The 288,358-nt window shown below is 40.8% G+C and overlaps 3 protein-coding genes across 3 annotated transcripts; 2 read left to right on the top strand and 1 right to left on the bottom strand.

Moving 5' to 3' along the window:
- Positions 1–26,699: 26,699 nt before the first annotated feature.
- On the top strand, positions 26,700–32,700 carry LOC126251778 (28S ribosomal protein S18c, mitochondrial). The gene is made up of 4 exons (XM_049952400.1): positions 26,700–26,852; positions 26,940–27,052; positions 27,134–27,344; positions 32,452–32,700. Exons 1-4 carry the CDS (start codon positions 26,834–26,836, stop codon positions 32,541–32,543), a joined length of 435 nt encoding a protein of 144 aa, XP_049808357.1. The 5' UTR covers positions 26,700–26,833; the 3' UTR covers positions 32,544–32,700.
- Positions 32,701–74,195: 41,495 nt separating this feature from the next.
- LOC126251776 (uncharacterized) lies at positions 74,196–76,123 on the bottom strand. The gene is made up of 2 exons (XM_049952399.1): positions 75,427–76,123; positions 74,196–74,973 (listed from the first exon to the last, which is right to left on the bottom strand). Exons 1-2 carry the CDS (start codon positions 75,982–75,984, stop codon positions 74,788–74,790), a joined length of 744 nt encoding a protein of 247 aa, XP_049808356.1. The 5' UTR covers positions 75,985–76,123; the 3' UTR covers positions 74,196–74,787.
- A 51-nt stretch (positions 76,124–76,174) lies between these two features.
- On the top strand, positions 76,175–277,833 carry LOC126251775 (condensin complex subunit 2). The gene is made up of 12 exons (XM_049952398.1): positions 76,175–76,557; positions 107,084–107,251; positions 122,425–122,517; positions 151,838–152,035; positions 167,276–167,522; positions 188,550–188,744; positions 193,024–193,230; positions 211,249–211,456; positions 211,551–211,695; positions 239,648–239,770; positions 276,611–276,715; positions 276,807–277,833. Exons 1-12 carry the CDS (start codon positions 76,492–76,494, stop codon positions 277,062–277,064), a joined length of 2,013 nt encoding a protein of 670 aa, XP_049808355.1. The 5' UTR covers positions 76,175–76,491; the 3' UTR covers positions 277,065–277,833.
- The last annotated feature ends 10,525 nt before the right edge of the window (positions 277,834–288,358 follow it).

Below are 288,358 nucleotides of genomic sequence, written 5' to 3'. Positions count from 1 at the left end.
TATAAAGGGACGGTGGATGGTCACAGGTGGCCGGACACCAAAATCAAAGTTGTCTTAACAGAAGAAGAAAGAAACAGAAGAAGCGAGAGAATGAAGAGGTATTGGGAAGAAACAAGACGTGTAAAACAAGCCACACGTGATCCTGAAGGGTCCTAACGAAAGAGGAGGAGAAGAGTAAGTTCTTCTACGAAGTTTCAGCGCCAAGTGATCTGTGTATTCGCTGGTGTAGAAATTATTCCATGAGTCGAGTGTTTCAAGGCGAAGTCTTGAAACACGTTTCCCATGCACGTATCATCAGAAATAGTTCATGTTTATCAGAATTTCTAACATTTATAAATGAATATGAAATATTAAGCTGTATTTTTTCAGAAAACTGGTTTTCTTTTTAAAGTCATATGAAGTACGATTTGGAATTGTTGGTTCTGCTTGTGTATAATTAAATAACGTTGATCAGCTTTCATGTCTTCGTGCCACTGCATTTCGTATCCTCACTACCAGCACAGTGCGCCTACGTTTCCTTGGGTTATTGTCTCCCTAGTACTACTTCGGTAGAAGTCACTGTAATTTGAGTAGTTAATGTGTTGATTCTTCCCGCTGTCAACTTGACACTATAGTCGTCTTTGCTTAACGCTGTGTTGCATTTTGGCGATAAGTAATTTGTAGCAGATAGTTTCATTTGTATATGACCTCTTCGCCTTTGTGCCCCCTTCCCCCGCCCCCCTCCCCCTTTTCGATCTGACACTACAAAGTCAAGTCATCGTTCACTCTGGGAAGACACTCGAAGCTGTGGCTGACGGGAGTAGCTATTTCGATAGAAGTCGGATGACTGTGAATGGTCTCGAACTGATATTCACGTGTTTACAGTAGCTAACGATCTCAGTTTTCAATATTGTGTGCAAAGAATGATATTCACATGTTTACAATAGCTAACATTCTCAGTTTTCAATATTGTGTGCAAAGAATATCTTCAGTGAGCTCATCAATCAGTTTAAACCGTTTCATATTTAATTACATACTCCTATAACATTTTTGTGATCTTTAACTTCACATGTTATGTTTACTTTCGTTTACAGGTAGCCTACATAAAAGCATTGGACGAAGCGTCGTCTCCTAGCTAAAGTTCGCATATATTTTCGTCAGCACGATTTCCAAAACGATCTCTGATTATTTTAATGATCGATTTTACTAATTTTACTCGTTTTCTTTTTTCTGTTTTTTCTTTCTTTCGGGTACCATGCCGCGCGGAGCGGCCATGTGGTTCGATTCCTCCCTCGGGCATGTGTGTGTGTGTGTTGTTCTTAGCATAAGTTAGTTTAAGTAGTGTGTCAGTCTAGGGGCGATGACCCTAGTAGTTTGGTCCCTTAGGAATTCACACACATTTGAACATTTCGAGCACAATGAGCCCTTCATCCTCAGTGTCCGCCGGCTCATGCCCCGGTAGCCCCAGTTCAGTTACGTCCTTCCTTTCGATGACTTCCTCGGTCGTCATAGTCAATCGTGGTGGTCTTTTGTGTCGATTATTCAGTCGACGCAAGTTTTAGTGACGATATGTAGAATTGAGAGAAGTTGTATATGCCACAAGAGGTTATGTCGACGACAATGATGGGATGTAAGTAACGGCACCAACCCCATACAGACATAGCCCTCTATAGCCTCTCAGCATCCTGCGCCCATTTCCATGAATCACTATGGCTATAATCGCTGTTCCATTTGAAGCTGTTGCGGTACGGTAGTACACTGTGATCACAACAGCTTGTTTTATGAGATGATGAAGGTACGCCGACGATTCGGACAAGATTTTCTGTCTTATCAAATATAGTGCTATGACTGTGTGTAATATTGTGCTCGGGAATCACTCTTTTGTGCAAGTCTCGATATTTAATGATAGCATCGGTGTTCTGCACGGCGTTCAGGCCCTGTAGCGTTTACTGTAGCTGCCCTCATAAGGTATTTTATAATCCCATCCATCCTGAGACCAATACAGACTTTTACCGCGCGTTGCGTCTCTTTTTTCTTATTGGGTGGTCGGAAAGTAGCTTGAATTACTTGTCTTCTCAGGGAAAAGGAAGGAAGAGTAGGGCTTAACGTCCCGTAGACGACCAGGACATTATAGTATACGCAGCACTTAGCTCGACTGGGGAAGGATGGGAAAGAAAATCGGCCGTGTCCTTTCGAAGGAGCCATGCCAGCATTCACCTTTAGCAGTTTCGGCAGATCGCGGAAAACCTATATCACGACTGTCGGCGGGGATATGGACGGCCATACTCCCGTTGTCTGCTCATCCTGTTACATTGGATTTTGCTCCGCAGAAAGCAGATAGTGTTGCAAGAGTATTGTCTTGTAATGGTTGAATTCTTTCACATTTTCGCAGTGGTCCTTGGACAGAATTAAAGTCTTGTTCGAGATAATGGTTCTTTTGAGACAATTTCCATGTCTCATCTCAAAACTCACGTCGTTATCGTCATCAACAGTTGTAGTTCTAAGTACGAAGAAAACTAAAAAAGAATTACGCAATTACGATGTTATGGGAAACGGCTTTCCCAAATGATTAGTAAGCGGAACACAGTTGCTCTCTACAATCCACGTGCCCTTATTTTCCTCCAAAAGTACAAATACCCTTGTTGTTTATCACTTATAGTTAATTTGAAATCAGAATCATTTGATTGCAGACTGCGAGAGGGTTGTTACTTTCACAATTGGAAAACTAGCTAGTCCCAAACGCGATCGAGATCGTGACATTCTGTGTCGTATTCTCACTATTACCAACTAAGTGCTAAGTGTCCATTTGTTGAAGAGCGGGGGGTGGGGCAAAAATGTGGAAACACCGAGAGAAATGCATGCTTGAAATTAAATGAAGACGCCAGTCAGGCCTGCAGGTTGCGCATTTGTACACACATCAAAAAAGTTTTGCATCACCTCGGTTCCGAGAGTTCCGGAACCTGACAGAAAATTGGAATAGATATCAACATCATTTCCGCCCTTTTTATTGCTCATGAAAACCACACATTGCATCTTGTACCATCATACAGCGAAACCTTCAGAGGTGGTGATCCAGATTGCTGTACACACCGGTACCTCTAATACCAAGTGGCATGTCCTCTTGCATTGATGCATGCCTGTATTCGTCGTGGCATACTATCCACAAGTTCATCAAGGCACTGTTGGTCCAGATTGTCCCACTCCTCAACGGCGATTCGGTGTAGATCCCTCAGGTTGGCTGATAGGTTACGTCGTCCATAAACAGCCCTTTTCAATCCATCCCAGGCATGTTCGCTAGGGTTCATGTCTGGAGAACATGCTAGCCACTCTAGTCAAGCGATGTCGTTATCCTGAAGGACGTCGTTCACAAGATGAGCACGATGGGGGCGCGAATTGTCATCCATGAAGACGAATGCCTCGCCAATATGTTGCCAATACGGTTGCACTGTCGGTCGGAAGATGGCATTCACGTATCGTACAGCCTTCCATGACCACCAGCGGCATACGTCGGTCCCCAGTAATGCTGCCCCAAAATAGCAGTGAATCTCCACCTCGCTGGACAGTGTGTCTAAGGCGTTCAGCCTGACGGGGTTGCCTCCAAACACGTCTCCGACGATTGTCTGGTTGAAGGTATATGCGACATTCATCGGTGAAGAGAACGTGATGCCAATCCTGATCGGTCCATTCGGCATGTTGTTGGGCCCATCTGTACCGCGCTGCATGACGTTGTGGTTGCAACAGATGGACCCCGCCATGGACATCGGGAGTGAAGTTGTGCATCATGGAGCCTATTGCGCGCATTTTCAATCGTAACACGACGTCCTGTGGCTGCACGAAAAGCATTATTCAACATGTTGGCGTTGCTGTCAGGATTTCTCCGAGCCATAATCCTTAGGTATCGGTCATACACTGCAGTAGTAGCCGTTGGGCGGCCTGAGCGAGGCATGTCATCGACAGTTCGTGTCTCTCTCTATCTCCTCCATGTCCGAACAACATCGCTTTGGTTCACACCGAGACGGCTGGACACTTCCCTTGTTGAGAGCCCTTCCTAGCACAAAGTAACGTGCGGACGCGATCGAACCGCAGTGTTGACCGTCTAGGCATTGTTGAACTACGGACAACATGAGCCGTGTACCTCCTTCCTGGTGGAATGACTGGAACTGATCGGCTGTCGCACCCCCTCCGTCGTAATAGGCCCTGCTCATGCATGGTTGTTTACATGTTTGGGCGGGTTTAGTGACACCTCCGAACAGTAAAAAGGACTGTGGTTGTGATACAGTATCCACAGTCAAGGTCTGTCTTCAGGAGTTCTGGGAACCGGGTTGATGCAAAACTTTTTTTGATGTGTGTATTTGTCCAGTCGTGGTCATAACAGTGTTCATTGTAGTTGTGAGTGCATTATGTCTGACAAGAGCGCCCGTACAATAGTTTGTAAGTGGGTGGGTGTGTGGGGCGGGGGGCCTAGACTTAGGAGGTATAGAGTATTTTTAATATTTCCGAAGCCGAAAGACGACTTTTAAGTAGACATGTAAAGTTACAACTACGACGCAGTTAAAAACGAACGTAATACCGACTTTTAAATTATTTTCTTGAGAGAAAACACCTGAACGCACTATCTTTATCCTTTCCCTGAGAACTAAGGGGGTGTAACTGCACCCCCACTCACCTTTGCCCCTGGCCATGGGCGTCCTTCTTACTACAGCTAAGTGAACTTGAACGTGGGCAAATTGTTGGTGCTCGTTAAGTTGCGTGCTTCCGTAACCAAGGTAGCCAAAGAATTTTAGAGGTACCGTATCGAAGATCCGTATCACATACAGAGAAAGCGAAAACACCATCCGCTATGTCACAACGTGGGCAAATATGTGTATTGAATGATCGACATAGACGGTTACTGAAGAGGACTGTGACGAAAAATAGAAGGGCAAGACCTGTAGAAGTCGAATGTCACACTCTGGAACGGTGTCAGAAAAAAAAAAAAAATAGCTCAATGAGCAGCGAATTGCAGGACGAGCTGAAATTCCAAAATTCCAAAACCACTTATCAGTGACACAAATACCCATAACAGGGAAACGTGGTGCCAAGGCCATAAAACATGGACTACAGAGCAATGTAAGAAAGTGATCTGGTCAGATGTCTCTTGTTTCGCACTGTTTCCAACTTCTGACAGAGTTTGTGTCCCGAGGGTGAATCATGGCTGACGTTCGTGGACGATTTCGTCAGCCATATGGTGGTATTGCATGGATCCTATTGTTACGCTTCGAAGTCGCATTGGCTAATCAGATTCATCCAATGCTACAATGTTTGTTCCGCAATTGTGATACTGTGTTCCAAGACGGCAAGGTCTCTGTTCACACAGCTCGCATCATCCAGGACTAGGTTTATGAAAACGAATATGAATTGTTGCATCTGCACTGGCCACTGCAGTCTCCAGATCTCAACATCATTGAGCCTTTGTCGTTGACTTTGGAGAGAAGGGAGCGTGATCGCTATCCCCCTCCATTACATTACCTGAATTTGCCACTATTTCGCAGGAAGAATGATATAATATTCCTTTGAGAATCTGTGTTTATTCATTCCGAGACGACTGGAAGCTATTCTAAATGCCAACGGGTTTTCTACACCGAATTAGGCAAGATGATGTGTTGTGTTTCTCGGGTCTGCATATTTTGTCCAACCCGTGTAGTTACAGATTGTAAAACGCCTATAAAAATATCACTTTCGCTGCACTGAAAGGTAATTCATCGTAAATAGCAATAAAAGCAGATATTACGCACATAAAGAGAAAAATTTAACGTTTTCGATAATTATATCGATGATATTCTCAGGAAGTAAATTAATCTTTTTACACCGATATCAGTTGTTTAAATTGTGGAACGTTATAACACTGTGTAATAGGCAAGCAAAAAATAGGTCACACTGAAATACTAGACTCAAAGTTAGAAACCTGTTTGACCTCTGAAAAGTCGCCACTTTGTGGTTCAGAAGATCGCTGTAGAGATAGCTGGACATGTTTGGTGAGAAAGTCGTGGAAAATCCGAACTAACTTCTGCATTTATATAACACTTTTTGAGTCTGAGTTGTTAACATATGAGAGTGCTCTACCTACTTCTGCTACTTCGCAACGATGTGGCATTTTCACAGTACTCATTGTAGCATCCGTGTAGCTCAGACTTCCACTCTCTGTTCGACTCCTCGTAGCCTTTTTCGTTCTCTCAAGTGACAGAGCTAAGTTTCAGCATAATGTAAACACTACTCGATTTACTGTTTGCCTCCCATTTTGAGCCTGTATCGGCTTCATTTTGCCTTGCTTAAGATGATCTAGCTTTGTATGATTTTCATGGTTTATGAATTCTGGCCCCTGTTCCATGTGATTTTTGCATTCCGGGTTTGGGACTAATAGTTGATGACTCTTGGAGTACGCAGGCAGCTGACTTCTACTTTTACTATTTTACCTTTATGTATTTTATTTCATTTTAATCTGGTTGTTATTATATAAAGCCATTGTATCCTGTCTTCAAAGAACCGTCCCACAACTGAGGACCGATTTTACAATTCTTGCTTTCGGGGTTATTTTTAAATATTTTAAATAATTTTTTTCTTAAAAAACCTGTTCAGCTTCATCTACAAACCTATGCAACCGGCTTTAACGAAACGTGCTTTATTCCACACTTACGAAACAGAGAATACAGGCCGTTTTTTTTAAAACTTACCTTATTTTATGTAGAGGTACTTTCAAAATTCACTTTAGTCTACTTACCTTGACGAAGCCGTTAGAGCTATTTCTGGATATATACTCTGAAGACAGTGTAAAATTTGTCTCTGACAGACAACAAATCGATCTCTGCCAAAGCTCTCTATCGGGGAAGTGTTTTATGCACGACAGGTATGATCCTATAACCTGACTGTGCTGATACATGAAACAAAGCAGGGTACTGATAACATTTCTCAATATACTTGATGTGAAACAGAAGCTGAATGAGATGCAAATGAAATCACATCTCCACTAAAACATTTTCCCCAACATTATTTGGAAGTGATGGTTAGAGGTATTGGTAAGAGAGGATTGAAACTTGAGTTTTTGTGCAACTAGAACAAAAATTCTATAACACTCTGTATGCTGATACATTTTGTGGAACGCACACTCACTCAATATTTTCCTATTCGCAGACAAAGTTTCTTGCTATATCGGATCATGTATTCGGTACAGTTGAGAAGGAGTATTGGATTAAGGAAGAGATCATATCACACTGTGAGTGCAGAAATATCCTAGAAAAGTTTGGAAAGGTGCTGGTATAAGGAAAAGACTGTTTTTCCTAAGACTTCTAATGGATTTCTGAGGAAATGTGAATGTACACCTTGCCTTTCAAAATGATGGATGTATAAGCAATAATTCACAGAGAATGGTAAAATTCAATGGTGTTAAAACGACATATTTATCTGGATCTTCTGATCAGACATTTGGAATACACGAATTCCTTCCCAGTTGGGGTTAAGGTTGTGGTGACATGAAGAGCATAAGGGCATCCTCTAACGTTAACAGTACCAAATCCGATAATAACCATGTTCACCCCATGTATGTATAGGATAAAGGCAAAACAAAAAGAAGAAGAACACTGTAGAGGCAATAAGAAGCGCTGGACTATTTCCATGTGGTAGTTTTCTGTCATGGACATAAAATCAGCAGAATTCAATTTACTGATGACATAGATTTGGTCGCCAAATGTGAACAGAAACTGCTTCAAGAGCACAATGAAATGGAGTGTGTGCTAGCCGATAGCGACAATATGCATGTAAATAAAAAATGAAATTAAGAATTATTTATTTATTATTATCAGCAGATGGGGACCTTGTATGACTAAAGATAAACTCGGGAAACAGACTCTTGAAAAGGTGAATAGAATATCAACGAAGGTGCAAGAAAGGCACAATGGCAGGGTCTGTTCAGTGTCGTCAATGACTGCACAATGGCGCACATTGTTTCGCGGCCAAGAATCAGACGGCATTCAGCTAACGGACGATAGGCGTCGGCACTGTAACGTACCATCTCTGTTATGTTATTGTTGTTTTGTGTTATTGTAGTTGTAGAGATATGAAATTATTGTAGCGATTTGCTTAGTCAGCCGTACTTCGGAATTTTTGACATTAAATGGAGCCTGAAACTTGCGTAATAAATACTTCGCGTGAAGTGCGATTTGCGGCATAAACAAAAATTAATTGCGGAGATGTAATCCACTGAATATTAACAGAAAAGCTTTAGCACAATGCGCACGACTGACTAGACACATTCAGAGGGTACGTACATTCGCGTGCGAGTGGTTGCGATCTGATGAGAAAGATCTATCTTAATTTTTTTCGAAAAATAATTACGTCGTAACACACTCGGAGATTTCGAACGTACAATCAGGGTAGAGGCACGTGCGTTCTATCATTCCCCGTGGCCTGGGTAAAAGAATTGCAATTATTTAAATTTAAGAATATTTCTTTTTTTATCGGACTCCTATTTTTATACGAAAAGGAAGATCGCAGGTTCTGAATGTCTCGGCAAAAACACATCAGAATTAATCTTAGCGGCCACCAAAGGAAAGTAGTGAGCACAATCACGTACCTCTATTGTCGTGAAAATTGTCGCCTCCATCTAAAATTCGCCTTCTCGAATTAACAGAATAATTTGCACTCCATTGGTATGGGATTTAGGCTTGATCTAGACAGAAATTATAAAACACATTTTTCATCCTTTAACACCTTCATTTAACGTACACATAGACATGAAATTATACAGTACGTCTTTACGCCAGCACATCAGAACAAAAAGTGGTTAATGCTAGAAGTAATAAAAGAATCTCGAAATTAGTCCTTTGTCTGTCAAGGATAAAACAGTTTTTCAGAGTATTGCTCTGGTATGACAGTCGAACAAATTTTCTTCTTGTATATTTGAGATTAAATTACAACATTTTTTAGTTCCTTTTCAGCACCATCGCCACTAACAGCGCAGGCTCAACCACCCCTAAGCTGCTTCTGCCGTGACCCCAGCAACGCCATCTGGCATACATACAGTGTTGTCAATTTACTTGTTTTCAACTAGATCTAGTTTTTGAAAGGCCATCTGGTTGGAAAATTTAAGATCTGGTTGCTAGTGGGAAATTTAGTCTTTTTAAAATATTACCTGGTTGAATTGTAGTCTATGTATTGTATTCTTCGAAAAGTTTATTTTGTTCATTCTAGTTCATTTCAGCATGCTCAACAGGTTATAGAAGGAATTACTTTCTTGCAACTGCTTATACTATAAAATCTGTTAAGAAACATAAAACGTTCGTTCGAAAGGCCGCTTTCTGGCCACTGCGCATGTGCAAAGCGGAAATGGCGTTCGAAACGCGTCTGGACCCAAATCTGGCTACCTGAAGTGGGGCGCCAGCCGTTTGAATAGCGACTAGGAAGTAGCATCAAGTAGCTAGATGCTACCTGTAGAAAATTTTCTGGCGCTGTCAAGCTGCCAATTTTGCGCATGCACACAGTGAAATGGCTTGTAGTGACGGTACGTGTCCGCGTTTTTTCGATTGTCTTTCAATAGCCGATCGCATTAGTTCACTGTTCGTGGATCTTCGAGACTGTAAGGTAAGCACATTATTTGTTCTTATGTTTTATTTATTCTTATAAAATCACCTGTAGAGGTTCACCTGTTCGCCGCTCGGTGACAGTCGATCAGTAAAATGCGTTGGAAGAGCCCGGACACCAAGCACAGGCTCTTGACGTCAACGTTGACGCGCATGCGCAGTAGCGCCTGTGTGCTGGTTCTTCAAGTAGCTTCCTGGCAGCTCTTCGAAAGAACCTAACCTTAATTGCTACTGGAACTCAACAATGTAAATAACGAGTGCAAGAAGGACTTAAGTATGGAACACTCTTACTTTATTGTAAAATTATTTTAAATGTATGAAAAGTTGAAATTAACTAACTTCAATAATGCATGATACGGTATAATATTTCTATTATATATTCCCATTGTCGAGGACCGAGCAGCTGAACTAAAAGCAAACTGCTTGTTATTATTCAGTTATTGTCGAGTTCGTGTCAGAAGTGGCTGTGCTTGTTCTTCTCGTCGTAGTGATTGATTATAGTTCTGTTAATTGGGTAGAATTAAACCTCAATACACTCAAAAGTTTAGGGAAGAATGGTTAAAAAATCCGAAATTTGTCCAATGGTTATCACAATCTGTAGTAGATAACACAAAGGCATTCTGTAAAGTGTGTCACTGTACTGTAAGAGCCAGTTAGCGGATATAGAAAATCAGGCAGAAATTAAAAAACATAAATCTGCAGTTTTTTCCTTTTCCTCCGAAAGACAGGAAAAACTTAATTTTAAAACAGTTCAGGATTCCGTAGGACCACACGCCCTCTTTGTGTCCGCACATTGTGCTATAATGTCGTGTGATCACTTGGAGAAATGCGTAAAAACAGGTTCAAAGGCAGTCTTGTTGCAAGTCAGATTAAGTTACATCGTACAAAGTGTAGTGCTATTATCAAGAATGTTCTTAGGCTCTATTTTGCGAACGATCTGAGAAGTGATGATGATGGTTATGTACAGTATTTTAATTGACGAATCAACTAATATTAGTGTCACTAAAGTTCTAGCAACTGCTGTAATTTATCGTAGTAAAACATCTCACAAGATTGGTTCGACATTTCTTACACAAGTGGAACTTAAATAATGCAATGCAGAGTCTTTTCTAATAGCTATTAAAGAGGCGTTGAAAGAAGTTAATTCAGATTTAAGGAAATTGCGGGGAATAGGAACAGATAATGTTAGTGTGATGGTTGGTATTAATAACGGCATATGTGAAATACTTAAAATGGAGATTCTGCATTTGGTACTCATAAGGTGTGTCTGTCATTTCATTCAGTTAGCAACCTCTGCAGCAACTGCAGAATGTCTTCCAAGAAATTTGGACTTTTTGATTAGGGAAACTTACAACTGATTTTCTTGATCTTCTTCACGACATCTCTTTTACTGCCAGATTTTCTCAGTCCTAAGTGATGGGGAGGAGCCACTGAAAATCTCACATGCTTGCGACACGAGATTGTTATCTATTGAACCTGCTGTATGTAAAATAATTGATCAATGGCTCGAGCTAAAAACTCATTTTTAAATTGTTAGGCAAAGCGAAAAATGATACACAGCTGGACTGCTCTATTCGATGTTCAGTGATGAACTTAATTTAGTATATTTGCTATTTTTGAAACCTATCCTTTCAAGTCTTCAGAGAGTCAATAAGGAACTCGAGTCAAATGGTGTGGACCCTTGCAACTTATTAGATGATCTGGTAATTCTTATTCAATCTCTTCCTAAGCAAGTTGTCATTCTCACCTATCCAGTTCAGAGAAAATATTTTGACAAAGATTTCTAAAATCACCTAGATCCAAAGCTGTATCTTGAATACTTGTTTGAAAAAAAAATTCAGAAATTAGAAACAAAATATCCAAAGGTGAAGAAAAAAATATTAGAGAAATATGTGTAAAATTTTTTCCTTCACTTGTCAAACGATTACAGCAAGAATTACCTGATAATATTGAAGTATTGAGGAAATTATCTCGTCTTGCAGTTTCAAAGGCCATTGTAGAGGTAAAAGAACCTTTAATTCCCATGTTAGAAAGCTCTCACTTGGATAATGATACAATTACAATAACTGAATTACGGTGGCAAAATATGACTGTTGTCCAATGGGATAACGTTACCAATTCTGTCGATTTCTGGTGTGAGGTTTTCAGTTACCATGACACCAGCGGTGAAAATCCTTTTAAAGTACTTGCAGAATTTGCATTATCTGGGCTCTTGCCTCCTTGGTCCAAGGGCGAGGTAGAAAGAATATTCAACCTATTGAATCTTGTCAAAAAGAAGATAAGGAACCGAATGCATACAGATATGCTAAACGCCATATTATGGATTCGTGCAGGTCTTTGCAGAAAGGATCGATGCTGTCATAATTAAATATTTCCTGAGTCAGTTCTCAGAATAATAGGGGACAACTGAAGCATATAAATCGAGACCATCAACTTCTACTGCAGCTTATCTTTCCCATGAGGACGATGGCGATAATGATGAAGACGACATTCTTATCCAGTTTTAGGCAAGTTTAATAAAACAATATGTTATTTATGCAATCTGTATCTCCAGTGCATGGCGTTTCATTGTCATTTCTATGCTTCTGAATAAAATTTTAGAATCTAGTTCTTTTATGGCATTTTTAGTCTTTTTTACTCTCAATCTGGTTGGAAAAAATTATATACTGTTGGCAACACTGCGTACATATGGAAAATAGCAGCCTACTAACTAGCAGCCAGTCATGCCATGCCATGGCACTGCGGGCTCCCCAACGGCCTGTGTACTCATGCGCATTGGACTAGTTCAAAGTGCATTTTGCACTATGGACGGAAGTGCAAAGTCAGGCTGCAGTATCGCGAAATGTTTGGATTCACCACTTGTAACTAAGGACATACACAGACTTGAAGTGACACTGTTATCTGATGCTGATAGGGACTCACTTTACAATTTCTTCTGACAATGTTTGTATTCAGATCTTGTGTGAACTTAAATTGAGAGATTAAACTTGTTTTACCACACACACCTCTAGTCTTTGTTGTTCCACACTTCCCAAATACAAGAGTTGCACAGTTCAAAAGGGCTTTCTATAAATGAAAAAGTTGCTAACATCCAAAAACATAAACCTTGATATAAAAAAGTGTTCATGAAAAACAATGTAATGTTCACAGTCTAATATCACCAACTGTTTCTGTATGAAATTATTGCCAGATACATAGTTAACTAGAATCATAAAATCATTTTTTTAACAAAATAAATCCACTAAATAAATTTGAACAATTACAGAAAAGAAAATTATGGAAAAACTGTTAACAATTATTATGATTTGGTTAGAAAGAGATATCATACTACAAAGAGGTCATTTATTTATTTATTTATTTATTTAGCATCTTTGGATGCACATATGTGGATCAGACTCTGTTTACATAACTGTATTGTCAGTTCTACAAAATAATAATCATATGCATTATTTATCATAGGCATATTGTATTTAAATACAGTTATTTCATACATAATTAAACATTTTGTATCTGCTGTATAATATACTTACACACAAAGTGATTTAATTACATAAACATAAGTACACATCTTGTGTTTACTAACCACCTACTCACACACAATGTAATTCAGTTACACCATACATAAGTACAGATCTCGAATTTACTATATGCACATTTTAACTCTATTACACAATATACACATAGCCATTTTTTACATTTACACATTAACACAAAAAACAAAAAGAAACAAAAAAAAGCAGGAAATTCCCCTGATGCGAGTAGATGCTTCATCCATTCCAGAAATCGAGGACATTGACGATTTATGCCTGTATTGACATTCATACTGGCAAGATATGGGTCTCAGATTTTTGAGAATGTTTTAATTTCAAGTGTGAAGTCAGATAACAAATGATAAAAGAACTATTTTTTGGTGTTATATTATTACAAATGAACAATTTTGGAATTTTACATTTAACTGCACCATGAAGCATTTCTTTTTGCCAAATTTCTTGATTGTAAGTCAGAGGAAAGTACCCTATAAACCTTGATGAGTGAGTTTTCTAGTATCAAAATATGTGTCATATTTGGCGGCGTCTTTTGATTGCACTGACTTAAAAGCTTAAAATTTTTACACTGCAAAGGGACTATAGACTTACAATGTGTCATAAATTTGAACTTGATATGCCAACCTGTTCTGTGAAGAGCTTCTATGAAGTTTGGAAGGTAGGAGACGTATTGCTGGCAGAATTGAAGTTATGAAACTGTGAGGGCGGGTCATAAGTCGTGCTTGAGTAGCTCAGCTGGCATTGCGAAAGGCAAAGGTCCCGAGTTCGAGTGTTGGTCTGAGACACAGCTTTAATCAGCCAGGAAGTTTTGTATCAGCGTACATTCCACTGCAGAGTGAAAATTTCATGCTGGAAAAATGTTCTTCAAACACAGACAGATAAAAAATAACAAAAAATATTTTTTGTGCTGCATAAGTACAAATACACAATTTATGGATTTTTTTTTTTTTGCTTTACTTGTACTGTGACACCTTGTTTCCTGTGAAGTTTCAAGACTGTAATTCTACATGTACCGTATATTTTTCGATGAGTGAGTTTTAGAGTGCCAAATTATGTGGCATAAACGGCTATATCTTTTGAATACACTTATTGAGAATCTTAAAAGTTCTACACATGATAAATTTGTTACATTTACTCATTCCTGAGAAAGGTGGTTCTTAACAGTCAGACAGACTGATAGATAGATAGACAACAAAGCGATTCTGTAACGGTTCCATTTTTACAGATTGAGGCATGAAACCCTAAAAACGATGCACCATGAAGGAGTTACGCAAACTGCTCACAAATTAATATTCATACTGGTATCGATAGAAAATTTATAATTGTAAACTTCGATGGCCGCTGAATGAGTGTGTGACACTGCAGAGCAGTTTCATTGTGCAGCTGGTGAGGATACTAAACAGGGAGCATGTCAGTACCAGACAATAAATTCTTCGTGAATTTCATCCAGTGTACTCAGCTGAGCAGTAACTATGTCTTGCTGACAGACGAGTGAGCAGTATACACAGTCAGCATTTGAGAGGGGATGTGTAGTTGGGCTCATAGAAGCTGGTTGGAGTAATCAGCAAATTGCTTGACATTTGAATAGGAGTGATGCCACTATTCAATGACGTTGGCAGGAATGGGTGTCCCATGGTAGACCACAGCACCAAGAAGGAACCAGTCAACGAAGAGAGATGACAATGAGAGGACTGAGTAGTCATCAGAGATGGATTTGGAGCCCAAGAGTCATCATCAATCCACTATACAATTGGTGCTTCAGTGACCTCAAGGGTCATGAATAGGTATCTCACAGAAAGGCAGCTGAGTTCATCTGTAGTGGGGCAAGGAGGGTTTTAGCACAGTTTGTTTTTGCGGGATGCATACACTCAGGGACTAGAATTCATTCAGTGGTAAATTATCCCCTCACCCTCCACTTAACCTATTATTATGTTAATTGATTTATAGCATCCTACTGGTTGATTTATGACCACCTCGGATAATTCATTCTTCTGAGAAACCCCCCATACCTACCCTTCCCCCCTCCTTTGCCCCATCCCTCAGGGAAAAGGGTTGCTAATTCTGGGACACTTTTTTGTCCCCTCCTCCCCAGTTCAGTTCTGAGCCACTTCCCCCCTGCCCCAGGAATCCTCCAGTCTTCACCCCTCTGCACCCCTACTCCCCCTCACCTCCCTCTCCCCCTCCCTTCCCCATCTCGAAACTGGCAGGAGATGCTCAGTCACTGTTGACCTGTAAGTATGGAAAAATCTCAGTCCATGATATTCAAATAATTATCAGTTACATTATATATACTGTGGAAACTCACAGAGCGAGCATAATTTGTTCCAGAATCTTACTCGCAGCGTAAAATACTCGTTAAGCACAACAATTTACCCCATATAAAGTAATATAAAATATGTTAATGCTCTCCATGCAGAAAAAGCTCTAAATGTTTTATCTTATTCATACCATTTATTTAAAGAAAATTATACATACAGTATTATGTACTTTATTATTCAAGATACATAACTAATTCTTTTTTACTAGGATGTTATCTATGGTCATTTGTTTCTGCCAACACTTCAACACTATGCAACAATGCGACACAGCATTATCATCAAATAAATTTACGGTGCACATAGCCACTGCTTTGTCATGGTGATGATTTTCAGTGTATGATGCAACCAATTCCCATGCTTTCAGCATTTCTCTTAATGTGCCAGAAGATTGCTGCTTTGCTGTTACCACCTTCTTCTCCTCATCCTCCTCCTCCTCCTCCTCTGAAAAACTCCTCTTGACAACTTCCTGCTGTGAAACACACTGCAACTCCATAAGCTCTTCGGCGGTCATTTCTAGGCTGTGATCTTCCACAAACTCATCAATATCATTGTTATCCACTTCTAGTCCCATGCTCTTGGCCAAAGACACAATCTCATTGGATACAGGCTCCACATGTGCTGACTCATGTGCCTCAGAGCCACATTTGACAACACACTCTGGCCAAAGCTTCTTCCAAGCAGAAGTGAGAGTTCTCTTGGTAAACCGTTTACTCGCCTTCTCGATCATCTTCGTGCAGACAACGATGTTGAGATATTGCCAAATCTCTCTAAGAGTGAGGCTGGTAGTTTCAATCAACTCAAGGCAATTCTCGAAGAGTGCTATAGTGTAGAGTTTCTTGAAGTTAGAAATAATCCGCTGGTCTGTACGCAGGAGCAATGTAGTGGTATTGGGAGGCAATATTTGGATCTTGATGAATTGGAATTCTTCAAGGAGACGGTCTTGTCGGCCTGGAGAATGGGCAAGAGAGTTGTCCATAGCAGGCAAGACATGGAGTGGCAGATTCATCTCAAGCAAATATTTTTTCACCAAAGGACCAAAAACTGATTTGATCATCATGTGTCACCCAAGCCTTGTTGTTGAACCTCGACATAATATTTAACCTCCTCTTCTGGGGTTTACACTTCCTGAAGGCCCGTGGATTTTCTGAACGGTAAACAAGCAGTGGTTAAATTTTCAAATCGGCACTTGCATTGTCACAGGATAGCAGTTTGATACGGTTTTTTATTGGCTTGTGACCAGGCATTGCAGTTTTCTCTGCTGTTACAAAGATACGCTTTGGCAGCTTTTTCCAGAACAGACCCATTTTGTCACAATTAAAAACATGTTGCGGCAGATAACCCTCAAAGTCTACGAGCATCTTGAAGTTGCTGATGAATTTCTCTGCTGCCTTTGTGTTGGAGCTGGCTACTTTGCCGTGCCCCACAACTCTGTGGCTGCCGGTTCTTGTCTTAAGCTTCTCGAACTACTCACAGCTTCCCTTAAACACTTCTTAGGCCGCTGATGATGCTGGCGTCTTTTTAACGAGGTCGGCGAAAATCATTCCCGCCGTCTCACAAATGATGTTCTCGTTAATAGCGTCGCCCTGAAATTACTTTTCATTTATCCATATAGGAAGCAACCTTTGGACATCGTCCAGAATACGAAACCATTGTTTTGATATTCATGTCACTCCCTTTGAGGCATCTCCTTAATCTTGTCCTTGTTTTTGAGGATAGTGCAAATAGTTGATGTAGATCTATTGTATCGCGGTTTTCAATGATTTTACGTTTCATTTCTAAGGTCATTTTCTTCCTCATATGGCCGTCTTCTTACGGCTTCATCTTCGGGGACATTTCTACGAAGATTATTAAAATTTACACACTAAAAACGCTGTGAACACAAGATTAGAAAAATGTGTGATCATAAGCTGCGCTAAGATGGTAGCAGGAAGAGCACTAAACCAAGACTGCAGTACGTACTAAAGACATTGTTCATATGCCGCTGCCGACAGTGAAAGGTGTTCAAACTGTTGAACGTCTTCCCCGCCGCGCGCAAGCGGCTGGTGACGTCACACAAAATCGTCGTCACTCCTTATGCAAAACATCGCTCGTTAAGCGAGTTATTTATTTACAATTTTTCTCGTTATGTGAATTGGTCGTATAGGAGGTGCTCGTTAAGTGAGGTTCCACTGTACTGTTTATTTGTAAAATTATGTTTGCATAATCTTTATTTAATTAGTTTGCGGGAGACAGGGCTTTTTCTTATCATGCCCTCCATTGCGAATTGGCGGGGAAAAGACTCATTCTGTGCTGAGCTGCTGGAGAGGAAGGACGTATGGTACTGTTTTGGGAACTGTGTTCATTTATTTATGTGTGTATTATCCTGCTGGAGGAATTTCCTAAATTTTGGTGGGAAAACTGAACTGACGATTACCCTACAGCCTCACTGCTCGAAATTCAAATAAACACAACTGCTTAAAATCGTCGAAACGGTTGAAAAATGCTCTCGTGAAAAAACTGATCTCATGTAACGAAGTGAGCGGTAAATTCGAGCAATATGTTGTTAATTTATTTGAGTATTATTTAAATTGATTAATTAAATTGCTTGGAAATGTGTTCAGTTGACGAGATGTTGGTGGCGTACAGAGATGAGTTTAAAAAGTACGCAGAGAATTGAGGACTGCGTCCCTAGCCTCTACATGAGGAATGGAAGGAGGCGATAATGGATGAGCGTAGGGGGGAATACTTGTCACCAAATAATTTGTGATGCTGCAGGACGGACTGGTGATACATTCGAAACTCATATAGACTATTGCCTGTGCTGGAGGTGTTCATGTTTTTGAAATGGCCAGCCAATCCATAGTGCAGGAGACAACTTCGTCCTATTCCATTACCCGAGGGTGAATGAAACGAGGTGCTCGTCTTGGTGTAAGGGGCTCTCCTGAGAAAGCTTGATACAGGTTTTGTTCCCCTTTCCTATACCGTATCTGTATCTTTCACCTTGCTGTATGCCCTACTCCTCTATTTAAGTCGAAATTGGCGGGGAACTGTCCTACAGCCGCTGTCGTAAGAAACACATCCTACCGATCTAGAAGTGAAATAGCTGCTGATAACTTGCACACAGAGACACGGTAAGAAGGAATATGACAGCAAACTATCACCAAAGTGTAGGAAGAATTCGCTCCTACCGATCTGCAAGTCTATAGCTGCTGAGGAATTTGTACCGAGATACATGGTTAACAAAGGATGAGGCAGCAAACTATCACTGTAGTGTAGGAAGGCCAATACATACTACGTACCACAATTGACGGAAGATGCTTCACTGCTCTAATTATACATCAAAATTGTTGCGAAAAAACCACCACTCGTAAACAATGGATCATAATGCAACACATGCACTGGGAATTGAGAAAAATCATTGTAATAACACAACTACCACAAAAACTGACCCCAAAAAGATCACGCTAGGAGACAGTTGCGGCAGCTGCATACGTATTCACCTCAGTGTGCGGATGCAGACTAAGCAGCTTAGAACCAGTCTTACCTCTCCTCTTATTTCCCCTCCTCCCTCCCTCTTATTCCCCTATAGGTAGGTATACCAGTTTTCCAGGCCTGTTCTAACCTGTCGCTGATGGTATACAAAGAGAAGCATCTGCCGACAGTGATATACTGTTTCCTGTCTGCAGAAATGAGTCGCAGATAAAAGACTCAACAGAATGCTTCCTGCAAGCTGTTAAACGTATTTCTCGGAAAGACTAACCCCTGGAACAATAGCGAGATATTTGACTATTCATCACGGATGAAGAACTGAACTGTCAACAGCAGTGTGCTTTCGAACATTGTGTATGTGCAGACACTGTCTAAAAGTAATCCTTGGCTAAGTAAAATCAGTCTCATGTAGGAAAAACACTGAAATAATACAACTCACGTAAATGAGATCCACACAGATCTTTGTTTACTAGTCGCTTCGTTGTGCGCCAGTCTGCCCGCTCTGCCCTGACAGTGCCTGCACTCAACTAGCCTCTGCCACTGCATGTGGTTATAACCCGTCACTGCTTGCATTTATTCTGCTTCTTCAGATAAACTATCTGAAGGCTGTGTGATAGAGGTTTCAGATGCTTCACTGTACCGCATAACAGCTTGTGTGTGTGTGTGTGTGTGTGTGTGTGTGTGTGTGTGTGTGTGTGTGTGTGTGTTTATGTTCTCATACACTGTGGAAGGATGAGATTCCTGTTGTACAGACAGCAGAGGAATAGATGATGGAGGAGTTTTATACAGATCACTTGCTCCTTGTGGAGTCATAGAGTAACACACTGTATACCTCTTAAATTATAGATTGCGGCAATCAGTCGTCCATGCTTAAATTTTATTAAGCAGATCTAGATTTCAGCTAGAATCTAGCCATTCTCAATCCACTATTATTTTCGCTCAAAGCATGCAAATCCCTGTTGATCGGGTTTCACCCACAGTTCATTGAATACTCGCGTACTTACATGCTTTGAGCGAAAATAATAGTGGATTGAGAATGGCTAGCTTCTAGCTGAAATCTAGATCTGCATAATAAAATTTAAGCAAGGATGAGTGAGTGCTGCAATCTATAATTTACAAGTCAATATAACAGTCACTGAGTGCAACCGCTTTCCAAATGGAAGGTAACCTGACACTGTATATCTGCCTGAAGTATTGCCATTCTTTACAGCTCAGCTGCTGTAATGTCAGCTCATTTATTTAAAAAAGTGACTGAATAAACACAAACTTCCATTTGCTGTGTGAAGTAATACAATTGCGTATTCTGCAAGGGTGATCCTTATGCTCGCTGCGACGAATGTTGTACAGACAGAAATGTTGTACAGACACACTCATAGTGTGTAAAGAGTGTTGTCTTACACTTTCAAAAACGAATACAGTGACAGTACAAATAGTGAATATAGAACTAAAATCAATGAAATCTCCAGCTAAATAAGTGTAAACTCACTCTTGTGGTATCAACTTATGCTTGTTACAATCAATACTGAACAGAGAAGATTGAATCTTGCATTGACTATACTACAAAATAAGCACTTAACACCATCCAACAGTCCTTAAACACCCATTCAGCTAACAAGTTCCATACACTATTGCGAGTAGAAGACTTCGCCAATAATGCAAAGCTAGTAGGACCAAACAGCAAAATAGTAACCAATATTGAACGAACATTTCAGGATGGATAGACGTGATTTTCTTGTAAATGGTACCAGTGTGTCTTAGAAGAGCAGAAATGTAATCCTCTTATAAGAGGGCAATTAAAGAAAAAACAGCGACGACTATGTTATGCTATGAGTACATCCTGGCATTGGTTCTGATCCATCTATGGCGATGCCCTGCATTGGTCGGTGTTGGATTGACAATGATGTACTATTTCAGGTCTGCAGAAATCAAACGTATTTCTAGGAAGTGCTGACCCTTGGAACAAAAGTGAAAAGTGAAATACTCAACTACTCGTCACGGACGAGGCAAAGATAGGTCTCTGGGAGAAGAACAGCCAACAGCATGCTACTGTCCTCAGCTACATCTCACGGTGGGAAGAGGCAGTTCAGGGGGCTGAGATCACCATAGGGGTGGGTGTGGTGACCAGTGGGTGTTCACTATTCAATACACTGTTGCTGACCACCCCAGAAGCCTCCTGTAGCCTGCTTGCTCTCTTAGTCACCGAGCATTCAAAGTTAGTGTCTGTGGAAGTCTAGTAAGTAAATTGTCATGCATATGGGTATTACATACATTCCAGACTTACACATATCGATACAGAACTGCGGCTTTCATACTATGTATTCACTTGTTGGAAAAAAACACAGTACCTTTTACACCTGGCAGCAAGCTACAATTCGCAACCCTACCCTCCTCGTTATTTCGTAACATCCAATTGAGTAAAAGTATGAACTTGGTCTACAATACTGTTGTCGAAGATGGATGAGCAAACTGCCAAGATCGGAGATCAGTAACAACTTTTTTTCGAGTTTTCCTCAATTTTACATATTTTTAATCATTTTCTGCAACTTTTACAGGTTTTCCATAATTACAACGCATTTTACCAAATTACTTGAGTTCCAAATTACTGTTCCCGACAACTTGTCATACGAACAAAAACATCTCATCAGGTCGATCTTGTGATGCTATCAGCCAATGACAATGCATCATGGTTTGCAATTTCTGTATCATTGCTAAACCACTCCCTCCATTACTTTGAGACTGCTACATATGTATGTGGACATATTGTGAATGATGACACAAAAACTGTTTTGCAGTGTGGGAAATAGTCAGCAGCAGAGAGAAGATGCAAAAACTATGTTCCTTAGTTGAAACACTTTACAAATTCGGTAAGATTTTATTAAGATTGGCCATCTCTCCCTGTGTGCATGGGAGTCACAAAGTATTCTCTTATTCATAGGAGAAAGTCAGAAACTGAAAGATCTCACCAACACCTTTGATGATTACAACCCTAACAAACAAATCACATCCATAGCAGCACGTTGCCCTCTACAAGTATTTCGAAACGAGCTGCCCCTTCACTGATCCTGTTGCCTAAGGATCCTGAGCAAAACTCTAGATGGTCTCTCTATGCATCTTGTAACTGTTCCTCTGCCTTTAACCAGTCTTCCCTGCAACACAGTCTCTGATTTAATGTGGAACTGACCAGAAAAGTGCACTATACGCACTACATTCAATGTTCCGTGAAGGTACAGAATGAGATAAGTTCCATGTAATTGATACACTTCGCTATTTTACTTTTGGAAAGAGTGCAACACATGTTCAAAACTTACACAACCAACCGACGTTAGTGATATAGACTGGTATTCTGTGAGGACTCTTTTGTATCAACCTTACTCACATCACCCATTTAAGTACACACACTGTCTCTACACGCATGCATGCTGCAGGGGTTAGAACTCCTTATTTGCGTATAGTAGATATGAGCCTGATAAATTTGAGAGTATTGTGGTGATATAACAGACACTTAAGGAGAAGAAGAAATGTATGATTTACGCATAATGGCGCTTCAGATGGAAGGAATTTGCAATAGTTTACGTAAATCACTTGTGCTATCAATTCTATAGTATTGTTTTAATGTTTGGTGTGCATACCAAGAATACATTGGAAAGAGGGAAATGATCGTAGAACATAAAAACACACTCCTAAATCTGCACAGTTCTGCACTGAAACATGCTCTAATGTTAAAACAGTGTGATTTCTGATATATTAGCTGTAGAATGCAATGCTGTTAATAGTCCAAAGCAGGAAATGTACTTCCATCATCTGATACACATACACCTCCCAAGTTTTCTATCCCAATCACTATGCTGACTAATTTTAAGAAGACAAAACCTCTACCTTATACACCAAAGAAAGAAAAAAAATAGCTTCTTTGTGATACATACTCATTATAGGTTTCCGCCAGGTGTTTAGCACCCACTTTTCATGACCAATTAGGGTTCAGACAATGTAGGGTGAAAAATAAGCTGAAGATATTAATTGAAGTTTGTGTTGGGTGCTTGGGTACAATATTCAGCAATGCTGATCATAGTGCTGCGGTGATAATGGTCAGCATTTCTGCCTAGTAAACAGCTGGCATGATAGTTCAGCATGTCCGGTCAGAGGGTTAGCTGCTCTCTGTAACAAAAAACTGAATCGATGGATCAAATGGGTGTCATGAGAAATCTGCCGTGAACAAATGCAATGCACACTTACGAGCAAAATGAGTTAAAAAAGTAAGCAAGAAGACCTGGGTTCGAGTCCTGACCAGGGCATAGATTTTAGTTCATTTCTTCAGCTTCCATCATTATCGTTTTACACAATTTTTCATAAATTTCGACAACATCAAAAGAAATTTTTCAATATTTTCGAACGATTGTTGAAAGTTTTGGTGAACTACTTCGAATTGTTTACATGCATCAACATGCAAAAATACAAACATGAGATTGTCTGTCCCAGTTGAACATAAGCTGTCCCAAGCAACTGAAAATATTATTGAACTGCTTTTTACACATCCTTTGATTCTCAAATTTATGTCTGAATAAACCTTCAAATTTTTGTTGAACAATGTTGGTTTATTTCACTTCTTCCATAATAATAAGAACATCCAAATTGGAAGACCCAAAGACAACATAAGTTTAAATTATCTAGAATTTGCTGATGACCTTGCTCTTTTGTCCAACAGTATTCAGGAAACCAAACAACAAGTTATCTCGCTACAGGAAAGAGCACAGAAAATTGGTCTTGGAATATCCTTTGAAAAAACAGTTACCATGTTAACTGACCCATAACTCATAAACAAAAATGCCATATGAAACCAAGAATTGAAAATTGTAGATACATTTAAATATCTGGGAGAAATCATAACATATAACCTCAATGACAAGCCAACATGGCATAACTTAATAAACAAATTGACTAGAACACAATATATCACCAAGAACACCTGTCAATCACAACAAAATTAAAACATAACAAAACAGCCACTCAACCAGAAATAACATATGCAGACGAAATCATCTTCAAAACAACTAACACTGCAGAAATAGACAAAATACTCCAAACAGAGAGAAGAATCATCAGAACGTGCATCAACAAATCATACTAGAAAGATGGACACTGAAGAGTAGCTACAAATGAAACAGTCTACAAGGAAATAGAACCAGTAATGATTACAATCAGCAGGAAACACATTTCATTTTTTGGACATCTAATCAGAACACCAGAGAACAGGATCATCAGGAGAATAATAGAAAAATTGTGGAATAGTAAGTGCAACATTAAGTGGATTACAGAAATCAAGGAAGATATGGATGAGCTACAGATTACATTGGAAGACCTAAGGAACAAAATTGATAAAATCAGGAAACTCACAAACAAACAAACCAGACTGCAAACGAGAATCAACAAACAGACATTAGGAAGGATGATTACCGATGAAGAAAGAAGGATGAGATCCGAGAGAATAAAGAAGTACTGGGCTGACAGGAATCCAAAAAATTCTTTGTATAAAGTTGGCTAGAGTGGTCCAATGAAGGCCATAAAATGTAAATAAATAAATAGCATTATCAATATTGGCTTTGTGCACAGCCATGTTGTGCAAAGATGGTGACACCATGATTGTGTGTCATTTTATTGCTCTCAGAAAACAGATAGGGAGCAGAGAATACACGCAGAGTGATGAGTCTGATACCTGTGTGTGTGTGTGTGCAGCAATAAAAACCTAGCAACGTGGTAATCATTTAGTCACGGGCTTGTTCATACATTGGCGGACAAAAGTGTCATCCTACTGTCATGTCATAAGTTGCATGCATCTACATTGATATCTGTAGACATGGGCAAGAGTAATTAAACAGTCACAGTAAGAAAAGTATAAGCGCTCACAGATGACTTTTGTCAGCATGACTACTTTGTCACCCTTATCCAGTCAGTAGACATATATGTAGATGCGTGCATGTTTGACATGACAGTCAGGTGACACTTTTACCTGCCGACCCACAAACAATGCCATGACAATTCTGTCAGTGCACCACTAGGTTTTGATAGCCATGCACGCACGAGTGAAAAATTGTCACTCTCTGTGGATTCTCTGCTTCCCATTTGATTTTCGATTACCGAGAGAGTGACAACCAAACGTGGTATCAAAGTCTCCACACAACTTGACTGTGTATGATGATGTGGGTAATATTATTCCTATAGAGGTGGAAGAAAGACCAATATTCTTCAACATAAATTTGAAAGATTATTCGCTCATAAATTTGAAAATTAAGTGATGGGAAGAGATCAGTTGAATAATATTTTCACGTGCATGGGACAACTTGTGTTCAACTGGGACAGACAATTCCATATTCGTAATTTTGTATGTTAATGCAGGTATATTGCAAAATAACTCATCAAAAGTTTCAACATACATTCGAAAATAGAAAAAAATCATTTGATGTTGTCGAAGTTTATGAAACATTGCATAAAATTGAACTCTCATAAGCCTGTCGCTCCAAAGGGGGTGTACCCCCTACTCATTTTTACGGTTTTCTTTTACATCTCATAAATTCGCCAGTAATGACCATCTCTTCAAAATCCATATGGATTTCAAAAACAGTTTAGTGGCCACCTGAAGACGGGCTCAAACTCGAAACTGGTCGTCTGTTACATAAAATAACCTTCTATTGTGACTGACAGCGGTTATTATTCTACACCCTCGTTTACTAAGCGAGCTCCACTTTTATGATGTGACTTGACAGTGTCATGGTGACGAAAATCACTCATGTACACTGGTCCTAAACATCATAACAACCAACAACAATATATCACTTTTTCAAACCAACAGCTCAATTCATGGAATCAATACTAGAAATAAGAATAATCTTCACAAGGATTTAAAGTCACTTAGTCTTGTACAAAAAGGTGTTCGTTATTCAGGAAGACACATTTTCAATAACTTGCCAGCAGCCATAAAAAGCTTAACAACCAATGAAATTCACTTTAAGAGAAGCCTAAAGGATTTATTGGTGGCCAACTCCTTCTACTCCATTGATGAATTTGGTTGTTAAGCTTTTTATGGCTGGTGGCAAGAAGTACAATATAGCTCTGCACAATTTCAGTCCAGTAATGTGTTCATGTAAATGTGTGTGTGTGCAACTACAATCTAACTTCTGCACCATTTCAGTGCAGTAATATGTTTATTGTAAATAAGTATTATAGTCTCCAGAATGAGATTTTCACTCTGCAGCGGAGTGTGCGCTGATATGAAACTTCCTGGCAGATTAAAACTGTGTGCCCGACCGAGACTCGAACTGTGAGGGCCGGGCGTGAGTCGTGCTTCGGTAGCTCAGATGGTAGAGCACTTTCCCGCGAAAGGCAAAGGTCCCGAGTTCGAGTCTCGGTCGGGCACACAGTTTTAATCTGCCAGGAAGTTTCAAGTATTATAGTAGTTGTATTACGTGTTTACTACCTTATAAATAAATCAAAAACTTTTTTATTTTAAATTCAGTGCATTAGTATTTGTAAAATGATTCTTTCATATAGTGTCCATTAAAAAATGACGATCATTCCACTTGGGACCTTTGGAACGGTACATTAGTTTATTTGTTTTAGTTGTAAATATTTGTCATGTATTGTTGTTTTTCTGACATGTTCCACATCCTGGAGGACCTCCTCACTACGGATAAATTGGAATGAAAGTAGATCTAATCTAATCTAATGCTTACTATCACGAGACACTCCTATGGCTTGGTAGTTGCGTAGAGTAGCTATGGCAGGAGCCGTTCTAGTATCGATGTTTTCAGTCGTAGCATGAAATCGATATAAACGAGAGAGCGGAAACCAAAACAAAACAGTACTACACTACAGTACAGTAACAGCTTGGCGGTGGTCGGGTGAACGTGAACTGTGCGAGATGTGTTCACCGTGGCGTGGTAATACTCCCGAGAAGTACTGGTGACATGGTCCTGAGTAATTTTTATTAATGTCTTAATATTTAAGAAAATGTTGCCCTGTTGCAGGGTGGAAACGGTTGGTAGATATGTATAAAATACAAACAGTACCATCAAGATGCTACTTCGAAAGTACCTACGATGCACCTGATGACCTGGTAGCTGCAAGACAAAAGGACATGGTATGTTTAAGGGAAGTAGTGACGTTAACAAACAGCAGTATGTATGGAATTTCAAATTGTAGTAGTAGTTTTTATTTTCAGCCGGATTCGAATATGGAGAACCCTTATAAACGTGACAAAACGCTGTGCGTTTTGTGCAAATATAACATTACACCTAATTACAAGAACGTGAAATTGTTGTCCCAGTTTATATCACCATACACAGGACGCGTTTATGGCAGACACATCACGCGACTCTGCTCAAACCAACAAGCGAAGGTAGAAGCAGAAATAAAGAAAGCGCGAGATGCAGGTAAGCATCCAATTGAAGTGTGATATTTGTGTATTTTTCTATGTAATTAATGATTGACAACGAATTTATCATCGCATAAGGACCAGTATTAGTAATCTAGATCAGTAAATAATTACTTTGTCCTGCTAATTAAATAAAGAAAAATTCGTACCCATGCAGTCTATCTGAGACCATAGCAGCACAGGAGTTCACATGTTCAATAGAAAGGATTGCAATCGCTCAGGTTTTCGTGGTGTGATTAATGGCGTGCTTCCAGATGTTCAGACGAGTTATTGTTTCAGATTTATACACATCATTGTGCATAAAATGTAAACAAAAACTCCGCTGAACAATCGGAAGCACAGCATTAATTAAAGCATTGTAGATGTGAAACCTCTTTTTTTCACAAATAGTATGGTATAACACGGTCGTCATGCCCTGCCACGCTCCCATCCCCTGAAATCTTGATTGTGTTGACAGAATGATCTGTAACAGAGCTGGAGATCTAGATTAGGTGAAAGTTGTAAATTTGGTTGAAAGTTTGGGAAGACAACGAATGTACAAACCAGGTAAACGTTGTCGTAACAAATTGACTGTTGGAGCAGCCTAATGTTTGTCTGTGCCATATCGAAAAATTCAAAGCTGGTCCAGTATGTAACATTTACCCAACAGTATACTGTGCACTCTTCCACAGTCGCATAAGTTATGGATTTTGGTTGGAATTGTGACCCCCTAATCATGAAGAAATTGCACATATCTTCATTTATAGTTAACACTAATGACAGTCGTCAGCTGAGCTGCTTATTTTAAACAAAACTGGGGAACCTTTAGTAAGAGACAAGAAATACACAGTTACAGTACTAATCAAAAGAGAAAAATAAGACTCTAAGTTGTTAGTTACCCAACACATAGGACAATTTTCCAGCATTGGCACTGAAAATGTTTGTCATCTCCTGACGTACAATGCTTGTGCCCAGAAAAGTCAAGACAAAATTTCAAGATACTGGGTATGGCTATGTCTGTATCAGTGATTTTTTTATTTTCACTGATGTCACATAATGGAAATGATTGAAATATATATGTTAACCCATATGGTGATGTTAAGACTAATGCAGTTGGTTTAAGTAAATATCACTTTTAATGAGAACCATAAAACACCTTTTGCCCATGTACTAAACAATGCAATAATCTTGTATATTTTATCAGTATATTCGTATTGTTTTCTTATTGATGGGTTCACAAAGTGCAAGGTTGACACCTTCAGTCGAGTTGTGACTGATGAATGATTAACATTTGGTAACAATATGTGAAAACTAAGGGTAAGCTCAAACTCTATAATAGTTAGATTTCTTAAGAGTATCTGTATGTGAACTAGTACTCCCTAACAATGATCATAATTGTTTTTAGACGTTTCTAGATAGTGCTGTCAATTGTACATTAGATGTCAGATAATAATACGTAATTTGATTTTTCAGGGAGACTTCCTCAAAAACAACAGAACAGATCTGTGGCACAGAGATGTTATTTGCACTTGTATAACCTGGTAATGATTGTAAACCTCTCCACAGCTGAGCAGAATATTACATTCTTCACAGATAACCTTTTTAGAAGTGAGGAAGCATTAAAAGAAATTAGCACTGACCCAGTCTTCAATAAGATCAGCTGTTGTATCCAGTGCATAAGTAACCATATTGTAACAGACACTGATTTTCGTAATGCTGCATTGTGTCAGCCAAACGTCAGGAAGAGGAGTTAAAGGGGGAGGAACTGTCAGGCAAAACTTGGCTGAGGGCTCAGAGAAAGAGGCAGCAAAGGAAAGGGGTCAGAATGTGGTGGCTTCACCCAGGTGCAGGCACAGGAAAGTGCTTGTGGCATACAGTGAAGCAGAAGAATTGGTTCAGAAAGATAGAACAAAGGAAGAGGGAGACTGCAGAGAGGGTGTTCGAGTTTAGTTTGAGTGGGAGGATTGCAGGATTTATAGGTGTATTCTAAGAGCAGTTTTAATCTAAGTAATTCAGCGAAGCTATATTTGAAGAAAGGTTGGGTATGCAGATGAAACACATGAAGCAGAAATTAATGTTGTGCTCAGTAGCGCATCCTGCCAATGTGTGAACAATTTGATAGCCATTCATTAGGGTGGACAGTTGGTTAGTAGTTATACCCAGATTTTTATAAAACGCTGTGTCTAAGTTTCAGGAAAGCCAGTATATGTCATGACTGATGCCCAAAACTAAGAAACATTCTATCCATAACCCATCTCACAAAGTGGTATTGCTTTCCCTCTCTATCTACAGCCTGGTTCATTGTTATAACACATGCTTAGAACTCCTCACCACATGGGTCACATGCCAATGGAAGATCCAGTGCAAGACCTTTTAGAGGTTGTCTTAGTTGTTTTCCACTCAGGATTTCCATTATCGAATCAAGTCTCTCTCTCTCTCTCTCTCTCTCTCTCTCTCTCTCTCTCTCTCTCTCTCTCACACACACACACACACACAAGCCTGTAAGATGAGGCTCCAAAGCAAAACAACAAAAAAAAAAAAATTATACCGTAATGGTCTGGAAAGAGTAAACTTTGAGTCATTAAGACAACAGAGATATGCAATTCTTCTTACAAGTAGTACACTATACTTTTATCCGAGAACAACCATAAATATAAAAATGCTTGGATGTTATATCAGAAATATAAAAAAATTAGTGAGAAAGTTAAAAACTATGTAGATGCTAGATCAATGGAGATGTGGGAAATGTCAGAGCCAGTTTTGTTTTATTTTTTATAAACTGCCAAATTCCACAAAATGGCACTGGAGCAGTCAGACATTTCCACTGAACATGTCATTCATCAACTAATCAACCACATACTATTAGCTTTAATTATCTGTTAGTTGTAGTATTTGGTTATTTAAATAACAGAATTCGTTTGCACTTCCAAACTTCCTGAAGATACTTTTATTAGCTGAATTACCTCATAATAGACCAACAGGAAGTTGATATTACGCAGCTTTGTATGACTGTACAATGATTAATTTTGAGACTGTGATAAATTACTACTGCTGTGACACATGCAGTGTTAATAACGCCAATTCTGTTCTTTTTATGTATACATGATGTCATATCTTATATGGAAAAAAACAGGAAATTCTTCTTTTTGGTTGATGGTGCATACAGCATAAGTCTGTGAGCAACACCAACACAATTAACAAAAATTTCCCTTGGGTTATTGTTTTGTGCAAGTATACCCTCAGTCAGCTTATGTTGATAAAACATGCCACTCATAAGAGAAAAACTAGAAAAACTGTTTCATTTTCAACTGTTTTAGAGATATTTACTTGACACTGACAATATCATGGTGACCTCTGATGCCTGCCCAGACATCGGAAATACGGAAGCGTCCGATCCGGCCCGTCTGCTTTGACCCATGACATCACAAATATGGCGGAAATGACCATAAACCACGATTCCAATATGACGCATATAAAGTCGCTACGTACAAATTATGAGGACGAAAATACATCGAAAAGCACACACACATATTCCACAAAAAGGCTAATGACACTAATGGGACAAGTGCAGGAAATAGGGGGTTTTTGGGTGGTGACAAACTAAATATAAACAAATTTAGACATCCACCCCCATACAAAACCACGCAAGCGACGAAAAAAACCGACATCACAAAACTCCCCAAATACCACTAAACACAATATCATCTGGAATCGGACACTTCCCTTGACCTATATAGCTCAAAAACATCTCCCTATACCAAAACCAACATTCACAGCCACACATTGGGATCGAACACTTCCCTTGACCTGTTATCCTTACATCTCCACATACAGCTGTCCCTGGTCCGAGGTGCCAGAACTTTAAGTAAGCCTCATTTCTTCACAGTATACTGAACACTTCAAGACTTCATCCAAAAATCCGAATAGTTGAAGAAATTTTATTAGAGACAACGCACTGTCCCCCATCATAACAGACAACTGAAAACTGTTGACCCTGTCAGTCATATCCATACCATACATAAAAACAGCAATTTACCAAAATTCACACACGACGCCACATTCGCAAAGTAAACCAAAAACATCACCCAACACACCACCGATCGCATCAAAACGACACTTACAAACACGCCACTCTCACAAACTAAATTCCTCACTATCGTGACGTCACACACAACAGCCTTACATCACGGGTCAAAGCAGACGGGTGGAATCGGACGCTTCCATTCACCCCAGACATCTGCAAATTTCTTTCACAAAGTCATGGGATGGTCTGCCTTACAACTTTAGTTTGTGGGATGTAGAAGAATTAGAGTAGTTTAGTAATGCAGTTTGTATTCTGCATTGTGATGTCGCGAGTATTTATATGTGAAAATCATGATGGCATGCTCACAATCATAGCCAGGGACATGAAAGTCCTCATATTCAAGAATATCAACAAGCTACGCCTATGGAGTTACGGTGTAGAGCAGGCTGTTCCAGCTCACAGCCTGCCCGAGAGCAGTTGGGCAGTGGGAAGGGGTGGGCAAATGGCTGTAGTAGACAAGATTGTAGTCAACTGCATGCGCAAGTAGCCAGGAGTGGCTGATATGTCACTCATGCAGGTTGCCTGAATAGTGGGTAGCCCACACTACCAGCCCTTGCCTGTGAACATCCTTAGCGGGTGATGTTGGAACAGCCTATTTTAAAGGTTCTTTGAACCCACTTAATTAGAGCACATGACAGCGAGTACCACTCATGTGGTAGTTCTATACTATTTGCTACATTAATGAAGTAGAATTCATCTTTGTTTTTAAAAATGAAGAATCAATGGCATATAAACAACGGTGCTATACAACATACATTAGGCAATTATGTGCAGAAAAAAGTTGTAAACGACAACAAAAAAAACTGGAATAAAGAATGAAGCTATCTTTATGAAACGGCAATTGGGAGTGACAACAGAATAGTGTCTGAATGAAATCAGAGATGTAGACTATGAGAATCAAAGAACAAGGTGATTTACATAAAGTTAATAAGTTCAGTTCAGCAGATTAGAATAAAAAATGTTGGACCTGTAAGAGCGCATTAACAACATAGCTTGTGTTTTTAATTATGTGTAATAATTTTTAATGGTATATATTTTACAGGTATGATGGCGTATTACTTGAAAGAAGTGGAATTCCTTAAGGACCCAAAATTGTTCAATCCAGAACAGCCTGTGCGTCCCCACAGATTCTAGACAGTTATTTGACTATTTTCTTTATCAGTCTAATTGTATATGGGTTGTATACTCAAGAAACTTTGGGGAACAATGAATAATTCAAAGACTGACCATTATATTTGATCTTGTTGTTGTATTATAGAATATATTGATAATAAAAGTTTACAAGCTGTAACATTCCTTTTTCTTACAGTGGCTTTTTCCAGTATTTTTCAGATGGTTGTGATGCAGATAATTTTTGAAGTGAAAATTACTACGTGTAGCTAATGGTAGTTTTTAATGCTCATTTGTATAAAGTATGTATAAAATTATAGCATTAGTTACCCGTGGAGAAAATTTTTTAAAGGTATTAGAAACCAGTAATTGTCCTGTACACTGTTTGTTTCAGTAGGGATGCCTGGGGATAGTCTATTCATGTGTTTAATTTTGTCGCTGTATGAACAAACAACTCTCAAAATGTTGTGTGTTGAAGAACTGTCTGACGATTCCAACCAAATCTTCATTTTTGGATTTGTGTAGGAGAAGTCTGTTATCTTTCTTTTTATTTTCATGTAGGCCAGAGTAGCCACTTTACGGTTCCGTACATCAGTTGGTAAAACGGAACCCTTGTAGGATCACATTTTTGTCTGTCAGCCTTTTTGTCCATCCAACTGTTAAAAACCCCTTTTCACAAGAACAGGTGGATGTATCAAGTTGAAATTTGTTATATAGTAAAGACAATAGTCCCTTGATGGTACAGTAAATATACACTTCTAAGTCAATGCAGTCATAAGATAGGGCCATTTATATCACATATTTGGGTCAATCCATATGAAGTCGTCCAGTGATGGTTGCTTGACCATTTTTAAATATTTTATTTTTTTATATGTGATTGCCCTATATTTGAGAAGTTCAAAACAGTTTTTTAAAATAATTTATCTTGTACCTTTACTGGATGGCGGCCATTTTTATTTGTAGGCACGCAATGATTTTTCAGTCTGGAGACATTAGCGAAAATTTGAATATCTCTGCAATGGGTTAAGTTACAACATTGTAGTTGACATGATTGTTTTCAGAAAAGTGACCTCTACAACATTGTCTATTAAACAAAATACCCAAAATTCAAAAATAACCAGTAAAAATGACCTCCAAAGTTTGGTATCCAAATTTTCAAAAATCCACTTTTTTAGGCCCAAAAATAACAAACAAGGAGTGATTTATGAGTGTCTATTTTTTCCTATAGTTAGATATCATACAGTACTAGCCTCATGTAGACCAAGAACACTTACAAACATTTCCTTAATTTTTTATGAATTTTTGAAATTTTTTGGGTTAGTTATCTCAGGTGGGACTGAATATAAAAATGATTTTTGCACAGTTTGTACACCTATATGATAGCAACATACTGTAAAAATTTCAACATTGATATCTGACTGTGAACAAAGCTGGCTCATTCGGCATGAAATGAGCCAAGTGGTCATTTGTTTGAAAGTCAGCACAGTAAAGATTTAGGCATGGTAATACACTAACAAAATATCAAATTTAATGATTTGAAAGTCATTTTTATTGTATTCAGGATATTCATTATGAATTGTCATCCCAAAGATTGTAGTTGACTATACTCCATAAACACCAAAAAGATTCATTATATTGGCTGAACTGATTTGCTGTCTGTGAAACGATGATGCAACAATAAGCACCTTCCTGTTTAACAATAGGTTTCCTTTATATCCTGCACTGAATATTTTTTTTCTGGTAAGCTTTCTTTTGAATTTTTGTCTCTTTTTGAAAGTGACAGGGATTACTGTCACACCTGTGACAAAAAATAAGAGAAAGTTTGCTTTTTGTTTGAACAAATATTAACTCCTAAACCTATTAAGATTTGGAAATAACTGTATTTTATCCAGGAATGTTGTCACAGGTGTAACAGTAATATTTGTCATGGGTGTGACAATACGCACACATTTTTAAAGATATGCCAGTATAATGAAATACCAATATATAAAATTTAAAACAAGCTGTTTCTGTGAAATCTTATACTGTTGAGATTTCAAATAAACACAGGTCTACTGACATTAAAAATAAATATAAATAATGTATCTTGCATTCCTAGATAATGACTTACCCAACAGAAACAATGAGAAAGCTGCAGGACAAAATGAAGGAAGATCCACTGTAACATGGAACACTTGAAAACAGGAGAGAGAAAAAGACAAAAAGAGAAGAATGAAGAACAGAGAGCAACTACTGATGAACCAACCCAGTCTACTAAAAAAATAAAGAGAATAATAAAACTATATAAAGGTTGTATAGAGAAAGGAAACGTAAAAATATGGCAGAAACAAACCATACCAGTGAATAGGAGTTTACAAATGTTCCCAGACATTAGGCACAGCTGTATGTAAGGCAAAAAAATCACTTCCAATACAGTCCAAGGAAACAGACTGCTGTTGCCAGGAAGCTGGTTAAGGAACTGGATCTTGCTGACATTAAAAGAAATATTAAGATATCCCCAAAAGGTTCAAGAAGTTTGCCAACTGAAACAAGAAATAAAGTAGTTTAATATTTTTGTCAAGATGTTAGCTGAGCTACTCCTGGTATTCATGATGTAAAATCTGTTAAAGACTGCTGAAGTGCAAAACGAAAACGTGTTCAAAAGTGGTATATGATTATGACTGTTGGTGAGGCCTATGAAGAATTTGAGTTCAAACCCTGATACTCCATTAGGAAAGTCAACATTTTATGAACTGAGGCCAAGCCATGCACTACCAGTTTCAGAAACACCCCATAATGTGTGTGTATGCAAATACCATGCAAATTTGAAATTTCTAACTGAAAACATTTCACATGTGGTTCCAGATTTTCCTATTTCTACTAAAGAGTTGCTTCAGAAAGTTTCTTGTGATGCAGAAAATGAGGACTGTATGACACGAAAATGCAGAAAGTGCAAACATGACCTGTCATGTGGTTGACTGATGAAAATCAAGATAAAATTCTGTCCTGGAAGCAGTGGAAGGACAATGATGGAGTGCCAAAGTTGGTGGAAAATACATCAACACTGAAAGCAGCCACTGAAGAGTTAAGAGGACCAGATGTCAACATTTAAAAGGCATTTCTGGATAAGAGAAAAATAAGCCAAATATTTTTAATCTTGTAAGAAAGAGCTTAAAAAGAATGATATTGTCATGCAAGTTGACTTCGCTGAGAACTTTTCTTTAATGCCACAAGATGAAATTCAGGCTATACATTGGAGCCATAAACATTATTTATGTGCTGTGTATGGGATAGTGTAAAGACTGTTTCTTCTTATGCAATTGCAAGTGATTACCTTTCACATGACAAATTTGTGATTTGGTGCTTTCTTGAAAAAATTAAATAACATCTAAAACAGCAGAATTGAAATTTACAATAAGTTCATGTGTTTTTGGACAACTGCACTGCACAGTTTAAAAATGAATTTACATTGTCCTACCTCTGCTGCACAAGTCTTGTTTGGGAGTCAAAATTGAGTGGAACTTTGTTGCCGCTTCACACAGCAAAGGGGCTGTTGATGGGATAGGGGGAACAGTGAAGAGAAGTGTTTGGAGAAGAATCAGAAGCCGGACAGTGATGGTGAATAATGCAAAGGAATTTTCAGATTATGTAAGTGGTAAATTGAATGAAATTCATGTTCTCTTTGTTTCAAGCAGTGATGTAGACAAGACAAAGGAATGGCAGTAAAGGCTTTGAGAAGATGTCATTTCTATTCCTAAAGTGCATTCTAGCCATTATTTTAGAAACTATGACAGTCGCCATATTTTAGCTGTGGAAACATCTGGCAGTGAAAAGACAAGATATGAAATCTTTCGGGAGATCCCTCAATCCAAGAAACAGCTGAAATTTTCTGATGTTTATTTAGATTCCGAATAGTCTCATGTTCAAGATAACCAAGCAACATCAAAGCTGGAACCTTTTTGATCACTACACTACAGAGTGAGAGGGGAAATGGACAGAATTTTGTTGCTGTTTGCCACTCAGTGTGTGTTACCGATGAAATCAAGGTTATGTTTTTAAAAACATTTGAGAAAGAAAACAAACACTTTTTTGCTAATGAAAATGACATTTCAGTTGTTTCTTTACAAAAGAATGTTGTTAAAATTTGAATTCTCTGACGATTCAAATGAAAGGAAATAGTTTTTTTATTACTTTCGTGACTATTTAAGTATGTATTTCTTTATGGTTATAATGGAAACATTCCACATAGGAAAAATATATCTAAAAACAAAGATGATGTGACTTACCAAATGAAAGTGCTGGCAGGTCGACAGACACACAAGCAAACACAAACATACACACAAAATTCAAGCTTTCGCAACAAACTGTTGCCTCATCAGGAAAGAGGGAAGGAGAGGAAAAGACGAAAGGATGTGGGTTTTAAGGGAGAGAGTAAGGAGTCATTCCAATCCCGGGAGCGGAAAGACTTACCTTAGGGGGAAAAAACACACACACACACACACACGTGGATATATGTGTGTGTGTGTGTGTGTGTGTGTGTGTGTGTTTTCCCCCTAAGGTAAGTCTTTCCGCTCCCGGGATTGGAATGACTCCTTACTCTCTCCCTTAAAACCCACATCCTTTCGTCTTTTCCTCTCCTTCCCTCTTTCCTGATGAGGCAACAGTTTGTTGCGAAAGCTTGAATTTTGTGTGTATGTTTGTGTTTGCTTGTGTGTCTGTCGACCTGCCAGCACTTTCATTTGGTAAGTCACATCATCTTTGTTTTTAGATATAAGTATATATTTCTATGTATATTTCTTTAGTTAGCTAGTTGAGTATTCATTCCTTTATTTATTTGAACATGACAAGTCTTGTTTCTCCATATTGTGTATTATGTCGAGCTAAGAGAGTGTTTCAGTTGAAGATGAGCTGTCTGTTGGTCTCTATTAAAGAACTGTGTGTTTTTTTTAATTAATTTAACACTAACACCACTTTCATTAAGCAATGTGATTTTTTTGTACTGCGAAGAATGTAATGAATCCATTATCACCTTTTAATTCTCTGAAATATTGAGAGAAATTTGTACATGTCACACCCGTGACAACAGAAATTATGTTATTACTTTGAAAATAATGTAAGTTTCTTTCTGATATATTCATGGCTAATGCAATAAGTTTTTGGTATTATACAGTTATTAATTTGTTTACATATAATCATTCAATTCAGATTTTTCCCTGTAATGGTCAATGTGTTACATTGCACTTCTGACTTTTGTCACACCTGTGACACATGATTTTTGGTTAATAATACTGGTTTCCATCAATTATCAGAAGAAAAAGGCTTAGTAATGTAATCAGTTTCCTTTTAAATGATATATATTGAAAGAAGAATCTTTAATATGGGACATTTTAAAATTATTATAGAGTTCAAGTGTCACACCCGTGACTATGGAATCAGTCAGATATGAATTTTTGAAAAATGAGGAAATAATTCACATTATTCTAAAACTGATCTTATGACTGTTGCATTTTGAAATAGTTTCTTGTTTCATTGTAATAAAATTTAATTGTGACATATACTTAGTTAACACTATCACCCAATATTCATTTAGTTTATTTATTTTTAATAATGCAATATTAAACAATAGGAGCTTTCACTTTTGTTCTGTGGTAATAAAAATGCCCATTTACATTTAGGTTTATTGCCAATAAAGTAGTACATTATTGCTTGATGGGGCATTGTTGTAGTCAGTCTGTTCTGGAACCTCTGTTAGAGTGGATGTACATGCTTCAAGAGTGTAGAATCTGTTATGTGCTTTGTTGTGTGTGTAATTTGTAATTAATTTTGAGAGATTAACTGGAATGCAATAACATGGATGAACAGTGCTCTGTTGGACAGATAGCCAGTGAAGTGTGTCACAAAACAGTTTACGGTTCGTTAAAAACCCTTGAAAAATTCCAGTGACTTTGATGAAGTTACAAACTTTGTTTAAATTTCGAGTAAGTTCTTCTGTAACATCAATGTGTGAGTATCACAAGAAGAAATATATTCTGAAGTACAACCACATTTTTGGAAGAAAGTGCTGTGATCCACTTAAAGTTCATAAAAAGCCTATTACTAAAGGTTTGAGGGAAATGAAACTTGAACATTTGTCCTTGTTATGTGAGAGTGAAACAGCTTCCCAAGTGAAATGTAATATGATTCCTGGAAATTCCCTGTGCCCAAATTGTTACTCAAAAATATTTGTTGTGACCCCAGAACCAGAATCATGTATCCTTGTTAATGACATTTATATTCCTAATGAGGAAGCTGTTAGCATATTGGATTTTGCTTGTTCTACGTATCTCCTGCTTCAAAAATAATAAAATTAAGTATCAGAAAAAGAAAAGCAGCTATTGAAAAAAAAAAAAGGTATGACAAATTTAAGACAAAATTAGAAAAGACTTGGAATCATGCTTTAATAATACAGATACCAACACTATTTCTAAAGAAGGAAACCTACCACCAGCATCATCTGACACTGAATATTTGAGCTTAATAGAGAAATTAAATGTTCAGTGACATCTAAAGAGGAAAAAGTTAAAATTTTAAGTTTGCTCCCTGACTCATGGTCAAGAGAAAGAATAGTTCATGAATTCAACGTTTCTCGTTATTTGGTTAAACTAACCCAAAAATTAGTTAAAGAGCAAGGCATCCTTCCAGTTTTAAGAAAGGAGTAGGTATACGTGAAGAAACAAAAAGATCCAGCACTTTTCTGAACATGATGAAAACAGTACAGTGTGCCCAGGTTGCAAAGATAGCAGAAGAGTTGTTATAAATGGAGTTAAAGTAACAAAGCAGAAACGACTACTGTCAAATTTAAATAAACTTTATGTAGCTTTCAAAAAGTCTCATCCTGAATGCAAAATTGTAAGGTCAAAGTTTTGTGACCTCCGCCCTAAGGTGTATTTTGGCTGGATCCTCAGTGATACACCAAGTATGTGTTTGTTTATATAATCAGAATGTCAAACTGATGATTACGGGTGTAAAACTTGGTGATCTTAACTACAAAGAGTTCTAGATTTAATGGTCTGTGACACTAACAGTTATTACTGCAAGCTGAGTTTGTGTAATAAATGCCATGGTAAGGAAACCGTTATTGAATTGTTTTACAAATATGTTGAGGAAATGCCAGACAGCATTACCTTCAAAGAGTGGGTCACAACTGACAGGGCAGAAATGATAGTAGTGGATTAAATTTCAGGAAGAGTACTTGGAATCTTTAACTGATAACTTACAAACACTCACAAGTCACCACTATGCTTCTAAAATCCAAGGTAAGTTTTTGAAGGACAAAAAAGCACAACTTCATGAATCTGAGTGCATAGTGCTAGCTGATTTTGCAGAAAATTTTACATTCGTGATTCAGAATGCAATACAAGGGTGCCACTGGGTCAATGACCAGGCAACAGTGCATCCATTTATTCTCTACTTTAAAAATCAGAAAGAAGTTTGCAGTTCTTCAATCTGCATTCTAAGCGACTACTTGGAGCACAACACTTTGTAATAAATTACATACAAGAAAATTTTCCCAGCATTGAGAGGCTGATATACTTTTCAGATGGAAGTGTTAGTCAGCATAAGAACAAAAAGAATTTTTCAAACCTATGCAACCACATAGTAGACTTTGGGTTGAAAGCTGAATGGCACTTTCTTGCATCTTGCCATGGTAAAAATGCATGTGATGGAGTACGAGGTACAACGTGAAATAAGTAAAGCCAGCCTACACAGACCAAATTCTCACAGTACAGGACATGTATGTCTTTTGCAAGGATAATATTAAAGGCATTACCTATTTTCTGATCAAGAAAGACGGAGTAGTTCTGCATATGAAAACAACACTTCAAACCAGATTTGAAAACTGTATAGCAATAAAAGGAACAAGGCATTTCCACAAATTCCTTGGCATTGCAGAAATCTTAATTTGATGCTATGTAACATCAGAAATCGAAATTTATGACGATCATTGTGTCAGTAAAATTACATCTTTGTCTTTAACGCTGAATGATATAATGGGATGTGTGTACAATGGACAGTGGTGGCTTGCAGAGGTTGAAAGAATAAGTTTGAAAAACGATGTTTTTGTGGATTTTTACCACCCTGGACCAAGATGATAATTCAAGAAATCTACTAGTGACAAAAGTTTGGATACCAATGAAAAATGTTTTAAGGAAACTTTCTGTGCTTGAACTTAACACAGCAACAAGGTTTTATTATATATCACAGAAGCTGTCTGAAGAAATAAGTGTTCCTAAGATTCACCTCCAGGTTTAGGAACAGTCGCATCTTGGAAGGATGTTTACTGAAAATATTTATTTTAAAGCATCTTGGAAGGATGTTTACTGAAAATATTTATTTTAAGTATGTCAAAATAATATAAATGTTAATTTCAGTGATGTCTCCAGTTTTTGTATATAATTCAGTACCTTACTTCAATGATAATTGATTTTATCCCGCCAATATCACACATGAATAGGCAACAGCCGTAAGATCAGTTTTAGAATAATGTGAATTAGCTCCTCATTTTCAAAAATTCATATCTTTGTTCAGGTATCAATGTTGAAGTTTTTACAGTATGTTGCTATCATATACGTGTACAAACTTTGCCAAAATCAAATTTTTATGTTAAGTCCCACCTGAAATAACTAACCCCAAATATCACAAAAAATGAAAATTTTCAATTCAAAAATTCATAAAAAATTAAGGAAACATTTGTAAGTGTTCTTGCTCTATATGAAGCTAGTAGTGTATGATACGTAACTATAGGAAAAAAACAGACTCTCGGAAATCACTCCTTGTTTGTTATTTTTGGGCCTAAAAAGTGGATTGTGAAAAGTTCGATACCAAATTTGGAGGCCATTTTGACTGGTTAGTTTTGAATTTAGGGTATTTTGTGTAATAGACAATGTTGTAGAGGACACTTTTCTAGAAACAATCATGTCAATTGCAATGTTGTAACTTAACCCAGTGCAGAGATTTTCATATTTTTGCTAATGTCTGTAAACTGAAACACCGTCGCACGCTTACAAACGAAAATGGCCATTCAGTAAAGGTGAAAGGTAAAATTTTTTAAAAAACTGTTCTGAACTTCTCAATTATAGCGTAATAACATATGAAGAGTCCAGGGGAAAAACCTGATAAGTCACAATTATTCTTTTTTTCAGGAGGTGAAATTTAAAGTTTCAAGACTCATAAAATTTTAATTTTTCAATTTATATTCTTCATTTTTGTTTTAGACCTGAATATTTCTTTCAGAGAAAGAGTACTGCTGAAATTATACACATCTGAATAAGATTTACAATAATATGATGCATTTTTATTACGAAGGCAGGTCAAACAGAGGTTCAAATGGCTCTGAGCACCATGGGACTTAACATCTATGGTCATCAGTCCCCTAGAACTTAGAACTACTTAAACCTAACTAACCTAAGGACATCACACAACACCCAGTCATCACGAGGCAGAGAAAATCCCTGACCCCGCCGGGAATCGAACCCGGGCGCGGGAAGCGAGAACGCTACCACACGACCTCGAACAGAGAAAAAATATAACAAGTCCATAACATATTGCAGGCAACTACAAGATTTCAGATTCATGTTACAACAAATTATCTCATATAATCATTTAATAATCTTCTATAAAAGATCCTGTGCTTTTTCGATGGTGGATTAATGCAAAAGACGACCAAAATACACTTGCACGTCACTATGGCAAAATCTTTTCAAGTCTTGTAAATCTCTGTATTTCTCAGCAGATATTTTAAGATCACCTCCAAAAAAATCATAATCCCTTAATTTAAATAGTTATGTGCCTAATATTAAAAATACTTATTACAATAAATAAAAAAACTTTCAAATTATATTGCTGTAAAAGAATTACTATATCTTCATATTTAGCAGAGGGTAGGCTGAACTCACCTTCTTTCAGGCTGGAACCTTGCCCTTTCTTTCCACGAAGAAGTAACGAAGCTTGCTTGTATGCTCCATTGTAGATTCCTCTATACCGAACCAGTGCTACATGGTGCCACGTGACTCCCAATTCTCTTATTGGCCTGGACTGGAAAGGGAGTTTCTTCTTGTGTATTGTATAATCCAGATGCTCTGTCCAGCATTTGATTATCCCTGGTTGCTCCTCAACATCAATGATGACAAAACGCGAAGGGTGAGTGCGTGAATTTTGAAAAACCTGACACCAGTCCTTTGGAATTTGACACTCCTGAGTTTGGTCTATCATACCAATATTTTTATCACATTCAAGGTATAAATGACCTATTATGGGGAATGTCATCTTTACATAGTCCAACCGTTTTTCTGCATGGACCAGATGGTGAAGGAATCTGAACACAGTGCCATTCTTGTTCTGCCCTCTGCAGGAGTCACAGAAGATCTCCAGATGTCTGACTTCTGGATTTAGAAAATTGTGCACAAAATGATGAAGGAACGATGAAACTTCGTCTTCTGCTTTTCGGCCCGTGCTCTCTGGATACATGTAAAAATAGCTGTCCCCTGTTGCCAAAACAGGAACATTGAATATAAATACAGATAGCTGTCGTTTATTATAAACTTCATTTGTCTTTATATTTGGACAAGGAAAGTTTTTGCTATAGTCCATTGTAATTGCAACCTTTGATGGATTTTTTTTTTTTTTGACATTCCATCTTTGCCTTTTTTTCCTGTCATAGAATACCTTTTTGTTTTCTGAGATCCAATTAATGGGCTATTTCATGGATCGAAGTTCGGAATGAAGCCTTACTTTATTTTCAACAGATGATGTTAAAGTCAGTTCCTTCTCCAAATTTTTCTTCTTGGCTAGATACCCATTGCAGGAGCCACAAGTATCAGATTGTGAATATCCAAAACTTATATTGATATCTGAACTGAATATAGTTCGGTATGTTTCATATGATACATTCTGATCCTGAAACTTCTCCTTGTACATATGGAACATTTTTTAATATTCAAAGCCTCTGGTAGGTAAATTTTTTCTGACTTCATCAAACTGTAGTGGCTGTTGTGACCTTTAAATGATTTAATGTGCCTTCTTAATATTGCACGTGTTTCATCATCTTTCGAAGCCTGTGGGCGGGATCTGTTTTTCCCTCGGCCGTCTCGTAGAGGTTGGTCTCCAGATTTAAGTTTCTTCTTTATTCCATGTAACGACATGAATGCTTGCTTGCACACGTACTTCTTGGACACTTCCATTAATGGTAATACAAACACTGAATTTATATGATGCATCACGAAATTGTGCTTCCTGCTCTTCTCTTCCCGGACACCCGCGCTGTACAGGGACCACTTTGATTAAACCACTTAAACAGAGGTTTATTTCATCATGATTTTGAAAGTGGTTCATGTTAATAATATTCCTTTTATTTTCATCACTGACAATATCTAAACAATTGTTTTTGCACTTACATGGTTCTCCTGTTTCATGTGACTGCAATCTTAAATGTTTGGAGGCATCTCTAATGCGACCATACTTCGTCCTCTTCCTTGTCAGCTTCTTTGATGACATTCTGTAGTTTTCTTCGCAAGTAGATGAGTCACTGTCTTCTTTACTCGTTTTACACTGACAGAATACAATGCTAGATCTAACTTCCTTCACAAACTCCATGAAGCTAACAACTTATACACAACAATGACTGTGGCAACAATGATAAAACAATGATAACATTAGTGAAAACAGACCTGCACAGGCTGGGAATCATTCAGTCATAAAATTTTATCGTTGCATTCTTTTTCTTGCCAGGATATTCCACTGTTTTGCATGGACTTACAATGTTTTTCGCCTGCACATGCTTACAAGATATCAGAATATCTCTTGACTCATCAGTTTTTGACCAGCTCTGTAAAACCAGCTAAAACTACACTGGCTGGTCTGTTAAATTATGAAAAAAAAAAAAACAGAAATTTTGGACGTATCAGGTTTTTCCCGTGGACTCTTCGTATAAAGAAAGTAAAATATTTTATTGGACCACTTCATTTGGATTGACCCATTTGGTACTCCCAAACTCACTCATCAAATCCTATATGGTACTTCCTGTAGACCTACAATCATGGAATTCAGCAAAAAGCAAGGTTTCACAGTACAAGTAAAGGAAAATATCTGAAAACTGATGATATGTAATTATATCACATAAAAAGATTAAGAGACTGATATCTTTCCAATATCGATAACAGGCAAAAAATGAACTATCTATGTACATAATTGAGTTTGTACGGAACTGTCAGTATGTAAGTACTACTCGCACTTAACCAGTTTTTTTTCTCTCCTTGTCTCAAATACTATTTTATCTACAGTAAAGGCAAAACAAATTGATCTGGCTCTTTTCCTACCATCTTTCATCAAATAAGGCAGGGCTTTGTGGCAAGGTTTCTCAACTTCTGGCAAAATTAGCTTCACTTTTTGGGGAAGGACTTGAGGTGACACTTGGACTGAGGGCACCCGTGCCAGTTTCAGAAATATCTATGTGAAAAATCATCTATAAGTTGCAAAGGAACATGAGACATTTAGTGCTCTATTAGTTACAAATTAACTTGGATATAAATCAGTGGTGAAAACATTTTTGCTTGGGGAACAATACCAATCACTAGGAGTCTTTTGCAATATTCATGCTTTTGAAAACTAATGGATAGGCTTTGCGTCTTATTTTGCCACTTAATAGATTGAAATAGGCCAGTCTGTATGTGTTAATAACTTTTAATTCACAGCAATGTGGTAACTATTTCTGATGAGCTGAGAACATCCCAGCCCAGTGGCTGCAATTTATAGTTGGAAGTAGTGATGGGACAACTGACTGTTTTGAACAGTCGACCAGTTAGTAGATTGTTTTTTCAGTCAAATGAAACAAGTCTCTGCAGACATGTTAGCGACATGGATGTTTTTGCTCATTCATTAGCTTTGAGTGGTTTCACTCAACATGAGACAACCAACTGACAGAAGTTTCCGTCACTTGTGTCTGTCACATGAATGTTTTCACTCACTGATCAGGTTTGAGTGGTTTCATTCAATGTGAGAGAACCGAATGACTCAAGTCTCTGTCAGTTGCAGCCGCTATATGAATGTTTTCACTCAGTCTCTGGTGTTGAGTGATTTTTACTAACATACTTTTCCACCTGTTTCCACGAGGTCATTACGGCGTGTGTGTGGCACTGCCACCGTAGCCTTCTCCTGCAGCTGCCAGGGCCAGGTTCGCAGCCGGCATGAGGAGGTGGCACAAGCGCACCACTGCCGGCACCTGTGCTGGCCACCACACTGGCTGCGACCCTGGCCCCGGCAGCTGCAGGACACTGCTGTGGACAGAGTGCAACACACGTGCTATCTCAAATTTTAATTTTATTTATGGATATTATCTATTTGCACATAAAACATGGTGTAAACAGTTGCAAAAATGTGTCAATGTTCCTTTCTTCTTTTATATCGAAGAGAACTAGTCTTGCTCAGCATTGTGAAGCTTTATTAGTTACATGTTAATTGCATATAGAACAGTTTAATTCACAGCAATTTATTTATCAGTTTTAAATTGTGAAAAGAAGAATTAGTCTTTCAGTACATAATGAAACAAATGTGTTTATTGCTTCTTTTCGGCCAGCCCTGAGGGTATGTGCACCCCCCAGTTTACTGCTTTACTTCACCTAATGAAAGTACTGCAGACTGGTTTGACTCTGAAGAATAACTGGATAATTCGGTCAGCTAAACCACCAAAGAGTGCTTTCAGTTGTATTAATGAATGAACACAAGCTTCAACTGACGTGAAAACTAAATACTGCTCTCATTTCGAAAGGAAAGAATGAATAACTCAGTCAGTAGTATTCCAAACGCCACTGGACTGTGTAAACTGTTTTCCTTCGGTTGCTCCCCGGGATTGGTTTCATGTGAAAGAAATGAATGAATAAAAATCCCACCGATACATAAAACTATGACAGACTGATTCGATTGTTTCCATTCAGTAGCTCTCATAGACTATTTTCACTTAAAACAATGAATGAATAATTCAACCGGTATGTAAAGCTACAACTGAATGAGTCGATTGTTTTCATTTGGTTGTTTTCATCTCTAGCTGGAAGGGAGGAAGAGAATGCTGCATTCTTTGGCCGGGTTCAGTGAAACAGCTAAAATATAGCTGCCATGATTATATATAAGCCACATTATGTTTAGAACATTTAACACATTTTATCGAAGTTCATAGCAATTGTGGATTTATGTTGATTCGTGGGAATGTGAGTACAGACAGGATGGCATCGCCTACTGTGTTAGTGACAGCATGTGAGTAAAATATCTTGCTCACCAGAGATAAATTTGCCTAACGTGTGTGTGTGGGGGGGGGGGTTGGTTTTTTTAAAAAAAACTTGTGGCTCTTAAAATACAGGTTGGCTATAATTAAACTTGCGCATTACTTGAGCCAGTGGAAACAGAAAACTGTTTACCATATGGGTACTTGACTTTACGATGTTCACACTGTGCACTGCAATATTTGTGTTGTTAGTAGTGTTATTGTCAAGACCTGACATTAGGCGCCAGTACTGGTATGGCGATGTATGGTGAAACATAAACATCAGTGTGCATTACAGTTGTGGACAGTCAGTGTGTGTGTGGACTAGGTGAGCAGGGCTTTACCCTTAACGCTGTTTTATCAAAACAACACCAACAGCACTGCTGCTCTTCACGAGGAATAGGGGGAAGTCCTCTTTCCACACTGGGGTTGACTAACACGTGATTGGAAGTTTGAATTAACTGACAATTGGGGAATTGCTCCTGTGAAAGGCCGAAGAACTTCCTGTTGCCATGGCTGAGAACACTGGAAGCAGTGTGCAGTCTTCAAGCAGTGCACGAGCTGTGTTACAACTGAACATTCCATGGTTCTGTGCTGAAAAAGTGCTGTGAACAATTATGAATGTTGTCTCTAGTGCAGTTCCCGGCTGTTGTGGATGTAAATGGTCATCATATTGCTCAGTGTATGTAACCTGGAATGGAACATGGTACACAGTTAACAAATGTTACCAACTTACCCTCCCATGGGGAAATTAAAATGTGTTTCCTTCAATGGTTTATTCATTATCCCTCTTCCACGCATCCTTACAAGTTTACACAAAGTGTCGTTGTCCTATGATCACTTGTTTTTCATGGGGATCCTATCAAGTAGTGAAAGATTATTATCCCCTCCCCCAGACTTGATGTCTGGAGCTCACTCAGAGGTAGGTTGGGTGTGTGTCTATAAAACCACAAAACCAATCAATACTGGTGTGGCAATCCATCCCAGCTGTGGGGTACATTTTTGTTGTATGATCCTTGAAATTGTAGAAGTGGTAGTCTCTAAAACAAAAAGCATTCCTGTTGTAGCTCATTACATTCATAATTTTAAGAAACAAAACCACAAGTTCAAAGTTTTTTGCAATAAATGATGTATTCGAACAGGTGTTTAAGTATGCCAAAGGCACACTGACAGATTTGAAAGTAAATTGTAATCGTCTGTAGCCTTTATCAAATGTGATTTATAACAGTTATTTTTACTAACTGTTTACATGAAAAATTGCTGTAGTAGAATTGGCAAAAGAAGATCCCTGACAGTTGCAGTGGACTTGGCGGAGCTGTTTCATTTGTCTTCCTCAGTATGTCACATAATGCGATTTTGTGTATGTCTCTATAACAATTCCTGATTGTCAGAGCTCTATAGATGACTAAGGTTTTCACCTGCAGCCGTTTCTGATCTGTAGTTGAAAACTGTAATAGTAATGGGGGTTCTTCTTTAGCTGACTTAATTATACTACACAAAATGTACTTGTGTGTTTAATTTTAAATGATACCCGAGTATCACTGTCTTGATCAATTTTCTTCGAGGATCTGTTTGTAGGTTATATATGCAGTTATTCAAGCTGTTACAGACAACAATAAGCTAATGACACAACCTCAACAACTTTACTGGTCTCATACAGATATGATTTATGTATATAGAATGAAGTGGCGAGTGAAAATTTGTACCAAGGCTGAGAATCTAACCTGTTTCTGCTACTCATTAGGCAGGTGTGTTAGCCATTAAAGCACCTTGACACAGCAGTTCACGCAACTACACAGATTACTCTGGCATATCTCCCTCCTTGATCCAAATTCTCACTACCATACCAGTCTACTGTAAATTCGCCCTTACATATGCACAGAATTTCCAAGGCTCTCCATGTTCTGGAATAGCCCCTCAGTATCGAAAGTAAATGGGGCTGGTTCCCCAAGGTGGCTTAGTGGCTAACGCACCTGCCTAGTAAGCAGGAAACCCGGGTTTTATCCCTGGCCTTGGTACAAATTTCCTCTTTCCGCTTCAGTCTATGTATATAAAAACAAAAATGTACTCATTTAGTTTATTTTGGTTAAAAATTAAAAAAAAAAACAGAAAAAAATGAAGACCGTTTATGTAATTAGTTATTAAAGAGAGAGGAACACAACTTCTAGCTTGCTCCAAGTCAGTTGATGTTTCTCACTTGTGAAATACAGATGGACGTTATACAGTGACACCTCCTGTATGTGGAGGGAGGGGGGGGGGGCGACACCTACAGGCAAGAAAACAAGTGACGGATCTCATTTGCTCGTGTATTCTCACACAGATTTTGAAATTTGAGCAACTTGACAACAATTGATTGATCACATTTGTTTTTAGTATCCATGATATCAAGTAATTCATTTATGATTTAAATGGAACTACTAAACTTAACAATCTGTAGGCACTGTTTTACACAAATGAATAAGGAGGTTGAAATTATTAATATGCACATATCCTGTGTCCAATGCTGGTATTACCTATGGCATTATTTCTTGGTGTCTGATGGGAATGGGTCTGATCCCATCACTGTGTAGCGTAACAACCATATACGGACGCATTAGTGTAAACCCGAATGGCGTATTACAGCCAGCAGCACTGAGAGCAGGCAAGTGCTGGATGTTCTCACTGTAGTAATTCAACAATGCCAGCACAATGTTGTGAGGCAGGTCAGCTTGCTGATACAGCAAACTCAGTGGTATTGCACAAAATTAGTGTGGCAAGAAGCTAGGTAGATTTTCACACTAACAATGGCAGTAGTGTTTCAGGATACATGACTAGTAGTAGTACATATGTACAACAAGTGTGCCACTGCTGACTATAAGTTCTGGTCATTTTTGTAATAGAATTATGCTCAGTCTCACAACCCCCAGGGTGATGGGGCTGTGCCAGATGGCAATGCCGTATGGACCTGCCAATAGAAGTCAATGGTTTGAGACCAGGGCAGGGCAACTGCTGTACACATTAAGTCCCTCTCTGGACTTAGTGCCACAGCGCAGCGGGCCACAGCAGATCATCTCCAGCATCATGGCTGACTCCTCTTGTACACTAGCAACTGTCCGCCATTGCAGGATGGGCATCTCCGCGTGGGCGGCATCCCCACTGTGATGCAGCTGGGCACTGCAAGGGACCATAGCAGATATGCCATTGTCGAAGACAGCGTGCTAGCATGGAAAACCACACAGCTTAGTAACAAGGCTACTGCTGCTGCAGTGGAGTACCTCAGTGTTGTGAGACATTCAGGCAGTCAGCCCAGCAGAATTCAGTGGCCGGCTGGCCACTGACCCACTGTATCAAGCAGCTCAGATGCATTGATAAAAGAACATGTTACATTGGAAGATCAGTTGTTAAATTTGATATCTCTCTGAATGTAGCGTTGTACACAAGTGAAATGTATGTTATAAACAAAAAAGACAAGAAGAGAATAGAAGCTTTTGTAGTACGGTTCTGCTGAAGAGTGCAGAAGATCAAATGTGTAGCTCAGATACCTAATGAAACACTGGTTGGTTGGTTGGTTTGGGGGAACAAAGGGACCAGACTGCTACGGTCATCGGTCCCTTTTTCCAAATACAAAGAACACCCACAGAGAATAAAAACGAGGAACAGAATAGAACACAGACGATACAAAACAACAGAAACTGAGAAAGACAAGACAAAACGAACTAAAACCACACAGAGTGTGACGGTGGTTGGCCGACCATAGAAATAAAAAAAAGGAAAAGCCAACCACCTAGAAACACGTTAAAAAAACCAGTTTAAAAGCATAGGCCAAAGGCCAGAATCAACAAAACAATAACATAAAACAGAAACACTCAGATTAAATGATAAAAGCCCCCTGCCCGAATAAAACGTAAAACTAAGTCAGCCATAGCCGAGTCATCTGTTAAAAGGGCAGGGAGCGTGTCAGGCAGTGCGAACGACTGCCTGAGCAGAGCTAAAAGTGGACAGTCCAATAAAATGTGAACCGCCGTCAAAATGGAGCCGCAGCGGCACAGAGGTGGGTCCTCACGGCGCAACAAGTAGCCGTGCGTCAGCCTAGTGTGCCCAATGCGCAGCCGGCAGAGGACAACAGACTCCTGGCGGGAGACCCGAATTGACGACCGCCACACAGTCGTCGACGCCTTGATACGACGGAGCTTGTTTGGCACAGGCAGGTTGCGCCATTCAGCGTCCCATAAATCGGAAATTTTGCGGCGGAATAGTGCCCGCAAATCAGTCGCCGGGAGGCCAATCTCCAGAGGTGGTTGACCAGTGGCCTCTTTCGCCAGGCGGTCAACATTCTCATTCCCGGGGATCCCAACATGGCCTGGGTTCCAAACAAAGACCACAGAGCGGCCGCAACGGTCAAGAGTAGACAGGGACTCATGGATAGCCATCACCAGACGGGAACGAGGAAAACACTGGTCGAGAGCTCGTAAACTGCTCAGGGAATCGCTACAGATAACGAAGGACTCACCTGAGCAGGAGCGGATATACTCTAGGGCACGAAAGATGGCGACCAGCTCAGCAGTGTAAACGCTGCAGCCATCCGGCAAGGAACGTTGTTCGGAAAGGTCCCCTAGAGTGAGCGCATACCCGACACGACCAGCAACCATCGAACCGTCGGTGTAAACAATTCCAGAGCCCTGATACGTGGCCAGGATGGAAAAAAAGCGGCGGCGGAAGGCCTCTGGAGGGACTGAGTCCTTCGGGCACTGTGCCAAGTCGAGCCGAAGGCAAGGGCGACGAACACACCATGGGGGTGTATGCAAAGTAGCCCGGAAAGGAGGTGGAACAGTGAAAACCTGAAGCCCAGAGAGAAGCTCTTTGACGCGGACCGCTATTGTACAACCAGACCGGGGCCGACGTTCTGGCAGACGGACGACCGATCGCGGGAACAGGAGACGATAGTTAGGATGCCCGGGCGAGCTGAGAACATGGGCAGTATAAGCGGCCAGCAAACGTTGGCGTCGGAACCGCAGTGGAGGTACACCTGCCTCCACTAGTACGCTGTCCACAGGGCTGGTGCGGAAAGCACCAGTGGCAAGGCGTATCCCGCTGTGGAGAATTGGGTCCAGCACCCGTAACGCAGATGGGGATGCTGAGCCATAAGCCAGGCTCCCATAATCCAGGCGGGACTGGATGAGCGCCTGGTAGAGCCGTAACAGGGTAGAGCGGTCGGCGCCCCAGCGGGTGTGGCTCAAACATCGCAGAGCACTGAGATGCCGCCAACATGCCTGTTTGAGCTGCCGGATATGAGGCAGCCAAGTCAACCGGGCATCGAAAACCACCCCCAAAAACCTGTGGGTCTCCACCACAGCAAGCAGTTCGTCGGCAAGATAAAGCTGCGGCTCAGGATGGACTGTTCGGAGTCGGCAGAAATGCATAACGCGGGTCTTGGCTGCCGAAAACTGAAACCCATGCGCTACAGCCCAAGACTGCGCCTTGCGGATAGCGCCCTGTAGCTGACGTTCAACCGCTGCAATGCCAGTAGAGCTGTAATAAAGGCAGAAGTCGTCAGCATACAGGGAAGCGGAGACAGAATTTCCCACGGCCGCAGCAAGCCCGTTAATGGCTATTAAAAACAGACAGACACTTAGAACAGAACCCTGTGGCACACCATTCTCCTGGACGTGGGAGGAACTATACGAGGCCGCGACTTGCACGCGGAAGGTACGACACGACAGAAAATTGCGGATAAAAATCGGCAGAGGACCCCGAAGACCCCATCCATGAAGCGTAGAAAGGATGTGATGACGCCATGTCGTATCGTACGCCTTCCGCATGTCGAAAAAGACAGCGACCAGGTGGTGACTGCGGGCAAAGGCAGTACGGATGGCCGACTCCAGGCTCACCAGATTGTCGGTGGCGGAGCGGCCTTTACGGAACCCACCCTGAGACGGAGCAAGAAGGCCCCGAGACTCCAGTACCCAATTCAAGCGCCGGCTCACCATCCGTTCAAGCAACTTGCAAAGAACGTTGGTGAGGCTAATGGGACGGTAGCTGTCTACCTCCAGAGGGTTCTTTCCAGGCTTCAAAACGGGGATGACAACGCCTTCCCGCCATTGCGACGGAAACTCCCCCTCGACCCAAAGACGGTTGTAAAGATCGAGAAGGCGCCGCTGGCAGTCCACTGAAAGGTGTTTCAGCATCTGACAGTGGATGCCATCTGGCCCAGGAGCGGTATCAGGGCAAGCAGCTAGGGCACTGCGAAATTCCCACTCACGAAATGGAGCATTGTAAGATTCTAGGTGGTTGGTGCGAAACGAAAGGCTCCGACGTTCCATCCGCTCTTTAATGGAGCGGAAGGCCTGGGGGTAATTCGCAGAGGCGGAACTCATAGCAAAATGCTCTGCTAAGCGATTTGCAATGACGTCGGAGTCAGTACAAACTGCTCCATTCAGTGAGAGCGCAGGGACGCTGGCAGGGGTCCGATGGCCGTAGACGCGTCGAATCTTGGCCCAGACCTGCGATGGAGTGACATGGAGGCCAATGGTGGATACATACCGCTCCCAGCACTCCTTCTTGCCTTGGCGGATAAGGAGGCGGGCCCGCGCACGCAGCCGTTTGAAGGCGATAAGGTGGTCGATGGAGGGATGTCGCTTGTGACGCTGGAGCGCCCGCCGGCGATCTTTAATCGCTTCAGCGATCTCAGGCGACCACCAAGGCACAGTCCGCCGCCGAGGGGACCCAGAGGAACGGGGAATGGCTGATTCGGCGGCAGTAACGATGCCGGTAGTGACCGATTGAACCACCGCATCAATGCCATCAGTAGAGAGAGGCTCAAAAGCGGCAGTGGAGGAGAACAAGTCCCAGTCAGCCTTATTCATAGCCCATCTGCTAGGGCGCCCAGAAGAGTGACGCTGTGGTAGTGACAGAAAGATCGGAAAGTGGTCACTACCACACAGGTCGTCATGCACACTCCATTGGACAGACGGTAAGAGGCTAGGGCTACAGATTGAAAGGTCAATGGCGGAGTAGGTGCCATGCGCCACACTGAAGTGTGTGAAGGCACCATCATTTAACAGCGAGAGATCGAGCTGCGACAAGAAACCCTCAACGATGGCGCCTCGACCTGTTGCCACTGACCCACCCCACAGAGGGTTATGGGCGTTGAAGTCGCCCAAGAGCAAGAAAGGTGGCGGCAATTGGGCGACCAGTGCAGCCAGGACATGCTGCGAGACATCACCATCCGGTGGAATGTAAAGACTGCAGACGGTAACAGCCTGTGGCGTCCACACGCGTACAGCGACAGCCTCTAAGGGCGTCTGGAGAGGGACAGACTCGCTGTGCAGAGCGTGAAGGACATATATGCAGACGCCACCAGACACCCTTTCATAAGCTGCTCGGTTCTTATAATAACCCCGATAGCCACGGAGGGCGGGGGTTCGCATTGCAGGAAACCAAGTTTCCTGGAGAGCAATGCAGAAGAAAGGGTGAAGGCTGATAAGTTGGCGGAGCTCAGCGAGATGGTGGAAGAAACCGTTGCAGTTCCACTGGAGGATGGTATTAGCCATTGCGGAGAAAGGCGTGACGGGACTGGGAAGGCAGATTACGCCGCTGGGTCACCTGCTGCCTCCGACGGAGTACCCGTGCAAATGCTATCCATTGCGTCTGAGGGATCGGCGAGATCGAGGTCCTCAGCGGACGCAAGGATCTCCACCTCATCCTCAGATGCAGAGCTTTTATGTAGCGGTGGAGTAGGTGCCACCGCAGGTGTCTTTGACTTACGGGTCTTCAGAGTCGTTTTCTCTCGCTGTTCCATTGGTTGCCGTTGGTGAGAGGGCTTATTGGAGTCAGTCTCTGGGACCGAAGTGGAACGCGAAGCCCGTCGACCAGCGACCTGTGGCTGCTTCAGCCACTGGCTGGTGTCTGCTGTGCCGCTGGTAGGAACCTGGGAAGGGAGGGACCCAAGGGATCCCTTCCGAGCGAGAGAAGCCGAAGAAGACTTACGCTTCTCCGGCTGAGAAGGGGGGACTGGGGTCCCCGATGGTGTAGTGGGTGCTGCTCCCGAGGTAGATGGTGTGGGAGCAACAGCAAGAGAAGGAGCCCCCATTGTCAAGGGGGCAGGTGAGGTCCTCTGGTTCCGAGAGCTGACTGTATATCTTGCAGCTGAAGGAGCTGGAGCAGGAGTGACAGTGGAGGCATAAGATGACATCATGCGCACGGGATGTAGCCGTTCAAATTTCCGCTTGGCCTCAGTGTAAGTCAGTCGGTCCAGGGTCTTATATTCCATGATTTTGCGTTCTTTCTGTAAGACACTACAGTCCGGCGAGCAAGGGGAATGAGGCTCTCCACAGTTGACACAGACGGGAGGCGGAGCACATGGAGTATCGGGATGAGATGGGCGTCCACAATCTCGACATGTGAGGCTAGAAGTACAGCGAGAGGACATGTGACCGAACTTCCAGCACTTAAAGCACCGCATCGGGGGAGGGATATAGGGTTTGACGTCACACCGGTAGACCATCACCTTGACCTTCTCTGGTAAGATATCACCTTCGAAGGCCAAGATGAAGGCACCGGTAGCTACCTGATTGTCCCTCGGACCCCGATGAACACGCCGGACGAAATGTACACCTCGTCGCTCTAAGTTAGCGCGCAGCTCGTCATCGGACTGTAAAAGGAGATCGCGGTGAAAAATAATTCCCTGAACCATATTTAAGCTTTTATGGGGGGTAATAGTAACAGAAACATCCCCCAACTTCGTACAAGCGAGCAAGGCTCGTGACTGGGCAGAGGATGCCGTTTTTATTAAGACTGACCCTGACCGCATCTTGGACAAGCCCTCCACCTCCCCGAACTTGTCCTCTAAATGTTCGACAAAGAACTGAGGCTTCACGGACACAAACGATTCCCCGTCAGCTCTGGTACAGACGAGATACCGGGGCGAATACCTGTCGCTCTCATTCACAGCCTTTCGTTCCTCCCATGGTGTGGCCAGGGAGGGGAACGATTTGGGGTCATACACATTAGCCTTAAAGTGAGCTTTGGAACGCTTAGAGACTGCTGACGGCTGGCCGCCAGCGAGAGATGATGGACCACGCTTCATTGCGGGTCATCCGCCCTGATGCCACCTACTCCGACCAAGGGCCCTCCCCACGGGCGCCACCCAGCCGCAGCAATAGCCACCTGGCAGGACGGCCATTGCCGGGAGTCCTGATGCCCCAAGGAGATGGGCATCTACTCCTTGGCATACGTGGGGAGTTAACGGCGCAGGCATCAGTAGAGCGATCCCTGTGTTGTCAGGGGGCTACAACCAAGAGGGTACATGGCGGCCCCACCACAACGGACTGGCTACCGTGCTGGATCTTAGGTGCAAAACTGACCAAGGTCATCGTCGCAGATAAAAGAAACACTGCAGAGTGCAGCGTGGTAATCGCCCAAGAGATCGAAAACGAGCGGGACACCATTGCAACGACGAGAAAGCCGGCTAAAGGTCTAAGTGCACGACGGATACAGTGCACCACGTAAGGCGCCCTTCCCCAATTGGCTCGCTCTTCGGAATAATTTAGAAAGATGGAGGTCAAACCCGAGAGGGGACCATCACATAAGGCCGAAACATTTGAGACTCCTTTTAGTCGCCTCTTACGACAGGCAGGAATACCGCGGGCCTATTCTTACCCCCGAACCCGCAGGGGGGAATGAAACACTGAAGCAGATAAGAAGAAAATATGTTAATGGCACAAATTGACTAATGTGAGGGATAGGCTGACAGGCCACATTCTGAGGCACCCAAAGAACTGTCAGTCAGGTAATGGAGGGAAATGTGCAGTGAAAATTGTAGGAGGATACCAAAGTTTGACTGAATTAAAGTGGATGTACACAGAAGTGACAAAAGTCATGGGATAGCATATGCACATATATAGAAGGCAGTAGTATTGCTTACACAAGGTATAAAAGGGCAACGCATTAGCAGAGCTATGACTTGGACTCAGTTGGTTCATATTTAAAAGGTTTGCAACATGATTATGACCACACGACAAGAATTAACAGACTTTGAACACGAAATGGTAGTTGGAGCTAGATGCTTGGGACATATCATTTCAAAAATCGTTAAGGAATTCAATATTCTGAGATTCACAGTGTCAAGTGTGTGCTGAGAATACCAGATTTCAGGCATTACTTTTCATCATGGGCAACACTGGCTGATGGCCTTCACTTAATAACCAAGAGCAGTGATGTTTGTGTAAAGTTGTTAGTGCTAACAGACAAGCAAATCTATCTGAAATAACCACAGAAATCAATATGGGACATATGACGAACATATTCATTAGGACAGTGCAGCAAAATCTGGTGTTAATGGGCTATGGCAGCAGACAACTGGCACAAGTGCCTTTACTAACTGATTGACATCACCTACAGTGCTTCTCCTGGGCTCATGACCATATCTGCTGGACACTAGATGGCTGGAAAAGCATGACTTGGTCCGATGAGTCGTGATTTCAGTTGGTAACAGCTGATAGTAGGGTTTGAGTGCGGTGCAAACCCCATAAAGTCATGACTCAAGTTGTCAACAAGGCACTGTGCAAGCTGGTGGTGGCTCTATAATGGTGTGGGCTGTGTTTACATGGATTGGACTGGATTGTCTGGTCAAACTGAACCAATCATTGACTTGAAATGGTTATGTTGAGCTACTTGGAGACCATTTGCAGCCATTCATGGACTTCATGTTCCTAAACAACGATGGAATTTTGATGGATGACAATGTCACCAGGTCACAATTTTTCGCGATTGGTCTGAAGAACATTCTGGACAATTCAAGTGAATGATTTGGCCAACCATCAAACATTTACAGTACATAATCAAGAGGTCAGTTCATGCACAAAATCCTGCACTGGCAACACTTTTTGCAGCTTTGGACAGCTATACATCTATGCCTACATAGGTACTCCATAAGCCACTGTACAGTGCGTGGCGGAGGGCACCTTGTACCACTACTAGTAATTTCCTTTGCTGTTCCACATGTCAATAGAGTAAGGGAAAAACAACTATATGCTTCAGTATGAGCACTGATTTCTCGTACCTTATCCTTAGGGTACTTACACACAATGTATGATGGCGGCAGTAGAATAATTTGGCAGTCAGCTTCAAATGCCAGTTCTCTAAATTTTCTGAAAAGCATTTCTTGAAAAGGATGTCGCCTTACCTCCATGGGTTCCTATTTGAGGTTCCGAAGCATCTCTGTAACACTTACATGTTATTCGAATCTACCGGTAACAAATCTAGCAGCCTGCTTCTGAATTGCTTCGATGCCTTCCTTCAATCCAACCTGGTAGGGATCCCAAACACTTGAGCACTACTCAAGAATAGATCAAACCAGTGCCCTACATGTGGTCTCCTTTACAGCTGAACTAATCTTTCCTAAAACTCTCCTAATAAAACTAAGGCAATTGTTCGCCTTCCCTACCACAATACTCACATGCTCGTTCCATTTCATATTGCTTTTTACGCCCGGATATGTAAATGACTTGACTGTGTCAAGCAGGACACTAGTAATACTTATCCAAAAATTACAGGTTTGTTCTTCCTACTCATCCTCATTGACTTACATTTTTCCACATTTAGAGCTAGCTGTCATTCATCACACTATCTGGAAATCTTGTCTAAGTTGTCTTGTATCTTCCTACAGTCACTCAACTTCGACACCTTACCATACACATCACAGCATCATCAGCACACAATCACAGATTGCTGCCCAAGCTGTCTGCCAAATCATTTATGTACAGAGAACAGCAGCAATCCTATCACATTTCCCTGGGACACTCCTGCAATACCCTTGTGTCTGATGACAACCCACCATTGAGCACAACATACTTGGTACTATTACTTAAGGAGTCACTCAAATATCTGCAAACTTATTCCGTATGCTTGTATCTTCGTTAACAGCCCATAATGAGGCACTGTCTCAAATGCTTTCTGTGAATCTAGAAATATGGAATCCGTCTGCTGCCCTTCATCCATTGTTTGCAGTATATCATGTGAGAAAAGGGCAAGCTGAGTTTCACATGAGCGATGCTTTCTAAAACCATGCTGATTCTTGGACATACGCTTCTCAGTTTCAAGAAATTTTATTAAATTCAAACTCAGAATATGTTAAAGGATTCTGCATAAAACCAAAGTTAGGGATATTGGTCTGTAATTTTGTGGGTTCATTCTTTTACCATTCTTATATACTGGAGTCACCTTTGCTTTTTTCCAGGTGCTTAGGGCTTTGTGCTGGGCAAGAGATACAAGGTGAATGCAGGCTAGCTAAGTAAGGGGCTAATGCCATAGGGTACTCTTTGTAAAACCAAATTGGGATTCCATTCGGACCTGGTGATTTATTTGCTTTCAAATCTTTCAGTTGTTTCTCTATGCCAGGGATTTTTATTACTATATCACACAAACGGGAGTCTGTCCGATTGTCAAATGATGGTAAGTTTGTACAGTTCTCCTGTGTGAACGATTTCTTGAACATGAGATGTAAAACTTCAGCTTTCATTTTGCTATCTTCAATTGCCACATCAGACTGGTCTACAAGGAACTGAATGGATGCCTTAGACCAACTTAGTGATTTTTAACAATATGAGAATTTTCTCAGGTTCTCTTCCAGATCTTTTGCTAAGGTATGACAGTGGTAGTTGCTGCATGCTCTGCACACAGATCTTTTCACAGATGCACAAGTGTTACTAACCTTTGCTTGTTGTCATTTGTGTGTTCCCTTCTGAAACAAGAGTGCAAAAGCCTCTGTCCTCAACATCCTCCGAATTTCGTTATTAAACCATGGTGGGTCTTTTCCATCCTTCATCCACTTAAAAGGTATATAACTCTCCAGACCACCATTTACAGTCTGCTTAAGCTTTGCCCATATTTCCTCTGCATCCATCTTACTAGAAGTAATGTCTAAGTGAGATGCTAACAACTGCTTATCTGTTCTATCTAGCAGAAACACCGTCCTAACCTTCTTGCCTGATTTAACTTTCATAATCATAGTTGCTATGTATAATGACGTCATGATCGCTAATCCCCGTTTCTATACTGGCACAGTCGATAAGGTCTGGCCTATTCGTAGCTATGAGGTCTAATATCTTCCCATTTTGTATGGGCTGCTGAGCTAGCTGCTCACGACGGTTTTCTGAAAACATGTTCAAAAGTATTATGCATGACTGTTTGTCTGTACCCCCTATAATGAATCCATAGACATCCCAGTCTATACTTGACAGGTTAAAGTCGCCTCCAACTGGTACTGCACGATCTGTATGTTTTTATATGCTACTGACCATAACCTTTCTTTGAATGACTCTAAAACTGTTACAGTGGAATTGGATGCCTGGTAAAAAAGTCCAACAATTAACTTGGTTTTGCCTATACCTTTTACAAGTGACCAGATAACTTTGCTGTCACACTCAAAATTGACTTCAAGAGAGAGAATATTTTTGTCAACTGCAGTGATTACCCCCTCTCCTATGGCCTCTAGTCTGTCTTTCTGATGTATGTTCCATGAGTTGCTAAATATCTGAGCTTTCTACTTCAGATTTCAGTCGGCTCTCAGTCCCAAGAATAATCTGTGCGCGAGAACTTTCCTCAAGACCAATAAATTTGAGAACTTTGTTACGAGTACTTCAACAGTTTACTGATCAAATTTTGACAGTCAGTGTCTGTATTCTGAATGCTGTTTGACTTCCCTTGCTGCATATCAACTGACGAGTTTTCATCAGAGCACCTCAAACCACCACCAAGCCTAAAAAACCCTCATGTGCACTCCACAAATACTCTGCTACCCGAGTAGCTGCCTCCTTTGTGTAGTGGACCCCTGACCCCTCAAGGAGAGTTCTGCAAATCTCCACATGAAAGGCAGGTCTGCAGCCAAGACTGTCACAGAGTCGAAGTCCACTCAGCTCCAAACTACACGACCACTATCAACTATGGGCACAATGCTGCAAGCTGTGCTTGCACCCTGCTCACGAGACCAGCAATCTCCATCACCTCCGCCAGCTGCCTGTAAGAAATGAGAATGGACTCAGAACATATGCGACAGGCATCACTGGTGCTAACGTGAGCCACAACTTGCAGATGATTGCACATTTCATAGCTGCAGGTGAAGCTGCCTCCATGTCTCGGATGAGCGCCCCCCCCTCCTCCCCTGCTGACATACTGGGTGCACAATGGCTTTCTTTTCAGCTCTGAAAAGCTGTCTGCTTAAGGGGCTTCATAACGTGCCTAACACTGGAAGTCCCGATAACTAGTAAACCCCTCCCTCCATGTGCCTGCTCGGTTCCTGCTTAGGGAGCAGCCACCTGTCCATTCACAGGGTGAATGGGCAAGGCCAGGCAGCCAGCCAGCCTACATGTTGGCTCTCCACTTTGAGCGATATGAGTGTAATACCGGCAGCCAATCACCTCCTGCTGTGAGGATAGATTCACCGAGTCGGGTGCACTAGGTGGTCCCTCCGAAGTAGAGCCCATGGGTGAAACAAGGGACACCTGAAGTGTCCCATGTGATGCGCTTGATTCTTCTCCACCGCTAGCTGGCCAGTTCCTCCTACACACACACACACACACACACACACACACACACACACACACACACAGCATGCACACATTTTAACCATCCCAGCAAGACTTAACAGAAGAAATAAACTACAAAAGCAGACAGAACCCTAGGTATGAAACTTACTACCCTCCTGATGTGTCATCAGTGGATGCTGATATGTTAATGAGCTATGTAGCTGGCTGTCCAATGAGTGACTACTGCACTACAGACGTAAGGAATTTACAATTACAAAAATGTGAGATTACACCTCTCAAACAGAAAAACACGCATGAAATTTTATGCATATACCATGAGGAAAACACAGAAAAAGATAAACACTTAATTTGCCACTCTGCAGATGTATACTATGTGATCAAAAGTAGCCGGACACCTGGCTGAAAATTACTTACAAGTCGTAGGGCACTCCATCGGTAATTCTGGAATTCAGTATGGTGTTGGCCCACCCTTAGCCTTGATAACAGCTTCCACTCTTGCAGACATATGTTCAATCAGGTGCTGGAAGGTTTCTTGGGGAATGGCAGCCCATTATCCACGGAGTGCTGCACTGAGGAGAGGTATCGATGTCGGTCGGTAAGGCCTGGCACAAAGTTGACGTTCCAAAACATCCCAAAGGTGTTCTATAGAAATTAGCAGAAGACTCAGTGCAGGCCAGTCCATTACAGGATTGTTATTCTCATATAAGCACGCTGCAACAGGCCGTGCATTATGAACAGGTGCCTGATCCTGTTGAAAGATGCAGTCACCATCCTCTAATTGCTTTTCAACAGTGGGAAGCAAGAAGGTGCTTAAAACATCAATGTAGGCCTGTGCTGTGATAGTGCCATGCAAAACAAAAAGGGGTGCAAGCCCCCTCCACGAAAAACATAACACCACCACCTCCGAATTTTACTGTTGGCACTACACAAGTTGGCAGATGATGTTAACTGAACATTCGACATACCCACACCCTGCCATCGGATCGCCACACTGTGTACCGTGATTCATCACTCCATACAACATTTTTCCACTGTTCAATTGTCGAATGTTTACACTCCTTACACCAAGTGAGGTGTTGTTTGGCATCTACTGGCATGATGAGTGGCTTACGAGCAGCCGCTCGACCATGAAATCCAAGTTTTCCCACCTCCCGCCTAACTGTCATAGTACTTGCAGTGGATCCTGTTGCAGTTTGGAATTCCTGTCTGATGGTCTGGATACATGTCTGCCTATTACACATTACAACCCTCCCACTACCAGAGGGCTCTGTCAGTCGACAGACGAGGCTGGCCTGTACGCTTTTGTGCTGTATGTGTCCCTTCATGTTTCCACTTCACTATCACAGTGGACCTAGGGTTCTTTAGGAGTGTGGAAATCTCGCGTACAGACGTATGACACAAGTGACACCCAATCACCTGACCAAGTTTGAAGTCCGTGAGTTTTGTGGAGCGCCCCACTCTGCTCTCTCATGATGTCTAATGACCACTGAGGTCGCTGATATCGAGTACCTGGCAGTAGGTGGCAGCACAATGTACCTAATGAGGAAAAAGTATGTTTTTGAGGGTGTTTAGATGCTTTTGATCGCATAGTGTATACTAGCTGAGAGCTGGAGCCTGACTGACTGGCTTACTAAATGAACAGATGGTTGCTTTCAAATCAAATCAAATGAGCATCTACTGCACTCAGACCATAGAGCAACATGGCTCAATATTTCTGCAGGGGACTTCTAACACCTTGTTGAGTCCATGCCACATTGAGTTGCTGCACTATAGCAGGCAGAAGGAGATCTGACATGATATTAGGAGTATCCCATGACTTCCGTCACCTCATTGTAAGTTGCAACAGCTACACAGAAATGAAAAGGTTTGCACAGGACACTATTATAGACAGCAGCATCAAACCAGACTGAAGAAGAAGAAGATAATCACACCACCACCATTTTGTAATTACAAGAAAGAAAAATTCCTCCAGAAACAATGAAGTAATTATGATGGCTTAAAAAATAATATTTAACAAGAGCATGCTTTGCCCAAAAGGAAAACAGCAACTATTGATATTGTTGGCCATATAACAGTATTTGTAATGTTTATTTTGAAAATACAAGAATTTGAGTGTCATTTGATTCATATTCTTCAACTATGTGGGTGATCCAGATTAATATGAAATTAGAAATATAAACTTTCAGTAGTAAAACCATTATTTTGATTACCAGTTTCAGTAAGCTGTGTAGGCACCTGTAAACTGTGAAGCATTAGATTGAAACTGTAAATGAGGAGGACGAGATCAGTGTTTAATGTTCCATTGACAACGAGGTCATTAGAGATGGAGCACGTTCAGATTAGGGAAGGATGGGAAAGGAAATCTGCTATCCCCTTTCAAAGGAACCATCCCGACATTTGCCTGAAGCAATTTAGTAAAATCATGGAAAACCTAAGTCAGGATGGCTGAACATGAGTTTGAACCATTGTCCTCCCGAATGTGAGTTGTGTCCTAACCACTGCGCCACATTGCTCGTTGAAACTGTAAGCAGAATGGGGTCAGGTATAATGGGGTGTGATACATTTTTACATAATATGGATATATATTTCAATGGATCTCGACCACGTGAACACTGCACCATGTCACATCATAAAAAGACATTTCAAAAATGTAAAAACCATGGTGTGTGAAGCCTAAAACAATCATTACATAAACTACCATGCTTATTGCACCGACTATAATGCTATTTTTGTACAGTAGCTGAATAAAGACCAAGATCCTGAAGTAAACAACACAGATTTATGATCAATTACCATGTGGTACTGTAGTAATGATGGACAGAAATACATTGAATCATATAAGGAACAAGGGCAAAATAACATCCAAAAAATATACAATGCAATTATAAAATGCAGAGTACATTACACCATGATTTTATTTAAAATTTTAAAAATGATTTAAATTTATTTTCAAAATAAAATCTAATAAAAACATAACAGAATGTGTTGTATGTCCATTATATCGCTTAATACTTGAGTAATCAACCCAGTTATATGGCATGTTCATGTAGAAAATGTATCGACAATATAACACACAGAAATTCACTTAAGGTGTAGATAACAAGGATACATAGACAATATATAAAGTGTGTGTCATATTATTGCAGGCACCACTAGGACAATTACCTGAAGCGTTCTTCATCCACCATATGCAAAATCCTTTACTACACTGCACCGACAGTACAGCATGAAAACTAGGTACTACATAAATGTTGCTTGATGTATAGGGGTAGTTTAATCAGCATTGTGGTAGGTTAGTTATAGAGAATGTAGTTGTAGCTAACATAGACTTCGAGCACTATACAATGTATGATTTACACTCATTGCGTACTATACTTTTGTTACATTATTACATGTTATTTTCAATTGTACTTCATTTGAACATGATATTGCTGCTAATTGGTTGGTATACTTCACAGCACAGATAAGCTGCCTAGTGCTAATGACTTTATACACATTATACACTACTGGCCATTAAAATTGTTACAGCAAGAAGAAATACAGTTGATGAACGGGTATTCACTGGACAAATATATTATACTAGAACTGACGGGTGATTACATTTTCACGCAATTTGGGTGCATAGATCCTGAGAAATCAGTACCCAGAACAACCACCTTTGGCCATAATAACAGCCTTGATATGCCTGGGCATTGAGTCAAACAGAGCTTGGATAGTGTGTACAGGTACAGCTGCCCATGCAGCTTCAACACGATACCACAGTTCATTAAGAGTAGTGACTGGTGTATTGTGACGAGCCAGTTCCTCAGCTACCATTGACTAGACGTTTTCAGTTGGTGAGCGATCTGGAGAATGTGCTGGGCAGGGCAGCAGTCGAACATTTTCTGTATCTAGAAAGGCCCGTACAGGACCAGCAACATGCGGTCGTGCGTTATCCTGCTGAAATGTAGGGTTTTGCAGGGATCGAATGAAGGGTAGAGCTACGTGTTGTAACACATCTGAAATGTGACGTCCACTGTTCAAAGTGCCGTTAATGCGAACAAGAGGTGACCGAGATGTGTAACCAATGGCACCCCATACAATCACGCCGGGTGATATGCCAGTATGGCGATGGTGAATACATGCTTCCAATGTACGTTCACCGCGATGTCGCCAAACACGGATGCGACCATCATGATGCTGTAAACAGAACCTGGATTCATCCGAAAAAATGACGTTTTGCCATTCGTGCACCCAGGTTCGTTGTTGAGTACACCATCGCAGGCGCTCCTGTCTGTGATGCAGCGTCAAGGGTAACCACAGCCATGGTCTCCGTGCTGATAATCCATGCTGCTGCAAACGAACGTCGTCAAAGTGTTTGAGCAGATGGTTGTTGTGTTGCAAACGTCCCCTTCTGTTGACTCAGGGATTGAGATGTGGCTGCACGATCCATTACAGCCATGTGGATAAGATGCCTGTCATCTCGACTGCTAGTGATACAAGGCCGTTGGGATCCAGCATGGCGTTCCGTATTACCCTCCTGAACCCACCGATTCCATATTCTGCTAACAGTCATTGGATCTCAACCAATGTGAGCAGCAATGTCGCGATACGATAAACAGCAATTGCGATAGGCTACAATCCGACCTTTATCAAAGTCGGAAATGTGATGGTACACATTTCTCCTCCTTACACGAGACATCACAACAATGTTTCACCAGGCAACGCTGGTCAACTGCTGTTTGTATAGGAGAAATCGGTTGGAAACTTTCCTCATGCCAGCACGTTGTAGGTATTGCCACCGTGCCAACCTTTTGTGAATGCTCTGAAAAGCTAATCATTTGCATATCACAGCATCTTCTTCTGTCAGTTACATTTCGCATCTGTAGCACATCATCTTCGTGGTGTAGCAATTTTATCAGTAGTGTACTTATACCTCGAGCTACCATGGTTCTGCAATGTTATAATATCCAGATGTATGTTTACTTCAATTACCTTGATATTGTATTCATATCACTACATTGCAATTTTCAGATCTTTGCTATTCATCCCCTTTATTCCTTATGTCTTTGTTATACTACAGTTAGACATTAAGCACCATGCTAGCATCTAGGCTTTGTTGATGGCTTGTGGATGATATGAATTATGTATAGTGAGCTAACTGATCCTATTTGTTACCACATATGTTTCCTCCATGTTTCTAGTATTTTTATCACATAATCTCAAATGACTTTTATTAAACATACCTAATAGCAATATATGTTCTTCAATGATTTGTAATAGTAATAAGGAGTGGAACAGTTGAATGTTCCATTTCAGTATCTACTTGTTGATTAAACTACACCTAGACATTGAGCAACAATTTACGTAGTTCCTAATTTTCATGCTGTACTGTTGGTGGTATTTAATAAAGGGATTTGGAGGTATCTAATAAAGAGATTTGCTTATTGTGATTTAATAATACACCAGTTAATTGCCCTTGTGTTGCCTGTGATAATATGACATGCACTTATTTTATTTTTTCTGTATCCTTGTTATCTACACCTTAAGTGAACTTTTGTAAGTTATTTTGTCAATATATTTTTCTACATGATAATGTCATATAACTGACGTAATTGCATATGTATCAACTGCTATGATGAACATATAACACATCCTGTTACTTTTTTAGATCTTATAAAAAAATTAAAAAATATTTTTAAAACTTCAAAAATTTTAAACAAAACCATTTTGTAATGTACTCTGATTGGGATTGCTTCTTGTTATAGCAACACAGCAGCTCGCTGAAACCAGTAATCAAAATAAATGCTGTATTATAGCTAGCATCAGATGAGTCTCTGTCATGTCAAACAAATATTGTTCAAATCATTCTTAAAAGTGACAGAAAATAACTGAACTCTCAGAAAGTGTGACAGATACATCTGAAGGTTTTCTTTTCTTTTCTTTTTTTTTAAAAAAAAAAGTCTCCGCTTAAACGATACTCAGCAAATAAGTAAAATATTTTGTTGTATTCAATACAGGATTTCTTTTCCAGGGAACTAGGAATTTATTTTCATACGTAAGCTGATTACATGCAAAAAAAAAAAAAAAAAAAAAAGTGTATATAATTAGATGTAATGTTTATCCACATACTGTGCTGCCAGTTTACATACATCCCAAAATCAAAGGTCTTGATATTAGTTTTAGCTCCATACATTTCTCAATGCGTAAGTATACTACTTCAAATGATTGCTAACTTATTGTCGACAGACATCACAAAATTTATTACAATCTGTGTTAATAACTGTTGTTAGCTTTCCACCCTCTCTTGCTGATTATTATACATAAAGCCAACATTTCTTTATTTTCTGCCTTAACTGTTATGAGTTAAATGAAAACTTCATATGTCTTCTGACTGAAACCAACCACAACTACCCAACATGCGTGATCTAGTCATGAATGTATGACACAACTGGATCCCTGGAATGACAATGCAAAAAAAAACATGTACATAAAGATAATTTATAAAATGGTAATCAAACACACACTTATTTGCAGCAGCAACACATGAGCAATGAAAAGCAAGGACAGCCGCAGGACCTACTAAATAAAAATCAAAGAGATAAAAGCTATAAACAACTTGAATGCATTAGAAATGACATGCCTGATGAAGAACAGAAGATATTGTTCCTGTGTAAAAACTATCAAATACTGCATAACACTCTATGTGCTCATACCAGTTACATGTAATCTAGTAAATTAGATAGCACCTACTACTACTACAGAAACTCTGCTTCCTCAGTTACATTAACATGTTAACTGCCACATGCATAGTGAAACCATGGTGTCAAACACTGTTGTGGCTACCGGCAGGCACGTGGAGTAAGATTCTGCTGTGGCAGCCTTGTGGTAAGTAATATGTTAAATAGCTGTTGTTGGTATTTTCTTAATATTATTTTCCAAAGAGAATATGTGTAAATACAGAGGTCTATTTGTGTTAAACTATTTTTAATGCAGCTCTAAAATAAGTTTCAACTTGCCACAGAGTTAACATGAATTTTCAGTCCTTGCACATACCAACCAGAGGAAAGAACTGAAGCATGACAAATAAAAAGCAGTCATTAGGTATGCACAGATAGCTCAGTTGGAAGGGCACTCCTTGTGAAAGGCTGGTGGCCAAATTTGAGTCCCCACTACCAAGTTTTATCTTGTCATAAAAGCATTTAAATCTATTTCAGAAAAAGAAAAGAAGTTTCTGTATCTGAGATGCTTTCCCCTACTCTTTTGTTACATAATACATGTATTTCATTGGAGAAATCAAATAACAGAAAATCAAGGATGGACTAACAATATTATGAGAAGGAAAGTTGCTACTAAAAAGACTCTCACAATAATAGGTTTCGGCTATTAAGGCCTTCATCAACAACAGACCAGACACGTGTGCACATGCACGCACATGTCCCCCCCCCCATCCCCCCCCCCCACTTGCAGGTACACAAACGCAACTCACACACGACTGCAGCCTCAGGCAACTTAAACCACACCAGAGACTGCAGTCGTATGTGAGAGTTTTGTGTGTGTGTGTGTGTGTGTGTGTGTGTGTGTGAGAGAGAGAGAGAGAGAGAGAGAGAGAGAGAGAGAGAGAGAGAGAGTTTTGTGTGTGTGTGTGTGTATTGTTGACAAAGGCCTTAACAGCCGAAAGCTATAAATTATTGTGTCTTCGCTATAGCAACTTTCCTTTTCGTAACATTGCATTGGAGGACTGTACTTGGCATTTTTAAACGATGCCGTGTCGAAAGTGGTTCATTGTGATAAGGGCAGGAATCCACTCTTTCAGTACATGAGTCTAGTTGCTTTGGATCATATCAACTTTTAAGTAGCAATACCATCAGGAGTTTGGACAGCTGCTGTTTCATCAGATCACTTCTTTGAAAGCCAGAATGAATTGTGTGTAACCAAATTTCAATAACAGCAGATAGAAGGAAATCATCATATGACCAGAAAGTCACTTGCTGTAACAATCATTTGTTTTTGCTGCAAGTGTTCATACCGAGTTACAATCTTTTTCTTCTGTAACAACATAGTACTAGTTTCTAATAAAAAAAATTCCTCATTTCCAAGCCAGGCTGTCAGTAGTATCTACATTGAAACAGTGAAGGAGAATCTTGCAGTGGGATATTGGACTATACTTTATTTCTCTTTATTGTTTTCGCGGTTAACTTAGGTGTCCACTTTCTTTTCCACATATATATTTTCACCGCGTTTCATTGCTCATTTTACCTACTTCTGTTTCCTGTTTTTGTATGCTACTTCCTTGCAGAACTTGTTGATATCTCACTAGGACTCAACATCTCTCATCTGACACAAAATTCCTTTCAGACTGGGTAAATTTGAAACTATCATCATTTCATGGCAAAGTAACAAAGCTTTGGTTACAAGACCTACAAGCAGAACAATTAAAAAATATAAAAGGAGCTGTAGAGATTTTACCCAGGCAGGTCGTGTTCTGGTTAGATCTACATCTACATCTACATTTATACTCTGCAAGCCACCCAACGGTGTGTGGCGGAGGGCACTTTACGTGCCACTGTCATTACCTCCCTTTCCTGTTCCAGTCGCATGTGGTTCGCAGGAAGAACGACTGCCGGAAAGCCTCTGTGAACGCTCGAATCTCTAATTTTACATTTGTGATATCCTCGGGACGTATAAGTAGGGGGAAACAATATATTTGATACCTCATCCAGAAACGCACCCTCTCGAAACCTGGACAGCAAGCTACACCGCGACGCAGAGCACATCTCTTGCAGAGGCTGCCACTTGAGTTTGCTAAACATCTCTGTAATGCTATCACGCTTACCAAATAACCCTGTGACGAAACGCGCCGCTCTTCTTTGGATCTTCTCTATCTCCTCTGTCAACCCGACCTGGTACGGATCCCACACTGATGAGCAATACTCAAGTATAGGTCGAACGAGTGTTTTGTAAGCCACCTCCTTTGTTGGTGGACTACATTTTTTAAGGACTCTCCCAATGAATCTCTACCTGGCACCCGCCTTACCAGCAATTAATTTTATATGATCATTTCACTTCAAATCGTTCCGCACACATACTCCCAGATATTTTACAGAAGTAACTGCTACCAGTGTTTGTTCCGCTGTCATATAATCATACAATAAAGGATCCCTCTTTCTACGTATTCGCAATACATTACATTTGTCTATGTTAAGAGTCAGTTGCCACTCCCTGCACCAAGTGCCTATCTGCTGCAGATCTTCCTGCATTTCGCTGCAATTTTCTAATGCTGCATCTTCTCTGTATACTACAGCATCACCTGCGAAAAGCCACATGGAACTTCTGCACTATCTACTAGGTCATTTATATATATTGTGAAAAGCAATGCTCCCATAACACTCCCCTGTGGCACGCCAGACGTTACGTCTCTCCACTGAGAACAACATGCTGTGTTCTGTTTGCTAAAAACTCTTCAATCCAGCCACACAGCTGGTTTGATATTCCGTAGGCTCTTACTTTGTCTATCAGGCGACAGTGCGGAACTGTATTGAATGCCTTCCGGAAGTCAAGGAAAATGGCATCTACCTGTGAGCCTGTATCTAATATTTTCTAGGTCTCATGAACAAACATAGCAAGCTGGGTTTCATGAAATGACATGATACGCGAGCAAAAAACATGTACTAAAATTCTACAACAATCGATGTCAGAGATATAGGTCTATAGTTTTGCGCATCTGCTCAATGACCCTTCTTGAAGACTGGGACTACCTGTGCTCTTTTCCAATCTTTTGGAACCTTCTGTTTCTCTAGAGACTTGGGGTACACGGCTGTTAGAAGGGAGCAAGTTCTTTCGTATACTCTGTGTAGAATCGAATTGGTATCCCGTCAGGTCCAGTGGACTTTTGTCTGTTGAGTGATTTCAGTTGCTTTTCTATTCCTTGGACACTTATTTTGATGTCAGCCATTTTTTCGTTTGTGCAAGGATTTAGATAAGGAACTGCAGTGCGGTCTTCCTCTGTGAAACAGCTTTGGAAAAAGGTGTTTAGTATTTCAGCTTTACGCGTGTCATCCTCTTTTTCAATGCCATCATCATACCAGAATGTCTGGATATGCTGTTTCCAGCCACTTACTGATTTAACGTAAGACCAGAACTTCTTAGGATTTTCTGTCAAGTCGGTACATAGAATTTTACTTTCAAATTCACTGAACGCTTCACGCATAGCCCTCCTTACGCAAACTTTGACATCGCTTAGCTTCTGTTTGTCTGAGAGTTTTTGGCTGCATTTAAACTTGCAGTGAAGCTCTCTTTGCTTTCACAGTAGTTTCCTAACTTTGTTGTTGAACCACGGTGGGTTTTTCCCGTCCCTCACAGTTTTACTTGGCACGTACCTGTCTAAAACGCATTTTACGATTGCCTTGAACTTTTTCCATAAACACTCAACATTGTCAGTGTCGCAACACAAATTTCCGTTTTGATCTGTTAGGTAGTCTGAAATCTGCCTTCTATTACTCTTGCTAAACAGATAAACCTTCCTCCCTTTTGTTTTTATATTCCTATTTACTTCCATATTCAGGAATGCTGCAACAGCCTTATGATCACTGATTCCCTGTTCTACACTTACAGAGTCAAAAAGTTCGGGTCTGTTTGTTATCAGTAGGTCCAAGATGTTATCTCCACGGGTCGGTTCTCTGTTTAATTGCTCGAGGTAATTTTCGGATAGTGCACTCAGTATAATGTCACTCGATGCTCTGTCCCTACCAACTGTCCTAAACATCTGAGTATCCCAGTCTATATCTGGTAAATTGAAATCTCCACCTAAGACTATAACACGCTGAGAAAATTTATGTGAAATGTATTCCAGATTTTCTCTCAGTTGTTCTGTGACTAATGCTGCTGAGTCGGGAGGTTGGTAAAAGGAGCCAATTATTAACCTAGCTTGGTTGTTGAGTGTAACCTCCACCCATAATAATTCACAGGAACTATCCACTTCTACTTCACTACAGGAGAAACTACTACTAACAGCGACAAACACGCCACCACCAGTTGCATGCAATCTATCCTTTCAAAACACCGTCTGTGCCTTTGTAAAAATTTTGGCAGAATTTATCTCTAGCTTCAGCCAGCTTTCCGTACCTATAACGATTTCAGCTTCAGTGCTTTCTATCAGCGCTTGAAGTTCCGGTACTTTACCAATGCAGCTTGACAGTTTACAATTACAATACCGATTTCTGCTTGGTTCCTGTACCCTTTGAGGCTGTTGCCCTTTCTGTACTTGCCTGAGGCCATCTAACCTAAAAAAAAACCGCCCAGTCCACGCCACACAACCCATGCTACCCGTGTAGCCACCTGCTGTGTGTAGTGGACTCCTGACCTATCCAGTGGAACCCGAAACCCCACCACCCTATGGCGCAAGTTGAGGAATCTGCAGCCCACACGGTCGCAGAACTGTCTCAGCCTCTGATTCAGACCCTCCACTCGGCTCTGTACCAAAGGTCCGCAGTCAGTCCTGTCGACAATGCTGCAGATGGTGAGCTCTGCTTTCATCCCGCTAGCGACACTGGCAGTCTTCACCAAATCAGATAGCCGCCGGAAGCCAGAGAGGATTTCCTCTGATCCATAGCGACACACATCATTGGTGCTGACATGAGCGACCACCTGCAGATGGGTGCACCCTGTACCCTTCATGGCATCTGGAAGGACCCTATCCACATCTAGAATGACTCCCCCCGTGGTATGCACACGGAGCGCACATTGGTTTTCTTCCCCTCTCTTGCTGCCATATCCCTAACGTGCCCCATTACGCGCCTGACGTTGGAGCTCCCAACTACCAGTAAACCCATCCTCTGCGACTGTCCGGATCTTGCAGACTGAGGGGCAACCTCTGGAACAGGACAAGCAGCCATGTCCGGCCGAAGATCAGTATCAGCCAGAGACAGAGCCTGAAACCGGTTCATCAGACAAACTGGAGAGGCCTTCCGTTCAGCCCTCCGGAATGTCTTTCGCCCTCTGCCACATCTCAAGATGACCTCCCACCTTACCATGGGTGAGGGGTCAGCCTCAATGTGGGCAGTATCCCGGTCAGCCACAGCCGTAGTCTGATCGGGGGATGCGTGGGACAAGCTGGTCGTCCCCGACAAACCGCCATCGGGACCCCCACAGTGATGTCCATTGGCAACAGCTTCAATCTGTGTGACCGAAGCCAACACTGCCTGAAGCTGGGAGCGAAGGGATGCCAACTCAACCCGCATATTTTATCTGACGACATGTAATAAGGAAGGATTTGAGACAGGTTAGTCACAGGTGTGGCATACATTGGATTAATAGGAGCCTATGACACTGCTAGCCATAGTAAGTTGGTTAGGAAGCTATATGCTACAACAATAGGTTAGTGCTCAATACAGATCATCCAATGTTTGCTACAAAATAATCCATTATGTCACCTTGAACAACAGGAGTCTTATTAGAGAGCTGAAACATAGGATCCATTATGGAAATGTGCTTGAATACAAGTTTTGAACCACTGTTCTACTGAACGCAAGTCCAGTGGATTACTAATGTGACACTTGCCCAGGTGGTTGAGAAGCATCAGGAATCCCTTCTACACTCACAAAATGGAACCACTTAAGACTCAGGTCAAGAAAAGACTTCTGGCACAAAACATAGCCTATTCCATCATTTCCTAGTGCCCAAAAAATGGCACTGTGGTGAACTACAGCACATGGAAGATCAATGTGGTATCACGGAGAAACTTATTGATCTCCTCAACAATAAGTTATTGCAATGAAGACTGGAAATGTATTCAGATAGGAGAAATTTGGGCTCCAACAATGAGATCTCTCTGAGTATAATTTGTATAGTCGATACTTTTTAGTTATGTTTGTATATTTGTTCTCCTTTATTTGTAGTTTACATGCTTGATAAGCTTTGCTTGTATAACTGCATATTCTTCTCAATATCATAACAAAATTTCATATTCTGAAGTCCGGAAATTAACCAATGTTAATTTTCCCTCACTGAAAAGTCACTTTTTCTCTCCAACATTGTTAGTGCAAAGTATCACTGTGCATATCAAGCTGTAACAAATGTTGTGTGTGCCAATTTTTGACCCTGATGATATCAGGAAATGGTTATTTGATATGAAGCCTAGGCTGACAGTCTAAGTAACCTCTGTACAACAAAATTCAACATTTCAATAAAAATGTTTTTTGTTACTCTGAAATGTTGAGAGGTTCTATGCTGGTGTTCTGAATGCTGCGAAGAACTAAACAGACAGAAATAGACATTTTACATGACAAATTTTTTCATTCCTACTGGAAGTATTACGCAATTCATAAGAATAATTTCAATTGTATTTTTCTTTTTTCCTTCATATTCATACATAAAATAAGGTAGTTATCCTTCAAAATACATATTTATAATTGGCAACATAATTACTTATGCTAAACAATTAAACTATCATATTTACAAAGACTGAGTGTATAGGCTCCCCTGTGTAATACTGTTGCTTTCATGTAAATTCATCCTGTTCGGGTTCATATTCTATCAAAGTAGGTGGTATTCCAAGATGTGACAACAGCTGCATCATAGTTACTTTATGTCCTTGTTCATGTGTCATTTCTAATAAATCCTGAAGAGCACTCTGACATCCAGCTTTCCATTTACAGATGGATTCCCTTAGCTTTGTCAAATCATGCTGCAAACAAGAACAATGGCAGATTGTAAAAATTAAGCAATAGGGCTGTAGTACATAAGATACCACACAAAGTAATTACTTTTAGCTATAGATTAACAAAATTTCCCAGTACACAAAGCCCAAGTAGAATATAGCCTTGCCATTACCTGAAATATTTATTATACTTAACTAGTATGTGATTATAGTTCAACAACTGTGCAAAACCAGAGCGGGCTGGGGGTGATGATTTGATGAATATTATGATTATCTTGCATATGTAAGAGTGTCTTTTAAGCAATTTCAAAGTGAACAGCTATTGCAATTACAATGAAATGAAACATTTTGACGGTAACTTGTTACCATTTAGCATGCAACAATATTGTATAGTCTTATAAAATTGTTATTGAAATCTGTGGAACCAGGCAATCCACATTAAATTTTAAACAACAGATATAACAAACGTGTTTCGCTTGCCTTTTTCCGATAGAGCTGAGCAACTCTCAGCGACTGCACTTTATCCTCTTTCGCCGCTACATTTCTTTCTAAATCGGCCAGTGTTTTCTGATCGTAAACTATTTCGAAATCAGTATCAACACTCGTACTGTTTGCAATCTCTGTAACATCAGTTTGCGAACTACGGTTATCTACGTCTGGGCTTACAGTTTCATTTTCAACTGCGTCTCGCAGTTGCGCCTGCGTGCCTCTCCGCCTCACACGATGCTCTTTTTTGCTTGTAACAGTTTTCTGTGGGCCTTCACCTCTTTTCGGCGTAAAGTCTCTCTTAGGGGTTTCTGCAGATTTGAAACTGTGTGGTGTCACACATTTCGCCTTTGACAGTAATTCATCACTTCCCTCATTTTTATCAGGTGTACTTAAATTTTGACCACTTACAAAAGAACAACTGGGAGAAACAGTGGGAGATTTTCTTTTGAGGCCTACACGTCTGCAAGGAGTAAGGAGCGATTTATTTATGCCATGAGTTTGAGACTGTGGTGTTGTAGGATTACCCGTATGCTCATTAACCAAAGCCATATCAACAGAAGGCTACGAAAACACACAGTAAATACAACAGCATCTGAATGCCGAACAACTACTACAGTAACTACACCAACTTTCAAAATTTGACGCCATCAAACTTCTCACAGATTTTATTTCATCAAAGCCGTCCACAGCGGTGTCAAATACTAGCAAAGATCTTATGAATGTCGTACACACCTCCTTGGGAACACAATTCAAAGCGGCGTGTCGAGAAGAAATTTTATATTTATTTGCTGTAGGAGGAAATCTAACAAACGACGCGAGTGTAAAATGCTGGGCAAAAGATCAGAACGAGGGAACCATGATTACAGCAACCTGTCTGTTAAGTTTTTCGCACCCGCTTTTGTTTATGACACTCTGGATTTGCGGCGCACAAATTTAAATTGCTTGTTTTGGTTGTTCGTCGTTCGACAGTTTGTGGTGACTAGAGTTATGGGTTCCGTACGGCTTATAAAGATTATGGTAAACATATGCTGTTAAACAAACAACAGGGGAATAACAATGAACTCTTCATCTTATGGTAGAAGATCCCTTTTTGCTTCTTCGACGGATAGCAGTCTTCCTGTGGTATGTAAAACGTTTCTGACAAGTTATAGCCCTTCGATGTTGCGTTCAGTATTATAAGTATTGGGATCAAGCTACGCAAATGAATGAACGATTTTGCTGGTGAATTTCCGTGGGGAACAGGAGTAATGTAATAGTATTGTTTGTGAATGCTGGTAAATTCAGAACGACAAATGTTTCAATATGGATTTCTTACTGTGTTCATTTCGTGGCCCGTCTTGTGCACCATCTGCCGAAACTGGATGGAAATGAAGACAAATTTTTATTTGTTGGTAGAAATATCGTTTCTCGTCCCAGTATGAAACTAGTGTCATTTCGTATTTACATAACAGAAAATATTAGAATTCTATTTCATAAGATGATACTGTTACCTAGGGCTTAACCATCTCTGCTACAATTATTACCTAGTGCTTAACCATCTCTGTTACAATTACTTTATTGGACGTAAGGCCTACGTGGAAAAATTTGTCACACTGTTTACAATCAATCACTGGCCATTTTGCCTTGTTTCTGGTGTAAACATACTGTTCATAATGAGATTTTCATAGATATTTGTGCTTATTTTTAAAATAATACTTGTATATTTTTTGTACTTTGACTGGAATGTTGGCAAGTCATATAACACATTACTGGTGTACCTAAACTACATTTTGAATGTTAATGCAATTGTGTAATTTATACAGAGTACAGCTAGTGTTACTTGCAACCCACAAAATATAACATGGACATTTGATACATCGTTCATCACTAGTCCATTGGTAACATGTAGTTTTGTCCACAGAAGTATCAGTTTTCATTACTGAGTAGCAGCATGAACCGGTGATTTTCAAAGAATATTGCTTTTTTCCATTGTCATTAAATGCCAATGATATGCAGTACCTACTTGAGGACTGAAGTTTGCAGGAGATACTTATTTGTTTTGGCCAGTGAAGGTGTGTGCTGTGGTCTTAGTAGAACTGCCCTGCAGAGTAGCCCTTCAGTTATTTTGCCACCATGATGCACATTTTGCAAATTGATGTAATTAATGACCCCATCAAGTGTTACTCTTATGTGCTATGATTGTTCATTGCATAGCTGTAGACTATGTGGTCCAAAACATGTGAAATGTGAGATAATATGCCAGGTCTCATGAATGTGAGCAATTGGTATATTCTTTAAGTCTGATATCATATGTTACGTACAGATAGTGAAGCAGATGTATTTGTTTGTATGTTTCAGCTATAGTTATTGGTTGTGTATTTTGTTTGTTGTATGTAGTGTCGTTCTTGTGGGTGGTGGCTTGGATCATCTTGTTCAAAAGATCTGTTAGGTATGTAGAGATTGTGATCCAGTAGGGGAAGTATGGTATTTATTTTTTATTGATTTATTTCTTTTACACACATTGCATATCACAAAAAAACGTGTACATCCTTAATGGAAACCCTTGTTTTCCCTCGTGTTCTCTGATATTTTAAAGTTTTTTATATGTTTTGTATATATAAAGGTGTTAACAAGAACAATTTACCTGCCCAAAACCTTGTGTAGCTAAGATCCTGTTAGCTTTTATGTTTTTATTTTTGATAATGTTTGCATGTTAGCGATGTCATCTATATCCATCAAGGTAATGACATCGTTGTCTGTAGGTGTACCATCACATTGTTAACTAATCCAAATATGTCCAGTTTACACGAAATACTGGCTGTTAATAATTATTTATATACATGTAATGGATCATGTTTGTGTATTTCATCACCTTGAGCCAGTCAACTACCTTGTTGAAGACAGTATCAGTTTTCTAGTGTGGGTATTCTGTATATTTTCAGAGAGACAGCATGTTGCATCTGTTATAATGAGTTACAAAACTAATGAGGTTGGTACGCTGAACTCGTGTATTATCTTCCAGAGCTTAGCCCAATTAATGCTGTCATATGCCTGCCAGAAGACAATGAATGTAATTTGTGGTCTTTATCAAATTCATAAAACTTCTGCATCATTTGTCTCAGTGTGAAGATGTGGTCAGTGGTTGGATGTCCAGGGGTAAATCCACACTGGTATATGCCTACAATTCTTCCTAATAATGGTTTTAGTCGACTTAGTATTAGAGTAATGTACACATTATATCCTATCTCCAGCAGTGAGATCCCTCAATAATTGTGCACTTTTATGACATTGCCTTTTGCAAAAATTGGGCATAAGATCGCCTTTTTCCAATCTGTGGGTATCTCCTCTGCTGATCACATCTCAGCCATAAGCTGTCTGAGACCCTCTATTACCGCTTCCCCCAGTACCAAAACAACTCCACAATGATGCCACTACCGCCTGGAGCCTTACTGTTTTTAAGTGCCTCCAGGATGGTTTTTTCTCATCTGATGTTGCCTCGGGAACTACTTCTTCTTTCCTTTCTATTTTCTCTAGTTCTTTTGTTTTTACCTGATCTTCAAGATTTAGTACTTTGTCAAAATATCTTCCAAACTCATCTGCTTGCTCCACTGAAAGAACCACTCTTTCCTCACTGAAAGAACCACTCTTTCCTTACCATCCGTTAGGATTAAAATCTGTGGTCTATAAATGCCTCTCACAAACCTTATCTGCCAAAAGGAGAAGTGGATTGCTTTCCTCAACTCCTCAGTTTGCATCAGTAGTTGTTTATCATATTGTCATTTCTTCTGCTTACGATTCAATCTGTCAGTCCTCTTTCCCCTGTGTATGCAATCTTTGTGTTGTCAGTGGGATTCTTGAGTGATTCTTATCTTCATGCTTTCCTAGTCTTCACCACTGCTTTTTCATGGGCTTTGTTTGATGTCCCAGCTCTTCACTTGCACCTGTAGTGATCAGCATCTCTCTTCAACTCCACATGCAGTCCTGGATGACAGTAGAGTCATGACTTTTTCTTGATAGTGCCATCTACTTGCTCATTTGCAAGCATGTCTTTGTCACAACAAGCCACTGCTTCATTTCTCTTTCACCATTTGGTGGATGGTTTCAATTGCAGTTTCAGAGTCACTAGAAGATGGTCAGTATTATTACTTGTTCAGCACACCCATCGTGTAAGTATTTAAAATTGATTAAAATAGAGTTGTAAAAATGTAATCTGGAGTACAAGTTTTCTTGTACAGTGTCAAGCTTAAAATCACTCTGGACGTCTGAAGACACTAAGGCAACAAATTGTTCCATCCCTGGCAGTCTGATATATCCAGATACTTGAGACAGTCAGCTGCACGTATCCTGAATGGCTTGGTGGCAGGGGGTCAATTAACGGAACAGCCACTCAAAGTTGGGGTGGACTGCCACACTCAGTGCAAATCATTGAGGCAATGCTGAGATTTTCAGGACCTCTCAAGCCAGGAGGAGGTGCCACCAAATTCAGAGTGGTGGTTCACCAGTCTCTGCACACTGACTCCAAATTGAGCTGGTCTGGAAGGCTCCAGTTGGTATCAAAATGTTCTCATGATAGACAGCTTCGAACATCTTGAGGTGGGAAATACAGACAGCCATAAACCACACAGCCATAATCTAACCATGATTTGATAAATCCCCTATCAAACTGTGGGAGGCAGAACCTGTTAACTCCCCATGTCGTTCTACTGAAGCATTTCTAAATGTCAAATGATTTGAAGTCATTCACTTGTTGGTCTTTCAGGTATAGGAGCCAGGCTAATTTAATGTCAAATTTTAGGTCCAAAAGGGCACATTGCTCTTAAAATGTAAGACTTTGTTCCCCATTGTGAGCTCTGGTTGGTTAATAACTTCAAACGGCAAGGTTAAAATTGACAAACATAGCCTTCTCTGGAGAGACAGAAAATCAGTTTTATTAGTCCAAGCTTCCATCTTCCTGATGGTCAGTTGTAGTTGCATGTTGTCGTTGCAAGATCAGAGGAAGAGCAGAAGATTGCAAAGTCATCCACAAACTAAAACCATTTAGCAGCAGGAGACTGTGTAGGAGATGCCACTGAGAGCAATTGCAAACAGTGTGCTACTGGGTACACTGCCTTGGGGGACCCCATTCCCTGACTACTGCAGTCGGACAACTTATAACCAATGCAATATCGAAAACACAGATCCTCAAGGAAGGATTGGATAAAAAATGGCAGAATCCATGTAGTCCCTATACAAAAAGTTGCCAAAGGATACTGTGCCTCCAAGTGGCGGTTTTTTGGAGGTAAAAAACCACACCAATCAAATAGTTTCATCATGATAAGGAGCCTTGTCCCAAGTACAATTAAGCTGCCAAGAGCAGAATGGTACAGCCTGAAACCACACTGGGAGTAGGACACGAGCCAGACAAGGCGAGGGTTGACTGTGTGCTTGAAAGTCTTGCCCATATAACTGTTAGTGTTAGTATGATCCTGGAATTAATACTGCCTCCTTCCCAGTCATGGGGTACTGTCCATAAAAGTAGATCCAATATAAACAAGACAGGGCCTTGCCCATGCCCCCAATGCATAGATGACAGAGCATGGCATAATGAATCTGATCCAGTCCTGGAGCCTGTCTCTGGCAACAGTCAGGGCTGATTCCAATTCCCATAGACAGAATGGAATATTGTAGACCACCTCATTTACACAAGAAGAGCCTCCTCACCTCCACAGTCCTAAGGAACACTTGGAATGCAGGGGTTTGGACGATGCAGTGATGAAAAGAAATTGTTCAGCTAGAACCTGAGCCTATCTTTAGGCATGCACACCAAGCCACCATTTCAAAACAAGGCTGTAAGGGGAGATGTGCTGATCTTACCTGAAATCCTACTTATTGAGTTGAAAACTTGCACAATGGTAGTGGGCCGATTAATGGAAATCATGGTTTCCTTTCAGAAGTTCCTCATTGTTTTTTATACCACTTGTCTTGCTTGTGCTCTTGTAGACATGAAAGCACAAAGATTTTCTGTAGTTGGATGGTGTTTGAATTTCTGCAAACTTGTTGTTTTTGTTGTTGTTGTTGTTGGTGGTGGTGGTGCCTTAGTGTGTAAAACAGCTGAGGTCACAAGTGCTTGTGTCATAACTTTAAATGGTCAATTACCAGATGAAGTTGAAGTTGGTAATAGAGCCTAATCGAATGGAGTAGAGGGATAGCTAAAAACAAGCACTACCCCTTTGAGGAGGATGCTCAGATGGTTAAAAATTACGAATAAAAAATAAAATGTGATCTACAGTTCGTGCTGCATCTGCTAAAATATCTGACAATTCAGATGGCAAAATACATCACAATAAGCACAGAGTGGTGCGAAATCTGTACTTAACAAATGACAATGACAAATGACAGTGCCCAATACGCAGCCGAGCTAAAAGTATCTCCTCATGATGAGAAGGGTGAGAGGAAGACAGCCAAGCCATTGTGAGTTGTTTAATTTCCCAGAGTTTGGTACTATACGGAGAAGACCAGTATTCATGCCAGGACGACACATTGTACCTTTGTGAAGCAAAGCAGAGATCTTCTGAGGGCACAGAATAGCTAAAAGGCCTACATAGTCAAACTGCAACTGCAGCCTTGGCAGCAATATCGGCAGCTTCAGTCCCTGACATTCCTACATGACTAGAGACCCACTTGTATGTCACTTTGGCTCCATCATCAATGAATACCTGCATTCGTGGGGTTGTTGTACTAAGGGGTGGTATGTGTATAGTACACAGAGGCTCTGGAGGGCTCTAAGTGAACTGGAACATAATACATAACTGAGAAACCTGTACTGTCAGATGTACTGGGTGGCCTGATAGAGGGCAGAAAGCTCTGTAGTAAAAATCGGGCACTGGTCTAGAAGCCAGTATCTACAATATATTTGTTGCAAATGACAAAGGCAAGGCCAACACCATGGTTGATCTTAGAGCCATCAGTGTAGACAAAGGTGCTGTCTCCATGTTGCATGTGAAATACGAGAAACCTACAGCAATAGGTCAAATCTAGAGTAGCCTTGGGAAGTGAACTGAGTCCAAGATGAACACCGGTATCTGCATGAAGCCAAGGCAGTGAAGGGCTCTTAGCCATTGCGAATGTGGCAGGTAACATAAGGTTAAGCTTCAGAAGCAGTGTCTGAAAGCGAACTCTGGAAGGCAACAAAGAAGCTGCACTTACCCCATATTGGTGGTCAAGGGAGTCATCAAAAAAGAACACACAGGCTAGAGGATATACGACATGCTTATCTGCTGAGGAGAACATCACACCAGTGTGACGGCAGTAGTTCGGCAGCATCTGCAGAGAGAGACTCAAAACCAGGCTAATGTAGAAAGCTCCAGTAGCCAAACATAACTCAGTAGTGGATCGTGTTGAGACGTCATAAAGTAGACAGTCGTGCAGACAAGTAAACGAGATACCCCTAGTCCATTTTTGATCAGACAAGGGACTGGTATAAGTCTAGAAGGATTTTCCGATCCACGCCCCATGAAGTACCGTTTGAAACATGTAGCATATTCAGAGATTGGGTACAGTGAGCTGCCGGATAGGATATGTAGGAGGAACAACAGAGCTTCATATCAAGCATAAGCCCCAAGAATTTCATGGTTTTGACAAACAGAAGAGCAACAGGATTGGTATGTAAGGACAGTGGGAGAAACTCCTTTTGTTGCCAGAAGTTCAGGCAGACAGTTCTTTCAGTGGAAAAGTGGACACTGTCGTCGATGCTCCTTGAGCAAAGATTGTCAAGACATTGCTGAAGTTATTGCTCAAGTAAACAGGTCCGTTGAGAGCTGCAATACATCATAAAGTCATTGATGAAAAGTGTTATAACGTCAAGTTGAACACATATATTCAGAACGACACAACACATATAAGTCACAGAGTAAGTTGACAAGCAAGACATGTGCACACGTTAACATTCGAATGAGCACTGAGTCCCAGTCTAGCGGCCGCTGCTCGGTTGGCCGCTTAGGTGGCGCAGCTGCTGCATGGCTGGCAGACAGCGCCGCACGTAGAGGACGCGTGTAATTGCGCGGCGGCGCTTTGAATGATCGGCGAGTCACAACAAAAAGAGCCTAAGATGCCTGGTGGGAGACAGTCCACGATAGGGTTAACTGCTATGGCAAAGAGGACTATGCTCAGCACTGGGCCCTTAGGCATCCCGTTCTCCTGAAGAAAACTATTTGACAAAGCTGAACCCACACATACTTTGAAAACCTGGTCTTTTAAAAACTCTCAAATAAAATGGGGCCAGGTGGCTTCGTTAGCCCCACATGTGCATTGTATGGAGGATGCACGTCCTCCAACAGTTATCTTAAGCCTTCTCCACATCATAAAACACAGCTACAGTCTGGCATTTATGTAGAAATTTCTTCATAATGTAGGTTGACAAGGTGATGAGATGATCAACTGCAGAGTGGTGCTTACACAATCCACATTGTGCATTTGTTAGCAAAATCTGAGACTCAAGCCACCACACCAGCCGAACACTGATTATGTGTTCCATCACACTGCAGACACTGCTGGTGAGGGAAACTGGGCAGTAACTGGGTGGAAGATGCTTATCCTTACCAGGCTTGGGTTTGGGGATTACAATGGCTTCATGCCAATGGCTGGGAAATATGCTGTCCGTCCAGATGCGATTATATGTATGAAGGAGAAAGTGGTTGCTGTCAAATGATAGGTACTGCCACATCTGTATGTAAATACTGTCCAGTCCTGGATCGGAGGACCATGACAAGGTGAAGGCACGTTCAAGATCCCTCGTAGTAAAAATGGTATGGAGCATTCGCGATTCTGGGAGGGGAAAGATATCTCTTAAGCAGCATCCACTTGTTGCAAAGGTAGCAAGGCAGGATGGTAATGGACGGAGCTCAAGATCTCTTCAAAGTATCGGCCCAATGTTGAAAATATCGACAGAACCCACTGTGACATCGTTCGCTACAGTCAGCTCCACAATGACATCATTTGCTACAGTCAGGCCAGGAATTGGGAGATGTAACTTGTTTCCAGAAAGCCGGTGTTGGTTATCCCCAAACAACAGAAATGGGAATAAACCTGTTAAAAAAGTTAGTAAAACAGATCCAGCTAGCTTTTTTGTAATTTCTGATAATGTAACGACACTTCGTGCACAACTGCTTATAACAAATACAGTTCTCCTTTGTGGGATGGCATTCAAAGACACGGGGAGCACGTGTCTGCATGAACCCCATCGCCGCATTCCTCACTCCACCAGATGATTGGGACACGTCGCATTGGGGAAGAGGTTCAGAAGATGGAACATTCTGTGTTGGTAAGGACAACATTTGTAAGGTACTCTACCTGATCATCGCTGCTATTTAAATGTTGTTCATTGAGAGTTATCAGTGAAGAGTAGAGCTTCAGTTAGCTTTAGAAAGCTGCCACTTGCTGTTGCGTATGGATGGGACATGAGTTAGCACATGGCTTACATATGGGAAATTGTCACTTGAATATGTGTCTGAGAGGATGGACCACTCTAAACAATGGGCAAGTTGTACAGCACAGAACGAGAGGCCCAGGTGCAAGAAAGCGCATTTGGAATCTGAATGACATGTAGGTTCACCATTGTTAGAAATGTGAGTAAGCTGGTTGAGATTATCTGCCATGAGAGAGCCTCTCGGGCAAATTCTCAGGGAGCCCCAAATGGGATATTGGATACTGAAGTCACCGAGTAGCAGAAAGTGTCGAGGGACCCCATGGGTAAGTTGCAGTATGCCTGCCCTGGTGAGATCAGAAGACAAGTGTATGTAGGTATGGTGATTTGCACTGGTGAAATGGACATCAACTGGACAGAGGTGCTGCATGTTGTCACTATTGTAGAGGAACTCTGAGTTGGAGAAGGGGAAGAACGTTTGTCTTTGTTCCCGTTCCTAGTACCTTTACATTTGTCAGACATGGACACACACGTTCGCTGACTTGAGGGGCGCGAAACATCATCTCAGGACTATTTCTTTTTAAATTTCCATTCTTCTGGTTGTATCACAAGTGACTTCACCAGTAGGTGAAGGTTTTTTGGTGTGCTGAGCAAATGCAATGGGTGGAGGTGAGGATGTCGCCTTAGCACTGAGTGATTTCACAACCATAGCACTGAACTTTGGGTCGCAGGTCTGTGTGGTCATATCTTTCATGTGGCCGCAAAACAGCAACAACAGTACTGTAACTGCTGGATAATGGTACACAAGGCTTTCAGGTAACTAACATTTTGCAAGGAACATAGAGGGGTACCTTTTCTTTCACCCAGATCTCCTGAAAGGCTCACTCATTGTGGTACACATGGCATTTGCTGGATGAAGTGGCATGGTTGCCAATGCATTTGATGCAACAGGGAAAAGGAGACGGGCAATCTCCCTTGTGATCATCCTTACCACAAGTTACACATTTGGTTGTGAATTTACAGGACATGCGAGTATGATAATAACGCTGTCATTGCTAGCAACGCATTGGGTTCGGAACATAGGGTCTGACATTGATGACTTCATAGCCTGTCTTGATCATGAATAGGAGCTCCACTTGATCAAATGTCAAGAAAAGGGTGCGGGTAGGCACGAATGATGGTCAACCCTCTTCATAACCCAATGGGCTGCAATTATGCCCTTATCAGAGAGATAATGTTATATATCTCCCACAGTCACACCATGAAACAGCCGATTGTATGCAACACCATGTGAAGAAATCAGTGTTCGTTGAGCCTCTAAATGAATAGGGTTTCTATGGAGGAGCACAGCTGTAAGCAGTTTTTGGGATTGAAAGGCACTGTCTGTCTCTAAAAGCAAAGTTCCATTGCGTAAGCAAGTGCAGGACTTCAGCGGGGCTGCAGTTGTGTTCACACCTTTCTGAATGATGAGTAGGATCACTGTTCTGACCACCTGTGCATGACACCATGAGGTAGTGGGGTGCAACTGCAAGATTTGTCATTTCTTTGGTCTCATTCCATTTCCATTTATTAGACAGAAGTTGCATCGATGGAGTTGATGTACCCATTGTGGGTGAATCCCCCATGATTCAAAATTGTTAAGGCTTTCGTGGCCACTTGTTGACAAACTGCCTATTGGCTTCTGTCTCGGGTTCTTCGGCCGACGTTCATCTAACCCGAGACAGAAGCCAATAGGCAGTTTGTCCCCCATGATTGTCAGCATCTCCAATGGCGCACTCCTTTGAGATTGGTTGTGGTCAGTTGTTGTTAGTCATGCATTTAAGGCTACAAAGATGCCATTATCAACACCTTGCTAAGTTTGAACATGGTGATGTATTTGAGCTATGAGAAGTTGTATGTTCCTTTTGCGATACTGCAGAAAGACGTGAAAGGAATATAGCCACTGTACGTGATTGCTGGCAGTAGTGGTCACTAGAATGTATGGTCCCTAGAAGACTGGATGTCGGATGGCTATATGGCGCTAGCAAGAGGAAAGATGATTGTGTTTGTTGTACGGCTCTGGTGCATCATTTTGCATCTGCAGCTGCAATTTGAGGGGCAGTTGGCACCACAGTGACACAAAAAACTGTTGCAAATTGGTTACTTCAAGAACAGCTCCTAGCCAAAAGCCCTCTAGTGTGTATTCCACTGGCCCCAAACCCACCACTCTTTGCGATTTCAAAGGTGTCACACTATAGCTCATTGAAGGGCAATGTGGAAGTCTGTCCTGTTTTCTGATGAAAGTAGGTTGTGCCTTGGTGCTAGTGATTGCCATGTGTTGGTTAGGAGGAGGTCAGTTGAGGGCCTGCAACCAACCTGTCTGTATGCTAGACACACTGGACCTACACCTGGAGTTATTGTCTGTGGTGTGATCTTGTATGACATTAGGAGCACTCTTATGGTTATCCCACACACTCTGACTGCAAAATTGTATATCAATCTGCTGATTCAACCTGTTGTGTGCCATTCATGAACAGCATTCCAGAGGGTGTTTTCCAGCAGGATAACACTCACTCACATAGTGCTGTTGTAACCCAGCGTGCTCTATAGAGTGTTGACGTGGCCTGCTTGATTACCATATCTGTCACCAGTCAAGCAGATATGGGACGTCATCGCATGAGAAGTCCAGCGTCATCCACAACCCACAAACTGACATTGGGCACCTGTACATCATGATGCATGCACATTTGAATGATTGCATTCATCATTCTGGCTGTTACACAGGCTGTTAGTGTACCAGCATTTCTCATTTGCAATGGCTTACCTTGCACTTACATTGACCTGTGATCTTGCAGTGTTAATCACTTAAATATGTTACCTAGACAAATGTATTCCCAAAATTTCATTAATTTACCTTAATTATTATTTGGTGTTGCATTTTTTTTTTCCATCAATGTATGTCTTCCCAGTGTACAAACAATCCAATTTGTGGAGAGCATGGTTGGCCACTTCATGAAAACTCACCATATAAGCTACCATTTTCAGTGTCAATTTCAGAAATGACTGCTTCCCAGTCCTTGACATGTGCTATCCTTATGAAGGAGTGCAAAATCCAGCAACCATACCCCAATGGTCCCTCATATTTTGGAGCTTGAAAAAATATACTATCACTTAAATCCCATCCAAATAGTACTGACTGAAACCCCTTTTGTTGACAGGTAGTTGACAGTAACTCTAATATTTACTGCAGCCATGCAAATAAATGAGCACAGGGTGTGATTGGCCTTACTTGTGATTCTTGTACCAGCACTTCAGTAACCTGGACTCTACACACCAAGCCAGAGAAGCAACATCCTTGTTCAGTTTTTACCAGTGACAGGGCTCCAGTTAGGGAACTTTCTTCCCATAAATCCAAAGACTGAAGAAGCCACATGGTGGAGGACCAAGGGCTTTCTGCACCTCCTCCGTTCCTATTCCCACAGTGGATAATCTTCCACAAGGGATACCTCTAAAGTAGTTAAGGGGCTCCGGAACGCCCTATACTTGCAATGTTAAAATAACGCTTATAAATTACATCTCTCCTCACAAAGTATTTGAGGTAGGAAGTTGAACTTTTTACAGATTATTTATTGGAATATGGGCTACAACTTAACACAGGGATTTTACAAAATTTTAGTTCAGTTATTAAAGATGATTTTTTTTCAATTGTAATGAAAATTCACATTTTTTTTGCAATTTTTTATTTATATATTCAAAAATATACAGTTTTTTGGAAAAAGGCTGTGTTAAATTATGCAGAAGGTACTGTGTAACATTTACTGAAAGTTTGAAACAAATATGTTTGGAAGATCCTTAGAAAACATGTAATTAGTATGAGAAAATAAAAGTTTTGGGAATCTAGCGACAAAGATTGGATTAACTTTTTAGTGCATTCCAGGTCCATAGGATGGATTATCTTCATCCTCTGCAAACTCCTCCTCCAGCTTCCTCTTTTTCCTCCTCCTGTTTACTCTTGCTTGTATTTCTAGACTCTTTACAGCCCTGTCTGCAGCCCGAAGGCGTTCCTTGTCTAAAGCAAGCATCGCTCGTACCATGTTAGGACCTATCTTCATTCCCATATTTCTAAATACCTTGCACCTTACAATGTTGCCATCATTGAAAGTCGCAACAGCATCATACACACCAAAGTGAAGTGTTTCTATTCCAACAAATACAGTCTTGGGGATTCTCGACCATATAACACTATTTACACTTTCATTGGGGTTTTGAGTTTTTCCGTGAATACACTTTTTCAACAGTTCAGGTGCTGCTAAGTCTCTGACAATAGGTTTTATCACCTCCATTATTGCATGAGGCAGACTATGCTTATGAGTGTACGCTTCACCAGTTAGCAATCCTTTGTTATATTTACACCAACTGTCTTCTTCTTTAGGACACAAGCTATGTTGGGAATTTTCATCGGTTGAAGAAGTATGAAAAAAAAGAGCCCAAACAGCCTTCTTCATTTCGTCGACACTTTGTGTATTTTGCCTAATAGCCATTCCATAATAGTTCTGTATTTTGTCAATTACACTGTCAGTTAACCTTCCCTTCCCATCCAACCCTTTACCATCACTGAGTTTTTGTTTTTTGTACGAAGCTTTCAGTCGCCGAAGTCTTGTTCCCATTCGCTTCTGTACATGTCCAATACACTCAAATTTCTGCACTACAACATTATCACCATAGGGCTTCAGTCCTTGAACATGTTTGAAACTTTTAGAATCACCGTCACCAAGGTAATTAACATATCGCACTTTATCACACGCCTCAGAACGCTGGAATATACTGGCAACACCAGCCACTTCCATTCCTCCACTACTGCCACTATAGTTAGCTTTGCAATTATTTTCATGTGTACCTTTATATTTTTGTGGACATCTACAATACTTTGATATTACTGCTACATCTAAAACTTTCCCTGTATACGTACTGGTGGCAGATACTACACCATGAAGAGATGTGTGTCCCCGTTTATGCCAGGTACCATCGAACGCTGCAGTCAAATCTCTGTTACCATTATTTTCCATTACTGCCTCTTCCACAGCGTTCTTCATAGATTCTATACAGACATCTTCTACTTTAGACCCTATTAATTTATTATAGGTCGTAAACTTGGTTGGGGGATTTGGAAGATTCATGATGCCACAGAAAATTGCACCTGCAGTAGCACCCTTACCAACTGAACGCAAGGAATAAACAAATCTAATGTTGTGTTAGTAGATTTTGCTACCATTTTCTTCAGTTGCAGTTACTGCAACACTGTTCCAAAAGGTGGTCATGTATGAACACTTATCACATTTCAGTTGTATTTCACTAGCAAGTCCTACGTGCTTTATTATTGGGAGTTCCAGACCAACTTCACTACAATGAATACATCTTACACAGTTTGAAAAAATTCCTTTGAGAACCGACATATCAAATATTTCATTCACATCCGATTCGCCCATAAAACATTCATAGTTTTCACTCATTGAACCAAGCCTCTTCTGTGAAGTAGTTTCTTTCCCACTTTGACTGCTATGGGCAGGTGTACTTGAGAGGTTAGGTTCACTCACTTGGTTATCGTCTTTATTGTTTACAGTAATAACACATACCTTTGGCTTTCCAACATTTCTCCTTTTCTTACAAGCCTTCAGAGGATTTCTAATAACTTTACTTTTACTCATTATTATACTTCAACAAAACAGAGACTCAAGAAACAGAATTAATTACGAATATTTTCGAGATAACGACAGAGTAAATAAACATGAAAGAATCGACAATCACACCAGCGATATATATTGAACCATCACAGGTTAGCCACAACACATACTTTATCTCACATCACTAAAATGTACCTGATGAACACGGACGTTAATAATAACACCATTTGACAGCAGTTTAACAGCGCCACAGTGGGTCACGCCCATGTAGAACACATTTCAAAAAAAAATTTAAAAATAGTTGTAGTCTTCGGAATTGAATAAATTATATATCTATTAAAAGGTAATAGTCTGCAGATTCAGAAAACGCAAAAAAGTAAAAATTGAACTTTTCATGATTTTGAGCCTTTCCGGAGCCCCTTAAAGAGAAAAAGAAGAAATGTTGGGAGAGGGCTACCAGTGACAGCAGAGATGCGAGAATCCCCCCCCCCCCCCGCCCCCCTCTTTCCATCGAACTACAAACAGTGTTTGTTAATGTTGTTTAACCCCCACAGGTGAAAGGCGGTGCTCCTGGGGCATGACCTGTTCTTGTGGGCCCTTCACACTTAAGGCTGTCTTATGTCTACATATACATCTGTACTTCACAAGGAGCATGACAGTGTGTTTTGGAGTATACTTATGGTACTTCTTTCTAATTCTGCCCCTCCCTTTTCTGTTTGTGACTGGTACACGGGAAGAATGATTGTTGGTAGATCTCTGTATTTACTTTAATTTCCCAAATTGTTTTGTTGTGGTCGTTACATTTGACATATGCGGAAGGGAGTAAAATGTTGTCTGACTCTACCCAGTATGTACTCTTGTAACATTTCAGTAGTAACATCAGCCAATGGAGTTTGTTGAGCATCTCCATAATGCTGTTATACTGACTAAAGAATCCCATAATGAAATGTGCTGCTCTTAGTAGGATCTTGTTTATCTCTTCTATTAATCCAATACTGCAAGGGGGTCAGACTGATGAGCAATACTCAAAATCTGTAGAAAAAGTGTTTTGTAAGCCACATCTTTCATGGATGAATTTCATTTCCTTAATATTCTTCCTATGAATCTCAGTCTGACATCTGCTTTTCCCCTGTTTGCTCCTCCCCTCTCCTTGCCCCGCCCCCTCCTTCCCCTCTTCACACACTAGATGATAGTGCTGGACTGTATCAAATGCGTCCTCAAGTTAAAGAAAAGGCATCAGCCTGAGCGCTAATGTCTAAAGTGCTGTAAACAATGTGGATCTCATCGAGGGACAGAGTGAGCCGAGTTTCGCAAGATCTCTGTTTGTGGAATTCAAGAAGATTTTGTAGAGGAAATTTTTGTTTTCCACATCTCAGAAGAGACCTTCCGCACACACACTGGTATCCTTTCCCAACCAGCCACAACCAGCCACTGTTTCCCTGAGAGGCTCCATTACTCACCTAATGTTAGAGCTCCCAGTGACTAGCATACCTGTCAAAAGCCAGAATAATCACCTTTTCCAGGGTGGACTGCTACAAGATGTGCAGGAAAGAGAGAGAGTAAGTGAACTTCCAGAACGTACTGACATCCAGGGAGCTCATGGCTCTTTTGTGAGATCGTGTGTGTTGCTTACGGGGTGCTGAGCTATTGCAGCCCTTTGTTCCTTTGTGGGCTGTATTGTTTTACCCAAACCCCTCCCTCCCTGTCCTTATTCCTTCCCCTCTTCTGTTCTCTTGGTGTCCTTGCTTATGATGGCCCAGCCACCTTCCTGGTTTCTGCTGTCCATTACAGTTTTGTTCCTCTTGTTTTCTTTCTTCATCTTTCCTTTTTCAGCATTTATGGTCCGCCATTGGGGTTTGACCTTCCCTTCTAATTTTGTCTCTGTAGTGTGGATCAACTTGAGAAGAAAACCTTTCTTAGTGTCTTCGGCATGTGGCCTTTCAGCCTCTTCGATTTTTTTCTTTATGTCATTGTACTTTAATGTGTAAACCAGCATGGTAGCCAGTCTGTGTGGTGGAGTCATTATGTACCCGTTTGATTGATCCACTTGATAACACAGGGATCACACTTTTGATACCAGAGCTGTTACCTCCCCATGTATGCCTAGGAGTGGTTGTTTGTCATTCTGGGGCATTGGAACTCCTGGCAATGACTGCTGTGCCTGATAGACCTTGCTGTGGCTGGGTGATTCCCAAGGGGAGAGCCCCTGATTGAAGTGGGTGGTTCCAGGGCAGACAATTTGTGTATGAAACCTGTTGAGCTCCAAAAAACTGGCCATTCTTCTACAGCAGTCTCTTTAGTTGGAAATAGACCTTTAATGCTGCTGCTTATGACCCCGCAGCCTTTCTTTCACTGGCTACCCTCTGGGAGGATGGCCAGGCTCACCAGCTTGAGACCCTTTACCCACTACCTCGCCTGCACCAAGACTGATGGGAAACCCTTCAGTGCCACCAAGCTGTTATTTTTTATGCAAACTGTTGAAGACAAGTTTGATGAGTAAGATGCCGGTGGGTTTGCTGTTACCAAAACTTGTTCTGCTGCCCAACCTGCTGCCCTTTGTGCCTGTGACAATCTTGGTGACATCTTAGCATCTATTACTCCTCACCATTCTTTGAATATGATTTAAGGAGTCTTTCTTTTTTTTTTTTTTAAAGAAACCTCCACTTTCCAACTGATGAAGAACTACGGGCTGATATGGAATGGTGGGACATTCATTTTGTTCAGCATGTTCGGAAAGGCCATAAGGACAATCACATTGATAGAGGTCCCTTTATTCGGGCATTTAAGGAGATTACCCTCCCAGAGGTCAAGGTAATGGTTTATCAGTGTGACATGAAGCCGTACGTCCCGCCACCCATGAGGGGTTTTTGGTGTTTGTGGTGGTGGTGGTGGTGGTTAGTGTTTAACGTCCCGTCGACAACGAGGTCATTAGAGACGGAGCGCAAGCTCGGGTTAGGGAAGGATTGGGAAGGAAATCGGGCGTGCCCTTTCAAAGGAACCATCCCGGCATTTGCCTGAAACGATTTAGGGAAATCACGGAAAACCTAAATCAGGATGGCCGGAGACGGGATTGAACCGTCGTCCTCCCGAATGCGAGTCCAGTGTGCTAACCACTGCGCCACCTCGCTCGGTTGGTGTTTGTGCTTCAGGCAGATGGCTTCCCACTGTACAGGGAACCCTCCACACGGTGAATGTGGATACCCACCAGTTTCTTGTGGACTGCAATATGTGCTTTCTTAATGATGGTTCCCCTTCGCATTTTAAGGCTGCTTATTGCACTTCCACTGCCATTCTTTTGCTCACTTCCCCTTCCTTCTCCCTTGAGCACACTGCTTACCTCACTATAACTTCTGTAATAGTGACCACTACCCTTTGATTCTCTCACTCCTTTCTCACCTCGTGATGGCCAAGTTATCCCAATGGTCTTTCCGTCTTGCTGATCGGCATCTATATACCTCCCAGGTCGTGTTTACCTCCTCTCTTTGTCAGATTGTATTAATGAAGTCATCTGTGATGTGTCTGGTACTATTACTCACGCTACTGACACTATTGACCCCTTCTCAAGAAGCCCCTTTCACTGCCAGACGGTCCTGTGGTGGAACACAGCCTTTACCATCACCCCTGCTCTCTTTGTGGATGATTTCTGTATCTGGGCTGGTGTCCACTTCATGGCCTCTGCAACAGCTCCAGGGTGCCGTTTGGCATTCTTCTGCATGGACTCCCTCACATGGCTTTCAGTTCTCCCTCCTTAAATTGCAAATGTGCATTTCTGCTGCGGTACTGCAGTCTATCCCGACCCACAACTCTACCTCGATTTCCAGTCCCTGGTTGTGGTCCTCCCAGTTCCTTTTCTTGGGACTTCTTTCTGACAGCAAGATTACTTCGTTGCCCATATCTGCCTTCTAAAGACTGGCTGTTTCTGTAAACTCAGTGCCTTTCCCTTCTCTGCCCATACCTCTTGGGGTATGGATTGTTTAGTCTTCACTACCTTTATCAGGCCTTACTTCTGTCCTTTCTGGACTACAATTGTCGGTTTATAGCTCAGCTGCCCCTTCCACACTGCTCCTCTTGGACTCAGCCTACCATTGTGGTATCCGTTTGGCTGCTGGTGCCTTTCGCACTAGCCCTGTCTATAGTTTTCTGGTTGACATTGGAAAGCCCCTCCTTTCATCTCAGCAGTCCCACCTCTTGGTTTCCTATGACACTGCTATCCACTCTTTCATTGTTCACCCCTCCTAATCTTTTCTTTTTGCAGCTTCTGGACATCGCCTGCCTACCTGCCTGCCCTAGGGTTGGTTTATAGGATGGGCTCTACCTTGCTTCTCTCCACTGCAGTTTCAGTCTTTCCTCTGTGCTGTTCCTTACATTCCCACCCGAATGCCACCCGCCTCCCCCTCTCCACCTGCTCCCTTTGGTTAGTTTCTCAACCCTGGGTTCAGATGGGTCTCTTCTGGCTTCTGAAGGGCTCTATCGCTCCACGGTGCACTGTTGTTTGTTCCACCTGCTCTTACAAGAGTTTTTGGTTGTTATTATTTTTTACACCAATGGCTCTAAATCTGCTTTTGTCATGGGATATGCCTGCACGTCTTCTGTTGCCCGGAACACCATCTGTTGCCTGCCATGTGAGGGGTGTTTACTGTGGAACTGATGGCCATTTACCAGACTATCTGCTTTAATAAACGGTCCTCCCTCACCTGAGTTTTGTTATGTACGGACTCAATGAGTGGCGGGGTGTTTACTGTGGAACTGGTACCCATTTACCAGACTGTCTGCTTTATTAAACAGTCCTCCCTCACATAGGTTTTTTTTATGAACGGACTGAATGAGTTGCTTTCAGGCTATAACCCAGTGTTTTCCTGCTACTCATTGGTCTCTGCCAACTTTTTGCTCGGTTGTGGACTGACTCTTGAGGAAGGGGGGGGGGGGGAGACACTCCTGTGTTTAATAGACATTTTGATATTAGGGGACTCCCTCCACATGGCCTTCTTCCCTCCCTCTGCCTCTCCCAGTTGGTGTCTACCATTCTCTGCCATCTTTTTATCAGCCACACTAGATTTACTCTGTAAATTAGCAGTCCCCCCACCCCATGCATTTGCAGAGTCCTCCTCTTGATTATTCATATTTTGAAACTTCGTGGCAGATTAAAACTGTGTGCCGGACCGAGACTCGAACTCGGGACCTTCACCTTTCGCGGGCAAGTGCTCTACCAACTGAGCTACCCAAGCACGACTCACGCCCCGTCCTCACAGCTTTACTTCTGCCAGTATCTCGTCTGCCCGTGAAAGGTAAAGGTCCCGAGTTTGAGTCTCGGTCTGGCACACAGTTTTAATCTGCCAGGAAGTTTCATATCAGCACACACTCTGCTGCAGAGTAAAAATCTCATTCTGGTATTCATATTTTGCTGGACTGCCCTCGCCTTTTGGCCCTCTGCAGTAAACACACCCTCCCACTCTCCTTGTCCCAAATGTTAGCAGACCACTCTTGCATAGTTGTGTTTGCCCTCAATTTTCTTCATGAAAGTGGTATTTCCTTCTAGGTTTAAGTACCTGTATTTCCTTCCTGAATTGGAGTCCCTTGGTTAGCATTGGTGTTTGTTTGGGTGCCCTTCAGCCTTACATCCACACTAGCCAGGTGTCCTTCCCATTTTCCCTATGGTCTGCCTTTTTTTGTGTCATTTTGTTTACCCTTTTCTTGTGTCTTTTGCCTGGTGTTGTCACTGTTGTGTCATGATCATAGTATGATGGGGGGAATGGGATGGGTCGGCAGTGGAGTTGAAGCCCTGTCACGTCTAGTGTGTCTGGAGCACCCCCTGCTCTCGTCCCCCACCTCCTCCCAAACATCCCGTTCTTTACTCTTCTTGCCTCTCTGACATTCCTTCTGGCTCTTTGTTTGCTCATTTTCCTACCGCATTTATTGGGCTGTGCTGCTGATGTTGTTTCGCCCTTAGTTGCTGCCACCTATTATTGTGGAACTGACAACCTTGCTGTTTGGACATCCCCCCCCCCTCCCCCCCTCCGCCCTCTACCAACCAACCAGTCAACCTACCTACCAACCTACCATCCTATCTATCTACCTACCTACCTACCTACCTACCTACCTACTTGGAAGGTACCACCAGAGATGTGGAGCCGTGACAACTCCAGTGCTGTGGCCAGCTGCACTAAGTTTCTCAGTTGATGATTTATGGCATAAATAGCCTAGTCAAGGTGGGCCCATAGGTTCTTAATTGAGTTTGAATCAGCGGAGTCTGGTGGCCAGGGGAGTATGGTAAACTCATCCTGGTGGTCTTCGAACCACACACATACACTTCGAGCTGTGACACACTGCATTGTCCTGCTGGTGTATGCCATCGTGCCAAGGAAAAATAAACTGCATGTAAGGGTGGACAAGCTCCCAAAGGATAGATGCATACTTGTGTTGATACATTGTGCCTTGGAGAATGACGAGATCACCAAGGGAATGCCGTCCAGCCTGGACCCTGCTAATGATTAATGCAGGGTGTTTGATTTCAGATGTATCATGCTGTTCTCATTGATGGCCATCTGTCTGATAGAGCATAAAACGTGACTCATCTGAAACAGGCACCTATCACCACTCTGTGGATTTGCAGTTATGGTTTTGGCGTGCAGATTCCAACATTCGTTGTTGACACATAGCTGCCGACATGAGTGCATTAACCAGGCGCGTGCTGCAGAGGCTCAGACACAGCAACATATGTTTAACGAACTTTGAGGAGACACTGTTGGTAACTCGTAGTTCATTAGCGTGGTCAGTTGTGCATCTGTTTCTTGTACACATCCCTGCAACCATTGCTCACCCTGTGATCTATGGTCCGTGGTGCACCACAGTTGCATTGGCACCAGTTTTGGACAGCGCTATTTTGCCGTGCACAATATACTTTAACCACAGCAGCATGTGAATCATTTGAAAACTTAGCTGTTTCAGAAATGCTTCGACACTTAACCTGAAAGCTAATGATCGAGGACCTTCTTATTGTTAGATAAATCTCTCTGTTTCCACATTATGGCAATGATTGCACTGTTTTCCATGTCTCCCAACACTCTCGATATGCCTCCACTGCCAGTGCTGTCTATATGTTGTTATTGCACATTGAAAACAAACGTAGGTTTTGGTCACATTAAAGTGACTGGACTGTGTTGATGACACTTCAAAGTCTCATATGTTTGTGCTTCAGAAGACAATGTTTTTTGATTTTTGTGGAGTTGTCTATGTGCCGATTGCCCTTAGGAGTTTCGGGTGTTATTTACGTATTCCAGTGAAAGTCAGTTTCCTTAAAGCTGTTTTTTATTTGATTTTGATAGTTACCTCATGTACACACACTTGATTTCAAGACAATATTGACTCAATTATGAGTAAGTATGAGTACCTAACAGCTATCTAAAGACAGTTCTGTCTTGAAATAGAGTGTATGTACATGAGATAAACATCAAAATAAAATAAATAACGCAGCAGTAAGAAAAGTGTCTTTTTTTAGGATAAATATGTTTTAGATCTGGAGTTGATGTATCGATCAATTTGCTGTCAGGAATTGTACAGTGCCATATATCTTTTCATGACAACCAAAATCCACATAATTGGAAATATGGGATAACAGCAATAGCATACATTATTGTTGTTGGCCATTGAACCAGGTTATTCTTAGTTGCATTAACTGCATTTGCAAATTTTATGGACTTCTCGTGCAAAAATGTTTTGGGCACACTGTTTACTTTCCTGTTGTTAATTGCACAGTTAATTTTTAGTTCTATAACTAGAAATACCTGGAAAGCAGCTGTTGACAAATGTATAATTGAACCATCACCTTAATAAGTCATTATTGTCAAATATTAACTTGAATTAACTACAGAAGAATGCAGCATCTGGTAGAAGCTGATCTAGGGAAGACTGATATGGATTCCATAGGAATATAGGAATGCAAAGCAAAGGTTGACGTAAAGCACCCCCACATTTTGAAGTTATCAGGGATAAAGGATAGGGAATGGATAGTTATCTACAACTTATACAGAAACCAGACTGCAGTCACACAAGTCGAAGGACATGAAACAGAAACAGCAGTTAAGAAGAGAGTGATACAATGTTGTAGCCTATCCTCCATTTTATTCAGTCAGCACAATGAGCAACCAATAAAGATATCGAAGGAGAAATTGGAAAGGAAATTAATTGTAAGAGAAACAAACATAAATTGTGTGGTTTGCCGCTGACATAATTCTGTCAGAGACAGCAGAGGAATTGGAAGATTAGGTGAATAAATAGATAATGTCATGAAAGATGTCATAAGATGTATGCCAACAAAAGTAAAACAAGGGTAATGGAGTCTGGTAAAATTATGTCAGGTGATGTTAAGGGAATTAGGTAAGGAAATCAAATTTATACTATTTATTTTATTTATTTAGCATTTGGCAATACAAACTGAACTGCAACTAACATTCATGAATTGCATGATTAAAAAAAAGAAATAATTAAACAACTAAATCTACAAATTAATATCCAGATATTCAATTAAGTCAAGGGCTGTCTCTGTCATTGCAAAGAAATCTCCTAGATTACCATTATAAGCTTGTCTCCTACAGGTTGTTACAAAGTGTTTGATGTTCATTGCCACAGTCACATTTAGAAGTTGAAGCTTTCCCCATCATTGTAGGCTTGTTGCACAGAAGCCTAGGCTGTATGAATCCTATTAATTATTTTCCAAGCGCATTGTGGTAATTCCATGTCAGTTGGTCTTTTGCAAGATCTTATGAGAATCCGATATTCCTCATGGGTAATATTACTCCACGTTTCTGACCACTTTCTGCTCAAGTTGAAATTCGCAGTACTTGAAGTGCCCCCCAAGGGTCTCACAATTCTTTTATGAGTATGCACTTTGCTACCTCTGGCCATGAGCTGTTGCAGCACTATATGCATTCTATGCTGCAAGTCTATACTTCCATATCACATTTCTCCCTCTGTCTTCCCATCAGATGCTCTTCTTTGCACAGACGCTGCTTGGACCTGATACATGATTGAGCCGCCTGGTTTTCCAGTTTGTTCCAGCACTCTCTTCACCTTTTTATTAATAAACCCATGGTCCCCATTATTAGATTTGACCTGCCATCACTTTCCAAATTTTTCAGAAGTGTGGATCATGCAGGGAAGGACACCCAATATGCTGTATGTTCCACCTTTGCATTCTCCCTTTCCACCACAGTAGTACATCCAAAACCCAGCATGTAGCCATCCTGTTGTTGGGGAGGGTGGGCTGTGTCATTACATACCTGCACGGTGGTATCCCCTGACCATGCAGGGAGTGCATTGTTGATGCCTAAGTGGAAACCTCTCCAAGTAAACCAAGGAGTATGTGCCCATCGTGACTGGGGCAGATGGTCACTAAGCATTGGGTTACTGACCAGGTAGCGATTGCTAAGGGTGGTGAGGCTGGCTGACGCCCATGGGGAAAGCTCCTGTTCGGAGTGGGTGGCACCATGGTGGATGACTGACTTGCATATGAAGCAATGAAGCTTTCTGCTGCTGGTGGTCATACAACCCCAGTGGTCTATTCAAAAGGAAAGAACTCGGTTCAATGCGGTAAGATATGACCCCAAAATATTTCTTTCCCTTGCTGTGCTGTGGGAGGAATGTAGGGCTAAGCGACGAGCAGAGAAGTGCTACCCCTCCCCACCTCCAACTACCTGGCTTGTACAAGGGCAGATAGGGATTCTTTTTTGGCCACAGGGTTTTTATTCTTTGTAGGGGAAGTTCTTTGTACAGAATATAGTGGACAAATTTGGGGAAGTTGCAGCCATCTCTGAAATGAAGAGTGGGCCAGTTTTGATTAAAACAGCATCCCCTGCCCTGTCACGAGTGTTACTTGCTTGAGACTAGCTGGGTAACATTCTGGTGACTATCACTCTCCATAATACACTGTGTGATCGAAAGTATCCGGACACCTGGCTGAAAATGATTTAAAAGTTCGTGTCGCCCTCCATCGGTAATGCTGGAATTCAGTATGGTGTTGGCCTACCACTAGCCTTGATGAAGGCTTCCACTCTCGCAGGCATATGTTCAATCAGGTGATGGAAGGTTTCTTGGGGAACAACAGCCCACTCTTCATGGAGTGCTGCACTGAGGAGAGGTATCGATGTTGGTGGGTGAGGCCTAGCACGAAGTCGGTGTTCCAAAACATCCCAAAGGTGTTTCCAGAATGAGATTTTCACTCTGCAGTGGAGTGTGCGCTGATATGAAACTTCCTGGCGGATTAAAACTGTGTGCCAGACAAAGACTCAAACTCAGGACCTTTGCCTTTCGCGAGCAAGTGCTCTACCAACTGAGCTACCCAAACACGACTCACGCCCCATCCTCACAGCTTTACTTCTGCCAGTACCTTGTCTCCTACCTTCCAAACTTTACAGAAGCTCTCCTGCAAACCTTGCAGAACTAGCACTTCTGAAAGAAAGGATATTGCAGGAGAGCTTCTGTAAAGTTTGGAAGGTAGGAGACGAGGTACTGGCAGAAGTAAAGCTGTGAGTCGTGCTTGGGTAGCTCAGTTGGTAGAGCACATGCCCGCGAAATGCAAAGGTCTCGAATTCGAGTCTCGGTCTGGAACACTGTTTTAATCTGTCAGGAAGTTTCATCCTGAAGGTGTTCTATAGGATTCAGGTCAGGATTTCGTGCTGGCCAGTCCATTACAGGGATGTTATTGCCATGTAACCACTCTGTCACAGGCCGTGCATTATGAAAAGGTGCTATCGCCATCCCCGAATTTATCTTCAACAGTGGGAAGCAAGAACGTGCTTAAAACATCAATGTAGACATGTGCTGTGATAGTACCACACAAAACAACAAGGAGTACAAGCCTCCTCCATGAAAAACACGACCACACCATAACACCACCGCCTCCTAATTTTACTTCTGGCACTACACACGCCAGCAGATGACGTTCACCGGGCTTTCGCCATACCCACACCCTGCCATCGGATCGCCACATTGTGTACCATGATTCGTCACTCCACACAACATTTTTCCATTGTTCAGTCGTCCAATGTTTACGCTTCTTACACCAATCGAGGCGTTATTTGGCATTTACCAGCATGATGTGTAGCTTACGAGCAGTCTCTCGACCATGAAACCCAAGTTTTCTCACCTCCCGCTTAACTGTCATAGTACTAGTAGTGGATCCTGATGCAGCTTGGAATTCCTGTGTGATGGTCTAGATAGTTGTCTGATTATTACACACTATGAGCCTCTTCAACTGTTGGCAGTCTCTGTCAGTCAAGAGACGAGGTCTGTAGGTGTCCCGTCACATTTCCACTTCACTATCACATTGGAAAGAGTGGACGTAGGGATGTTCAGGACTGTGGAAATCTCACGTACAGACGTATGACACAAGTGGCACACAATCACCTGACCACCTTTGAAGTCCGTGAGTTCCGCAGAGTGCCCCATTCTGCCCTCTCACGATGTCTAATGACTGAGGTCGCTTATATGGAGTACCTGGCAGTAGGTGGCAGCACAATGCACCTAATATGAAAAATGTTTGGTTTGGGGGGTGTCCGGATACTTTTGATCACATAGTGTAGTCTACACATGGTTCAAGGCATCATTTTTCATCTTGACCCCATTTTGCTGTCTGATGATGAGCTACATGCCATCGTGGAGTGTTGGGGTGAACACTTTCTCCATCATGTCCACAGGGGGCCAACGGACAATAGGGTTGCTTACGGGGCCTTCATCTTGGCCTTTGAGGGTTATTTGCTGCCTGAAAAGGTCACAGAGATGGTATACTAATGTGATGTCAATCCGTATGGTCCCCACCCCATGCAATGCTGCAATATGAAATTTGGGCGCATCTCTTTGTGTTGCAATGCCAGCGCAATCTTTAGAGACTGTTGCATGGGAATGTTCCTTGTGCCTCCCTCCCACCCCCTCCCTCCCCCACTTGTCTGTATCAGCTGTGGAGAGCCCTATTCTCTATGCTCACCAGACTGCACCGTCTTTCACAGAGAGGAAAAAAATGCAGGAATATAAGACTCTGGACAGGTTAACTTACCAAGAGGCCTAGAAAATGTAAGGGCATCTACAACCCGCACACATGTCAATGTTGTATGCTTCAGCTATAATGATGTTGCTCTCTCTTCAGATGGCCCTCGTGACTGTTATGTTTCCGACAGCGAGCCCTCAGGGCCTTTTGACTATGCCTGCCCCCCTGACAGTTGGGAGCTCTCCTCTTGCTGCTTCGCTCACATCCACTTTGGGATCAGTGGCTTCCCAACTGCCAGAGATATTGATCCCCATGCCCACCCAAAGACGCATCAGCCTCGTCCGGCTTCTCACACCAGGAAGGGGTTCCTTGGGACACTCCCCTCCAAGGCTTCTGCTGGTCTGTTACCGGATTCCAGCCAGTGGCTAAAGGAGCCACAGGCTGCTGGTCATAGGGCTTATCTGTCTTCCTCAGTCGCTGAAACTAATTCAAGGAAACCCTCCCAGTCATCCAACCCCCTAAGGAGAAGAAAGGCAAAAGGAAATCTTCCAAGACAAAGTACTCAACACAAATGGCATACTGGGAACAAGTGTACCGTATGGAACTTTTGCTAAGAGTCCTGTTGTCTCTGCTATACTCCATGTCTTCCATGTAAGAATATTTGCATCTGGAAATGCTTCAAGGCCACCATAATCACAATGATTGCCCCATACTACAGCAAGTGTGAGCCATGTACTACCTCCAAACACGGCTTGTACATCACATGTAAAGTTCAAACAGAGTCCACGAAATACGTTTGGACCTCCAATTAATTGTTGTTTATTGAACTGTCCAGAAAGATCAATGTCTATCGCCTTCAAAGCACGATATACAGGAATGCTGCGCCACCAGTGACGATGGTAACCACGTCGCAGAGGCATTGCTGTGGCCTTCGTTAACGTTGAGTGGCCAAAGCCAAATCATCCCCATAAATGAACTTCCTCAATTGTGTTTCAGGAAGACCAGATGTATATAAGTTGAATAAAACTGTTGCCAAAACTGAACCCTGGGGAAGACCATTCTTAAGTTTCTTTTGTTTATGCAATCAATTGCTGAGGACCACTTGGAAGCATCTCTGAGATAACATGTTGTTCGTGAGCCTCATTATAGTTTGATATTATATACGAGGGCAGTTCAATAAGTAATGCAACACATTTTTTTTCTCGGCCAATTTTGGTTGAAAAAATCGGAAATTTCTTGTGGAATATTTTCAAACATTCCCACTTCGTCTCATATAGTTTCATTGACTTCCGACAGGTGGCAGCGCTGTACGGAGCTGTTAAAATGGCGTCTGTAACGGATGTGCGTTGCAAACAACGGGCAGTGATCGAGTTTCTTTTGGCGGAAAACCAGGGCATCTCAGATATTCATAGGTGCTTGCAGAATGTCTACGGTGATCTGGCAGTGGACAAAAGCACGGTGAGTCGTTGGGCAAAGCGTGTGTCATCATCGCCACAAGGTCAAGCAAGACTGTCTGATCTCCCGCGTGCGGGCCGGCCGTGCACAGCTGTGACTCCTGCAATGGCGGAGCGTGCGAACACACTCGTTCGAGATGATCGACGGATCATCATCAAACAACTCAGTGCTCAACTTGACATCTCTGTTGGTAGTGCTGTCACAATTGTTCACCAGTTGGGATATTCAAAGGTTTGTTCCTGCTGGGTCCCTCGTTGTCTAACCGAACACCATAAAGAGCAAAGGAGAACCATCTGTGCGGAATTGCTTGTTCATCATGTGGCTGAGGGTGACAATTTCTTGTCAAAGATTGTTACAGGCGATGAAACATGGGTTCATCACTTCGAACCTGAAACAAAACGGCAATCAATGGAGTGGCGCCACACCCACTCCCCTACCAAGAAAAAGTTTAAAGCCATACCCTCAGCCGGTAAAGTCATGGTTACAGTCTTCAGGGACGCTGAAGGGGTTATTCTGTTCGATGTCCTTCCCCATGGTCAGACGATCAACTCTGAAGTGTATTGTGCTACTCTTCAGAAATTGAAGAAATGACTTCAGCGTGTTCGTAGGCACAAAAATCAGAACGAACTTCTCCTTCTTCATGACAACGCAAGCCCTCACACAAGTCTTCGCACCCGAGAGGAGCTCACAAAACTTCAGTGGACTGTTCTTCCTCATGCACCCTACAGCCCCGATCTCGCACCGTCGGATTTCCATATGTTTGGCCCAATGAAGGACGCAATCCGTGGGACGCACTACGCGGATGATGAAGAAGTTATTGATGCAGTACGACGTTGGCTCCGACATCGACCAGTGGAATGGTACCGTGCAGGCATACAGGCCCTCATTTCCTAGGTGGCGTAAGGCCGTAGCATTGAATGGAGATTACGTTGAAAAATAGTGTTGTGTAGCTAAAAGATTGGGGAATAACCTGGTGTATTTCAATGCTGAATAAAACAACCCCTGTTTCAGAAAAAAAACGTGTTGCATTACTTATTGAACTGCCCTCGTAACATTTGCGAGTTTCTGTAGGAGTCCTTGTTTCTGTACTGTGTCATAGGCAGCTGCAAAATCAGCAAAAACCACTGATGTTTTCAGTCATTGTTGGAACCCAGCTTTTATGTGAGTAGTGAAGGTAAGTTCGTGGTTTGTACAGCTTCTGTTAGGCCTGAATCGTGTGCATTCAATGGGAGTAACTTATATTTGATGGGAGCAACTTAATGGATCTTTGGACCGATTTTTTAAGGATGACTTTCTAAAAGTTTGCAGCAGCAAACTCAGGAAGGCGATTGGTTGATAGCCAACAGCTTTATTTGTATATTATGGTTTTTGTTTGTTTGAAGGCTTTTAGAATGTTACCCAATAGCTTTATATTGGTGAAAAACTTTGCGAGCAATTTAAGAGTCTTGTTTCTGCAGTTGATGAGGAACTCTGGATGTATCCCATCAAATCCTGAAGTTTTGCCCTTTTTTTAAATTTGTGTGTGTGCCGCATTGGTATTGTCTAAGATGAAATCTCCATAAAGCTTACTAAACCCTTTCTTAACCATTCTTGTATGTGGCTTATACGAGGGTGCTGCGAAGGGGGAAGTTATTCTGTTTGCAGTCGGGCCTGGTGTGACTTCAGGACCTTTGTAGGTGGGGGTCGACTTCCTCCTAGTTTTCTTAAGAGACTTGATGTGACTCTACTTGACTTCTTAAAATCCAGTCTCTCTGTTTTTTTATTCCCAGCACTCTTTATGAGCTTTATTTAGATGTTGAAGCACTATAAGCAGATGATAAACTATTGTAGACTCTGTAAGTAGATGATGTACAATAGTACATGATGAATCACTATAAGTAGTAGATGAGTTTTACTATTTGGTAACCTGTAAATGGCTGAAGTAAAGAGGATATAAAAAGGAGAAGTGCGATAACAAGAAAAATGTTTCTGGAAACATGTAATATAAATTTTTTGTTAGGAAGTCTGTCCTGTATGTGTTAATCTGGAGTGTAGCCTTGTTCAGAAGAACGCCAAAGTTTAGATGGTTAGATCAAGTAACTGATAAAGAGGTACTCCATGTAATTGAAGAGAAAAGTGTTGTGCAGCACAACTTCAGTAACAGAAGGGACAGGTTGACAGGACACTTCATGAGATATCAGAGAATAATTAATTTGGTAACAGAGGGAAGTGTGTTGGAGAGAGAGGGGGATGAGATGAAAAATTGTAGAGGGAGACCAGGGCATGAAGGCATGACTATAGCAAAAAATGGTCAAGTGACTTTAGGTTGAAGTAGTTGCGCAGTGATGAAGAGACTTGAATGAGATAGAATTTTGTGGAGAACTGCCTCAAACCAATCTGAAGACCTCAACAACAACTAGAAATTTCATGGATTGCTGTCATTTAATGTTGATATTCTTAATTACTGTATGTGCCTCAGAATATGATATGGATATGTTCCTGTGGCCGCTGGCTTCTTTCTCCACTTAAAACTAAGTGAAACATTGGATTTAACTTAGAATTTGCCATTTGTAGTTTGAAACTAAGTGAACTATTGCATTTAACTTAGAAGTTGCCATTTGTAACTGCCTTGGTGCTGTTCAGTATGTCTTACTCAGTGGCTTACTTGAAATGTGTGAATTGAGTTTTAAAATGAGATATATTCTTAGAAAACCACACTGAGAGGACATTTCAGAAAACATATTTGTCTGAAAAGTGTGCTCTCATTCAATTTTAGGTGTAGCTATGAATGTTCTTGCATTTATAAAATGATGTTACAATAGTGGTTTGACACTTCCACAATTGAAGACTGAATGGCAGATGAATGTTATGTGAACATAGCTTCAAAAAACTGCACTGTCTTTAAAAAAAAAAAAAAAAAAAATTTACATTTACGGCTCAGTTAACGAGTGACAGTCCTGCCCTGAACTTCAGGAGTTGACTCTGAGTGGAGAATTACGTACAGTTAATCATTTACAGAGTTTTCACCACCATACTTTATGATAACGCAGAAACACAACTCGAGCACATTAAAATTTCCGTCACCATACTTCAAAATGAGTTTGTTTATCTTTTAAATGTCGCTGGGGTGTATTTGGCTATTAAATTTCTTTAATTTTATTTAACAACTCTAATCTTGCCATTTGGTTTTGTTTTCAGAATGATGATGCTGCTGAAATCCAAGAACGCAAGAGACAAAGTGAACTACGCAGAAGGGAATCTCTTATTTTGTCACCAAACAGAAGAAACAGTACAAAGGACATTTCTCTGTCTGTTCCTGAAATATTTGCACATTACACAAACTGTTTGAAGTTGTCTGCAGAAAATGTATGTTATGAGAGGATTGCTGGGAACTTTTATAGCACAAAATATCTAAGTAGCTACTGCACGTGTTATTGACAAATAACATGTGCAGTAGCCACTTAAATATTTTGTGTTATTTGTGACAGGCCATAATTATTTTAACAACTCTTTTCTTAGTGCTAGTTGTGATGTCTGTTGCACTCCCTACTTTCTTCCTTTTTGTTGCTTTCAAATACAGATTGAAATAATTTTCTGTTGAATAAGTATACTCTGTTAATAAAGTAAAACTTAAAGTGAATTAGTTCCTATTGGATTTGTTTTAGGTGATATTTTCCTTTGTAGTAGCTGTGTAGTATTTGATTTGAACTATGAGCTGCATGAATGAGTTGTCACCTGTGACTCAATATATCCTTTTCTTTTAGAACAAATATGTTATAAAACAAGATTAAATTTAATGTGTTGCCAGGAAACCTCCTGCCAGTTGCAGTTTTGCATAGTGATGTTGTGAAATAATGCAAACAAAATCGAACATCTTGCAAAATTGAGATCCTATACAGTGGAACCTTGCTTAACGAGCACTTCCTACAATGTGCAATTCACATAATGTGCAAAACAAATTGTAAAAAAAGTACTTGCTTAATGAGCGATGTTTTGCATAATGAGTGATTACAATTTAGTGCATCGTCACTAGCCATTCGCATGCAGCAGGGGAAACTTTCACCACTATGAACACCTTTCATTGTCAGTAGCGGCATATGGACAATGTCTTTAGTATGTACTGCAGTCTGGGTTTAGTGTTCTTTCTGCTACTATCTTAGTACAGCTTGTGATCACACATTTTTCTAGACTTATGTTCACACAGTGCTTTTTTGTGTGCAAATTTTAATAACCTTCGTAGAATGTCCTTGAAAATAAAGCTGCAAGAAGATGACAGTAACAGAAAGAATATGACCTTAGAAATGAAACACGCGAATGTGGGGTGAGAATTGCTGGTGTAGCACTCATATACCCTCGGCCTGCATCAACTATTTGCACTGTCCTCAAGAACAAGGACAAGATTAAGGAGATAGATGCTTCAAAGCGAGTGACAAAAGTATATCTAAACAATGGGTTTGTATTATGGATGATGTCAGAAAGTTACTCCTTGTATGGATAAAAGAAAAGAAATTGCAAGGTGACACTATTGACAAGAACATCATTTGTGAGAAGGCAAGAATGATTTTCACCAACATTGTTAAGAAGACTCCAGGATCATCAACGGCTGAGGAAGTGTTTAAGGGAAGCTGTGGGTAGTACAAGAAGTTTAAGAGAAGAACCGGCATCCACAATGTTGTGAGGCATGGTGAAGCAGTCAAAGGCAGCTGAAAACTTTAAGATTCTCGTAGATTCTGAGGGTTATCTGCCACAACAGGTTTTTAATTGTGACGAGACAGGTCTATTCTGGAAAAAGATGCTGAAGCATACATTTTTAACACCAGAGGAGAATGCATTGCTCAATCACAAGCCAATGAGAGAGCCTCTCACACTGCTATTGTGTGCCAATGCAAGTGATGATTTGAAAATTTAACCACTGCTTGTTTACTATTCAGAAACTCCAAAAGCCTTCAAGAAGTGTAAAGTTTAGAAGAGCAGGCTAAATGTGATATGGAGATCCAGTGGTAAGGCTTGGGTGACGTGATCCTTTTTATGATTGGATCAATGAACTGTTTTGTCCTTCAGTGAAAAAAAATATTTGCTTGAGATGAATTTGCCACTCCATGTCTTGCTTGTTATGGGCAGTGCCCCTGCCCATTCTCCAGGCCTACAAGACCACCTCTTCAAAGAATTTAAGTTCATCAAGATCCAATTTCTGCATTCCAGCACCTCTGTTATTATGGCCTATGGACCAGCAGATTATTTCTGACATTAAGAAGCTCTACAATAAAGCACTCTTCGACCATTGCTTTGAGTTGACTGAAGCTATCAATTTCACTCTGAGAGTTTTGGAAATACATCAACATCATTGCCTGCATCAAGATGATCGAAAAGGCATAGGAAGAGGATACCAAGACAACTCTCACTTCTTTGTGGAAGCAGCTTTGGCCGGAGTGTGTTGTCGAATGTGACTCTGAGGAATTTGTGTCAGTACTTGTGGAGCCTGTAATCAACGAGATTGTCTTTGGCTAAGTGCATGCGACTAGAAGTGGATAATAATGATATTGATGAGATTGTGGTAGATCACAGCCAAGAAATGACCAACTTATGCAGTTGCAGTGTGTTTCACAGCAGGAAGTTGTGGAGAGAAGTTCTCCAGAGGAGGAGGAGGCAGAAGAGGTGGTAACAGCAAAGTAGCAATCTTCTGGCCCAATAAGAGAAATGCTGAAAGCTTGGGAATAGCTTGGGAATTAGTTGCATCATACAGTGAAAATCATCATCTCAATAAAGAAGTGCCTACATGTGCTACAAATTTATTTGATGATAATGCTGTGTCACATTTTCACCAAGTGTTGAACCATCAGCAGAAAAAAATGACTATAGATAACTTCCTAGTAAAAAAACAATTAGTTATGTATCGTGAATAATAAAATATATAATCCTGTATGTATAATTTTCTTTGAATAAATGCATGAATAAGATAAAACTGTAAGTACTTTTTCTACATGGAACACATCATTGTATTTTACATTAATTTATGTGGGATAAATTGTTTATCTTAACAAGTGTTTTGCGCTGTGAGTAAGGTTCTGGAACAAATTATGCTTGCTATGCGAGGTTCCTCTGTATTTTATTCATAGGAGGAGACATGGTGCAAAACCCCGTGTGTGTTGAATGTCAAAATCTGAATAATAAAATTAATTATGGACAGGCACACTCCCTTAAGACCAAGCAACATTACTGTAGGCGAATGGGTTAATAAACGCAATGAAATTTTAAGGCCCTAGCTGGGGTTTCTAAAGGGGGAACTGCCTAATATTAAAATGTAAATATTTAAGGCGTTAACACCCTTTGGGGGATACACAGTTCTTTCACAAGCTTGTGCGTGGTGCTCATGGGGCCCTGATGTATTGCAGTCCATTCTTCCTTTGCAGGCTGCATTTCTTCCCCGTGCCCCTCCCTCCCCGTCCTTGCTCCTTCCCTGGTGTCAATGTTCGTACTTATGCCAACCTGGCTATCCATCAGGTTTCCTGTATTCCTTGCAGTTTGGTTCGCCTTGCCTATCTTTTTCATCTTTTTGGCATTTTTCGCCCCCCTTAGGGGTTTGACCTTCACTTCTAAATTTTCTCTCTGTAGTGTGAACCATTTGGGGAAGAACTCCCTCCCTAGGAGCTGTAAGGTGGATTCCTCTCTCCCTTTCCTTCCTCTCTTCCTTCCCAGCTATAGCCCCCCCCTCCAACCCACTAGATCACCAGCACTTGTAGCCAATCTGTGTGATGAGGCTGTTATGTACCCATCTTATTGAGCTCTATGACAATACAGGCATCACACTTCTGATACCTTAGCTTTTGCCTGCCCATGTATGCCTAGAAGCGGTTGCTTGTCATTCCTGAGCATTGGAACTCCTGGCATCAGCCACTAAGCCAGACAGCCCTTGCTGTGGCTGGGTGGTGCTGTTGTGCAGAGCCTCTGATCGGAGTGGGTGGTATCAGGGTGAATGCTTTGTGTATGAACTGTATCAAGCTCCAAAAATCTGGCAGTTCTTCTACAGCCATTTCTTCGGCTGGCAACAGATCATTGAATGCTGCTTCTTATGACCCTGCATCCTTTCCCTGTCTACTCCCTGGGAGGAGGGCCAGACTCACCAGATTGGGGTGAAACATTTCTTTACTGGGGTGGACAGGGAAACATTCATTGTCACAAAGCTGTTATTTTTTGTGGAAAATATCGAAGACTTGTTTGGCAAAGTAAAGTGTCTCGGCAGGATCTGGTTAGGTTCACTTTTGATTAAAACTTCCTCTGCTGCCCATCTGCAGCCCTTCATGCTTGTGATCATCTTGGGGATGTCATGGTGTCCATTACACCTCACGAGTCTTTGAATATCATTCAGGGGATCATTTCTCGTAGGAACCTCATCCTTCAAACTGATGAAGAACGATGGGGCGTTCATTTTATTTGGCTTGTGCAGAGAAGTCATAAGGGCAATTGCACTGATACTGCTGCCTTTATTCCGGCTTTCGATGAAGATACTCTCAAGCTTATATGTTATCAGTGTGATGTGAAGCCGTACGTCCTGCCACCCAAGAGGTGCTTTTGGTGCTCGCATTTCGGGCACATGTCATTCCAGTGTACAGTGGACCCACTCCATAAGGGGAGCCCTTGCATTCTGCCACCCGTGTGTTAATTGTCATGACTGTCACTCTCCACATTCACCATATTGGCCGGCTAATAAGAAAGAAAAGAAGATACAAGATTATAAGTCCCTTGATCATTTAGCTTACACTGAGGCTCATAAGAAATATGTCTGAATTCATCCTGTGTTGATGACTTCTGCTTTTGCCTCTCTTATGTTCTTTCCCCCTCCGCTTTCTTCCTTATCCCAGTCCTGTACCCCTCTCCTCTCCCCCTTCACAGCGGTTCCTACACTCTCCCTTCCGGGTGCCGCTCCCCCTCCCGGCCGAAGGGGTGTGCCTCATCTTCGGTGCCTGCCAGTGATAGGACTCCCTCCTGGGGCCCCTCCCATTGGCATCTGCCAGGCCAGAGTCTTGTTCCCACAACTTAGCCATGGGACACAGTCTGTGCGCCCCGAGGTTGTCTGCTCTCTTTCAGTTCTGGATCTTACCGAAGGCCGTTCTCCCTCCGTGCCCTGACCACCTCATCCTGTGAAGAAGAAGAAGAAGAAGAAGTCCCTGGACAAGGCCCGCCTCCACCCCCCACCACTGATAGCACCGGAGGTGTCATCTCCTCCCTTACAACCTGAGTCTTGTTCTTGTTTATTGAAGTCAGCCGATTCTTGTTGGTGCTGGATGATGACCCAGTGGCATGATTGGCTCCAGGCTATTCACTAACTGTTTGGATACCCACTCTGTGCTTATTCAATGGAACTGTCATGGATACTACCATCACCTCCCAGAGTTACAATCCCTTATTGCCTTTTACTCGGCATCTTGTGTTGTTCTCCAGGAATCTCATTTTACTGATGTTCCCTCATTGACCCTTCATGTGTTCCTTGCTCTCTGTTGGAACTGGGTTGGTCCTTTGTGGCTTCCATTGGTTCATACATGTATTGTTACTACATGGATCCCACTTCGTACCACATTGGAAGCAGTTGGTGTCCGGATCCACTTGAACTCTGTGGTCATGGTTTGCAATCTCTATCTCCCTCCTGACCGGCCACCTACATCTGCTGCCCTAACTGCCCACCTTCAGCAACACCTCCCTCCCTCCCCCTGTAAGGCAGAATCCTACAATGAACTTTTCACTGAATGGGAGCTGCTTCTGGCCCTCTCCCGTTCCCACGATTCAGCTCCTGGCCCTGATTCCATCCATAACAAATCGCTTCAGCACTTCAATTCTCCACAATGATAGTATCTCGTCCATGTTTTTAACCGTATTTGGCTGCAAAGTATTTTTCCCTCTCAATGAAGAGACAATATTGTGGTTCCTGCCCTTAACTCTGGCAAGGATCTCTCATCCCTTGATAGTTACCAGCCATTCAGCCTGACCAATGTCTCGTGTGAGTTACTAGACTGGGTGGTGGCTTGTTGGCTCATTTGGTTCCTCGAATCTTGGACCTTCCGTCTCCTTACCAGAGCAGCTTTCAGGATGGATGATCTCTGATCAGTTATTGTGTCCCCTCCAGGGCCAGATTTACGGCTTAACATCAAATTCCTTTTAGCTCAATCTTGGGCTGACTTTCTGACTTTTGGGAGGCTGCCCCCCTGCCTAATAAACTTTGTGCAATCCAGGAAACTCCCACCACATGTTATTCTTCCATCTGCCTCTCCTGACAGGAATCTACCATCCTCTGCCATCTTCATATTTGCCATACTAGGTTGATGCATGGTTTTTAATCCTGCAATGAGCTGTCTTCCTTTGCAGTTGTGGGACTCCCCTCATGGTGATTCATATTTTACTGGACTGTCCCCACCTTTTGGTCCTTCGCAGTAAATATGCCTTCCCATCTTCCTTATCACAGCTTTTAGTGAATGACCCGTGCATGGTTATGTTTGTCCTTGGTTTTCTTTGCGAACGTGAATTGTCCTCTCAGGCTTAAGTTCCTCTGGAATTTGAGTCCCTCAGTCAGCGTAGACATTGGTTATGGAGACCTTGACCTTGCCTTCACACCAGCCAGGTTCTCCCCACCTTTTCCCACTGTTTTGTGTGGTGTGTTGTGCAGTTTTGTTTCCCTATTTCTGATGTCTTCTTCCCCTGGTGTTGTCCCCATTGTATCGTGATAATTGTGTGGTGTGGGTGTCGGGGTGGGTCAGTGGTGGTGTTGGTGCCCCACCATGCGTAGCGTTTCTGAGGTGCCCCTGCTATCCTCATTTTCACCCACCCCACTCCTGTTCTTTCATCTTTCTGCTGCCCTGACATCCCTTTACCCTCTTTGTGTGCCCATTGTCCCTTCCCCTTAACTGGACTGTGCCCTTTGTGTCATTCCTCCCTTGATTTCTACCATCCTAGGTCATGGGACCAATGACCTCACTGTTTGTTTGCCCCCTCCCCCCTCCCCGCCCAGCCAACCAACCAACATAAGTTGTTAACAAAAACACAATATGAATGAGTATATAAATTTATTCGAAACCCAAATATGAAGATGCATATGGCTGTCTGGCACTAAATGAAGTTAAAGTATAATATGTACCAAGAGCTCCAAATAATTGCAATGCTCAAAATGAATTCTGATCAGGGCTTTTCCAAACATATTGGTGATGCTATTACTGTGCACTGTAAATTACAAGTGAAAGATCAACAGATGTTGGGCCCACCTCTGGCTCTTTGAAGTGCGATGCTACGATTGGGCTTCTGGAGACAGGAACATTGGATGCCAAAACGGCCACTACAGTGGCAACTGCTGCCTGCATAGGTGTGTCAGCAACAAGATTCCCATTGAAGTCTTCTCTTATCTATCAGAAATGAGCAGCCTGCTCTTTTCTTCTCGCCAAGACAATCTGACCACCAATGATTTTACAAACCCTCTCTCTGCAAATGGAGCAATGCTTTTTCTGCAGAGATCCTGCCAAGAGTGTGTCTCACATAAAAACTCCAGTGACTTCCATAACCTCATCTCTTCTCAAAAAAACTTACCCTATGTGATCTGGTCTCCTTATGTTACAAGTATCTTTACTAATTAGTATTGTTTGGCATCCAGCAGTTAGCATCACTTTCCAGAACCTGAGAAAGTTAAGAACTGTGTCTGTGGCTAGCTCTAATTCTGCGGCCTCTTCAGGTTTTTTGGAAAGCTGGAGATTCTTATCTGCTGAAGGCACTATTCAAATATGGTAGACTGCCTGCCTTCTACTGATATAAGTGTTTCTCTCACCCCACATCTCTGCTTGCCCAGCCAGAGTGGGAATGTGCTGTAAAACTAAATAAAAGCTGCTGTCTTCTGGGGGACTGCCTGACAAAGCAACATTCACCTGGCCAACACACTTCTGCCTACCTGCAGCCTGACTAGACTCCATTCTCATGAATGTCAGTGTCCCTGCCACATTCCAAGCCCAATTTTTCTGCCAAACCCCACATCGCCTGTCCTGAGTCGGTTGTGTGTGTGTGTGTGTGTGTGTGTGTGTGTGTGTGTGTGTGTGTGTTACCCAAATTCTCTCAGAAAAGTGAAGAACAGTCCCACACCAAGTTAAATGTAAAAATTCCAATTAACACAAGAAGGGTCACTGCCATCATATTTACTCTTCAAATCTATTATTTTTAGATCCTGCCTCCTCATTATCCTCTATTGAAATTGATTATCATATTGAATGAAAGGAGAAAAGATCGAACAGCTTGCTGCCTTTTAGTAGCAAAACTTGTGTGATGCAAGCCAAAGATAATGTTGGCAGTTTGTTCATGTGATGTTACCTAGTTTTTGCTGCATCCCCCTGCTATCATGGAGATACTGCCAATATTTGAGCTGTTCATAAAGAGTAGTCAATTAAGATATGCAGCTTTTCATTATTATTCTCTTATGCATATCCTTCAACACCAATATACGTATGTATTTCAATTCTCTGGGAGAGAGTGTGGTCTGGACATTATAAATTAAAATCATGACCAGGCTAACAAAATTATTAGTTGTGTTTTACCAGGTAGAGCAAATGAGTCCTCCTCCACCTCTGAAAGGTAAAACAGAAATGGAATCTGAAAAGTAAGGTACTTTGTACTGCAAATGCTGAAAGGCTTTGGAATGTTGTTGATAAACTTAAGGTACTTGTAAATTTTTAGTAAAAGCAGATCTTGATGTTAAGACAAACTATATGTTGCAACAGGCATTAAAACTAGAAAATATTTTTGAGTTATGAAACTGTCAGATGTCGCAGTCAGAGCTGAACAGTGCAAAATTAGATGGATTGAGTCGAAGTAAGGCATAGAAGTAGATGAGGGCCACTCAGGCATAGGAATGGCTCTGAGGTAAAACCAGCTGATTCATTTGATGAAGTAATTGGCGTAGTCATGAAGCAATGGACCACTGATCATAGTGACAGAAATTCATTATGAAATTATATTTCGTGAACCAATTTAATGTATTCTAGTTTTCTGGTGAACACATTTAATAATAATTCATTATGTATTGTAAGCAGCTGACTTTCCCAGCAAGCTGCCGCGATCCACTTTGCCACATCCTGCTTAAACGAAATTACACAATAGTTATGGACCAGTTTTAAATGTGTAATTGATGTGGCAGTGGTTTGCTTATCAACTCTAATATAGTTTTGTGTGATTTCCCTAAATTACTTGAGGTGAATGCTTTGCTGGTTCCTTCAACAAGACCACAGTGTGGATTAATTGCACTACTGCCTAATTTGGAATTATGTTAGTGAAATGTGAAACTATAACCTTTGTAATTTCTTTCTTGCAACACATTTATTTGGCCAGCAATCACCTGTTGGTTTTTGGCTTTATCATGTTGGAGGTTGTTCGCTACCATACTTCATTTTTAACAGAAAATATTAGCTGAATATAAATTAGAATGATTCTCACACTGTGCCTTATTCTTCACCACAAGCTTCATAAATAAATGTTTAATGAAGCTGTTAGCATGCCTAATTTTTTAAAATAGTTGTCTATTAAGTTGAGGATGGACATCGGATATTAGACTCACAGCCTGTTATGTGTATTGAATACTTTGTATCTATTTTCAATTTTTGTAGTTCTGTCATCCTCAGTTGCACATTAGATTACGGAATGCTGATAATTTTTATTTTGGGACCACTTAATTCTGAGGCTTTTTTTTAGTAAGGTCCATTTGAACATAAGTACACAACAAAAGGTTATTTTAAAAAAGTGAATTTATTTTCAGAAAGTACATACTTCACTCTATTTTTTGACATAGTTGCCAAGCTTGTTCAAACACGTGTCATACCGCTCAACCAATTTTAAAATACCCTCTTCATAAAAATTTGCCGCCTGCTCCGATAACCAAGAGTTCACTGCTGTTTTCATGTCACCGTCATCATTGTAACGATTGCCACTGAGGTGTTGTTTGAGGTGGAGTAACAGATGGTAATCGCTCGACGCTAGATCAGGACTATAGGGTGGGTACTCTAAAACTTCCCAGCCAAAACTGTCCAATAAATGACGGGTCTGACCTGCAGCGTGAGGTCTTGCATTGTCATAGAGAAGGACAATTCCCTTTGTCAGCATGCTGTGTCTTTTGTTTTGAATCACTCTGTGTAGCTTTCTCAGGGTTTGGCAGTATGCTTTGGCGTTGATAGTGGTTCCTCGTTTCATGAAGTCGATCAGCAAAACACTATGCCTATCCCAAAACACTGACACCATGATTTTGCACTGGGGTAGAGTCTGTTTGGCCTTCACCTTTACAGGAGTGTGTGTGTGTCTCCATTCCATGCTCTGTTGCTTCGATTCGGGCATGATATGGGAAACCCATGTCTCGTCTCCAGTTATGATCTGACTCAAGAAACCGTCACCTTCTTCATGATAACGAGTCAAGAACTTCATCACACACTCAAATCTTTGGTTTTTGTGGTCCTCTGTTAGGAGTTTTGGGACCCAATGGGAGCACAGTTTCCCAAACGTTATGTGTTCAGAAACAATGTTGTAAAGCACTGATCTCGGCACTTCAGGAAATTCTTTTGAGAGACCTGTTATTTTCAAGCGCCTGTTCTCATGAATACTCGCTTCAATTGAAGCCATCAAATCGTCTGTAATCAAAGCAGGGCGACCGGAGTGGTCCTCATCATGGACGTTGTCATAAACATCTTTGAATTCTCGTACCCACTTACCCACTTTGCTTTCACTCATAACAGTATCACTGTACACTTTGCAAATTGGTCGATGAATTTCTGCTGCAGACAGGTTCCTTGCTGACAAAAACCATATCACTGAGCGAACCTCACATGCAGCGGGCGAGTTGATAGACTTAAACAGTTTGAAAGCACAGAACAGGACCGTACAGGTTAGCTACAGAGCTGAAACTGAGCACAGTTGTTCCCAAGGCATGCTGGTACACGACACACACGCTCATTGTGGTATGCGCGCAAACTACTAGTGTCTGCAACAAAACAGGCCTTAAAAAACACGCCTCGTACAACTGAATGAAACACTATTTTTGTACCATATGTGTTTTACCTTTATTCTTTGCAAGGCATCTTCAGTGGCCTGGACTATGTAAATATTTCTGTTTGCACTAGTTAGTTTGCGTTTAGGATGTTGTAGGTAGAGGTTATAAACAGTTCTGGCTCATTTTGCTTTTCTATCATGCAGTAATAATTTAAAGTTCTAGTTAGAGATTTCATGGATGTTAATCTACATGTTGTGTCTTTGTTCCTTTGTTGTTGCTGTCCTGCTTCTTATAACTGCCATTACAAATATTGTTTTCAGATTTCACAGCACTAGGAACTGAACACTTCATTTTATTGATTTGTTTTGGTAGTTGTTGCCAATTGTTGAATGGCATCGCTAATTATGGAATGTTATTGCCAACTATTGAGTGTATTTTTGTAATATCTTCCATTGTTTCTTTTACTAAGTAGAGAGTCTGTATTGATGTGTATTTGTTCGTTTATCACATGTCTGTCCTCAACAATGGCTTTATGGATGTGGTAGTTTTCTTCTTGCATTTGTATAAGTTTCTTGTGGCTGTTTATTATGATTTTCATGTGGTGTTCCATGTTTGTAAGATGGTGGTTGTAGTGTTTTAAGTGCTCTGCATACAACACACAGTGACAAATATAGTAAAGGAACAGGGCTTTCAAATAGCATATAAAACTGTATAAACCCTCCAATCAAACTTAAGCCACCCAACAATCAAGAGCAACAAAGTCCAGGGATCAGGGATATGCAAATGTGGATGTCAAAGTTGTGATGCAGTATACATAGGTATGACGTGGAGGAATTTTAAAACCCAGTTCAAAATACACATTAGGTGTTGGATGCTTGGAAGAAACCATTCCATATTTGAAGTGCACTTAAAAAAAATCACAACCACTATCCTACAAACATATAATGAGACGTAAAAATAATCAGAATAAACAACCATGACAAATACCTGACACAGATACAGGGAAACTGCAGTGTCCATAAAGCCATTGTTGAGAACAAACATCATAATCCAGCAAACATACATCAATACACACTCTCTAGTGAACCTAGTAAAGAAAAATAATATAAAAATTATTTCACTTGTACTTGCAGCCATATTAACACAAATACATATATTTTCTCTCTCTCTCTCTCTCTCTCTCTCTCTCTCTCTCTCTGACACACACACAGAGACACAGATCACAAAATACATTAGACAGTTGCCGGTAACATTCAGTATTTGGCAACATTAACCAAACTATGCATCAAAACTCAAAACTGAATATTTTGTTCTTAGTGCTGTTGAGTCTAAAACAAAATTTCAAATGGCAGTTATAAGAACAACAGCGATAACAAAGGAACAAAGACACAGCATGTAGACAAACCTCCATGAAATCTGTAAGTATAGCTTAAAAATTTTAACTGCATCATGAAAAGCAAAAAGTGGCAGAATTGTTTATAACCTATACATACAATGTTCTGAATGTAAGCTAAATGGTATAAACGCAAGTATCTACATCTTACAGGCAACTGAACATGCCTTGCGAAGAATAAAAGTACAATACAGATGGCACTAAAATTGTAATTAGACAGTTCCAAAATAAAAATTATCTGTTTGGAATTGCTCCAGAATGTGATTCCACATTACTTAAATGACTGAAAGAAAGCTATTTTTTTCTAATGCTTTAGACACCAAAATTAGCAATTATGTGTAGGACAGATATTGCTGAATTCGAGCATTTGAGAAGCCCTGTGATGTGTGATTTTCAATTAAAGTTCTGATCAGTATCCACAGGAGCTTAGAACAGTCATTTTTTGTGTTTCCTTTACCCCATGCTGTATTGCTACTGATGATGATAAAGCTCTTCTTGTACAGAATTGAAATGAACTGTGTTTTTTCTAAGTTAAGTGATAGACCTTTTGCTGAGAATCAGTCAGTAATACTTAACGAAGATTTCATTTTTTGTTGTTGCAGCTGTGTTAGTCTTGATTATGAAGTGTGCGTCATCATCAAAGACAACTATTTCTCCTGTCAGTGTGAGATAGAGGTAATTTATACATAGCAAGAACTGGAGTGGTCCCAGAATTGAACCCTATGGAATGCCAGTAGAAATTTGTTTCCAATCAGAATAAGATCCACATGAGAGCAACATGAGCTAACATGAATCTTTGTTTCCTATTAGTTGAATATGAAGTGAACCACTTAGTATATCCCAAAAGTGATGTTTCTCCAAAAGAATTTGTTTGCACAGTCAAATACCAATACAAAAATCCCAGTTAGTGAAATCTTGTCATTCAGGTATTTTAATACACACTCAATGAAATTTTAGAAGCATGTTCAGTGAAGACAACTCTTCTGAAATCCAAATTATGACTGTTTAAGCATCTTATATTTGCAAATATGCTTAGTCTTTCTTTAACACATTACTTTTTCCAAAGTTATGCTAACTACTTAGGCTCCATCTTATTCTATTATTTGCTCCTGTGAACGTGTACGTGTTATGCAGGTCTTGGAGTCACTCATGTCCATCTGGAAAGTATTTACTGAGGTTAACGAAGGCGATATTGGCTTGATGTACTCAACGATGCCCTTTAGCTAAACTGCCTAAAGGATCGTCCTAAGAAATACCAAACTAAGATCAGCTTGAAGATGCCTAAATAAGGTGAAACGTGTAGTTGACAAATAAATAATAAAACTAAAATTGCAACCAAGGCTGTTTTCAACGAATACAATTAAACACTGGTTTGCTGATTCATGCCACAGTTGGATTAGAAGAATTTCTTTTCCAAAGTTTTGGAGAAGAAAGTCAGTAGTGAAATAGTTTCATTGTTATTGATGGCTGTCTTACAAAATATCTCAAAGAGGCATCTAACAATGGTGCACTTTAGTCTGTCTGCAAAGATACTTTGTACCTGAAATATTATGAACTATGTGAAATATTTAGCATTTAAGAGAGGTAATTACAATCCTGATTCCCCTAGAGTAAGTTGGCGTGATCGTGGTTATTGATTAAATGCTTGTGGTAATGATTGTCACATACAATTCAGTGCTTTATATTTTGCACCAGTTCCTCAGTTACCATTAGAAAGTGATTGTTAAAGAAGCTTGCAGTAGTAGATCTTGTGTTGTGGACCATTTAGTCATTATATTTAATTACTATACCATCTTGTTCCTTGATAGTCTATCCCACTTACCACCTTAATACAAGCCATAGTGTTTTGATTTTATTTTCAGAATTAATTTTCTCTTACATAAAATGCAAGCTTTTCAATTCTTCTCAATAAGAATAACAGAGTCTATAATATGAAAGTAGATGCATACCTGTGCTTATCCTGACCATTTAGTATAGTTCTGTCACTCTGTTATGTGATACTTGAATATATTTGGTTAGCCAAGATTTCTTTGATACACCACTGGTGCCATATTTCACATTTCTCTCTCAGGAGTTCAAGTCTGAGAGAAATTTATTTATAAACGCATTAAATTTATTATTTACATTCTTTGCCTTACAGGCCTTATTCTAGATTATGTTTCACAGGTTACTTCTGAAAGTGTCTGTTATGAGTTCATTCACTGTTCTACTTGGTTTCCTAATTAACAAGTAATTCAGAAAAACTGTTAAGGTTCTAAAATCTGCACAGTTGTGGTGGGACCAAGTGAGATGGCATAGTGGACTCATGTTTGGTAGGATAGCGGTTCAAATCTGAATATGACCATCCAGATTTAGGTTTTCTGTGGTTTGCCTAAATCACTCCAGACAGATGTGAGGATGGTTGGATGGTCATGGCAGATTTCCTTCCCCATCCTTGGTATATTCAGAGCTTTTGCTCCCTCTTTAATGGCCTCAATGTCGACTGGATGTTAAGCTCTAACCTTCCTTCCTTCTCCTTTAATTCTGGTGGCAAAAATTACAACCAAAGTTAGACTGTAAGTGATACATAAAATTTTAATATCATGTTTTGTTCAGATGCCTTCAACAAATTAATATTGAGATCACAAAAATTTTTTTTGCTTCCTGTGCTAGGCAAGTGACATAAGAGTATTTCAAATTTTTCTAAGAACTCAAAATTTTCAGTAGGGATTGGCAAGGCATAATAATTATAACATTTAATGTATTGTTATTAATGTCTATTTCTGATACTAGGAGATCATTTTTGCTTGTGCAGAATTGTTTAATAAGAGTTCCTGTGAGATTAAGACTTTCTGTGAACAAATTGTAGGCTTGTTCAGCCATTGTCTCAGCTGTGTGTGCTGTGGTTGAGTTTCAACCCTTGAGTAGTACGCTGGCATCGTTAGTGAACACTAGTTTTTGCTAAATGAAATACTTTTACTTGTGTACTATATCTTCAGTTTTCAGTCTCGAGATAACAATAATCAGTGTGTGTTCATTTGCTTTGCCCATAGCTGGTTAGTTTCATAAAACAAGTGTATCCACAACTGCATTTTATGTTCATTAGTGTCGTGCTTTCCTTTTGTGTGGAACATAGTAAAATGAAAAGTAAATTAATGATTTTTATTTCAACAGAAAATAAACCAGAAGAATGCATTTCATCTGCAGCTTATTGACTTCATGTCATCTATGCTCAAGAAGAAAGATGCAAGGATGGAAAACTTCCAGGTATATTTAAGTGTGCCATGCCTTAAACAAAATAATTTGATGTTTTAATAAACGTTAATTTTGGGGATTGATTTGTATTAGAAAGATGTTCAGTAGTTAATATTCCAATATTTAAAAGTCTCTATTTTCTTTTTTAAGTTTATATCTCAGTGCAGTTAATTGCTCTTTCAAGATAGCTGTGTTTAAAAGAATTTGCAGCATGGTAATGCTATGAAGTGAAACTATATTTTTGTTGTTGTTGTTGGTGGTGGTGGTGGTGGTGGTGGTGGTGGTGGTGGTGGTGGTGGTGGTAGTGGTAGTGGTGGTGGCCTTCAATCTGAAGACTGATTTGATGCATGTCTCCTCACTAGTCTGTCCTGTGCAAGCCTTTTCATCTCAATAACCACTGCAACCGACAGCCCTGTAACACTGCTTACTGTATTCATACCTGGGCATCCCATTGCAATTTGACACTCCAGACCTCTCTCAGTTACGAAATTGAGTATTCTCTGTTGCCTCAGGATGTGCAACGTCTACTGATCCCTTCTTTTAGTCACGTGGTGCCATAAATTTCTCTTTTCCACAGTTTTATTCGACGCGTCCGCATTCGATATTTGATCCACCTGTCTAATCTTCAGCATTCTTATGTAGCACCATGTTTCAAAAGATTTTATTTCCTCTTTTCTGAACTGTTTATCATCCATGTTTCACTCCTATACCAGGCTCAGCTCCAGACAAATACCTTCAAAAAAGGCTTCCTAACACTTAAGTTTATATTTGGCGTCAACAGATTCTTCTTTTCAGAGATTCTTTTCTTACTTTTGCCTGTCTTCATTTTATATTCTCTCTATTTCAACTACTACTTTTACAGATTCATTTCCTAACATTGTTTCTCAGAATCACTTGATTTAATTCAACTATACTCATTTAACCTTGCTTTAGTTTTGTTCATGTTCATCTTATAATCTCTTTTCAAGACACTAGCCATGCCGTTACACTGCTCTTCTAAGTCCTTCCTGTCTCTGACAGAATTACTATGTCATCAAGGAACCTCAATTTTGTTATTTGTTCTCCCTGAACTCTCAATTTCCTTTCCAAATATTGCCCTATTTTCCTTTACTGCTTGCTCAATGTGCAAATTGAATAATATGGGAATATGCTACAGTCCTGTCTCAATCTCTTCTCAGCCATTGTTTCCCTTTCATATCATTTGGCTCCTATAACTGCAGTCTAGTTTCTGTACAGGTCATAAACAATCTTTTCATCTCTGTATTTTATCTCCGCTACCTTCAAAATTTCAAGAGTGTAGTCCAGTCGACATAGTCAAAAGCTTTTTCTAAACCAACAAATGCTAGAAACATAGATTATATTTTCGTCAACTTACCTTCTAAGATTAGACATAGTGTCATTATTGCCTCATGTGTTCCTACATTTCTTTGGAACCCAAACTGATCTTCTCTGAGGCTGGCTTCTGCCAGTTTTTCCATTCTTCTGTAAATAATTTTTGTCAGTGTTTTGCAACCACTAAACTGATAGTTCACCTGCGTTCACACCTGTTAGTATTACATTCTTCACCTTAAAGTTTTCTGGGGATAGTACTGTGTTATATTGTAAATAAATATCACTGATAAGGCCAACATTTTGACCATGGCCACATTCTGATGAGTCTGCTGGTCTATTTTGTTGTCGAAGGCCTGTTATATTTGGTCATGAATGCTCTACTGAGCATGAAATTATGGCATTATTGGAGTCTTGTAGTGAAAGGAGGAATAAACTTTATTTTAACTGGTTTCCTGTGGTTGAGGGAGTGAGGATCTGCTGCTGACTATTGTCTCTTACAGGGTGTGCCATGACTGGTAGTCATGGGCAAATGGGTCTCTGAATTTTGTTTAGGTGATGCTGGACATAGACTGTGTGGCAGTAGCTACTTGCTGGTAATGCTCCCATCTCGTGTTATTAGTGTAGCCAGTTGGGCTGAGCCAAGAAGGTGCAAGCCTAAGGCCATCCTCTCCATTCATGTTCTTAGGAAGTTTTAATTTTTCAATGGTCTCTCTGATCTTGTGTTTTGCCATCCCTTGCTGTTTGACAAGCCTGTTGATTTAGTTGAATTTTATTTTCTTGCCACAGTCGTCCTGGCATTTGGCCACTGCAGGTTTGTTGTGCTGCCCAAGTCAAATGTAGTGCTTGTGCTTTCATATGTGCATTGCCCCTGCCTGCTGGTTTTGGCTATGTAACTTCTCCACACTTACAGTCCACCTTTACACATCTACAGTGTGGAGAGTATCTATCTAGTCCTTGGCATATCCCAGCACATCCTGGATCGCGTGGGTGCTACCCCACAGTCAGTGACACACTTTGCATAATCATGGTGCTGGCTGCAGTCGGTCAATTTCCTGTATGTCTTGCATTCTTTTATCCATTATCAAGGATGTGCAGATCTATCTTGGGTTTTAATCATTGACCAAGAAGGTTTTTGCAGCCTTTAGAGCATGGCTTAAGCATTGCTTGAAAATTGTCAGAAAATGTGTAAATACCTGTGCATATGTGTGGTGTGCATACTGTAAGACCTTCGGTACACACACCATCAGATTATTTGACTTGTTGCTCTAACGAAGTAGATGAGTGTCAGCAATATGTCTCATGGTCTTATCGTGGCATGTTTATCTTCTGCCGTTAGGTCAGACGATAGAAATGCCACTTGCACGCTTAGAGTAGCAGATTGACGGTGACCAACTTTAAACATAACTTGATTAATTTTCACACACATTTATTAAAATAATAACAAGCATATAAATAACTTAACTTGGTTCTGGATGCTATTTACAATTTACAATCTGAAGTTCCTTTGGTCTTGGTACATTAATCTTATTCTCACATATCTCTGATACTTGACAAAAGTGTCTATACATTTATCTTCATGGCTGTGTATAGGAATATGGTGATCTTATTAGGCGCAGACTGAAACTTGACTATAGACTAATGCAGACTGACTAATCGGCGGTCTGTACACTCATTATAATACCTCGAGCGTACACGTATCACTGTGCGAGTGTGATCCGCGAGGAGAAAAGGTTCTACGTTAGCAGCAATCTCATTGGCTGCGTTACATATTAATACGCGGATCAGTGGAAGCAGAATTTGGTCCATCTTTGTGGCAGTGCCATCTTGTAGAGCAGAGACGGACGAGCGCGGCGCCTGCGCTGTTGTTCTTAGCGGGGCGCGCTCTAGTGGGAAAGTTGTGTACGCGCTGACTACGCGGAACTATGTACACAACAGTAGGTGTTTGCTTCCGACATACTATGTGCCTTAGTGTACCATCCTATATACTTCCACACTTACGAATTGAATCACACCATTCTTCTGTAATTTGGGCGTGAAGTGGATTTTCTCATGCATTTTGTTCAAATACTCATGAAACCTGTGTAGCTCCATTTATGTAATGAACATGTCCATGTATCTGACCAAGCAGCATGGGTGTAAAGTAGGTGATCAATGTGCTGTTGCTTCAAAAGCCAGCAGGGATATGTCTGCTGCTAACAGGGATAGGGGAGAAATGGCAGTTAAGCCATCCATATGCTCGTAGTATTTTGCTTGCTATTTTTAGTATGTTTAAGACAAACATAAATCAGCTAGCTCACATATATCTTGTGGGACATGGTCTTGATGTGAACAGTTTCATCTACTGACAAGTTTGTAAATAGTGACTTTATGTCAAAACTGACTATATGTCTGTGGGTAAAACTGTTCCTCCTTTTACACTTTCCATAAATCAGGTGGAGTTCTTCACAGAAGAGTCGGTTTTGGCAACTAGAGTTCTTAATTTGCAGGCTATATATTTACCGGGTTGTATATAGGAGAATATCTTGTACACCAGGTGGAATAGTTTTGTCAAAGAATTACTACTGCCATTTTTACTATTAGAAACGGTATCAGAAGTGAGTGATTGTTTGACACCAAAATTAGGCTACTTTGCTTATTTTCATTCGCTATTGTTGTATGGTATTATATTTTAGGGAACTCTTCTCATTCTAAAAGGATATTTTTGGCTCAGAAACGAGGAGTTCAGGCAATAAGTGGTGTTAGTTCATGAACCTCTTGTCGACCTCTGTTCACGAGTCTGGGTATTTTGACATTGGCCTCTGAATACGTATATTCCTTATTGTCATTTCTTGTTACCAATATTAGTTTATTCCCAAGAATAAGCAGCTTTCACTCGGTTAATACTTGGCAGAAATCAAACCTGCATTTGGATCGGATTTCCTTAACTCTTGTGCAAAAAGGTGTGCAGTATACTGCTACATCCATTTTCAGTAAGCTGCCACTCGAATCTTAGCAGTAATCCATGTGCTTTCAAATCGAAACTGAAGTGTTTCCTCATGGGTCACTCCTTCTGTTCTGTCGAGGAGTTCCTTGAAAAATTAAGCTGATTTTTATTGTATTGCTGATAGAATTTACTTAAACTTATGGACTGACTTTTTTAATGTTCATGAACATTGATTTTTATCTGTTATTACGTTATGTTGTAATTTCATGTACTGACACATTCCATGATCTTGGAGATTTGCTCCTCAATTTAGTCCTATGGAACTTGTAGAGTAAATAAAAATAAATAAACGTTTGGCTCTTGCAAGGATCTCAGTAATTCTGAGGGAATGTCATTTATTCCAGGGACGTTTTTTCCACTCAGGTCTTTCAGTGCTCTATCAGATTCTTCTTGCAGTACCTTATCTCCTATCTCCTTTTCACATACTATTTCTTCTTTTCTTTCTGCAATATTGTCCTAAAGTTTGTTTCCTCTTTAAAGACCATCTATATATTCCTTCCCTTTTAACTTTCCCCTCTTTGCTTAGTATTGGTTTGCCACATGAGCTCTTGATATTCATACAGTTGCTTCTCTTATCTTCCAGGATCTATTTAATTTTCCTGTAGATGCTGTCTGTCTATCTATCTTTTTATTATATATCAATCTTATCTATGTATCTGGTTGTTGTTGTTGTTGTTATAGCAACCAGTCATCAGAAGGCCTAAAAAGGACAAATCTTTTCATTAGTAACCTCTCACTCCTCCTCCATCACACTTATACTGAAATAGTGTTCGATGAGGCATGTCATGTTTCCAGGGAACCTCCCAGCTGTGCGACTTTTCTTTAGAGAATCTATTCTTTTTTTGAATTTGTGTTGATTTCATAACGACTTCAGTTTAATATTTGTGTACTTCTGCTTTAGCCAAAGGGAGTGGTTCTACATTTTCTACACCTACACTCTGCAAACCACTGTGAAGTGCCTGGCAGAGGGTACATCCTATTGTACCACTTGTGCATAAAGCGTGGGAAGAATGATTGTTTAAATGCCTCCATGGGTGCTGTACTGAATCTAATCTTGTGCTCATGATATCTATGGGAGTGATATGTAGGTGGATTAGTATATTCATAGAGCCATCATTTAAAGCCAGTCCTATAAAATTTCTAAGTAGGCTTTCTTGGGGTAATATACATCTATCTTCAAGAGTCTGTGAGTTCAGTTTCTGCAGCCTCTCTGTGACACTTTCCCACAGAAGAATAAACCTGTGACCATTCATGCTGCCCTTCTCTGTATATGTTCAGTATCCCCCATTAGTCCTATTTGGCATGGGTCCCACACGCATGTGAGCAATATTCTGGGATGGACCACATGAGTGATATGTAAGTAATCTCCTTTGTAGACTGATTGTATTTCCCCAGTATTCTGCCAATAAACTGAAACTTGTCACCTGTTTTAGCCACAGCTTAACTTATGTTATCATTCCATTCATGTACCTACAGAATTTTACACCCAGGAATTTTATGAGTTGACAGATTCCACCTGTGACTCACTAATATTATAGTCATAGGATACTAATTTTTTTTCATTTTGTGAAGTGCATAGTTTTACTTTTCTGAACATTTAAAGGAAGTTGCCAATATTTGCACCATTTTGAAATCTTATCAAGATCTGACTGAATATCTAAGCAGCTTTCAACAAAGACATCATCATAAATAATCTCATAAATTGCAAAAAGTCTGAGCTTACTATCAGTATTGTCCAAATGATCATTACTGTACAACATGAACAGCAGAGGTCTCAACAGACTTCCCTGGGGCACACTACAAGGTTACTCCTTTATGTGTTGATGACTCCATTCAGTATAACTTGCTGCGACCTCTCTGCAAAAAATCCACAATCCAGTCACAAGTTTTGCTCGATACCCCATAAGATCATACTTTTGATAATAAGTGTAGATGAGGTACTGAGTCAAGTGCTTTTCAGAAATCAAGAAATACTGCTTCTACCTGACTGCCTTGATCCATACCTTTCAGTGTATTATGTGAGAAAAATGAGAGTCAGGTTTCTCATGATTGATGTTTTCAGAATCCATGCTGGCTAACACAGAGGAGATAATTTTGTTTGAGGCATCTCATTACGATTGAGCTTAGAGTATGTTCTAAGATTCAACAACAAATTGGTGTCAAGGACATTGGGCAATAGTTTTGTGGTTCCTGAAAACTGAATAGTTTTTCTATCAGTTTCGCCAGATTCATAAAAATGGACAGTCCTCTTTAATATTGTGCAGAGAATTTATTTATTTATTTGTGAAGGGATAAGGTATGTCCATATGTGATGTTTCGTAAGCTGTTTAACCCTTGCATATACTAATTGATGAATAGTCTAGGAAGTTAAGCCAACAATGTCTCCTTCACCGCCATTTCTTTATTTTTGTAACCTCTGGGAATGCTTCAGTAATCAGTGGAGGCAAAACATTTGAATACTGTGAATCTCAGAATAAAGGAATATTATTTTTCCTGAATGTTGATCGTGATACAGATCTCTCTCATAACATTAAATTAAACCCACCATCTCAGGCTGACCTACATGCTGAAGAGTTGAATGTGTGTTGGTGTTAATAACTTTTCAGTATGCAGTTGTCTGTTACAACTGTCACACCACCTCTTTTTATGTTTCCTTAGGTATGCAGAATTCTGCCTGAGTCTGCTTTAGTTTTTCAAGGGTTTTGGGGAACTCTGCTGAGACTTAGAAGCTGCAACTAAGACTCCTGGCAGTTTGAGAGGATTGTCATGGTCTCTTAACATCCAGCCTTCTAATCTTTTAAGACTAGTCTTCCCAATGAATTATTAAGCAAAACAAAATAGGTGATTAGAACACAACACTGATGGTTGTAACAATTTGTTAAAAATGATATGAAAGTGAATCAAATATATATGGGATTTTATTTAAAAAAAATCATTTATTGAAAAACAAAAAGCAGTTGCAATTTATTTTTTCACAAATTTCCCACTTTAATTTCAAAACTCCTTAGGCTTACAGTTAAACGTTATCATGTTATAAAACTTTGACTACAACATTATGTTTTGCAGAAGGGCAAAAGTATTTGACATAACCATAATTTTGAAAAAGTTAGTTAGTCTTTTATTTTAATTTTAGTAAATATATTTCTTTAATCATTTAATTCCACACAGCCTTAAATTTCATGCTAAGTACTAGGGACTGGAAAATGTAGCATCTATTTTTGACAAAATTCACATCTATTTTTTGTCAAAATATATGATCAGACGCACAAATTTAAAAGGTTGTAACATTACATGAGTGAAGATGAACGAAGTCTTAGCTCTTTGAAATTGACTTTAAAAAAGTGCTGACTGGGAACTCTGTGACTGGAATGTTTGCTTTTCAAAAATGATTTTTCTGTTGTAAAGCAGCAGCATTTTCCGGCCATTGAACTGAATGTATCTCTGGTTTAAGGTATCTCTGGACGTTATTTGTCTTTATCCACTCAGTTCTGCAGGCTATTAATTTCAACCTTTCATGGGCATTCATAGCCATGTTACCATGCTTGACAAGGCTACAGATAGAACTGACAAGGCATTTAGTACAGTAACTCTGTTTTAACATTAGGGGAAGACTTTCAGTGCAGTCAAAAAACATGACAAATTTCTGATGTTGTGATGGTCATGATTGAAATTCGTAACTGAGCAAGATTACTTGCTTTACTTATTTCAAAATAAGAAAACAACAAGCAATGCATAACACAAAGTATTTGGTTCCATCTACCATGTAGTTGCTTGTTGAGGTTAGCAGAGTATTATATTTTGATTAAAATTCAGTCTTGATCACGTTATGTCTGTTTTAATGAGTAACCGGTTTCGGTTTTTTCTATAAAACCATCATCAGACCCATTGGCTCCCTTGGGTTGGTAGGTGGAGCTCTCCTTGCTGCTGTGCAGTCAACTGTTGACTGCACAGCAGCAAGGAGAGCTCCACCTACCAACCCAAGGGAGCCAATGGGTCTGATGATGGTTTTATAGAAAAAACCGAAACCGGTTACTCATTAAAACAGACATAACGTGATCAAGACTGAATTTTAATCAAAATATAACAATTAATTGATCACTGTATTCCAAAAATGTTTACCAAAATTTAGCAGAGTATTGTTAACGACGTAGTTCAGGCCCGTCCTCTGGTGGTATAAGATGCAACCACAGTTCAAAACATCTGCCACCTAACTTGCCACATTGAATGATCCACATTTAGGGGTACCACACCGACCCCTGACCTCATTGGCACCCTCTGAGAGGGGGGTGTAGAAATGAAATAAAAAAATTATTTAATATAATTACTTTTCATTTAGAAGACAATTACACGGAACATGTTGCAGCAGAAGTAATTGGCACACCATATTTTTTGGAATATTTCACCTTTTTCAGCAAGTCATTTTTCTCTTTTATGTATTTATAAAACTCCAAGTCAGCTTATAGTTAAACTGGCACTATGAGATTGATTCCACAGTCCCTGGCAGCAGCTAATTTCTTTCATCAGTCAACTAGGCCAACATCAGTGAAAATACTCTTTCCACAGTGGTGTTGTGTGTGGTAATAGAAAACAAATACAAAGTTTGAGCATTTGCCATTTATGTTCAGGATTTTCAGTTTCCTTAAGAAAGTAAATCTACATTTCTTCCACAGTGTGTTCAAACTTCCATTCTTCCGAGTCATACTTAGTTTCTAAAGAGCTCTTCAGATACATATATTACTAAAAACATTTGAAGCCAGAAATCTTCACACCTGTTTAGTCAAGTGTATAGTTATGTTTTCAATCATCACACAAGTCTGGGATTTCATATAGCGTCATCCAATCAAATACTTGATATTTATTGAAAGAAATAGCCCTTTTCTGTAAATAATCAAATGGTTTGGTATAGAAAGCCATTGTTTCTTCTTCAAATTTCGAAATAGAGTAATTATTTCTTGGTTAGGGTTCTCATTTTTTAATTTGTTCAGATTCATCTTGGTTTGCATGCCAATAAAACTGGCAGTCTTCCTTCGATTCAGATACCTCTGAGTGTCTATTAATATAGTTCGTATTTCAATTATCAAGACTTTATTATTCTCCACTCTTTTTAAATTTTTTTTCAAAAAGAGCCAAGTTGGACTGCAGAAACATTGAAGTAAATTTCAATGATTGGACAGCTGAAAAAAAATCTGAAATTATTTTAAGTGGCCTGTCTTCAGCGTCAAAAAATTGTTTTAATGGAATCCGAAGCTTAACAATTCTCTCAACTGTGGGCATTAATGACGGCCATCTTGTTTTTGAGTGAGACAAAAGAGCAGATCTCTTTCAGCTGCTCTGTCCTTACAGTGTATATTGAAAAATAATTAAATATTTTCATGATTATTTCAATTTTGACATTTAATACTCCAGCAGCACTTGCACTTGATGTGGTAGTGGGGAATATGGGCAGGGCATCCAATTCCTTCTACATTTTTCCTCGTTCTTCTTTAATTTGGTAACATTCTTCTGGCCAGGTCGATAAAGCCCTCTGAAGTTGGTATTGGTATTGTCTCCACAAAAAGCGATTGATTTATCTAATGAAATTTGCAGTTGTCTTAAAGTGTCTAGACAAAACTTTGGAATTGTGTCTGATGTTCCGCTACTCAGCAAATCAAACTTAAACAGTTTCTATTGGATTCCGTCAACATCAGTGACGTATTGAACAACTAGAGGAAACATCTTTCCAGCCTTGGCATTTGACACAGCAGTGTCTGTGCCAAAAATGAGATTTCTTGCAATTGTTTTGTACATTCGGACATGGTAAATATTTTTAACAATTGCTGTAGCTTTGATCCTGGTTGTAGATTGCATTGTTGCAACTTGGGAGTCAGAATACATTTCAGCATTCAGTTTTATGTTACAGTCAAGAGAACTGAAGGGTTGATGATACTTGACAACTTTATAAGCTGTTGTTAGTTCTGCAGCAGCAATAAGCAGTTCTTCCTGGGTATCTTATTTAATCATGACTGTAGAAATAGGTATTGACGTCAATGCTACTACGAATCTCTTTGTCTGATTATTCCATAGAAGTGTGATACCTCACATCTGTCTTACCTCCATTCCATGAGTTACTGAGATGAAACAGCTACAGGTCTCACACAATGTGTCCTGATCTATACTCTTTTTCTTGACAAAAGACTATTTTTTGGTGTAGTGATCCAAAAAGTGACACTTCCGTTTTCCATTCTTAGTCACTTTCCTAACTGGTGATTAGAAAAGCTTATTAGACACTAAACAGTTGACAATAACACTTAAGTCATTGAAGTACATGTCCCTATACACTTCACGCCCCATGTACCCATAGTAAACACTTCAGACATTACTAACTTGCACTCATTGGCTGTATTACATTTAGAAAGAATAATCTTATCAGATTGCTGTTCAAATTGGAACTGCCTGATTCTTCTCCATGGTGCTGCTTAAACAGTTCTAGCCCCGTTCTACTGGAGAAGACTGGTATTTTCTGGAATGATGCCGCTAGATCCAGAAGGTGCTTGCATCGTCGATACAGGATACACAATGTGCAATGTCATCTGTTAGACGACCTTGTCAATGTAAACTTGTTCACATAAATAAAACTAACTGAGGCTGCATTTACATGTTGTGCTAACAGATGGCGTTACTTCAGTACCTGAACCGAGCTCATAACAGTATTTTGCAAAATTGGGAAAAAATTGTGTCCTGTCAGGGTGTGGGGACAAGAAGGTCCAGAACAGTGATAGTACCAATATACATATCAGGACAGATGACAATCCCATTCCCATTATACAATCTTTCGAGCTTTTGCTGACTAACTGTCTGTATCTGGCGTGGTACCATATCATCAAGCGCATTGGTAAGTCATTGTATTTGTATACTTTTTATTTTGCAAACAGTTTCTTACGCTCATTATCTTTCCAAATTGGGCTTCACCAGATAATGTACGAAATGAGTAACTGAAAATTGGTTCCATTTTCGATTTATATGCAGAAAGTAAAGCTATTTCAAACTATCTGTGGTGAAATAGTTCATCTGGGTAAAATTCGCTACGAAGTAACGTCTATTAAATAACTTTGTGTTTTCACATTTTTAGATAGAATTCGCACCTATTTTGTATTCATCGCGAAATGCGAATTTTTCCAGTCCCTGCTAACTACAAAATTATATTGGCTGCTTTCATTTACAGAAAATTCTGAGTAAGAGATACACATTTTAGTCTGAATGTTTCTTATTGCATTATGAAGCATGCTGTTTATATGCATACAACATTGAATAACAAATTTTACAAGAAATGAACTGTAAAACATTGCAATAAGTGTAACCTGGTAGTCAAGTACTTCACTATTGAAAGTGTATAAAATGGTGATTGACAGGAATCTCAATCTGGCACATTACATGTGTCAAAATAAATTTATAATTCTAAAATAGGCTTCTTTTGAAAGGATCCTCATACACTTACTAGTGACCGGATTTAATTGTAGTGGCCCTAACATTTGTCAGACTCCGTAACAGCCACATCCCTGTAGAGAGAACTACAATATAATGTCCCATTAGTTAATTCTGTGACAAAAATCATGTTATGCACAACAAGAAAGCCTACAAAAAAATATGTTTGAAAAGTTTTCTGCCATTTCATCAAAATGTTTGCACTTGTGTGAACTGTGCAACTCAATAAATATTGCAAAATGATATGTTGGTCATCAGTATATTAAAAATTAAATCTAATATCCAAAATGTAAAAATTTAGCAAGTCAGATAGCAATTCACACATGACCATAGGCATGAAATGCAAACTCTTTCTTCATTTTCTTGAAACGTTTCTGCTCATGCAGGTCATTGACAACCTCTTTCAAACTCCTCTTTTCTTCCACAATCTATCATTTAACATCTCCTCCCATTGCAATCCTCTTTGGGCTACATTATCCTTCACCAGGTTTCTTCATCTTATTTGTGGTCTTCCAATTGGTATTCATCTGGTTCCTGTTCATTCTAGCGCTCCTCTTGGAAGCCTTTCTGTTCCCATTCCTCAAATGTGGCCGAATCGTTTAAGCCTATTGCTCTCCATGGTTTATTTGGAGATCTGTCAAGTTGTGTTTTGCATTATTTCATTCCTTGACCTTTCCCTTTTCATCTCACCCAGGATCTCTTGTAGAAAGTGCATATCTGTTACTTGTATTGTGCTCAGATCTTTCTTTGTCCAAGTCCAGGGTAGATAAAAACAAACAACTTATAAAAGTTCATATAAAAGCAAAAGGCTATAAACTACAACTATAAAAATTTATTTTGATTAATTTGTGTTTGAGTACATCTTTGATCACTGGGTTGTTTTGAAAATCAGCCTTATGCAAACACAGTTAGTTTATTTTTATATTTACCCATACATTTTTAGACACCTGTGTGTCCTCTATTGTGAGTCAAATTTTTATTTCTGTAAAGTAAAATATGAAATTTATAATAATTTAACTGTTGTATTTATAAATTTCATATTGTACTTTACAGAAATAAAAATTTGACCCACTGAAGATGACACATAGATGTCTAAACATGTATGGGTAAATACAAAAATAAACTAATTGTGTTTGCTTAAGGCTGATTTTCAAAACAACCCAACTTTAAATTGCAAACACAGAAGAACATCAAGAGGAGCTTCAAAACTGTTGGCAAATACTTTTCTGGCTTTTGAGTGCATAAGGGTTTGGATTGCAGTACCTTGATTTCAGCGTCTTCAGACAGTTGATGAGTTGAGAGTGAAGGATTACTTTGGATGTTTGTGTATTCTCTAACAAGAGGATGGTCTTGATTTAATTGGGTTGTGCAAATGTGGCTGAGCATAACAATCCATTTGGTAGGTGAATTGGTGATCTCTTGATGCCTGAGAACATGTCCTACTAACCGGTCCCTTCTTCTAGTCAAGTTGTGTCACAAATTTCTCTTCTCCCCAATTCTGTTCAATACCTCCTCATTAGTTTTTTTGATCTACCCATGTAATCTTCAGCATTCTTCTGTAGCACCACATTTTGAAAGCTTCTATTCTCTTCTTGTCTAAACTATTTATTGTTCATGTTTCACTTCCATATGTGGCTACACTCCATACAAATACTTTCAGAAATGACTTGCTGACACTTAAATCTATACTCGATGTTAACAAATTTCTCTTCTTCAAAAAAGTTTTCCTTGCCATTGCCAGTCTACATTTTATATCCTCTCTACTTTGGCCATTATCAGTTATTTTGCTCCCCAAATAGCAAAACTCAGTTACTATGTTAAGTGTCTGATTTTGTCTCATTTCCTAATCTAACTCCCTCAGCATCACCTGATTTAATTAGACTACATTCCATTATCCTCGTTTTGCTTTTGTTGATGTTCATCTTACATCCTCCTTTGAAGACACTGTCCATTATGTTCAACTGTTCTTCCAGGTCCTTTGCTGTCTCTAACAGAATCACAATGTCATCGACGAACCTCAAAGTTTCTATTTTTTCTCCCTGGATTTTAATTTCTGTTCTGAATTTTTCTTTTGTTTCCTTTACTGCTTGCTCAATATACAGATTGAATAACATTGGGGAGAGGCTACAACCCTGTCTCACTCCCTTCCCAACTGCTGCTTCCCTTTCATGTTCCTCTACTCTTATAACTGCCATCTGGTTTCTGTACAAATTGTAAATAGCCTTTTGCTCCCTGTATTTTAACCCTGCCACCTTCAGAATTTGAAAGAGTGTATTCCAGTCAACATTGTCAAAAGCTTTCTCTAAGTCTACAAATGCTAGAAATGTAGGTTTGCTTTTCCTTAATCTATCTTCTAAGATAAGTCATAGGGTCAGTATTGCCTCATTTGTTCCAACATTTCTTCAGAATCCAAACTGATCTTCTCCGAGGTCGGCTTCTACCAGTTTTTCCATTTGTCTGTAGAGAATTCGTGTTAGTATATTGCAGCTGTGACTTATTAAACTGATAGTTCGGTAATTTTCACACCTGTCAACACCTGCTTTCTTTGGGATTGGAATTATTATATTCTTCTTAAAGTCTGAGGGTATTTCGCCTGTCTCATATGTTGCGTCTAGACAAGACAGCCTAGACACAATGAGAGGAAGCCGAAAGGCACGCGCTTAAACTCACGCAGGCTGGCGTGAGGTCTGAAACAGGATACGTAATGAATGCTATAAAGAAAAGTACGTAGCTTCTGGAATACTTAACTTTAATCCACATTTGTAGAACATCGCTCTTGATGATACATTAATAGAATCTCAATATCAATTTAATACGGCGCCTTTTAGGTCGTAGCAAATGTAGCTGAAGGCTATGCTAACTATCGTCTCGGCAAATGAGAGCGTATTTGTCAGTAATCCATCTCGGGCAAAGTCGGCTGTACAACTGGGCGAGTGCCAGTATGTCTCTCTAGACCTGCCGTGTGGTGGCGCTCGGTCTGCAGTTACTGACAGTGGCAACACGCGGGTCCCACGTATACTAATCGACCGCGGCCGATTTAAAAGGCTACCACCTAGCAAGTGTGGTGTCTGGCGGTGACACCACATCATACATCTTGCTCACCAGATGGTAGAGTTTTGTCAGGACTGGCTCTCCCAAGGCTGTCAGCAGTTCTAATGGAATGTTGTCTAATCCCGGGGCCTTGTCTCGACTTAGGTCTTTCAGTGCTCTGTCAATCTCTTCACGCAGTATCATATCTCCCATTTCATTTTCATCCTCTTCCATTTCAATAATATTGCCGTCCAGTACATCGCGCTTGTGTAGGCCCTCTATATACTCCTTCCACCTTTCTGCTTTCCCTTCTTTGCTTAGAACTGGGTTTCCATATGAGCTCTTGATATTCATACAAGTGGTTTTCTTTTCTCCAAAGGTCTCTTTAATTTTCCAGTAGGCGGTATCTATCTTACCCCTAGTGATATATGCCACTACATCCTTACATTTGTCCTCTAGCCATCCCTGCTTAGCCATTCTGCACTTCCTGCTGATCTCGTTTTTGAGACATTTGTATTCCTTTTTGCCTGCTTCATTTACTGCATTTTTATATTTTCTTCTTTCATCAATTAAATTCAATATTTCTTCTGTTACCCAAGGATTTGTACTAGCCCTCGTCTTTTTACCTACTTGATCCTCTGCTGCCTTCACTACTTCATCCCTCAAAGCTACCGAGCGAGGTGGCGCAGTGGTTAGACACTGGCCTCGCATTCGGGAGGACGACGGTTCAATCCCGCGTCCGGCCATCCTGATTTAGGTTTTCCGTGATTTCCCTAAATCGCTCCAGGCAAATGCCGGGATGGTTCCTTTCAAAGGGCACGGCCGACTTCCTTCCCCGTCCTTCCCTAATCCGATGAGACCGGTGACCTCGCTGTCTGGTCTCCTTCCCCAAAAACAACCAACCAACCAACCCTCAAAGCTACTCATTCTTCTTGTACTGTATTTCTTTCCCCCCTCTTGTCAATTGTTCCCTTATGCTCTCCCTGAAACTCTCTACAACCTCTGGTTCTTTCAGTTTATCCAGGTCCCATCTTCTTAAATTCCACCTTTTTGCAGCTTCTTCAGTTTTAATCTACAGTTCATAACCAGTAGATTGTGGTCAGAGTCCACATCTGCCCCTGGAAATGTCTTACAATTTAAAACCTGGTTCCTAAATCTCTGTCTTACCATTATATAATCCATCTGAAACCTGTCAGTATCTCCAGGCTTCTTCCATGTATACAACCTCCATTTATGATTCTTGAACCAAGTGTTAGCTATGATTAAGTTGTGCTCTGTGCAAAATTCCACCAGGCGGCTTCCTCTTTCATTTCTTACCCCCAATCCATATTCTCCTACTACGTTTCCTTCTCTTCCTTTTCCTACTATCGAATTCCAGTCACCCATGACTATTAAATTTTCGTTTTCCTTCACTACCTGAATAATTTCTTTTATATCATCATACATTTCATCAATCTGTTTGTCATCTGTGGAGCTAGTTGGCGTATAAACTTGTACTACTGTGGTAGGTGTGGGCTTCTTATCTATCTTGGCCACAATAATGCGTTCACTATGCTGTTTGTAGTAGCTTACCCACACTCCTATTTTTTTTATTCACTATTAAAGCTACCTCTATTTGATTTTGTATGTATAACCCTGTATTCATCTGACCAGAAGTCTTGTTCCTCCTGCCACAGTACTTCACTAGTTCCCACTATATCTAACATTAACCTATCGATTTCCCTTTTTAAATTTTCCAACCTACCTGCCCGATTAAGGGATCTGACATTCCACACTCTGATCCCTAGAATGCCAGTTTTCTTTCTCCTGACAATGACGTCCTCCCGAGTAGTCCCTGCCTGAAGATCCCAATGGGGGACTATTTTACCTCCGGAATATTTTACCCAAGAGGACGCCATCATCATTTAACCATACAGTAAAGCTGCATGCCCTCGGGAAAAATTACGGCTGTAGTTTCCCCTTGCTTTCAGCCGTTCGCAGTACCAGCACAGCAAGGCTGTTTTGGTTAGTGTTACAAGGCCAGATCAGTCAATCATCCAGACTGTTGCCCCTGCAACTGCTGAAAAGGCTGCTGCCCCTCTTCAGGAACCACACGTTTGTCTGGCCTCTCAGCAGATAACCCTCTGTTGTGGTTGTACATACAGTAAGGCTACCTGTATCGCTGAGGCAAGCAAGCCTCCCCACCAACGGCAAGGTCCATGGTTCATAGGGGGGAGGGTGTTCCAGATATTATCTGCATAATGTGGTTTGGTTTTGTGTCTACCTATTTTACTTGGGCACTTTGATTTACACTTGCATATCATATTCTGCAGTGGAATATACCAAACTAAGTCGCGTTCAAGGATCCTTGTGCTGAACAACAATGATTTAGTGGGAAGTTGCTCCTGATTTGATGTTTCACATTATTTTTATTATCCGATTTTGGCCGTCTAGGGACCGCGTTAAACAACTATTTTTCAATGTACATTTCTCCTATTGCACTCCTCCTCTTTTCTCTTCTGCCAATATGTCTTCATCCTCTCTCTGTGCTGCTCCCTTCGGTCTTCTGTCCACACTGTTCCTCCAGTTCTTCTCTTCTTCACTTCAAATCCTTCAAAATGTTGAATTTTGTCTCTCATTAAGTCTCTGTTGGTTATATCATCTTCTCCTATACCCATCTCCTCTAAGTCTGCTTTGACTTCTTTGAACCAGGTAATTTGGGTTCTGGGGTTCTTGTCAAAAAACATGAATATTTTCTTTGTCAGCCTTTCATCATTCATTCTTTTCAAATGGGCGTAAAAGCTTACCGTATTTACTCGAATCTAAGCCGCACCTGAAATTTGAGACTCAAAATTCAAGGGGAGAGAAAAGGTTTAGGCCGCACCTCCAAATCGAAACAAAGTTGATCCATTGTAATATGAGACACAATTTAGGTCGAATGAATGACTATACAGCTACAGTAGTTTGGTTCGACTCTTAAGCTTAGCAGTTACGCTTTACCAGGTAGCCATTGCTATGCGTCAGGCGCTCCATCCGTATCTGTAAGGGTACCCTTCCTTTTTCACGTGCTTCGTCTAGTTTGAATCGATTGCTTATTTTGCTTTGATCTGATAAGTGCCATTTTCTTTGTTATAGGTGTTTACGTCACTCTAAGCTGAAAATGCATTACTGTACTGTGTCATGCATTGTTTGTCGCATTCTGATAGTGCGTGTTTACGGCCTGTCGCCGATCGCGGCAAACCTTGCCTTTGTGCGCGCTACTGCCGCTTAACATTTTTTTTAAAAAAAGAGAGAGAGAGAGAGAGGAATCGTCTCATTAGCGAAACAATGGCAAAGAGACTGCTATTTGTTGTTACTTACACTGCTGCTTTCTTTGATAATGATCAACAAGAACCATATAATAGACTGCGTATGATAGAACATGTTCTGAATGAAAGTTAAGGCGAAAATTTTTCTCCGTTTGAAAATCCTTGCGGCCGCTTCTTTAGTACATCAAACTCTACACAGAAATTAATCATGTTAGATTTAAAAATCTAGTCAGTTGCCGTGCTTCATTTCTGACTATATCACTATTAGGCATAAGAATAATACGGACATAAACATGACACGATACGTATATTTTTCTGCGTTTGCTGTTGTCTCACTCTGGTTTCGTAGTTTATTAAGCAGACAGGATTTAAATGAGATAGCAGCAAACACGAAAGAATACATGACATAATGTTTACATTCGTATTATTCTTATGGTGAAGAGAATACTGCATGTGATTCACATTTCATCAGGTTCCTATTAGCAACCATCTCTTCCCACAGGTAGGAAAAAATTCAGAACGTAGAGTTGGCCATATTGACAAACATCCCAGTCTTGCCAGTCGGATTTTCGTAGTACATTGAAATTCTGCTACATTCGAAGATGGACAATACGGAATTTGTATTTAATTCGTTGGATAATGTATGAAAATGCAGTGGTCGAAATTTATTTACTGACGCAGAGGTTTTGGCGCCATTATTTATCTTTGTGCCCACAAAGCATGCCTGATTGCCTGTGTAGCGCTACATATATTCGACGGCAGAAGTTAGTTATGGCGGCACCTACCAACATTTTTCAGAACTTCCGCTTGCCTTGCACTCGATTCTAAGCCGCAGGCGGTTTTTTGGATTACAAAAACCGGAAAAAAAGTGCGGCTTAGATTCGAGTAAATATGGTACTCTTCTCTTCCTCATAGTATCTCCCACTTTCTCAATTTTGTTATACACTTCTCTATTACTTCTAAGCTTCCAAGTCCCATTCTCAAACCTCGGCCCAAGTACTCTTCTAATGATCTTTCGCTCCTTTTTTGCTATAGCTTCCATTTCCTTGTTAGTGTTCATTGCTAAACATTCAGATGCATACAGACACTCTGGCTTAATCACAGTGTTGTAGTGCCTTATTTTTGCGTTAATTGATACTGACTTCTTGTTGTACACATTCTTTGTTAGCTGGAATGCCATTTCCATTTTTCTTGTTCTTGTTTTATTTCCTTCTTTATCTGAAGCATTGGGCTGGATGATTTCCCCTAAATATTTGAAATTAGAAACCTTCTTTATCTGGCCATACTTTGTAATCATATTGTTCGGTGCCTCTTTTACATTGGTTAGGTACTCTGTCTTTTCAAAGGAGATTTTCAGTCCTGCTTTTTCTGCTGTTTCATTCAGAATATTGATCTGTTTGACTGCTTCTTCCAAACTTCCTGCCAGAATCGTTAAGTCATCAGCAAAAGCGAGGCAATCTACTTCTAATCCATCCTTTATTCTTCCTAATCAGATTTTTTGTATTCCTTCTTCAGTCGTTTTCTTCCTCCACTCTCTAATAACTTTTTCTAACACACAGTTGAATAGGGTAGGTGACAACCCATCTCCTTGTCTTAATCCTGTTCTGATTTTGAATGGTCTGGATACCTCACCACGGAACTTTATTTTTGCATAGGTATCCGTAAGTGTTTCTTTGACGATTGCGACTGTTTTCTTGTCTGCTCCAAACTCACTAAGGATGTTAACCAAGGTTGTTCTGTCAATGGAGTCGTACGCCTTCTTGAAGTCAACAAACATGATAAAGATGTCTTTTCCTCTTAATCGTCTATATTTAATAATTAACTTCAAGTTTAAAATTTGCTCCACACAAGATCTTCCCTTCCTAAAGCCTGCTTGGTATTCACCAATTTCTTGATCAAGTTGTTTCTCCAATCTGTTTTGTAGGTCCTTAGATAGAATTTTATACGTTACCGGAAGTAAAGATATCCCTCTGTAGTTATTTTCATCGGTTTTATCCCCTTTCTTGAAGATGGGGTGGATTAATGCAGTTTTCCATTCTTCCGGTATACGTTCCGTTCTCCAAATCTCATTGATTATTCCCAGTAGTTTTTCTTGAGTTGTATTATCCACACTTTTCCACATTTCTGCAATTACATGTCTTCCCCTGGTGCTTTATTGTTCTTAAGGTTTTTAATGATTTCTCTGATTTCTATGAGGCATGGGGGTTCAGAATTATTGTTTACTGTGTTTGGGATGTTGGCTGGTAATTTTTCAATAGGTTCCTGACAGTTGAGGAGTTGTTCAAAATATTTTGCTAATATTTCACAATTTTCTTCATTATTCATTGCCAGTTTTCCACTGGTATCTTTAAAACACAGATTTGGTGCTACATATTTTTGTAGTTTCTCTCTGAATGTGCTGTAAAAGGATCTGTTATTGTTTCTCTTAAAATCTTTATCCATTTGTGTAAGTTGGTTCTTTTCAAATAGTCTTTTTACTGATCTAATGAGTTTTGCTGTAGAAGATCTTTGCTGTTTGAACTCCAGGTAGTCCTTATCACTTTTGGTTGAGTGCCATTTCTTCCATGCCTTCATCCTTTGTTCTATTGCTTCCTCACATATCTCATCCCACCATTCGTGTTTCTTTCTCTTTTTCATTTTTGCGACTTCTTGAGCAGATCTTATCATTCCTTCTTTTATATCTTCCCATTTATCCGAACATATAACTATGTTTTGACAGAATTCTTCTCTTTTCTCTTTCAAGATGTTTGCGTCTATCTTTTGAGTTTTCCTGTTTTGAACTTGTTTGTTTCTTTGTGGTATGAAATTTAATTTGATTGTCAATAAGTAGTGGTCAGTTACAATGTTTGCCCCTTTCCGGACTCTCACATTCATTATTTCTTTTTGATTATAGTGTGTGATGGCTATGTGATCTATTTGGAACTCTCCAATACTTGTGTTTGGTGATTTCCATGTTTTCCGTTTCTTAGGAGGTTTTTTGAAATTTGTAGACATTAATTTTAAGTTATGACCCTTGCATAGTTCTATTAATCTTTCTCCATTTCTGTTTGTCCTTTTGTGAGCCAGGTAGTTTCCTACTGTTTTTTGTATTTTTTTTCTTGGCCTATTTGTGCATTGAAGTCCCCAAACAGTATTTTCACATTTGATGTTGCGATTTTAGAAAGTTCGTGGTCTAGAGATTCCCAATATGTATCTACTTTCTGAGGATTTTTCTTATTGTCATTGTTGATGGGTGTGTGGCAATTAATAAGTGTATAGGTTTTATTTAGGGCGCGGAATGTGAGAAAAGACAAGCGTTCATTAGGTGACTGGAATTCGGTTATTGAGTTTACCCAGTTAGATTTCACGATGAAGCCTGTTCCAAGGTGGGGAAGGCCTCTTCCACATGGGTTCCAGCCTTTCTTTCCTTTAAATATCCTGTATCCTTCATAAGCCATTAAATCTTCGTCTGTAAATCTGGTTTCCTGCAGCGCACATATTTGGATTTTATATACCTTCAAGACTTTGGTGAGCTGCTTCAGTTTTCCCAGCTTCAAGAGCGAGTTAATATTTAGGGTTCCAAAGAAATGTACGTTGTTTTTCTTCAGTTTACAGGATTTTGAATTTCTTGAACGACATGGTGCTTCAGGCTCTCCAGAATCCTTAGGCCTGATTGCGCTGCTGTTAGCGGCGGAGGATTGGTTACCTCCTGGAGTAGTTCTATCTAGAGAAATTGACATCATGCATAGTTGTTTGAAATTCAGGGGGGAGATGGCTTTTTGGGCCATTCCAAGGTTAAAACTGGGATTGTAAGTTCCAGAGTGTGTGATCAGCCGCTCCTAACATGGAGAACAGACGCTGTTTGTAGCCGCTCCTGTAGGAGTTCAGACGCTACATTTCGTTAGTTTTTGGTCCGCCCTGGGTATTTGATTTCCCCAGTACCACCTATATCTAGGAGGCATTCCCCTATCCGCCACCTGGGGAGGCGCCCGATGGGGGTACTAACAACCCCACACGGGGATGTTTCACATTATTATTATCATTATTATTATTATTATTATTATTATTATTATTATTATTATTATTATATGTTGTATGTAACTTAAAGTTCTCTCCATGGTCACACCAAAATATGTTGGAGTTTCGTAGTAGGAAAAAATGACGTTTCCATAAAATATTAACATTTTATGGTTGTCCAGCCTGTTGGTTAAATTTAAATGTAACACCTTTTTTGGTGGGACTAGGGTTATGCATCCATTCGCATGAGAAAGTGCTTAAATTCTTAGACAGTATTTCCTGTACTGTTTCTGTGTCCTTAGGCTGGACAGCTGTTGCCCAGGTATAGGTGTACCCTAATTTTATAGCCTCTGTTTGAGGCATGTCTGTGATATAAAATCTGAAAAGAGGTGGTGCTAGGACAGATCCCTGTGGGAGCCCATTGATTAGTTTCATTTTTATGCTACTTCTATTTCTTATGTTAACTATTAAGGGATGTATTCCTGAGCTCCTGATTCAGTGAGTGAGTTAGTTTTTGGCAGGTTATGACTTGCAGAAACTTGTAAATAAAGCTCTGTATCCAGACAGTGCCATTGTTGCTGTCAGTTTGATAAACACGACAGATGTTTTTTTTTTCCTTTCTTCCTCCATGCATCTATCTTTAAATGGATAATGGGACAGCAGCTGATAATATGCAGGAAGCAATGAACAACGCCATCAGCAGTGTGTGTCTATATTTTATTTATGCGACCAGTTTCAGTGGCCACTCTGCCATCCTCAGGCCTCTGGATACAGCTAGTATAACAGCAGCGTTAACTATTCAAAATGCAACATCATACTGACACTAGTAACCATAATGAAACAAACTTATATTAGCTAATATTGTACTGTACCAAATGAAATTACATCTGTTGCCAGCAAAATTCTAAGACTATTAAAGAACCATAATTACAAATATTGTTTCATTGTAAAAATCATAATTATTTACTGTTGAAAACCAAATGGCTAAAATGATAGTTGTATTGCTTGCTAACAGCAGTCTATATGAATGAATGGTATCCATTCTTTCTGACGTGTCTGAAAGAACAGGTGTCATGCATTCATATAATTGAGTTGCCTGAGTGGGCTATGAATCCACCACCTTCACTGTGAATGCACAATCATGTTCAACCTCATGTGGGAATCTCGAAGTAACGAGCACGGAGGATGTGGACGGGGACTGCAGATAGGTGGCACTAGGTGGGAGTGTGGGTTAGCCGGGGGCATACTGAGATTGTTGGTGGCACTGTGGTTAACACAGCTGCCTAGTACGCTGGAAATCCAGGGTTTGAATTCTGATTTGGCACACATTTTGATGTTGCTGACTCTGCATAATGTCCTGATGCATCTGACATCATGAGTCCCTTCACTTTCTTTCCTTTCTTCCCCCTCCCACCTTCGATTTGCATAATAAGAGCAGGCAGTCAGATATATTGAGTGAGATACAAACATATAGTAAAACGTGTAGTTCAGTTAGACAAATTGAGTTACATAGAAACATACAAATAAGGTAGAAATAACATGTTAATGCAATGTTACATCAGACTAACTAAAACGTTCCACCAACTTTGTCCAGTATACTAGTTGGTTGTTTCTGGGGTAGTTTGATAAGTCTGGTAAATTTCCATGAAAAGGATGGAAATTTTTGTTGTACCTTCATAGATGGTAAGCTTGATTATTCCAATGATAGTATAAAGAATTTCAACAATCTACAGTGTAAGTGCATTGTTGACAGCAATCTGATTTGGTCATTGTGGTGACTGCGAATAAAATGGAGAAAACAGCTTCATGCTGTTATTAAACTTTTTATTTGCCTTTCTTCCTGTGTTTCACTTTCTCCTTTTTTGTGCCTTATCTGGCCTTCGTTGACCTTTGGTAGACCTTATGGTTTTCTTCCGCTGGATTTTGCGGAGTAGGCCATCTCTGATGTATAGTCATGTTGACCTGTCTGTTCTATGAAAAAGGGATTGATGACCTAGTAGTCTGCTCCCTTTAATCATCCAACCAACCAATCAACCAAAAAAGATTGCCGTGGGAATCAGAACACTTCGACTTATCTGAAGCTGCCAACCTTGATGGGGACAAAGACAGGCAGCACTGTGACGCCAGTGCACTTGTATCATCAACAGTGGTGATACACAATGACTCATCAGAAGGCAAGGCTGGCGGCCAGCCCATGACCCACCTGGGGGTGTTTGCTACATATATCTAACTATACCACCTGCCAGTTGTTGAAATGTGCAGTCTCATCCGCGAAAGAAGTGGCTTATAAGGTGCTTGTTCGCCTGCTCCTTGAGTATTGTTCACCTATCTGGGATCCCCATCAGGTAGGACTAATAGAGGAGATAGAGAAGATTCAACGAAGAGTGGCATGTTTTGTCACGGGATCATTTATCTGGCAAGACAGCATTATGGAGATGCTAAACAAACTCCACTGGCAGATGTTACAAGAGTGGCGTTGTGCATCACGGAGAGATTTAATGTAGAAGTTTCAGGACAGCACTTTTCAGGAGGAGTCCGACAACATATTACTTCCCCCCCCCCCCCCCCCCACATACATCTCGCGTATTGACCATGAGGAGAAAATTTGAGAAATTAGTGCCAATACAGAGGCTTACCCACAATCACACTATTCGCGAGTGTAACAGGGTTGGAGGGATCAGATAGTGGTACTGAAAGTACCCTCCGCCACACACCATTAGGTGGCTTGACTATGTTGTATATGTAGATGTCATAAGTTCATATGATTCGGTAGTCGGAGCTCCTTCTGCTAAAGAAGTTCAGACAAGGCCAATGTCCTAGTTTGGACGTGGACCTCAGAGTTGGATATCAGTTGGGCAGGCACATCTCTAGGCAGAGAGTATGTACACAAGGCAACATATTGGGGGCACTTTAAGAGACAGTAGCACAAGAGGCCTTGCATGTCAGTTATCCAACCTGCATACAACTCCCCAGGGCACCGTGGAGTGGGTTAAAATTCAACCGTGCTGCCACCACATTGGTTTGGCATCCAGAACACTGTGTGAGCAACTGAGAGAGTTCCTAAAAAGGGAGTTTTTTTGGGTGTGGTATAGCATTTCAAATTTGGTACATTTTTGTACAACCCTGTACTGCTGAATAATAACAAGGCTGCCTTATCAGCTCGATCGACAATATGCTTTAACTTGGAAGTGCAGCAAGAACTGGTCCAGCATTCTGTAAACTCTTGGAAGCTGGCAAACTGCGTGAGTGGTGGTGGGACAGAAGGCTTCTCTGCAGACACCTGGCTCGCCACCAGCATGGTGGCAGCTCCTGTATCTGCTCCTACTGCAGCTTTGTTGCTGCTGCTGAAGGTGCAACTGTTGCCGCCAGCATTCCAAAAGTGCTGGGTCCATGGTGGCCACAATTTAACGCTACGAAAAAAGAAAAAAAAAATCACACATGTGTGAATGTCCTCAGTCACAACTTTTATACCCACACAGGTGTGACAGTTCCTCGAAACCATCCTGTCAGCACAAATGTAACTTTCCTAGTCAGTGGTGGCTCAACTACAGAAGCCGGGGAATTGGACTTTGGAAGAGGAAAGAAAGTTCACATATGGATCAGCCTGTGGGAGAGCAGTGTCCAAACACCTCATAGGGATGAGCACAAGTTAAGTCACAACGCACAACCAGCGTGAGCACCTATATAGCTAGCTAACATGTGGAACCAAGAGCATGGTGTGATGCAGAGGCTAGGCCCATGCTGGTCAATGTTAGTGTAAGAACTGGTGGGCTGGCCTATTGCCACGGCAAGTAAATATCTGGGTCAGCAGTTCTGCCCATACAATGCTCTGTGTTACTGTCCGTGACAGCTTGCTGCACTACCCTGCCATGAGACCCAGGCCAACTCGTGTGCATCCTTGTCAATGACTGCTGGTGGGGATATTGAAATTAGAAACCAGCTTACTTTTTAGAGGTTTTATTTTATGTGAGATGGTCTATACAATTATAAATTATCCTCTCAAGCAGTTTATATAGCTTGTTGAGCAGGGTAATCAGGTGGTAAATATTTGGCAGTAAAATGGCATGATATTGATTGTGTAAGGTAAAAAAAAATTTCTTAAGCCGTCTATTGCAAGTGACACTTTGTGTAAAACAGACTATGTATACTTTCTGTTTTTGTACATAAATCAATTTTGTTAGCTGCACATTGAATGGCATCCACTCGGAAGCGGCACCACACAAAAAACAACATTTAGTGACACTGAAAAGACTACAAGTGCTACGCAAACTGCCAGATGCGTCCCCCCCCCCCCCCCCCCCCACAATAGTAGACGCTTTTTGGACACCACAAAATAAAAACGAACATTTTATCTCTGTCTGGTTATTACTTGACATTAACCATTGTACTTTCCATGAATTGGGAAAGTCTCTTAGACATACATATGCAAAGTGACTAAGTCACGTGTAATACAGCTCAGAACTTGGAATTCCTTGAAAACTTCATGAACAGACTGTTCTCATTCAAAATTATTTAAATCTTACATTTAGGTGTATGCCATTTACAATTATGGCATTCAGAGAAGACGAATAGAACACTACGTGAAACTGAAGACAGGTTGTCAAATTGCCCATGGATTTTCAAACATTTCACTAACATATTGCGGGTATTGGGGTTTGTTGAATTGGCTCCTATCTTGTCACAAATGAGACTACAAAATGAATAATCCTCTCTCCTCTCCTAAATTGAAAGAAAAAAAATGAAATCATTAATTGCTCATTTCCACTAACTTTACAAATTTCATAATATTTTAGCTGCCACAGAATCAAACTTTTATTTAATCTCATTAAGAATACTTCTCTGCCAAGTTATGTGAATAATTTACAATAATCAAAATGTATTACTTTTTTAAAACCAAACATTGAAAAATCCAGGATGAAATAATAACAAGGTTATGAAAGGAAAGCGTGCTACTCACCATATAGCAAAAATGTTGAGTCACAGACAGGCACAACAAAATACTACTAAACACATAAATTTTCAACCAGAAGGCCTTCCTCTGAAGTAGATATCATAGACACATACACATTCATGCAAATTCAGCTCGCTCACACGAGTCTGTGGTCATGTGTGTGTGTTTCGTCTAGTTTGGAAGAAAGCCTTCTGGCTTTGTATCTTTCCCTTTCATGATATTATCATTACTTTGTTAAACAAACTCTTACTGCAGCTCTCAGCTTGTTCAACAATTAATACCTCAAATAACATCAACATTACTAATTGTGCAGGAAAGGTCAGTACATATTTAAATTATTTAAGCATTACTAGATTTTTGCAATTGAACACTTTAATGAATTCTTAATGAGATACACATCAATACACACTACCTACACCCATAATAACAAGAGAAATACAGACACATCTGTGTATAGGTGAAACACAGAAACTGGTCCACAAGCATTAGTACACTTGTCAGCTCTCTTTCAGCATCCCAAATATATCAATTTGCTTGAGTTCACATCAGGTGCTGCATCTGACATTGAATGAGAATTGAAATATCAGGCAGATATCAGTACCTCGTTCTCAAAATTTAACTTAGAACTAAAAATAAAAAATTCATAATCTGCATTACTATTCTTCATATGTGTTGAGAACAGCTGCACAGAAAACTGTAATAAAAATTTAAAAAAGGGGTTATTTGATTATGGTGTCCATTAACTGACACAGTGCAAGAAAGGAAAAACAATACTTCATATCAAACATCTAACCTTCAACAGTAAAGCATATTAGTACTATACAGTATCATATGGAGGACACAGTCTTGCTAATTTTAGTGAGGTTTTTAAAGTTGTGTAAGTAAATCATGGATGTGGATGTTAGAGATCTATAGAGATGATAAGAGGAGGAAGGGATAACTGCAGTGAAGAATATTACTATAACAGTCAGTGGTGAGCTGGAAACAATGTCTTCCTTAATCTTGACATTTAACTTCTCAATATTCCACAAGTCTGAGATGGGTGTTGTTCTCTGCCAAAAGGTGGTCCTTAACTTCTGTAATGCTACATTCAAATTCAGATGCTGGTGATACTGTACCCTCCAGTCCATGCAAGCTTTATGCAATGTTAGCTAAAAACATTTTTGAACCTGGACCAGAATGTTCCTCTCTGATTTCTTGGTCAGCTGCTGATTCCTCAAAACATGAGCAAGTGATTTCTAGTGTGAATACCGTGTCAGGTGGCACAGTGCTCATGACATTGACGTCTCATTCAGATGGAATTGAGTTTGAATTCACATTTGGCTAACCTAATTTAGATTGTATAAATTTCTAGAGTGAAGTATTTACCAGAAAGATTTGGTGGCAGAAAGTCATGGTGCTTAGAAAAGTTTGATTTCCTTAAAGGCAAGAATAGTCCTTTAAACAAACTGCAGCAGGTTCCTAGTTTTGATTTATTTATGTTTTACCAGAATGTTCCATTAATATGCTGCTCCTGGATGTGGACTTAAATACATAGTGTGTTCAGTGGGGCTTAAATACCATCTGCTACAATGGTAAAGTGAAAGATTTTTTTGTGTGTAGAGTCATGTGCTTTTGAAGGAAGTGGCACATCCTTCCTCAGTAGTGGTGTAGTCAGCAATAGGTGTCTTCTGGTTTCCTACTTTTGGAGATAGTGATCAGTAGAAAACGGTCACACATATACACTTTTACTGAACTTCTTATGTGAAATCAGACAATGTCATCACTGTTTTTTTTTCTGCAGAAACCATTATGTCATAATTTCTGTAGAATTTCTTTAATTGTCTTCAATTGGTGAATGACCAGTCTTCTGGTTTCCTACTTTTGGAGATAGTCATCAGTAGAAAACGGTCACACATATACACTTTTACTGAACTTCTTATGTGAAATCAGACAATGTCATCACTGTTTTTTTCTGCAGAAACCATTATGTCATAATTTCTGTAGAATTTCTTTAATTATCTTCAATTGGTGAATGACCAGTGATGAGTTGATGGGTGACTGGATTTGTATTCATTTGAATAATATGGATTGTGATAAGGTGTTAACTATTGACTTGAATACAAAAAAAACTGTACCCAGGATGAACAGGGATTTGCTCTTACACCTGCCTTGACCTTCTTGACAAATGTTTCTGTTGCTTCATACCATGTTTTCAAGAATTGACATAACAAATTTAGCTTATGCTCAGATGAAATGTTGATTTTTAAAAATTAGAGAATTAACATGAAGTTTGTGTTGTTCCTTTGTCAGGTTGCCAGCTGTGCTCTGGATGCAAGTACAAAGATATATGCTGCTCGGGTTGATCGTGTGCATTCAGATGGAATGAAAATGGCAGGCAGTCTCTGTATGCTTGGTAAATGTAAGAATAATCGCAAGAAGGCCGAAAATGAAAAGGAATGCATAGAAAATGCAGTGGAAGGTACAAAAAAGGTTACAAGAAGACGAAAGGTATAGTTAAGTGTACAATTTTGCTTGCTTGTATTCTCCATGTATTGCATAAATGTTGCTACTGTGCTGCTATTGTCTCTTTTGGTGTAATTGTTCACTTACTAGAAGCTTACAGTGAAATTAAACAAAAACAAGAAAATGACCTGTACATGTGTTAAAAGATAGATTGCTACTTACCGTAAAGAAGACACTTACGTTGTAGACAGGCACAATTAAAAGAGTTACATAAAGCTTTCAGCCACAACCTTCATCAGCAAAGAGAAACACATCCCATTCATACACATGAGCAAGCACACCCCACACACACATAACTGCCAACTCCGGCAGCTCTGACCAAATCACACATTTTCAGTCGAACAGTGCCCAGTGGTGTCGCTCTTTATTCCACCTCAAGCATTGCTTGGCAGTGACGACAGGAATGTGTGGCTTATGAGGAGCTGCTCGGTATTGTACCCCCATTCTTTCGAACTCCCTAGGCACAGTCATTGTGCTAGCTGGACTTCTGGTAGCACTTTGTAACTCACGATTGATCCATTCCTCTGATTTTGTGCAATTTTTACAGCCAACCTCTGTAATGCTCAATGGTTTCTGTCTGTCTGTTTTGTCTTGGTACTGGTTTAGCAGCAGTGTTTCCAATTCACAGTTACATCATCAACAGTGGACTTGGGCACCATTAGAATGTATGAAATGTTCCTGATGCATTTGTTACACTGGTGATATCTAATGAGTAGTCAGCATTTGAAGTCACTGAGCCTCCCTGATTGACCCATTCTGCTGTTACTGTTTCTCTGCTAACAACACAATACTCCCTGCCTCCTTTTGCATTGACTAGTCTACCTCTTGTGACATCTAGTATATCTTCTCTCTCTCTCTCTCTCTCTCTCTCTCTCTCTCTCTCTCTGACGGCATGAGAAGAAAAGACTGTTGGTACCATTACCATTGCTGGACAAGATTTGTAAACCAGAGAACTTGAAGGTGTGAGATAGGGTAATAAGCAAGACATAAACAGAAAAAAAGATAAGTGAACAACAAAAAGTAATTGGTGTTCCGCCTCCACCTATCTACCATATATAATGCACTTCATTTTACATTCTCGTGACTCTTCCACAATGTTTTTTCTGTAATCTCTGTCTCGCTTATTAACCTATTGTACACCTTTAAGTTCTCTGGTTTTCAAATCTTGGCATGCACTGATACCAACAGTCAGTCTTCCCTTCTCATCCTGACCCATGGTTCTGGGCAGCCTTTCCATATCTCAATTCCCATTTTCTAAACCTTACCTGTCGTTTTCCTTCATCTCTCTCCCTTTCCCTTCAAACCTTCTGCCAGAAGAAGAAGCTACTGGCTATGAACTCTTGTGTTTTTCCACATCTTTTATGTCTTTGTTCCTGTCACTGCTATATGTAAAATAAAAGTTAACACTAACTCACAGTTTGTTAAAATTTATGCTAGTGTTATCCAGAATGCAAAAATATAAGTCTAATACAATTAGTATAAAAGTTAGAAAATGGAATATCTATGATGGGCTTTATACAATAGCTGAATAGTATACAGTAGTCATTTTCATTGTGGCTGTCTGCCACTCAGTGCCTCCACTATGCAGTGAGCAGCAATCCATTCTTTTGAAATTTTTTGAAATTGTATTATGAAAGTTACTTTTTCTCTGCTTTGACTACACCATCATTTCTTCTATTACCTACACAAAGTGCCACACATGTCAGCTAAAAGAACATGCCAGTTTCACATCCCTCAAAGTGGTGTGTTCATGTTATGATTGAAAGGGAAAATGGCTTCTAAAATTCATCACAAACTTAATTCTGTCTACAATGGAATGTTTTGAATTGACAAATGAGGAAAACTGGTGTAATGCATCAAAGATGGAAGCAATATGTTTGTGCAGAAAGGATGATCAGGAGGGCACTCACGATAGTATATAAATGATTGAGGAAGAGATCAAAGCCAACAGATATTTAACCCATACATAACATGAGGTCAAAATGTTTCATGAGTTGGTTTCAGGCAGTTTTGGGTTCCTGGAAACTGTGTACATGTAGGATGTTGAAGATATGCAGATCAGTAACAAAGTTTTGATGTACACGTTATACAACAAATCCAAGATAAAAGTGGCACTATATCAATAATACTCACATTCAGTCATATAACAACTTAGAGAATGATTTAAAACCATACATGGCACTTTCAAGCAACAATCAGCAACTGAAGCTGTGACATTTAACTGTGCCCGTAATGGGATTGAAGATGGGGGAAGAGGAAATAGTAAAACTGTGACATGTTATGTATGCTGTAGGACTGCTTTTATCTTGTCTGTACTGTGCAATGCAGTTATGGCACAAAAAGACTAAACTTGTTTTGTAGTTGTTCCAGTGTCACATGCTGATATTTTGTACGGATCAGAGGTGTCATGTTTCAGGAGTGTAGCCAAGAATATAATAGTCTTACCTGCCTGAGCTATCATAAAAAATGTGTAGTAGACGAAAATTGTATTAATAGAGTAAATTTCACATTTTCTCCAATGACTGGTTTGATGCAGCTCTCCATGCTACTATATCCTGTGCAAGCCTCTCTATCTCTGCATAACTCCCAATACCTACATCCATATGAACATACTCACTGGATTTAAGTGTTGGTCTCCTTCTACAATTTTTATACCCTACATTTCATTCTACTACCAGATTGCCAAGTTCTTTATGCCTCAAGACGTTTCCTAACAGCCAGTCCCTTCCTTTAGTCATAACTATCGTAGATTCATTATAAGTAGCAGCAGTAGAAACTCCTGGATGGAACAGTATGTAAAACCAGCGAAAGTCAGTCACTCGTCTTGAGTATAATATAAATGTATCTAGAAACAAAGATGATGTGACTTACCGAACGAAAGCGCTGGCAGGTCGATAGACACACAAACAAACACAAACACACACACAAAATTCAAGCTTTCGCTACAAACTGTTGCCTCATCAGGAAAGAGGGAAGGAGAGGGAAAGACGAAAGGATGTGGGTTTTAAGGGAGAGGGTAAGGAGTCATTCCAATCCCGGGAGCGGAAAGACTTACCTTAGGGGGAAAAAAGGACGGGTATACACTCGCGCACACACACACATATCCATCCACACATATACAGACACAAGCAGACATATATGTCTGACATATGACATATTTAAATATGTCTGCTTGTGTCTGTATATGTGTAGATGGATATGTGTGTGTGTGTGTGCGAGTGTATACCCGTCCTTTTTCCCCCCTAAGGTAAGTCTTTCCGCTCCCGGGATTGGAATGACTCCTTACCCTCTCCCTTAAAACCCACATCCTTTCGTCTTTCCCTCTCCTTCCCTCTTTCCTGATGAGGCAACAGTTTGTTGCGAAAGCTTGAATTTTGTGTGTGTATTTGTGTTTGTTTGTGTGTCTATCGACCTGCCAGTGCTTTCGTTCGGTAAGTCACATCATCTTTGTTTTTAGATATATTTTTCCCATGTGGAATGTTTCCCTCTATCATATTGTATAATATAAATGGATAGATAAAAAATGTACTCACCAAAGAGCAGCAGGAGAACATGCACACAAAAAGGTTTAACTTTTACAAGCTTTCAAAGCCTGTGGTTCTTTCTTCTTGCAGAAGAGTCGAAAGGGGAGGAATAGGGGTGAAGAGGGATGAAGGGGAAGGAAGAGTGGTGAAGGGAGAGGACTGGAGAGGTTTAGGAAAAGCGGTACAGATCAGAAAAGTTGCCCAGAACACCAGATCAGGTGAGACTTGCTGGATGGGATGAGAAGGAAAGATTGATTGTTGGTGACAAGATTTGAAAACCTGAGAGCTTAAAGGTAGATGACAGGGTAATATGAAAGATGAGATTGCTGCTAAAACAACATGCATGAGTAAATAAGGGTGAAAAGCTAGGTGCATTGTGTGTAATGGAGGTGGAAAGGGGAGTGGTGGGGGGAAAAAACACAGGTCAGGAAATGACAGGTGTAAAAAATTGAAATGGAGTGAAGAAAGGAGTGGTTAATGTGAAGAAATGCTGAGATGGAAGGAATTAACGTAAACTGAATCCAGGTGGGGGGCGAGAACCAAGGACATGGTGTAGTGTTAGTTCCCACCTGTGGAGTTCTGAGACACTGGTGTCAAGGGGGAAGAATCTAGATGGCACATGTTGTGAAACAGGCACCGAGGTCAAGACTGTCGTGTTACAGAGCACGTTCTGCACTGGGACATTGTGTGTTGCTGGTATACACCTTCTGCCTATACCCATTAATCCTGGTGATAAATGGGTGGCAGTCATGTTTACGTAAAAGGCCGAACAGTGTTTACATAACAGCTGGTCTATAATGCATTCTTTCACAGTGGCTCTACCTTTGGTAGTATATGTTTTGCCAGTTGTAGGGCTGGAATGGGTAGTGGTCGGAGCGTGCATAGGGCAAGGCTTGCAGTGGGGCTGTCACAGGCGTAGGAGCCATAGGATAGGGAGATGGTCATAGAAGGAGCAAAGGGTCCAACAAGGATGATGCGAAGACTGGGAGCGCAGTGTGGCATAGGAAGGAGGCATCCAGGTTACCATGTAGTAGCTGATTAATACATTCAAGATCGGGACAATACTGAGTGACAAGTGGTGTGCTCCAATGTTGTTTTTTGGAGGGATCAGCAATACTAGCATTGGATTTGATGGCCCAAGAAATCTGCTTCCGAACTAGGCTGTTGGTGTATTAATCAGCTACTTCAGCAAGGCCATGACTTCCTTAAATCATGCTCCGAAATAAGATCCATTCTGTCTGAGCTTGCCCACTGCACCAAGTATGTCTGCTTCTCAAAGGTGAAGTAATTATTGTTAAGTGTAAAGTTGATTAAGATGAGCCAGAAGGATGTCATAGGTTTGGAATCAAATGGGTATTGACTGAGGAAATGTTCAGCAGCAGAAAGACCATGTATGTGGGGGACGTTGGTATAGAGGAAGACGGCATCAGTGGTGCCAAGCAAGATGTGTAGTGAGTGTGGGACAGGCATGGATATCAGACAATCTAGAAAGTCGTTGTTCTCTTTAATATAGGAGTGAAGTCTGTACTATGGATTGCATGTGTGACCAGCTAAGGCAGATATACGTTCAGTGGGTGCTTTGAAGCCAGCAACTATAGGATGGCCAGGAAGATTGAGTTTGTGGAATTTAAAAAGAAGGTAAAAGGTGAGGACTGCATGCTTTAAGTGGGGTAAGAAGTTCCATGCATTGGGGTGTAAGTCCTCGTGAGGGGCCTGAGGTTTTTAGGAGGGACTGCAGGACAGTGTGAATCACAGGGATGGGATCTTGATAGCAGACTGCTGGCCTAGATCTTCGCTAACAAACTCCAGTTGGTCACGTACCACATTGGTAGATCCTTTGTCTGCTGGGAGGATAATAATGGAGTCATTAGCTTTTAGGGAATGCCGAGCCTGGAGTTCTACAGAGGACAGGTTAGGATCATGTTGTAGGGGCCTGAGGAAGGGTTGTGAAACAATGCTGTATGTGAGGAATTCTTGGAATGCTTTTAAGGGATGATTTTGATGTAGTGGTGGTGAATCAAAATGGTATCGTGGTCAGAACTGTTAAAGACAGGATTGAATCCCATGTTTGCTGTTGGAAAAGCTTTGGGATTTGGTTGCAAAGTGATTTTTTCAGTTGACATTATGTGTAAAGGAAAGTAGCTCCTTCACCAAAGCAGCATGATTAAATGCAGATTTAGAGCTGAAAGTGAGACCTGTGGATAATGTAGATAATTCAGCAGGGAAGTAAGCTTTAGACGAGAAGTTGAGAAAACACTATTGTGAGTGATTCTTATGATTTTGAGTTATTACTGGTCTGGGAGGCAGTAGTGAAGGCTGTGGGATGTTAAGGAGGTTGGCTGAGCTCGGTTTGTAGGAGAGAGGGGTGGTTGACGGTGTGGCTGTTTGGGAAGCTGCAGAGGGGCAGGAAGGGGAACACCGTTATTGAGGTAGTTTAGAAGAAGGTGGGATAGCTTTATGAGGTGATATCTAGCATATTGTTGCAGTCTGGAGTTGGCTTGGCAGATGATACCATCCAAGGAAACATGAAGGGCAGGTAGCAGCAGGATTTTGTAGAAGAAGAGTAGTCTGGTGGAGTGGAAACTGGCAGATGAGGCATATAGTCCCAGATTAGTCGGGTAAGTGCAAGAGATTGCTGTATTTTAAACTGTAAAAGAGCCTGGTGTAGAGTAGGATTACATCCAGAAACGGGGACTTTCAGTGTTAGGCCTTTGGGAGTAACTCCAAGGGACATGCAGAATTCAAGAAACAGAATAATGGGACCGTAATTTTGACAGTGCAAAAGCACATTTTCAAAAAGAATGGATCTAATATGTAATGGGATTCATCATGGCAAGAAAGGACACTTTGGAGTGTCAGAAATAGTGGACGTGGCAAAAACGACAGGCAGAGGGTGGAAAAAGATAGAAAAAGAGGGCGAAAATTCGAAAAAATCAGAGAACTTCACACAAAAATTGTGAGTACAAACAGTGGTTAACAAGAGGCAGTGTGTGGGTGAGAATTTCTCACCACAAGAGTGGTCTATATGGCCTGAAAAAATGACTGGAAAAGAAATAAAAGGAATAGGGAAAGTCATGAAAGGAGATAAAATTAAAAAAAAAAAAAAAACTAGGCAGACAGGAAGAGAAAGTCACGGCAGAAAATATAAACTACTCTGCTTGGCAAATAAAGTGATGTAGGAGACAGCAGGAAAAGCTGATAAGAGCAGTTTGGCGAAAAACACATGCACAAAAGCAGGAAAGAACTGCATATTACCACGGTAAGTGGAGGGTAGGAAAGAAAATAGCTGTCAAATTTGCAAATAAATTAGTGAAAGACGATCGGGAGAAGGCACTGCGGTGTAGTGTACTGTAAACAAATTATTATAGGCAAATTCATAAATAACAGTGTAATTGCTATTTACAAATTTGCAAATAACAATGGCCCGTCTATGTGCTACTATATCGTCTTCGAGGGGCAGACATACAAACAAATCAGGGATACAGCCATGGGAACCTGGATGCCTCCTTCGTATGCCAGCCTTTTCGTGGGTCACTTGGAAGGGGCTTTCCTGGGGTCCAGAAGCCTTCAGCCCCTGGTTTGGTTTAGACAAATTGGTCACATCTTTGCCATATGGACTCATGGTGAGGCTGATCTATTAAAATTCCTGGAATATCTAAATACTTTCTCCCAATTAAATTTCACATGGTCCTATCCCTCCGAATCCCATGCCACATTCCTCAGTGTTGATCTCATCCTCACGAAAGGCCAGCTACACACTTCCACCCACATTGAACCTACTAACAAGCAACAGTACTTACATTTTGACAGTTGCCATCCTTTCCATGTTCCCTCCCACACAGGCTTGGCATTTCAGGCGGATATATTTGTTTGGATGGAGACTCTTTACAGCAATACACCATCATTCTCAGCAGCAGCCTTCACTGGACGTAATTACCCCAGCAGCTTACTTCGGAAGCAGATTTCTTGGGCCATCACATCCAATCCTGGTATTGCTGATCCCTCCAAAAAACAACATTGGAGCACACCACTTGTCACTCAGTATTGTCCCCATCTTGAATGTATTAATCAGTTACTTCAGCAAGGCCATGACTTCCTTAAATCATGCTCCGAAATAAGATCCATTCTGTCTGAGCTTGCCCACTGCACCTAGAATAGCTTTACATTGCGCTCCCAGTCTTCGCATCATCCTTGTCGGACCCTATGCTCCTTCTATGACCACCTCCCTATCCTATGGCTCCTACGCCTGTGACAGTCCCACTGCAAGCCTTGCCCTATGCACGCTCCGACCACTACCCATTCCAGCCCTACAACTGGCAAAACATATACTACCAAAGGTAGAGCCACTGTGAAAGAATGCATTATAGACCAGCTGTTATGTAAACATTGTTCGGCCTTTTACATAAACATGACTGCCACCCATTTATCACCAGGATTAATGGGTATAGGCAGAAGGTGTATACCAGCAACACACAATGTCCCAGTGCAGAACGTGCTCTGTAACACGACAGTCTTGACCTCGGTGCCTGTTTCACAACATGTGCCATCTAGATTCTTCCCCCTTGACACCAGTGTCTCAGAACTCCACAGGTGGGAACTAACACTACACCATGTCCTTGGTTCTCGCCCCCCACCTGGATTCAGTTTACGTTAATTCCTTCCATCTCAGCATTTCTACACAGTAACCACTCCCTTCTTCACTCCATTTTAATTTTCTATGTTTGTCATTGTGACCTGTCTATTTTTGCTGTCCCCCCTCCCAACTCTGTTACATACAATGCACTTACCTTTTCACCCTTATTAACTCACGCATGATGTTTTAGTGCTAATAACATCTTGCATATTATCCTGTCTTCCAATTTTAAGCTATCAGATTTTCAAATCTCGTCCAGAGCAGTCCCCAACAATCAATCTTTCTCATCCTGTACGGTAATTCTCCCCTGATCTGGGGCTCTAGGTGACCTTTCTGAACTGTATCCCTTTTTCTAAACCTCTCCAGACCTCTTCTTTCACCTTCTACTCTTCTGCCAGAAGAAGGAGCCACTGGCTCTGAAAACTTGTGAAAGTTAAACCTTTTTGCGTGTGCGTTCTCCTGCCGCTGCTTGGTGAGTAGATCTTTTTATCTATCCATTTATACTACGTTGTCAATAATTACTCATCTAGAGTAGAGTGATGTGTGACCCGTAGACATGTGTAAAAGAACACTGTTTTCTGTTACATATGTATGCACTACACATCAGTCTGCTATAGGTGAGTGACTGCCTTTCCATTATTTTACGCACTGAAACTTGATCTGGTTCTTCCTGTCCTCAGATACTGTCAGCTCAGAAGTATTGGTGGAGTTCATGTTGCAGCAAAGATTGACTTAACAACAATATCTCTGACTCCCATCAGTTTACCCTATAGAACATGATTCCTGGCACTTTCATAACTATTATTTGCACGTGATGTAAGGAGGCTTTCTGTTACAATCATCTGCAGTAGCTATCTCCTCTATGTAATGATGCAAACAGGTGATGACAAATTTTATAGAACAGCAAAAACCAAAAAATACTATCATTCCTACAATTCCACATCTTCGTGATTTAATTCCCAATGTGTTTGTTAACAGAAGAAGAAGAAAAATACAAATTAAAATATTGGTCTCAGGTTCTGAGAAATGTTCTATGGTAGATATATGCGAATTAGATGTGTCTGCACATCAGACACAAGTTGCATTTGAATGAATGGGGTAAGCGTCTTCTGTGGAAAAATAAAAATAATTAAAAGACAATCAAACTTAGGAAAACAGTTTTCCACTAAGTTTTTTGGAGTATAGCATTTTCAGCATAGACACATAAAGGCATAATACCTTCTGGCAACACTGCCAAAGACAGAGATTCAAAACATTCCCAAATGCCCAGTAAATTATTAGTAAAAAAGAACAAACAGGTGGATTTCTAGAAGAGAGTATTTCTCACATGCATTATGAATAAACTTGAGTTCTGTGTTGAAGAGACTTGTACTTTTAATTTAAATAATAATAAAATTTTAAGTGTTTATTGTAAAAAGATACACAGTGGTGGTGGTGTGGCCTTTTATGTTAGAAATAATAGTCGGTGTGAAAAGATTGAGTGTATAATGTTGCTTTTGAGATGAACTTTGCAGCAGTAAAAATAAAGCTATTCATGTGCAACACGATAATACTTCCCTATATAGATCTGGCGAAACTCTCAACAAACAAAAAATCTGCCTCTTCAGGCTTTCCTGGCACATATGTTCAATATATGGCTTTCGTGTCTTTTGCTGGATTAAATTTTGTGCATCCCACTCAAATATTTCCTCAAAGCGATGGGAAGACATTGTTAGATGATGGCTGCCCATTATTGCTAGTAATTAGCAACTGCCTAAGTCAGCACTACTATTGCGTGTTATGAAGGTATTGTTTGAAAGTCGTGCCTATGGAATTGAGTTGCTTATGGACAGATGACATAAGCATGTTCATAACTCCATATCAGAAGCTGAGATGTAGCTTTTTGCATTCTGACAACAGTTACACCACGACATAATGGAGGGTCCATCTAGCAGCAATTTTGATATGGCTCCCAGCCACAGCGGCACTCAGCACATGTGCAAAAGACCACATTTCAGCACTCAGCTGGGTGCTTTCAAAATGCTACCACCATCTGTCTGCAACCAACTCTAACATGTATTTGTGACTTCAAAATAAGGCTTCCATGATGGACTTTAGCATGCGGATACAGACAGTTCCTATTTGTCATCAGTAACAAGCAGCCACTATTTAACAATGTCAGGCAGTTGCCTCAAGGAAATATTGTGTGATAAACAGATTGTAAACAAGCTGCATACCTTAGAGCCATATAGTGAACAAAAAAGTGGTTATACAGGTAATAATAAGACATGTGAATACGAGGGTTGGAACTTAAATAGTGGCAACTATTTATTCACAACCGATACAAAAGAGTTACATGTTTGCACCTGTTACTGTCCTTCAAAGTTGTCACCAGCATTGTGTAGAACCTGTTGCCAGTGATGTAGAAGGCATAGTATACCGTTAGCAGAGCCTTTTCTGTTGATGGTGCGAATGGAGCGGTCTACTGCCTGTCAAATCTCTGGAACAGTTCTGAAGCGAATGCCACGAAGTGGTTCCTCCATTTTCGGAATCAAATCAAAGTCAAAAGGACTTAAGTCCAGGGAGTATAGTGGATGGTACAGTACTTCCCAGTCCCATTGACCGGACAGAGCAGCCACAGCTTGCACTGTATGCACCCGTACATTTTCATGCAAAATGATGGGTGGGTTGCGCAGAAAGTGTCGCCACTTCTTTTGCAAAGCTGGTCGCAGGTGATGCTCCAAAAACAAACAGTAATACTGTGCATTGATGGTCTACCGCGTAGGAACGAAATGCGTTAGGATAGCACCATCACAGTCATACATGAGAATCACCATAACTTTAGACCGCTCCATTTGCGCCATCAACAGAACAGGCTCTGCTAACAGTGTACTAAGCCTTCCACATCGCTGGCAACAGGCACCACACAATGCTGATGACTACTTTGAAGGACAGTAACAGGTGCAAACATGTAACTCTTTTGTATCGCTTGTGAATAAATAGTTGCCACTACTTAAGCTCCAACCCTCGTATATGCTCTTCCAGCTGCAAACTTAATTGTGTTAGGTATTCTTGTATGTTACAGTACTAAAAACATAACCATATAAATTCAAACCCACAGCATAACACCTTCCTCACAGATGTTCATTGTACATGTTGCCAGTAATTTAAATAGGGAAGAATTAGCAATTAGAACTATTGGAAACTCTCTCTAATCATAAGGCTCTATCCATGGAAAATAATACAGATGATAAAATAGTGCCACAGAAGTACTTATTTATGAAAGAAACTGATTAAGGAAGTCCTTACTCATAAACTAGCAGCATATATGAGGACATTTTCATGAAATATTTAACCATAGTGTAAATCATATGTGCCTAGTAGCGAAACTGTTAAAGAAATTGGTCAATGGGAATAATCTTAAAATTCCTCTAACAGTCATCAAATTGATGGAACATGTGAAAGACTTGTATATCCTGTATAGGACCACCTATTCTCAATACTCCCTGACAAAGTACAAAACCAGCAGAAAAGCACATGAAGAGCTCTTTAAAATATAAAAGCACAATTTTACAATGTTCAGACAAGTGAATCCACTTATGATAGTGAAACAGCCTGGAGTATAGTAAATTAGAAAATATTAGAAAAGAGAGTATTTAGGCTTTGGTAATATAGTACTAAGAGAAAATGATATTGGTGAGTGCATCAAAAAGAGGACATAAGCTTTCGTAGAACAATATAGTAAGGCATGCGAGGGAAAACATGGATTGTCCAATACCAGGGATACATTCAAGTAGATTGAGTGATTAATTTTTCCTGGTGAGAGTTCTGGAATGAGAGATCTTAAAAATTATTTCAAAGCTCAAAATAAAAACTTGCAATACTTGCAATAATATTTTGCACGAAAATGTACGGGTGCATACAGTGCAAGCTGTGGCTGCTCTGTCCGGTCAATGGGACTGGGAAGTACTGTACCATCCACTATACTCCCCGGACTTAAGTCCTTGTGACTTTGATTTGATTCCGAAAATGGAGGAACCACTTTGTGGCATTCGCTTCAGAACTGTTCCAGAGATTTGACAGGCAGTAGACCGCTCCATTCGCACCATCAACAGAAAAGGCTCTGCTAACGGTATACTACATCTTCTACATCACTGACAACAGGTTCTACACAATGCTGGTGACAACTTTGAAGGACAGTAACAGGTGCAAACATGTAACTCTTTTGTATCGTTTGTGAATAAATAGTTGCCACTATTTAAGTTCCAACCCTCGTATTCACATGTCTTATTATTACCTGTATAACCACTTTTTTGTTCACTATAGCTGAGATGACATAAACAATTAAATTATTTAAAATGCAGAAATGAAATACTAAAACTATTATAGTATTTAATAAAGAATTCAGTTAACCAAAGAACTTTCCATTACCTCTTTAAGGCCACTGAAATATAATCAGTGTATAAAGGGAGAGACAATGCTTGATTTGCCTAATTACAGATCATTTTCAACTACCTCAACACTTGGCAGGCTATTTGAAAGAGTAATTCTTGATCAAGTGTAATCTTTCTGCTGCTAACAAGGTAACCTCCCCATCGCACCCCCCTCAGATTTAGTTATAACTTGGCACAGTGGATAGGCCTTGATAAACTGAACACAGATCAATTGAGAAAACAGGAAGAAGTTGTGTGGAACTGTGAAAAAATAAGCAAAATATACATACTGAGTAGTCCATGGGACACATAGGCAACATCAAGGAGCACGTGAGCTCAGCAGTGCCGTGGTCCCGTGGTAGCGTGAGCAGCTGCAGAAAGAGAGGTCCTTGGTTCAAGTCTTCCCACGAGTGAAAATTTTACTTTCTTTATTTTTGCATAGTTATTATCTGTCCGTTAGTTCATTGACGTCTCTGTTCACTGTAATAAGTTTAGTGTCTGTGTTTTGCGACCGCATCGCAAAACCATGCGATTAGTAGACGAAAGGACGTGCCTCTCCAATCGGAACCGAAAACATTTGATCGCAAGGTCATAGGTCAACCGATTCCTCCACAGGAAAACACATCTGATATATTCTATACGACACTGGTGACGGCATGTGCGTCACATGACAGGAATATGTTGTCGACCCACCTAACTTGTACACTTGGCGAATGGGTAAAAAGATTCTTCTACCTTGCCCGATTTAGGTTTTCTTGTGGATGTGATAATCACTCCCAAAAAAGTGATGAAAACATAAGAGTTTGTCACATAAACTGAAAATAAAAAATTAAAGTTTTCACTCGATGTAAGATTTGAACCAAGAACCTTTCGCTCCGCAACTGCTCACGTTACCACGAGACCACGGCGCTCCTGTGGTCTCTGTGTCCTTGATATTGCCTATCTTCCCATGAACTACTCAGTTTGTATATTTTGCTTATTTTTTCACAGTTCCACACAACTTCTTCTTGTTTTCTCAATTGATCTGTTCGGTTTTTCAAGGCCTGTCCACTGTGCCAACTTATAACTAAATCTGAGGGGGGTGCGAGGAGGTTCCCTTGTAAGTAGACTTGGTGAACAACTTGCAGCATGGATTCCATAATAACAGCAGTAACAACTTCCTTCCATGATGTTTTGAACAGACTGAACAATGGAAACAGTCATTCGGACTTGCCTAAATTAGTCTAAGACCTTCAATTCTGTGAATCATTGAATAATCTAATGCAAATTAGACTCTTGTACGGTACACAGAGAGTAGTACTAGATCTCTAAAATTATTATCTTCACAATATAAGACAAGGTGCCAAACTATATTATAAAAATGAAGGGAAGATCCTTACAATAAAATCATCAGACAAGAACTGCAATTGTCGAGCCAAAAAGGAAAGCATTCTTGTGCTATTTTTATTTCTTGTATGTATTAGTGATGTATAACACCACTACAGAACTTGAAGTTCGTGAAACACATTGTTGAATGTTATCAAGCAACTCCATGGAAATCCTATTTGGGACAAATTAAAACACTTAATAAAGAAGATATTTATGCTCACTGAAAGACATATGAACTCCCTTAATCATAATACTCATAATACTGTGTTAGAATATATATTCAGTGTCAGTATATTAGTGGTAGTAAATATTCATTTAATAATATGTGATGTGCTGTTTTTTGTGGTGTGATTATATTGGTTTAAATAAAAAAAGTTATGTTGACAACTGTGAAACTACTAAAAGCAAATTTTTAAAAGCTATTTGCAATATTTTGCTGCTTTATTTTGGCCAAAATGGAATAAAACTCACCAAATATCATTTGCACACCTTCCACTGTCAAACATATACATTACATTTAGTTGATATTGCCTTGTGACTTTAACTGAGATGTAAGTTAACATATTGAACATACTGAAGCACTGAAATCTCTTGACATAGTAAAGCTGCAGACCAGACTTGGATCAGTCCTGGACTTAGGCCATTAAAATCACAAAGATTCATTGCAGAGAGCTTCCACTCAAAAACCTGCAAGCCCACATTCCAATACTAGTCCAGAAGCATACCCTCTCTTTCCTAATGTTACTTGTAGAATGAACATGACAGTGAATTTAGACAAATTTGGACTTGTACAAAGGGACACCAAGAGTCATTTTTTGTGTGGACCATCCACAAACAGTATAGAATGAAGAGAAAATTCTGGAACACTGTATACCCTGACCTCAACCATACATTACTTGTGGGGTATAATTATAGATGTAGGTCACAGAATACTTTCACCTATAAAGTAAAAGTTTTCCATCTAGAAGTAGCCTCTTGCCTTTGATTAATCCTTTCACTACTGCATTCTTTATCTCAGAAGTGCTAGTCCAGTGAGCTTATTGAGAATTTTTATGGACTTTCAAAGAATAGAAGGAAGGTGTTAACATATTAAGGTTGTCTTGAGTGCGTCTCCTGAAAAGAACGTTGTCTGGAAGAAACAAAAGACCTGATTTGTGTCCTCACCTGGTGAGCAGTTTCATCCTGTCAGGAAGTTTCATAACCATGTACACTCCATTAAGGAATTGAAATTTCATTCTGTTAAAAAATTGTTTCTGTTCTTTGATTGCTTAACCCTTTTTTCCCCCAGGAAAGAAAAGTTATCACAGATAATTCCCAGTCACTGGATGCTCCGTTGGTTCAAAATTATCAGCTACATCCATCATGTTTATATATGAGAAAAAAGTTTGCCGATTGTCGGCCAGGAAGTTCAAATTTACTGACAAGGGTTGAGGTGTATGATGATAGATGCAAATTAAAATTTCTTCATTCAGAAAATTATTTTCCCAAAGGATGGAAGAACACAGACACCTACAAAGCATTCCCATCTATACAAGGTAATTGTGTCATTTTTGTATTTATTTATAAATGATGGTTTTGTTTATTACCATCTTCCTTAAATCTATCAAGTAATCTTTAGCAAATATATCATGTGAAAACGTTCTCATTCTGACATAGAAACTATAATGAGGAAGGCTCTGTCACAGTGCCTCAGTATTTTGAGACAAATACACATCTGGCCAGAAATATTTCAATACTTGGTGCTGTGACAGTTTTGTTAATTTATTTTTGTATTTATTTATTTTTGCTATTAGCTGGCTGGAAGTAAGTATGATTGTGATATTTTTATCATATTACTTTGTGGGCAGTTTTTGAAGTCACAAGGAAGCAACAAAGTGCTGTGACTAGAAAAGTAAATCATTCCGGTATCTCTTAAACATCCTGCGGGAGATTCTGCGATCAACTATAGATATTGTGGTTATGGAGTAGAAATGCAATGTAATTTCACTAACATAGTGTTATAAGGGCCTCTCAAAAGTGTCTGAGGCAGGGATGGTGTCAGTATCACTGAAATGTTGTTTTTGTTGAATGGCACCTTATTTTTCGAGAAATATTGTTATCTGATCATTATTTCAGCTTAGTCACTCATCAAGGGATAAAACATAATATTTATATCTGATTTGTGTAAGCCATAGCGTAAATGGTAAAACATATACCATCTACTCATCCATGGGAAATTGTGCACTCCTCTGCTTGACAGTGTATTTCAGTACACAGATTACATTACGTGACCTGTGTCATATGGTACATTCTCATGTATGAGCAAAGACAAACTTATGAATTTATGGATATATTATTTGAATGTAGACGATCTGTGTTCTACATGGTGTCTTCAGGCGTTAATGAATTTTGCTCGGTCTCGGAGATCTAAGAAAGTAATCCATAATATTTTATTCCCTGGTGATAGGCTTAGCTCAGATGCTGTTTAGATATTAGAATAATTTAAATGCAGCTGAGGTATCTTCTTCAAAAGTTAGATGATGATCATGAAATTTATGTAAACTACAGAATATTGCACATCAAATGTGTTGTTTTTGTTATTTTGGTACATTTAACGGAATAACCTACACCAAGTGTCATGACCTGCAGATGAGTCTTTTTATACAGCTTTTCAACATTTTGATCTGTGAGCAACAGTGCATGATGAGACAAACAGTTTGGTTGGTGAGGGTAGGGACGAAGCTGGGGTGGGAAGGGGGAGGGATAGCAGGGTAGGGGTGGAGGATCAGTAAACTCCAGTCTGGTCACAAGCATCACCTATTCCGTCAGAGGCAGAGCTACATGTGAAATCAGTTATGTGATCTACAAGCTAAACTGCAACCACTGTGATGCGTTCTATGTGGGCATGACATCCGAGAAGCTGTCTGTCTGCATGAATGCCCATTGACAAATGATGGTCAAGAAACAGCTGAAACACCCAGTCACTGAACCCACTGCCCAACACAACATTCTTCATTTCAGTATCTGCTTCACAGCCTGAGCCATCTGGATCCTTCTTAGCACCACCACTTTTCTGAACCGTGCAGGTGAGAACACTCCCTGCAATATATCCTATGTTTCCATAACCTTCCAGCCCTCAACCTTCATTTGTCACTGCCCTCTTTCCACCTGTCCCCTTCCCGGTACTACACAGACTTCTGTTTCACTAGTGCACACAATCTTTCTACTTCACTCCTACTTAATTTTCAACTGCAAAGTAATGAGTGGCAGAATACAAACATGACCATTCTTCTTTGGAAGATGATCCATATGCTGGATGCCCTTGAACTGCATTCATTAATGAAAACAACGGTTAAAGTGCACGGTATAGTATTGCCAGATTGATGATTAATGGCATATGGAATACCTTACCCCTACTGGCATTTTTGAAGATTTGATACTTTTTATATGAAGATTTAACTATGAAATAACTTTGTAGAAGACAGATACTAAAAGAAATGCATCAAAATTGACATAAAAGATCCAACCAAGTTGGTCATAGATTTGCTACTGTGGTTGGAACAGGAGACTAAAACTACATGACAGAACCAGAGGTCAATCAAAGCAGTGAGTGGAAGGTGGTGTTCCAGTAACAAAGAAGACAAAGCAGGTTTCATTACCCATATACTTTGTGATCAGGATGCAAAAGGCATTCTTCTGATTACCTCGTGAAGGGCAAACCAGTAATGGCGAATGTTACAGAAGTCTTCTGTATCAACTGGATGGACAAAAGGCCTGCATTGCTGAAGAATTTCAACAAGACACGTGCCTGTTATGTTATGGAGGAACTGGGAAATTTGGAGTATAAATTGTTGCAGTTTCTTCACTAGTTACCAATTTTGGTACACTCTGACCTTCACATATCCTCAGATTTGAAGAAATACATCTCTGGAAAATCATTTAGTATCACTGCCTCCAAGGATTGCACATGAGAGATGGAATCTACCTATGGGAAAACAGTGAACAAACTGGGTTGCTCTGAAAGAGAGCTACGATGAAATATAAGTGTGCTTATGATCTAAAAAAGAAAATGTTGTTTCATTGCCTGTTGAAAAGTGTACTCTTTGCCCTTATACAGAACATGAATATTAAGTCTGCAGAGGTTAATGTAAAAAGCTACGTGGTATCGAGAAAAAATTCTCCTCAGTGCTTTGATGTGCCCTATCTGTGAGATAGTACTAAAGCTGTCCACAGAAAGGAAAATGATTGGAGATTGTTGCTGGTGTTATTTCACTTTCACATTTATTTAATTAATCTATTGATTATTAACTTTGGTGTCATATGTATTCTTTTCTATTAAGTATCATAAAAATGGTTTTCACCTATAGTAAGCCAGTTTATTAAAAGTGGACACATGATTTTCCTTTCTTCTTGTACAGTAGACCAGGTAGTCAGGCACGCCTCAGAAATTTTCCTATATTTTTAGCTCTGTGCCATGGGCAGTAGAGTCAGGTGTCTTCAAGAAAGATCAGAACTGTTCGGCACACTGCCTGGTCAGTATCAATTGTCGGTCTCAGTGAGAGATTATGTTCTCGCAAAGATAAGCCAATTGCATTATTAACTTTGTGATGTATCACTAGACCTAAACTTACAGTACTTACATTTGCATCAGTATTTTGCAGTCTTATTTAATAGTTATTAATAAAGTCATTGAGTGTATCAATACTCAGCTACTTGTACAATTGTTAAGTAGACCGCAGCACAGTATAAAGTGTTTAAATGGTATAAAATTAACATTTTTTGTTAATTGAAGTGGGTCAGGAACAAATACTAAGTGTGTGTACTGCATGTAAGTGTAGTAGAGTCATTTTAAGGGATACATTTTGTTCTCTGGGCTTAACGGGATGGTGGGATAGCAGTGGGTAGCTGGAGGGTAGAAGTGTGAGGGAAGGTAGCTCACTGGATTGTGGTTATGGACTTCACTCCTTTATAAGTCTACATACTATAGAGCGAGCAATCAGTTCCCTCATCTCTGTACCCACCAGATCACAAGAAAGTTCTATTGACTGTTGCCTACGAATCACTGGCGACGTAGAGTGCAGTTTGATGTTTATTTTCCACAGAGTGCATTACCACTATGTGGAATACATACATAACTTACTAATAATACTAATGCAAAAAACATTTATGGAGAGAATTTACGTAAATTGCACACTGTTCTACATTGCTAGAGAGTAAATTGATTTTTAGTCATCCAATATGACAGCTGCACTGTTCTTCCAGGAAAGGTGAGATCGCAGACCACAAACACTGCTCACTTTTTGGTTTACAGACAGAGCTATACCTCCTCAGCATTTCCATTACAAGATTACATTTTCAGTTTATTAAGTCAGTACTTATTTGCAGTTGTTAAGCAAGCTACTATGTAAGAAAGCTTAACACTTGCATCGAGGCTGCCAACTGTCTACCACATTGAAGACTCTGCCCCAAATTTGATATGCTGTCAATGTATTACAATGTTGATTTCATTGCCTCTACTATTAATGCCCCCCCCCCCCCCCCCCATGAACCATGGACCTTGCCGTTGGTAGGGAGGCTTGCGTGCCTCAGCGATACAGATAGCCGTACCGTAGGTACAACCACAACGGAGGGGTATCTGTTGAGAGGCCAGACAAACGTGTGGTTCCTGAAGAGGGGCAGCAGCCTTTTCAGTAGTTACAAGGGCAACAGTCTGGATGATTGACTGATCTGGCCTTGTAACAATAACCAAAATGGCCTTGCTGTGCTGGTACTGCGAACGGCTGAAAGCAAGGGGAAACTACGGCCGTAATTTTTCCCGAGGGCATGCAGCTTTACTGTATGATTAAATGATGATGGCGTCCTCTTGGGTAAAATATTCCGGAGGTAAAATAGTCCCCCATTCGGATCTCCGGGCGGGGACTACTCAAGAGGATGTCATTATCAGGAGAAAGAAAATTGGCATTCTACGGATCGGAGCGTGGAATGTCAGATCTCTTAATCGGGCAGGTAGGTTAGAAAATTTGAAAAGGGAAATGGATAGGTTAAAGTTAGATATAGTGGGAATTAGTGAAGTTCGGTGGCAGCAGGAACAAGACTTCTGGTCAGGTGACTACAGGATTATAAACACAAAGTCAAATAGGGGTAATGCAGGAGTAGGTTTAATAATGAATAGGAAAATAGGAACGCGGGTAAGCTACTACAAACAGCTTAGTGAACGCATTATTGTGGCCAAGATAGATACGAAGTCCACACCTACTACAGTAGTACAAGTTTATATGCCAACTAGCTCTGCAGATGACGAAGAAATTGAAGAAATGTATGATGAAATAAAAGAAATTATTCAGATAGTGAAGGGAGACGAAAATTTAATAGTCATGGGTGACTGGAATTCGAGTGTAGGAAAAGGGAGAGAAGGAAACATAGTAGGTGAATATGGATTGGGGCTAAGAAATGAAAGAGGAAGCCGCCTGGTAGAATTTTGCACAGAGCACAACTTAATCATAGCTAACACTTGGTTTAAGAATCATGATAGAAGGTTGTATACATGGAAGAACCCTGGAGATACTAAGAGGTATCAGATAGATTATATAATGGTAAGACAGAGATTTAGGAACCAGGTTTTAAATTGTAAGACATTTCCAGGGGCAGATGTGGACTCTGACCACAATCTATTGGTTATGACCTGTAGATTAAAACTGAAGAAACTGCAAAAAGGTGGGAATTTAAGGAGATGGGACCTGGATAAACTGAAAGAGCCAGAGGTTGTAGAGAGGTTCAGGGAGAGCATAAGGGAACAATTGACAGGAATGGGGGAAAGAAATACAGTAGAAGAAGAATGGGTAACTTTGAGGGATGAAGTAGTGAAGGCAGCAGAGGATCAAGTAGGTAAAAAGACGAGGGCTAGTAGAAATCCTTGGGTAACAGAAGAAATATTGAATTTAATTGATGAAAGGAGAAAATATAAAAATGCAGTAAATGAAGCAGGCAAAAAGGAATACAAACGTCTCAAAAATGAGATCGACAGGAAGTGCAAAATGGCTAAGCAGGGATGGCTAGAGGACAAATGTAAGGATGTAGAGGCTTATCTCACTAGGGGTAAGATAGATACTGCCTACAGGAAAATTAAAGAGACCTTTGGAGATAAGAGAACCACTTGTATGAACATCAAGAGCTCAGATGGAAACCCAGTTCTAAGCAAAGAAGGGAAAGCAGAAAGGTGGAAGGAGTATATAGAGGGTCTATACAAGGGCGATGTACTTGAGGACAATATTATGGAAATGGAAGAGGATGTAGATGAAGATGAAATGGGAGGTATGATACTGCGTGAAGAGTTTGACAGAGCACTGAAAGACCTGAGTCGAAACAAGGCCCCCGGAGTAGACAACATTCCATTGGAACTACTGACGGCCTTGGGAGAGCCAGTCCTGACAAAACTCTACCATCTGGTGAGCAAGATGTATGAAACAGGCGAAATACCCTCAGACTTCAAGAAGAATATAATAATTCCAATCCCAAAGAAAGCAGGTGTTGACAGATGTGAGAATTACCGAACAATCAGTTTAATAAGCCACAGCTGCAAAATACTAACACGAATTCTTTACAGATGAATGTAAAAACTAGTAGAAGCCGACCTCGGGGAAGATCAGTTTGGATTCCATAGAAATACTGGAACACGTGAGGCAATACTGACCTTACGACTTATCTTAGAAAAAAGATTAAGGAAAGGCACACCTACGTTTCTAGCATTTGTAGACTTAGAGAAAGCTTTTGACAATGTTGACTGGAATACTCTCTTTCAAATTCTAAAGGTGGCAGGGGTAAAATACAGGGAGCAAAAGGCTATTTACAATTTGTACAGAAACCAGATGGCAGTTATAAGAGTCGAGAGACATGAAAGGGAAGCAGCAGTTGGGAAGGGAGTAAGACAGGGTTGTAGCCTCTCCCCGATGTTATTCAATCTGTATATTGAGCAAGCAGTAAAGGAAACAAAAGAAAAATTCTGAGTAGGTATTAAAATCCATGGAGAAGAAATAAAAACTTTGAGGTTCGCCGATGACATTGTAATTCTGTCAGAGACAGCAAAGGACTTGGAAGAGCAGTTGAACGGAATGGATGGTGTCTTGAAGGGAGGATATAAGATGAACATCAACAAAAGCAAAATGAGGATAATGGAATGTAGTCGAATTAAGTCGGGTGATGTTGAGGGTATTAGATTAGGAAATGAGACACTTAAAGTAGTAAAGGAGTTTTGCTATTTGGGGAGCCAAATAACTGATGATGGTCGAAGTAGAGAGGATATAAAATGTAGACTGGCAATGGCAAGGAAAGCGTTTCTGAAGAAGAGAAATTTGTTAACATCGAGTATAGATTTAAGTGTCAGGAAGTCATTTCTGAAAGTATTTGTATGGAGTGTAGCCATGTATGGAAGTGAAACATGGACGATAAATAGTTTAGACAAGAAGAGAATAGAAGCTTTCGAAATGTGGTGCTACAGAAGAATGCTGAAGATTAGATGGGTAGATCACATAACTAATGAGGAGGTACTGAATAGGATTGGGGAGAAGAGGAGTTTGTGGCACAACTTGACCAGAAGAAGGGATCGGTTGGTAGGACATGTTCTGAGGCATCAAGGGATCACCAATTTAGTATTGGAGGGCTGCGTGGAGGGTAAAAATCGTAGGGGGAGACCTAGAGATGAATACACTAAGCAGATTCAGAAGGATGTAGGTTGCAGTAGGTACTGGGAGATGAAGAAGCTTGCACAGGATAGAGTAGCATGGAGAGCTGCATCAAACCAGTCTCAGGACTGAAGACCACAACAACAACAACAACAACAACTATTAATGACTGGAACACTTTTTACAGCATGAGGGGTATCAAATGTGTCACATCAGCTTCAGCTCTCCTAACATTCGAAGAGGCCCAGAGGCTCAGATTGGCTCCCTCTACAATAGAAGTAGGTCTCATAGGTGCTACAGAACTTCATATATTTCAACATAAGTCAAGCAATGCAGATTAATGTTCTAGATTTGAGCCCAGTCAGTCACATTCCGTCAGACATATTATACCCACCTCGCAAGATACAATGTGGGTATGTGGGAAGTGCTATACTCAGTGCAGCCCACTCTACAAATGCCAGCAATTACTAAATGAAAGTTATTTATGCAGTATACTAGTAACACGATTATTAGTGAGAGAAGTGCAGTAACTTTTTGACCATCCATTAATTCACCACCAGTGACTATAACACAGTTACTTGGCTGTACAACACACTGTCTGTGACAGACAGCAGCAAAGTGCCACACTTTCAAATCCAGTCCCTTTCCAACCAACACTACGTAGATCACAGACATCACACACAAAAATTAAACACTTCTCAGCCATTGTTTACGAGAATGTATTTTACATAAAAGCTCTCTTAACAATTACAATTAAGCACTCAGTAAACTGAAAATAACTCCATTACATAAGCATGAGCTCAGTGAAGTTATTTTGTTCCCTCACTTAATAGAAGGTGAGAGGAAATGCTAGGGAGATATATCACCCTAGCTTAACAGTTCTGAATCCACTGCCCATCATGCCGAGCTACAAATGCAGAAAAATTTCTGAGGCATGTTGGACTATACAGTCTGCTGGATTATTGTGACCTCGCTGTATGAAAGTACAGAAAAGTGGGCAACTCTCATGGGTGAGGGAAGTTGTCTTTCCCAGAAGAACATTGCAGATGCCATACAGAATGGCTAAGAAGCAATTTCTCCTCTAGAAGTATAGGACCGTGTGCAGACATATATGTAGATTCTCTTTATATGTATTTCTTGTATTAGTATTATTAGTAACTCATATCTGTATTTCATGTTGCGTTAATGCACATTGTGGAAATACCTCCATGTACATTGTGTTGTCAGTGACCTGCAGGCGAGATGTGGAAGAGTCAGTATCACTTTCTGAAATGCCCTGTGGCTGCTTCCTGTGACTTAGTGGGACAGCAAGAGGGGGGAATCACCTGCTCACTATCAGTCTGCAGACCTGTGAAGGAGAGAAGTGCATGACCACAATCCATCTGTTTTAACTAGGAACACAAGGAAACACACAGCCGTAAAAGAAATACACATTTATTGGATCAAAGAATGCCAACACCAAGAGTAAAATATAGTTAAGAGTCACAAAGTGACAACAACAGGAATACAGAGCAGATACTGACATGTCTCAGAAACACTTACCAACAAGGGCTAGAGTCAAGTATATAGCCTTACTAACACTCTGTCCCCATTTGGTGTTGCTGGCTTTGTGCTGCGTGTGCACAGCAGTCCTTTTGATTGTGGTTGGTGATGTTGCTGCCCCTGGCGGTTGCCTCGGGGTATCTGTGCGGGCGCCATTTGAATGTTGATAAACACTATGCTTGCCTTAGTGACCTTACTCGTGTCCACTGTAGGTGCAGTAGCCATTGGGTTACTAAACTTCTCCTTCCTTCAAGAGGACAGACAGACAGCAAATGACATAAGGAAAATGAGAAAAAGCATCAGTTGCCAGTAACCTGAAAACATCTAAAAAGGGACCAGCAAAATCAATGTGGAGTCTTTCCCAAGGCTGTGTAGGGGCTGTCATGGTGAAAGTACAAGGTGTGGCACTTCCTACTGAACTGAACACTTGTGGCAGGCCATGACAATGTATTCCACCTCCCAGTCAATGCCCAACCAAAACACATGGAGGTGCATGTAGAGTTTGGTGTGGAAAATCGCTCGATGTTCCTTATGTAATAAACGAAGGACCTCCTGCTGCAGTGTCATTGGAACCACCAAGTGAGGAATGACTCCTTTCATTGCCAAAAGGATAATGCCGTCCGAGGAGGAGAGGAATGGTACAATGCATAATAAATCTAAAGCAGATCTGATGCCTGGCCCAGCGAATGGTCGGGCCACCCATACTGTATCATACTTATGACTTGTCAGAGCACCGGGTCCGGTGCCACAGCAGAGTCGACACGGGAACTGATGATGGGGAAGCCATTCACTGTCTCTCTTGCCTCTATATCCGGTTGAAAACAAAGCAATTCCTCCTGATCGAATGAGGACTCTGGGCCCACGGGGAGCCAGGACAGAGCATCTGTGTTCGGATGTTGTGACATGGGACAAAAATGGGTCTTATGATTGTATCAGTACAAGAACAGAGCTCATCACTGAAGATGATGAGTGAATTTGTGTGGTAAGGATGCTGACTGGCTAAACAGGGACTCTAAGGCCTTAACATGGTAAATAAATGAAATTTTGCACCATTTAAGAACACATGAATTTCTTTAACCCACATGAGAATAATTTTGCTGAGTCGAGGTGAGTGTTTTCGAAGCAAAGGCAATAGGCTGTTGGGAGCCATCTGAATGGCGATGGATCAGGACAGCTCACATCACATAACATATGCTTGCCATGTTGAAATGTTGCAAGACACAATGCGCTGCGGTGACTATGCTCAAGTTGCAGATGGATGCTCACAAGCTGCAGACCAAACAAAATAAGCATGTTTATGTGGTGACATATGCGAAGGATGGGTGATAGCAGCCACTCTGGGAATAAACTTTTGACAGTATGCCACTTTGCTAAGGAAAGCCTGAAGTCCTTGGATATAGTCATATGGGGAAAAGCCATAATGACAGTGGCATGTTCCATGCCGCTGCTGTGGGACTTTTTTTACACTCACAGCAAGAGGCCCGCTTGTGCTTTACGACAAGAGAGGTCCACCAAGGAAGTGACGTTCACTGTTCCTGCTGCCAATGAAGTGTTTGTCTGCATCAACAGGTTGACTTGTTTGTGCTGATGCTACCTCATCTTCCCCCAGTGTGTTTGACTTCATGTGCTGGGGCTGCATGCTTTCAACAACGGCGACATCACAGCAAACCTCTAATTGACAGCCCGCAGCATAGGAGACCTCAAACATCTATGCAATATCCAAAACCTCCTCAAGCTGAGGGGCATGTTGACACGCCTCTTTATTTGGGGTTGAATGAACGATCGCACCTCTGACTCTGGCATCCATGTGCTCCTCCTGAGACATTGTGACAAACCGACACTTATGAGGTGATGAAACTCATCTGCACACATTCATTGTGATTACTGTGGCTGTCAGCAACATTAGTAGGTTTCAACACATTCAGCATCACATGTGTAAGCTTGTGGTGATTGGTGGACAGTAAACTACACACATCGTCAAAAGAAAGCAACACTGGTTGTTCCAGAGGAGCTAACTGTGTTAGTAAGTATATGTACGATGGGGTATCCACGGTAAGAAAAGAGCTTTTACAGACTTCCTTGTTGACGACTTGAAAAGCCATGAAATATTGGTGAAGCCACTTCTGGTAAGTGTCCCAGTCTTCAGTGGATTCCTCAAACGGGAAAAACAGTGACAGGTGAACGGCCGGTGGTGGAGCCTGTGTCAGTGTACCCAACATCATTCAAACATGAACGTATATGTATGCTGTTGTTGCAGACGTGACTTGAGTGAGGCCTCCATAGAAGAGCTGAATGGCAGAAAAGTCACAGAATTTGAAATGCATAAAAATTCCACCCTCACTCATCGCCACTTCTGTTCTAAGAACACAAGGAAACATATGGCTTTAAAAGAAACCCAGATTTATTGGGTCATGGAGTGACAACAACAAAAACACAGAGCAAATAGTTACACACCTTGGAAACTTTAACAGCTGAGGGCATGGAGGCTTATCTACAGCCTTACAAAAACACTGTGTCTATCTAGTGACGATGCTTCTCCTGGCAGCCACCTCAGGTATAATTGAGGGCACCATTTGAATGTCGGTGCACACTATGCGTGACTTAATGGCCTGACTTGCTTCTGCAGTAGGTTTAGTAACCGGTGTGTTATTCCACTGGTGACCTACCTTCCCTCCCACTTCTTCTCTCCACCTTCCCACCACCTTGTTACACCTGCAGAACAAAATTTATCCCTTAACATGGCTCTACTGCACTTAGATGGGGTACACATATTTAATATTAGTTCTTAACTGCTTTAAATAACAATAAACAGTAATTTGATAACGTTAAAACACTTTTTTAATAATCTATGATTTTTTCATCCCTGCAACACAAACTGTTAGCCCTTCAGAAAAAATGAATTATACCTTATTTGGTGGGAAATTTGATGTAGTTTAATTTTGTCCTTGGTAACATTTTGGCTAGAAGCCATAGTTTCAGAGTTATTCAGGAAAAACATAAAAGTGACCATTACTCTCATTGTGTGACTACATAAGTTTTCTCTCATATTTGACTTTTCTTGATTGTTCTTGGCTGAGCTATCTGGAAGATTTAAAGTAGCAAAGATTAAGGACAGATTGTCACAGATATTTAAGACAGAAATTGTGCTGTGGTTTCTGGCTTACACTGTTTACTTAAATTATTGGTGCACAACCTCAGAAGAACCATCACTTGTGGGGGAAAAAGTAGTAAAGTACTTGAAGTAGTGAGCTGGAGAATGCCATGGAAAACAAGAAGGCCCCAAGAGAGGAAAAAAATAACAGTTGAAATGTTTAAAGTAGGAGGAAAAGATCTGTTAGAAGCTACAACAATATTCATAAACAAATATATTGATTCCATGCTAAAAATCTGGAAAATGCTGAAATGTTAGTTTTATTCAAGGAAAGGGACAGAGAAAAATGTTGAATTATTGTTCTGCAAATTTTGTAATGCAAATTCATATATCTTTGAGTAAGGTCATAACTGAGCAACACTATGAACAACTAGACTTCTACTAACCAGTTGAATAAGCTGAATATTGCCAAGACCTCTTTACTGTTGGTGATATCCAGAGCGTTTGACTATGCTTCGAAAAGACCTTGGGGTATAACATCAACATACATCTAACATTCATTGACTTAGAACTATAGTACCAAAAGGCTAGATTGCTACTCACCATATAGTGGAGATGTTGATTTGCAGACAGGCACAACAAAAAGACTACAGTCATTATACCATTCTGGATTTTCCGTTGTTTTACTCATTGACTTCCCTGTTATAAAACATTTGAGTCAGTAAAGATGTGGGCAATTCTGCAAGCTCTTAAAATTATCAGTGGTAATCAGAAGTGTGTAAGGTTTTTTAGAAACAGGTGACAGTGACCATAAGAGTAATTGAAGACCCCATCACAGATATCATCCCAATAGCCAAAGCAATTTGCCAGGAGGACATAATAGCTCCAAAGTTGCTTGCTCCAGCTGTGGAAGATATATTCAAAAGTGTGGAATGGGATAATAGAGGGATCAAAATCAGTGGCTAGTGCCTGAACCACCACTGATTTATTGATAGCATTGTGCATGTAAGTGAAAATCTAACAGAACTAATAATTAGGAGTCAAGAACTGAAAGTTGTTTGTATGGCAATTGGATAGGATATAAATAGAGGTACTTCTGAGTCCAGATATCCAACCAGTTAAAATTAATTGTTAAGCTATTGAAGTTCACCAACGACCTTGCTGCATTGGTAACATCGGTTCCCGTCAGATCGCTGAAGTTAAGCGCTGTCGGGCTGGGCTAGCACTTGGATGGGTGACTGTCTGGTCTGCCGAGTGCTGTTGGCAAGTGGGGTCCACTCAGCCCTTGTGAGGCAAACGAGGAGCTACTTGACTGAGAACTAGTGTCTCAGGTCACAAGAACTGGCAACAGCCGAAAGAGCAGTATGCTGACAACATGCCCCACCTTATCGCATCCCGTGATGCCCCTGGGCTGAGAGGATGACACAGCAGCCAGTCGGTACCATTGGGCCTTCCAAGGCTGGGTCAGACGGAGCATTGAAGTTCCTTGAAAACATTTACTTTAACCAATAAATTAAATTTGGAAAAACTGACCAAAAAGCAGAAATTCTACAAAGAATAAGTTGGAGTTGGACAGAATCTTTACCACTAAGAATGTTCCAATGAATCAAAAAATGAAAGGTTGCAATACCTGTGCCCTACCTAAAATTTATGGTCTAGAAAAACTGGTTCTGATGAAGGCCAGTGCTCATAAATTATAATGCAATAAAGAGCACAGGAGAGGCAGATGCTGGGCACCAAGCTCAAGGATAATGTCATCAGAACAATATCATGGGTAACAGACCTCATGGAGAGAGGTACCAGGCTGAAGTGGCAATGGAATGGCCACATACTGAGGAAATACCCCAACAGATTTAGCAATAACGTGGTGCACTGGATACATCAGGAGCACAAAAAATGCATTGGAAAACTCCAGAAAAGATGGTTCAGTGAAATCAAGAGAATTAATGGAATATGATGATATCTGACAGCACAGAACTGAGTGAAATGAAAAATATTAAAGAATCTTTCAGTCAGTAGTGGATGAATAATAGCTATAAAGAGGAAGAAGACCCATTAATCTTTAAAACTTGCAGTTACATGTGTTAGGTCATAATTACAACGCGAGGGAAGTAAAGACCAATAAATTAAATCATCTTCTTTGTCTTCACGCGGTTAGAAACAATATTTTAGTTTTTCTAATTAACTGTGGCACGTTTCATAGCAGCAATGTTCCCAAAGTGCATTAACATTGTATTAATTGATGATAACTATTATGCAGTGGCAGCTGCCATGTAGGAGCACATGAACACACTAACTTTTGATACTTTGCTGATTTATTGGTTATTTTTCTTTGAAAGCTGTTAAACATCATGTAGATGCGGCAGTCTGAAATGCATGGCACTAAATGTACAGTGCTGCGCAACATATTGCACCTCTATACTCGGTGAAACTTGGCATCAGAATCACAAGTACATCTTCACTTGTGCACGTTTTAAGGAGTGTCTGCGCATGTGTCACTAGCGTGACATAATTGCTTCACAGGCCAAATACATATTGATTTGATAAACAATGTGCATGGTTCATGGCATGCACTGCTAGCTCTTACCACTCAACTACAAGTTTAGTCAGTGCCACCATGTGGTAGCACACTGCAACAGACTTTTATCTTCGTTCACTTGGCAGACATCCTGCAAGGCAGTACAAACACTCCACAAATATGCGAATTCACTCACTATATAGTAAAATTAGATCAGACATCAGTGTATGTTATAATTATACTGATAGAAAAACCTATTTTGTGGGATTCTGAATGAGATATAGTACATTAAGTTTTGGATTTTATCATAGAGTTATCCATTTGAGGTGCTGAGAACCATTAAGCACAATATCATCGATTGTGAGGCTGTAGCATTTATCCATGCTTCTTACATGTGTTGATCTTATGGTAGGTCAGGTTTATCTGTACTGTAGGCCCACATTGTACATACACTCCTGGAAATGGAAAAAAGAACACATTGACACCGGTGTGTCAGACCCACCATACTTGCTCCGGACACTGCGAGAGGGCTGTACAAGCAATGATCACACGCACGGCACAGCGGACACAGCAGGAACCGCGGTGTTGGCCGTCGAATGGCGCTAGCTGCGTAGCATTTGTGCACCGCCGCCGTCAGTGTCAGCCAGTTTGCCGTGGCATACGGAGCTCCATCGTAGTCTTTAACACTGGTAGCATGCCGCGACAGCGTGGACGTGAACCGTATGTGCAGTTGACGGACTTTGAGCGAGGGCGTATAGTGGGCATGTGGGAGGCCGGGTGGACGTACCGCCGAATTGCTCAACACGTGGGGCGTGAGGTCTCCACAGTACATCGATGTTGTCGCCAGTGGTCGGCGGAAGGTGCACGTGCCCGTCGACCTGGGACCGGACCGCACCGACGCACGGATGCACGCCAAGACCGTAGGATCCTACGCAGTGCCGTAGGGGACCGCACCACCACTTCCCAGCAAATTAGGGACACTGTTGCTCCTGGGGTATCGGCGAGGACCATTCGCAACCGTCTCCATGAAGCTGGGCTACGGTCCCGCACACCGTTAGGCCGTCTTCCGCTCACGCCCCAACATCGTGCAGCCCGCCTCCAGTGGTGTCGCGACAGGCGTGAATGGAGGGACGAATGGAGACGTGTCGTCTTCAGCGATGAGAGTCGCTTCTGCCTTGGTGCCAATGATGGTCGTATGCGTGTTTGGTGCCGTGCAGGTGAGCGCCACAATCAGGGCTGCATACAACCGAGGCACACAGGGCCAACACCCGGCATCATGGTGTGGGGAGCGATCTCCTACACTGGCCGTACACCACTGGTGATCGTCGAGGGGACACTGAATAGTGCACGGTACATCCAAACCGTCATCGAACCCATCGTTCTACCATTCCTAGACTGGCAAGGGAACTTGCTGTTCCAACAGGACAATGCACGTCCGCATGTATCCCGTGCCACCCAACGTGCTCTAGAAGGTGTAAGTCAACTACCCTGGCCAGCAAGATCTCCGGATCTGTCCCCCATTGAGCATGTTTGGGACTGGATGAAGCGTCGTCTCACGCGGTCTGCACGTCCGGCACGAACGCTGGTCCAACTTAGGCGCCAGGTGGAAATGGCATGGCAAGCCGTTCCACAGGACTACATCCAGCATCTCTACGATCGCCTCCATGGGAGAATAGCAGCCTGCATTGCTGCGAAAGGTGGATATACACTGTACTAGTGCCGACATTGTGCATGCTCTGTTGCCTGTGTCTATGTGCCTGTGGTTCTGTCAGTGTGATCATGTGATGTATCTGACCCCAGGAATGTGTCAATAAAGTTTCCCCTTCCTGGGACAATGAATTCACGGTGTTCTTATTTCAATTTCCAGGAGTGTATATCTGAACATTCACAAAAAGCTGTCTCACTGGGTTCTCTAATATTCATCTAAATATGGAGGGTTGAAGATGGTGTACTTTTGACTCTTGTGGTTCTCAGTGCCTCATTTGTATTCTAGTCAAGTGAGCTTGTTGGTAGGTAGTATGACATGAATTTAATCATTTCTGCAAACGGCAGTTTGTGTTTGGAGTTGGTTGTCTACTGTGCAGGAATCGGCTTTCCTGTGGAGTGTCAACATGAACTCTCTTGAACTGTATTAAACTCTATCAGAAAAGTAAATTACCAGGAAAAGTTAGCTGCAAAGAAACTAGAGCATTCCAGACCAGATCTGTTGTCTGAGAAAGTGACAAAATGAAATAAGCATGCCTGCAATGAAACATTTAACAAAGAATAGTATAATAAGCATAAGTTGTTGTGTGGAGCAATGTAAGAATGCTTGATTTTCAGCCCAGAATTAATTCGTTAACTGATACATGAATTAGGGATCTTGTACACTTGTCTGGAAAAATAAAAATGCACGAAAACTCCCGCTTACACAAAGGGAAATGGAAAGTAGCGAAAGGTTAAACATTATTTGGTTGTTGCCATAAACTGTACTTAATTATGTACAAAACAACAAAGTTCCACAAGAACAATTCATTCTTTTTCAGACAAGTCATGCATATTATTATTATTTCTTTCCTTTCTCAGACGTTATGTCTGATTATTATTATTATTATTATTATTATTATTATTATTATTATTATTATTGACAGCAGGTGAAGTTGTATAAATACACTACTGGCCATTACTACACTGAGAAGAAATGCAGATGATAAACGGGTATTCATTGGACAAATATATTACACTAGAACTGACATGTGATTACATTTTCACGCAGTTTGGGTGCATAGGTCCTGAGAAATCAGTACCCGGAACAACCACCTCTGGCCGTAATAACGGCCTTGATACGCCTGGGCATTGAGTCAATCAGAGCTTGGATGGCGTGTACAGGTACAGCTGCCCATGCAGCTTCAACATGATACCGCAGTTCATCAAGAGTAGAGACTGGCGTATTGTGACGAGCCAGTTGCTCGGCCATCATTGACAAGACGTTTTCAATTGGTGAGAGATCTGGAGAATGTGCTGGCCAGGACCTGCAACATGCGCTCGTGCATTATCCTGCTGAAATGTGGGGTTTCACGGGGATCGAATGAAGTGTAGTGCCACGGGTCGTAACACATCTGAAATGTAACGTCAACAGTTCAAAGTGTCGTCAATGCGAACAAGAGGTGACTGAGACGTGTAACCAATGGCACCCCATACCATCACGTCGGGTGATACGCCAGTGTGGCGATGATGAATACACACTTCCAATGTGCGTTCACCGCGATACAGAACCTGGATTCATCCGAAAAAATGACGTTTTGCCATTCGTACACCCAGTTTTGTCGTTGAGTACACCATCGCAGGTGCTCCTGCCTGTGATGCAGCATCAAGGGTAACCGCAGCCATGGTCTCCGAGCTAATAGACCATGCTGCTGCAAACATCGTCGAACTGTTCGTGCAGATGGTTGTTGTCTTGCAAACGTCCCCATCTGTTGACTCGGGGATCGAGACGTGGCTGCACGATCTGTTGCAGCCATGCGGATAAGATGCCTGTCATCTTGACTGCTAGCAATACGTGGCTGTTGTAATCCAGCGTGACGTTCCGTATTATCCTCCTGAACCCACCGATTCCATATTGTGCTAACAGTCATTGGATCTCGACCAACGCAAGCAGCAATGTCGCAATACGATAAACCACAATCGTGATAGGCTACAATCCGACCGTTATCAAAGTTGTAAACGTGATGGTACTCATTTCTTCTCCTTACACGAGGCATCACAACAATGTTTCACTAGGCAACGCCGGTCAGCTGCTGTTTGTGTATGAGAAATCGGTTGGAAACTTTCCCCATGTCAGCATGTTGTAGGTGTCGCCAGCAGCACTAACCTTGTGTGAATGCTCTGGAAAGCTAATCATTTGCATATCACAGCATCTTCTTCCTGTCGGTTAAATTTTGCGTCTGTAGCACGTCACCTTCATGGCGTAGCAATTTTAATGGCCAGTGAATTTAAAAATACCTACAAGCTGCCACTGCTATTATGTGTCAAAATATACATTGAAATGTCATTGTCAGACAACAATTGAGTCTGCAACTGATGGTATATATAGGGTGGTGCATTGATTGTGACCGGGCCAAATATCTCACGAAATAAGCGTCAAACGAAAAAACTACAAAGAACAAAACCTGTCTAGCTTGAAGGGGGAACCAGATGGCGCTATGGTTGACGCGCTAGATGGCGCTGCCATAGGTCAAACCAATATCAACTGCATTTTTTAAAATAGGAACCTCCATTTTTTGTTACATATTCGTGTAGTACGTAAAGAAATATGAATGTTTTAGTTGGACCACTTTTTTCGCTTCGTGATAGATGGTGCTGTAATAGTCACAAACATATGGCTCATAATTTTAGATGAACAGTTGATAACAGGTAGGTTTTTTTCGGTTGTTCCAATGTGATACATGTACCTTTGTGAATTTGTCATTTCTGAGAACGCATGCTGTTACAGCGTGATTACCTGTAAATGCCACATTAATGTAATAAATGCTCAAAATGATGTCCATCAACCTCAATGCATTTGGCAATACGTGTAACGACATCCCTCTCAACAGCAAGTAGTTCGCCTTCCGTAATGTTTGCACATGCATTGACAATGCGCTGACGCATGTTGTCAGGCATTGTCGGTGGACCACGATAGCAAATATCCTTCAACTTTCCCCAGAGAAAGAAATCCGGGGACGTCAGATGCGGTGAATGTGCAGGCCATGGTATGGTGCTTCGACAACCAATCTACCTGTTATGAAATATTCTATTCAATACCGCTTCAACCCCACGTGAACTATCTACCGGACATCCATCACGTTGGAAGTACATCACCATTCTGTCATGCAGTGAAACATCTTGTAGTAACATTGGTAGAACATTACGTAGGAAATCAGTGTACATTACACCATTTAGATTGCCCTAGATAAAATGGGGGCCAATTATCCTTCCTCCCATAATGCCGCACCATACATTCACTCGCCAAGGTCGCTGATGTTCCACTTGTCGCAGCCATTGTGGATTTTCCGTTGCCCAATAGTGTATATTATGCCAGTTTACGTTACCGCTGTTGGTGAATGACGCTTTGTTGCTAAATAGAACGCGTGCAAAAAATCTGTCATCGTTCCGTAATTTCGCTTGTGTCCAGTGGCAGAACTGTACACGACGTTCAGTCATTGCCATGAAATTCCTGGTGCATAGAAATATGGTACGGGTGCAGTCGATGTTGATGTAGCATTCTCAACACCGACGTATTTGAGATTTCCGAATCTTGCGCAATTTGTCTGCTACTGATGTGCGGATTAGCCATGACAGCAGCTAATACACCTACTTGGGCATCATCATTTGTTGCAGGTCGTGGTTGACATTTCACATGTGGCTGAACACTTCCTGTTTCCTTAAATAACGTAACTATCTGGCGAACGGTCTGGACACTTGGATGATGATATCCAGGATACCGAGCAGCATACATAGCACATGCCGGTTGGGCATTTTGATCACAATAGCCATACATCAACACGATATCGACCTTTTCCGGAATTGGTAAACAGTCCATTTTAACACTGGTAATGTATCACAAAGCAAATACCGTCCACACTGTCAGAATGTTATGTGATACCACATACTTATACGTTTGTGACTATTACAGCGCCATCTATCACAAAGCAAAAAAAGTGCTCCAGCTAAAACATTCATATTTCTTTACATACTACACGAATATGTAATAAAAAATGGAGGTTCTTATTTTAAAAAAAACGCAGTTGATATCCGTTTGACCTATGGCAGCGCCATCTAGTGGGCCAACCATAGCGTCATCTGGTTTCCCCCTTCAAGCTAGATGAGTTCCGTTCTTTGTAATTTTTTCATTTGATGCTTATTTCGTGATATATTTGGCCCGGTCACTATCGATGGACCACCCTGTATGTTGTTTGTAACTTAAACAAAATGCATGCTTAGTTTTTTTACATTCTTAAATCCTATTACCTATGGATGTTTATTGGTAGTAAAATTAAAATCAGTAGCATTGCTTTCCTTTCTTCCTCCACAAAAAGTGATTCTTTCAGCTGCAGAATTAAGTTAGAAACAGGTAGTAAAATTAAAATCAGTAGCATTGCTTTCCTTTCTTCCTCCACAAAAAGTGATTCTTTCAGCTGCAGAATTAAGTTAGAAACAGTCACCAAAATTCATTTAAGCCCATATACATATATCTGAATTATGGATGTGGCATTATTTGTTATTGCTAAGAGCCGATGTTGTCTAATTTAATAGAACTATGCCTAATGTTACTTTATTTGAGCCTCTGAAATTATACACTTAATGTGAATATTCATACTTCCACACACCATACATTTTGACTTCAACTTTTAGTCTTCTTAGAAGAGAGAGAAGTTACAGCTCCCTGTTGCAAATAAAGACAGATTGGAATAAAATTCACACACACACACACACACACACACACACACACACACACACACACACACACACACACACACTAAGCAATCAGTTTATGTTTCTCCCTGACTTGTACATCGTAAATAATGTTATTGCCATTATGAAATTAAATTATATGTAATGACACACAAACGGAACACATTTCTTTTAAGTTTTGTGAAATTTATAGAAATTAAAAAACATTTTTAAAAAGGTGAGTTTCTGAGTATTTATCTTAATGTGAAACTAGGAAGTAACTTTCGTGAATCTAATATAGAAAGATGACAGCTCCATAATTGACATGATATTACCTTTGCAGGTCTTAAAGAAATGCACATCGGCTCCTACAGCTGTGAACCTGCTGATTTTGCAGAAGGACATGATATTGCAGACAAAGGAAAAATTAGCTACATGGGACTGATTCCATGTTCTGCAGCTTCTCGGTTTAGTGAAAAGGTGCAGACTGAAATAACACATAACAAAATAAATGGAGAAGCAGAAGCTGAGTGTAATGGTATGATGAGTATACAGAAAATTGCTAGAAGATTATAGATTATTAGCAGAATAATATTAAGATTATCTGTTACTGTTCCTGTTTTCCAAAAGTATATTCCAAAATGTGGAACAACAAAATATGCATGCTAAAGACTGTGTGGCACATGAGTATGAACTACAGTGTGTAAACTTTTAGGTGGCAGACCTATCCCAAGTCCTGAATCGGTAGAAGTCGGTAAACGTCAGGAGGCTTCGGTAGGCACGCAGTTTCAACTGCTGCCAACATTACGTAGCTGACTGTGCTGTACAAGGTAGCCATTGTCGTCTGCTTTGTTATTGTTTTGCGCTGTACTCTTCTGCGTGTTTTTATTGTGCAGTTGTGCTAAACATTATCAAAATGAGTGAAGAGGCAGTTGCTGGCCCATCTTCGGAGTCGCCAACAACCCCCGTGGTTTTATATACTTTTTTAACACTCTTGCAAAACGTGTTGCGAATAGTGTTAGTAGTGAAGAAATAATAGAACAAAACGTCATGCCTGACGCGGCACTTTTTCACGCATCTCGATGTTTACCACGTCATATCTCCAGAATTACATGTCGTAAAGAGACATAAATTTGCCGGCGCATTTACTGATATATGTGGATACTGTATGCGAAATATGTTGCGATTAGCTAGGAACTTTCGTGGGCGTACGGAGAACAAATCACCAAAATTTCATCGCAATCGGATGGTTTGGGAACGCACAGAGGGCAGACATACATACATTCATTTTTATATATAGAGATTGACAGTTACATTATACTATATGAGCTGTTTAAGTATATTTAAATTTTGTAATTAATAGTTTAACATTGCGGGGAATGAAATAAAAATTACAGGCGGTGGGAATTGAACTCGGGTCCGCTGCATGATATGCCTTTATGTAATTTTTTTTAATCTCATTTTGTTCGCTTCTGTTCGTTCCATATGCTCGGGGCGGACGTCGTAAGACATCCGTTTAAGTTCATTATAGATCGATTAACGCAGGTTTTTTTTATTGCAGAGGGCAGCTAACCCTCTGACCGAACACGCTGAGCTACCATGCCGGCAATCCAATCAATTGCGCTACACGTGTTACAGTAACTTAACTGTTCAGTCATTGTTCATTACTCTTTTGGGCGTTCGGAGAACAACTCACCAAAGTTGCATTGCAATCGGATGAATGGTTTGTGAGAGCATAGTAGACAAACATACATACATTCATTTTTTATATATATAGATTTTAATGTACATGACGATTTCAGTTTCGTTTTCGAACAACATTTAAAGCGAGTTTTACTTCCAAGCCTTTCGTCTGCTTTCGTTAAGCATGACGCGCAATTTGTAGTGCCAGCACTGCAACTGGAAGGCGTGCCTTGTCCCCCCAACGGCTTGTCTCCCCTCGCCAGCCAATGCTTGCTTCCTCCTCTCCCCGCACTCCCCTCACAACTCTGCTGTCTTACTTTAAACAAGATCCTACAGCGTTTATTTATGTCTTCACCATTTTCCATAGATCCTATAATGGAAGTGAATCTTCAGGCATGTGAACAAAGTCAACAATGATTAACAAAGATGATCTGCTTCCAGAAATAGCATTGGCAATTACATGTAGTTAAACTGGCATGAACTATGTGTACTAAAACATTTTGACATAACAAAATTAGCAGCAGGGTTCTACTCTGAAAAAAGGCCCTGTGTCATATGTTAAATGAGATAGCTGTTGTTTATGCCCTACTGTTAGCAAAACATGTACAGGACCACATTGATATTTATTTTACAACATCAGTTATCTACATGTCACATGAATGAGGTTCTGCTTACAGTGAACATTTCTGCTAATCATGCAGCTAAAAGTAACTTTCACTCGTTGAATGTAGATAAGTAGTTACTCAAACATATTATTTTTGTGGCTTGTCTTGTGATTCTAAGTAACAGTCAAGCTGAAGTTGCTGTGTACTATTAGCATCAAATATCAGCATCCTCAGAAAAGAGTGAAAGAATCCTTTGAAGAGTTACTGACAAGAAGTTCAGTGACATACTTTTTACAATATTTTTACTACACTTCACAAGTAGTGTGGAATACAAAGTCCCAGAATCAGCTGGACTGCCATGAAGTTTCACTTTTTTTTTTTTTTTCAGTAGGTGAAAGTCAAGTCAATACTCACTCACCAAGTCCATCAACAGCAGTGTCACAATGAGCCAAATGTATATGTAGCAAACTGAGTATTTCCTCAAGAATGGGATTGTCTATCTGAAATGCTTGTAAACAAAGATGTTTAACAAAGCTCAGAAACAGCAGAAAAACAAAGTATGTTAAGCTTTCCAAAGCAGCATAAGATTGTTTTTTATGTGTGCAACAATGAAAAATTGTTAACGAACAGCAACAGCATGGCATTTTTGCTCCTAAAATGATGACACAGTGGTAACAATTTCAGAACTTCCAAGACTTTAAAGTTCTGGATAGTAGCTGCAATTTTCAAAGCAGTGATGACATTTTAGGTTAGTAGATAGAATGCAAAAGCACTGTAAAGCAATAATGACCACCTTACATTCTCTGATCTTTGATATGAAGCAGCAACTGAGGAAAGCTGTTGTTATCCTTTCACCTCCTACTAAATATGTGGTATTTGAAGTGGCAGTTTGTCCTTGTGCTGCATTAACTATTTTAAGAACTGTTGTTCATGCTGTAGTTGCACTTGGTATTGCTGTTGGCACACTATTTACTGCTGCCACATTTCCAAAAAATTTGGATCCATCATTACGCTTCTGCACCCACTGTTGCACCAAATTTTAGTGATGTGTTCTAGAATGAGGTGATATTGTTGCCTTATTGCCACTGATAAAATTTAGGTTTATTGGCTATATACAACAGTGTGCAGCATTTGTTGTACTGGGGGAAAGAAATATGCACTACATAAGTCATGCGGAATATAAAGTCCAAGTTGGCTGTCTTGATCCAGCACTTGGTTCTGTCCAAAATATTTTCCTGAAGTCCATGATTACTCACCAAGTTCATAAACAACACCAACAAATCCAATCCATAATCCTGTTATCATTAACAGTAGACAGCAATTTGAGGCCCAAAGCAGTGTTCTGTTGACATGGTCATTAGTTCCATGCCAGCTGCAGTCCTCCCTCCGTCTCTTAGCACTTCTTATAGCTCACATTTGCTTATCATGTGGCCTACCGACATGATGTGTTGGGATCCGAAGTTGTCGCTTCTGCATGTGGTGGAGCTTCGGCCATCTTCCAGGAGATGGGCCAAACCCATCTCTTCAAACAAACATAATGTGCAAAATGCACAAAACTGAGTTTCTTAATTGTATTATCTTGTGACTTTCCTTCACTCTAGCCTGTTACCTAGCTAGATACCAAGGAATTTTACTCGTGTTGTGTCATTAATTCTTGAGCATCAGTGTCTATTTCTGTTACTAGCCAAACATTTTTGCTTGCTTTAAACCTCACAATATTAGTCTTTTTGAAATCAAAATTTAGTGTTTGCTGTGAAGCAGTTGTAGGACTGTTGAGTTGTCATCTGGATTGTGTATTAGGACGGACTTTCATTCTGTAATTACTTTGTTTGTGTTATCACAGTAATTTGTGATGTAGAAACTGTTTTTAAGCCATTGAAGATAATTTAAATAGGTAGGAAGAACAGGAGCTGACACGGCGCAGAACCTTGTTGTATTCCATACTTTATGTTCTCCCATTCTGAGTAAGAAATATTATGATGGAACAACAGTTGTCTCACAGAACATATGTTATGTTGTGAATTTTATTATTAACTATTCTTGCTAGTTTGAGAGTAAGTGACATTTAGAAATTAATATTTGCAGTGAGTTTAAAAGGAATAAACAAACAACACAGTAATGAGACTACTGGTGTTACAGTCAGGGAAATGAAATATTATTATGAACATGTTTAAAATGGGATGAAGTTTGCTTGAGCTTGATTTGACAACTCCTTCATACTACTGATCTTTCTTACAGAAGGAAGTAGCTAGGGGAATAGCTGTATACAACCAGGTTTTAGATTGCACAAGTGACATGTTTCTCTTATTTCTTAATGTGATACTACCAGTCATAGTTATTATGTAAGTAACAACAACAACAAGTGTTTTATGTGTCAGAAGCATTGATTTACAACTGCAGACCTTTAATGGGCATATGATAATGGAAAAAGTTAATAAACACATTCCACACCATAATATTAATTTTAGACCTTGTTTTTGGAATAAGTAACAAACTAACTAACGTAATTGAACATTTGTTTTATCATAGGATTCTGTTCTGATGATGATGGTGAGGCAGAGGATGACTGCCAGTCAGCTGTTGGTGTAGCAGCTTGTATATCGGAGAGACCACGTGATAGGATTATTGATATAACAAAGCATTTGTCAGCAAAGCCTTTGGAATATTCTTATTTTAATATGGAGCAGTTACAGCTGTGGGCTGGACCATCACACTGGAAGCTGCCAAGGAAGCAAGGTACTGTTTTTTGTCATTATGTGACTAGTTTAAAATGAATAAAATATTTATTTTGCATTGATTTTTTTTAACTTCCATTTTGTTGATGGTGAACACTACATTTTATATTGCATTGGAATATTTAATATCCTGAGTTTATTCACATTAAGTTCCTGTTTAAGATGAAGATAGATTGCGTATTTTTTGGTATTCCTTTCTCTCCTCTAATAACACATTTTGTGCATGTTTGCAAGTTGTCTGTGCATTGTTTTCAGTATGTGACACTGTATTTCTAATTTTACCTTGCTTGTTTAGGCATTCTAAATTTTGTAATAAGTGAATAATGCATCATGAAGGTTTCATTTGCCTTATATTAGAAAGATTATGAAAATAAATTTTGGTGAATGTTTAAGAGCAGTACTTTGGTATAGTACAAGTCAGTCTTCATTAAAGTTCACCCTTTTCTTTATCAGGAACTGCTCCCCCTAACTCCTTGTCACAGAGGCAGTAGAATCTAAACTTTTGACCCAAGGTTATACGGAAAAGTAAATCTCAAATGTAGTCCTCACTACTAAATTTGCCTCCAATTACGAAGTGCTGCCATGGTAGACTGTGGTGTTACTACCATTACATACATAATGCAGGCACTAAATTATCTTGACACCCCTACATAACAATTGAGCAACTTCAAGTTATCAGTATGCATTATGCAAAGGAACACCAAAAGTTGGAAACAGGATGTACATTTCATATAGATGAAAAAAACATTTGTTAGCGGTGTGCAAGTGAAGAGAAACTCTTATATACAGCAGTCTGAACAGTGGAGGGCAAATGAGCACATATCCAGACAGGTAAAAAAGACATGTTTGAATTTCTAGTTCATAAGAGGGAATGTGGATATTTGACCACAACTAAAATGATTGAAACTGAAGTGCAAAATAGCATGTGAAAGAACATGGAATTTAAAGTTTTGTATGGGTGGGTTTGATGATTTATGCAACAAGACAATCTAATTGCAGAACTAGAATTGTGCAAAAACCATCTCAAGCTTACAAAAACAATTTTATATCTTTCCAGTGTATCGTTATCCAGCTTCAGCACAAAATTGTTATTTACCTTATCAAATAGGTAATGTAGGCCAAATGACAGTCTATTTTGATATGCCAAACAGCACTACAGTAAATAATGTTGGGGAACATAGTGTACAAATACTTACATAAGGTGCTGGGAAAACAGCAGTGCAGTAGGTTCTTTTTTCAAAAACAGCTACTGTATTTGTGAACAAAGTGTAAGTTTGTGCGCTGTTTTCTTCTTAAGTCTTTGATGGTTTACAAAAGTAACTGCAGAAACTTGTAATGGTATTAATTTCAGCCCACAAGATATGTTTAAATGCCATTTTGAAATTGACAGTTTATCACTTGAGGGTGGGGGGGAATCTCAGTTAGAGGCTGTGCTGTAATTTTTCCATTCAAAATTTAGGAAAAAGTGTGCACCATATATTCGTGCAAATGCACTACATTGAAAAGAAAAGCCACTTAAGAAACCTATAATATTACTGGCCAGTATTTACATTCAGGAAGTGAAATACCAGTACTCCTAAGAAGCGCATATAAAATACATAACACTATTCCTAACTTTCAGAAATAATAGTTTCTTTTTGGGGGGTGGGAGAGGGATAGATTTGGGCAGGTTAAAAAAAAGCACAAGTCACTCAGGCTCCAGGATGAGATGCACCCATTAGAGATCAGCGACAGAATGAATACAGTTCTAATGTTGAGGGTAGCATACACTAGAAATCAAGGCACCACTGTCTTTCCAGTGCAGTTCTGGCTTCCTTCTTTTCTACTGTAGTTCTGCTAGTACAAGAAGTCTGAAACGGTAGCACTGCGATCGCTTCCAACTCGCCGACTCATTCTCTCTTGCTGAATGTTCTGGAGTGAGCCTAGTCATGACTTAGTACAGAAGTTGAGTGCACGATCATGCTGTTGTAAAGTAGCATTCATTGTGCAAAATGATCGTTGTTGAGGTCAAATGACTTCTAACGAAGTCGTGTTTTGTGAGACTGTGGAGGCAATAAAATGAAAATTAATCGATACAGTGTAACCAATTGCAAATGTGCTCCATTAGAGGAAGAGGTCTGCTAAATGTTAATACTACAGTCTGTACTTCAGATGAAAAACATACAAAGTTTGTACAATGCAAAGAACATAGTTGTATTCTTGCTTATTTCACCTCCATCATGAAAAAACATGTGCTCCATCAAACAAAAATTGGACACAGAACAACATCACTGTTATATCTCTACAAGCAAAAAGTGCACTACTTGTATATTCTTTTGGCAATGGCAACTTGCATTTATGGGGTACTGGAGAGTCATGTGGCTTATCATTCATTCCCAAAAAATTTTCAAAGATTGCTGTAAATTTGTTTTAATTATTGGGCTGCAATTACCAATAGGGACCCAAGTTCCAAAATCAGAAACTGAGATATTGATCCATTTATAAACTTCTCACTGTAAGATCTGTGTAACAGCTATCATTTCCAAAACTGGTGGAAATTTACACAATTATGTGTACTGTTAGTGTTCAAAAATATTATATGCATATATACTTGGTACATATGTCACTTGGACCATTATCACTTAATTAGGAAACTAGTATTGTGGGTTCAGCAACAATAAACCACCCACTAAACTATGGATATTTTCATGATGTTGCTAATTGGTTATAACAAGCACATTTATAAAGTAATACATTTTTGGCAGTATTTATTTATTTATTTCATACTAAAGCAAATAGAATATGAAGAAAGGTAGTATGAAACAATTATTCAACCCTATGTTCGGTTTTGAACATTATGCAGCCTTTTTACCATAATTATGCATCTTCTTCAATGTCATCGAAGACATAACCATCTGTGATAAGAGACTGATAAGTGCTTGGCATTACTGTATATCAAGTGCAACATAGATTTCAGATCTTGAAGTTTAGGTCTAGATATGGCTCTCCCTTGAGGACACAGTGGTTCAAAGAGTGCATAAGGGTTAGAAGGTCATCATCGCTGTTTCTTCTATAGATCCACAGTAATGTAGGCATGATCATTATGGTATTCTTTTGTATACAGGTTTAGTGGGTCTTCAAGCAATGGAAAATCCAGAATGGAATAGTGACAGTATTATGAAAAGGTCAGATTACTACTCAACGTATAGCAGAGATGCTGCGTCGCAGATGGACATGACAGAAAGATTGTCAAACACATTAGCTTTCAGCCGAAAAGGCCTTCATTGGAATTAGACAACAACTGCTCGCAGTCTGGCCTCAGCAGCCAGAGATCGTGATCATCTGTGTGTGTTGTGTTTGAATGAGTATGTGTGTGTTAATAGGCCTTTTTTATTCAACACTATTTTGCATATTTACATCCAGTTAATCATGTTTCCTTTAGTGTCAAACTTACGGTTCACAATGCAGTTCTCCATCTAGGAATTCCACCATAATTGCTGGCCTCAATTAAAGTTAAAACAAGAGGATTTATTTTCCTACAAGTTTTCAAAACATTTAGATAATCACTCAGTGGGTACATGCCTTGCTGAATTGTCAAAGTTTGTTCATCATCACTGAAATCGGCATCATTTGGCAGAAATGTGTACCCAGGAGTCAGGAACCTTAGAGAAACTGAAATAAGGGATGGATGATTTTCCATAATAGCTTCAACATTAAAGTTATTTTGATGTTTTGGTTTTGGTCACCATATGAATCTGCCCGTAAAATTAACTCAGCAGTGTCTTTACATCTATATCAGTGTCTACGTATATACTCCACAAGCTAGCATATGGTGCATGGCGTATTTGTCTGCTCGTTTAAAAACTTGTATGATATGCTGGCAATGTTCTTCTAGCAAGACTGAAAGTACTAATATGTTGTCAAGGTAGGCAAAACAGAATGGCAGACCTTGCAACACTTTGTTGATAAATCTCTGCCACGTCTGAGCAGCGTTTCTGAGGCTGAAAGTCATGAATTTACTTGCAAACAGGCCGAATGGCATAATTATGGCAGTCTTTGGGGTATCTTCTTTGGCGACAGGTATCTGCATGTACACCTTGGCGCAGTCCAACACACTGTACAGGCAGGCATTGCTCAATGCTTCGTTATAATCGTAGAGCAATGGAACTGAGTAACAATCAGTCACTGTACGGACATTAAGTGCTCTATAGTCCCTGCACGGATGCCACGCACCGCACTTCTTAGGCACGAAATGTAGCGGCAATGACCAAGGGCTACTGGGCGGTCGCATGATACCCTCTCAAATCTTACTATCAGACTTGACCTTGGCAATAGCTAACTGACCTGGGACTAACCATCAAGGTTTACAGGATAATGGTGGCCCCTCGTTGGTCTTTATATAGTGCACTGTGCTATGCTTCACTTCCTTGTCAGCACCGGAAAATCCCAAAGTGAAGCAGTGTTCTCGCTGTCTACTGCTTCAATCAGCTTGACAGTTGTGTGGCACTGGAATCCTGCAGCCATTAGTCCAGTGGTTTGGTCAACCAGGCGTGTGTTGGCAATGTCAGGCAGAAGGTTGCAATGTGCCAGGAAGTCCACTCCTATTATCGGCTTGGCGACATCTGTGATTGTGAAATCCCATGCAAATGCTCGGTGTAGGCCTAAATCTAGTTCAAAACAACGTGTACCACACATCGCAATAGAAGAATTGTTTGCAGCAGCTAGACAGAAAGATGTATGCAGCCTACACCAGTGTAAGATTGTTCGCAAGAAAATACACAGATCAGAGCCAGTGCGCCGGTCACTCACAAACAGACACTGTGACGTAGACTGGCAATTGGATCAAGTGTCTACACCTGATCGCTGCTAGCATTTGAGTAAGTGCAGGGTTTGGTACAGCAACGAGCTTGGATCACCAAATTTTCTGTGATACCAGCATATCCTCTGCTGTGTTTCAGTCACAGGCGCAGATGAGTCAGTTGATGATCTGCTGCATGAGTGCTTCCAGTATCTCGGTTGGCCACAATCACTGTTGGTGTTACACTGAGACATCAGTTGGCTAATCTGTTGCGTCAACATATCAACCTTTGCCGTCGGAGCATCATAGTCAGCGCGCAAAACTGTGGCTGATGTGTTCACGCATTGCACAGTTGCTACAGTAATAGGTGCAAGTGAGATAGCATCCTGTACCTTGTCTGCTAGCTCTGCCACCGTGTCTAAAAGCATTTCCAACTGCAACGCTATTATTGCTTTGATGACAGGCGGCAACTGACTGCTCCAGATGGTTCTCAGCAGGCTTCACTTCGTAGAAGACGCAAGTACTGCGAATGTTTATGATCTCCGATGTCCTCCTGTGTCAGAATTTCGCAGAGGTGTTCTTCTTGTGAAGCTGATACTATGCGGATAAGTTCTGCCTTGAGCCACTCATGGGCATTACTGTCTTGTGGTGCGATAATCACATATTGCGCTTTGGCCGCGTACTGGTGATCGAGCTGGCTCACGACCAGTGCAAACTTGGTAGCATCAGCGGTTATTCCAGAGTAAAAAAACTAGCTTCAACTTGCACAAACCATAGTGCTGGATTGTGAGGCAAAAAGGGTGGTAGTCTAATGGCATGTCTGGACACAGCAAGGTTGGTCATGGTCGGATTTTCCGTCACCTTACAGTATCACTTTATTTTGTGCGTCAGGCAGGAGATAAATCATGTCGGGGTCATCAGTTTGGCCATAGGGCTTAGGTTTTGGCCCATCCCATCCGACCAGTTAGCCTTCTAGTTTGCGATAAATAATGTAGAATGATATCTCCAATGCTGAGATGACAAAATCTTTAATCGTTCATTTGGCAATTCATACAGGATGTCTTTTAGACACAGTGTACATCAAGGCAAGACTCGCACGAAAATGAATAAGTGACTTCTTGACTGGTGTCTCAGTAACTAAGTATAAAAATGGTACTTAAGAATTAACAAGGAGAAAACAAGAACATGGAAAAACTATATACTAAGAATAAATGTCACGGAATAACGGACACAACACAGCACTCCTGGCAACCAGCGCGGAATTAATTTATCCACCCAAAATAAAATACTTGTGGTGTGACACACGGGTGAACCAAACTGCACTGCATTGCATATTGTGGTCGCTACAGTACTCTTTGCAAAATTGAACTAGAATTTCAGCTAGACGTGGCAACTTATTTGATTTCAGCTTTCTCAGTTGTTTCTCTGTTCCAGGGATGCTTATCACTATGTCATCCATACAGGACTCTGTGCAGTGGTCAAATGATGGTATGTTTATGCGAGTCTCCCGTGTGAATAATTTCTTAAACGCAAAATTCAGTACTTTGGCTTTCATTTTGATGCCGTAAAGTGCCATACCGGATGGTCAATGAGTTACTGTATGGAATCCTTAGACCCCCGTAACAATTTTACATAGGGCCAAAATTTTCTCAGGTTGCTGGTCAAGGTATGTAGGTGGTAGTTTCCGTATGTTTCGTGCATAGATCTTTTCACAGAAGCACATATCTCCACTAACCGTTGGCTGTCTTCATTTGCACGTTCTCTTTTGAACCGAGAGTTCAACAGCCCTTGCTTCCTCAACATTTTCGAAATTTCATTGTTAAACCATGTGGGTCTTTTCTGCCCTTAATCCACTTACTAGGCACATAATTCTTCAGAGCGAGATTTACAGTCTGTTTAAACTTTGCCCATAATTTCTCTATGCCCATCATACCAGAACTAAAAGATGTCAGTTCATTGTTAACAACTGCTTATCTACTCTTTCCAGCAGATATACTCTTCTAGCCTTGTTGACTGATATATTAACTGTCTTAACCATAACTGCTATGATATCATGATCACAAATACCCATCTCTGTACTGACGCAGGCGATAAGGGTTGGCCTGTTTGAGGCTACAAGGTTGAAGTTATTTCCATTGAACATTGGCTGCCGAACTAGATGCTCAAGACCGTTTTGGGAGAATGTGTTCAGAAGTACTTCACAAGACGGTCTCCTGCTCTGCTGCCTTCATGCCCATACTGATTCATTCAACGTGAGCAGACCACATGTCCAAAGCACTTGGGAATGTAGAATAGGTTCCATAATAAAGTACACACTGCTTCTGTATGTAACTCCTTTCCAATACTGAGTGAGGTTGCAATGAACATGGATGTGAACAGTGTGTCAGCAGTGGTTGGTTGGTTGGTTTTGGGGAAGGAGACCAGACAGCGTGGTCATCGGTCTCATCGGATTAGGGAAGGAAGTCGGCCGTGCCCTTTCAGAGGAACCATCCCGGCATTTGCCTGGAGTGATTTAGGGAAATCACGGAAAACCTAAATCAGGATGGCCGGATGCGGGATTGAACCGTCGTCCTCCCGAATGCGAGTCCAGTGTCTTACCACTGCGCCACCTCGCTCGGTGTGTGTCAGCAGTGACGGTGTCTCACAGCAAGTTATACACTGAGGTGAACTTGTTTAACAAACCATTGAGAATGCAAGTGAATAGTGGTGCAGCAGCAACATTGACAAATTCTCAGGCTTATTTGGATTTGGGTTCTTCCTTCTGACTCCAGTGTCATAGAGGGTGGTGAGTTACAGCGAACAACAGATTCCCATTCTTGGACATTCTTGCACCTGTGACTTAAAAAGCTGTGGTTCATTCATTAACATCCTAGTTGTGGACAATGCTTACTCTGAAAATCTGTTTGGTTTTGACACTTTTAATCTATTTGGATTCTCCATCGATGATGAAGTTCACTTGGTTTCTGATCTAGTTCTGTATCAACAGTTAGATGCTCTCTGTGCCAAATTTTCCTGTATATTTTCTCCAGGACTGGGCTGTGCAACAGAATTTCAGGCTCATGTTACAATGAAACAGTCTGCTCGGCCCCATTTTTCCTGGGTCCACCTAGTACCAATACCTTTACAGGATAAAGTAAAAACAGAATTAGATTGTGTTCAGTCCCATGATGTTATTCAACCTATTTCTTCCAGTGAATGGTCGACACAATTGGCAATAGTAAAAAAACCTACATGTGAGTTACGCCTTTATGGGATCCTTTGCCGCACCCTGACAAGCTATTAGCAAAATTATCAGTGGGCTATTATTTGAATTTGCAGAGGCATGTTTACAGCTGCCGCTCTACGAGGAATCTAAACGCCTTTTAGTTATCAATACCCCATTTGGGCTGTGTCAATACCAGTGTTTGCCTTTTGGTGTGGTAAGTGCACCATTCATTTTTCAATGCCTCTTAGAGAAACTTATTACTTCAGTTCCAGGCTGCATCAACATCTTAGATCACATTTTAGTGTCTGGTGCCTCTACAGAGGATCATTTGCAGAAGCTTCTTGCTCTGTCTTCTGTTTTACAGTCTGCAGGATTAAAGTGCATCTTTGGCAAGACAGTTTTTTCATCCACCCATTATTTATTTCAGTTTTGAAGTGTTGCATGGTGGCATTAAACCATTGCGCCAGCACATTGCTGTCATTGTCGCGTTGCCAGAACCCACATCCGTCTAAGAATTACAGGCATTTTTAGGCAAAATTCCTTTTAATTTATTTTTTTAAACTTCAGCTGAACAGGTGTCGGAAGACCCTAAATGGTATTGATCAAGTTCCATGTTGTCTTTAGCCTATAGGCGTCACTGGATGCAGATACAGAGGGATTTGTGATCAGCATACTACTCTCCCAACTATTGTCAGTTTTCATGATGGGGGCTGCACCTTTTCAGTCAAGTAGTCCCTCAATTTTCCTCACAAGGGCTGAGTACAAAATTGCGTACTACCACAAATTCATACCAGACACTGCTACTGAGGCACAACCACTCCATGCATTATTACATAAAGATGTTCCTTGCTTGCTGGCTTGCGACTAGCATTCAAGTTGTTGAAATCTAAGCTGCAGTCGACTCCTTGTTTGTCATTCTTCACCTGAGTCAGTACCTTGTGTTGCTGAAAGATACATCCCAGTTTGTCCTTGGGCCCGTCCTGGCTCATAAGTATGTGGACGGATCTGAACGCCCTGTTGCACATGCCTCTAAATCATTAAATTCAGTGCAACAGCTATTCTCAGATAGAGAAAGAGACTTTGGCGATTGTGTATGCTCTAAATTTTTTTTTTTTTTTTTTTTTTTTTTTTTTTTTTTTTTTTTTAAAATACCAGGCCAAGTTTTATCTCATCACAGACCAAACCACTGGTGTCTCTTTTTAACCCTTTGGCATCCTTGCTGAACAAAAGAACATGTAACTTTCAGTGGTGAATTCGTTTCGTGTGGCGATACAGTTACGAGATACATTTTCGACCTGTGGTTTAACATGCCTATGCTTATGCCTTATTGCATTTGCCAATTGGTTCAGATTCAGAGTTTGATAAAGAGGAATGACTTTGGATGTGAAAGCTCAAAATGTTGATGGCTTCCCTATAACTACCCCTAAAATTGCAGCCATGGTAGCTGCAGAACCTGTTTTAAGTGAAGTTGTTTCTTTTGTGCAACATGGTTGGCTGGACAAACTCCTGGGTTGTGCTTCTGATGTTTTGAGAAATTATTTTTCATTACAAAATCATTTTTCCGTTTGGGACGGAGTGCTACTTTTAGCTATAGAGAACACTGCTCCCAGAGTTGTAGTCCCGTCCACCATTAGGTGTGAGATTATGTATTTATTACATGTGGTCCATAGAGATGTGTCACCTACAAAAGTGTTAGCACAGATACATGTTCTTTGGCCAGGCATCAATGGGGAAATAGTGTGAATTGTTGCAAGCAGCTTACAGTGTGGTGTGTTGTCTGTCTACTTCTGTGGCAGCAACAATTTCCACTTTGTCAAAAATTTTTGCAGTGGGAGGTCTTCTGTATATACTAGTTACAGACAATCTCCCCCAGTTCATATCACAGGAATTTGAAGATATTCATAAAAAAGTGCTGTTTCCCCTGTAACGGTTCCTTCTTTCCACCCTCAACCAAACGAGGAAGCTGAATGACTAGTACAAACACTTAAGACTCAAATGAAAAAATACATTTCAGGTGTGTCACCAGAAGTAACTCTTGACCTGTTCCTTAGGATTCATCGGTTCACCTATTGGCAAAAAGAGTCCAGCAGAGCTGTTGATTGGTCATCAGGCCCGGACTCTGCTACATCTGCTTTGACTGATGCCAGGCCATCCACCAATACTGGTGTCGCAGTGCTTCCAGCCTTGCAAAGCTGCTTGGGCTTACAGTTTTTGCCACCAACCAGAATGGGTGCCAGCAGTAATCGAGAGTACCCATCCATCTCCTACATCATGGCCAGTGACCTCCCCTTCCCCATCACCACTGCAGACGCCTTTTTTTCACAACTTTCTCCTCTGTTGTGGGTGCCTCCTTCAACTGCCGGGTGGCTATGGCAGGACCCTAGCTTCCATTCTATCGTGACCGATGCCTCCACTGCTGCTGCCTCCACCACCATTGCAGCCAATGCTGCCAGCACCGGAACCTCCTTCTTTGTGGTTGGACTTGGATGCAGAAATGGACGCTGTCCAGCATTGCCTGTCCTACCGTATGGCCTCTCACAGGGGGTTGGACATCACACCTGTCAATGCTCGCACCATTTCTGACCCTACACACCAGTGGCAGTGCGTAACAAGACTCAACAACCTACATCAACCACAGAAGAAATGGATGTGAACACAGTTATCACTTCTTCACAAAGGAAGAAGAGTGCTGTAACTACCAGTTACGTGTGTACCGCTTCATAGTTCATAGCACCTAAAGTTTGTGCTTGATTTTCCCACTAGAGGCTACCCAGGCTGCTAATATGACAGCAGTTATTTATGCAGCCTGCCAGCTGCTCCCCCTGTTGGAACTAGGCTCCACCAGCCACTTCTGTATTGCTGAATGTATTGTATCTTGTCTTTGATGTGCTTGTACTGTTTGAGCAATAAATCTCAGTGTTCTTGGGTTAGAACAGTCTTCCCCATATGTTTCATCTTAAGGCAAGCTGCAACAATCAGCAGCCAGCATTATTATGACAAGATGATGAACCAGAAAACAACAAAAATCCACAAGTAAATCTGTGGTCCTTCAAAGCTAACAGTTCTCAAATAATGCTTAAGAAAGCATGCTTTCGTGTTAACATTTCCCTGTGTATTACCCCTTTTTTGAGCTAAAATAGGATATTTACATGTAAAACGAAAGAAGACACTTTCTCAATTTAGGAAAAGTGTGATGCATTGATGTTCGTTATGTGATGATGAATTCCCCAGAGGAACTCACAGGCAGGAGTAAATCTTTGTGAAATGGATAATAGTCACATCTCAAGGTGTTTCTTTACACAAATGCAACTATATCTGTCAATACTGCGTTTCACTCACTACCTCTGCACTCTGCATGTGTTAGATTACTCAGTGATGTTTCTTTCTACCACTGCTGACTGTAAAATCCCTTTTCCCAAAGATATTCCTTATGCTGCCTACTGCCTAGCAGTGTCTATGATACTTACTAGGCTATCTCTGTAACATTGCCCACTTTAATAAAAATACCCGTTTACAATGTTTAACCCTCTGGCAGGCGCGTGTTTTTCTATTGCATGAGCAGTCGTGTGGCACATTTTGTATGTCACATTTGCTGCTCAGTTCTATAGTTATTTTCATAAGCTTTCACGCCAGTGTTGATATTAATTAGTTTATTTCTTTTAAAGGTAGATATAGTGTCACTCAAAATGACATTAATAATATCGAAATAATAAATTTTATTGTGCAATTAATACAAATAATTTATTATGGTCACAGTGGAAAATACTAAGAAATGATGTTGCATATCTAGCCAAGAAATGTCTATACACTGTTGCTCACTTATAGTGGGAAAGAATGTTTTGTTATTTAACATGGCTGTTAATTATTCTTTATTTAGAAAAGTTTATATACATCTAAACACATGGTCCTCAAAAACCTACATTTCGTTGTCATCGTTGAAAGGTAATATATGCGTAGTGAATGGCTACGGAAACCCTATTATAACAGCTTATAGACAAGCCATGTTCACTACTTAGTAATTTCAGAAATGTCAAGATTCAAATCACTAGTCATCTGAGTCTGCAGGTGTAACTTGACACTTTTCACAGGTGTAACTAACACTTGTATACTTCCTTCAAACAAACCTATTGCAAGAATTACACTTGATTGTTGCGTTAATATTCTTTGCCCTTCCACAAATAACACAGCGTCCTCATTTCTTAGCTGAATGCTTCTCAACGTGCTCAGATGTTGTCCGCTACCTATGTCCTTGGGAAGGCTCTGAATTTGGCTCTGTTAGTAGTAGTTTCATGAGGTCACAAGCCATGTTCTTCAGAAATACTCTTTTCTCAACCTTTCGATTTTTTCCATTTGAGTAAAAAAAGATCTGGGCATTGATACCAGCAATGTCCATTAGAGCAAAAAAGATTACCAAAGGACACCTTTTCTTGTTATACGAGCCACAGAATATGTGCCACACATCTGGTCAACTGTGTCAACGCCACCCTTAGTGGCACTATAATCTAACACATAATCTCTGGCTTTTGAGAATCTTCATCGATAGTACCTGAATCATGCATAGTTGACAATTATGAAACCGTCTTGTTCTTCTTTGGTACTTACAAAACCAATGTCAAATTGTTTTTATGTCCGAAAAGGGATGAACCAGGTATGCGATTTTTCATAGGCAAGAATTCCAAGGGAATTTCTCGTTTATTCTTTCTTAGTATCCCAATGCACATAAGCCTTTTACCTAATAGCAGCATAGCCAACGGGGCAACTTGTATACCAGTTGTCCATAGTTATATTCCTGTTGGAGCCCTCTATATGACTCACAAGACTGTAAACTATTTCTGACGATGAATTGGAGACTGTATAAAGTCCTTTGGGCTGCTTTCCACAATATACCTCAAGGCTGCTCGTAAAAAATGTTTTTGCATCACAATGCGCAATTTGGCAGGTTTGTTTGGGATATATTCCACAAATCCACAACGACCACAAATAGCTTGAAGTTTCTCATCAGTGGTTACAAACTCACTGATGCTGTACGTACTTTTGCAATTGGTTACAAATTCATACAGAATCAAACATACTGCGGCCATCTTATCAGATCTTCTCCTCTCTTCTCTCGCACTTTTATCGTTGAAATGAATACAATGCAGCAAGAATAGAAATCGCTTGTGCCTCTTCACAGCTCGTCCAATTCTACACTCATGTGGTTAGCTTTCTTCATTCCGGAGAGATAAAGTAACCCAATGAGTGCCAGTATTTCACTTCTCATTGTTTCTTTTTTGTCTCTTTGTCTCTGATAATCAGAAAATTCTGGTTGGAGCTGAATATATTTATTTGTATATTGCACACTAGTATTGATCATTTCCATGTTAATTATCTTGAGGAATCCAGAAATCTCAGTTGTTACATCCCTGACAATAGCCTTGGGACCAGGAAAAATGTTTACAATATATTTCCTTCTCGCTTTGCTTCTGGCAGAGCTAGTACTTTTCCTCCATTTAGAAGTTTTGTCTCTTCCCACAAACCAATCACTAATTGAGCCTGGTTGACAATTATTGTCTTCATTTTCGTCTGACTCACTTTCAGTGTCATGGTCAGTACGAGTAATTACCTCCACTTCCTCATCAGTATCATCATTTGATATAGTGTCTACATCTTTCGTAAAATCTAGATCTTCATTCAAGAACCATTAGAGTTCCTCGTTAGTTAAATGATAATTTATATTGAACATGGACCATAGGAACGTTGTAAGTATAATAACCACTATGTTCAAAGCTGTGAAAAGATACTTACATGACCAGTCGTGCGTTGCACTGAGTGCACTAGAAGTGACAGTGTTACACTAAATTCTCGTTTTAACATATTCCTTATCACCGACAATTACTGCAGTGCACATAAGTCATCAGAACGATAATTAAGGAATGCACTGAGTTTCAAAGGTCTCCGTTGTTGCCAACACGTTGGATACACCTATTATGTAACTTTAACAAGGAAACCAATCACTTATTGATGAGGCACAGGTGTCAGTTGTTCACCCGTCATCGTTTCCTGTCATGATGAAACTGTGGAAGACTGGGATGCTTACAAGAAGCAGTTTTGTCAACATTTTGTCGTGTTCCAGATGGTCATCACAGAGGTCTGTAAGGCTCTTTTTATTGTGTACCCCCTCGAATGTATCACGTACTGTGCCAGTTAGCTCCTCTGCAAGAATCAGTGTCGCTTTCGTGTGATGGTGTGTGTAGTTTTCTGTGCTCCTATCACCACAAGCATACGCATGTGGTCACTGTGCATGTTGATTTCTACCAGTGTTGCAAACAGCCACAACAATAGTATCGAGCTCGGGTGGCCGAACTTCATGGCCTCAGTCATAAGTGTCAGTTTGTCACAGCTAAGACTCCAGGGTTTTCTGCAGAGACCAGGGTTAGAAGCACAATCAGTCGTTCGGCCCCAGATAAGGAGGTCCATCAATGTGCACTTCAGTTTGAGGAACTATGTCAGAACACGTTTTTAATATTGCACAGTTATTAGAGGTCTCTTGCACAGCAGGCCACCAATCTGAGGATTGGAGTGACAAAATACAGTCCAAGCACATGGAGCCTAGTGCACTGAGGGAAAAGAGGTAGCTGCAATACAAACAAGCCAAATGGGTCAATGTAGACAAAAATGTAGTCAGCAGGGGGAACAGCAAACACCACTTCCTTGGTGCCCCTCTTGTCTCCTACAGCACGAGTGAGCAGCCTGCCTCAGTTGGTGGACTCCTTGCCACAAATGTAAAGAAAAGAAAGGTCACTTAGCAGTGATATGTCAATCTGTACCACCCTCCCCGAAGTCAGTGCAGGAATCAGTGAACATAAATACTCATATTATTTTGTCATTGTGTTCACTGTTAGCTGGAGAACAGAATAAACCTTTCATTGAAGTGTGGGTTATGGATACACCAACAATCCTACAAATTGACACAGGGGCCACCGTGTCCCTACTCAACTCACAGACATACACCACGCAAGAGACCCCACCATTGGCATGCGTCGAGTGTCAGCTGATAAGCTGTTCTCAGCCAGTTTGCAAGTCAGTTGTCCAGTCCATTGCCTACCTGGTGGCTAACGATGTGAGTACTAGAAATTTGTTTGGCTCAGAAGCCTTTGCTACTTTTGGTTTCTCGATTGGAGATGCAATGCATCTAGTGCCAGACCAAGAACCTTATGATGAATTGGATTCCTTGTATTCTGAGTTTTCAGATCTGTTTGTCCCCATGGTTAGGTTGTGCAAACAATTTCATGGCACACATCACCGTCAAACCCATTGTTTGCCCTCACTTTTTTCAGGTGGGGTTGTGTCAGTTGCTTTCTGCAAGTGTGTTTAAGTGGAGCTGGATTGCTTAATGTCATTGAGAGTGATTAGACCAATTTCCTAAAGTGAATGGACTAGGCCCTTAGTGATCATAAAGAAGCTATCTGATCAGGTCCTGCCTTGTGGCGATTTAAAGGTCACTATTACTTCACAGGCAGTCTTAGACACTCATCTCCTGCCTAGCCCGGAGGAGACGAAGCCGATCTTCAGATTCTGTTGGATAAGGAATCAAAACAGCTGATTGTGGTTAATATTCCTTTTGGCCTCTACCACTATTGACAACTAGTGTTTGGGTTTGCTAGTGTGTCTGCTATATTTTGACGATTTTTTAGCACTGGTTATGATGGTTGCCCCATCACTGCATTAACTATGTTGATGGCTTTGTTGTGATAGGTGTTACCATGGAGGATCACCTATGTAAACTCCATTCTGTGTTTACTGCTCTACAGGCTGCAAGCCTCAAATGTAATCTCACCAAGTCTCACATAATCTCACCAAGTCTCACTTTTTCCAGCCTTCTATTGTTTATTTGGGTCATGATACTTCCTGACCGGGCGTGCACCCCATATAATAGCATGTCCCATCATTACAGCTTTCCCTGTCCATCTAATCTATAAGAACTTCTGGCCTTTCTCAGCAAAGTGGCATACTATCACAAGTATATTCCCAGTGCGGCTACTATCGTGCACCCCTTCTATCTGTTGCTTTGAAAAAGTGCTCCTTTTGTTTGGTCTGCAGCCTGTGAGAATGCTTTAGTGCAGCTTAAGGATAGTTTTCACTCTGCATCAAGTCAAGCAGCATTTCAACCCGGCAAGCATCTGGTCCTGGCCATGGATGTGTCCCAGTAAAGGGTTGAGGCAGTCTTGGCCCATCACCATTCAGAAGGTTCCAAACAGCCTATTGCCTTTGTGTTGAAAACACTCAACTCAGTTCAGTAACATTATTCACAGGGTAAAAAGAAGCTCTTGCTATTGTCTATGCCTTTAAAAAATTCACATTCTTTTATGGTGCAAAATTTCATTTAATTAACAACCATAAGCCTTCTTTTCCTTCTTTAGTCCATCGGCGTCCTTACCAGACAAAACCACTCATCATCTTTAACACTGAGCTCTGTTATTGAACTGGTACAGTTATAAGCTTCATTTTCATCCTATGTCACAACATGCAAATACAGAGACTCTGTACTGGCTCCCCCCTGGGCCCTGATCCCTCAGCAACCAGGAGAAACTTTTTTTTTTCTTTTTTTTTTTTTTCAGCTGGGTATGGATGCAAGACACACAGTGGATGGCTTCCCGATCACCAGTTACCATATTGCCTCTGCTGCAACAGAGGATCTGGTGCTCTGGCACATGTACTTATGATACAACATTGGCGGACTGACCATCTGCCAGGCCGTGCATTGGATCCTCTTCAGAATTCTTATGCACGGCACCACCGTATTTTGAGTGGTGTTATTTTCCTGTCAAAGGAAGGGTTTACCCCCCACATTGTGGTTCCAGCAGCTCTGTGACAAGAGGTCTTCCGCCTATTACGGAGTCACTGGGGGATTTTTTGCACAAAATGTTTGGCATGCCACCATGTATTTTGGCCGGCCATCAAATAGGAGGTGGTACACCTTGTTATGTAAGTGTTCAGGTCAGCATGTGACTTAAGTACTTTGTAAAGAAAGGTATGAAAGCAAAGGAGATTCATGCCTATTTCCAGAATACACTGAGGGTTTTTGCTCCTTCATATTCAAATGTTGCCAAATGGACAAATGAATTTAAATTTGCTCAGGAGAGCTTAGATGCCGATCCATACAGTGATCGGCCAAGATGTGTCACTATTCCAGAAATCATTGCAAAAGTGCACAAAATAGTCATGGAGGATCGCCGATTGAAACTACGTGAAATTGCTCACACTTACCAGATGTCGTCTGAAAGGGTATATCACATTTAAATTGAAGAATTAGAAATGAAAAAAATATCTGCAAGATGGGTGCCGTGACTCTTGACGCTGGATCAAAAACGTACTGTCGCCATGGCAAAATTACATGAACAAAGGTATGAATTGTTGCCACACCCACCTTATTCACCTGATACGGCTCCGTAAGACTTCCATCTCTCTCCAAAACTGAAAATTTTCTTTGGTGGATGAAGATTCATTTCAAACGAAGAATTGATAGCTGGAGTTGACAACTATTTTGCACGCCTGGAGGAAACTCATTTTCGAGGTGGGATCAAGGCACTGGAACATTATTGGACCAAGTGCATTAATCTACAAGGGGACTACATTGAAACATAAAAAAAGTTTCAGTGATGTAAGTACTTTTTTTCTATTCCGTTCTGAGAACTTTTCAAACCACCCTCGTAGTTGCAGGCACACCATTTGGATGCTGGTGCGCACTGCACTTGCCTTAGTGGTGCAGCATATGTCTGCTGTGAGTAGAGGGTGTAGTAGCCAATGGGTTACTGCACAATTAGCATTACTACTGAAAATCGTGACAGATATGAGGAACAAGTAGCGAAGCATACTGAGATAGAAATCTCCACTGAATATGTCATTGCATGAGAAACTCAGTTAGGATATGTAATTACACCTTAGGTAATAAGTTAATTTTGTGTGTCTCTTTAAGTGTGAAGATTATTCCTTATGTACCATTACATCCAATTAATCTGGAATACAAGTTTAAAGAAATACTTTCTTTTTTTTCCTAGGTGCTTTTGTTTCAAAGATGAAAGGCAGAAAAGGGAAGAAGAAAGTAATTGTGGAAAACATTTTTGACATGGTGCCAAACGATATATATAAAATACTTGCACTAGGTGGCACTATAATGCTAAAAAAGAAGACAGTTCGTGATACATGGGAGTCACGTAAAGTAACAAAGGAACTAGATGTTCACTATGACACTAAAAACTTTCAAACGTAAATTTTCACACCATGCAGACAATGTGATATGTATGTTCACATTCTCTATTGGAAAAAAAATAATTCTGTGCTATACTATTCTATATTGCAGATTGTACTTCAAGAAGAACACAAACATTCTTAAATTTGGACGAAGCAATCATGACAGGGATGCAGATGATGATTTTGAAGACAATCTACCTGTGAGTGAATACATTAACTTAAATGGCAAGGAGGATATGGATCCTAATGTGCACGTAAGGAAATATTATTCTATACAAAATGCAGTAGAAGAGTTTTATTCGGGCAGCAAAATAACTATTCCTGGTAGAAGTGACCCTCTCTGCTTGGGGTCTGAGTGACTTGTCCTTCCTGTCTCTTCCTCAAGGAAGACACTAATAGTTCCAAAAACTAAGATAAGTACTCTCGTGTGGTTTTTATGTGTGCTTATTGGCAGTACTAATATTTTGTCTTCTGAAGATAAATTAATGCCCTCATTTCTGTCCCATAATTTTACGGTTTTCTCAAACCGCACAAGAACCCTGGGTTTGGTGTGGGACAGTGGTGAGGTGAGTGGACTGCGGACAGCAGTGAGGTGAGTGGACTGCTGTAGCCTGTTGTTGGGTTGTGACAACTGAGAGCTACAGCGGGTACGAAGCCTCTCTGTCGTTTCTAGGTCACCAGTTCCATACAATACAATGCAACATGACTCTTGTAACTATCACAGATGCTGCATGTACCATGGCCTCTGTCACTTCTGCCTCTCACTGTCATTATTTAGAGAAATAATCTTCTCCTCCACTGAATTTTCCAAAACATCTTCGTTCTAACTTGCTCTTCTCAATTTACTGTGCGTATTGCTGACACCTTTTTCAAAATCTTCAGAGTTGATGCTCCTTATCAACTTTATTTGTGAGCACTTTCACTGCAGACAGGGTAAATTTATTATTATTCCTGGCAGTGTAAACTGTAGTTTTGGCCAATATAATGTATATTTGTGGGAGATGGAAGTGGTAAGAGGTAAACTAATGACTACACTCATATTCTTTTTGCTGGTTCATTGATTTTGTATATGGGAACCTTTGTTTATGGAGAGATATTAGTTCTATAAACCTCACCTTTCTGATTGCTTACATTGCTGCTGAAGCCATTCAGTCATCTTCTTCTTTCGCTTTGCCATGGCACATACATTGGTATCAACAACTGAATGGTAAGGAGCTTTGTAAATAACATCTAGTGACTACCTTAGATTTGGAAATAGTGGTTTTGGAATCACTTCCTAATTGTAACATGATTCATTTCTTCATGATATTCTCTCATCTGCTTTGATTTAAAAACAGAAGACTGTTCATGAGAAAACCTCACAGTACCTACATGCAGAATAATGAGATAATAAGTAAGCCCCACTAGCTGGAAGTGATTGTCATTCCATTGTTCCTGTACTTGTGTTATCCATTCAGCCCTGCTTGACAACATAACCAGAATTGACTCTTAATTTACCAAGCCACATCACTTTATGAATATTTTACACCATGGATTTGCCTTAAAAATTGCAGCTATGTCCTCCGTTTTCTTCAACAGCTTACACCTGTAGAAATATCATTGGTGAAAAAATTCCAGATTAAACAAAACTAAGTGCAACAGCTTTGAAAAACACAAGATTCCTTGAAGGCGACCAATAATATGCTGAATGTTGGGTGTTCCATTATGCAGCGATAATCATAGACATGACAGTGTATCACATCCTCGGTAACTGAATCTGTATTAGTAATAATAAATGGTTTTTTCTCCAGAGTTTCATGCTTTGATGCTTTTCAAGTTTCATTGTCTTTCTTGAATATTTCCTTGCCAGTCTTCACAACAGCATTTTTGTATAATTATATTAAAAACAAGAGCAGTTATATTAATTATCTTGTTATTGAAGAACAGCACCCCACCAATAAGTTTTTCTGTCTTGAAGTAGGCACTTAACACTAACCATTTTTCTCAAGCGACGTTTACAACAATACCTTGGCCAAGAAAATTAAATCAAATTTTTATCCTCATAACTTTTAACAAATGTGCTTCTGACAGTTGTAAAAACAACAATTAACAAAATCACAGAATCCACTGAATGCTCACAGAAGATAGCAAGCTTCCTGAAATTGAATTCTAGTGCAATCAGAAATTGTGGTGGTGGTGGTGGTGGTGGTGGTGGTGAAGGGGGGGGGGGGGACAATTGTGAGTGCTTTCTGTGGATACAGGTCTTGTGGGAATGGCAAAGTGTGTGCCATACCTCCCGTGAGAGACTCATTCCACTACTGCTGTTGTAGCTGTCAATCCCAAAGTGCTTCTGTACAAACTACAAATCATTGCAGAGAAGTGTGTACAGAAACTGCAACTTAAGAGCCCACTTCCAAGGTAGTAGTTTTCAAAAATGTGTATGAAACATTAACACTTCTGTGAAGTAGGAAGTAAGGAAAATATGTAAAATATTACACTTTAAATGCAAGTACATGGTTATGAAATTAAAGTTAACTGCAGTACAAACTTGGTGCAAATAGGTATTCTTCAGTTTAAGGTTGTGTCGGCTGCTAGGACTATTACATTTCCACAGGCTGCCCCATAGTCATCACTTTGTCATAACATTAGTAGTAAGTAGGTTTTTTTCTGCACTAATTGATACAGCAGTTTTAAAAAATGAAACAAATTTGGCCTGAATCCTGTTGGATCACTATGATGTGAAAAATTTCTACAAATTGTAACGTCAGTGGTTTATGCCATGTTCACTAGAATACACGGTAGGTACCATATGTAAATGCGCTGTGAGCCACTGACCCTCCGCTTCCCCACATGGCAAAGCAACTTATAGGCTTACCACAAACATGTTAAACTCATACACAACTGTGATACAATCATGATTTTTCATGTTATAGTGTATTACTACTACTACTACTACTACTGCTACTTGCAAATAAGCCCATTAGGACTACGGAAAGTACACTCCTGGAAATTGAAATAAGAACACCGTGAATTCATTGTCCCAGGAAGGGGAAACTTTATTGACACATTCCTGGGTCAGATACATCACATGATCACACTGACAGAACCACAGGCACATAGACACAGGCAACAGAGCATGCACAATGTCGGCACTAGTACAGTGTATATCCACCTTTCGCAGCAATGCAGGCTGCTATTCTCCCATGGAGACGATCGTAGAGATGCTGGATGTAGTCCTGTGGAACGGTTTGCCATGCCATTTCCACCTGGCACCTCAGTTGGACCAGCGTTCGTGCTGGACGTGCAGACCGCGTGAGACGACGCTTCATCCAGTCCCAAACATGCTCAATGGGGGACAGATCCGGAGATCTTGCTGGCCAGAGTAGTTGACCTACACCTTCTAGAGCACGTTGGGTGGCACGGGATACATGCGGACGTGCATTGTCCTGTTGGAACAGCAAGTTCCCTTGCCGGTCTAGGAATGGTAGAACGATGGGTTCGATGACGGTTTGGATGTACCGTGCACTATTCAGTGTCCCCTCGATGATCACCAGTGGTGTACGGCCAGTGTAGGAGATCGCTCCCCACACCATGATGCCGGGTGTTGGCCCTGTGTGCCTCGGTCGTATGCAGTCCTGATTGTGGCGCTTACCTGCACGGCGCCAAACACGCATACGACCATCATTGGCACCAAGGCAGAAGCGACTCTCATCGCTGAAGACGACACGTCTCCATTCGTCCCTCCATTCACGCCTGTCGCGACACCACTGGAGGCGGGCTGCACGATGTTGGGGCGTGAGCGGAAGACGGCCTAACGGTGTGCGGGACCGTAGCCCAGCTTCATGGAGACGGTTGCGAATGGTCCTCGCCGATACCCCAGGAGCAACAGTGTCCCTAATTTGCTGGGAAGTGGCGGTGTGGTCCCCTACGGCACTGCGTAGGATCCTACGGTCTTGGCGTGCATCTGTGCGTTGCTGCGGTCCGGTCCCAGGTCGACGGGCACGTGCACCTTCCGCCGACCACTGGCGACAACATCGATGTACTGTGGAGACCTCACGCCCCACGTGTTGAGCAATTCGGCGGTACGTCCACCCGGCCTCCCGCATGCCCACTATACGCCCTCGCTCAAAGTCCGTCAACTGCACATATGGTTCACGTCCACGCTGTCGCGGCATGCTACCAGTGTTAAAGACTGCAATGGAGCTTTGTATGCCACGGCCAACTGGCTGACACTGACGGCGGCGGTGCACAAATGCTGCGCAGCTAGCGCCATTCGACGGCCAACACCGCGGTTCCTGGTGTGTCCGCTGTGCCGTGCGTGTGATCATAGCTTGTACAGCCCTCTCGCAGTGTCCGGAGCAAGTATGGTGGGTCTGACACACTGGTGTCAATGTGTTCTTTTTTCCATTTCCAGGAGTGTACTTTGAGGTGGGCTTTTGCCTTCCTCTGTGCTCATATTTCTTTCATTCTCTTCCTGTGGGTTTTCTTTTCTGCTTCGGGCCATGTTATTCATCTTCTCTTTTGGTTTTTCTTCCTGATAAATTTGCCATTTATTAATTTTTGACCTGAAGAGATTTATCACCAGCTTCAGACCGGTATTGATTTCAATAACCCATTCAAATGAGTCCATTTTGGCTTTGCTCCTATTGTCAAAATAATAGACTATTTGTTTTTGTAAATCCATCTGGGTTTACTCTTTTAATGTGTCCGTAGAATCCTAACCTACATTTCCTAATGTCACTATGGATATTTATGTATTGTTTGATTTCCTGATTGCTTCTGAGTTGGGATTATTTGTGTAAAAGTTTTGGGCCTAGAATTTCTCTCTCTCTCTCTCTCTCTCTCTCTCTCTCTCTCTCTCTCTCTCTCTCTCTCTCTCTCTCTCTCTCCCCCCCCCCCCTTCTTCTTTTTCCCCCCCTCACTCTTTTCAGTGTTTATTTTCCTGTAGAAAACAAGTATTTCTCATTCATAGGAGCATTCTGGTTTAATTATTGTATTATTATGTATTAGTTGTGTGCAATTTTCATCTTTGGCTTCTAATTTCATTTGATTTTGTTTCCATTCCATCATTCCATTTTCCTGAATGGTTTTGCCGACATACTGTGGAATTCGTATTTTGCCATATTTCATCTCCACGAATTTTGGTGCTTATTTGTTGCAGATTGGATACTCACTTCTCAAAAGATATTTGGAGACCAAATTTTTCTGTAGTTTCTTTCAAGCAGTCACTGCAGTTTTGTTAATTGTTTAGAATTAACTCTCCTTTTTTTTTTAAAAAAAAAAAAAAAAAAAAAAAAAAACACTGATTTTGTGGTTGATATCCTACAAGCTTACAAGGCAACAGTCCAATCCAGTATGTTAAAAGCAACCCTGAAATTTTTATTCAGGAAGAATACAATGAAAGAAATGCACTATCAAAATTTTAGCTGCTAAGATGTGCTGTAAGTATTTTTTTAAAATAGTTGAAGTTACTCATTTTTGTTGCGCAAAGAATGGCTTACTCCTGTGGTTTGCATAGCCCTTCCCGTCTAGTGTGTGACTGGCTGTGACAAGAGAGCATAGAACTACATAGTGGAAATGTACAGAGTCATATACGCAGATTTGAAGCACCAAAACCATACAAAAAAATGTCATGTATCATTAATGGTTTGAATAAGAGGCATTTCATATCGACAGCTAAACTGTTGCATGTGTGATTCTTACGAAGGTAACATGCGGAGGAAAATAAATTAAGACTGTGGCTGATGTTACATTATAGACGACTTCCATCAATCGTGACTTTAATTTATCGAAATGAAATATGTCTTACACATACGTCATTTTATAACAGTCCCTGTAGGACAGTTGTTATGATAATTTTTGAATAATGTCTATTTTAGTAACAATGAGTTATTTGTTTACATCCCATAGCCATCACAATAAAGTGAAGTGTCATTTGAATGATGTAAACATTTTTCCTTACACCAGGCACATCTGGTGAAAGAAAAATTAACACTTTCAGGCACTTGACAGTAATTACTAGTTTTGTCTAGACAGAATGTTGGAGGAATAAGAAATGGCCCTGGCCATTGCTCTGCTTATTGTGCTGTATTTTGGTCATACTTAAAGCAAATTGTAAAACATGGCGAATCAAACTACATACACAAATTAATGCAATTTAAGAATGTCACTCACCTGATAAACTTCAAATGGCACAAAGCTATTGGAAATTATGTCGGCAGGCAATTTCCTTAAAAATATTGTCCACTGTTGCAAAAAATCTTTATCGAGAGTTGGATTGGTTGTTCTGTGTGGAATCTGAATTATATCAACAGTCTTTTCTCCATCCTCCTGAAGGACAGAGGAATCTTTATGTGCAAACCAAGAGTCCAACAAAAGCACTGAATTAATTTTGCAGCTGGTTAGAAATCATTTTGAATGAAATGTTAAAAACTATTCTTTCCTGGATTTTTTTTTCTTTTTATTTATTTATTTATTTATTTTTTTTTTCCCCTTCAGATTTTGATAGTTCAGTTATAAGATTCTACTCATTGAAGAGCTCTAATTTGTGTTGAGGTCCTTGAAGCCAGATGTAAAGCTGCAGAAAAAATAATCCACTCATACTTATCACTGTCTCTGTTGTATATGAATGTTTCACAGAATTAATTGGTTGTACAACATACTGTCTTTTTTAATCACGTAATTATAAAATGTGGTTTGCTCGCAGTTCTTTCATGAATCCTGACTGATCATTGTTAGACACAGCAGATGTGGGGATAACAGCAAACTTTTTCTTCACATTAGCTATGAATTGATGGCATCTCCTCTACACTTTCACTTGAAATGAACATAATTGTTTTGCGACTATCTGTACTTTTTGATTTCTTGAGTCTGCTCAGACAGGTTCAAGACAACTTGAAATCAGCAATGTTCACCTCCATTGCTATTCGAAGGGCCTAATCTCGTAGATCTCCATCGGTAATAGGGCAGTGCCTCTCACAAGGAGCTCTATGTTGTTCATATCTCAAGAAAGCTCCTCTAAAGGACAGTTGTTCATATTATTTATTTAAGTTTAGGGGTTTTATGTTGGTCATCAATGGGGAGTAACAGGACTCTGTGGCTACCCTGCAGAATAAATCTTCAGGATAGTTCCTTGTTCACAATCTTGCAAGTTTCACGTTGGTACCTATATATTACTTCGTTTAAGTCTTTCGTCCATTTATGCAATTCACAGTCAGATTTTATGAAGCAAAAGCAGGTTTGCCAACTCCTTAACATTAAACACAATGAATAATAATTCAGTTTTAACTCTCATTGTTAACACTTATGTTACTGCAAGAACAACTGGTAATCATTTTGGATTGTAAATTACTTGGAAATTTGAGTGAGCAGTAACTGCAGAAAGTTTCAGGAAAACTATCGACAAAAACAGAATTTCTCTGTGCAAATTATGATTACACCAAGTCATGTTACCTGTTTACCGAACCAGGGACATGCGCCTGCCATGTTGCGCATGCACAGTCTGCTACAGCTCTGGTAGGGGTGTACAATTCTCTAGCCATCTTGGGAGCAATGAATTTTGCAATTTTCAACATAAAAAACTACTTGCAGTTTGTATTAGAAGCTAAAATTTTGACAGAGTATTTCTTCATGTATAAAAAACTTAGAGCATGTTTCATCGTATCAAATTGGACCATTTGCTTGTTAGTTTCAAAGTTCCTACAGAAATTTCATGATTTGTTTCTTTCGAAATTTTTCTTGGTTTCAAGTAGTTGATTCGTTTTGAAATTCTTTTGTCCTTTCTGATTAATTTGGCTTCTTGACTGTCAGAAAAGTTTTGTAGTTATCTTTTGCCATATAGTTGTTCCAGTTACTGTATGCATCCTGTCTGGACTGAAATGCATACTCACATTCCTTGGTCCACCAAAGGTGCTTTTTTGTTTGTGCTGTTTCAGTCAATTTGCTTTTGAGTCGGTGCCAATTGTTTGACTGCTTTTTATCTAGTTTTTCTGCGAAAGTTGATTGTATTCTGTTAGTGTCAAATATGGGCATATGTGTCTTTCTTGTTGTGAAGCTCTGAGGTTTTAAACATAGTTTTACACTGAGATGACAAAAGTCATCAAACAAAGATATGCACATATACAGGTGGTGGTAGTATCACATACACCAGTTACAAAAGGGGAGTGTGTTGATGGAGCTGTCATTTGTACTCAAGTGATTCATGTGAAAAGATTTCCAACATGATTATGGCCGCACGATGGGAATTAACACAATTTGAATGCGGAATGGTAGTTTTAGCTAATCACGTTGGACATTCCATTTCAGAAATCATTAGGGAATTCAATATTCTGAAATCTACAGTGTCAAGAGTGTGCCTAGAATACCAAATTTTAGGCACTACCTCTCACTACAGACTACGCTGTGACCAACCAAGAACAGCGGCATTGGTGTAGAGTTGTCAGTCGTGTCGTGTGACTAGAGCCTCCTGTCAGGTAGACTGTTGGCCGGGTGCAAGTCTTTCAATTTGACGCCACTTCGGCGACTTGCGTGTCGATGGGGATTAAATGATGATGATTAGAACAACACAACACCCAGTCCCTGAGCGGATAAAATCTCTAACACAGCAGGGAATTGAACCCGGGCCCTTAGCATTGACATTCTGTTGCGCTGACCACTCAGCTACCGGCAGTGGATAGAGTTGTCAGCAGAAAAGCAGAACTGTATGAAATAACTGCAAAAATTAAGATAGGACATATGACAAACATATCATTTAGGACATGATGGTGAAATTGGGCATTAATGAGCTATGGCAGCAAACATCCGAAGCGAGTGCCTTTGCTAACAGTAAGAAGTTGCCTGCAGTGCCTCTCCTGGACTTGTGACCATATTGATTCGACCATAGATGACTGGAAAACTGAGGCCTGGTCAGATGAGTCCCCATTTCATTTGGTAAGAGCTGATTGTAGGGTTAGAGTGTGTCACAAACCCCACAAAGCCATGGCCCCAAGTTGTCAACAAGGCCTGTCAAAGCTGAGGGTGGCACCATAATGGGGTGGTCTGTGTTTACTTGGAATGGATTGAGTCCTCTGGATGTTTGGCTACTTGGGGACCATTTTCATCCATTCAGCGACATCATGTTCCCAAATAGTGATGGAATTTTTGCAAATGACAATTTGCCATGTCACCAGTTTGAAGAATATTGGGAATAATTGGAGTGAATGATTTGACTACCCAGATTGCCCAACATGAATCCCATTGAATATTTATGGGACCTAATCGAGAGATCAGTTCCTGTACAAAATCCTGCATTGGCAACACTTTCGAAATTATGTCGGTCTGTAGACGCAGCATAGCTCAATATTTCTGCAGGGGACTTCCAACAACATGTTGAATCCATGCCCCGTCGAGTTGCTGCACCACACTGGGCAAAAGAAGGGCCAACATGAAATTGGGAGTTACCCCATAACTTTTGTCACCTCAGTGTTTTCTTGTCATGTTTTGATTTGAGCCTATGTTTACACTCTTTCTCACGTGTACATTCATAATTTCTCCATGGTTTGAACAGGAGATAGCTACATGTTCAATTTGGAACTCGCCAATGAGTGAGTATGATGATCCCCACGTCGTCATCTCCTTTGATCATTTCTTTTTAAGTGTGTTGACATGGAAAAAGTCACAAGTCACACCTGTCTACAAGAATGGTAATAGAAATGAGCCACAAAACTACCATCCAATATCCTTGTCATCAATTTCTTATAGAATCTTAAAACATGTTCTGAGCTCAAACATAATGAGGTATCTTCAACACAATGACCTCCTAAATATCAACCAGCATGGATTCTGAAGACATCTGTCAAGTGGAACCCAACATCCACTTTTCTCACATGACATGCTGAAAGTCTTCGATTGAGGCAGTCAGGTAGATGCAGTATTTCTTGATTTCCGAAAAGCATTGGACTCAGTACCACACCTACGCTTATTATAAAAAATACAGTCATATGGGCTATGAAGTGAAATTTGTGACTGGATTGAGAACTTTTTGGTAGGGAGGACTGAGCATGTTATCTTGAATGGAGTGTCACCGTCAGATGTAGAAGTAGCTTCATGTGTGCACCACGGAAGTGTGTTGGGACCCTTGCTGTTCATGTTGTATAGTAATGACCTTGCAGACAATATTAATAATAAAATCAGGCTTTTGCAGATGTTGCAGTTCTCTATAATGAAGTACTATCGGAAAGAAGCTGCATAAATATTCAGTCAGATCTTCATAAGATTTCAGTGTGGTGCAGAGATTGGCAGCTTGCTGTAAATGTTCACAAATGTTAAATTGCGCACTGAACAAAATGAAAAAAAAGTTGTGTCTTATGACTATAATATCAGTGAGTCCCTGCTGGAATTGGCCAAGTCCTACTAATACCTGGGTGTAACACTTCGTAGGGTTATGAAGTGGAATGATCACATAGGTTCAGTCATAGGTAAAGCAGGTGGTAGACTTCCATTTATTGGTAGAATACTGGGGAAGTGCAATCAGTCTACAAAGAAGATTGCTTGCAAATCACTTGTACGACTGGTTTTAGAATATTGCTCAAATGTGTGGGACCCGTACCAAACAGAACTAACAAGGGATACTGAAAATATACAGAGAAGGGCAGCATGAATGGTCACATGTTTGATCTGTGGGAGAGTATCACAGAGGTACTGAAGGAACTGAACAGGCAGACTCTTGAAGATAGACATAAACTATCCCAAGAGAGCCTACTTAGAAAGTTTCACGGACCAGCTTTAAATGGTGGGTGTAGGAATATACTACAACTGTATGTGTATCATTACATAGGAATCGGGAGACTAAGAGTAGAATAATTACAGCATCCACAAAGGCAGTCAAAGAAACATTGTTCCCACACTACATACGTGAATGGAATGAGAAGAAACCCTAGTAACTGGTATAATGGGACATGCCATCTGTCATGCACTTCACGGTGGTTTGCAGACTGTAGATGTTGATTTGCATTGATCAGCTAGAACATTATGACCACCTACCTAATAGCCGGTATGTCTATCTCTGGCACAGATAAAAGCAGCGATGCATCCTGGCATGGAAGCAATGAGGCCTTGATAGGTTGTTGAAGGGAGTTGGTACCACACGTGCACACACAAAGTGTGCCCCCCCCCCTCCCCCCCCCCCCCATGCACACACACGCAAACACAACAAACAAACAAGTCACCTAATTCCCGTAAATTCCTACCTAATTCCCATAAATTCCAGGGAGGGAGGCGATGAGTTCTGACGTCATGTTCAATCACATCCCAGATTTGTTCTATCAGGTTCAGATCTGATCAGTTGGGGGTCCAGTGCATCAATTGAAACTCACCATTGTGCTCCTTGAATCACTCTATCACACTCCTGGTCTTGTGACATGGCACATTATATTGGTGAAAAATGCCACTGCCATCGGAAAACACGATCATCATGAAGGGTTGTACATGGTCTCCAACCAGTGTACGATACTCCTAGATTGTCATGGTGCAATGCATGAACGCCACTGGACCCGTGGATGCCCACATGAATGTTCCCCAGAGCATAATGGAGCTGTCGCCAGCTTGTCTCCTTACTGCAGTACAGGTGTCAAGGAACTGTTCTCCTGGAAGACAACAAATTTGTGCTCTCCCATTGGCATGACGAAGAAGATATCGGGATTTATAAGACAATGCAGTGCTCTGCTACTGCCCCATTGTCCAGTGCTGGTATCACATGCCCATTTCAGTTGTAGTTGCCGATATTGTGTGTAAACAATGACACATGCATGAGTCATCAGCTGTGGAGACCCATTGTTGGGAGTGTTCAGTGCACTGTGTGTTCAGATACACTGTACTCTGCCCAGCATTAAGATCAGATGTTAGTTCCGCCACAGTTCGCCGCTTGTCCTGTTTCACCAGTCTGCCCAGGCCAGCCTGCGACGTCTGACATCTGTAATGAGGGGTGGCCGCCCAACCCCACAATGTCCGGACATGGTTTCTCCTTGGTTTCTCCATGTGTCAAAGACACTCACCACTGCACTCCTTGAACACTTGACAAGTTGTGAAGCTTCTGAAATGTCTCTGGGCCATCACAATCTGTGCTCAGTCAAACTTGGGTAGAATGTGTGCCTTCTCCATTGTACATACAGACAGCATGCACACTGACACTACAAGTACATGCACCGTGTGCGTCATTCCTCGCCAGGTGATGCTGCTGGGCCTTGACGGGTTTATATCGATAGTAGGTTGGTGGTCATAATGTTCTGGCTGGTCAGTGTAGGTGATTTTAAGGTTGAAAATCCTTCAGAATTCAAGTAATCTTTGTCCATTCTGGTTGGCCCATTTTAGTGCTAGGAATTTTCCAGTTATTTTCCTGTACTTTCTTTCTTTGCCTGGCTGTACATTAAATTCACATAGTAGAGTTTTGACATGGTTTTGTGGCATTTTAGATACTATTTCTTTTACTGTTTCCCATGATTTCTCTCCCTTTTTTGCAGTTGGTTTTATTTTCAACATTGACTGATTTGTGTACATTGATTAGTGTGCGTGATGATTAGTATGTAGTGTGTCTGTCATTAGTCTGTTGTTTCCAGGTTTCACGTTTGTTATGAAACTGAGTATGTCTATCTCGACTGCAAAAGTGACTCCTAAAAGCAGTTTGTTTTTCAGTATTCATTTGTCCATTTTACTTTTGAAAAATGGGTAGTTCCCAAAATCCATAGCATTTTCATCAGTCAGTCTTGTTTCTTGGAGTGCCAGTATTTGTAGTCTTTGTTCGTCTAGGGTTTGCTCTAGTTTATGCAGTTTTTCTGCTCTTAACAGACATTTTAATGTTCTGAAACAGGTCGTGGTGTTTGGGTGAAGTTGGCCAGAGGATTCAGCCTCTGATAGTTGGGTTGTACTGTTCTTGACAGCAGTGGATTGTTTACCACCTTGGCTAAAAGTTTGTTTCCTGCCGTGCATCATGGTACTTGATTATCTTAAGTTTTGGGCTGAAGTCCAGTTTTTTAGGACTGGAGGGTTACTACTACTACTACTACTACTACTACTATTATTATTATTATTATTATTATTATTATTGGTGTATTTTTAAGAAACAAATAAATTTATTTTTATTTAAAAACATAATGCTTTAAATGAATGAGCACACATGAGCATTAGCAACTGAAATTTAACTGGCGTGTTTAAAAGCATATTACAACTCGTTAATACACAGCAAACCATTATTTTTCACTGAAAACAATTTAAGACATGCTCTTTGAACCCGACAGTACACTGGAAACTGTAGTATAACTCGGCGATTAATGATCAGTGGTGGATGATGCTGTTATATGTAGAGAACTGATTAGAAAATTGAAGTAAAATGCAGGAAGATATGTGGACAATCAGCATTTGGTCCAGGGTTGACCCTCAGCATAAATAAATGCAACATGTTGTGCATAAATAGGCAGAAAAGACAAATTATTGAATGAATGCATGATTGCAGGACAATCGCTGAAAGCAGTCACCACCTTGTAGTATCTCAGAAACCCAGTGTCAACACAATAGATTATGACAGTGATTTAATTTTAGTGCCCTCCAGCCCCAAATTTTCTTTTGTTGGTGTTCATCATATAACTTCATTTCAAGACACTATACGTTCTATTCAGATGGTCTTCCAGGTACTTACTCATCACTAACAATTGCATTGGCATTGGTAAATCTTAAAGCTTTTATTTCTTTTCCCTGAACTTTAATTCGTTTTCCAAATTCTCTTCGATTTTATATATATATATATATGTGTGTGTGTGTGTGTGTGTGTGTGTGTGTGTGTGTGTGCGCGAGTGTATACCCGTCCTTTTTTCCCCCTAAGGTAAGTCTTTCCACTCCCGGGATTGGAATGACTCCTTATCCTCTCCCCTAAAACCCACATCCTTTCGTCTTTCCCTCTCCTTCCCTCTTTCCTGATGAGGCAACAGTTTGTTGTGAAAGCTTGAATTTTGTGTTTGTTTGTGTGTCTATCGACCTGCCAGCGCTTTAGGTCGACAGACACACAAACATACACACAAAATTCAAGCTTTCGCAACAAACTGTTGCCTTATCAGGAAAGAGGGAAAGACGAAAGGATGTGGGTTTTAAGGGAGAGGGTAAGGAGTCATTCTAATCCCGGGAGCGGAAAGACTTACCTTAGGGGGGGAAAAAGGACGGGTATACACTCGCGCACACACACACACATATCCATCCACACATATACAGACACAAGCAGACATATTTAAATATGTCATATGTCAGACATATATGTCTGCTTGTGTCTGTATATGTGTGGATGGATATGTGTGTGTGTGCGCGAGTGTATACCCGTCCTTTTTTCCCCCTAAGGTAAGTCTTTCCGCTCCCGGGATTGGAATGACTCCTTACCCTCTCCCTTAAAACCCACATCCTTTCGTCTTTCCCCCTCCTTCCCTCTTTCCTGATGAGGCAACTGTTTGTTGCGAAAGCTTGAATTTTGTGTGTATGTTTGTGTTTGTGTGTCTATCGACCTGCCAGCGCTTTCGTTTGGTAAGTCACATCATCTTTGTTTTTATAGTGTGTTTGTTTGTGTTAGTTTCTGTGTCTATCGACCTGCCAGCGCTTCGTTTGGTAAGTCACAGCATCTTTGTTTTTAGATATATTTTTCGCACGTGGAATGTTTCCCTCTATTTATATATACACACTACAAACCACACTCACTTCTCAGGGACTGCCTTTCTTTTCATGTCTATCAAGTCTCAAAAAAATGGTTCTGAGCACTATGGGACTTAACATCTGAGGTCATGAGTCCATCAAGTCTCATAACTGCAATCTTGTTTCTGTAAAAGTTGTGGAAAACCTTTTGCTCCCTCCATTTTATCACTCCTACCTTCAGAATTTCAAGGTTTGTGTTCTAGTTAATATTGTCAAAAGCTTTCTTTAAACTACAAATGCTATAAAAGTATATTTGTCTTTTTCTGTCAATCTTCTAGGATAAGTTTTAATGTCATTGTTGTCTAATGAGTCCATATATTTCTCCAGAATCAAACATAAACTTCCCCAAGGTTTGTTTCTATCTGTCTTTCCATTGTTACAGAAAATCAGGTGAAAGATTTCTCCTGTCAAGTATTCCTCAGAAATACTTTTGATTATCTTCTCATTTCTTATTTTCCTTTGTACTACTCACACAGTAATCACAGAGGTTTTGGAATGAAGGGTCAGGAATTCAGAGGCTCCTTATGTGTATGAAGTTATCTCAGGACCTAGAGTGTCTAAGGCACCTGCCCTTGTTATCATTATTTTATCAGCATATTTATAGAGTTAATTCTTAAGATGAGCATCTTACGAGGGCAGTTCAATAAGTAATGCAACACTTTTTTTTCTCGGCCAATTTTGGTTGAAAAAACCGGAAATTTCTTGTGGAATATTTTCAAACATTCCCGCTTTGTCTCGTATAGTTTCATTGACTTCTGACAGGTGGCAGCGCTGTATGGAGCTGTTAAAATGGCGTCTGTAACGGATGTGCGTTGCAAACAACGGGCAGTGATCGAGTTTCTTTTGGCGGAAAACCAGGGCATCTCAGATATTCATAGGCGCTTGCAGAATGTCTACGGTGATCTGGCAGTGGACAAAAGCACGGTGAGTCGTTGGGCAAAGCGTGTGTCATCATCGCCGCAAGGTCAAGCAAGACTGTCTGATCTCCCGCGTGCGGGCCGGCCGTGCACAGCTGTGACTCCTGCAATGGCGGAGCGTGCGAACACACTCATTCGAGATGATCGACGGATCACCATCAAACAACTCAGTGCTCAACTTGACATCTCTGTTGGTAGTGCTGTCACAATTGTTCACCAGTTGGGATATTCAAAGGTTTGTTCCCGCTGGGTCCCTCGTTGTCTAACCGAACATCATAAAGAGCAAAGGAGAACCATCTGTGCGGAATTACTTGCTCGTCATGTGGCTGAGGGTGACAATTTCTTGTCAAAGATTGTTACAGGCGATGAAACATGGGTTCATCACTTCGAACCTGAAACAAAACGGCAATCAATGGAGTGGTGCCACACCCACTCCCCTACCAAGAAAAAGTTTAAAGCCATACCCTCAGCCGGTAAAGTCATGGTTACAGTCTTCAGGGTTGCTGAAGGGGTTATTCTGTTCGATGTCCTTCCCCATGATCAAACGATCAACTCTGAAGTGTATTGTGCTACTCTTCAGAAATTGAAGAAACGACTTCAGCGTGTTCGTAGGCACAAAAATCAGAACGAACTTCTCCTTCTTCATGACAACGCAAGCCCTCACACAAGTCTTCGCACCCGAGAGGAGCTCACAAAACTTCAGTGGACTGTTCTTCCTCATGCACCCTACAGCCCCGATCTCGCACCGTCGGATTTCCATATGTTTGGCCCAATGAAGGACGCAATCTGTGGGACGCACTACGCGGATGATGAAGAAGTTATTGACGCAGTACGACGTTGGCTCCGACATCGACCTGTGGAATGGTACCGTGCAGGCATACAGGCCCTCATTTCAAGGTGGCGTAAGGCCGTAGCATTGAATGGAGATTACGTTGAAAAATAGTGTTGTGTAGCTAAAAGATTGGGGAATAACCTGGTGTATTTCAATGCTGAATAAAACAACCCCTGTTTCAGAAAAAAAATGTGTTGCATTACTTATTGAACTGCCCTCGTATTTATGGTGTTCTCAAAACCTGAAATGAAACTGGCATTATGACCATAAAGCTTCCTGTAATCCTCCAAGTAGTCACACAAAAAGTGCTCCTGAGGCCTAGGCAATTCATTGACAGGACAAATAAGTATAAAAGATTTATAATCTTCTGCATTTTATCTTTGACCTTGTTAATTACAATGATTCAACATGTAACATGTCTACACAATGCACACATGCTTCAGAACACTACACTGCACACAAGCAACAATGCCATCATGGTGTTGCTTCTTGCCTTGAAATGTCATGCCATTAAATGTTAGGATACCTACAGGATCTGAGTTTCTGAGAGGAGTTTGTTTTTATTTATCTATTTTGTTTTGTTTTTGTAACAGAGAGCAAGATATTTATGGCAGTGCAGAAGTTTCTTTGAAAAAATATCCATTAATATTGTGTCATTCCTGATGATAGTGATCAGTTTTGCAAAATTAAAGAGAAGGGTGGTGCATCCTTAAAATTTTAAAGACATTGTGGCACCATATAGTGGAGATGTGGAGTCGCAGATAGGCACAACAAAAAGATGATCAAACAAGTAAGCTAAGTAAGCTTTTGGCCAGAAAGGCCTTCATCTGAATTAAATACCACACACAAACACACACACACACACACACACACACACACACACACACACACACACACACACACACACACACACACACACAACTGCACAGACACCCAAATGGACTTTCCTGTTGCAATGGCAAGACTGTTTATTGGTACCTGATTGTTGAAAGCAGTTGGGGGAGCTGATGGAGGTGGGGAATAATGCAAGGAGGGGTTTGCCGGAAAGAGACAGGTCTGCACAAGACGAAAATAATACAGTAGGTGGAGCAAAGAGACATGTAGGAGGAGGGAGAGGGGTAAAATACAGCACAAGGCTCTATGAACTATGTAGATGGGAATTATCTCTCCAGCATATCCTGTACTCTTGCAATTCTCCTGGCCGATATGTCTACTAATCTGTTCCCAGTGCCTCACCTTAGCCTTCCCTTTCTCTCTTTTGCCCTCACCACTCCTCCTCTGTTCGGATTGTATGCTGCTTTTCCCCACCATTTTCCTCCCCCTCCACATGTGAGCATTCTCTCTCTCTCTCTCTCTCTCTCTCTCTCTCTCTCTGTCTGTCTGTCTATCTGTCTGTCTCTCCCCCCCCCTCTCCCTCTCCCCCATCTCCCTCTTCATCTTTTTCCTCCCCTCCCTTTTCTCCAGTCCATTTCCCTCTTCCTACATTTCTTTTTTGCTCTTCCCTTTTTTCTCATAGTCACTGAAGGCCTCAATTGTATAATTTCTAGAAATGAGGTGTGATTCACTTTGTATTAGGAAAGAACAAATTGGTGTGGACTGAGATAATGGTGGAAAATGAAAAATCCCTTGAATCTTTGCTTTTCGGGAGGGGGGGGGGGACTGCCCTTCCAGTTTCAGCATATTTTAAGAAATATGAAGACTTGTACTGAGTCATCATGTAGAAATTCATTTATGATTTAAACCTACTCTGCCTACATTTGTACTCCTCATGCCATCTTACATTGTGTGACAGAGGCTACTTCCGATACCACTTATCTCCCCCCCCCCCCCTTTTTTTCTCGTGTTCTAGTCATGAATAGTGATAGGAAGAGTAATTGTCATTAAACACTCATATTAGCTCCAGTTTCTCTGATTTTCTTGTTGTGGTAATTTCAAAAGACATATGAGGAAAAACATAATCTACTAACAGAAGAAAAAATCATAATGCCAAGGAGGAATTGTGCGATGTAAACAAAAATTGGAAGGCATCTTTCTGTATCTGAATGGTGATTCAAATTTCAGGCCAATCTTACAAGAGTGGCATTAATAGCACCATTTGGGGTGCAAATCAGGTTTGCTTTAAATACATGCTGTAAAAGTCATGAGCGTTAGTTACCTTTGAGATTTGACACAGTGAGTTGGTATTAGTCAAGAATGCCTTTAAGACAACAAAGATACCATTATCAATCCATCACTGAGTTTGAATGAGGTCCTGTAATAGAGTCATGAGAAGCTGGATGCTCCTTCTGTGATATTGTGGAAAGAGTTGGCAGGAATGTAGTCACCGTACATGACTGCTGGCAGCAGTGGTCATGAGATTGTACGGTTGCAAGAAGACCAGGCTCTAGATGGCCACATGGCAGTACCAAGAGGGAAGACCATCGTATTCAACATATGGCTCTGTCGCATTGTACTGCATCTGCAGCAGCAGTTTGAGCAGCAGTTGGCACCACAGTGACGGAACAAACTGTCAAATCATTTACTTCAAGGACAGCTCCTAGCCAGACACCCTGTAGCATGGGTTCCACTGGTCCCAAACTACTGCCATTCGCGATTACAGTGGTGTCAAGTGAGAGCTGATTGGATGGCAGGGTGGAGGTCTGTTGTGTTTTCTGATGAAAGCTGGTTCTGCCTTGGTGCCAGTGATGTCCATATGTTGGTTACATGAAGGCCAGTTGAGGGCCTGAAATCAACCTGTCTATGTGCTAGATGTTTGGAATTACACCTGGAATTATCATCTTTGGTACAATTTCGTCTGACAGCAGGAGCACTCTCATTTTAATTCTATGCACCCTGAATGGAAGATTGTATGTCAATCTAGTGATTTGGCCTGTGTGCTACCATTCATGAACAGCATTCCAGGGGGGTGTTTTCCAACAGAATAATGCTCGCCTGCATACTGCTGTTGTAACCCAAAATGCTCTACAGAGTACTGACATTTTGCCTTAGCCTGATTGATCACTAGGTCTTTCTTCAGTCAAGCACATATGGGACATCATCGGGACAACAACTCCAGCGTTGTCCACAAACAGTATTAACTGTCCCTGTATTGACCAGTCAAGTGCAACAGGCATGGAACTCCATCCCACAAACTGACGTCCGGCACCTTTCCAGCACAATGCATACATGTTTGCGGACTTGTATTCCACGTCCTGCTAGTTACACTGCTTATTAATGTACCAGCATTTCACATTTGCAATGGCTTATCTTGTGTGTACATTAACCTGTGATCTTGCAATGTTAATCACTTAAATGTGTTACCTAGACAAATATCTACATTAATTATTTTTTTGTTGTTGCAATTTTTCCCCCCCATCAGTGTGTGCTGCTCAACTCTTCCATGAACATACTCTTGTCATTTCAACAGCAAACCTCTTCATGATGCAAAATGCCTCTCTTGTAGTGACTGCCACTGAGGTCAGTTGACACTGCCGTTGTGTTGTTCTGCCTTCTCGTGAACAATGTTCAAGAATTAATTGAGCAATTTTTTTGTAAACCACCTCTTTCATGGATGAAGGATTTTTCCTTTAGATTGTTCCAGTGAATATCAGCCTGTTGGCTGCTTTGCTGCTTTTTCAACAATTTATTTTATGTGGTCATTACACTTTTGGTCACACTGTATGGTGAATCATAGGTATTTTAAACTGTTTACTGTTTCCAGTGATATTTCATTAGTAGCATAAATGAACTGAATTTCTTTACCTATTTATTTACAATATGTTCCATTTATTTGTGTTCAGGGTCAACTTCCAGTCTCACCACCAATCATTGATCCTCTGCTTGTCCACCCCCCCCCCCCCCCCCCCCAAGGGCTCGGCATTCATTTGCTGGGTACAGGCTTGGCGACCCCGGGGTCCCTGAGCTGGGAACTGGTAACCACCGCCAGTCCTCTGCCACCGTAAACTCTGGGCATGCTTCAGCAACCACAGTGCAGCACAGTGGTCGAACGTTGTGTGTCACAGGGAAAGGGGATCTCGGCTTGACTGCCTGGACTTCGAGGATGGAATAAACCTCTGTAAAAAAATCCGCAATCTCAAGGTGTGCTGTGTTCTTGTGAGATGCATGGCTGTTGAGGGGGAACAGTCACTAGTGGGCAACCTCTGGGAAACCTGCCACACCTCAGTTGTATAAGGCGTACCTAGTCATGCGGGTCTCTGTCTTGGTGAGCTTGTATTTCCCTAGCTGTTTATGGGACCGAGATGGATCCTTTGAAATTTTTCCTTCCTGCTCCCAGCAGAAGGGTGGGTTGTTGAAAGCTAACACACCCCGTCTAACAAGAGGGCCCAGATAGCCAGTCCTCCAGATGTGGGAGTAAATCAGAACAATGTAGTAAAGAGTAACGGTACACAGGCTGGCAATCAGAATGTGTGTTTAGTAACAAAAAAGGAAAAAAGGAAGTTTGAGAAAGTCCCACCCTTCTATATCCAGAAGGGCTTGAAAGGAATTACCGGGTCCCTCAAATCTGTGAAGCAGTTGTGAAATGGAGCACTGTTGGTTGAAACATCCAGTTCCCAACAAGTTGTTAATCTAAAGGGAGCAAAGTGCCTGGAGAAATATGCCATTGACACAGAGCTCCACAGCACCCTGAACTTCAGGAAAGGTGTTGTGCCATGTATGGATCTAGTTAATATTCCTATAGGAGAATTTATACAACCTTTTGTTCTATATTGCTGTGAGACATGGAGTATCCGGAAACAGGACTTCCATAAACTCCTCGTTTTTGAGAGAAAAGTGCTTCAGAAGATCTTTGGTTCGCTTTTGGATACAGACACAGGGGAATGGAGGATCAGACACAACCAAGAGCTTGAGGAACTATACCATCAGCCCAACATAGCAGGACATGTCGAAGGAAAACGAATGCAGTGGGCCAGCCATGTGGCCCGGATGGAAGATCACAGATGGCCTCAGAAGCTCCTGGATTTCACACCTACAGGAAAGGGACCTCCAGGGAGACCCAAGAAGCATTGGAAGGATGGCCTCCATGAAGATTTAAACCAAGCATCAATAAATGTGGACTGATCGCAGATAGCAGCAATGGCCAGAATTCAGTGGAGGGGGAAACTTGTAGCAGTGTGTGGTCCACTGGGCCTGATCATGTAGAACAAGAGAAAAATATAAGAATTGAGGAGCAATTCCAGAGGGAGTTGTTGGTGTTCAGAACATTATGAAATGGTGGTTGGAGAACTGGTGAAATGCAACTCCTCCTTTCTTACCTTCAGTAGCAACAAACTCACAGAACACATCAAGCCGGGCTTTCTTCACCTAAACGTATGGCCGTATGTCCCAAACCTGATGTGCTGTTTTAAATGGCAAAATTTTGGGCATACCATGCTAGTGTGTAAAGGAGAAGCGATGTGTGGCAGCTGCGGTAATATCGCTGATGAAGGAGTTGGTTGTTCGTCTCCTGCTCAATGTATAAACTGCTCTGGAAACCACCATGTTTGGAGCAGGGGCTACAGAATCTTTCCAGAGGAAGTCAAAGTACAGAAAGTAAAAACAACAAAGCATATCCCCTGTGATGATGTCAAAAAGCTCTACATGTCCATGCAGCCTTTCACATTTGCTTCAGCTCCAGCAAAGCCCACAAAACATAGAAAAGCCAATGTGAAGCAACAACAACAGGTAAAATCTAGTAGTAAACTGGCAGACCATATCGATGTGATTCTACATGTTTCATCTGACTCTTCCCCAGAGCTGATGAGTATGAGATGTGTGTGGGGGCAATCACTTCACCCCACCTGCTGCAGTCTCCCTACCCCAGCAGAGAGACAGGATGAAGGTGCTACCCCTGTGATAGATGGCTCCTGTACTTCACTGGAACTTGCAGAGGTTCACAACGCATGTGGAGGAACTTCGGCTACCATCTCATGATAGACCACTTTAGCTGTGTCTCCAAGAGCTTTGTTTCCTTCAGCATATACCTGTGAGCTATCAGGCTATGTACTCCACAACAAGGATGACCTGAGTGGAGAGAGAGCTAGAGGAGGCATAGGTATTTAAGTCAGTACTGACTACCACTCCTCACCTCTCTCCCTTATGACAAATTTACAAGAAGTTGCCATATCAGTGCTTGTTCGTCATTCATTGGCAATATGTTCCCTTTACCTGTCCCCATTTGATGCACTGGACGAAGAGGCTCTCAACAACCTCCTTACACAGCTCCCCCACCCCGTCATCCTCTGTGGTGATTTTAGTGCAAGCAATATGCTTTGCCACTCTGCAACTACTTGCCCCAGGGATAGAGTAATTGAGAGGCTTCTCATATCATCATGTGCCTATTTGCTAAATACAGGAACTTCTGCACTGCAACTGGGTTGTTCTCTGCCATCGATATCTTGTTTTGTTCTCAAGCCCTTGCTCACATTGATCAATGTGATAAATGGGAAGTGCTCGATGAATTGCATGAAAATGATCACTTCCCAATCTGGATTCACCTGCTAGATGGAGTGGAGCCCGAAAAGAAACCACCTTGATGGGTGCTCAGTAGAGCAGACTGGAGACTTTACAGTCAGCTAGCCCAGTTTGAACATCATGTCAGTGGAGAGGTATAGGTGGTTTATATTATCAAAATGATCCACCGTGCTGCTGAACCATCCATTCCACAGTCGATGAGACAACCGAAGAGGCAGCCTCTTCCTTGGTTCAAATGGCTCTGAGCACTATGGGACTCAACTGCTGAGGTCATTAGTCCCCTAGAACATAGAACTAGTTAAACCTAACTAACCTAAGGACATCACAAACATCCATGCCCGAGGCAGGATTCGAACCTGCGACCGCAGCGGTCTTGCGGTTCCAGACTGCAGCGCCTTTAACCGCACGGCCACTTCGGCCGGCCAGCCTCTTCCTTGGTGGAGCTGCTCTGCAGTGAGGACTGGGCATGTGGTTCTGTGTAGGTTCGAGCCAGCCAATTGCAGAGAATCTTGTAGCCTTTCAGATGGCATGGGAAAAATGTCACAGGACTATTCGCAAGAGCCAGAAGAGGTTGTGGCAACAGTTCCTGGACACCATAAATCATTCCACAAAGAGTTACACTTTATGGGAGACCTTCACGAGAATTTCTGGAAGAGAAGGGAGGTGTCCCATGGCTTCTGTAATTGGGAATGGCACTCTCCTAACCAGACTGCAAGACACTGCCCAGAGTATGGCAGCCTATTTTTCCACAGTTACTGCAACTGCCAGTCAGGATTCAGATTTCCAACACCACAGAGCAGTTGTTGAGAGAGCCACTTTGGAGTTCTGCTCCACCATTGATGAAGATTACCACTGCCCATTTTCCATGTGGGAGCTGGATTCTGCATTGTCTATGGCTCATAACACATCCCCTGGTCGTGACAGTCCATTACAGTAAGCTGCGGCACCTCATAAGGTGAAATAGAGAGATCCTCCATGCACTTTCCACTGCAATTTCAGTGTCAGGTCACTTTTCTGACTCATGGTGTGAGGCAATTTTAATTCCTCTTTGAAAACCTAGGAAAGACCACACATGCCCAAGTAGTTATCACAGTGTTGCCCTCACTAGCTGCATGGGAAAGATCTTGTAGCGGAAGGCCGTCCGCTGCTTTGTCTGGATCTTAGAATCCAGGCAACTCCTTAGTCGCTTTCAGTTTGGGTTCAGGAGGTATCGCTCCATCTTTGATAACCTGCCCCTCCTGGGGGCGGCTATCCAGCAGGATTTCCTGCACTGGTATCATCTTTTGGGTATATTTTTTGACATTGAGAAGGCTTGTGATACTACTTGGAGACATTTTATCTTTGAGCAGCTTCACAAATTGGAGTTTTGTGGCTGTCTTCTCATTTTTATTCAGTCCTTTCTCTCGCTGTGGTATTTTCGATACAGAGTTGGTGACATTCTGCTTGATTGCTTTGAGCAGGAGAACGGTGTCCGTCAAAATAATGTTTTAAGTGTGACTGTCTTTGCCATAGCTATTACTAACATTACATCAGTAGTGAAAAGTCCTGTCCACTGCTCTTTGTTTGTGGATGACTTATCTGTGTTTTGCTCTTCTTCAAGCCTTGCAGCGACAATGAGTCAGTTCCAGCTAACTCTTCGACATTTGGATGAACGTTCATGGAAGAGTGGTTGTAAGTTTTCAATGGAGAGGTCTTTGTGTATTCTTTTTAACCATTCTTTTTCCATTTTAAACTTTCCGGAGTTGAGGATAAGGGAAACTGTCCTTAATTTTAAAAACATGGTGGGGTTTCTCGGCCTCAAATTTGGCTGTAAAATCACATGATTGCCCATATTAAGGACCTGAAAAATGGTCCCTTAAGGCTCTAAGTATTTTAAAATATGTTAACCACAGTACATAGGGGCAGACAGGGCTTGTCTGCTCTGATTTTACAGAGCCTTTGTGCACTCTCGGCTAGATTATGGGAGCAAGGTGTGTGGGTCTGCGAGGACCTCTTATTTATAGATCCTGGACGCAGTGCACCATGAAGGGGTTTGGTTAGCCACTGAGGCGTTAAAAATCAACCCTATACCAAGAGGCTGGTGAAGCACCACTTCACATCAGGCGATGGCTACTAATGGTGCACCACGCATATAAAACACACTGCATGCCATACACACCTGCATACCATACCATTGCTCAGCCTTGAATGGAGAGTCTTTTTTGTAATCGGCAATGAGCAACAAGGCCCCATGGGATGCGCGCAAAGGATTGCCTTTTAGAGATGGGTGTAGCAAGTGGTAATGTTTTAATCGAGGTTGGAGCAGATTTCCACCTTGGCTCCTTGAGAGACCTAGACTTATTTTAGACTTGATCAATTTTAAGAAAGATAGTACACCAGATTTTACATTTTAATCTCTGTTTTTTAACATTTTAGATATGTGTCACAGTTTCACAGTAGTTTACACTGATGGTTCCAAACAAGGGAATTCCCTTGGCTGCTTATTAGTGTTCCCCAACCATGTCACCAGGATTTGCCGTTTTGATGAGTATACTGTTTTCTCAGTGGAGCTCCACATGATCCTTAAGGCACTGGAGCAGATGCATCATATTCAGGGCAAACAGTTTCTCATCTGCCCTGATTCCCTTAGTGCCTTACAATCTCTACAGAACCTGTACCCAGCTGAGAAATTTGCCCAGCTGATATATGACCAACTATACTTGCTCCAATGACAGTGAAAGCAGGTGTCATTCGGCGGGGTGGCAGGACAAGTGCAGTTCTCCTGCAGGCTGTTGTTTCTGCACATAGGAAGTTCATGCAGTTGTGGGATGCGGAATGGCTGGCAGTAATGGACAATAAGCTACAGTTGGTAAAGTCAACTACCCGACTGTAGCGTTCCTCCCGCTGGTTGCTCAGATGGGGTAAAGTCTTCACATTGGACATTGCCTTCTTACACATGGCTTCTTACTACGACATGAGGATCCTCTTTTTGTGGTGCTTGTAGTGTACAAATATCTGTGTGCCAGTTTTTACAGAGTGCTTTTTATACCGTGATGCAAGGGCAGAAGATAATATCGATGGGGATCTGCCCTCTATTTTAGCTGATGATGAGACGTGTGTGACTCAAGTTTTAAAGTTCTGTAATGTGTCTGGATTCTGGCCTACGCTTTTAGACCTTAGGCTTTAGTATGTTGCAGAATGGCTGGCTCATCCTCTTTTTTTATTTATTATTATTATTTTTTTAATCTAGCAGTCTGCCAGCCACACCCATCTGCTACATCGTTTTAACTCCTCCTAACACTTTTTTCATGTTTAGTTGATATTTTAATATTAGCATGATACTTAGTTTCGTGCTACCTTGTAGGTACACATGGCTTTCCATATTTTATTACTTTTCATTTACACGCTGTTTTATACTCCTGTTTGGTGTATTTTCCCGACACTCATCTCAAGGTATATTCGTGTGTGTGCTGAAGACCTTGCCGTCATGTTCCCATACCATCATCCTACCTACTGCTTGTCTACGTGTAATTTGATAACAGCATTATGGCACTGCTATCTTCGTACAAACAACTGCATTGTCTGGATAGCCATATGGAGCTTCCAATTTTATCCACTAGATCATTTACATATATTGTAAATAGTAATAGTCCTATCATACTTCTTTGGTACTCCTGAAATTACCAAAGGAGGATGACCGAGCGAGGTGGCGCAGTGGTTAGCACACTGGACTCGCATTCAGGAGGACGACGGTTCAATCCCGCGTCTGGCCATCCTGATTTAGGTTTTCCGTGATTTCCCTAAATTGCTCCAGGCAAATGCCGGGATGGTTCCTTTGAAAGGGCACGGCCGACATCCTTCCCCATCCTTCCCTAATCCGATGAGACCGATGATCTCGCTGTCTGGTCTCCTTCCCCAAAACAACCCAACCCAACCCAACCAAAGGAGGATTTGGGCAATCTTTGAAACCAGAGGTATCCATGCACCAGAATATTTGATTTGCATTCCTATTATTTTATTCAACTCTGGTGTAATCCTCAGTTAGGTTCAAGATGCCTGACATATCACAGAAAATGATGTATGTCTGATGTTGTTTAGAAGGAGGTTTTTGCATATTATGTTATTGTTTAAAAGGATACTTCACTGTTATTTGTCTAGGTTAAAATATAAGTAGGAGTGTGGGCACACAGGATTTCTGAATTGTTTGCCGACAGTGTCTTTGATGTGAAGGTAAAAGACTATGACAGATATTGAACTGTAACTCTAGTAGATGATATTTCAAGCCAGAAATATATGGAAGAGGATAGATTGTTGCTACTCACCATAAAGATGACACGTTGAGTTGTAGACAAGCACAAAAAAAAATACTGTTCCTAACTGCCGGAGATGTGCTGGTCATGTGTGCTTGAAGTATGCTTGCATGTGTAAATGAATGTGTGTGTGTGTGTGTGTGTGTGTGTGTGTGTGTGTGTGTGTGTGCGCGCGCGCGCGCATGTGCATGTGCATATGCATGTGTTTTATTTTCTGAAGAAGACTTTGGCTGAAAGCTAAATCACAACAATCCTCTTGTTCTGCCTGTCTGCAACTCAATTTGTCATTATAGTGAGTACCAATCTTTCATTATATCGTTGATATTCCAATCTGGAGTTTCTGATGTTCGATTTTTCAAGACAACATTAATATATCTTGCTCGAACAGTCCACGGGTATACTGCTGGTTCATAGTGTCCAACGGGCACAATATTTCGGCGATCAGACATGTCGCTATCATCAGGTGCACTGACGAACTGTTCGTTAGCACACCTGACGATGGCGACATGTCTGATCGCCGAAATATTGTGCCAGTTAGACACTGTGAACCGGCAGTATACCTGTGGACTGTTCGAGCAACAAATACGCCGGGAGAAACTGAAGAATCACTTAATATATCTTGCTTCTTTAGATAATGGCTCATGTAATGCTCTTTTCTAAGATGGGGATAATTCTCAAATTAATGTTGAACAATTTAATGACAATGTTATTTGCTATATGAAATAGAAGATATGAAGTGAGATAGCAGATATGAATTCCCCAAGATTCATATCTTCTTTATCATATTCCAACAAATATTGTCGTTATACTGATTCAAGATCGGAGGAGTAAAATCTAACAGACAAAAGGTGCTAAGATTAGAGTAGAGTTAAAGATACCTTTCCCATGTAATAGTAATCATGTTGTTATTATTTTGTTATTAATCTTAGTTTTTTTGCCCCCACCCCTCCCCTCCCCTTACATTGCACTTCTGTTAGTTTATCTACGTCTTTCCTCATATATATTATCGCACTGTTGATGTAGTATTTGAAATTCACAGGTTGACAATAATGAAGAACCACCGTGTACCTCAAATGAAGACTATGTTACCTGTTTACAAGAGGTATACAACAATGATAATGAAGGCAATGAGAAGTGGAACTTGCTGTCACCACCACCAAAGGTAATATCGTATTGGAGTAGTAGTATAGGTTTTTTTTATTTAATTATAAATTGAAGTCAAATTTAGGTATGTGTTCCCCAAGAAAAATGCACAGAAGAGTGTATCTCCCCATGGAAAATATTTTGGTTTGAATATAGTATACACAAATAGATATTTTAAAAAACAAAGATGATGTGACTTACCGAACGAAAGTGCTGGCAGGTCGATAGACACACAAACAAACACAAACATACACACGAAATTCAAGCTTTCGCAACAAACTGTTGCTTCATCAGGAAAGAGGGAAGGAGAGGGAAAGACGAAAGGATGTGGGTTTTAAGGGAGAGGGTAAGGAGTCATTCCATTCCCGGGAGGGGAAAGACTTACCTTGGGGGAAAAAAGGACAGGTATACACTCGCGCGCACACACACACATATCCATCCGCACATACACAGACACAAGCAGACATTTGTAAAGGCAAAGAGTTTGGGCAGAGATGTCAGTCGAGGCAGAAGTAGAGGCAAAGATGTGCGCGCGAGTGTATACCTGTCCTTTTTGCCCCCAATGTAAGTCTTTCCGCTCCCGGTATTGGAATGACTCCTTGCCCTCTCCCTTAAAACCCACATCCTTTCGTCTTTCCCTCTCCTTCCCTCTTTCCTGATGAAGCAACAGTTTGTTGCGAAAGCTTGAATTTCGTGTGTATGTTTGTGTTTGTTTGTGTGTCTATCGACCTGCCAGCACTTTTGTTCGGTAAGTCACATCATCTTTGTTTTTAGATATATTTTTCCCATGTGGAATGTTTCCCTCTATTATATTCGTATCATTAATTTGAACCCAACAATTACGTTTGTTATTGTCACTGTTGCATTTCGAAATCTTCCCTGTCATCTTATTTTCTCTTTCTGTTTTTGCAAGTAGTTTCACTTTGTATTCACCTTCTCCTCTTTACCAAATCTACCGTACAATTTTATCCCGCCTATATATACTCAATAATACGTAACCCACTTCCAAACCATAACCAAAAAAATTTTTTCCGCTTTCAACAATACCGCTGCTACAAAATCCACCGTTTCCAGTTCACAAACAGTTCCTTTCAGCTATTAAACAGCCATTTTGGCTAGTTCTAATAACTTTCGTTTTTTCGCTTTTTTTCCATTTCCGTTTTTCCCACATCACTGATCTTTTTTAGCCGCTTCCCACAGGTTTTAACGTCATTATTTCTTCGTCAGACAATTGTTAGCCTCATTTTCACAATCTGCAACCACTAAACCACTCCTTTTAATACGTTTACATGCAGTTTTTTCGAAATTTTCCTGAATTGCTCCATCTTTGAGCGTGTTTTGGCGGCAACACAACCACATAACCTTTGTGCACATCGTTGTCTGCCAACCCAAGGTCGCCACAGGATCAACATAGCCCAGCTATAACCAACACTTTTTCGCCTTTTTTCACACCAGATCTCCAGTTGCTTTCCAGTTCACCTTATCTCTCGCCATATATTTTTATTTTAATTTTCATTTCACCCTCATGTTACACTTTCCACCTTCTAATACCATGTCACCCTCACAACATCCCCTCAACGACCCCATTAAGTTTTATTTACATTCCTCCGCAAACATGCCTTCGCCTTAGCCAGATTACACTCCCATATTCTATTTTCTCAGGCTTGTCTGACATTTGGCATTACCCCCAAAGGCCTCACACTTAAAGTTCCCATCTCAGGCTGTAATCCTTCTTTCCATCAGTCCCTATACTAGTTCCAAACTGAACAATCCATTGCCCTCGCCCACCTAACCCTTCACCTACACATCAACTCAGCCAATGAACACACCCGTCAACTCCTATCCTTAATAAAAGTCCTCAATCTTTCCTCTCCCACATCCACACCGGCTGTTCAGAGCATCCTCCTACAGGCCAATCGCAAATTAGAACAGCATGCCACCCTCCACCTCAAAAAACTATCCAATCTCCTGGTTTCCCACCTCCGGAAAGGCAACTCACTCACCCTTCACAACCTTTCCAGCAAACCTCAACCTCCTCTCATTGCACACAGACCCAGTCTCTCCCATCTACTCAATCTCCCACTTCCAGCTCCACTCCCCCCAAAACCTCAAAATTCCAATCAACACAATCTGGAACCACAACACCCTAATTCAGTAGTTAACCTTTCCTCCAAACCTCTCTCCCAATCCGAAACCTCTCTCCCAATCCGAAACCTCTGTCCTATCCAAAGGCCTCAACCTTCAGCCCCACTCCCAGATTCAACTAAACAGCCCTTGTCAAAGATTTACTGTCCTATACCCGTACTCTCTGCTGGAAATATCACTTTGCCATGAAGAAAAATGATCCTAATCCTACTCCTAATGGTCCAACTCCCCAAGACACTATCCAAATTGAACCCTGCCTGGAACAGTTCCGTCCTCCGTCACAGCGGGACCCACCTCCTCTTCCTCAAAATCACCCTCTCCAAACCTTCCAGGAATTTCTGACTTCCAGCCTTGCCTCTCAATACTTCTTAAAAAACCTCAATCCTACTCCCAACATCACCACTGCTGAAGCCCAGGCTATCCGTGATCTGAAGGCTGACCGATCCATCATCATTCTTCCAGCGGACAAGGGTTCCACGACCGTGGTACTTGATCGTCGGGAGTATGTGGCTGAGGGACTGCGTCAGCTTTCAGACAACACTACATACAAAGTTTGCCAAGGTAATCCCATTCCTGATGTCCAGGTGGAGCTTCAAGGAATCCTCAGAACCTTAGGCCCCCTACAAAACCTTTCACCTGACTCCATCAACCTCCTGACCCCACCAACACTCCGCACACCTACCTTCTACCTTCTTCCTAAAATTCACAAACCCAATCATCCCGGCCGTCCAATTGTAGCTGGCTACCAAGCCCCCACAGAACGTATCTCTGCCTACGTAGATCAACACCTTCAACCCATTACATGCAGTCTCCCATCCTTCATCAAAGACACCAACCACTTTCTCGAACACCTGGAATCCCTACCCAGTCTGTTACCCACGGAAACCATCCTTGTAACCATTGATGCCACTTCCTTATACGCAAATATTCCACACGTCCAGGGCCTCGCTGCGATGGAGCACTTCCTTTCACGCCGATCACCTGCCACCCTACCAAAAACCTCTTTCCTCATTACCTTAGCCAGCTTCATCCTGACCCACAACTTCTTCACTTTCGAAGGCCAGACATACCAACAATTAAAGGGAAAAGCCATGGGCACCAGGATGGCCCCATCGTATGCCAACCTATTCATGGGTCGCTTAGAGGAAGCCTTCTTGGTTACCCAGGCCTGCCAACCCAAAGTTTGGTACAGATTTATTGATGACATCTTCATGATCTGGACTCACAGTGAAGAAGAACTCCAGAATTTCCTCTCCAACCTCAACTCCTTCGGTTCCATCAGATTCACCTGGTCCTCCTCCAAATCCCATGCCACTTTCCTTGACGTTGACCTCCACCTGTCCAATGGCCAGCTTCACACGTCTGTCCACATCAAACCCACCAACAAGCAACAGTACCTCCATTATGACAGTTGCCACCCATTCCACATCAAACGGTCCCTTCCCTACAGCCTAGGTCTTCGTGGCAAACGAATCTGCTCCAGTCCGGAATCCCTGAACCATTACACCAACAACCTGAAAACAGCTTTCGCATCCCGCAACTACCCTCCCGACCTGGTACAGAAGCAAATAACCAGAGCCATTTCCTCATCTTCTTAAACCCAGAACCTCCCACAGAAGAACCCCAAAAGTGCCCCACTTGTGACAGGATACTTTCCGGGACTGGATCAGACTCTGAATATGGCTCTCCAGCAGGGATACGACTTCCTCAAATCCTGCCCTGAAATGAGATCCATCCTTCATGAAATCCTCCCCACTCCACCAAGAGTGTCTTTCCGCCATCCACCTAACCTTCGTAACCTCTTAGTTCATCTCTATGAAATCCCCAAACCACCTTCCCTACCCTCTGGCTCCTACCCTAGTAACCGCCTCCGGTGTAAAACCTGTCCCATGCACCCTCCCACCACCACCTACTCCAGTCCTGCAACCCGGAAGGTGTACACGATCAAAGGCAGAGCCACGTGTGAAAGCACCCACGTGATTTACCAACTGATCTGCCTACACTGTGAAGCTTTCTATGTGGGAATGACCAGCAACAAACTGTCCATTCGCATGAATGGACACAGGCAGACAGTGTTTGTTGGTAATGAGGATCACCCTGTGGCTAAACATGCCTTGGTGCACGGCCAGCACATCTTGGCACAGTGTTACACCGTCCAGGTTATCGGGATACTTCCCACTAACACCAACCTGTCAGAACTCCGGAGATGGGAACCTGCCCTTCAGTATATCCTCTGTTCTCGTTATCCGCCAGGCCTCAATCTCCACTAATTTCAATTTGCCGCCGCTCATACCTCACCTGTCTTTCAACAACATCTTTGCCTCTACTTCCGCCTCGACTGACATCTCTGCCCAAACTCTTTGCCTTTACAAATATCTGCTTGTGTCTGTGTATGTGCGGATGGATATGTGTGTGTGTGCGCGCGTGAGTGTATACCTGTCCTTTTTTCCCCCAAGGTAAGTCTTTCCGCTCCCAGGAATGGAATGACTCCTTACCCTCTCCCTTAAAACCCACATCCTTTTGTTTTTCCCTCTCCTTCCCTCTTTCCTGATGAAGCAACAGTTTGTTGCGAAAGCTTGAATTTCGTGTGTATGTTTGTGTTTGTTTGTGTGTCTATCGACCTGCCAGCACTTTCGTTCGGTAAGTCACATCATCTTTGTTTTTAGATATATTTTTTCCCACGTGGAATGTTTCCCTCTATTATATTCTAGTAGATATTTTCTCATATTAAATGAGAACATGTTGCTAATTTGGTCTATAAAAACAAAGATGATGTGACTTACCAAATGAAAGTGCTGGCAGGTCGACAGACACACAAACATACACACAAAATTCAAGCTTTCGCAACAAACTGTTGCCTCATCAGGAAAGAGCGAAGGAGAGGGAAAGACGAAAGGATGTGGGTTTTAAGGGAGAGGGTAAGGAGTCATTCCAATCCCGGGAGCGGAAAGACTTACCTTAGGGGGAAAAAAGGACGGGTATACACTCGCACACAAACCATATCCATCCACACATATACAGACACAGGCAGACACTCTGTGTGTGTGTGTGTGTGTGTGTGTGTGTGTGTGTGTGTGTGTGTATGTGTGTGTGTGTGTGTGTGTCACAGTTGCTTCTTGGCAGTTAAAGACAAGCATTAATTACCAAGTGACAATTAGTTAACTGCTTTTGTGTGTGTACTGAATGTGGTTGTAGTAAATATGATGATGATCTGCGTATTTCCTAAGGCGTAAGGTAAAATTAAGCATAAATGTTATGTCTCCCTTCCAACTTCTATTGCCTTAACTCACTCTCTCTTTCTCTCTGTGTGGTGTCAGTGTTAGACTCATTCATTCATTCATTCATTCATGTGTTCCACTGATCCCATAAAGAAGGATAACTTTCAGTAATGTGGAATAAGTCAAAGTATACATTAACATAAGGCAAATACATCATAGAAACATAATCTGTGTATGTATTATATTAGTAATAAACTTATCACTTTACTGTGTGATGTATGACAATTAATATCTACTTCTGGTGCTAAAAAGTCATTATTTTTTGTTTGAAATTGCATAATATTAGTCGTTGTGAAATTAAGGCTTAAAGTGTAAGCTCTGAACTACTTGTAGGTCTACGCATCTGTATTCTGAGCTGTGTCTGCTGATGTTGAGTTTGGACCCTTCAGTAATATCACTGTGTCATCAGCAAACATTATAGTTTTTGAACTTCCCTTTAAAGATTATTTATATAGGTAGAAAGAAGTGTAAACTCCATACGAATCTCCATAGCAGTCCACATCTTATGTTCTCCCCCCCACCCCCCAGCCCCAACCCCCCTTCCCGTCTGATCATATATTCATGCCTGAAATACAGTCTGTTAATGGGACCTCCTGCTTTCTGTTATGAAGGTAAGATTGCATCCTTGCAAGAGTGATGCCATTAATCTCATAAAACTTTAGTGTCCTAAGTAGAATTTTGTAATCCACACATTCAGAGGCTTTGGCAACGAAACAGAATGTATCAACAAGATATTTTTTCTTGTTTGGCCCAGCTAGCACTTCATCTGTGAGATCTTGGATTACTTTCTGTGTGGAGAATCCTATATGAAAGCCAATCTGAGAGGAGCTTAACAAGTTCTACTCAGTGAAATGAGTCGTTAATCCATCATACACCACTTTCTCAAATGCTTTTGGAAATATTGGAAAGAGTGGTATAGATCTGTAATTAGAAGTGGTTCGCTTGTCTCTAGTTTGTAGATGGGTGTTACTACAGCATATGTAGGTCTGTCAGTAAATATGCCCTGAGTTTTTGATTGACTAAAAATATAGTTTAAGGGTAAGTCTATAAAGTTAGCACAAGATTTCAATATTCTGCCAGGAACACCATCATAGCCAACAGGATTACTATTGTTTAGCAACTTGATGGATTCTGTAATTTCCTTAGGGGTTGTACTTTGTAACTATTGTCTGTTGACAGTGCATGCAGTGACTCCACAAGTAAATCTAATGCATCTGTATTTACTTGTTTATTACTGGATGCAGTGCTTGTAGTCCTGTGAGAAAGTAGTCATTGAGTTTGGTGACCAGTTATTTGAAAGTGTCACCACAGTCTAACATAACAGTCGCGACACTCACTGCTGTAAAAGTTGTTACAGTCTGACAGCTGGAGAAACAGTAGCGCTGGAAGCAGCAAGAAAGGGGAACTTCAGAAGTGTTGTAAACATAAAATTTGTTTTGCATCCATTTCGTGCATTTTTTTACAAAATATTTGAGTTTTTTGTGCCTCCAAGACTTTGTGTAATATCAGCAGGCATAGATGTTTCTAAAAATGATTCTAAAATAAGTGGAAGTAGTGATTAAAATCATGAAACCAGTGGCATGTTACAACACATTCGTGAAGAAGCACTTTTGACGGATAAATCTGCAGCTTGCCACGTTGATATCAACGGAATATAAACACATAGATTCACAGATGTGTACCTCTACATGCAAAAGGGATTGATGCCCCATTTGTCGTTCCATAGGCCTGCTGTGTTTCAGTCATTGTCACCTGCTGCCGCAAGTACAACCTTCATCTTTATATTATTCTAAGTGGGACAAATATACAGTGAGTGTAAACACCAAGTTCACAAATCCAATAACACTGTCACAAGTGCTGTCATATGTTAAATTTGCCATTAGAGACTTTTCATCCAATGACACATGCACTAGTTAATCAGTTTTGGAGAACTGCTGTACCTTTTGCTTTCAAAGGTGGAACATATTGTCACTTATCCCACATGGTATTTGTATGCCTTCCACATACCTCTGTAATGTATGCACTGATGGAAACAGGAAACATTTTGTCAAAACCTGTATGCCTGAGTGCTGTAATATAATAAATTTAGAGCAAACAGATTATTTTTGTCTTTCCATATTGCAGATGGCATGCTAATCTGGCTTAACAAGAAGTCAGGGGCTCTTTTTTAAAATATTGGGATCCTATCGTCATCAAAATTTGTTTATTCCTCTTCACTTGATCCTTCTGATGCAGTTTCTGTTGCTATCTATACTTAAAAAGATAGGCACTTTCCTTGTCATGTAACAGTATTGCACGAAGTCTAGCGATCTGCATGTTCTGATACTCCACATGCTTTTTCTAGACACTAATGACTGCACTTAATTTTACCACTTTATCGGCAAAGCATGTCTGTGTTGACGATTCAGATGAATCTGACACTTATATATGGAGAGTTGAAAGGATGTTTCTGTGCCATGGGAGTGTGTTACAGCTGTAGACGGATTGTAGAACCTTTGTGGCAGTTTCCTCTTCAGTGTCAGTTGAGATGGCTTATCTGGAATGCCAAGCAATGTGGTTAACTGCATTCCACATGAGTTTATTATTGTCTGCGTTTATGAACTGGTTTTGTTTGATGTGTAGCGGACAAAACTAAGCATTATTGTAAAGGAAAACAGGGTCTTTTTTCATAAGATGTTCTCGTCTGCTGTTCACTATCAGTTTTCTGCTCCTAAAACAAAACATTAATCATCAATTTAATGTAGTTTGCAAGTGAATATCCTGACAATACAGTTTAGTAACATGATGGTATATACCTCTCAGGCTGAACTCAACAGTTTAACTTACTGACCACTTGGCACGCTGCTGGTGCAGTAGGCAACAAAATCAAGGCGAAGTGTTGTGACTGTTATGTTAGACTATGGTATCACTATTTCTACCTGAGCTACATTCAGGTTGGTTGGGTGTGGGGGGTTCAGTTTCATTTGATCACTAAGTTTTTTTTATGTCATTCTATAGAGTTTTTCCCTTGTTCTGCTTGTTCTCAGGGTTATGTTGAGCACTCTCTTCCTAGTACAAGATACTTGTCCCAAGAGCTATCCACTCCTTATCCTTGCTTCTGTTTGATTTTGCCCTTATTTGTTTCAGGGATAAATTCTGCCGAAATTTTTACAAAGGTACAGACAGTGTTTAGAAAGGATAGATTGCATGCAACCAGTGGTGGAGTGTTCGTCGCTGTTAGTAGTAGTTTATCCTGTAGTGAAGTAGAAGTGGATAGTTTCTGTGAATTATTATGGGTGGAGGTTACACTCAACAACCGAGCTAGGTTAATAATTGGCTCCTTTTACCAACCTCCCGACTCAGCAGCATTGGTGGCAGAACAACTGAGAGAAAATTTGGAATACATTTCACATAAATTTTCTCAGCATGTTATAGTCTTAGGTGGAGACTTCAATTTACCAGATATAGACTGGGACACTCAGATGTTTAAGACGGGTGGTAGGGACAGAGCATCGAGTGACATTATACTGAGTGCACTATCCGAAAATTACCTCGAGCAATTAAACAGAGAACCGACTCGTGGAGATAACATCTTGGACCTACTGATAACAAACAGACCCGAACTTTTCGACTCTGTAAGCGCAGAACAGGGAATCAGTGATCATAAGGCCGTTGCAGCATCCCTGAATATGGAAGTTCATAGGAATATAAAAAAGGAAGGAAGGTTTATCTGTTTAGCAAGAGTAATAGAAGGCAGATTTCAGACTACCTAACAGATCAAAACGAAAATTTCTGTTCCGACACTGACAATGTTGAGTGTTTATGGAAAAAGTTCAAGGCAATCGTAAAATGCGTTTTAGACAGGTACGTGCCGAGTAAAACTGTGAGGGACGGGAAAAACCCACCGTGGTACAACAACAAAGTTAGGAAACTACTGCGAAAGCAAAGATAGCATTCACTCCAAGTTTAAATGCAGCCAGAACCTCTCAGACAAACAGAAGCTAAATGATGTCAAAGTTAGCGTAAGGAGGGCTATGCGTGGAGCGTTCGGTGAATTCGAAAGTAAAATTCTATGTACCGACTTGACAGAAAATCCTAGGAAGTTTTGGTCTTACGTTAAATCAGTAAGTGGCTCGAAACAGCATATCCAGACACTCCGGGATGATGATGGCATTGAAACAGAGGATGACACGCGTAAAGCTGAAGTACTAAACACCTTTTTCCAAAGCTGTTTCACAGAGGAAGACCGCACTGCAGTTCCTTCTCTAAATCCTCGCACAAACGAAAAAATGGCTGACATCAAAATAAGTGTCCAAGGAATAGAAAAGCAACTGGAATCACTCAACAGAGGAAAGTCCACTGGACCTGACAGGATACCAATTCGATTCTACACAGAGTACGCGAAAGAACTTGCCCCCCTTCTAACAGCCATGTACCGCAAGTCTCTAGAGGAACGGAGGGTTCCAAATGATTGGAAAAGAGCACAGGTAGTCCCAGTCTTCAAGAAGGGTCGTCGAGCAGATGCGCAAAACTATAGACCTATATCTCTGACGTCTTGTAGAATTTTAGAACATGTTTTTTGCTCGAGTATTATGTCGTTTTTGGAAACCCAGAATCTACTATGTAGGAATCAACATGGATTCCGGAAACAGCGATCGTGTGAGACCCCACTCGCTTTATTTGCTCATGAGACCCAGAAAATATTAGATACAGGCTCCCAGGTAGATGCTATTTTTCTTGACTTCCGGAAGGCGTTCGATACAGTTCCACACTGTCGCCTGATAAACAAAGTAAGAGCCTACGGAATATCAGACCAGCTGTGTGGCTGGATTGAAGAGTTTTTAGCAAACAGAACACAGCATGTTGTTATCAATGTAGAGACGTCTACAGACGTTAAAGTAACCTCTGGCGTGCCACAGGGGAGTGTTATGGGACCATTGCTTTTTCACAATATATATAAATGACCTAGTAGATAGTGTCGGAAGTTCCATGCGGCTTTTCGCGGATGATGCTGTAGTATACAGAGAAGTTGCAGCATTAGAAAATTGTAGCGAAATGCAGGAAGATCTGCAGCGGATAGGCACTTGGTGCAGGGAGTGGCAACTGTCCCTTAACATAGACAAATGTAATGTATTGCGAATACATAGAAATAAGGATCCTTTACTGTATGATTATATGATAGCGGAACAAACACTGGTAGCAGTTACTTCTGTAAAATATCTGGGAGTATGCGTGCGGAACGATTTGAAGTGGAATGATCATATAAAATTAATTGTTGCTAAGGCTGGTACCAGGTTGAGATCCATTGGGAGAGTGCTTAGAAAATGTAGTGTATCAACAAAGGAGGTGGCTTACAAAACACTCGTTCGACCTATACTTGAGTATTGCTCATCAGTGTGGGATCCGTACCAGATCGGGTTGACGGAGGAGGTAGAGAAGATCCAAAGAAGAGCGGCGCGTTTCGTCACAGGGTTATTTGGTAACCGTGATAGCGTTACGGAGATGTTTAATAAACTCAAGTGGCAGACTCTGCAAGAGAGGCGCTCTGCATCGCGGTGTAGCTTGCTCGCCAGGTTTCGAGAGGGTGCGTTTCTGGATGAGGTATCGAACATATTGCTTCCCCCTACTTATACCTCCCGAGGAGATCACGAATGTAAAATTAGAGAGATTAGAGCGCGCACGGAGGCTTTCAGACAGTCGTTCTTCCCGCGAACCATACGCGACTGGAACAGGAAAGGGAGGTAATTACAGTGGCACGTAAAGTGCCCTCCGCCATACACCATTGGGTGGCTTGCGGAGTATAAATGTAGATGTAGATGTAGATGTAGACTCAACCAGTAGATTGCTTCCTGCTGCGTATATCACACAAAAAAACTGTGAAGGTAAAGATAGAGATTCAAGCTCACATGGAGGCTTACCAGCAATTGTTCTGCTCACAACTCATTTGCCACTGGAACAGGGAAAAGACCAAATGGCAGTGGTACACAAAGTACCTCCGCCACACACCAAACAAGAAAGCGAATTAATATTACGTTTTCATCCATTTCTGACATTTAAAATTTCAAGTCTCTAGCTCATTAGGAAGTTACTTTAAAATCAGTTGCAAAATTTGTACCGAACAGATAGACAGATGAGAAAGCGACCTAATAAAAACATGATAAAAAATTAAATTTTCCATCAACACTGCCTACTTTATAAATTTCTCCTCTTACAGTCTTCACATGCTTTAAATCCTTACTGTTCTGCTGCAATCTCTCTCTTTTTTGCACTCCATTGCAACATACGTTGCATTAATTTCCTTTCATTTTACTACTTCCCTTCGCTTTTCACCATATTAAAATTTTGTTGTTGACAAATAACTTAAAACTTCACTTTTAATATTCTTTGATTTACATATCAACATAATAATTTTCATAAAACTATCTTTTATTCTTCTTTAGGATTAATGCAGACCATTTTATGAGTCTCTTTCTAACTGTGTATCCCCTGAGATAAAAAAATTGACAGTTCATCTACAACTGGGTATGAAAAATGGCGCAGAACTTAACACAAGGTTCATTTGCATTTTAGTGTATTAAAACATTTTCATTAACTATTTTTGCAGCCATCTATTATGCTTCTGCTACTGATTAGTCAGAGATGTCCACTTATTTGTACTATTTAACTCAATGTGCCAAATGAATATGACATTTTTTTCCAATTATGATGTTATTTTTATTATTCTTAGTTACATGACTAGTTTCAGCTTAACAAACTATTTATATTATCCAGATCAAGATACAATAGACATGAAAATGGCAGTGATCTCTCATGATGTGTTCTTGTCCATGGTTGTTTATAAATTATTGTAGAAATGATACTATTCATGATGGTTTTAAGTCAGTGCACTTAAGGTGGGAAATAGCTGTACAATTTCTCTGTGCTCTTGCTGCTTAATACTACGAATGCAGCATGTAATAAATTTAATATTTTAGAAAGCACTCTTTCAATGAAGACTGAACAGCGACCAGAGTACATAACACTGAGGTGAGGTGACAATAATCATGGGATAGTGATGTTCACATATACGGATGGTGTTAGTATTGCTTACACAAGGTATAATGGGACAGTGCATTGTCAGAGCTGTCATTTTTATGCGATTATGTCCACACAATGGGAATTGACAGACTTTGAACATGGAATGGTAGTTAAAGCTAGATGCATGGGACATTTCATTTTGAAAATCATTGGGGAATTCAACATTATAAGGTCAACGACTGACAGCAGCAGCGTCAGCATAGAGTTGTCTGTGGTAAAATACAAGTACCACTGTGTGAAATAACCATAGAAATCAATTTGGGATGTACGACGAACATATCCATTATGACAGTGACGCAAAATGTGGCGTTAATTGGCTATAGCAGCAGACGACCAACACGAGTGCCTTTACTAACAGCACATTGCCTGCAGTGCCTCTCCTGGTCTTGTGACTGTATCTGTTGGACCCTAGATGACTGGAAAACCTGTGCCTGGTCAGATGAGTTCCAATTTCAGTTGGTAAGAGCTGTTGGTAGAGTTAGTGTGTGACACAATCCCCACAAAGCCATAGAACCAAGTTGTCAACTAGACACTGTGCTAGCTGGTGGCAGCTCCATAATGGTGTGGGCTGTGTTTATATGGAATTGACTGGGTACTCTGGTCCAACAGAACAAACCATTGACTGGAAATAGTTATGTTTGTCTACTTGGAGACTTTTGCGGCCATTCATGCACTTCATGTTCCCGGGTAGTGATACCATGTCACCAAGCCACAACAGTTGGCAACTGGTTTGAAGAACATTCTGGACAGTTCGAACCAATGGTTTTACCATCCAGATTGCCCATCATGGATCCCATCAAATATTTTTGGAACAAAATTGAGAGGTCAGTTTATGCACAGCATCCTGCACTAGCAACACTTTCACAATTACGGGTGCCTATAGAGGCTGCATGGCCCACTATTTCTGCAGGAGACTTCTATCAACTTGTTGGATTGATGCCATGTCAAGTTGCTGCCCTGCGCCAGGTAAAATGAGGTCCAACATAATTTTAGGAAATAACCGATGACTTATCACCTCAATGTAAAATTCAGTAAAACAGTCTTGATCGGAACAGGTGTTTATTTTGGTTGGCTGCTGGTTTCAGTCTATAATTGAGACCATCTTCATGCCAAATGCACTTTAATACAATGGTAGTGCTGATTCAGAAGGATTTCTGTAAAAAAAAGATGGTAACATGCTAAAGCATCTAGAATAATAAATTTTTGAAAACTGAACCAAGTAATTTTTCTGTACATTACTAGCAGATTCTGGAGACTTCCTCATTTGCTCTTTTTCTCAGGATAGTTCTGAACACATCCTTACTACAGTCTAGCATTGGCAGTATTAATTTTGAACTTTTATTTGTTGTTGGTCATACAGAATATCTAGGATTCTTGTTAAAGTGTAGTAACTGATCAGTGAGAGACCATCCAATTGACTGGAATTAATTGTGTAGAGGGAGGGCTGGAAATGTATTGACCCTAGGATTACCAGAATAATTCAAGACTGCAGTAGAAAAATTCAGTGTATTCAATAATATTGTACATTAAGGGAGAAAAAACTATGTGAGCCCATTATAGAAAATAAGAGTGTCACAACATACAGTACGATAATATGCTAACAAATAATCTTTAGTGTCTAATTCACAAATCAGAATTAAATGAAATAATATTAAGGGGTGAAATATCTTTAAATTACATGTGCTTTTTGAATGATTACCATGCACGTAAACCATAAGGTTTCATCATCTGTCAGAGATCCACACACCTACTTATTTTTCTGATACCCGACTTTTTAAAATATCATGTGGAACATGTGATTGTTCAATATGTTACTTTAAACTGTCTCTTGTGTCACAGTTATCCTCATGGCCTGTGGTGGAGACCAGTTTCCTGTCCTGTATTTGTGAACCGAACATTACAAATCTTTCTGAAAAATTCCTGATACTAAATAAGTATCCAAAAAATCAGTGTATGATGTCTGTCACCTGGGCTGCTAGGTCACTCTTGGGTCATCCCAGTGACTGGCAGAGAAAACTGAGAAGAGTGCAGTTTAAACGAAGCTCACAATTTGCAGCATTGTCTGATTGTGGCCTTTTGGTTCTGAGTCAGGTGGAAGCACTGAACTAGAGACTTCAAAGGTTCTGTGACAAGCGAGGCTGCGACTTCCCGGACTTGTGCCATAGGGTTGAGAACTGTAGAGTTCCCATAAATAGGTCAGGTGTTCACTACACATCAGAGGCTGCTACTCAGATAGCTGACTGTGTGTGGGGTGCAGACAAGGGTTTTTTTTTTTAGATTAGGGGACTCTTCAGCCAATCCAGATAACAATAGCTATAGGAAACCCAGAAGTACTGATGTAAGATAGAAAGAAATGCCTCCCTCAGGTGAGAGTAATAAATTCCTAATGGTAAACTGCCGAAGCATTCGCAACGAACTGCCTGGAGTTTGAAGCACTCATGAAAAAGGTACAGAAAGCAGGTTGAAACCTGCAATAGATAGCAGTGAGATTTTTGGGGAAAATTTAAATGTATATCACAAATGGGGTGTGGAGGTGGTGTCTTTGTCACAGTAGACAAGACACTCAAATCCACTGAGTTAGAAATTGAAGCTGAATGTGTGATTGTTTGTGCAAGACTTAGTATGGGAGGGGGGAGGCATAAAATGATTGATAATTTGGGTCCTTCTATTGCCTACCAGACTTATCTCCTGATGCAACTGAAAAGTTTAAAGAAAACCTCAGTTCAGTTGTATGTAAGCTCCCCAATCATACAGAAATCATTTAACAATTAATTGGGAAAATTACAGTTTTGTTAGTAGTGGCCATGGTAAGACATCCTGTGAAACTTTACTGAATGCTTTCTCTGAAAGCTACCTAGAACACATAGTTAGGAACCCCACTCATGATGGCAATATATTGGATCTAATGGCAACAAATAAACTTGACCTCTTTAAGGATGTCCACATTAAAACTGGTATCAGTAACCATGATGAGGTTGTGGCAACAATTACCACCAAAGTACAAAGGACAAGTATAACATGCAGATAGATATATATGTTCAGTAAACCAAGTAAAAAATCAGTAGTGTCATATCTCAACAAGGAACTTGAAACTTTCAGCACAGAGTAGGAGTGTGTAGAGGAACTCTAGCTCAAGTTTAAAAGAATAGTTGACCTTGCACTGGATAGATATGTACCCAGTAGAACAGTTCATAATGGAAGGGAACCTCCATGTACAGGCTGTAAGTGGCACCAAAGTTAGTGTCCAGTTCCTAGCGAATGAGACAGGAACTGAAATTGAGAGTAGCAAAGCAAAAGCTGAAGTGCTTAACTTAGTTTTCAAATGTTACTTTGCAAAGGAAAACCCAGGAGAATTGCCCCAATTTAATCCTTGTACCCCTGAAAAGATGAGTAAAACAAGTATTAGTGTCAGCTTAGATAATTAAAACTGAACAAATCTCCAGGCTCCGATGGAATCCCTGTAAGATTATATACTAAATTTGCAGCTGAGTTAGCCCCACTTCCAACTCTATCATAGATCCCTCAAACAAAAAACTGCACCCAGTTCTTGGAAAAAGGCACAAGTCACACCCATCTACAAGAAGGGTAGTGGAAGTGATCCACAAAACTACCATCCAATATCCTTGACATTGATTTGTTGTACAATCTTGGAACATATTCTGGCTCAAACATAATGAGGTATCTTGAACAGATAATCGGAGCCTGGAGATTTGTTCAGTTTTAATTATCTAAGCTGACACTAATACTTGTTTTACTCATCTTTTCAGGGGTACAAGGATTATAGATAACTGCATCATCTGCAAAAAGCTTTATTTTATTATTAATATTGTCTGCAAAGTCATTACTATACAACATGAACAGCAAGGGTCCCAACACACTTCCCTGGGGCACACTTGAACTTACTTCTGCATCTGAAGATGACTCTTCATCAAGATATCGTGCTGTATCCTCCTTACCAAAGTGCTCCATCGAAGATACCATGCTCTTTCCTCTCTACCAAAACATCCTCAATCCAGTCACAAATTTCACTTGATACCCCATATGACTGTACTTTTGATAATAAGTGTAGGTGCGGTACTGAGTTCAATGCTTTTCAGAAGTCAAGAAATACTGTACCTACCTGTTTGCTTTGATCCAAAGCTTTCAGTATGTCATGTGAGATAAGTGCGAGCTGGGTTTCACATGACCGATGTTTTTGAAAACCATGCCAGTTGGCATTAGAATGGCACTGTTATAGTATTAGCTGTGAATGAGACTGATGATGTACACTCTTTGGGTTTCTGCCATCCTAGAATTGAGTGTCTTCCTCTTCTTTTTTTAACCTTCCGCAGTATATCCCTGTCTCCCTGGCCAAGGAAGGAACTACTAGTTCTGAAAACTTGTTAGTGTATCACTTTAACTTCTACATGTGTCCGTCAGCAGTGCTACATATTTCTTCTGAAAATATCTACTGGCAAGCAGTTATGTCCCATAATTTGTTAGTTTTCTTGATTGAATTTTCCTGTGACAACTATCATTTTCTATTTTAAGCAAGAATGAACTTTTTATGTGAACTGGAAGATTGAAATATCAATTAATAAGAATTTTATGAATCTATACTTCAATGCTTTTAACTGTTGATCTCTGCTGGAATTCCTTACTATGCATTTTTACTTTACATGTTGCAAGCATTAGGGGATGCTACTGTGGTCGGCATTAGTCCATTAATTTGCACATTTTTTCTTTCCTACACCTTATATATGAAACTCACCACTGAGTAATTTAGTCACATGGACAGGAACTTCATCAGAAAACAAATTTAACAATTGATTTGGTACAGCACATTAGTCTGGACAGATCATCGCACCCATGGAAATATATATTTCTCTACTATTTGTCTCCTGAAGTCACATCTCAAAACATTGACTTGAAACATAAGTGTGAATGAATTTCAAGTATTTAAATCCACTAAAGAAGTTAGTCTAGTGAGTCTTTTAAAGAACACCACCATACATTATCTTCTGAGCACATTGAATCTTAGCTAAATGTATTTCCTCTCAACCTGTTTCAGTAAACTTTATAGAATGATGCTAGTAGCAGATAAGTTAATTTTGATATACTGAAGAAACAATCACAAACTGCATTATCTAGACTTCATTTTGAAGTACAGAACCAGAGTTGTCACTTCAAGCATAACTTATTTGTCTTCATGAAATTCATCTGTGCTATGGATGTGTACCATATACTGTGCCAGGAAGTTCCTCGTCATGCACATAACTTTCTGGGCCAAATTGTCTCAGTAAATATTCATCTACCTCTAGAATTCAAAAAGTTCTAAACTTCTTTGCTAATTATATTTGGTAAACACACATCAACATAGAAAGGATGTGTTAGAGCACTGTTGATCAGCTCATTTGCTGGAGCTATGGAGAAACCCCCTCATTTTATTGTTTTGTTTAGTGCTGCCTTTTTCGGCAGAAGTGGGGAGAGGGGGTATATGAAAATGCAACTTCTCTTCTCAAGAACTCTATAAGGAAAATTTGCTGGGATATGGTAGGTCACTGCTCCTTCATTACTGTACTCCAGCAACATCCAGTTTTGTGTACTAATGAGCACAGTGTAAAGGGAGAGTTCCCAGGAACATATTGTGGTCCTTTCTGATTCCACATCAAGACATTTACAAGGTATGACTGCACCATATAAGAGCTTCAAGCCACACTGAATTCTAAAAGTGGGAGATCATACATGGTTATGTAATCCTAAACTTTTGTGTATTGTTGTATACCTTATCTGGAACATGCATAAGAGTATTTTAGTCATGAGTCTCATTTGTGGTGGTAGGATTGTCACAACTGTCAAAATACAAGTAGAGTCACAAACGTCCTGTCAGATTAAACAGTGTGCTGGATCAGAACTTACTCTCAAACTTCCACATTTTGCAAGCAGTGCTGTCACTGTTCCAGCTATCCTGGCACACCCCACTTCACATCTTCTAATACCTTTACCTTCCAAGCTCTTCAGAAGTTGTACTTGATACCTTATGAGACAAATATTTCTGAAGGGACAGAGGTGAGTTGGGGGGTGGGGGGGAATTAGAATATTCCAGAGAATGGTCAGGGTCAGGGTTTGAGCATCTGATGACATCCCAGAACTGTGTTCTGAACTAAATACCAAACACTGTGATTATCACAGTAGACTCACTTTTGGGGTTTCGGGAGAAGTGTATTTAAATCTCTACCTGAAAATCATGATTTAGGTTTCTGTGGTTTCCCTAAATCAGTTATACGCATCTTTTGTCAAAAGATTATGTTTAAGTGCTGCTGTAGTCAACAGGTAATTGCAAAGCAAATTGTATTTCAAATTATAGTTTGACACAATGTTCCTGAAGCATGAATTAGTCGTTCACATTTTCAAGATTAATTTTTCATATAAACATGTCAAACCAAAAATTGCATAATGTTTATAAAAATTCTAATTGACAATGAGAAAAAATTGCATAAAACTTTTGTAAACTTCACTTGAAATTTATGTGACAAATGAAAATACAAAATTTCCAACTGACCTTCAGTAAGTAAATGGTTCAACACTTCCCTCTATAGGAGACAAAACCTCTGCATATGTATTCCAATGACATGACATACGTAAATCTCCACTTCAGATATTCCCAAAGATTGAGCAGGTCTTGTGCATAAAAAGTCAAATATTGTAGCAATTATGTTATAATTATGTTGGGGTTTGAGCCCATGTTAAACTGTAGGTCGTTCTATAGCTATCGGGTAAATCAGTTCAAAGGCCAGGCAAAAACACTCCACTCCCCTTACGACCATGCCTATTAAAGCACTCAAGTGTTCAAACCAGCCTTCAGATCAGGGACAGCTTTACCTCCAATTGCCTGCCCCTTTTTTGTGCTTCCAGAGGATCACCTATAGTTTTAATTCTTCTACTCAGTTGTACAGATTAGTAATCAACATGTTTAACTCGAAATATATTCAGATCATTTGTGTAATGGGTTACATTTAGAGTAATAACATGCCTCTTCATTTTACATCTCTATATATTTATGAATTGTATTCCCATTCATATGCTGAAACATTTTAATTTTGGTGATTAATTTAAAGAAAAAGTTCATAAACTTCCTTCATCTAAGTTTTCCCTGGCGTATAAGATGTTCACGTATTACGGGAATGCAGCCAGGTGACGCCGTTGACAACCACCAGCCATTCAAAAGAAGCACACTGTGTCACATTCAAAGCCGAACAGCAGCAAGTAAGCAATGTGCAGGGGAATTTAAAACCTCATTTTTCAAAGAAACTCTGAAAAACTAACACTCAGACACACTGTATACACTAAGATGACCAGGAACCTAGAAGGACGCTGGTGTTTGATGGTGGCCGAAATGCACAAACTTTGTATTTCCCCAAAATATGACCAGTCCTGTTCAGAATATTCCTTATGTAAGGTAGAAAGGCCGTAGACTTCGGTGCCACCTCGGTATTATCATTCACCCAGTGCCCAGTTGGTCCATACCACAAAGCACGTATGACATGTCTTTCACTATAATCATGTGGATGAAGGTACAAAGTACCATTTATGTTGAGCTGGACGGTGAGAACTATCATCCTGCAGATAAGTCGGTGTGAGAGGCTTCCTATAAATGGCATGTCCCAATGTACCATCCACCTTCCTCCTGATCAACACTTCAAGGAAGAGACAGCAGCCATTCTTTTCCACCTTCATTTGTGAAACAAATATTCGGTTGGATTCAATTCATGCGTTCTAAACAGTTATTCAAATTCTCACTGTCATGATGCCAAATAACAAAACTATCATCTACATATCCAAAAAAAACATGCATGTTTCAGGGCTACCAATTCCAAGGCACATTCCTTGAAATATTTTGCAAACGAATTGGCAATAATAGGTGACAATGAGCTTCCCATTGCAACTTCGTCAGTCTGTTCATAGTGTTGGTCAGTGAATGGAAAGTAAGTGTCAGTCAACACATGTCAAAATATGTGTGTTAATTCATCACCAAACCTAACCTCAGTCAACCATAATGAATGAGACAGAGGAACACAAGTGGGGGGGGGGGGGGGGGGAGAGAGAGAGAGAGAGAGAGAGAGAGAGAGAGAGAGAGAGAGAGAGAGAGAGAGAGAGGGCACATCAAAACTTACTAGAATATCAGAGTCACTCAAACGCATTCCCTCTAATCAATGTAATAAATCCGCAGAGTTCTTAACGTCATGCTCCCATTGACCTACTTGTAGGGTTCAACAGAGTAGCAAGGTGATTTGCTACAAGATATGCCAAACCACCAATGTTACAATCAGATGAAGGAACCCTTTCCTCATGGATGTTAGGGAGGTCTTATAACTTAGAGGGAACAGCACAATAAGAATTAAGACTCTTGATAATCTCCTGCAATAAGGAACTTTGATTGAGGAGGCAGTTAGTCTCTATCTCAACACTTTTTGTGGGCTCAGCACAGATCTTGATATGCTGAATCAGACAGTAAACACTGCATACTTTGAATGTAATCCTGCTTGCCCAAATCAACGGTAGCATTGCTCTTGCCCGCTGGTAAAATAACAGTTTCCAGATCAACTGTAAGTGAAGGTAAAGCAGCCCTCTCATCTGCTGTAATATTACTCTTTGGTGGACGTGCCCCAGTCAAAGCATGACATGCCTCCCTCCTGGCCTCCTCTGCAACATCTGGAGGTCGTTTAAAAACAGCCTCTTCAGAAGAAGTAATAAAATCAACCTCTGGCAACTGCTTGGAATTCGGTGCAAAATTTAAACCGTTCCCTAACATGAAATTAGAATTATATTAATACCTTCAGCTGCTGACAGGCATTGATATATATTAACTGGGACAGGTGAAAATGTATGCCTTGAGCGGGACCCAAAGCCGGGATCTCCTGCTTACATGGCAGTCACTCTATCCATCTGAGCCACTGAGGGCACAGAGGATAGTGCGACTGCAGGGACTATCTCGTGAACGCCTCCCGCGAGACCCACTTTCTCACATTGTATGTACACACACTACATTCGTAGTGTCCCACTCCAACACACTCATTACTTGTGGAAGACATTCTTACCAAGTCCAGAGATAGTCCCTGCAGTCGCACTATCCTCTTTGCCCTCGGTGGCTCAGATGGATAGAGTGTCTGCCATGTAAGCAGGAGATCCCAGGTTCGAATCCCGGTTGGGGCACACATTTTTACCTGTCCCTGTTGATATATATATATCAATGCCCATCAGCAGCTGAAGGTATTAATATAATTCCAATTTCGTTCTAGACAGCTGCAGGTCATCAATGGTGTCTGTTCTTTCTTCATGCACAATGGTGTCTGTTCTTATGGACATGTCCAAAAGAACAGACTCCATATCCTTATAAGTATATTACCCTAACATGGATAAAGCTGCATCACCAAAAGCTTTCTCCATGAGATTTATTACAGGACATCAATGTATGCAGGGTGAGTTAAAAAGGAATGATGTAGAAATTTATTGAGATAACTCACATAATCAGTAGATGTGTCCATTTACAGCAAACAGCCTCAAAGCCACTAGGAGCACCAGCATAGTGCACAGTCAAAATGACTACTTTCAGTAGCACAGAGCATACCCACTGTGTGTTTTGGTTTCATGAAATGAACTCTGCAACAAATGCTCTGTGTAAATTTTGCACAGAATATGCTAATGAACCTCCAAGTAGGCCTGCAATTTACTCTTGGCTCAAGAACTTTCTTGGGACAGAGTGTTCACTGTGCTGTGATAAATTACCAGGTCGCCAACATGTTGCTGATTATGTCAGACAGGTTAGGAAGAACTTTACCCACAGTCCACAAAAATCAACACAACATGCATCTCATGAAATCGGTATTCCACAAAAGACTGTTTATCTGATGAGTACTGTGTAGACGTTTAAACTTGAAACCATATATATTCACAACGGCACAGCACATTAGTGATGCCAATAAGGCTGCTCAGGTGTAATTCTGTGTGGAAGTGTTGCATCAGTAAAAGGATGATGAGACATTCCTGAACATAATAATCTTCAGCCATGAGTCAACATTTCCTATCAGTGGCATGGTGAACACCCGCAACTGCAGAATATGAGGCAGTGAAAATCCATATGCAGCCCTGGAAGACGTTCATGGCAGCCCCAAAGTTAATGTATTCTGTGCCCCTGGCAAACTGAACGTGTACAGCCTTTTCTTGTTCTTGGAGAAAACTATCACTGATATTGTGTAACTGGATATGCTTGAAATTTTTTTTAATTCCACACATCGATGATGATGATGATCCAGATGAGATGGTTTCCTACCAGCAAGGCAGTGCAACACCTGATTTCCTCACAGGGATTCGAGGTTTCCTCGATAATCACATCCCAGGTCAATGGACTGGCCAAGAAGGGCAAATTGCATGGCCACCTCACTCCCCAGATTTGACACCACTGGATTTTTTCTTCGGGGTGTCATTAAACACCATGTGTATGTCTCGCCCCTACCAAACAATTTAGCCAACCTGAAAAATTGAATCAACACTGCCATTGCACAAGTTATACCCAATTTGCAGGAAGAAATTGATTGAGAAGAGAAAGGGGATAGTAATCACCAAAGGGCTCAGTGTGAAAGGGTACTTCATACCTTGGTTCACAGGGCCCATTTCATCTCGGACCCTGAGAGTTTGTCAGCTGAGTTATCCTATCTAAAAGTCACCTTTCATTATAATGGGAAAAGTCTACAGCCTTCTGCCATACAGACACAGGGAGCATTTCAAACAGAAGTATGTGCTTCAATCACTTTCTACAATCAGGAATCTTTTAGGTTCCGTAAAAGATGATCTTGTTTTGCGTATGGTGGGTATCTACTGTATTCCTTGCAGTTGTGGCATGTTATATATGATCAGACTATCAGGACTGTGGAGGACCAGCATACAGAGGATAACCAGCACACATACTTACAACAGCTGCACAAATCTGCCATTGCAGAACATTGTCTTGGCAGTGGTCATCCTATAGAATATAACATGGAGATTCTGGCATGCACTTTCAGCTACTAGGATAGTGTTGCCAAGGAAGTTGTCGAAATTAACTAGAAAGTAACCTTATAAATAAAATTGGCATTTGTTGTTTAAATTTTGCATGGAATCCTGCTCTCTCCCTTCTCAAAAAATAGAGGGACAGAGTTTATTGTACCTCGCCCATTGATTATTAATTTCACTACTGATAACTTCTATGTCAGTCTTCTTTGGTTTGTGATGATGGTAGTGTTTACAGCATGTGTGTGTGTTTTTATCTTTCAGAATTTCTTTGAAAATCAAGGTTTTAAATTCCCCTGCACAGCACTTACTTGCTGCAGTTTCACCTTGAAAATGGCAGGGTCTGCTCCTGTCAAAATGTTGGCTGTTGTCAATGATGTCACCCAGCTTCATTCCCATTAGGTACTTGAACACCATTTACACTGGGAGAAACTCAAGTCTCATACTGTTTACCTCTATGCAGAGGAAATACATTGTTGCTTGCATAGGCTGGATAAATTTTGCAGCAGTGGAGTAAGCTTGCAATGTGTATTTGGTTTTTGTTTAGGTGTCATGTTCAAAATATTGTTCCAATGTTTGCTAAAGTTGTGCATCATATTAATCCTCCTGCCACCTATCACATCAACCACTGATTCTGGCATCCATTGCATCCTGGACCTTTAGACTCCAGCTTCTCTCAGGTTATCCACACTTTCTTCTTTTCGCTGGGGTCCATTGCCACACTTCGGCCATCAGCTGTCACCCATCCTTCCTATATGTCCATATCATTTTAGAAGTCCCATTCCTGTGGTGTCTATTACTGATTTATTGACATTCATAGGCTCTCTCATATTGGCATTTGGTACGTGGCTCAGCCTGGAGATGGCACAACGCCTCCAAAAGCCTATCTCTAGTGCAAGCAATTTGTTTCTCTGATGTTTGTTCATTACCCGTGTTCCTGCTTCATATATAGTGATGTTTTCAGAAACTAAAGGATATGCTGCCTGTCTGGTCCTTTTTTATTATGCGAAAGGACCGGGTTCAGTTGTCATACAGCCTTCGTGCTCTGCCCTCTGACAGAATCACAATGTCATCAGCGAACCTCAAAGTTTTTATTTTTTCTCCATGGATTTTAATTTCTGCTCTGAATTTTGCTTTTGTTTCCTTTACTGCTTGCTCAATACACAGATTGAATAGGCTACAACCCTGTCTCACCCCCTTCCCAACCACTGATTCCCTTTCATGTCCCTCGACTCTTATAAATGCCATCTGGTTTCTGTACAAATTGTAAATAGCCTTTCACTCCCTGTATTTTATCCCTGCCACCTTCAGAATTTGAAAGAGAGTATTCCAGTGAACATTGTCAAAAGCTTTCTCCAAGTCTACAAATGCTAGAAATGTAGGTTTACCTTTCCTTAATCTATTTTCTAAGATAAGTCGTAGGGTCAGTATTGCCTCACATGTCCCAACAAACTGATCTTCCCTGAGGTCGGCTTCTACCAGTTTTTCCATTCGTCTGTAAAGAATTCGCATTAGTATTTTGCAGCCATGACTTATTAAATTGATAGTTTGCTAATTTTCGCATCTGTCAACACCTGCTTCCTTTGGGATTGGAGTTATTATATTCTTCTTGAAGCCTGAGGGTATTTCGCCTGTCTCCTACATCTTGTTCACTAGATGGTAGAGTTTTGTTAGGCCTGGCTCTCCCAAGGCTGTCAGTAGTTCTAATGGAATGTTGTCTACTCCCGGGGCCTTGTCTCGACTTAGGTCTTTCAGTGCTCTGACAAACTCTTCACACAGTATCATATCTCCTATTTCATCTTCATCTACATTCTCTTCCATATCTATAATATTGTCCTCAAGAACATCGCCCTTGTATAGACCCTCTATATACTCCTTCCACCTTTCTGCTTTCCCTTCTTTGCTTAGAACTGGGTTCCCATCTGAGCTCATGATATTCATGCAAGTGGTTCTCTTTTCTCCATAGGTCTCTTTAATTTTCCTGTTGGCAGTATCCATCTTACCACTGGTGATATGCACCCGAACATCCTTACATCTATCCTCTAGCCATCCCTGCTTAGCCATTTTGCACTTCCTGTCGATCTCATTTCTGAGACGTTTGTATTCCTTTTTGCCTGCTTCATTTACTGCACTTTTATATTTTCTCCTTTCATGTATTTAATTCAATATCTCTTCTGTTACCCAAGGATTTCTATTAGCCCTCGTCTTTTTACCTACTTGATTCTCTGCTACCTTCACTATTTCATCTCTCAAAGCTACCCATTCTTCTTCTACTGTATTACTTTCCCCCATTCTTGTCAAATGTTCCGTAATGCTCTCCCTGAAACTCTCTACAACCTCTGGTTCTTTAAGTTTATCCAGGTCCCATCTCCTCAAATTCCCACCTTTTTGCAGTTTCTTCAGTTTTAATCTACAGTTCATAACCAGTAGATTGTGGTCAGAGTCCACATCTGTCCCTGGAAATGTCTTACAATTTAAAACCTGGTTCCTAAATCTCTGTCTTACCATTACATAATCTATCTGAAACCTATCAGTATCTTTAGGCTTCTTCCATGTATACAACCTTCTTTTATGATTCTTGAACCAAGTGTTAGCTATGATAAAGTTATGCTCTGTGCAAAATTCTACCAAGCGGCTTCCTCTTTCATTCCTTACTCCCATTCCATATTCACCTACTATGTTTCCTTCTCTCCCTTTTCCGACTATAGAGTTCCAGTCACCCATGACTATTAAATTTTCTCTCCCTTCACTATCTGAATAATTTATTTTGTCTCATCATACATTTCATCAATCTCTTCGTCATCCGTGGAGCTAGTTGGCATATAAAATAGCTACTGTAGTAGGCGTGGGCTTCGTATCTATCTTGGCCACAATAATGCATTCACTATGCTGTTTGTAGTAGCTTACCCGCATTCCCATTTTCCTATTCATTATTAAACCTACTCCTGCATTACCCCTATTTGATTTTGTGTTTATAACCCTGTATTCACCTGACCAGAAGTCTTGTTCCTCCTGCCACCGAACTTCACTAATTCCCACTATATCTAACTTTAACCTATCCATTTCCCTTTTTAAATTTTCTAACCTACGTGCCCAATTAAGGGATCTGACATTCCACGCTCCGATCCATAGAACACCAGTTTTCTTTCTCCTGATAATGGCGTCCTCTTGAGTAGTCCCTGCCTGGAGATCCGAATGGGTGACTATTTTACCTCCGGAATATTTTACCCAAGAGGACGCCATCGTCATATAACCCTACAGTAACGTTGCATGCCCTCGGGAAAAATTACGGCTGTAGTTTCCCCTTGCTTTCAGCTGTTGGAAGTACCAGCACAGCAAGGCCGTTTTGGTTAGTGTTACAAGGCCAGATCAGTCAATCATCCAGACTGTTGCCCCTGCAACTACTGAAAAGGCTGCTGCCCCTCTTCAGGAACCACACGTTTGTCTGGCCTATCAACAAATACCCCTCCGTTGTGGGTACACCTACGGTATGGCTATCTGTATCGCTGAGGCAAGCAAGACTCTCCACCAACGGCAAGGTCCATGGTTCATGTGGAGGGCGGGGGGCATTCTCCCATATAGATTTTAAATAGTGTCACAGCTATACAACGTCTGTGGTATAGCCCTTTTGTTACAGGAAACTCCAGTGACACTAAATTTCCTACTTAGACAGCACTGATACAATCTGTATAGAACTTTTTAATGTAAATAGTTGACACACCACTGTTCTTTATATTTGCCTACAGATTGTTTTGTGTTGCTGTATGATAGGCCTTCTGCAAATCCCCAAATACTAAATGGATTTCTCTGCTTCTGGCATTTCTCTTCTCGGTTAGATTCTGTATTGTGAATGTTGTGGTCTAAAATCATTTTGTTTTTCAGACAATATAGCCTCAGTCTCTATTCTTTCTTTAAGGATTCTGCCATATATTGGCTGGGTTACTTGTCTCGTCGTCCTCCTCCCGAGTGTTCGCCCATATGGTTTTGTTATGAGGATCAGGTTGCTAGGTTTATCTTATTAATTTTGGTGTTAACTTATTTCTAACATAACAAAATATAAGATTTATGCATGTTTAAACATATCTCAAATAGTGCAACCAGTAGGAGAAAGAACAAAAACTATACAGAAAATTCAATTCAACATTGCAGCAATTATACTGTAAACAGTAATATTTATTTTGTGTGCCATAGATTGTATTTCTGAAATGAACTTTGGAGTTTGTTGCTGATAAGGCCTTACTATTAAATGTCAAAACTTATGAAAATATAATGTTGCTATGTAGGTACTTATCATTCTAAATTGTGCACTTCAAATGTGCACCTGAATTTGTCTGTACTTAATTTTTATGGTGGTAGTGGAAAAACTCCACTGAAATCACTCTCATCGCTATGAAAAATGTTTGAAGTATTACTGTAACTGTCACTTGTTTTTAATGAAATAATAATTTCCTCCACTGAATTTTCCAAAAGGCTTCATTCTGCCATGCTGTCTCCATGATGCTCTATGTATGTTTGATGGCCTCCTTCCAGTCTTCAGAGATGACTTTCCTAACAGCTTCTTTTGTGAGTGCTTAGACTTCAGAAAGAGTAAACTTATTATAAATCCTGACAGTGTAATGTTTAATTTGGTTTCATGTCAACTCTAATGAGTTGAAATGCCAACAGAATGCCCTTGTCAACAACAGCTGAATAATAATGAGTGTTACCTAGAACAATTGTTGACAGTTTTCCCTGATTTTGAATTAGTGATTCTATGAATCAGTTTGTAAAATTAAGGTGGTTCATTTCTTCATGATAATCTCCTGTTTCCCTTGATTTAAAAAGGTGGAGACTGTTCAGAGGAAATCCTTGTGAGGTGCCTACATGAAAAAGAATAACATTGTCCCCTTTGCTGCAGGCGTTGCCATTGCCATCTGTCCAGCCCTGTTCGACAAAACGACCAGAAGTGGCCCACGTCTCTTCAAGCCGCACCACTTCTTCGATATTCATGCCGTAGATCTGCCCTAAAAATTTGCATTGTCAAACAGCTACATCCTTGTTCTCCACCGACAGCATAGGGCCACAGAAATGTTCTTACTGAAATACTAGGTTGTGCAAAATTGTGTGTGAGTGCCTTGAAAAAGACTGGATTCCATAATAATGGTGACCAATAACCTGTTGATTACTGGATTTCCCTTTCTGTGATAATGGTCACAAATGTGACAATGAATCGCATCCTCAGCAAATGAATCTATATTGGTAATCTGTTGATCCATACAATGGTTTTTCCCGAAGAGTTTAAACCTTCGATGTTTTTACAACTTTTTATTTCTTGGACATTCTCTTGCCAGTATTCACAATAATGTTTTTTTATTTTTTTGTTCCGTGCTACAGCAGTTCTTTTGATTACATGATGAATGGAGAGCAGCAGACCACCGTTAAGTCTTTCAGTCTCAAAGTAGACATGTAACACGTAAACCATTTCTCTTGCCTGGCCTCATACAGCAATTCCCCAGCCAAGAGAACAACATGGAACTTCTCCACTAATAATTTTCAATGAACTTTTTTCTGATATTGTTCAGTACCACAGAGCAAGCAAGAGTAACAACAAACAAAATACTAACTCATCCAACAGTAAAAATTATGACAAACAAAATTGCGGGGTGCAATGATCATACAGAACAGCAGGCTACCTGAAACTTGAGCATAGTGTAAGCATGAAATGTTGTGGTGGTGGGGTGAAGATTTGGCAATTATAGCTGGTTGATGTGGTAGTCCTGCTCCTTGTTTAAAAGCTTGGCTGTAGCTACATGAGACAAGAAAATTCCCCCCAGCAATATCTGCATGATGTAATGAGATTCATAACTTATGTAAGCAAAACATTCTAATTATAAGAAAGCTGCATCAGCCATACAAAATATAGTGTTTCATTGAGGCCTCATCCAGACTTCCACACCTACTACAGTCTTTAGGTAAACATATCAGTATTGATTCTTGTTTCCTAATGTACGGTAATGCAGCCTCTTTCTAGTATGTCATTACCTCAGTCTTTTCTTATCTCTTGGTATCCCGCGAAGTACTCACTAGGTTCATCTCCCACCCATTCACCTGCCAATTGTTCTGTCCACATCTGTTTAATTTTTGCTACAGTCTTAATTACGCTTTTTGCTACTGTCGGTTCTATCATCAATTTGTTTGTTTCTCTAGCACTCATAGTAATTCCAAACACGAATTTCCAAGCTTGCTGAACAGCGCACAGTCTTTGCATTAATATTCCATACCTCATTGTCACAAATCAAAACTGTTAATACACACTGACTGCAAACTTTGCTTTTCAGACTCACTGGGAGCTAGTTTTCAAAGCTCTATTTAGTTTACTCCAGGAAATTTTTAGCTGCCTCTTTATTTCTTTAGCCTGCCTGCAAAAACAAAACAAACAAAAAACCCTCACCAACGATTTTGTAACTCTATTGTTTATTTTCTTTGATTTTTATTTTGTGTTATTTGTTTAAGTCTTGTTATAATTTATTTACAAGCTTTCTTTCAAACATGCTCTATTAATTGCCTTCATTAATTGTTGATGATTATTTGCAGTCTTTTCATGGACCTGAAGATGGGTTCAGGTACATACCATTAGTACATCTTCCTGCTTATCTTTCCCAGAATCTGTAACTGCCTCTGTGGCTACTAATAATGCTGACATTCAATCTCCCAGCCTTTTTTCCAGTCTCAAATGTCCCACCACTTGACAAGATACAATGGAAATGGTATCTTTGATGTGTATTGTCTTCAGTATGTTAATGTAATTGAATCAATGCATACCCTGTTAAAATCTATGAATCCTAGGCAGAGTTGTAATTTATGCTTATTGCTTCATTCTATAATTTCATTCATTAGTTGCAATTAATCAATTGTGCTATATTCATGTCTAAAGCTAGTATGTTCCTTTGCCATTAAAATCAGTTTTTTTCTATACAGTTGGTGACCATTTTAATGAATATATGAAGATATTGTGCACTGCGGAGAAGAGGTTGACAGGTCTGTAGTTTGATTCTCTGCCCCCCCTTCAGTCTTGTGAAATATGTGGGGTTCAGATTTTTAGGATTGTCTTCTTTTGTAAATATTCTGTGAGTATGCAAGAGAAGTTTTGAAGACAGATATGAAGTACTGGCAGAAGTAAGGCTATGAGGGTGGGACATGAATTTTTTTGGGTAGCTCAGTCAGTAGAGTACCTACCCATGGAAGCCAAAGGTTCCAGGTTGAAGTCCTGCTCTGTCACACAGTTATAATTTGCCAGGAAGTTTCAGATCAATGCACTCTCCACTGCGGAATGAAAATTCATTCTGAAAACTCTGAATGCTTGCACAATTTTCTCTCTGCTGTTGGGTAGTGTGCCATCTTAACTATAGAAATGGGATCTTACCCAAGTTAAGTTATTATTGTGACTTCTTTGTACTGTTCTCTCTCTCTCTCTCTCTCTCTCTCTCTCTCTCTCTCTCTCTCTCTCTCTCTCTCTCTCTCTCCACAACAACGTGCTAGTGCGCATACACACACACACACACACACACACACACACACACACACACACACACACACACACACACACCTTCGCGCGCGCGCACTGAAAACTGCCTACAACTTAGTCTGATGTCATAGTTTGCCTTTAGTGGTCATAGTTTTTGTGATGTTTTGAAATTAAGAAACCTATAACAGTTCAGAGAGGAAAAATGTGGTCGCCAGGTACTTCATGTTCCATAGATTTTAGGTCATATGTTACTGTATACAAAATATAGTCATTGTGGAAAATTGTAAGTTATTGTCTGTATTGAAGAACACAACTGATTACCATGAAGAAATGAACAGAGACATGTTTCAGCGGTGGTTTAAGGACTCGTGTTTGAGGGGGAGGGGGGGGAGGGAAACGTGAAAAAGCCGTTAGTAATAGTTATCAAGAATGCCTCATATCATTCAATTTTGCCTTAGTGCTCAGAGCCATTTTGACTGTGTAAAGGATGGATTACTGGATCTCGTGGCTCAGAATAAACCATCTTTACCTCCATATGTTATAGATCAGGGATGTCCAGTCTTTTAGCTTACCTGGGCCACAGTGGAAGAAGCCACGTTTTTGGGCTGCGCATAATGTACTTAGCACTAACAGTAACCATTGCATCATGTGGTAGGAGTTTCAAACTTGTAATATCAATTTATCATGAACAAACAATGGAAAATCCAAGATGGAGTAATGGCAGTATTATGACAAGGATAGATTGCAACTCACCATATAGCGGAGGTGCTGAGTTGCAGATACGCACAACAAAAAGACAGTCAAACAAGTAAGCTTTCGGTCAGAAAGGCCGTCACATGCAAATTCAACTCGCACTGTCATGACTGCAGTCTGGCTGCTGAGGCGAGTCTGTGAACAGCAGTGCATGGTGGGAGAAGCAGTGTGGATGGTAAGGCTAAGGAGGAGGCTGGGGCACGACAGGGCAGAGATACCAGGATAGGAACGGGGTCATAGGTGGAGAGAGGGTAGGGCAACTAGATGCAGTCGCAATGTTAGACATAGGGCAGGGGAGAGGGAGGCAGCGGAAAAGGAGAGAAATAAAAAGACTTTGGGTACATTGGTGGAATAGAGGGCTGTGTAATGCTGGAATGGGAGCGTGGAAGGGGATACCTGGTTGTAGGACAGTGACTAATGAGGGTTGAGGCCAGGAGGGTTACAGGAATTTAGGATGTACTGCAGGGAGAGTTCCCACCTGCACAATTCAGAAAATCTGATGTTGGTAGGAAGGATCCAGATGGCACAGGCTGTGAAGCAGTCATTAAAATGAAGAACACTGTGTTGGGCAGTATGCTCAGCAACTGGGTGTTCCATCTGTTTCTCGACCACAGTTTGTGGTGTGCGGATACGTAGCTGGTTGGTTGTCATGCTTACTTGGAATGCAGCACAGTGGTTGCATCTTAATTTGTAGATCACATGACCGGTTTCTCAAGGAGTCCTGCCTGTGTTGAGATAGGTGATGCATGTGACTGAACTGGAGTAGGTGGTGGTGGGAGCATATATGGGCAGGCCTTGCATCTAGGTCTGTTACAGGGATATGAACCATGGGGCAAGGGAATGGAAGCATGGCTTGTGTATAGATGGACGAGGATACTGTATAGGTTCAGTAGGCAGTGATATACCACTGTGGGAGGGGTGGGAAGGGTAGTGGGTAGGCCATTCCTTGCTTCAGGGCATGACAAAAGGTAATCAAAACCCTTTCAGAGAATGTGATTCAGTTGCTCAAGTCCTGGTTGGTACTGAGTTACAATGGGAATGCTCCCCTGTGGCTTGACTTTGAAACTTTGGAACATGGAGGGTGACTGGAGAGCCAAGATTCAAGAGATCTGTTTCTGTGCGAGGCTGGGAGGGTAATTATGGTCTGTGAGGGTCTCAGTGAGACTCTTGGTTTATTTTGAGAGTGGCTGCTCATCACTACAGGTGTGATGGCCATGGGAGGGTAGGCTGTATGGAAGGGACTTCTTGATATGGAAAGGGTGGCAGCCGTTGAAATGGAGGTATTGCTGGTGGTGGTTGGTAGGTTTGATACAGGTGGAGTTGTTGATGTAGCCTCTTTGAGGTGGAGGTCAACATCAAGCAAGGAGGCTTGTTTGGTTGAGGAGGACCAGTTGAATGATGGAGAAGGTATTGAGGTTCTGGAGGAATATGGATTGTGTATCCTTGACCTTGATCCAGATAGCAAAGTTGTCATCAGTGAATCTGAACCAGGTGAGGTGTTGGAATTCTGGGTATGTAGAAAGGATACCTGTATATGGCCCATAGGATGATGTCATGTGCATTCCCATTTCTGTATCCTGGATTTGTTTGTGGGTGATGCCTTCAAGGAAGAAGTAATTGTGGATGAGGATATTGTTGGTCAGTGCAACTAGGGAGGAGGTTGCAGGGTTGGAATCCGTCAGGTGTTGGGAAAGGTAGTGTTCAGTAGTTTCAAGGCCATGGGCATTAGGGATGTTAGTGTAAAGGGAGGTGGCATCAGTACTGATGAGCAGGACACGATGTGCTAAAGGAACAGGATATGTGGAGTGTTGGTGGAGGAAATGGTTGGTATCTTTTATATAATACTGAAGGTGTTGGTCTGTGAGAGCAGAGATTCTCTAAGTGGGGACACAGTAACCGATCACAATAGGGTGTCTTAGGTGGTTGGGTTTTTGGACTTCAGGAAGCATATAGATGGCAAGTGTGTGGAAAATGGTAGTGGTCAGGGAGAGATGCACTATGGGGAGAGGCTCTGGGATGGCTGTAAGGCTCTGAGGAGAGACTGGAGATCCTGCTGGTTTCTGCAATGGAGTCACTGTGGCAGGGTTTTTGTGCGAATGAATCTGACGGGTGGCAGAGTCCTTCTGCAGGTAACCCTTGTAGTTCAAAACAACAGTGGTGGTGCCTTTGTCAGCAGGTAGGATTGTAAGGTCAGGATCAGTTATTAGGAGTTGGATTGCAATTCTTTCTGCGGGTGTTAAGTTAGATTGCATGTTGTGATATTTGAGGAATGATAGGGAGGCAAGGTTCAAGGTTAAGAATTTATGGAAAGTTAACAGGGAGTGATTTGGGGGAAGTGGGGCTGGATCACTATTGGGTGGAGTAGTACATAAACAGATATTTTTTTTTATACCGATTGTGTCATATTTGCTCACTTCTTGGGCCTCACTGATAATTGCTTCAGGCCACATGCGGGCTGTGGGTTGGACACACCTGTTATAGATAAACTAACAGAAAAATATGGTCATAGGGTCCTTAGACTGCCACCATACCATTGCAACTTCAGTTCCATTGAAATCATATGGGCTCAGGTTAAAGTTTATGTGACAAGGAACAACAAAACATGTATGTTAGCATAAGTGGAAAGAACTGCATTGGCAGATTGGCATGATGTTTAAGACACATGTAGGATGTAATAATGAAAGTGTGGTAGAATTAAGGTTTAGTGCAAAATGACAATGAACAACTTATTATTTCATTAAATTCTGACAGCAGGTCTAGTAGCAACACAGGCAACAGTGAAAGTAATTCTGATTTAACCTCTCCACTGCCTACAAAGACATTGACAACAGACAGGGAATAGACTATTTGTTTCTTTTTTGGTGTGCATGCAGTTAGTGACTGCACAAGCACATGCCATTTATGAGATGCCAACTCGGCTCTCCACCACTGCCATCAGTCAATCACAAAGTAATTTTAATCCGATTATAACCACTTCATTCACTGTCTGTTCGCCATCCCCACTCGTTTACCTCCTGGATTCCTACTCATCACTGTTGACACAAACTCCCTGTACACCAGCATCACTTATGCTCATGGCCTCGCTGCCATCAAACACTACCTCTCCCAACACCCTTCAGACCCACTACCTCCTTCCTCACTTACCTTACGAACTATTTCCTGACACACAACTACTTCCTTTGAAGAGAAGATATTGAAACAAAACTGCAGCACAGCTATAGGAAACCAACACCATCCTATGCCAACCTTTTTATGGGCCATGTAGAGGTAAGCTTTCTAACCTCCTAAAACGCCAAGCCCTGTGGTTCAGGTTCAGTGGTGATACTCTCATGATCTGGACTCAGGACCCAGACACTCTTATCTTCATTCCTCCACAACCACAACACCTTTTCTCCCATCCAATTCATCTGGTCCTCCTAAACTCCAGATGCCACCATCCTGGGTGTTAACCTCCACTTCTCTGATGGTGCCATCCACATATCTGTCCACAATAAGCTCAACTGTATTTCAAGAGCTGCCACCCCTTCCACACCAAAACGCCTTTCCCATACAGGCTGACCGTCTGTCGATTGTGTAGCTGCAGTGACAAGAACTCCCTTCCCCAATATGCTGAAGGTCTCTTAAAGGCATTCAAATGGGCACTACTTCTCAAACGTAGCCTGCAAACAGAATTCCCGTGCCATATCCTCACACACAGCTAATCATCCCACCACCCCCAAGAATCAGCAACAAAGGAGTGTCTCCTTGTCACCCATTATCTCCCTGGACTGGAACATCTGTGTCATATTCTTTGCCAGGGTTTTGTTGATCTATCTTCATGCCCTGAAATGAGGGACGTCCTACACAAGATACTTTCCACCTCTCCGAAAGTGGTGTTCCATTACCCATGAAACCAACACAACATCCTAATCCATCCATATGCTGCTCCCACTCCAACCCCTTGCCAAAAGGATCACATTACTGTTGAAGACACAGATGCAAGACCTGCTTAGTCCATTCACCCATCACTTCCTGCTCTAGTTCTGTCACAGGCTTATTCTTTCTCATCAGAGGCCGGGTCAGCTGGCAAAGTAGCAATGTCATATATCAACTCCACTGTTATCACTGAACAGCTTTTTGTGTTGTTCTCAACCAACCAGGTGTCCACCAGAGTGAATGGCCACTGCCATACTGTGGCCAAGAGCAAAACAGACCACCTGGTGGCAGAATATACAGTTGAGCACAAAACATGCTCGATTTCACAGGCTGCTTAACAACCCAAGCCATCTGTATCTTTCCCTCCACCACTAACTTCTCTAAAATATGCAGAGGGGAGTTATCCCTGCAGCACGGTGTCCGCACCTGGAACCATCCTGACCTCAATCTTCATTAACCAACTGTCACCAATCCTCCACCCGGCAGCTTCCCCTTCCTGTGTCCCAACACCCCCTCCCAGTCCACCTCTCCATGTCACCTTCATTGTGTGCTGCTTCCCATCACCTTTGACACTGGTGCATCACATGCCTAGCCCGTGCACCTGCTGATCCTCCCTCAAGCATTCCTAGTCAGCAAAGTGGCTGCCTCCCTTCAAACAGCTAACTACCCATATTCAAGCCCTCTTCCTGCAATTTGTATATCTCTCTCTATTCTCACCCCACCGGACACTACCCCACCTCTCTCTGTCTCACCCTGCCCTTGTCCACCTGCCAAACTGCACTCTTTGACATTATGCGTTCAAGTGGTACTGCATAAGTGCACAGGTGTGTGTGTGTGTGTGTGTGTGTGTGTGTGTGTGTGTGTGTGTGTGTGTGTGTGTGTGTGTGTGTGTGTGTGTGTGTGTGAAATTGTTACACCAAGAGCACAACAATTTTTCCCCAATTACCCATATCCTCCTGTTAACAATGTACAAATTAGATTGCTATAGTACACCAAATACGTCTCACCCTTCCCCTCCCTACTCACCACTTTACTGATTTTCAGGTCGTAGATATACTGATACAGCAATTATTCCATTAGGTTATTATCATCTGTTTATTCTTATTAAACTTGAATTTTGTTCTGCTTGATAACTTATGTGTTTGTTCTGTATTGTGATACAGTGACAGGCTTTCCTTTTCAGGTGGCCCGAATAGAGATTCCATTTGCTAGAGCTGCAAAGAAAATAGACATTAAAAAACTCAAAAGAATTATATGGGAAATTCTTAGAAGATCTCCGGTTATTGGGGTTAGTGAGAGAATTATTATACACTAGAAATTTAAAGTAGTAGATGTAATTGTCTTCACTATTTTTACTAACTCTGTGCTCTCTTCTATAGGAAAATGATTCATCGTCAAGTAGCAGCATTTCTGGTACTGAAAGTTTGGGAAATGAAGATGAAATGAAGTCACCAATGTGGGCAAGTGAAATGTATGAGAAACTCAAGAGCAACGTGACAGGAGATCTGGCAAAGGACTTGAACTTTCCAATTGCTTTTAATTGTTTACTCCATTTAGCTAATGATAAGAAGTTACTTCTCACTGGGAAAGATGATTTGTCTGATATTTTTGTTACTCAAATCAGAGAGAGTTCTTAATTTACAGCGAAAAAGACTGGGATGTTATCAGAAGCAACAAATGTGCTCCTATGTGAAATATCTATCTGATGAATGTGGCTGTGACTAACTATCATGAACTGTGTTTTACTTTGCATTGCAGACATGTTGGTCAATTCAGTATCTGAGAAGAAATATGTATTATTTTTCATGGATATTTCATCTGAGAACTCAGGAGTTCTTTTTATTACTGTGTTAAAAACTTTGTGACAATAGTCACAGTTGAAACTATTTATATTTGTGGTTAAGTATGCCAGACTTTGAAGTAGTGTGAAGAAAATAGACAACAGAAAGTGAATACTGTTATATAGAAACCTTAGGGTGAACATTTAATCAAAGATCATTACTTTCTCATAAGGAAGTCATATGTGGAAGCATAAAATATGAAGATAGACTTAATAATATTTATTGAACTCTTGTAATTGTTATTGTGGGGGAAGCAGAAGCATTCCAAGTTATTTGAATAGAAAGTACCTTTTTTTCTCTCTCTTCCTCTGCCCCTCCCTCCCGTCTTTCCAGGAGCAGGATAATAAAAGTAAGATAAGAATGGGATGCATGCTGCTTCCATATCTAGGGTCAAGAGAAACATCATGTCTACTGTACTGCAGTAGGAAGATAATAATATATACAATGAAGAATTTAGACTTCAATTAAAATGAAAGTATCAAGGATTCTTGACATTGCCATTTTTTCTTTGCTATTGTCAAATAAACACACAATTCTTAAACTTCATGTTATGTAATTAAGGATGTGTCACTTGGCCATAGAAACATTACATTTTGATTAATATATCTTTTATTTATATTTAATGTTGTATAGCTGTATTTGTTTATATTGCTGTATGGTGCTATAGTACATATTTTGTTGAGTTTTTCAATTAAATGCTCAGACAAAAACTAATTAATAAGTTTATTTTTTTGTGTATTCATGGCTGTGGTGATCACTATGTTTTGATGAAATGAGTATCTTTATCTGTCTCCTGTAGATCACAGTGTATTGTGTCTTCTTAATGCACAGATAATCATTTATTTCTTGACAAGGACTTTACATTATATATACATATGCTGAAGATTGAAATAGTCAATCACAAAGACCATTGTAAAAATTTGAACGTCCACATAACAAGTTAACAATGAGAGAACTGAGGGAATACATGAAGCAGTAGAGGAATTGATCAATAATCATATGAAAGGCAATGGAAATTTGGTTGGACTGTGAGATTGGAATGCAATAGTAAGAGAGCCAATGGAAGGCAGAATTAATGTACAATATTGACTGGAGAAAAGAAATTAGAGGATTTGGATGTTGACAGATTTATGTGATAAATTTTGTATGGTTGTAGTGAACACTGTCTTCCAAAGTCACGAGAGAAGGTATATTTGGAAAAGACTGGGAAACATGTTAACAACTACAGCTGAGTGGTTGTCTTCACTCAGTTTTGTTTCCATTCACAAATTTTCTTTAATGTAGTTCTACATTATTGTTAGACAATGATTAAGAAATCACATGTAGGACTGCAAAGCACACAGAGGTGGATGTAAATTTAGTCATAAAATAGTAATGGTGAAAAGTAGGCTGAAATCCAAAAGGATAAAGGCATAGGAGTATAAACTGATGTGGAAAACTGAAGATTTAGGGCAGAATGAGGCAATATAGAAATTTTTCCAAGGGAATACAAAAGAAAATATAACAATGCCAAGAATGAAATGAATAGCTTGTAGTATTAATTGTTCAGGAATGAAATTAACGGGTAGTGCAAGCAGGCTAAATAAGAATGTGCTACACACACGTGCTGCATACATGAACTGTGGAGAAGTAAATAGTGAATGTGGAGATGGGTAACCTGTTTTAGTTCAGGGAAAAAGGCAGACATATATCAGCAGTACATAGAAGCCCTATGGAATGGGTTGGAGTACTGTCCTGAAGCGCAATAAGAGAACAAAGATGCAAGTCACCAGGTACAATTGTTTCTATTGTAGCCAGTAGGAAAAAGTTTTTATACCTGCACTAAATAGCTCTTACGAATAAGGTAATTATACATGGATATTACTATTTGTTGCATGACCTCAGTGCATTGGGTACATACACTATGTGCATCATGCTTATCCACTGTTACATGCTTTCTAACTTTCTTAGTCATTTTCCTGTGCATAAACTTGGTTGCTGGACCTTGTGGTAATGCATCCAATAAGCCTTTAAAAGGCCTCTACTAATGTGGACAATAACCATTTGTTGGAAACTGGAGATTCATCTCAGTGACTTGATAGAGACCCTCATACTTAGTCAAGAACTTGTTTGTCTTTCTCCATTAGTTTGTGGATGGAACGGGCTTGTTCATAACTTCTGGATACAAAGTACTTAATTAACTGCTTCATCAAGTCCAACAGAAAATTCATACCCTGACAGTCACACCAATGTAGGTAGCCGGCTTTTAACTATAGCCTGAGTTACTGTACTAGCCTGCTGATCAGGAATTGTCACCGTTGCCAAAAATCAGAGGTTTATTCAAGAGAAAGAGCTTCATAAATTGAGCAAGTCAATAAAGTGTTGATCCACCTTATGTAAGCAGTTGTTCAGCTTGGCATTGATTGATAAGAGTTTTTGGATGTCCTCCTCAGAGATATCATGTCTAATTCTGCCCAATTGGCGGATTAGATCGACAGAATCCTGAGATTATTGGAGGACCCTGCCCGTAATACTCTAAATGGTCTTAACTGGGAATAGATCCAGCGACCTTTCTGGCCAATGTAGGGCCTGGCAAGCATGAGAAGGCAAACAGTAGAAACTCTTGCTGTGTGCAGGCTATTGATGTCTATTCTGAATCCAGTGTTGTGACCCAGGAGTGCAGGAGAGTTGTTTGGTTGTCTGGAGGTGTTAGAAACACTGTGATATTTGTAATAACATTTTATTCACCAGGATGAGTATAAAGGGTAATAAAGCTGCTTCAGTGCGTCATACAAAAGCTGGGCCTCAGCACTTGCTGTGAAGTAGTTCCGATATGCTTTGTCAGCGAGTCAGATCCACACGTCAGTGAGATGCGGCCAATATGTTGCCATGCAGTTGGCACCATGGAGACGGGCAGGCATTGCCCGCTCCAGACATTCTGCAGTTTAATGCGGCCCTATACCTCAGCATTTTTGTAGACAGTCCCTCACTCTCTAGTGTGAGAATAGACAACTGTGTGGTCCAGGATTTCAGTTGAGGTGAAGATTAGGCCCTGGTCAGCCAAAGTGTGTTGACCAAGACTGCAGCAAGTGTTCACAAGTCAGCAGGGGCATGAATATAGTACATGCACATGACGGCTTGCAGGTCATCCATGAATGATCCTCACCACTATTTTCATCCATGATGTCTCAGTAGGTGGTAACGGCACACCACTCCTATGGTTATCTGTAGGTTGGCTGTGTCTCAGCATCAGAGTCAGCAAGCAGGCAGACAGTCATTGAGTGGCTCCTTGTGGTTTCACTGAAGTCCAATAGAATTTAATTATCTCTGGTTCTGGTGACACTGACAGGAAAGTGGCACAACTAAATGTGCTCTCAAACTTCTAAAGTCCTATTATTTAAAGAGCTGAGCGAATTCTTTACCTCGCTGTCTCTATTTCCAAGGTCGGTCTTTCTGCAAGTTTGACTATTGCAGTGGCGCTCCAGCACTTGAAGTAACAGAGGATTACTTCGTACTGCCCTGTTATGTTGTACTGCGGCATTTTCTCTTTTGCTTCCCTCGCCCGTAGGTTGTGTGGCAATCTTTGCCTCATGCTCTGTCTTCTGCTACATTGGTAGTATGTGGTATTGACATTCTGATTGAAACACTAGCCCTGAGCTGATCTCCTTGGCTCCGAGAGCACTGGGTGAATCTGTAAAAGCTTGCATACCAAATTTATTCTGGAGCGCAACAGCTTGGTATTTGAATGCATTGGAGCCGTAAGTTGTCCAGTCCACGAAGTCTGCTTGTAATATGAGCCACATATGACTTGACATTTGTTTTTCTTATTTATAGGTACATTAACAATTACAAATGATCCTTCGCCTATACAGGGTGCTACAAAATGGTACGGCCAAACTTTCAGGAAACATCCCTCACACTCAAAGAAAGAAAATATGTTACGTGGTCATGTGTGCGGAAACGCTTACTTTCCATGTTAGGGCTCATTTTATTACTTCTCTTCAAATCACATTAATCATGGAATGGAAACACACAACAACAGAACGTACCAGAGTGACTTCAAACATTTTGTTACAGGAAATGTTCAGAATGTCCTCCATTAGCGAGGATACATGCATCCACCCTCTGTCACATGGAATCCCTGATGCGCTGCTGCAGCCCTGGAGAATGGCGTATTGTATCACAGCCGTCCACAATACGAGCACGAAGAGTCTCTACATTTCGTACCGGGGTTGCGTAGACAAGAGCTTTCAAGTGCCCCCATAAATGAAAGTCAAGAGGGTTGAGGTCAGGAGAGCGTGGAGGCCATGGAATTGGTCCGCCTTTACCAATCCATCGGTCACCGAATCTGTTGTTGAGAAGCGTACGAACACTTCGACTGAAATGTGCAAGAGCTCCATCATGCATGAACCACATGTTGTGTCGTACTTGTAAAGGCACATGTTCTAGTAGCGCAAGTAGAGTATCCCGTATGAAATCATGATAACGTGCTTCATTGAGCGTAGGTGGAAGAACATGGGGCCCAATCAAGACATCACCAACAATGCCTGCCCAAACGTTCACAGAAAATCTGTGTTGATGACGTGATTGCACAATTGCGTGCGGATTCTCGTCAGCCCACACACGTTGATTATGAAAATTTACAATTTGATCACGTTGGAATGAAGCCTCATCCGTAAAGAGAACATTTGCACTGAAATGAGGATTGACACATTGTTGGATGAACCATTCGCAGAAGTGTACCCGTGGAGGCCAATCAGCTGCTGATAGTGCCTGCACACGCTGTACATGGTACGGAAACAACTGGTTCTCCCGTAGCACTCTCCATACAGTGACGTGGTCAACGTTACCTTGTACAGCAGCAACTTCTCTGACGCTGACATTAGGGTTATCGTCAACTGCACGAAGAACTGCCTCGTCCATTGCAGGTGTCCTCGTCGTTCTAGGTCTTCCCCAGTCGCGAGTCATAGGCTGGAATGTTCCGTGCTCCCTAAGACGCCGATCAATTGCTTCGAACGTCTTCCTGACGGGACACCTTCGTTCTGGAAATACAAACGTACCGCGCCACGGCTATTGCCCCGTGCTAATCCATACATCAAATGGGCATCTGCCAACTCCGCATTTGTAAACATTGAACCGACTGCAAAACCACGTTCGTGATGAACACTAACCTGTTGATGCTACATACTGATGTGCTTGATGCTAGTACTGTAGAGCAATGACTCGCATGTCACCACAACCACCGAAGTCAACATTACCTTCCTTCAATTGGGCCAAATGGTGGTGAATCGAGGAAGTACAGTACATACTGACTAAACTAAAATGAGCTCTAACATGGAAATTAAGCGTTTCCGGACACAGGTCCACATAACATCTTTTCTTTATTTGTGTGTGAGGAATGTTTCCTGAAAGTTTGGCCGTACCTTCTTGTAACACCCTGTATATTGATAGTTAACGTATGTATTATTTAGTTCCACACTGTCATTGGCATCAACCCTGTTTAATAATGGTGTATCTGTAATCATGGGGTAACAATGACCAGTGGTCAAAGTAACCCCATAACAGGGAAATTAGGCACATGACCTCAGAAAACATATTATGCTTCAGATATATACATGTGAACAAAAATCTGATCACAAGTCTGTTTTCAGAATTAATCAAGTAACATGCGTGATGTGGTTGAAAACACCAATGGCTTGGTAGTTAAGTGAGATCAGTGGATTTTACACAACCAGATTTTAACACACTTTGTCCTATACAATTATGTCGCAACAAATTCGCCAGCTGTTGTTCAAGAAAATGGGTGCTACATGGCGCCATCCAGAAAATATTGATAGAACTTTACCACCAAACGGTATATACTTAACAGCGACTGACAACAAGCAGTGAGCTGTAAAACTTATGGTGTATGAGTGGTCGAAGTAACCACAGCGGTTTGTGGTAGTGCATTTGCTGGTCCATGTTGCTCACCATCGACATGCTGAATATCCATAGTAAGCTGCCCAATGAAGACCAGATGCCGTAAGTGGCGTGATGATGCATTGTCTGGTACCTGACAAAGAGCTAGCTTATTGTCTGTGTGAAGCATAAAATGTGTACCTTCAAGCATTTGATTAAACTTCGTGATTAAGGCATATGCCACATACAATTCATGATCATAACCGACTAATTTGCTTGTGAAGGTTACAGTTTCTTGCTGAAGAAAGCTAGAGGATGCCAGTTGTGTTGCATATGTTGTAACGAGGCTCCAATTGCAGCTGATGACAGGTTACTCAGGAAAAGGTTTAGCCATCAATGCAGCCTTTCCAATAGCAGCACTGACTTTGGACAAGGATGCTTTCTTTACATCAATCCACCGTTGCATGTCTCCTGGTTTAGGTAAATTTTTCAAAATTTCTCTGGTAGGTGCTGCCAACAATGCCTGATTGTGCACAGAAGTCAATGAAAGTTTGTCAGGCCCAAGAAATGGCTTAATTCTCGTACTGCAATGGGCTGGGGAAACTGAGATATAGCTTCCTGTCTTGAGATGGTAAGATTCTTTGTGCATTGATAAGTTAACCTAAGAATTTTATCTTTGTTGCTCTGCAGACTAGTTTTTGCGAGTTAATCACTAAACCATGTTCTTGTAGTCTAGCGAATGGTAGATGGTCTGCTCCTGGACGACGTTACAAGCAAGTCTTCAATGTAAACATAAAAAAATAAGTTTCTGGTTACTTTTTCCATGAAACACTAAAAAGTCCATGCAGCATTGTACACCCGAAAAAGCATTCGCCAAAATTCGTGAAGTCTGACAAGCACGCAAATAGCGGGTTTGGGTATACCTTCTGGTGCAATTGACATATGATAAAAACCATAGACGAGGTTTATCTTGGAGAGAACAGTCTTACCATGAATGCGCACAGAAAAGTCGTAGGTGTGTGGCACAGAATAATGGTCAGGTATCGTTCTGACGTTAAGCTGAAGAGTCACCACGTGCTATACTTCTTGGGTACTATATGCAGTGGAGGTACCCAGCTACTATTTGAAGGGTGACACATCTGTTGGACTAACATAAAAGAGTACTCTTGCTTTGGAGTAGATGATTTCAAGGAGCTAATAAAACAGGTCACCATTTGGTGAATCAACTGCAGTCACCTCGATGCTAGTATGGTTGGCATGATGTAGATGCCCGTGACTAGACAACAGTGTTGTAGAATCAAGCAGGCATTGATTGTGAAGATCTGGGAGGAGACTATAAAAAGGTTAAAAGTTCACTGCAACAATTGGGCACAGCATATCAGCAGCAATAAATCTACATATGAATTCACACTGAAGATTGAAAGTTAGATATAAGTTGATGTAACCATAAGTCTTGATGGAAGATACATTTTTTGTCTACAGGTGACTGCAAACGGTATTCCGATGGAAGACAAGAGGAGTAAACTGAGAGATTAGCACGTGTATCAGTGAGATACTGCAACTTAGTAGAGAGCCCTGGTATAAAAAGTCCATGGCTGTCTGTCGCTACTGATTTCCGACGGCGTTTCCCTTGTCACAGGTTAGTCGACGCTGCCGATCTCCAGCCCCATATTTTTTGTGATGTCAGCAGATATTCTCCCTTGTGAGCGAATGCCTGTTTCTGTAGGATGAGCGTCGGCATAGTGATGCACTGAGAAGTGTCGTATTTGTAGGCCCAAGAATTGGTTAGACTTCAGCTACTTGAGCTTGCTGCACTTCCAGAGAAGTCTCGGTCCTGGTGGAGCTGACTGTGACACCTGTCGCCGGATAGGCCATGTCCACTATTGGGTCAACAGTTTAAGCGAGAGTGTTGACGCCACCAACGCAAACAGTGCGTCCGCAGGTACGTGCGACAACGATGTATTCCACAGAAAATCGACGTTAATTGCGTTGCCTTCCAGCGAGCGAAGATGATGAAGTAGTTGAACGGTACAGTTCTTTAATGTAGAGAAATTTGTGAAGCAACTTACCTGCTTGTGGCTGCATTCTTGTTACTACGGGTGCTGTTTTTCATTGCTTGGCAGCAGAGCTAGGATGTTCTGTGCTTGCATAGCCATTTTTTTCCGTAAGTGGAGGGGCACCATATAAATGCACTCTAAGACAAAACAAGAAGAAGGAATCCGAATGAGATGGAAACGGCGTGAGGGGTGATGCCCCCCCCCCCCCCCGCGAGAGTGGAAACTAAATTAAAATCAAATGGTAATTTTTGTAATTTGTACCAAAGTTAATCATGCGAATTTAGAGTTTTGGCCAGTGAATTTAGTCATTTAATTCGGTATTCACGAAACCACTTTATTTTGTGACCCTACAGAATGTGCTGCCTGTACTAGTGACATGTACTCTCCTTCCTGTTTGACTTGTGGGCGCCAAATGTTAGCAGGGCTTTCTGATCTGCCAAAGCAGCACGCGCTTCGCGTCTCCCTTAGGGCACCCTATCCTTCACACACCGCGGCCCGGGACGCCGCCAATGAGAACAGTTGCTGCTGTCGCTGCGATCAGCCTTTGATGCTACCGTGACCAGCTTTGTTGGTGCCGTTACTGCTACTGCTACGCTTACGTCACGTGCCGATTTTTCATAGGCGGCGATCCAGGGCTTGGCCGGTCAAATACGCCACCGAGTGTCGTCATGTGAAGGTCGCCATTGAAAACAATGTTTCGCTAGCGATAGCTCAGTGTGAAGAGGACGTTCGTGTTGACAGTGTGGAGTTCCTCAGTTTTGTGCGGCATGAAACGAGTTTCAAAAATAACTTCTTTCTTGTTAGTAAAATGACATTATTTGAGACCAGTCTGCTGTATAATCAAGCGAAAAAACTGGCAGATGATATTGGAAACATCACTCAAACATCGAGGATCACATATTGACACGTCAACAGGCCCAACGCTGCTGCATCGAGTACCGAAAGCTGTTGAATGTCTTTATCCCTATTCTTGAAACAGTCAACACTGACCTAGAAAACAGATTCTCTAAGTACGTTCCCACACTTCTACCAAATATCTGGTCATCTTCAACAATGTCCTTGGAATCTTTTTACAAAAAACAGTCGTGGTTACACTTTTCATTTTAGTTCTCTACATATGCAATGTATATTTAGCATGCTGCATTCATATTAGCATCTGATTCGTATTTTTTTCAGTTTTTCTGCAAAATTGTTATCTAAGTGTGTGAATGTTAATCACACAATCTTTTTAAATCACAGAAGAACAACTGTCATTATAATAAATATTATTTGTACTTAAGAAAACATACCTTTCCTGTTCTTTCCGCCCTTCTCAATATACCCATCTATAATATTTTCAATCCCTAATATCAATTAGGGATGCAGAAGTACTACCAAGTAATTGGAGAGGCTGAAAGTGACTGCACTGCTAATCTGAAGGCAGAGATCAAGCTGTGGGTGGCAAAATGGAAAAGGGAAGACGCAAACAAGACACTTCTGCCCGGACATGCAGTTGAGTGTTTGCAGTTTTGCACTCCAGAAATTTTTCCTACAGTAATATCTTTGATGTTGATCCTTTCTTCTCCTCCTGTGTCAACTGCAACAACAGAAACATCTTTCTCAAAACTCATTAATAATTGGTTAAGAAACTGTTATGGGCAAAACTGCTGAAAGGGCGTGTTTTGTTGTATGTCCATAGAGACATCATTATTAATAAAGAAAAAATTATAAATGGGTATATTGGGAAGGGCCGAAAGAACAGAAAAGGTATGTTTTCTTAAGTATATATAATATTTATTATAATGACAGTTGTTCTTCTGTGATTTAAAAAGATTGTGTGATTACCATTCACACACTTAGATTACAATTTGGTAGAAAAACTGAAAAAAATGCGAATCAGATATTAATATGCATGCAGCATGCTAAATGTACATTGCATATGTAGAGAACTAAAATGAAAAGTGTAATCACGACTGCTTTTTGTAAGAAGATCTTTTTTGCCAGATTAATCACCCAGTGTGTCAAAGAAACACAATATTACATTCAAAACTGTGGCTTTATGTACCTGCAAGTAAACTTTGAGCTACTGTAACGATGTAATATCATTCTCACTGTTTACATTGTACTTCTTTGGAGGTATCAGCCTCAAATATATTGTTTTGATAAATTAATTAATATGGCTATTGCATTTTTATTCCCACTGTGTTTGTTTAAAAACGAGTATCATTGTGAATTGTATTGAAAATAAAAACAAGAAAGAAATATTTGAATATCTTTTCAAGACTTTACAATTATATATATATAGATTACACTGACAAAAAATAACTGTCAACAAATTAAGAGCTACAGTTTTAAAAGTATTTTATTCTAATTTCAGTTTATTTGCTTTTAATGTGCTTATCGGCACTTGGTTAACAAATGCTTACGAACTTGTTGAACGTTATGTGTTAACAATTATATAAAAGAAGTTATTCAGAAAAAAGTTGCGAATATTACACATTTCAAGAAATTTACAACTTTTTTTATCTAAAATAAAACACATTTTTGCAATTCTTTGATATTTTGAAGCATCAAGTTTTTTTTCTCTTAACGTTCAAAGGGAGGACCCCTTGACGTTCTTTCACTTCTAGGCATCCGCCCACACCCTCAAAACTTCACTAATCCGCCCCTGGACGGAAATTGGTAAATGTGATGTACATGTATAGATACAGACAAACAAATGATTCAGAAAAATTGGATGATTTATTCAAGACAAAGGGCTTCACAAATTGACCAAGTCAATAATGTGTTGGTCCACCTCTGGCACTGAGTTGATGAATGTCCTTCTAAAGGATATCGTGCTGAATTCTGCCCAATTGGCATATTAAATCCTCAAAAATCCCTAGCAGGTTGGAGGGCCTGGCCCATAATGCTCCAAACGTTCTCATTTGGGGAGAGATTTGGCGACGTAGCTGGGAAAGGTAGGTTTCCGCAAGCATGAAGACAAGAAGAAGAAACACTCGCTGTGTGTGGGCGGGCGTTATCCATTATCTTGTTGAAATATAAACCCAGGTGACCTGTAATGAAGGGCAACAAAACGGGGCTTACAATATCGTCAGTGCTCAGCTGTGCTGTCAGGGTGCCACAGATGGCGACCAAAGGGATGCTGCCATGAAAAGAAATGGTACCCCAGTCCAT

This window comes from Schistocerca nitens, chromosome 4 (assembly GCF_023898315.1).
Source record: "Schistocerca nitens isolate TAMUIC-IGC-003100 chromosome 4, iqSchNite1.1, whole genome shotgun sequence".
Classification (NCBI taxonomy): Eukaryota; Metazoa; Arthropoda; class Insecta; order Orthoptera; family Acrididae; genus Schistocerca; species Schistocerca nitens.
Note: the sequence above shows the minus strand (reverse complement) of the source record. Positions and strands in the feature narration are given on the sequence as shown.

Bases quoted from the DNA above. Each gene is read 5' to 3' on its own strand.
- LOC126251776 (XM_049952399.1), bottom strand. From the start codon at position 75,984: ATGGCTTTGGTTAATGAGCATACGGGTAATCCTACAACACCACAGTCT. The intron at 74,974-75,426 runs GCAAGCGAAACA...TCTTGTTTGCAG, and splicing joins CTCAGCTCTATCGGAAAAAG to CATGATTTGACAAAGCTAAG.
- LOC126251775 (XM_049952398.1), top strand. From the start codon at position 76,492: ATGAACTCTTCATCTTATGGTAGAAGATCCCTTTTTGCTTCTTCGACG. The intron at 188,745-193,023 runs GTATGATGAGTA...GTTTTATCATAG, and splicing joins AGCAGAAGCTGAGTGTAATG to GATTCTGTTCTGATGATGAT. The intron at 211,696-239,647 runs GTAAGGAAATAT...TGAAATTCACAG, and splicing joins ATATGGATCCTAATGTGCAC to GTTGACAATAATGAAGAACC.
- LOC126251778 (XM_049952400.1), top strand. The intron at 27,053-27,133 runs GTATGTTTAAGG...TTTTATTTTCAG, and splicing joins CTGCAAGACAAAAGGACATG to CCGGATTCGAATATGGAGAA. The intron at 27,345-32,451 runs GTAAGCATCCAA...TATATTTTACAG, and splicing joins AAAGAAAGCGCGAGATGCAG to GTATGATGGCGTATTACTTG.